This window comes from Amphibalanus amphitrite, unplaced genomic scaffold (assembly GCF_019059575.1).
Source record: "Amphibalanus amphitrite isolate SeventyFive unplaced genomic scaffold, NRLGWU_Aamphi_draft 000249F_arrow, whole genome shotgun sequence".
NCBI classification, from domain to species: domain Eukaryota; kingdom Metazoa; phylum Arthropoda; class Thecostraca; order Balanomorpha; family Balanidae; genus Amphibalanus; species Amphibalanus amphitrite.
Window position 1 is genome coordinate 340,975 of NW_024881744.1, and position 288,358 is coordinate 629,332.

Consider the following 288,358-nt stretch of genomic DNA (forward strand, 5'->3'; position numbering starts at 1 on the left):
AACAAACCTATTGAGTATTAACCCGCGCACCGACGGGGGTCTGCGCCACCTTAGTACCGACGGGGGGGGGGGCGGATGACCGCCCCCCCCCCCTGAGATCTCGAGAACGAAGCAAGATAGCGACAAGCGGTAAACGGCATCGGATACGCACGGACAAGGTCTACAATTTTTACAAAGGTCATTTTCAGGTCAGGTCAAAGATGACGTCACAGGGGTCGAAAAAGTCAAAATGGCGGCGCTAGATATGGAGAGGGTTTTTCTCGAATAACTTTCGAAGTATTCAAGATAGGAACAAACTAAGGGCATCATCGTGATCCTCTCGTCAATCCGCATCGAATGATATATATGTTGACCTCGAAAGGTCAAGGTCAAAGGTTGACCTCAGGTCACGTGACCTCGAGGTCATCATGTATATCATTCGATGCGTCTTGACGAGCTGAACACAATGAGACCATCCGCGCGGCTGTATCTTGTTCCTGTAAGGAGTTATTGGCAAAAAACCTTTGGTGACCTTTGATGACGTCACATGACCTTACAGCTGCCCAACAGCAAAACAGACCTCAAGGTAGTGAAGGTTGATCGTATGTGAGGTCATGTATGGTATATGGGGCCATTCCGACCCGTTTTAGTGGTAAAAACAGGGAGTTGATTTTTCCCCCATTGACTTATAATGGGGAGGTCGCGAAATTGACCTGACCTTAGGTCACCGACATCAAAATTCCGAGATATACAAATTGTAGCTACTAATGACCTTATAACATCCTGCGACTTTCAAAGGCCTCCGACATCTACTGTAGCTCTGGCACGGTGACAAAGTTGCAAAAAAGTGACTTGAGGTTGGGTCATTCAAAGTGACCTGGTGACCTGACCTTAAAAGTTAGGAGGTTCAAACTTGCACACCCTGTGTAAAATTGATGAGAAAATAGTCATACCAAATTTCGCGGCGCTACGCGCCGCGGTTTTCCCGCTATCCGCGAAAAACCTCAGGGGGGGCGGATATCCGCCCCCCCCGTCGGTGCGCGGGTTAATCGACGACTGACACTGACTGACTACAGAGAGAGCTCGCTGAAGACGAGTCTGAGCAGACTGACGGGACTGACTGGCCGCGGCCCTGGCGCGGCGGTTATACAGAGTATATAGGTGGCGCCACGATCGAAGGCGGCCAGCACGGGAATGCAGGCATTGTTACAATTAGTGAGCAGTTGTTCCAATGAGGAATGATTATAGACATAGTGCAACCAATAAGAGTAGCATAAGTAGTTTCACTAGTTTCATAGACTACTGTATTACGCGCCATATACTTATCGCATCTACCTATTATGTTCATATTCACAGTAGCGGATCCAGGGGGGGTGGGCAAAATGGGCATTTGCCCCCCCCCCAAACGGCATAATTTTAACATACGCCTATGGACGATGCATGGAAAGAATCGATAAATTGTTATGCTTTGCCCCCCCCCCCCCAAACTCTGAGCTGGATCCGCCTCTGGATGCATAGCCAATGTGATTTGTGAAATAATGAAGCTAATTGAGCTCCAACATGGTTCATAGCTGTTTCGTTTTTTCCGTATATTTACATATATTCCTGCCGACTGATCCTGTCTGTATGTGTGTCTGTGTGTTTTCCAGACTGTCCTGATCTCACGGCAGGCAGCCTGGAGCCCCTCACCAGGTGCCCTGAGCTGCGGGGTCTCACCCTGTCCGGCGGCGTCCCTGACACCGTGAGCCTGGAGCCCCTCACCAGGTGCCCTGAGCTGCGGCGTCTCACCCTGTCCGGCGGCGTCCCTGACGCCGTGCTGGACAGTCTCAGCGGCTGCCCCGGGCTGGAGTACCTTACACTGGGGGACTGCCAGCGGCCGGCAGAGACGGCCTTCACAGCAGCAGCGGTCACCAGGTCAGTCAGCAGACACTGGCGAGGGGTGTCCTGTCAGACACCGACACTGTGACACTGCACTGACACTGACACACTGACACTGACACACTGACACTGACACACTGACACTGACACACTGACACTGACACTGGCACTGACACACTGACACTGACACACTGACACTGACACTGACACACTGACACTGACACACTGACACTGACACACTGACACTGACACACTGACACTGACACACTGACACTGACACACTGACACCGACGCACTGACACTGACGCTGACACACTGACACTGACGCATTGCCACTGACACCAACACACTGACACTGACACACTGACACTAGCACATTGACACTGACGCATTGTCACTGACACCAACACACAGACACTGAAATACTGACACTGACACTGACACACTGACACTGACACACTGACACATTGTCACCGACACATTGTCACTGACACATTGTCACTGACACCAACACACCGACACAGAAATACTGACACTGACACTGACTCGTACGTCCGGCCGGCTGGTGCCGCTGTGTTTGTGTGTGACGGCTCTGCTGCTCTGCTCTGTTACAGACTGGTCAAGTCGTGTCGGGAGCTGCAGCTTCTGTTCCTTCACTGCACGGCAGACACCGGCCGGGCCGTGCTGACCGCCCTGAAGGAGGCGGACCTGCGCCGGGGCCCATCCGGTACCATCTGGCTCATTGTCCCCGGTAGGTGAGAGGGCGCCGCGCGCCGCGTCTCTGATCAGTCAGTCCCTCACAACAGACGCTGCACGGCGCCACCGGCCTCTCAGACACACACACACACTCGACCACCGCCGCAGGCCACGTCACGGACGGTGACGTGACGCGTCACGGCCACCACGGCCGACGGTGACGTCACGTCAGCCGTCTGTCCTGTGTGTGTGTGTGACGTCACTGGCCGGCGGTGTGTGGACATGGCTGTACCGCTGTCTGTGTGTCTGTCTGTGTGTGACGTGTCCACCTCAGACGTGTCTCTGCTCTGTCCACAGAGGAGCTGTACCGTCAGCTGGAGAGACAGGAAGGCGGTGGGGTCAGAGTGTGTCCGTGGGAGGATTGATGCGCTGCACTACCGACCGTGCAGTGATGAGCTGACTGCAGAGAGTCCGAGCCAGTCGGCCGGGGCCGCCAGCTGACTGCTGCCGTGTGTGCTGCACCAGCCGGCACTGAGAGCGGCGCCGGTCAGCCGGCACACGGCCCCGGTGTCCGCTCTAGTGTAGTCATGTAGTTGTAGTAGTAGTAGTGTAGATGTAGTAGTAGCACACGGATGTGATGTAGTAGGTAATTACCGGCCGGGTATTGTGGGTAATTGGACGGAAGATGTGATGCAGTGGGTGATTACCGGGCGGGTATTGTGGGTAATTGGACAAGAGATGTGATGTAGTGGGTAATTACCGGTTGGATATTGTGGGTAATTGGACAGTGACAAGTGATGTGCTGGAGAGACTACCGATCGTGGCATTGCGTTATTCTGTATGTGGAACACACGTCTCTGACCGTCCGACTCGGTTCACCGCGCCTGGTCCCGGCGGCACGGCCGGCCTCGGTCACGTGACCGTCCCCCGGTGGAGTCGGACGGCTCGGTCACGTGACCGCTCCCCCGGGTCTGGCTGCACCTCGGCTCGGCGGTGCTGAGCGCCGTGCTGAGCGTGTTGTGACACGTCCCACACGGACAGCTCTACTCTACTACTGGCTAGCTGCCGTCCGAGCTGGCAGTATACACGCGGTGCCAGTTCAGACGGCGGCCGGCCGCGCCGCGCCCGCCCGCTCCGGTCCCGGCCGGCGGCCGTCACCCGGCCCGGGGCGGGGACCGGTCCGTCAGCTGACCATTGGTCCGTCAGCTGACCATTGGTCCGTCAGCTGACCATTGGTCCGTCAGCTGATTGGTCCGTCAGCTGATTGGTCCGTCAGCCGCCCCGCTCTCCACCGGCGGAGCGCGGCGCACGCCGAGACTCGAGACGTCAAACACGATGTATATAGGTTTAGGCTGGGTTTAGGGGTTTAATCGGATGGTCTGGTGTAGACCATATGTCTATTCTACTCTATATGTAATATACTAACAAGAGGAGTTGCTTGAGCTTGACCATCTGTAGCCTTCAATAAACCAATGAGCCGTGTGCCGAGTGTTTGTCCGGCTGCACCGTCCGCCCCGCTCCGCTGTGAACCGTCATTTTCCGCCCCGCTCCGCTGTGAACCGTCATTTTCCGCCCCGCCCCGCGCGGTCACAGACGGTCCGCCCCGGCGGAGCGGAGCGGCAGTCTCCGTACACCGTCCCCGTACCCGTCATATACGGACCGTACAGCGGCCGTACACACTGCAGACACTGTAGTGACACACACACGGAGACACACGGAGACACCTCGACACGGAGACACGGAGACACCTCGACACGAACACACACGGAGACACCTCGACACGGACACACACGGTGCCCGGCTTCTGCCCGGCCATATCCACTCGAGCTACAGCGAAACAGGTGATGAGTGAAGGTCAGAACTACTGGACTGATGTGGTATTTTAATCAGCACCAAGTCCCCCCGTCCCGGCCATACAGCGGTGCGGCGCGGCTGCAGAGCTGTCTGCGGACTGGTGCGGTGCCGCCGGCCGTGGCCACTCGTCTGTGGGCGGGCCGGACTGCAGCCGGTGGCCGCTGCCGGTCCCGGCGACTCGCTGCCGGCTGGGCTGACCGCCGTCAGTCACCAGCGGTGCTGGCCGGCCGGAGCCGGGGCTGCGGCGCGCCGCGGCACCTCAGCGACGCACCCTCTGGGACACTGAGAGGCGCGCACCGGTGCACACTGGTCGGAAACGCTCCAGCGAGAGGCCAGCGGCCTTTCCGCAAACGTTTTTTGCTTCTTATTTCGCAACCGGTGAAGCAAACTTCATGAAACTTTGCATACCTTTTCTGTTATATGTAAGCTATCATTTGGATGTCAAGCACTAAATATATGACGTGAAGCTGTTCAGTTATGACATCATAATTGAGTAAAATACAGGATCTAGCACCACTATAAGTCAACAAGGGAAATTGGAAGCCGCTATTCGGGTGCCGGGAATGGTTTCATGCAGTCCTTGCAAGGTCCGGTGCTTCACTTTAGCATTGTTGACTTTGCCTGACGTCATTTATGACGTCACTAAGGCCATATAAGTTTTTCGTCAATAGCTCATAATCAGCCTTCACCCGAACACCAAGTATAGCATTCGACGCGCCTGAGCTAGACAAACACGATGATGCAAAAATCGTCGCAGTGCTACCATTTTTGGTTAAGTAACTGACCAAAAACCGAGCCCGTGCCTTGTGGCACTTACCTGAACATAAGAGGTCACTGGTTGGCGGAAGACCTTAAAATTGGTTAGTAATCGTTGCGTCTTATAGCGGCACACACGCTCGTTTTTTCCCTGAGGCTCTAGCTCAATTAGAGGCGAAACGGGGAGGGAGTTGTACCAACTAGAGATGTCAATCGGATACCAACTTTTTGGTATACCGATACCAAACCGATACCAACTTGGTATTTGGTATTTCAATCGTAATGTGTTTGGTATTTTGTTGGTATCATCAACCCTCACTAATGTTTAAGAGGCTAAGAAATCGGTAAAAAGTTGGTATTTCCCTCATTTTCCCAAGTTGGTTTGGTTTCGGTATTTCCCCACGGTTTTGGTTGGTATTTGGTTTGGTATCGGTATTCCGATTTTCCGTAATTGACACCACTAGTACCAACCCTCCCCGGCCAATATTGAAAACCAATCGGTCCAGCCAGGGATGAATACCGGAATTGTGATCTAATGAAGACAGCCCAAGGTCACCTGGCGCCAGTGACAGAGGTGTCCTATATTTGCAGCGTCTTATATTCACTTTCTTCAGCCGAGTGATGGCTGTCAATAGCAAGGCTCTCTAAATGCAAGCCGTAATCGCCTCGCAATATGTGGAAGGCTTTTGATGTCAATGCATGCACACGTACATACATACATAAAACCATATTTTCTGCGCCCTTCACAAAATTCATAAACTCAAGCGCATCTGTTTATCAATTACCACTCAATTACACATGGATGCGTGCAGGTCACACAAGACGGGTGCGTATTATTTAGGCCAGGGTTCATAATGTCCAGGGCACAATGTGTCCAGTGCTCGAATTGGCCAGTGCCTTGAATTGGCCAGTGTTCACATTGTCCAGGGATTACATGGTCCAAAAGTGGCCAACTGGCTGCAGATAGGGTAAATTCAAAGAGGCCAGGGTTCATTATGTCCAGGGCACGATGTGTCCAGTGTTCAAAATGGCCAGGGTTCATAATGTCCAGGGCACGATGTGTCCAGTGTTCGAAATGGCCAGGGTTCATAATGTCCAGGGCACGATGCGTCCAGTGTTCTAAATGGCCAGTGCCTTGAATGGGCCAGAGTTCATAGTGTCCAGGGATTACATAGTCAACCCAACCCAACCAAACCTAACCTAACCTAACCTAACCTTACCTAACCTAACCTAACCTAACCTAACCTAACCTAACCTAACCTAACCTAACCTAACCTAACCTAACCTAACCTAACCTAACCTGAGGTAATGATGTTTGCCTACCAGGGATAAGGAAATAGTTTCTCGCATGAATAGATTGCAAGCAATAGTAAATCAAATATTTTTAGGTTAAGTGGTTATGCATCAGGCTTCAGGCCGAAGGCCTGAAGCCAGATACATAACCACTTAACCTAAAAATATTTGATTTACTATTGCCTGTAATCTCTCCTAAGGCATTGCCTTCGGCACTGCACTGCTTTGCATTGAGCTGATTCCGTGTTTTTTACATAATGACGTCACTTTCAGTGACTATGTAATCCCTGGACATTATGAACTCTGGCCCATTCAAGGCACTGGCCATTTTGAACACTGGACACATCGTGCCCTGGACATTATTAACCCTGGCCATTTCGAATACTGGACACATCGTGCCCTGGACATTATGAACCCTGGCCATTTTGAGCACTGGACACATCGTGCCCTGGACATTATGAACCCTGGCCTCTTTGAATATACCCTATCTGCAGCCAGTTGGCCACATTTGAACCATGCAATCCCTGGACATTATGAACTCTGGCCCATTCAAGGCACTGGCCATTTTGACACTGGGCATAGCGTACCCTGGACATTATGAACCCTGGCCAGAATGAATGCTCCCCCACAAGACAGCGTAAGCCGGGCGCGGCGGCCGAGCCGCCGATACTGGGGCCGGTGCGGGCGGTAGTTGGGTAGGCATATCGGCTCCTGCAAATTTTGCGCAAATATGCGCAGTTAGCTTTTATGTTGCCCTGGTGTAACTTTGAATCCTGCTTCATCTGACAAAAAATCAGAATGGAACTAGACGGAACTACCTGTTGTTTCCTTACCTAAACTTTGCAGTTACATTCCAGATTCACTGTAGGAGAGCCTTCATGAAAAAGCTACAGCAAATCTTAGTTGGGGAAAATTATACAAACAAGGTTTGCACTGACCAGTCGGCAACTTCATAACGAACATTTTGATGCATAATATGTGGGATTTCAATTTGGTGTCTATCAGCAATAAGACTCTGAATATCCGGCTCAAGAAACCTCTTGCTCCGCGTCAGTTTCCGAGTTCTGGGATACTCCATCTTCGGGGGCTGATTACAGTTATTTTTGGTCACCTGGAGTACTTCTTTTGGCCTAATTATAATAATTTGATCAATGTCAAATCGATCTATATAAAAAATAATCCGAAACTCTGGAATAGCCCGTGGCCTCTCGTGAGGGCGTTTCCGACCAGTGTGCGGTGGGACTGTCTCTGCCGACTGTCCCTACCCCATGAGTGGGACCGGTGGGACTGTCTCTGCCGACTGTCCCTACCCCATCATAAGTGGGACCGGTGGGACTGTCTGCCGACTGTCCCTATACCATGAGTGGGACCGGTGGGACTGCCTTTGCCGACTGTCCCTACCCTATATGTAAGTGTCTGTTTCTGCGGCGGCCGCTGAGCCCCCAACCCTGTCCTTCTCCTCTCCCCAGTCCGCTGTGCAGGGTCGCTCCAGGTCACTTGGTCAACTGGACTGTCTTCTCCAATGCACCTTGTATTCGTCGATCGACCTTACACACCACCGTGCAGTCACATGGCTACGACCCGACTCCCCTCCGTGCCGTCCGACGCGCCGGCATGGCCCCACAACTGGGACAAACGGCCGCCGGGGACGCTCCTGTGTCAGATGTTCGTCTCCGTCCACACCGGAGAGGACAGGGCAGGCGGCGGCCGGCCGACGCTGCCCGCGGGAACACGATTACTCTCAAATCCGACATTTTTGCGCCCCCATGCAACACGATGCGCTCAAATCCGACAGCGCTATGAATCGACTGTCGGGGCAAAATTGCACATGGAGATTGCGCTGTTTCTGGACATTTGATTAAAACGTGATTTTATCGGAAACCAATGCCAAAGTATACGTGAAAATGGCATAAAACGGGTAAGTGAGGTAGGCCGATTCATTATGTATGACTTTGATTCAACAATTAAGTAAGCTTTCTGCAAAATGCGCTGTTTTGTAAATGACTGCTGAATTGCTCCACAACTCGACTTTTGGATGTAATTTTGCGCCAAGATCCGACCCTTTCGAATCAGTGCTTAGTGGTCGTGAAAAATTTCATTTGACTTGTATTTCTTTAAAAATGAACGGATAAAGGAATGTTAAAAACAGAAATGTACAGTTTTTTGCGCTCTTTAATGTGATGTGCGTTTATAACCAATTGGTATTATGTAAAGCCCATTATTTGCAAGAATAAATTCCGAGGAACGACTTGGCCTTCACGGTCAAGTGAGATCTATAGTAAGTACCTAGGCATTCATCACGAAATCATGACTTTTCGATTTCTTAAAAACTGATCCTAACAAAAATCGAAGTGTTGGAACTTGTTAATTGCAGTGCAAGGATCACGATAATGGTATTTTTATCTTTGGCCGTTCGATATTTTCGCCAATATCTTTGATTTTAAATATTTCACAAGTCAACGACGAGCGCCATATTCAATCTTTGCGCCAAGGCAGAACACCAGCATGTCAATTGCAGGCGCATTGCGCTATTTTTTGACGACTGGCTGGCGGATTTGGGCGCACTGGACATAATGCGCTTCAAATCAACTCCCGATGAAGGGAAAACTTCAATTTTGGCAACACCAGCATGTCAATTGCAGGCGCATTGCGCTATTTTTTGACGACTGGCTGGCGGATTTGGCCGCACTGCACATAATGCCAGGGGCGGTCGCAGACTTGGCGTTTGGGGGGGCCAGCTTGGCAAAGGGGTCCCTGCACTGACCTGGGGGGCCCGGTGCTAGCTTAAAGGGGCCAACGGGCGTAGTGCATGGGTGCATAAATCCAGCCATGGACGGTGAAGCGGGGGGGGGGGGATAAGGAGTAGTCCTCTGTATTGACTCGTATGCCAAAAGACCACTTAACCCTATTCGTTAGGCGGCGCGGGCGGACATCGATAGCAGCGCCTCTATCGGTCACTAGGGAAAGCTGGGCTGTAGGCGACGAAATACCGGCTGAGTTGTCACAAGTTAAATAGGTTTATAGACATCCGTCTTGTGAAAAAGTTGAACTTTTGCCTTCAATATTTCTACAGGCAATTTTAGAAGTGCCTTCACATAGATTACAAAACCGTTTAAATTATTTTATTCACTTCAAGCCTTCCCTATTGTTCTTGATGATGCGGGAACTATTTCTAATTAGTGTTTCTAGCTTAGTAAAAGAAGATAATGTGCAAACGATGAAAAAAGCATAAATGGAAGATTTTAAATGCAATTTTCTGTAACAAATAATGGTAAATTTTCTACACATCAAGGAAAAGGTGCACGCTAACTGATAATTTAAAGTTCTTGGGGCCAGTTGGTTTCTTCTTTTCTTACGTCGCCCCAATGGCCGCGAATACACTTGTGATAACGCCTATCGTCCTGGCGGGCTCCGCCGGGACAAGAAACTGGCGGGGGGGGGGCCGATTCGACCCCCCTTCAGATCTAAAAAACTACACATCGCAGCGACAAACGGCGAACGGCGTTTAATAGGTCGTTTAAAGATCTTCAACTTTTACATAAATATTTTCAGGTCAGGTCAATATTGAGGTCACCAGAGGTCATCAACGATAAAATGTTTTGGAATTAGTTACCTATATAACTTTTAAACTAAGAAACATAGAGACATAAAACCAATACATTTTTTGTTGCTCTCGCCGAGGCGATGCGAAATAAGTATGAGATGACCTTCACAGGTCAATTTGAAATTTGACCTGAGGTCAAGGTCAGGTCATTCATCAATGAGGTTGTGGGGTATGGTCATGCTGCATACCAAACGACGCGCCTTGACCAGGCAAGCAGTTTGGTACCACTTACAAGTCTTTAGCACCATCATGTCGTGATTTATTGACAGAAAAACGATTTATGACGTCACATGACCTCAGATGACCTTTGCCGGTGCCCCTGTCAATTAGCGGCACCAAGATCATCACCGATGAGATAATCTTCCATAATACTGAAAGAATTGGGTGGTTTTGACTCGTTTACACGAAGCAGGAGGCGTTTCAATATTTTCCCGTAGGCTTGCAATGTAAAGGTCACGAGTCTGGCCTGACCTCAGGTCACAGATATGAAAATTCTGAGATATACAAATTGCACATACTGGTACCCTAACTAAAGCCTGAAGAGAAGAAATTGATCGGTCAAAAACTCTAGCTCTGGCGTGATTGCAAACTTTTCTGAGGTAGGGTCACCAAACCGCCTCTGGTGACCTGACCTGAGGTCAGATCAACTCAAAATTTTCAGAAATGTTGCGTAAAAGCATTTTAGGAAAAGTCAGAAAATTTGAGCTTCCTAGCTCAAAGCGTTTGGGAGAAATAATCAAAAAACCTCAGGGGGCTCCTGAGGCCCCCCCCCCCGCCAGGAATAGGGTTTTAAGGGGTGTATAGCCAAACATTGGTCTCTTTGGAAGCTTCTAGACTCAAAACGGCTGGACCGATCTTCAAATTTCTGGTGTCAGTCGATGCAGAATTGATGTGGCTACAACATATCGGAACAGCATTTTGGTCGAGTTTTGCAAACTGCCCACCAGGTGGCGCTAATATATAGCAACTTTGAGCAACTTTAGCGCCATCTAGCGGCAAGACCAAGAAAGGCAGGGGTCTTCATTTTCAGATATGTTGTAGATACAATCAAGGGCTATCAAACGGCGGTAACCTGGTTTCTGTACCTCTCTTAGTTTAGGCAGGAGAGGCCGTTGAGTGGTCCTCTGTATTGACTCGTATGCCAAAAGACCACTTAAGGGGTATATAGCCAAACTTTGGTCTCTTTGGAAGCTTCTAGACTCAAAACGGCTGAACCGATCTTCAAATTTCTGGTGTCAGTCGATGCAGAATTGATGTAGCTATAACATATCTGAACCGCATTTTGGTCGAGCTTTTCTAACTGCCCACCAGGTGGCGCTAACATATAGCAACTTTAAGCAACTTTGGTGCCACCTAGCGGCAAGACCAAGAAAGGCAGGGTCTTCATTTTCAGATATGTTGTAGATACATTCAAGGGCTATCAAACGGCGGTAACCTAATTTATGTGCCTCTCTTAGTTTAGGCAGGAGAGGCCGTTGAGTAGTCCTCTGTATTGACTCGTATGCCAAAAGACCACTTAAGGGGTGTATAGCCAAACTTCGGTCTCTTTGGAAGCTTCTAGACTCAAAACAGCTGAACTGATCTTCAAATTTCTGGTGTCAGTCGATGCAGAATTGATGTAGCTACAACATATCTGAACCGCATTTTGGTCGAGCTTTTCCAACTGCCCAGCAGGTGGCGCTAACATAAAGCAACTTTAAGCAACTTTGGTGCCATCTAGCGGCAAGACCAAGAAAGGCAGGGTCTTCATTTTCAGATATGTTGTAGATACATTCAAGGGCTATGAAACGGCGGTAACTTGGTTTCTGTACCTCTCTTAGTTTAGGCAGGAGAGGCCGTTTAGTAGTCCTCTGTATTGACTCGTATGCCAAAAGACCACTTAAGGGGTGTATAGCCAAACTTTGGTCTCTTTGGAAGCTTCTAGACTCAAAACGGCTGAACCGATCTTCAAATTTCTGGTGTCAGTCGATGCAGAATTGATGTAACTACAACATATCTGAACCGCATTTTGGTCGAGCTTTTCCAACTACCCACCAGGTGGCGCTAATATATAGCAACTTTAAGCAACTTTGGTGCCATCTAGCGGCAAGATCAAGAAAGGCAGGGTCTTCATTTTCAGGTATGTTGTAGATACATTCAAGGGCTATCAAACGGCGGTAACCTGGTTTCTGTACCTCTCTTAGTTTAGGCAGGAGAGGCCGTTGAGTAGTCCTCTGTATTGACTCGAATGTCAAAAGACCACTTGAGGGGTGTATAGCCAAACCTGGTGGAAATGAGGCCACCAGAGCCTGTGTGAGGCCCTCAGCCGTCGGATTGGCCCCTGAGACCGGTTTAGGGGCCCTCAAAGGCCAGTGGAGGGCCCTCCCTCAGAGGTCAACGTGGGTCCTCAGCGGTCAACGTGGGCACTTGACCGCCACTGAAGGGCCCTCAGAGGTCAGTGTAGGACCCTCAAAGACCGGTATGAGAGAGCTGTTAATTGCTGGCGTGGGTTTCTCGAGCCTCGTGACAATTGAATACGGGCCAGGGCCCCATACGCTCATGGGGGCCCATCGGTTGTTTGGGGGGGGCAAATGATATGATGGCCCCCCCTGATTTGCCTTTGGGGGGCCATGGCCCTGATGCCTCCCCCCCCCCCCTGCGACCGCCACTGCACCAATCTGAGGCTGTTGACAAAGCTGACATCTGGCGAGCAGGCTGAAAACTAAAACTTTAGTCCAGACAGGGCGCGTCCTTGAAGAAGTGCGCCTAGAGCGGTCAAAAGGTGTCGTCTGCCGGCGCAATCGTTGAATTTAGAGTGCGCTCACGTCACGTATAATGGCTGAATGCCAAATCGTTTCCAGACAAAAATATTCGATCTTTTGAGTTGTTTCTTGTTGGACATGAAATTTAGAATATTTATAGAGGTTGTGTCAAAGCGGTGAATGACAAAAACGGTTCTAAGCACCTTTAAATCCTTTGTAGATTCAGTAATTTTTAAGCGCACCATGTTGTGTATCGGCGCAGTGAAAAGTCACGTGACCCGACCTGGTCACGTGACTGCGCCTAAAACCGAAATCGTGATCAGGGGAGGCGCCGAGGTGACAGCCTCAGACCTCGCTGCTCCCAGTACGCTACACTGGTCAGGCCGGGCCGGCGGCGGCGTGCCATCGACCGCCGGCCAGCCGGCCTACCCGTACTGACCACTCACTCACATACAACACACCTGCCCCTGTTTATCGAGAAACATACAGAACATACGCTCTGAACTATGTAATCAGCAGTCACTAACGAATAACGATGGTCTTCCATAACTCAACTGTCTCAAATGTCCCGCCCTCCCCCTGATCATCCACCGGTGCCGCCCCAGTTGTCGGTCGGGGCTCGACCGGTGGTCGGTCGGCAGACAGACCGACCGGTCACCGCCAGGTCACGGCCGGCCGACTGACAAGCACGCCGTGCCGCCGCCGGGGCCGTGGCCGTGCTCCGGCCGTGCCCTGACCGGGCTCACCGGCTCCGACACACCGGCCTCAGAGATCTGACACCAACTACCGGCTGGACGAGCCGCCGAGCGGCCTGCCGACCGACCGCTCCCGTATGGCAGCGGGGCGCCGCCAGCTGCACCACCCGACACCGACAACAAGCACCGACACACTGTCACAGGACATCCAGCAGCGGGCTTGTCTCGCTGTCAACCACGTGCCCTCTTCTGTCCATCAACACACTCACAAAATCAACTAATCACACTCGCCTGTCCATCAACGCACTCGCAAAATCAACTAATCACCCTCGCCTGTCCATTAAAACGCACTTACAAAATCAACCGGTCACCTCTCGTCAAATATACACAAAATAATACCGAGCTCACAACCATTCCCGTGTTTACCGGAAAATCCCACCACAGCAGTCACCCCGTTGCCGTCGTGTGGGCTTTCCGTTGCAGTGCGGGACGATTGTCAGCACCCGTCCCTGCTGTGGCCAGCGGGCGGCTCCAGCACAGCGGCGAGCGTTACTGGCTGCAGCCGGTGTGTCCGTCCCCACAGCCGGGTGCAGCTGTTGGAGGCCGTGTTGGACTCCCAGTGTGACGTCACACCGTCGTGCCGTCCCAGTCCGTGTCAGTGTCGGAGTGACAGTGGTCTATATATATACAGTGTCAGCTGTGTCCAGCTGCTGGTGCTCCGACTGTTAGCTGAACTGACACACTGACACTGCAGCCCCTGACAGTGTCAGACCGGCCCCCGGTCAGTGTCAGCTGCCGGCACGGAGAGCGGTCCGGTGACACTCCCAGCTGCAGCCCCCTCCCCGTGGCTGGTGCCGCTGCAGTCTTATTGTGCCGGTGGTCAGCTCCGTCAGAATCCACCACAAACAGCTGCCGTCACTCCTCTGCAGAGGCGGATCCAGCTCAGAGTTTTTTTTTGGGGGGTGGGCAAACCATAACAATTTATCGATTCTTTCCATGCCTCGTCCATAGGCGTAATGTTAAAATTATGCCGTTTGGGGGGGGGGGCAAATGCCCATTTTGCCCCCCCCCCCCCTTGGATCCGCCACTGCTCCTCTGCCGCCTTACCGACATTCTATTCCGGCAGCCGGGCACCAAATAGCCGCAGTAGTTAGCAGTGCATTTACTCCACATGGACACACCGCTCCGAACGTCTCGCCAGACGGACCCGTCTCGGCCGGAGGGGGCGGTGAGGGGGGGGCGCGGCGAAGGCGGCCAGAAAACGGCGCAGCCGAAGCCAACCAGCAGACGCCTCTGCGGCACGCGCGCCACGCACAGACCAATCAGCAGACGTCTCTGCGGCTCGCGCGTTACGCACAGACCAATCAGCAGACGTCACTGCGGCTCGCGCGTTACGCACGGACCAATCAGCAGACGCTTCTGCGGCTCGCGCGCCACGCACAGACCAATCAGCAGACGCCTCTGCGGCACGCGCGCAACGCACAGACCAATCAGCAGACGCCTCTGCGGCTCTCGCGTTACGCACAAACCAATCAGCAGCGCCTCCCGCGACTGGCTCCGGCCGGCCGCTGGAAAATGGCCGTAGAAAAGAGGCACACCCGCCGACACCTTAGGGCTGGTCAGTGGCGTTCAGTGGTGTGGTGGCCGCACGGTACGGGGTGGGGCCGTGATGACATGTCGTGGACGAGATGGTCTCCGAGACACCCGGGAAATCTGACGACCCAGCCGTCCCCAGCCGGTACGTCCCCAGCCGGTACGTCCCCAGTCGTCCCCAGCCGTCCCCAGCCGGTACGTCCCCGGCCGGTACGTTTCCCATTGATACAAAGGTACTTTGAACAGCTACTTCTTTGTTCGTTTGGAAATACATTGTTTTGATATGCAAGGCCAAGGTGACATGATTCGGTGTAAAATGTCACGGTCCCTGAAATACACAGCAGTGTTCGCCACGGGCCCCAAAATCCCCAGCCCAGCCCGGCCCGGGCCCATGGGTTCAGAGCCCGGCCCAGCCTGTAGCCCGCTCTGGCAAATATGTCCAAGCCCAGCCCGGCCCGGCCCGTCAAAAATAGCAATCTAGTTGTCTTAGTCTATTGCTATAATAAGCATGATTGATTACACTATTTTGAGAACAATTCTAATTGCATGAATATTAACATGGCAATCATGACTCCCTTCTTTTCAATGAATATAATCATTTCAAGTACCTATGGCACAAATTTTAACAGTAACAGCAAGCACCTCAGTCAATTAGGTCATGATTACACACATATAAAAAGTTTACATGATTATATTAACTACATTCTATGAGTAAAGTTATCTTGCAAGCTGATGTGTGTGAATATTATCATGCATAATTGGTGACTCTAATGCATACTTGAAGGAAGTATTTGCAACTTACTCTATACTTCCCAGCACTTACCAGCAGAAAAAAGCTTGACTTATGGGAATTGATGAATCTGTCTGGGATTGACCTTGCTGTTAAATTCACTCCATTGATGCTGCAATATCAAAAGCCTGAGAAAGCATACAAAATAGGTGACACTAGCTTTAGCACTGTCTTCCAAAAAAGAGAAAATCCATCCATTTATCAACAAAACTGATTTAATCTATTTTCAATTCATGCCCACGTGTCAACCGAATCTCTGTGGACAACTATCTGCTGCTTTCCTTGCTATTTTATGTTAGGCTCTTTTCAAGATATAGATATCGCTAGCAGCGTAAGCAGAAAACATGGTAAGCTTAAAATGTCATTGGGTGTTTTTGCGACTTTTACGCATCATTATCATCAATTGAAAATGAGCGAACACTTCTTGATTGTCGCAGCTGCGGCAGGTAGCGATTCTGACCAATTGTATAATAAAACATATATGATCAAGTTTTTCTTCTGTTTTTCGTTCGAGTTTTCAGACTTCGTGATTTAGGTTTTATTTCTTATTTATTTCATTTTGTTTTTTACCTTGATACTTACTTAAAAAACGTATTTATTTGATATACTGTTGTGTATACTACCTAGATGCCGCCACATAAACATAGCGCCATGATCGCAAATTTTGTTGAGAGGGGGCTGGTTTGTTGTGATTTATTTTGACAAATTAATGGACATTTAAAGAAGCTTTCATCGCGAAATACTCTGTAGAATTCCTCATTACTTACAGTGTGTTTCGTGAGTATCCTTTTAAGGTTCTGTTCGTTAAAAAGCCGTCGGTGAAGGAACAAAGACTGTGTTGGAATTGTCTCACTATCGCCATATGTAAGTGTTTAACTTAATGTAGCCCTGTAGCCCATCATTGTTGAGTGGCTTCTTAGTTTTTGGAGTTGTAGTGCTAAGTAAGTTATTCTGATAACTACATTTTAACTTTTATTAACAAACTAATGATGCTAGAGATTCTCTGATCTTTTTGGTTGCGGATTTTTTATGAAAACCCTCCTATGTGTGACATGATGTGATATTGGAAAATTCTCAAGATTCCCAAAATTCAATATCAAGTAGGTTTTCTTTCACATTGCTTAAATTTGGTTTAGTTTTAGAATTTTCCCAGTGGGTTTTGTTTGCATCAGTTTCCAAATTTTCTTAAATTGACATTAGTCGCAAAACCCATGGTAGTCCACAAAGCTCTTGGCCCGGCCCGTCCATAGCCCGTTAACTAATTATATTTGGGAGCCCGGCCCAGCCCGTAGCCCAGCCCGGCCCATGGCCCGTTGGGCTGGCCCGGCCCGTGGCGAACACTGATACACAGTATCACTTCGCTGTAAGTCTGACATAACGCTGTAGGTGTGTCAGATTGCGTTTTTCCTAATGCGAGCGGCCAGGAGGCGGGTGTATGACCCCCTGGCGATTGACTTATATGGCATCTAGAAACACATTATTTAACCCTCGCCCGCACATGCCATTTTCCCATCCTAGAACGCACATGGGGGGGGGGGGGTGGTTGCCACCCCCCGCGCCATTTCGTTCCTGTTGGAGATAGAGCTTAGCAGTAAAGACCAAAAAGATTCTTTGGGAAGAGACGAATCCAATGATACCCAGTTTCACCTTCTCAGGTCAGTCATTGACCTTCCAGGTCAGGTCAAACTAAAAATGTTGCTGTTTTGGGTCACCGTTGAATATCAAGTGTGCTGCTTATCAAATACCGATGACGATGCTGTTTTCTGGTGCCAAGCCAGCTAGAACCTCTTTGTCACACTACCCGACCAGAATTTTGCTGCTGAGGTCATTTCAGGTCAAGTTAGTTCAAGGTCAATTATATGTGTTTGTATGTCTGTGTGTGTCTGTGTGTACACTGATGTGTGCACCGATTGTTTTTGGGTCCATATTACATGAAATCATGATCTGAGAAGCTTTTACCAAAAATGCAGTCAAAAAACTTCAAAAAAGTAGATTCAGCTTGCCTAAAACGCAATTATCTTAGATGACCTAGGTTGACCTTGACCCTGACCTTGACCCCTGTACATCGTCGAACAACATGTTCCATGATAGGTGGGAGGTAAGACTGGCAAAAAAAGGCCGAAATCAGGGTGTCAAAAGCTCACAAGGCCCATGGCAAACGCAAGATGTTGAGAATTGGCCATTTGGGCCATGACATGACCTGAAAAACAAGGTCATATCTCCGAAACCAAAAATCACAGAAACTTGAAATTTTCAGTGGACATCAAGAAAGGATAGAGAAGCAGCTATACTAAAAATCAGCCTTCTAGCTCTAAAAATGTTGAGTGCAGAGCAGAAAGACTACCTGGGGGGGGGGGGTGGCAACCACCCCCCCCCCCATGTGCGGGCGAGGGTTAAAGGGTAGGTACTAGGTGGACCAATAAAAATGTCCCTCCTGTACAACATTGGTAAACCTAGGTGTTAGCGAGCAAATACGTTGGTATTTTTAGGTATTTTCGCAAAGACGGCCGGCGCTCGGAGCGCGGCGGTCGGTCCGCCGCGCCGCGCCGGGCACATACACATGTGTCATCTGGCCCCTGTCCTGGTTCTCAGGCCCACGTGTTGTGCTACCACGAGGGCTGAGACGGGACGGGGGCCCGACAGTCTTCGACGGGACTCCACCGGTGCGCGACGGCCCGGTGCACGACGTGGCCGACGTGGCCTTACGTACGACGCGGCCGACGTGGCCCTACGAAAACGATTCAGTGAAACGCATTTGTGACCGCCGTATTTTGTGCATTTTAACCGTTTTCATTTCATTCAAGAACAGACTTTTTCTGATTTATGTATAAAAGCTTTTCATTCCCCCCTCCCGCTTAACAACTTTAACAACTTAGCCCTGGCCCTGCTGCCGGATTTTTTTCACCCCCCCCCCGGTCAACAACTTTTTTATCTGGGTCAATTTTGAGTCAACTCACTTGACTTAACAAAAAATTTGAGTCAAGTTTGAGTCGACTCATATTTTCATTGAGCCGCTTGAGTCATGAGTCTAGTCAAGGGAAAAATCAGCTCCTTGTTTGAGTCAGAGTTGAGTCAGGGCTTTCTAAAGTTGAATGATAAGTCGAGTCAGCAATTTTTTTTTTGTCGAGCACAACCCTGTTCCGCTGTAACAAAAGTAGTATAATTTTATTCAGGGATTGTTCCAGGTGTTTACCTTTTGACCTGACCTAAAGTGATAGGACGCGAAATGTTCTGAGAATATGTCAAAAGGATGCACCAGACGGTATGTAGAATTTTGCGGCGCACTCTATCTGCGAAAACAGATCGGGGGCTTAACCCTCGCCCGCACATGCCATTTTCCCATCCTAGAACGCGCATGGGGGGGGGGGCTGCCACCCCCCGCGCCATTTCGTTCCTGTTGGAGATAGAGCTTCGCGGTAAGCACCAAAAAGATTCTTTGGAAAGAGACGAATCCAATGACACCCAGTTTTACCTTCTCTGGTCAGCCATTGACAATCCAGGTCAGGTCACACAAAAAATGTTGCTGTTTTGGGTCACCGTTGGACATCAAGTGCGGTGCTTATCATATACCGATGATGATGCCGTTTTCTGGTGCCAAGCCAGCTAGAACCTCTTTGTCACACTACCCGACCAGATTTTTGCTGCTGAGGTCGTTTCAGGTCAAGTTTGGTCAAGGTCAATGATATGTGTTTGTATGTCTGTGTGTGTCTGTGTGTATACTGATGTGTGCAACGAGTGTTTATGTGTCCATATTACATAAAATCATGATCTGAGAAGCTGTTACCAAAATGCAGTAAAAAACTTCACGAAAAGTAAATTCAACTTGCCTAAAACGCAATTATTTTAGATGACCTAGGTTGACCTTGATCCTGACCTTGACATATGTACATCGTCGAACAACATGTTCCATGATAGGTGGGAGGTAAGACTGGCAAAAAAGGCCGAAAGCAAGGTGTCAAATGCTCACAAGGCCCATAGCCAACGCAAGATGTTGAGAATTGGTCATTTGGGTCATGACGATTGACGAGGCCTGAAAAAAACAAGTTCATATCTCCGAAACCAAAAACCACAGAAACTTTAAATTTATAGTGGATATCAAGAAAGTATAGAGGAGCAACTATACGAAAAATCAGCCTTCTAGCTCTAACAATGTTGAGTGCAGAGCAGAAGGAATACCTGGGAGGGCGGGGGTGGCAACCACCCCCCCCCCCCCATGTGCGGGCGAGAGTTTGATCAATCTCCCCCTCCCCAACCCCTGGCCGGGCGAGGGCTGAGATGTAGGTCCGAACTCTCCATTTTGTCGAGATATCCACTAAATAGATTCGCCTCTTCCATCCCTGCACATGTCTGCTGCTCACTTTGGTTTACATTACCGAGCTGCACGCGGTGTCCGGAGGGATGGGGGTGTTCCAGACGGCCGGGGAGGGGGGAGGGGGGGGGGGCTGCTGCACCGCCATCCGGCCCGTGTTATCACGAATCCATGGTGGCCTTCCGCTGACGTCATCAGTCTGGAACGCCCCGCCGCCGCGCCGGCTCACTGGACACGCTAGAGTCTCCTCGCTACGGGACAAGGCCCATTGGAACCCGGACATCCAAGTACTTGACGAATGTAGAGAGTTCCCATTTTATTTTGTTGTTGTTGCTGACTAGCCTTTACGAGGCAACAGTCCACTTACATCAACAGTGTTCCACGAACGCCCCGGCTCCCCATTAGTTACAGTACGACGCCGGTGACCGGTAGGGGCGCTGCAGTCGCCCAGCGGCCCGAGGTCGGCCGTAACCGGTACCATGACTCAGCGGCGCCCCGCCCCGGGGTAATTACATACTGCGCAGTTGCAGCGGTCCAGACCGGGACAAAGGCCGACGGAGGAGCACGAGCTGCACTGCGTCCACCAGGAGGGTCAGTCGACAGAGCGGGTGGTCCAACAGTGTGTGGACGGTACTGAGCTCTGTCCACCGGAGCCGACCACGGCGGAGGCGGCGAATATCAGGTGAGAAGGGCCGACCTGTATGTGAGGGGGGGGGGTCTGTGTGTCCCTGTGTCTGTTGTTGAGTGTGTTTTGTGCGTCTGTGTCTATAGTCAGACAATATGTGTTTATGTAACGGTGTGTATGTGATTCTGTGATTCTTTGTGTGTCTTCTCTGTGTGCTAGATACCCGTCTGAGTGTTTGGATGCCTGTGGGCTGTGCTTACATCAACATGCACCCTCGCCCGCACATGCCATTTTCCCATCCTAGAACGCACATGGGGGGGGGGGGGGGTTGCCACCCCCCGCGCCATTTCGTTCCTGTTGGAGATAGAGCTTAGCGGTAAAGACCAAAAAGATTCTTTGGGAAGAGACAAATCCAATGATACCCAGTTTTACCTTCTCAGGTCAGTCATTGACCTTCCTGGTCAGGTCAAACTAAAAAATGTTGCTGTTTTGGGTCACCCTTGGATATCAAGTGCGCTGCTTATCATATACCGATGACGATGCCGTTTTCTGGTGCCAAGCCAGCTAGAACCTCTTTATCACACTACCCGACCATATTTTTGCTGCTGAGGTCATTTCAGGTCAAGCTAGGTCAAGGTCAATTATATGTGTTTGTATGTCTGTGTGTGTCTGTGTGTATACTGATGTGTGGAACGATTGTTTATGTGTCCATATTACATGAAATCATGATCTGAGAAGCTTTTACCAAAAATGTAGTAAAAAAAACTACACAAAAAGTAAATTCAGCTTGCCTTAAACGCAATTACCTTAGATGACCTAGGTTGACCTTGACCCTGACCTTGACACCTGTACATCGTCGAACAACATGTTCCATGATAGGTGGGAGGTAAGACTGGCAAAAAAGACCGAAATCAAGGTGTCAAAAGCTCACAAGGCCCATAGCAAACGCAAGATGTTGAGAATTGGCCATTTGGGTCATGACATGACCTGAAAACAAGGTCATATCTCCGAAACCGAAAATCACAGAAACCTGAAATTTTTAGTTGACATCAAGAAAGGATAGAGGAGCAGCTAGCTATGCGAAAAATCAGCCTTCTAGCTCTAAAAGTGTCGAGTGCAGATCAGAAAGACTACCTGGGGGGGGGGTGGCAACCCCCCCCCCATGTGCGGGCGAGGGTTAAAGGGACCCTCCCGGCTCCCACCTTCAAAAAAAGTTTATGAATTGCCTTGAAAGTGATGTCGCTCGGTTCAGTAAGAGCGAAAACGAATATCTACCAAATTTCACCGAAAAATATTCACCGGTTTTCAAGATATTAGACTTTTACTTTTGTTTACTTTTTGGGATCTCCGCTGTTCCTAGCGACTTTATTTGGAAGCAATAGTTTGGCAGCTGAAAGGGCGGCACTTGTTGCGCGCCAAGCAGCATATACCACCGCGTGCTACAAAACGTTTTAGTCAAACATTTAAATTCGTTAGATATCTGCGCTGACGTCACACATTCAGAGGGGTATTCCTATGCATTAGCCCCTCTGAGTCAAAATGCTGCAATTTTGACATTCAATATTTCCGATTTAACCCTCGCCGGACCTATTGGTTTTCTACATACGCGCCGGCCGAGGGGGGGGGCGGGTACGACCCCCCCCTCGCCGTTTCGCCCCTGGTGGAGCTAGCGCGTCGCGGAAAAAACGAGCGTGTGCGCCGTTACGAGACGCAGAGATTGGTACCCGATTTTAAGGTCCTAGGTCAACCGGTGACCTCTGAGGTCAGGTCAAGTGCCCCAAGGTACGGTTCAGTTTTTGGTGAATAACTTCGCAAAAAACGGTCGCAGAGCGCCGATTTTGGCAGCATCGTGTTTGTCTCGCTCAGGCGCGTCGAATGATATACTTTTTGTCCGGGTCAGGTCAACTTGGGGTGTTGACCTCAGGTCAAGGTCAGGTCAGCACCCCCAGGTCACGAAGTTGGTCGAAAGAGGTCATGTCGCATATCATTCGATTCGGCAGGTCTTCCTGAGTCCATTGGTGACTTTCCCGACTCGCTAGCTCAATTTGATCAAGAGTTATTGACGAAAAACTAATATGACCTTGATGACGTCATAAATGACGTCACGCAAGGTCAACATTGCAAAAGTGACGCATCTAACCTTGCAAGGAGTGCATAAAATCACGATTCTGTGCGCTTGAGATAGTTGGAGATCGTTCCCGGCGCCAGAATAGCAGTTTTCATTTTTCCCCATTGACTTATAATGGTGAGGTCACGAAAATGACCTGACCTCATATGACCTTTAGGAAAAATCCGAGATATACAAGTTGTGGGACTCATAATGGATACTAGATCCTGCAAGTTTCATTTCCCTGTGACATCTCCTCTGGCAGTGAGAGCGTTGCGAAGTTGCGACATCTGAAGACCGTGCAGAGGTTCACTTATGACGTCATAGGTCAGTGACCTGACCTGACCCAAAAATGCGGTTGGTGTCAAAAGATGCGGCTTAGATCAAAGGTCAGGTATGCCAAGTTTCAGCTCTCTATCGCCAGCGTGTTCGGAGCTATCGCGAAAAAGCCCTATGGGGGGGGGGCGGCACCCGCCCCCCCTCGGCCGGCGAGGGTTAAGGCATTTCTCGATGTTGTGAGTGCCGAAACCGGTAATTGTGAGCCAGGGACCCCATTTTGGCTGTCTCAGCTCAAATCTAATGTTAACCCGCGCACCGACGCGCAACTTCGCACCGACGGGGGGGGCGGATGACCGCCCCCCTCCCTGATATCTCGAGAACGAAGCAAGATAGCGACAAGCGGTAAACGGCATCGGATACGCACGGTCAAGATCTACAATTTTTACAAAAGTCATTTTCAGGTCAGGTCAAAGATGACGTCACAGGGGTCGAAAAAGTCCAAATGGCGGCGCTAGATATGGATAGAGTTTTTCTCGAATAACTTTCGAATTAGTCAAGATAGGAACAAACTAAGGGCATCATCGTGATCCTCCCGTCAATCCGCATCGAATGATATATGTTGACCTCGAAAGGTCAAGGTCAAAGGTTGACCTCAGGTCACGTGACCTCGAGGTCATCATGTACATAATTCGATGCGTCTTGACGAGCTGAACACAATGAGACCATCTGCGCGGCTGTATCTTGTTCCTGTACGGAGTTATTGGCCAAAAACCTTTGGTTAACTTTGATGACGTCACATGACCTCGCAGCTGCCCGACAGCAAAACAAACCTCAAGGTAGTGAAGGTTGATCGTATATGAAGTCATGTATGGTATATGGGGCCATTCCGACCCGTTTTAGTGGTAAAAATAGGGAGTTGATTTTTCCGCCATTGGCTTATCATGGGGATGTCGCGAAATTGACCTGACCTTAGGTCACCGATATCAAAATTCCGAGATAAACAAATTGTAGCTACTAATGACCTAATCACATCCTGCGACTTTCAAAGGCCTCCGACATTTACTGTAGCTCTGGCACGGTGACAAAGTTGCAAAAAAGTGACTTGAGGTTGGGTCATTCAAAGTGACCTGGTGACCTGACGTTAAAAGGTAGGAGGTTCAATCTTGCACACCATGTGTAAAATTGATGAGGGAATAGTCTTACTAAATTTCGCGGCGCTACGCGCCGCGGTTTTCCCGGTATTCGCGAAAAACCTCAGGGGGAGGTGGCGGATATCCGCCCCCCGTCGGTGCGCGGGATAAGGTGGGAGGGTCCCTTTAACGGGGGAGAGGGCATGGGTGGCGGAACGGGGAGGGGAGGGGGCACCGGGGAACCGTGCACCCTTGATTTCGGCATTAGCCCTACGGGCGTTGCATGGAAAGAATGGGACCAAAAGTCGGCAATACCCCTCCCCCCGCCCCCCACCTTAATTAAAGGTGTTCCGCGCTACTGCAAGGGGGCAAATGTCCCGCAGTGGCTGCCAGTTGCCCCTGCAGTGACGAGATTTTGCCCATCCTGTTGGAGTGAATACCTAACACGCGCCCCAGTGGCAGACTCAGCCAACTTTGCCCTAGTGGGGGGGGGGGGGGTGGGGGGGCATATGTTACCACCCACCTCTAACTCAAAACCTAAGAGGGCTAGAAAGACGCGGTAAAAAGCAGTCGATTGCTCTCAATGCGTACGTTTGAAAGTAATTCGGTTATTTTTCACCTTAGAGCAGTATTGGGGTCACCAGAGGTCATCAAAGGTCAAAATTTGTCAATTGTCATTATATTTTTCAGAAAACATGCCGCTATCTCAGGAACTATGGTAGCTACATAAACGCATGGAAAAGCAATCGATAGCTTTTGAACTCTTCTTTTGATAACGTTATTATCAAAATTGACCTCAGGTCAACGGTTTAGCCTCCAGAGGGCAAATCTCCAAAAATAGCTGTTTTTACGAAAAGTGTTTTTCGACAATAGCTTTCGACTACCAAAGTCACGACATTTCGATTGCCAGAATCGTGTTCCCCTCGCCGAGACGCGTCGAATGAACTATTTTTTGACCTAGAAAGGTCAACTTGACCTCAGGTCAAGGTCATGACCTGACCGGAAAAGGTCATGTTGCATATCAGTCGATGCGTCTCAACAAGACGAACACAATGAGACCATCCCCAGCGTACTATCTCGTTCCAATCGCGAGTTATTGGCAAAAAACTGTTTGTGGCCTCAAATGACCTCGGATGACCTTTCTAGAGGCTATCAGCAAAAATGACACCTTGGTCATCACGAGTGTACTAAATCATTGTGATTCTGAAATATTTGGACTGTTCCTATACGTACACACGGATTAGCTCGGCATTTTCATTTTTTTCCATTGACTTGTAATGGAAAGGTCACGCCACTGACCTGACCTTAGGTCACGGATATAAAAAATCCGAGATATGCAAATTATAGGCGCCCATAACAGCATGCAATCCACCAAGTTTAACCCTCGCATGTGTGCGGCGTTTGCCAGCTTCTAATGTGTAGGGGCCGGGGGGGGGGGGGTCGGTTGGACCCCCCCTTGCCGTTTGGCCCCTGATCGAGCTAGAGCTTCGCGGAAAAAAACGAGCGTGTTGCCCGTGACGAGAGGAAGCCGATGATACCCAATTTTAAGGTCCTAGGTCATTGGTTGACCTTCCAGGTCAGGTCAATGACCCAAAGTCGGGAACATCGGGACCTATTAGAAAGTTGTAAAGTGTGGCTGCTAAGGGGGTTTTCGGGGTGCTGATCACGAATATCGTGTTAGTTTTGATAACAGATGATGTCTTTAAGCATTTAGACCAGGTCGGGTCAGGTCAGGTCAGGTCAACCAGCAGGGGTTGTGACGGGTATTCGTAGTACGTGTCAACCGCCTCTGCCAGCTTCGTCACATGTTACGAAGGCACCAAAACTACTTCGTAAATGTTCAAATGGTTGCTAAATTCGAATTCAGCTCCAAAAACTAGCCTAGAAACATGTAAAACTCGAAAAAGTGAACCGAGGTCACCCGGGGTCACCAAAGGTCAATGACCTGACCTGACCTTCAGGTGACCTTGACACCCACCCTATTGCATGGGAGCAGCATCAAATCACATGTTTGAACGTTTGAAACCACGAAAAGCTTGTAAACGCGCGGCTAATGCGAGCCGACATACGCGGAATCGCGATTTCGGCCAAACATGATCTCGAAAAAGAGGTCACAGGTCAAAGGTCATTTGGGTCAGGGTCATGAAATTTTCAGGGTAGGTGTAAAATTGATCAATGCGAAGGTACTGTAAGTTTCGTTGCGATCGGCCTTTTTTTACGCGAGTTATTCGCGAAAAACCATGGGGGGGTCCATCCGACCCCCCCTACACATGCTAGGGTTAACCCTATTCCTGGCGGGCTCCGCCGGGACAAGAAACTGGCGGGGTGGGCCGATTCGGCCCCCCTTCAGATCTCAAAAACTACACATCGCAGCGACAAACGGCGAACGGCGTTTGATAGGTCGTTTAAAGATCTACAACTTTTACATAAAATATTTTCAGGTCAGGTCAATATTGAGGTCACCAGAGGTCATCAACGATAAAATGTTTTGGAATTAGTTACCTATATAACTTTTAAACTAAGAAACATAGAGACATAAGACCAATACATTTTTTGTTGCTCTCGCCGAGGGGATGCGAAATAAGTATGTGATGACCTTCACAGGTCAATTTGAAATTTGACCTGAGGTCAAGGTCAGGTCATTCATCAATCAGGTTGTGGGGTATGGTCATGCTGCATACCAAACGACGCGCCTTGACCAGGCGAGCAGTTTGGTACCACTTACAACTTACAAGTCTTTTGCACCATCATGTCGTGATTTATTGACAGAAAAACTATTTATGACGTCACATGACCTCAGATGACCTTTGCCGGTGCCCATGTCAATTAGCGGCACCAGGATCATCACCGATGAGATAATCTTCCATAATACTGAAAGAATTGGGTGGTTTTGACTCGTTTACACGAAGCAGGAGGCGTTTCAATATCAATCATCGTCTGACTCCATCTCGATCAAACGCAGCATCCGGTTTCTACAGGGGCGTTTGACTGACCGGCCACACAATAACCAAAAACAAAATCAAAGCTTCATGCACACATAAGTAAGAAACGGATGAAAAAGGCACAACCACGGCACAACTCTGCGCGGCGAACAACGGACAATGTCCCACGCAAGATCCCGCGTTTCTTCAGCGGCCTTGAACGGAATGAAAACATTACATTTCTTTTTTGGAGCTATTTGATGACGTCAAAAAATACAATACCCGTTTTAATGGTCAAAATCGAGACAATTACTCACAAAAATGTTTCCCTTTAAGCATTACAAATAAATACTTTTAAATATTTAAATGACATTGTTTTTTCAAACAAACCAATATTATTTGCTTACTTAACCCTCGCCGGCCGAGGGGGGGGGCGGGTGCCGCCCCCCCCATAGGGTTTTTTCGCGATAGCTCCGAACACGCTGGCGATAGAGAGCTGAAACTTGGCATACCTGACCTTTGATCCAAGCCGGATCTTATGACACCAACCGCATTTTTGGGTCAGGTCAGGTCACTGACCTATGACGTCATAAGTGAACCTCTGCACGGTCTTCAGATGTCGCAACTTTGCAACGCCCTCACTGCCAGAGGAGATGTCACAGGAAAATGAAACTTGCAGGATCTAGTATCCATTATGAGTTTCACAACTTGTATATCTCGGATTTTTCCTAAAGGTCATATGAGGTCAGGTCATTTTCGTGACCTCACCATTATAAGTCAATGGGGAAAAATGAAAACTGCTATTCTGGCGCCGGGAACGATCTCCAACGATCTCAAGCGCACAGAATCGTGATTTGATGCACTCCTTGCAAGGTTAGATGCGTCACTTTTGCAATGTTGACCTTGCGTGACGTCATTTATGACGTCATCAAGGTCATATTAGTTTTTCGTCAATAACTCTTGATCAAATTGAGCTAGCGAGTCGGGAAAGCCACCAATGGACTCAGGAAGACCTGCCGAATCGAATGATATGCGACATGACCTCTTTCGAACAACTTCGAGACCTTGGGGTGCTGACCTGACCTTGACCTGAGGTCAACACCCCAAGTTGACCTGACCCGAACAAAAAGTATATCATTCGACGCGCCTGAGCGAGGCAAACACGATGCTGCCAAAATCGCGGCTCTGCGACCGTTTTTTGCGAAGTTATTCACCAAAAACTGAACCGTACCTTGGGGCACTTGACCTGACCTCAGAGGTCACCGGTTGACCTAGGACCTTAAAATCGGGTACCAATCTCTGCGTCTCGTAACGGCGCACACGCTCGTTTTTTCCGCGACGCGCTAGCTCCACCAGGGGCGAAACGGCGAGGGGGGGGTCGTACCCGCCCCCCCCCTCGGCCGGCGCGTATGTAGAAAACCAATAGGTCCGGCGAGGGTACTGTAAAAACACTTCTCATTGATCCGTATAAAATGTTCATTTGATTTTAAATGCGGACAGAGAATGAGAGTGCTCGGTGATAAGTAGACAAATATTTGTGTTTTGTATTTCATTTTCCTGGGTCAGAAGTGCTGGTATTTCACAAAGATATAAAGGCACGGAATGCAGCTTTTCTGAGCGAGGGTATAAGTCGTTAGGCTGAACAGTTATTCAGCTTCATGTTTGATGGCGTCAAACTCAGTCAAAATCGTGACGTTTACATACGATCAAGCGCACCATTCAATACACTTACCTACCGTAAAACTCCATGCCAGTCCACTTGATAAGAGCAGTGAGCACTATCCCTTCTTCGCGCTGTCACACGCGCCCAAACATCAACCACCAAATACCCCAACACCGGTGTGTCGTTTCGTCGCACAGCGCACAGACTGTCACAAATGCTGCACATGATTGGCGCAGAACTGCGCATGCGCGAACAGCCGAACAAGTATGGCTAAGCTCCGGCTTTACTCCAGTTAGCCGAAGGACACAGCCAGCTTGATCAGCCCGCGCTCCGCCCAAGTTAAGCCTGTTTTGGATGCGCGGGCAGATGTCGGGCTGAGCTACTGCTATCCGCACGTGGGCATAGCTGCGGCATGCCCCAGCTCAGCCCTAGTAAAAAATACATTGGTTTTGATCAAAGTGGGCAAACCCAAGCTAAGCCTAAGCTGCCCGACGCTTGCCACAGTTCAGCCCAAGCGAATTGCTGGCTGGGAGACTACAAATTTTAAATTTCAATAAACATAATTTTCTTAACTTTTTTTTAGATTTTGAAAATCCGAGATAGCAGTTTGATAGCGCTGTCCATTCTGAGTCCTCTCATGCAAAGAAATTGGACCTAGCTCACAAACTGAGCTCTTGGGAGCGATTCCCGTGGTTCAATGTTTTGCATCGAAATCGGCCGAACATGACGTCACTCTGACGTCATTTCCGGCCGACCTATGATAGATACGAAGTTGAAATTAAAAAAAGTGTCAAATTGATGCAGCCGAAGGTACTGAAAGTTTGGCGGCGATACGTCAAGCGGTTTAAAAGTGATTGCAGAAAAACGGGAGGGGGCTATGAATAGCCCCCCAGTGGGTCGCGGATTGAAGGTGTTGACCTCGGGTCGAGGTCAGGACAGTGGTCTAATCGTGCGCAGGGAGAAGAGACCTGGGATGGAACTTTCACATTAGAGAAATAAATTAGGGTTTTTTGACTACCATGAAACGTCACGGATGTATGTATGTGTTTATGATTGTTGTGCCCTATCCAAGGAATGACACTTTCTGGCGGACCTGAGGGTGTGGCTGACCCGAGACCTGTACCTTCCGCTCAGGAGGTGCGTCCCCTCATGGACCGCCTGTACGACGAGCTGCAGGGTCTGAAGGAAGCCGTCATAACTCTGATTGGACAGCAGTCGCCGCCGGCGGCCGGCCCGCACACCCGGCCGCAGAGTTCCGCAGAGCTGCGGGACGCGGTGCTGGCCGACGCTCGCGGCATGCTGGGCGAGGAGCTGCGGCAGCTGCGCCGAGAGCTGCAGGAGCTGAGCGTGAGTCAGGGGGACGGCGATTCAGGCCCACTGGGACGGAGCGCTGCTGGCCCGTCAAACCCGGTAGTGGGTGGCCTGTGCAGTCACAACAATGTCCGACCGCATCATCAATGGCAGAGACCTTCACTGTGCTGACGACCATGTTTATCTCACATCCTTGTTGATTTAACCATCGCCGGTATGTTGTGTTGGATCTCATCGCATTGCGAGGATCGATAAGTTTTGTGCATTTTCTGGCGTATCGTGCCCCTAAATAGTGTCCCGTTGTCACTGATGTCTCCAGCTCTGACACTCCTTTTGCCCATTCGGCAGCTGGAGGTGGCCCAGATGAGGAACCCAAAGCAGCTGGAGGCGCAGGCGGCACCACAGCTGCAGCAGCTCCCCATACCGCAGCTGTTTTCCTGCGGTGGCAAGGCCCCCTCCACGGCGGCTCCCACCATCTTCGGGTTGGGGTTCAGTAAGAAGACGCCCGCTACCCGGACGGTCTCCGGCACGGACGGCGGTCTCAGGTTCGGCAAGGCACCGTCGGCCTGGACTGGCTGTACCACGACTGGCGCCTCTGCTGCCGCCTCCACTGGCTTCAGCTTTGGACCGACCACAGCGCCACCTGCTCAGCCGAGCACGCCGAGCTTCTCGTTCCGTCCGCCGACCGCCGAGGGCGCCACCAGCACACCGGCAAAGGTCAGTCAGTCAGAACACAAACCGTCCGCCAGCTACGAACGATGCTCCCAGGGCTCACTACCTTTCCCGAGGCACGTGGATAATAGTTTCTCGCCCCACTCTGTCCATCACTATTGTCTGCCCATAGAATAGTACCACACTCTCCATTTCGTCGCCAGTTCGCCTGCTAACCTTGCTCATGGAATGTTCAGCTTATAGTGACTATATCTGCCTCTATCGATATCCGCACCGTTCCATCGTTTCCATCCTCAGGATAGTCAAATCCTTCTCCTCCACGCCGCAACCGCCTGATCCGGGCTGGACGGGCAACTTTATCCCATGCGGGATTGCCCGTAAGCCGAGCACCGCCCGTAGCCGGGTGCGTTGAGTGCTTGGGGGAGCCCCTGATGGGGTAACTTTCAGTCTACCCCGGCGCTGCCGGGGTAACCTTTTCCACTCGAGTGGAAAAGGATTTACCTTTTTAGGATTTACCAGAGTGCACTCTGGTAAATCCTAAAAGCAGTCTCCGTACTAAATAAACTGTCACCTATAAAAGTGTCTCTCATTTTTCTTATCTTCCATAAAAGTTTTTGAAAATTTACTTTATTTTGATTTTGGAGCTTCCATGTACTGAAATCTGTTCATCGCTTAGTCCGACAAGTTTCATCAAACAGAATTAAATCATATTTAACCCTCGCCCGTATTGGTGTTCTTTCCAGCCGCGAACGTATAAGGGGGGGGGGTCCGTTGGACCCCCCTTGCCGTTTCGCCCCTTATCGAGCTAGAGCTTCGCGGAAAAAAACGAGCGTGTTGCCCGTGACGAGAGGAAGCCGATGATACCAAATTTTACGGTGCTAGGTCATCGGTTGATCTTCCAGGTCAGGTCAATGGCCCAAAAGTCGGGAAAATCGGGACCTGTTAGAAAATGGTCATGTCTCCACTTTGATAGCAGCCGACACATCTCGTGCCTTTGATAGCATAGAACATGTAAGACTGTTAGATAAATTAGGTTGGTACGGTGTAGACAAACATTGGTTCGAGGACTGGCTGAGGAACAGGACTCAGAGCATTCAGGGTAGCCGCGCCGGGACACTGCCAGTGACGCACGGTGCAATACAGGGCTCACTAATCGGCCCAAAGCTGTATTTACTATTTACTAACGATCTGACGGCTCATTTACCTTTTGGCAAGCAGGTGACATACGCAGATGACGTACAGTTTTTAGATTGCGACTCAGTTGAAAATTTAGCATGTCTTAAAGAGCGCGTTGAAGGCACACTTGATGTGGCACTTCTTTGGTTTACGCAAAACCGGCTTAAAGTGAATCCAAGCAAAACTGAACTTTTGATAGTCAAACCAAAGAAGAAGAAGAAGTGTACTTCCTTTAGCATAAGATTTGGCGATGCAGATCTAAGTCCTTCACCATTTGCAAAAATCCTCGGTTTATTTGTTGACTCTGAATTATCATGGGAAAAACAAGTATCTCAGGTTGTTCGCCGCTGTTTCTTCGTTCTCGTTGGTCTCTCTAAGATAAGACACAGGTTGCCCTTTGAAACAAAAAAGTTACTGATTGAGGCGCTCGTGTTTCCCCATTTGCATTACTGCTTAACGGTATGGGGCAGCTGTTCTGTTACTCTCCGCCAGCGAGTGCAAAAGGCTATAGATTTTGGAGCCCGTATAGTTACTGGCTTGTCCCGGCGTGAGCACGTCACTCCCGCCCTGGAGTCGTTGGGGTGGCAGCGTCTTGACGGTATGTTAGAGGAGAGGGACGCGGCCATGCTGCGCAGGCTGATGTCGTCCGGGGCGCCTCCGGCGTTGGCCGATCTAGTGCGCAGTCGCTCTGAGGTGTCAGTCAGGGCCACTCGCGGTGTGTGCGCTGGTCAATTGGAGCTCCCTAGAGTAAGGACCGAGCGTGGAAAACGTACTTTTCCGTACAGAGCCGTGTCTGTTTGGAATGCTGGGTGCATGAATCGTCTGTGACTCGTGTACCTACACGTTTGATGAGTGCTATTTTAGGACATATTTTTAGATAGTTATGTGTTCATCTTTTTTACAACTTGTATTGACGAGAGGGCAGAAAAGCCATGTTTTATGGAGCTCTTAACCCGCGCCGGGCCGGGGGGGGTGTTTGAACACCCCCCCCCCCCTGCGGTTTTTCGCAGATATCTCAAAAACGGCGGCGCGGAGCGCCGCCGTTTTTGGCACACCTGTTTGTGCATCTTTTCCGCACATGTTGTGAAAATTTCAGACCCAGGTCACCTTAGGTCAGGTCACCAGGTCACGCTAAGTGACCTCACCTCAGAAAAAATAAGAATGCTCGTCATAGCTACACCGATTGATTGATTGCCTTGAAACTTTCAGCGATTGATTAGAGCAACAATATCTATAAATGTATATCTCGGAATTTTGATATCGGTGACCTAAGGTCAGGTCAATTTTGCGACCTCTCCATTATAAGTCAATGGGAGAAAATTGAAAAGCGTCTGTTTTGCACGAACGTTATTCTAGACACTCTCAAACATCGAGATGTAGGTAAAATGGACACACTGAACCGGAAAATGGCAACTGTGACCCCTCGTTATGTCCCCGAGGTCATCTCAGGTCACGAACAGAATCTAACAGTTTTTCGCTAATAACTTCTGATAGAGACGTGCTAGAGCGCTGAAAACGCCTTAGATGTGTTCGGCCCGACGTTGCGGATCGACTGATATGCAACATGACCTTTTCCGGTCAGGTCATGACCTTGACCTGAGGTCAAATTTTCAAGTTGACCTTTCAAGGTCAAATTATAGTTCATTCGACGCGTCTCGACGAGAGGAACACGATGGTGGCAAAAGTAATGTCATGACTCTTTTGAGTCAAAAGTTATTACCGAAAAAACGTTTTTCGTAAAAACGGCTATTTTTGAAGTTTTTGCCCCCTGGAGGCTAAACCGTTGACCTGAGGTCAAATCTGAGAACATTACTCAGAAAGGTCTGTAAAAGGGCTATCGAATGCGCTTTTCCGCGGCGCTGTAGCTCTATCGGTTCCCGAGATAGCCGTTGGCAGTTTCCAAAATGTTGAAATAGTGGACATTTGACCTTTGGTGACCTCTGGTGACCTGACCTTTGACCTGACCCAAAAAATGACCGAAGTGTTTTCGTCCTTATTTTGGACGTTCTTTCGATTGCCGCTTACCGCGTGTCGCTACGTGGCCCAGGAGCCGAGTTAGAAGGGGGGGTGTTCAGACACCCCCCCCCCCCGGCCCGGCGCGGAATCTCAGAGCACCGGCCCGGCGCGGGTTAATAAACCTGACTATGACTATGACTTTGACTATGAAAGTCGTAAAGCGTGGCTGCTATGGGGTTTTTCGGGGTGCTGATCACGAATATCATGTTAGTTTTGATCACAGATGATGTCTTCATGCATTTAGGCCAGGTCGGTCGGGTCAGGTCAGGTCATGCCAACCAGTAAGGGTATTCGTAGTAGGTGGCAACCGCCTCTGACAGCTTCGTAACATGTTACGAAGGTGCCAAAACTACTTCGTAAATGTTCATATGGTTGCTAAATTCGAATTCAGCTCCAAAAACTGGCCTAGAAACATGTAAAACTCGGAAAAGTGAACCGAGGTCATCGAAGGTCAATGACCTTCGTCAATGACCGAAGGTCAATGACAATGACGTCTCAAAGCTCTCATCAAGCTCCGCAACAGGGCTCACAGCCGACGCCAATTCAGCAGGCTCAAACAGCTACGAGACAAGGTCCGAGCAGAAATTTCATTCGCAAAAACTCGATGGTATAAAAACCAGATGGACAAGATTACGTCAGACAAAGGAGTATCCTGGTATAAACATGTATCCAGATTAACAAATCGTCAACCCAAGCCATGGCATTTCAAGTCGCCTGAAAACTTGGACAGTGGGGGCTGTGCTGAGCTCATAAACAACCATTTTACTCAAATATGCACAACCTATGATAGTCTACAAACAGACCAGCTACCCTGCTATCTACCTGCGCAAGAAATAACTTTCAGGTTGCAACCCTGGCAAGTATCAGGCAGCTTGTGTAGACTGAGACAGCAAATGGCGGTGCCGGTAGGCCAGCTCCCAATACGGCTACTGAAGGAGTTCTCAGTTGAACTGGCTATTCCCTTGACTCATATATTCAACAGGTCATTACAACAGGGAGAAGTGCCATTGGTTTGGAAGAGAGCAACGATCACACCAGTGCCCAAGAAACCCATCCCTACTTCACCTGGGGATCTGCGACCGCTGAGTCTCACACCGACGTTTAGTAAAGTACTGGAACAGTTTATAGTACCGCTCATTCTGGATGACATTAAAGCAAGCATTGACGTCCGACAGTATGGGAACATGAAGGGGTCATCTACCTGTCACTACTTGATCCGATTGATCCATGAGCTCCTCACCCAGCTAGACCATCATGACAAGCTGTTCTCCATTATCATGTACGATTTTAAGAAGGGATTTGATCTTATAGATCACACAACAGTTATTCAGAAATTTCTGGAGATGGGACTACGGCCTGCATATGTCAAGTGGCTCTCGTCGTTCCTCCAAGATCGGCAGCAGCGGGTTAAGATGACAGATGGAAGCCTCAGTTCCTGGACACAGATTACGTGCGGTACCCCCCAAGGCACATTGGTTGGGCCGGTAGCCTTCCTAGCTATGGTGAATGGCGCTGCTTCACAGACAAATAACAGACTCAAGTATGTGGACGATTTAACCATATATCAAGCGTGCTCAGTAGATGACGTACAAAGAGAAAATGAGCTTCAGGAGATAACGGATGAACTATGTGAATGGGCAAATCGAAGCAAGATGGTACTTAACACTGATAAGTGCCAGATAATGCATTTTTGCACGGCCAAGAAGCCGTTAGTATTGCCCGACATTTCGATAAACGGCTCGAGCGTTTGCATGGTGGACCAAGTAAAGCTACTTGGCGTCACCATATCTAATGAACTGTCATGGAACCCACACGTTGCGGGCATGGTATCGAAGGGGTCAAAGGCGCTTTACATGTTGTATATTTTAAAACGATTTCGACCGCCAGAAGAACAGATGGTGAAAGTTTATACAACGTACATCCGACCGCTGCTTGAATACTGTGCCCCAGTCTTCCATGCAGGTCTCACTGCCCAACAAGCGAAAGAGCTAGAAAAAGGTCCAAAAAAGAGCGCTGAAAATAATTGCCGGCTACGATCAGAACTATCAGCAAACTCTACGCCGGTTTAACCCTATTCCTGGCGGGCTCCGCCGGGACAAGAAACTGGCGGGGGGGGGGGGGCCGATTCGGCCCCCCCCTGAGATCTCGAGAACGAAGCAAGATAGCGACAAGCGGTAAACGGCATCGGATACGCACGGTCAAGATCTACAATTTTTACAAAGGTCATTTTCAGGTCAGGTCAAAGATGACGTCACAGGGGTCGAAAAAGTCAAAATGGCGGCGCTAGATATGGAGAGAGTTTTTCTCGAATAACTTTCGAATTAGTCAAGATAGGAACAAACTAAGGGCATCATCGTGATCCTCTCGTCAATCCGCATCGAATGATATATATGTTGACCTCGAAAGGTCAAGGTCAAAGGTTGACCTCAGGTCACGTGACCTCGAGGTCATCATGTATATCATTCGATGCGTCTTGACGAGCTGAACACAATGAGACCATCCACGCGTCTGTATCTTGTTTCTGTACGGAGTTATTGGCCTAAAACCTTTGGTGACCTTTGATGACGTCACATGACCTCACAGCTGCCCAACAGCAAAACAGACCTCAAGGTAGTGAAGGTTGATCGTATATGAAGTCATGTATGGTATATGGGGCCATTCCGACCCGTTTTAGTGGTAAAAACAGGGAGTTGATTTTTTCCCCATTGACTTATAATGGGGAGGTCGCGAAACTGACCTGACCTTAGGTCACCGATATCAAAATTCCGAGATATACAAATTGCACATACTGGTACCCTAACTAAAGCCTGAAGAGAAGAAATTGATCGGTCAAAAACTCTAGCTCTGGCGTGATTGCAAACTTTTCTGAGGTAGGGTCACCAAACCGCCTCTGGTGACCTGACCTGAGGTCAGATCAACTCAAAATTTTCAGACATGCTGCGTAGAAGCCTTTTAGGAAAAGTCAGAAAATTTGAGCTTCCTAGCTCAACGCGTTTGGGAGAAAGAACCAAAAAACCTCAGGGGGGGGCTCCTGAGGCCCCCCCCCCCCCGCCAGGAATAGGGTTAACCTGGACACACTCGCTGACAGAAGGCAGATGCTTTGCCTCCGCCTTGGAAAACAAATGCTGAATTCCCATACACACCGAGATTTACTTCCCGAGTTCAGAGGCACCATATCCGGCAGAACAACACGAAGACATAACACGCTAGAAACCTTTCGTTGCGGTGCACGACTAAGGAAGTCTAGCATACCACTCATCACAACTCTCATCAACTCGGACATACTGTCAACTATGTAGGCTTCTCTCATCTCAGTCAATGTAATGTTTACAGGCAAATGTACCTATGTATTGGCATCATTTGCAGCTGTCTCATGTCACGACTCACGACCTTGCTAGTGCTGTTTGGTGAAAAATGATTGTATGTGGATCATGTGCTATATGAGTGGATACTCGAAGCCATGTGACTTAATAAACCGTCTCTCTCTCTCTCTCTCTCTCTCTCTCTCTCTCTCTCTCTCTCTCTCCCTCTCTCTCTCTCTCTCTCTCTCTCTCTCTCTCTCTCTCTCTCTCTCTCTCTCTCTCTCTCTCTCTCTCTCTCTCTCTCTCTCTCTCTCTCTCTCTCTCTCTCTCTCTCTCTCTCTCTCTCTCTCTCTCTCTCTCTCTCTCTCTCTCTCTCTCTCTCTCTCTCTCTCTCTCTCTCTCTCTCTCTCTCTCTCTCTCTCTCTCTCTCTCTCTCTCTCTCTCTCTCTCTCTCTCTCTCTCTCTCTCTCTCTCTCTCTCTCTCTCTCTCTCTCTCTCTCTCTCTCTCTCTCTCTCTCTCTCGTCTCTCTCTCTCTGTCTCTCTCTCTCTCTCTCTCTCTCTCTCTCTCTCTCTCTCTCTCTCTCTCTCTCTCTCTCTCTCACCCACCCTAATGCATGGGAGCAACATCATATCCCATTTTTGAACGCTTAAAACCACGAAAATACTGCAAACGCGCGGCTAATGCGAGCCGACATACGCCGAATCGCGATTCCGGCCAAACGTACCCATTAATGCCGCTTGGGTCATATATGACCCAAAAGCAAAATCTTAATGTCTCTTCTCAATGGAGGCAAGTGGCACTTTGAGGAACTTGTGCGTGTGTCTTGTTGGATTTGTGGGTTTAGTGACGAGCGTCGAAGCCGCATAAAACTGGTGTGCGCTCGTCCACTGAAGTTTCTGGAGCCAAAGACGACGGGACTGTACAGCCGCCAGTCGTCACTGGCAATGGCGTGCCGTCCCAAAAAGTAATATTATCCCTCGCCCGTAAACGGTGTTTTGCCACCTTCGCCCATGCAGGGGCGGGGTTGGTGTGACCCCCCCCCCTGGCGTTTGAAAACGGAGCGTCGTAGAGCTTAGCGGAAAAGACCAACGGATTGCTCTCAACGAGATCTCGAGATTGGTGGTATATTTTTTGGTCCTAGGTCAACATTTGACCTACTTATGACCGGTCAAAGGTCAAATTTTCGGAAAAATCTAACTTTGTCAGATTTCCGCGCCGATTGCGGCAAAACGGTAAGAGATATCGACTTGAAACCTTCACTATCGTGATCCTTGATCAATTCTCTATCGTTTGTTGTATATTTCGATGTCATAACTCTAAAAATGATGCGTTGGGAGCATCGGAAGTCTGCAAGGTCATTTGTGCATTGGGTCACGTCAGGCGTGTGACGTCACTGACCTGACCCTGACCCAAAATGAACTACAAGAAACAACCGACGATGCCTGAAATGGATAGCAAATTCGAATTCAGGGCATCAAAATACCCCGAAAAGGCATACAAGTGCAAGAAGTCATTACAGGTCAACCGAGGTCACTGACCTGACCTTGACCTTTAGTAACCTTCAAAATGTCAACGGACATTGTGCCAATGTCAAATCAGCCAGTTGTGATTCTAAAACAATCCATCAGTGTGTCAGGTCAGTCGGCATTTATACCAATGTGAAGCAATCTCCAATTTAGCGTAAATCTGGCCGGAGGTTGTTCCCTTTATGACGTCATAACTCCGTGACCTGACATGACCTTGACAAAATTTTTTATCAAAAGTTGCGCAAAGGATGCCCCAAAGAGTACTGTTAAATTTGAGCAGGCTATCTGAAACGGTTCGGCGTGTAGCTAAGAAAAACCTCAGGGGGGTGCACCAACCCCCCCCCCCCCTACATGGGCGAGGGTTATATTATGTTTGCAATTTACTATCTGTTGAATGATCGTCTATCTACATTTAAATTTGTCTGAAAAAGGCATGATGTGTATTTTTGCCCTTCTTCTCGACATCGGATAACTAATGTTCCTCGATAAATATCCTTGGGTCATAAATGGCCCAGCCGGCAATAGTGTTATCAATTTACTCGTATGTTGAATACAATGGAAGCAACTGATGATTATACGATTATTTGTTTCTGGGGGTTGTGATCAGATCACAGTGGCGGATCCAAAGGAGGGGGCCGGGGGTCACATGGGTCACTCATGACCCCCCTTGGGGCCCAGGGGCACCACCGACCTATCAGGGGCACCACAGGCCTGACAGGGGCACCACAGGCCTAGCAGGGGCACCACGGGCCTGTCAGGGGTACCACAGGCTTGTTAGTGGCACCACAGGCCTGCAGGAGCATCATCGGCCTAGCAAGAGCACCACAGACCTGCCAGGGGCACCACCGGCCTCGCAGAGGCACTGACGGCCTCGCAGGGGCACCTTGGGCCTGTAAAGGGCTCCATGAGCCTGTCGGGAGCACTTCAGGCTTGTCAGGGCCCAGGGGCACCACAGTCCTTCCAGGGACACCATAGGCCTGTCAGGCCTATGGTGCCCCTGACAGTGTCAGGGGCACCACAGGCCTGCTACCGGCACCACAGGCCTCGCCAATGAGACGTTGCAAAGCATTGCAATGCAGTGCCTATATTGATAAGCTGAGACCGCTATACAGTATACACAATAAGGTATCTAGATAAATCGATTTTCGTGATAACTCCTTATTTGTGACTATACTAATGCCGGTTGGGTCATTTATGACCCATGCCTATAACTTGAGAACCGATGGAACAATTTTTAAAGCTTGCACAGTTTTCTTACTGGGACCCATGTGGCTAACATTTGTTAACCCTCGCCGGACCTATTGGTTTTCTACATACGCGCCGGCCGAGGGGGGGGGGGGGCGGGTACGACCCCCCCCTCGCCGTTTCGCCCCTGGTGGAGCTAGCGCGTCGCGGAAAAAAACGAGCGTGTGCGCCGTTACGAGACGCAGAGATTGGTGCCCGATTTTAAGGTCCTAGGTCAACCGGTGACCTCTGAGGTCAGGTCAAGTGCCCCAGGGTACGGTTCAGTTTTTGGTGAATAACTTCGCAAAACACGGCCGCAGAGCCGCGATTTTGGCAGCATCGTGTTCGCCTCGCTCAGGCGCGTCGAATGATGTACTTTTTGTTCGGGTCAGGTCAACTTAGGGTGTTGACCTCAGGTCAAGGTCAGGTCAGCACCCCCAGGTCACGAAGTTGGTCGAAAGAGGTCATGTCGCATATCATTCGATTCGGCAGGTCTTCCTGAGTCCATTGGTGGCTTTCTCTACTCGCTAGCTCAATTTGATCGGGAGTTATTGACGAAAAACTAATATGACCTTGATGACGTCATAAATGACGTCACGGAAGGTCAACATTGCAAAAGTGGCGCATCTAACCTTGCAAGGAGTGCATCAAATCACGATTCTGTGTGCTTGAGATAGTTGGAGATCGTTCCCGGCGCCAGAATAGCAGTTTTCATTTTTCCCCATTGACTTATAATGGTGAGGTCACGAAAATGACCTGACCTCATATGACCTTTAGGAAAAATCCGAGATATACAAGTTGTGAGACTCGTAATGGATACTAGATCCTGCAAGTTTCATTTCCCTGTGACATCTCCTCTGGCAGTGAGGGCGTTGCGAAGTTGCGACATCTGAAGACCGTGCAGAGGTTCACTTATGACGTCATAGGTCAGTGACCTGACCTGACCCAAAAATGCGGTTGGTGTCAAAAGATGCGGCTTGGATCAAAGGTCAGGTATGCCAAGTTTCAGCTCTCCATCGCCAGCGTGTTCGAAGCTATCGCGAAAAAAACCCTATGGGGGGGCGGCACCCGCCCCCCCCCCCCTCGGCCGGCGAGGGTTAACCCGCGACCGCCTGGGGGGGGGGTCGGATCCAACCCCCCCCCCTCCGTTTTTCTTGAATAACTCATGAACCGCTTACGCTATCTACTTGAAACTTGGCATACCTTCTTCCCCATCAATTTGACGTCTCCTGTGCAATTTTTAAGAAACAATTTCCAAAACGTTAGGCGGCACGGGCGGACATCGATAGCAGCGCCTCTATCGGTCACTAGGGAAAGCTTGGCTGTAGGCGACGAAATACCGGCTGAGTTGTCACACGTTGAATAGGTTTATAGACATCCGTCTTGTAAAAAAGTTGAACTTTTGCCTTCAATATTTCTACAGGCAATTTTAGAAGTGTCTTCACATAGATTACAAAACCATTTAGATTATTCTATTCACTTCAAGCCTTTCCTATTGTTCTTGACGAGATGCGGGAACTATTTCTAATTAGTGTTTCTAGCTTAGTAAAAGAACATATTATGCAAACGATGAAAAAAGCATAAATGGAAGATTTTATATGCAATTTTCTCTAACAATTAATGGTAAATTATCTACATATCAAGGAAAAGATGCATGCTAACTGATAATTTAACCCTATTCCTGGCGGGGGGGGGGGGCCTCAGGAGCCCCCCCCCCCCTGAGGTTTTTTGGTTCTTTCTCCCAAACGCGTTGAGCTAGGAAGCTCAAATTTTCTGACTTTTCCTAAAAGGCTTCTACGCAACATGTCTGAAAATTTTGAGTTGATCTGACCTCAGGTCAGGTCACCAGAGGCGGTTTGGTGACCCTACCTCAGAAAAGTTTGCAATCACGCCAGAGCTAGAGTTTTTGACCGATCAATTTCTTCTCTTCAGGCTTTAGTTAGGGTACCAGTATGTGCAATTTGTATATCTCGGAATTTTGATATCGGTGACCTAAGGTCAGGTCAGTTTCGCGACCTCCCCATTATAAGTCAATGGGGGAAAAATCAACTCCCTGTTTTTACCACTAAAACGGGTCGGAATGGCCCCATATACCATACATGACTTCATATACGATCAACCTTCACTACCTTGAGGTCTGTTTTGCTGTTGGGCAGCTGTGAGGTCATGTGACGTCATCAAAGGTCACCAAAGGTTTTTGGCCAATAACTCCGTACAGGAACAAGATACAGACGTGTGGATGGTCTCATTGTGTTCAGCTCGTCAAGACGCTTCGAATGATTTACATGATGACCTCGAGGTCACGTGACCTGAGGTCAACCTTTGACCTTGACCTTTCGAGGTCAACATATATATCATTCGATGCGGATTGACGAGAGGATCACGATGATGCCCTTAGTTTGTTCCTATCTTGACTAATTCGAAAGTTATTCGAGAAAAACTCTCTCCATATCTAGCGCCGCCATTTTGACTTTTTCGACCCCTGTGACGTCATCTTTGACCTGACCCGAAAATGACCTTTGTAAAAATTGTAGATCTTGACCGTGCGTATCCGATGCCGTTTACCGCTTGTCGCTATCTTGCTTCGTTCTTGAGATCTCAGGGGGGGGGCCGAATCGGCCCCCCCGCCAGTTTCTTGTCCCGGCGGAGCCCGCCAGGAATAGGGTTAAAGTTCTTGGGGCCAGTTGTTTTCCTCTTTTCTTACGTCGCCCCAATGGCCGCGAATACACTAGTGATAACGCCTATCGAAATGTTGAGATATATCGATTTTAGTGATGTAACTACATGGCGTTTTCAGTAAAAAAATGGTAAATGTTTAAAAAATCGCCAAAAATCGAGGTTTTAAGCAAATTGCAAATTAAGGACATGAATAGACGCAGCTCAACGAGTTCTTTAAAATGGCTATCTCGGATTTTCCATAAAATGCGTTTTTTACCCCTAAAAATTCAAAAAACTATATTTTTGGAAAACAGCTAATAAAATCCAAAATTTTGGGAATTTCCAAAAAATCGGAAAATATGTTATAGAGCTCTAATAGAACATTAGATGTGCCAAATTTCAACTTTTTATCTTGATTTTTGACCCCCAAATTGTAAAAAATAGCTCCAACATGCATAGGGCATGGTGACGTCATAAGCATTTTCGTGAATTAGAGGCACTTTTGAACATTGCATGTGAAAACAAATGGCACCACTAGATTCCTGGGACAAAGCTCGTCTAGAAAAGTGCATTTTTATGTCAAAAATAAAAAGTTGAAAAATTGACCTTTTTTCTAGGCCCTCGTTTAGTTATGTATGGTATAAACGATTTTTTATGCTTTTAATGCACACTTATCACCAGCACAGTGACTTGGGGTCACATATAACCATTACCATCGGATTCGGCGCGAAAAATAAGCCATAAAACATGTGTCGCACGCCCATGTAGCAGAAAGTGAAAACCGTGACCTTTCGTGACCTGACCTGACCTTGACCCGTACTTAGTATGACCCCTATACGCACATGGTACCTTAACTAGGCCGTTGAGGTCATTTTTGGTGAGTTTCGAGCAGCAGCTATCGATTCCGCTGTCCGTAAGCCTAATCATGCAAAACCCCTGAATTTGACCTTTGACCTGACCTTGACCCGAAAGTTGACCTCAATCTTAAAATCTTAAGAGTGCTTTGGGAAGGTCTCGTAGAGACCTTTCGAACGCCGCCTCGCGGGGCTCGATACGACCATTGGTTCTCGAGATAACGGGGGGGGGGGGTCGGATCCGAACCCCCCCCCCAGGCTGTCGTGGGTACGGAAATAGCCCAGGCGGTGCCGGGTTAAGGACAGCTTAAGAATCAAAGAATACAGATTCCGGCATTAATGGGATTTATGGTCAGGGTCATAAAAATGTTAGGGTAGGTGTAAAATTGATTAACGCGAGGGTTGAGGGTACTTTAAGTTTCGTCGCGATCGGCCGCTTTTTACTCGAGTTATTCGCGAAAAACCGAGGGAGGGGGGGTCCGTTCGACCCCCCACCTATACGGGCGAGGGTTAACCCGCGCGGGGCTGGGTTCTCCAGCCGAACGCGCGGGGCTGGGGGGGGGGGGTAAATTTTACCCCCCCCCTGTTATCTCCCGAACTAATGGTCAGATTTGGAAAATTCAAACGCCAATCGAAAGATCTCATCACGAACAACTAAAAACATGTACTTAATTTAACGTTTGAGGTCAAGTTCAAGGTCAGGTCAAGGGTACAAATTGCAAGTCTCTACAGTATCGGCCTTGCACCGTAGTTGCCGAAGAATGGAGTCATGGACTGAGACTGATTGCCCAAAACGTGTTCTTAGGCTACCAAGACAATATTCGTTGCATACAATATCATTCAGAGGTCAAGGTCAAGGTCAGGTCAGGTCAGGTCAGGTCACCAAAAACAAAATATAAAAAAGGGCATGTGCGACACATGTTTTATGGGTCATTTTACTCATATAATTCAAAAGGCACACTCAATAAGTGATAGGGACCACCTCTGGATGAATTTCAGGTCGAGGTCAGGTCAAGGTCAGGTCAAGTGAGGTCAAATTTTGAAGTTGGCTGTTAACCCGCGCCCTGGTGTTGGTCTGAGCCACCTTCGCCCTGGTGGGGGGGGGGCCAAAATGACCCCCCCGTCTAACTCGAAAACGAAGAGGGCTAGGAAGACGCGGAAAAAAGCAAACGAAAGCCCATAACAAGTACGTTCGAAAGTATTTCGGTCATTTTTTCGCTAAGGTCAATATTGAGGTCGCTAGAGGTCATCATAGGTCAAATTTCAGTGTTTTCGGTGTTGCCGGACATATTCCGCTGTAGCTCGGAAACTAGAAGAGCTAGAGAGCCGCGGAAAAAAGCAATCGATAGCTCTTTTCAAGCTCTTTCGCCAAGGTTCGTCAGATTTGACCTCAGCTCAACGGTTTGGCCTACAGAGGTCATGCAAGGTCAACTTGGCAAATTTCGTTGAAAATGTTTTTAACTATAGCATGCATTCACGAGAAAATAGAGAAACGATTCATGCACCATCGTGCTTGGCTCGTCGAGACGCGTCGAATGATATATAGTTTGACCTCGAAAGGTCATTTTGAAAATTTGACCTCAGGTCAAGGTCATGACCTTACCGAAATAGGTCATGCTGCATATCATTCGATCCGCATTGACGAGACAAACACGATAAACGTCGAACGGAGTCTCTATCTCTATTCAATAACAAGTAAGTGCAGAAAAACCGCTGGTGACCTCTGGTGACCAGGGAGATGACCTAGCGTGACCTCAGCGAGGTCACAAGCAAATGGTTTCACATGGGCTGTGATTTGCTGACCCAAGACACTTCAATAACGAAATATAGGAACAATCACGCCCGATTTTGCTGAAAAACAACTACTTTTCGATTCTCCCATTGACTTTTAATGGGGAGCAGCGATGACCTGACCTGACCTTAGGTCACATTTATAAAAAATCCGAGATAGCCATTTTGTAGAGCTGGGTGACATGCTCAAGTACTGTAAATTTTACATCGATCGGATAAAAGCTGTGCTTTTGAGAGAGCTTTGAACTTTTTTAGAGGTGGTGTCAGTTTTGGTGACCTTGTGACCTGACCTGACCTGACCCGAACCCCCCAAAAAAGGACATGATGTAAAAATGTTGAATAAACAGCTATACAAAGTTTCAGGGCGCTAACTCAAGTGGTTTCTGAGTTATCGCTGAAAAACCACAGGGGGGGCCAAAATGGCCCCCCCCCCCACCAGGGCGAAGGTTAAGGCCTAAAAAGGTGTCTATCTGATGCATTTTTTCACGGCAAATCGAATGGTGCGATTTTGGTTTCCGTACAAGGTCTAGAACTTCCAAAAAAATCATTTTTTAATTTTTTTTGTGTGTCGTTACGTCATAGAATTTTGAATAACTCCCACATTTTTGAACCGATTCTTTTAAAAATTGGTATGTAGGTGCACATATACCACTTCTCTGAAATATATTCCGGTTTTTTCGATACACTCAAAATGTTGGATTTTATAATTATTTTCCAAAAAAAAGTCAGTTTAAAAAAAAAATTGGGCCAAAATCAAAATTTGTCAAAAAACCGAGATAGCCATTTGATAGACAATGTAGAATTACGTATAACCTTTTTTGTTACGTCTTGATTCCTTTAAAAATGAAGATGTTAGCGGCGTTTGAAAATTTGCCGTTTTTGAGTTGAAAATGGTGAACATGACGTCACTAAAACGTCAATTTCTCAAATATTTTCCGACGGATTTTGCTCAAATTTTCAGGGAACGTGTCAAATTGATGTAAAAAAGGTACTGAAAGGCGCCGCCGTTTTTAACATATTGCAAAAATTCGCGAGGGGGGTAAAATTTACCCCCCCCCCCAGCCCCGCGCGGGTTAAGGGCCGTTATCGTTTAAGATGACACTGCAATAACATCACAAGACAGGACGAGGGTAACATCAGTGAGATAGAAGGACGAGTTGTTGGGGCTCAAGGCTCCCCCAACTTAACCCGCGCCAGGGTGATGTGGCCCTATCGTAACACGTTAAAGGGCCCTCCCACCTTAACATTAGATTTGAGTTGAGATAGCCAAAATGGGGTCCCTGGTTCACAATTACCGGTTTCGGCACTCACAACATCGATATATGCCTTAAATCGGAAATATTGAATTTCAAAATTGCAGCGTTTTGATTCAGAGGGGCTAATGCATAGGAATACCTCTCTGAATGTGTGACGTCAGCGCAGATATCTAACGATTTTTAAATGTTTGACTAAAACGTTTTGTAGCACGCGGTGGTATATGCTGCTTTGCGCGCAACAAGTGCCGCACTTTCAGCTGCCAAACTATTGCTTCCAAATAAAGTCGCTAGGAACAGCGGAGATTCCAAAAAGTAAACAAAAGTAAAAGTCTAATATCTTGAAAACCGGTGAATATTTTTCGGTGAAATTTGGTAGATATTCGTTTTCGCTCTTTCTGAACCGAGCGACATCACTTTCATGCCAATTCATAAACTTTTTTGAAGGTGGGAGGGTCCCTTTAAGTCGAGAGGTGGGCGTTTCACGCTCCTTCTAACTTGGCTACTGGGCTACGAGAGAAGTGGAACGACGTTTGAAAGAGCAACAAACGTGATCAGAGAGATCTGACCAGGTTTTAGGCAAGCTCAAAAATAAATTCACCATGATCATCAAAAGCCAAATTTCTCTGATTTTAGCGTTCTCCGACAACCTTTCTGCTCCGTTCATGAGCATAAAGTAGCTAAAACACTGCAAACAAAACATTCGATAAATCTCGTTTAACCCGCGCCCCGTAGGGCTACCGGCTGACCCTACCACCCGTAGGGGGGGGCCGTTTCGGCCCCCCCCTAAGATCTCGGAAAGTTACCGGCCGATTTTCAAAATTCAAACGGCGTTCGATAGCCCCACCTGGGAACTACCTTGTGACCAAATTTCATTGACCTAGGTCAAACCGATGACGTCACAGGTCAGGTCAAAGGTCAGATTTTCACCGTTCACAGGCAATTCAAGAAATGTGCTGTGAAAGCGAGTAAATTGGTAATTTATTGAAAACCATCGATGGTACATTGTTCGTCAAACACATACTTTGCTATCTGAGGTCACTGATACCAGGTCAGGTCACAGCGAGGTCAGGTCACCGGGGGTCACAATATGAATGTGTCGTGTGATACATGTTTTATGGTCCATTTTACATGACAAATGCGATTATGTGGGTTAGGCAGCCTTTGGGGCCAGCCTAGGTCACGTTTTGGTGAAGGTCAGGTCAAGGTCAGGTCAAATTAGGTCAAATTTCAAAGTTGATATTTTTGCATAAAATGGGTATCGATTCGATGCAGCTCGTCACGGGGAGTCTAATGGTGGTCTTTGTTTTGCTCTACGAGTTCTAGAATTGCCAAAAATTGAGTTTGAAAATTTGACGTCATCATTTTTGAACAGTTTTTTTCGCTATAACTTGGCCAAAAAACGAGGTATCGATCTGAAATTTGGTATGTAGATAGAAGACGGTAGGCACTATCACATATATTCCGGTTTTTTCGAAACTCAAAAAACTTTTTGGATTTTTTGGCGAATATATTCAAAAAAATGCTTTTTTGATTTTTGGGGGTCAAAACTCAAAAATTTCAAAAATTCGAGATAGCAGTTTTGTAGCCCTGTCAATTCTACACCTTTTATGTCTTGATCATTTTTCTGTATCTTCAAAGCTGTAGTCCTGACAGGTCTACTCGCGAAGGTCTTTTTTCGGTCGAAAATGACAGAACATGACGTCACTCTGACGTCATTTGCGGCCAACCTATCATAGCCTCTGGAAAAATTTTTGGTCACAATGTGTAAAATTGATGCCCGGAGGGGTCCTGAAAGTTTGGTGGCGATATCTCCAGCCGTTTAGGAGATATCGACCGAAAAGGACAGGGGGGGGCCGTTTCGGCCCCCCCCCTACGGGGCGCGGGTTAACCCTCGACCCGTTGTGGGGGGGGGGCAAAGGGCCCCTCTGTGGTTTTCGCAAATAAATAAAAAAACGGCTGCGAATTTCGACTTGAAACTTACAGTACCTTTCCGGACATTAATTTTACACAAATCCTGAAAAAAAAAATTAGTTCCTAGGTCATCTTAGGTCACGAGCTATAGAGGTCAAACTGAGGTCATGTTCGACGATTTTTCGTCGAAAAAGTTTTTCACGGAGAAAAATCGCAGAAAATCAGAGTTTCAACTTAGCAGCTCAAAAATTGGACCGTAGCTATAAAAAAGCATAGCAAACAAAATGGCTATCTCGAAATTTCCAAAATGTAACAATCCCTAGATCTAGGGATTTTCTAACTCAAAATTTAGATTTCTTAGGTAATTTTTGAAATTTAGGGAAATTAAAAAAAAACGGAATTCATGTCAGAGAAGTCCTTACGGGCCTTACACATGCCAAAAGTTAACCCGCGCCCCACTGCACCGTGTTTTAACTCTGGCCAAAAACTGGCTAGGACGCGAAATATCGACTATTTTTAAACGTTTTCATTTGGCCACTATCGTGTTCAAAAATGATCAGAGCATCTTTAACGACGGAAACTTGTATTCTCTTTATTTTTGAAAACGTTGAAAATGTACAACAAAGTCAGACAATTCTCGAAAGCTAGACTTCGGCGAACAAACGCAGAAACAGTCGCCTTGCTTGCTTCACGTCAACATCTTCGAGCTTTGGATTGACAAAACTATATAATTTGGGTACCAAACGACAGCGCGAGCTTTTGGCTTTGTAATGAGTCAAAATTTATATAATTATGATGCATATAAGTGTTACATTTATTGATTTCCGTCAGCCCTTACATTGGCACACTTTTTTGAAATATGTCAACGTTCTAACCCGCGCAACGACGGGGGGGGGGGCGGATATCCGCCCCCCCTGAGGTTTTTCGCAAATAGCGGAAAAACCACGGCGCGTAGCGCCGCGAAATTTGGGTCGACTATTCTCTCATCAATTTTACACATGGTGTGCAAGATTGAACCTCCTAACTTTTAAGGTCAGGTCACCAGGTCACTTTGAATGACCCAACCTCAAGTCACTTTTTTGCAAATTTGTCACCGTGCCAGAGCTACAGTAGATGTCGGAGGCCTTTGAAAGTGGCAGGATGTTATTAGGTCATTAGTAGCTACAATTTGTATATCTCGGAATTTAATTATAATGATACGTAATAATAATAATAATAATTAATTAATATTATAATTAACCCGCGCACCGACGGGGGGGCGGATATCCGCCCCCCCCCTGATGTTTTTCGTGAATAGCGGGAAAACCACGGCGCGTAGCGCCGCGAAATTTATTATGACTATAACCTCATCAATTTTACACATGGTGTGCAAGTTTGAACCTCCTACCTTTTAACCCTATTCCTGGCGGGGGGGCCTCAGGAGCCCCCCCCTGAGGTTTTTTGGTTCTTTCTCCCAAACGCGTTGAGCTAGGAAGCTCAAATTTTCTGACTTTTCCTAAAAGGCTTCTACGCAACATGTCTGAAAATTTTTAGTTGATCTGACCTCAGGTCAGGTCACCAGAGGCGGTTTGGTGACCCTACCTCAGAAAAGTTTGCAATCACGCCAGAGCTAGAGTTTTTGACCGATCAATTTCTTCTCTTCAGGCTTTAGTTAGGGTACCAGTATGTGCAATTTGTATATCTCGGAATTTTGATATCGGTGACCTAAGGTCAGGTCAGTTTCGCGACCTCCCCATTATAATTCAATGGGGGAAAAATCAACTCCCTGTTTTTACCAGTAAAACGGGTCGGAATGGCCCCATATACCATACATGACTTCATATACGATCAACCTTAACTACCTTGAGGTCTGTTTTGCTGTTGGGCAGCTGTGAGGTCATGTGACGTCATCAAAGGTCACCAAAGGTTTTTGGCCAATAACTCCGTACAGGAACAAGATACAGACGCGTGGATGGTCTCATTGTGTTCAGCTCGTCAAGACGCATCGAATGATATACATGATGACCTCGAGGTCACGTGACCTGAGGTCAACCTTTGACCTTGACCTTTCGAGGTCAACATATATATCATACGATGCGGATTGACGAGAGGATCACGATGATGCCCTTAGTTTGTTCCTATCTTGACTAATTCGAAAGTTATTCGAGAAAAACTCTCTCCATATCTAGCGCCGCCATTTTGACTTTTTCGACCCCTGTGACGTCATCTTTGACCTGACCTGAAAATGACCTTTGTAAAAATTGTAGATCTTGACCGTGCGTATCCGATGCCGTTTACCGCTTGTCGCTATCTTGCTTCGTTCTCGAGATCTCAGGGGGGGGGGGGCCGAATCGGCCCCCCCCCGCCAGTTTCTTGTCCCGGCGGAGCCCGCCAGGAATAGGGTTAACCCGCGCACCGACGGGGGTCTGCGCCACCTTAGTACCGACGGGGGGGGGCGGATGACCGCCCCCCCTGAGATCTCGAGAACGAAGCAAGATAGCGACAAGCGGTAAACAACATCGGATACGCACGGACAAGGTCTACAATTTTTACACAGGTCATTTTCAGGTCAGGTCAAAGATGACGTCACAGGGGTCGAAAAAGTCAAAATGGCGGCGCTAGATATGGAGAGGGTTTTTCTCTAATAACTTTCAAGTAGTCAAGATAGGAACAAACTAAGGGCATCATAGTGATCCTCTCGTCAATCCGCATCGAATGATATATATGTTGACCTCGTAAGGTCAAGGTCAAAGGTTGACCTCAGGTCACGTGACCTCGAGGTCATCATGTATATCATTCGATGCGTCTTGACGAGCTGAAAACAATGAGACCATCCGCGCGGCTGTATCTTGTTCCTGTAAGGAGTTATTGGCAAAAAAACCTTTGGTGACCTTTGATGACGTCACATGACCTTACAGCTGCCCAACAGCAAAACAGACCTCAAGGTAGTGAAGGTTGATCGTATGTGAAGTCATGTATGGTATATGGGGCCATTCCGACCCGTTTTAGTGGTAAAAACAGGGAGTTGATTTTTCCCCCATTGACTTATAATGGGGAGGTCGCGAAATTGACCTGACCTTAGGTCACCGACATCAAAATTCCGAGATATACAAATTGTAGTTACTAATGACCTAATAACATCCTGCGACTTTCAAAAGCCTCCGACATCTACTGTAGCTCTGGCACGGTGACAAAGTTGCAAAAAAGTGACTTGAGGTTGGGTCATTCAAAGTGACCTGGTGACCTGACCTTGAAAGTTAGGAGGTTCAAACTTGCACACCCTGTGTAAAATTGATGAGAGAATAGTCATACTAAATTTCGCGGCGCTACGCCCCGCGGTTTTCCCGCTATCCGCGAAAAACCTCAGGGGGGGGCGGATATCCGCCCCCCCCGTCGGTGCGCGGGTTAAGGTCAGGTCACCAGGTCACTTTGAATGACCCAACCTCAAGTCACTTTTTTGCAACTTTGTCACCGTGCCAGAGCTACAGTAGATGTCGGAGGCCTTTGAAAGTCGCAGGATATTATTAGGTCATTAGTAGCTACAATTTGTATATCTCAGAATTTTGATATCGGTGACCTAAGGTCAGGTTAACCCGCGCGGGGCTGGGGTCTCCAGCCGAACGCGCGGGGCTGGGGGGGGGTAAATTTTACCCCCCCCCTGTTATCTCCCGAACTAATGGTCCGATTTGGAAAATTCAAACGCCAATCGAAAGCTCTCATCACGAACTACTAAAAACATGTACTTAATTTAAAGTTTGAGGTCAAAGTCAAGGTCAGGTCAAGGGTACAAAATGCAAGTTTCTACAGTATCGGCCTTGCACCGTAGTTGCCGAAGAATGGAGTCATGGACTGAGACTGATCGCCCAAAACGTGTTCTTAGGCTACCAAGACAATATTTGTTGCATACAATATCATTCAGAGGTCAAGGTCAAGGTCAGGTCAGGTCAGGTCAGGTCACCAAAAAACAAAATATAGAAAAGGGCATGTGCGACACATGTTTTATGGGTCATTTTACTCATAGAATTCAATAGGCACACTCAATAAGTGATATGGATCACCTCTGGATGAATTTCAGGTCGAGGTCAGGTCAAGGTCAGGTCAAGTGAGGTCAAATTTTGAAGTTGGTTGTTAAGGCCTAAAAAGGTGTCTATCTGATGCAGTTTTTCACGGCGAATCGAATGGTGCTATTTTGGTTTCCGTACGAGGTCTAGAACTTCCAAAAAAGTCATTTTTCAAAAAATTTGTGTGTCGTGACGTCATAAAATTTTGAATAACTCCCACATTTTTAAACCGATTCTTCTAAAATTTGGTATGTAGGTGCACATAGACCACTTCTCTGACATATATTCCGGTTTTTTCGATAGACTCAAAGTTTTGGATTTTATAATGATTTTCCCAAAAAAGTCAGTTTTTTGAAAAAATTTAGGCCAAAATCCAAAATTTTCAAAAAACCGAGATAGCCATTTGATAGACAAAGTAAAATTACGTATAACCTTTTTTGTTACGTCTTGATTCCTTTAAAAATGAAGATGTTAGCGGCGTTTGAAGTTTTGCCGTTTTTGAGGCGAAAATGACGAACATGACGTCACTAAAACGTCAATTTCTCAAAAATTTTCCGACGGATTTCGCTCAAATTTTCAGGGAACGTGTCAAATTGATGTAAGAAAAGGTACTGAAAGTTTGGCGGCGCTGCGCGCCGCCGTTTTTGAGATATCGCAAAAATTCGCGAGGGGGGGTAAAATTTACCCCCCCCAGCCCCGCGCGGGTTAATTTCGCGACCTCCCCATTATAAGTCAATGGGGGAAAAATCAACTCCCTGTTTTTACCACTAAAACGGGTCGGAATGGCCCCATATACCATACATGACTTCATATACGATCAACCTTCACTACCTTGAGGTCTGTTTTGCTGTTGGGCAGCTGTGAGGTCATGTGACGTCATCAAAGGTCACCAAAGGTTTTTTGCCAATAACTCCGTACAGGAACAAGATACAGACGCGTGGATGGTCTCATTGTGTTCAGCTCGTCAAGACACATCGAATAATATACATGATGACCTCGAGGTCACGTGACCTGAGGTCAACCTTTGACCTTGACCTTTCGAGGTCAACATATATATCATTCGATGTGGATTGACGAGAGGATCACGATGATGCCCTTAGTTTGTTCCTATCTTGACTAATTCGAAAGTTATCCGAGAAAAACTCTCTCCATATCTAGCGCCGCCATTTTGATTTTTTCGACCCCTGTGACGTCATCTTTGACCTGACCTGAAAATGACCTTAGTAAAAATTGTAGATCTTGGCCGTGCGTATCCGATGCCGTTTACCGCTTGTCGCTATCTTGCTTCGTTCTCGAGATCTCAGGGGGGGCGGTCATCCGACCCCCCCCCCGTCGGTGCGAAGTTGGCGCAGACCCCCGACGGTGCGCGGGTTAATATTAATCAATAATATAATAATAATAATAATAATAATATAATTTAACATTATAAGTCAATGGGGGAAAACCAACTCCCTGTTTTTACCACTAAAACGGGTCGGAATGGCCCCATAAACCATACATGACCTCATATACGATCTACCTTCACTACCTTGAGGTCTGTTTTGCTGTTGGGCAGCTGTAAGGTCATGTGACGTCATCAAAGGTCACCAGCGGTTTTTTTTTTGACAATAACTCCGTACAGGAACAAGATACAGCCGCGCGGATGGTCTCATTGTGTTCAGCTCGTCAAGGCGCATCGAATGATATACATGATGACCTCGAGGTCACGTGACTTGAGGTCAACCTTTGACCTTGACCTTTCAAGGTCAACAACCCGCGCCCCGTAGGGCAATCGGCGGACCCTACCACCAGTAGGGTGGGTTGGTGGGCGTTTAGGCCCCCCTAAGTTCTCGGAAATTTACCGGCCGATTTTCAAAATTAAAACAACGTTCGATAGCCCCACCGGGAAACTATCTTGTGACCTAATTCCATCGACCTAGGTCGAACCGATGACGTCACAGGTCAGGTCAAAGGTCGGATTTTCACCGTTCACAGGCATTTCAAGAAATGTGTTGTAAATTCGACTAAATTGGTAAGTTTGATTAACGATTAATGACCTTACCCTCGTAGTTTGAAAAAGTTAGATCAAAACACTTGTTTATTAACCCTCGCCCGCACATGGGGGGGGGGGGTGGTTGCCACCCCCCCCCAGGTAGTCTTTCTGCTCTTCACTCAACATTTTTAGAGCTAGAAGGCTGATTTTTCGTATAGCTGCTCCTCTATCCTTTCTTGATGTCCACTGAAAATTTCAAGTTTCTGTGATTTTTGGTTTCGGAGATATGACCTTGTTTTTCAGGTCATGTCATGACCCAAATGGCCAATTCTCAACATCTTGCGTTTGCCATGGGCCTTGTGAGCTTTTGACACCCTGATTTCGGCCTTTTTTGCCAGTCTTACCTCCCACCTATCATGGAACATGTTGTTCGACGATGTACAGGGGTCAAGGTCAGGGTCAAGGTCACGATAGGCGTTATCACAAGTGTATTCGCGGCCATTGGGGCGACGTAAGAAAAGAAGAAAACAACTTGCCCCAAGAACTTTAAATTATCAGTTAGCATGCACCTTTTCCTTGATATGTAGAGAATTTACCATTAATTGTTAGAGAAAATTGCATTTAAAATCTTCCATTTATGCTTTTTTCATCGTTTGCACAGTATGTTCTTTTACTAAGCTAGAAACACTAATTAGAAATAGTTCCCGCATCATCAAGAACAATAGGGAAGGCTTGAAGTGAATACAATAATCTAAACGGTTTTGTAATCCATGTGAAGACACTTCTAAAATTGCCTGTAGAAATATGAAAGGCAAAAGTTCAAATTTTTCACAAGACGGATGGCTATAAACCTATTCAACGTGTGACAACTCAGCCGGTATATCGTCGCCTACGGCCCAGCTTTCCCTAGTGACCGATAGAGGCGCTGCTATCGATGTGCGCCCGTGCCGCCTAACGAACCTAGGTCATCTAAGATAATTGCGTTTTAGGCAAGCTGAATTTACTTTTTGTGAAGTTTTTTTACTGCATTTTTGGTAAAAGCTTCTCAGATCATAATTTCATGTAATATGGACCCAAAAACAATCGGTGCACACATCAGTATACACACAGACACACACACACATACAAACACATATAATTGACCTTGACCTAACTTGACCTGAAATGACCTCAGCAGCAAAATTCTGGTCGGGTAGTGTGACAAAGAAGTTCTAGCTGGCTTGGCACCAGAAAACAGCATCGTCATCGGTATTTGATAAGCAGCGCACTTGATATCCAACGGTGACCCAAAACAACATTTTTTAGTTTGACCTGACCTGGAAGGTCAATGACTGACCTGAGAAGGTAAAACTGGGTATCATTGGATTCGTCTCTTCCCAAAGAATCTTTTTGGTCTTTACCGCTAAGCTCTATCTCCAACAGGAACGAAATGGCGCGGGGGGGGGGTGGCAACCACCCCCCCCCCCCATGTGCGTTCTAGGATGGGAAAATGGCATGTGCGGGCGAGGATTAATAATTTCGAGCACAGCTCTTCATCAGAATACAACTAGCTAAAAATGTCACGATAAAAATCCAATCTTTGACTGCATAACTCATTGCAAAATATTTCCAGCCAAACATTTTTTTGCGCGCAAATTCTCAAGAAAATAGTACAATCAGGTTCAACCGTTTTCAAGATCTAACAGCATGTTTGACCTAGAAATTAAATAAAGTGTTACACATCTACCCAACAAAAATATATCACTTTATAATACCTCGACCAATAATTTGAGGCTATTGCTTACATGCATTGTTAAAAGCTTATTAAAAAAAAAAACATTCGCAATCAACCTGCCTATCTCTACTGATATTAATATCACGATAGCCTAAGGTCAAATAGCCAACGCTAATATTCTTTTAACATTCATGCCACACCCCATGGTAAAACATCACAAAATCACAATGCGAAAAAAAACACACACACAAACACCTATCAGCTCATCAGTACGCGCATACATATTCATTATATATATCTTCATGAGTGTCACAAATGTGGCTCATCACATGATCGGTCATGAGGTCACGTTCGAATTGAGGACAGGCTTTCGATTCCTGATAAAGATCGACTCCGCAATCTTTCGATCTGGGTGATCTTTGGCCCTATACAGAATTCTAGCCTCGATGGGGGATGGAGTGAGGCCAATGCCAGGATGGCACTCTGTAAAGTGATCACCCATAGGCGTGTCCTCCTTTCTGTTGGCGATATCCCGGTAATGCTCATTGAACCTCAACCGTATGGGTCTCTTGGTTTCCCCCACATACTCCGTCATGTCACCATTTTCCATACATGCCTTGCATTGTAGCGAGTACACAACATTTTTTACAGTACACTGTCCTCCGAAACCACTCTTACAGATGTTGCAGCGGTTTCTGCCTGGACAGAGCGGCTGTGTAAAAGCTGAGCGAACTAAACTTTTTCTGAGTTTGTTTTCATTCTTCCACACAAGCCTGACGTTAAGTCCCGATCTCTTCACCACATACTTTACTTTGTGTAGCAAGTTCTCATCAATGTACGGCAAAGTCAAAAATCCATCAGATCCCACTTTACTTTTGTTAACGTTCTTGTTTTTCTTAGCTCTGCTCAACCTCACCTCCAGGATCAGCCTTTTTAACAATTTGGGCGAGTACCCGTTCCCCAACAATAAAGAACGAATCTTTTCCACGCTGGCATCTTCCTTACTCTGGTTTGACAAATTGTTCAAGGCCCTGTGAAACATATTTCTGATCATGTTGTGCTTTGTGGCTTTGGGGTGTGCTGAATCTGCATGAAGAACAATCCCCGAGTTAGTCGGTTTCAGATACAATTCTGTCTCTAGTGTCGCCTCCCCTGTGCTGGTAGTAGCTAAGGAGACCAAGGTGTTCAAGAAGGGGACCCCTCTTTCCTTGTCAGAATGATCCAAGGTAAACTGTATCCAAGGTAAAAAGTTTAGAGGAGGCGACTCTAGAGACAGAATTGTATCTGAAACCGACTAACTCGGGGATTGTTCTTCATGCAGATTCAGCACACCCCAAAGCCACAAAGCACAACATGATCAGAAATATGTTTCACAGGGCCTTGAACAATTCGTCAAACCAGAGTAAGGAAGATGCCAGCGTGGAAAAGATTCGTTCTTTATTGTTGGGGAACGGGTACTCGCCCAAATTGTTAAAAAGGCTGATCCGGGAGGTGAGGTTGAGCAGAGCTAAGAAAAACAAGAACGTTAACAAAAGTAAAGTGGGATCTGATGGATTTTTGACTTTGCCGTACATTGATGAGAACTTGCTACACAAAGTAAAGTATGTGGTGAAGAGATCGGGACTTAACGTCAGGCTTGTGTGGAAGAATGAAAACAAACTCAGAAAAAGTTTAGTTCGCTCAGCTTTTACACAGCCGCTCTGTCCAGGCAGAAACCGCTGCAACATCTGTAAGAGTGGTTTCGGAGGACAGTGTACTGTAAAAAATGTTGTGTACTCGCTACAATGCAAGGCATGTATGGAAAATGGTGACATGACGGAGTATGTGGGGGAAACCAAGAGACCCATACGGTTGAGGTTCAATGAGCATTACCGGGATATCGCCAACAGAAAGGAGGACACGCCTATGGGTGATCACTTTACAGAGTGCCATCCTGGCATTGGCCTCACTCCATCCCCCATCGAGGCTAGAATTCTGTATAGGGCCAAAGATCACCCAGATCGAAAGATTGCGGAGTCGATCTTTATCAGGAATCGAAAGCCTGTCCTCAATTCGAACGTGACCTCATGGCCGATCATGTGATGAGCCACATTTGTGACACTCATGAAGATATATATAATGAATATGTATGCGCGTACTGATGAGCTAATAGGTGTTTGTGTGTGTTTTTTTTCGCATTGTGATTTTGTGATGTTTTACCATGGGGTGTGACATGAATGTTAAAAGAATATTAGCGTTGGCTATTTGACCTTAGGCTATCGTGATATTAATATCAGTAGAGATAGGCAGGTTAATTGCGAATGTTTTTTTTTTAACCCTCGCACGACCAGGCCATTTCTCATAACACGAACGACCAGGGGGGGGGGGGGTTGTTACGACCCCCCCCCCTGGCGTTTCGAAACGGAAGGTCGTAGAGCTTAGCGGAAAAAGACAACGGATTGCTCTCAACGAGATCTCGCGATTGGTGGTATATTTTTTGGTCCTAGCTCAACATTTGACCTACTTATGACCGGTCAAAGGTCAAATTTTCCGAAAAAATCAAACTTTTTCAAACTTCCGCGGCGATTGCAGCAAAACGGTGGGAGATATCGACTTGAAACCTTCACTATCGTGTTCCTTGATCAATTCTCTATCGTTTGGTATGTATTTCGTTTCCCTAGCTCTAAAAATGGCGCGTTGGGAGCGCCGGAAGTCGGCAAGGTCACAGTCGGCGGCAGAAATTCGAAAAATCAAAATTTAAATTTTTGAAATCTGATTGTATTTTTGGATTTGGGAGGTCCATTTGCTCCCTATAGAAGCTAATATTGCTGCATATTCCCATTGAGGTGACAAGAATTAGCAAAATAGTGGTTCGGGCGCTTTTCAAAAATAGTACCGGACGCTGTTCCTCTTGTGACGTCATAGCTCCGTGACCTGACCTGACCCGGTCATTTTTCTTGCACCACACGATAGCCAATGCTTGCCCCAACATGCATGGGAAGTTTCATCATGATCCATCAAACAATGTGGGTATCACCGGCAGAAAACCTAGGGATTCGGCGCACACGTTTGGTAACTGTCGGCCGGAGGCTGTACCTCTTATGACGTCATAACTCCGTGACCTGACATGACCCGATCAATTTTTTTTTCGGCAAAAGATGCGCAAAGGTTGCCCCAGAGGGTATTGAAAATGTCAGCCCGCTACGACAAGCCGTTTAGCGTGCACTTCGAGAAAACCTCAGGGGGGGGGGGTTGATACACCCCCCCCCCCCTAGGCGTTCTAGGGTTAAATAAACTTTTAACAATGCATGTAAGCAATAGCCTCAAATTATTGGTCGAGGTATTATAAAGTGATATATTTTTGTTGGGTAGATGTGTAACACTTTATTTAATTTTTAGGTCAAACATGCTGTTAGATCTTGAAAACGGTTGAACCTGATTGTACTATTTTCTCGAGAATTTGCGCGCAAAAAATGTTTGGCTGGAAATATTTTGCAATGAGTTATGCAGTCAAAGATTGGATTTTTTATCGTGACATTTTTAGCTAGTTGTATTCTGATGAAGAGCTGTGCTCGAAATTATTAATAAACAAGTGTTTTGATCTAACTTTTTCAAACTACGAGGGTAAGGTCATTAATCGTTAATCAAAATGCTTTAATATGATCCTCGCACAAGCACTGAGAAACTTAAATTGGTAAGTTATTGAAAACCATCGATGGTATCTTGTTCTTCAAACACATACTTTGCCATCCGAGGTCACCAATTCCAGGTCAGGTCACAGAGGTCAGGTCACTGGGGGTCACAATATGAAAGTGTCGTGTGGTGCATGTTTTATGGTTCATTTTACATGACAAATGCGATTATGTGGGTCAGGCAGCCTTTGGGGCCAGCTTAGGTCACGTTTTGGGGAAGGTCAGGTCAAGGTCAGGTCAAACTAGGTCAAATTTTAAAGTTGATATGTTGGCATAAAATGGGTATCGATACGATGCAGTTCGTCTAATGGAGTCTAATGGTGGTCTTTTTTTGCCCTACTTGGTCTATAATTGCAAAAAATGCAGTTTGAAAATTTGACGTCATCATTTTTTAACAGTTTTTCGCTATAAATTGGCCAAAAAACGAGATATCGATCTGAAATTTGTTATGTAGATAGTAGACGGTAGGTACTCTGACATATTTTTTTTGAAACTCAGAAAACTTTTTGGATGTTTTGGCTAATTTATAAAAAAAGTTTTTTTATTTTTTGCGGTCAAAACTCAGAAAATTAAAAAATCCGAGATAGCAGTTTTGCAGCCCTGTCACTTCTAGACCTTTTATGTCGCGATCATTTTTCTGTATCTTCAAAGCTGTAGGCGACAGCTCCTCTCGCGAAGGTCTTTTTTCGGTCGAAAATGGCAGAACATGACGTCATTCTGACGTCATTTGTGGACAGCCTATCATAGCTTCTGGAAAATTTTTTGGTCACAATGTGTAAAATTGATGCCAAGAAGGGTCCTAAAAGTTTGGTGGCGATATCTCTAGCCCTTTAGGAGATATCGACGGAAAAGGACAGGGGGGCCGTTTCACCCCCCCCCCCCCCAACGGGGCGCGGGTTAACCCGCGCCCTGCTGGGGGGAGGGGGGTGTTTGAACACCCCCCCCCCCTTGTGGTTTTTCGCGAATATCTCAAAAACGGTGGCGCGGAGCGCCGCCGTTTTTGGTACACCTTATCATACATCAATTCTACACATGTTGTGAAAATTTCAGATCAAGGTCATTCAAGGTCAGGTCACCAGGTCACTTGAAGTGACATCACCTCATAAAAAGTTTCAATGTCTGTCATAGCTACACCGAGTGACCGATCGCTTTGAAACTTTCAGCGATTGCTAAGAGCAATAGCATGTACAAAATGTTTATCTCAGAATCTTGATATCGATGACCTAAGGTCAGGTCAATTTTGCGACCTCCCCATTATAAGTCAATGGGAGAAAATTGAAATGCGCCTCTTTTGGATGAAAGACATTATAAACACTCCCAAACACTGAATAACAAGTGGTTTAGACACACTGAACATGAAAATGGTGTCCGTGACCCCTGTTTATGCCCTGAGGTCATCTTAGGTCACGAATGGTATATAACAGTTTTTCGCAAACAACTTTTGATAGAGGCATGCTAGAGCGATGAAAACGCCTTCGATGTGTTCAGCTCGACGATACGAATCGACCGATATGCAACATGAACCTTTCCGGTCAGGTCATGACCTTGACCTGAGGTCAAATTTTCAAGTTGACCTTTCAAGGTCAAGTTATAGTTCATTCGATGCGTCTTGACGAGAGGAACACGATGCCGGTAAAAGTAAGCTCGTACAAGGCCTGGGTCAAAAGTTATTGCAGAAAAACTGTTTCCAAAAAAATCGGCTATTTTTGCAGTTTTTGCCCCCTGCAGGCAAAACCTTTGACGTTAGGTCAAATCTGAGATGATTACTCAGAAAGGGCGTTAATAGGGCTATCGAATGCGCTTTTCCGCGGCGCTGTAGCTCTATTGGTTCCCGAGTTATGCGTTGGCTTCTTGGAATTTGTCGACATTCGACCTGGAAATCGGCTAAATTTTGCCTTCAATGACCTCTGGTGGCCTGACCTTTAACCTGACCAAAAAAATGACCGAAGTGATTTCGTCATTATTTTTGACGCTCTTTCGAACGCCGCCTTCCGCGTATCGCTACGTGACCCAGGAGCCGAGTTAGAAGGGGGGGGTGTTCAAACCCCCCCCCCAGCAGGGCGTGGAAATCCAGGACCCCCAGCCGGGCGCGGGTTAACCCGCGCCCCACTGGGGTCTGCGTATAACACGCCCTACTGGGGGGGGGGCTCTCCATAGCCCCCCCCTCCTAACTCCGAAACTACTGGGCCGATCGTCAAAATTCAAACGGCGTCTGATAGCCCCGGAAAAATTGTCGAGCGAAACCTAATTTTATTGACCTCGAGGTCACCGATGACGTCACAGGTGTCAGGTCAAAGTAAAAATTATTAGCATTTTGGCTTGTTCACGTTTGGCCGCCGTCCTACAAGTCAGATCAGGCTCATTTTTGGTTCACACACTCGTGAACAGATGCTCTAGATACCCTGAGGGTACCAAACTTGTACTTTGATTTTCAGGTCAAGGTCAGGTCATCACAGGTCACGAAAATATCATATCATGCGTTGGTCACGTGACACATGCTTTATGGTCCGTTTAGGCCAAAGATTTCGAATTTGATGTCGTCTGTGTCATTCGAGGTCATTTTGAGTCGAATTTAGCTTAGGTCAGGTCACTTTCAGGTCAAAAAAGGTCAAATATTGAAGTTATAATTTTTCAACAATAAAGGTGTCTATTGGATGCAGTTTGAGCTCAGGAACACGATGGTGCTATTTATATTGGCGTACGATGATACGTGCTGAAAAATTGATTTAAAAAATTAATAATTGTGATTTTTTGCAATAATGCGTATAACTTGGCCATTGCTGAAGATATTAAGCTAAAACTTGCTAGAGTTAGTCATGATAATGCGTTCTATCGCATTTATTTCGTTTTTTTCGAAAAGTCAAAAGCTTTATGAAAAAAAATGTAAAAATATAAATTTTGAATTTTATTATATAACATTTTCGAAATTTTCAAAATTTCGAAAATCCGAGATGGCAGTTTGATAGCGCAGTCTATTTTGAGTCCTCTCATGCAAAGAAATTGGATCTAGCTTAAAAACTGAGCTCTTCGGAGCGATTGCCGTTGTTCAATGTTTTGCGTCGAAATCGGCCGAACATGTCGTCACTCTGACGTCATTTTCGGCCGACCTATGGTAGCTACGAAGTTCAAATTTTGACGCAATGTGTCAAATTGATGCAACCGAAGGTACTGAAAGTTTGGCGTCGATATGTCAAGCGGTTTGGAAGTTATTGCAGAAAAACGGGAGGGGGCAAACGGCATCCATCATTCCATGCCTCAGAATAAGGGTTTGTTGAAAACCGTTGACAAATATTTGAGCATATCGTCTTTCTGACTTTCGGTCGCCGGCAGGGCCGCCGGGGTAACTTTTTCAAATCTCCACCCATGCCCTTGTCATTGCTCCTTTATTTTATGTTGTATTTTCATGTGTTCAACTACTGATGTGTTCAACTGGATATCTGAACTAAAGCCGCCCCTGCTCCGTTTTCCATCGCAGGCAAGGGGCGAGAACACCACGGAGGAGGGGCCTGTCAGCTCGACCTCTGGCTCTGGCGCCGCGGTCTCCAATACCACCACCTCCAGCGCCGCGACCTCCGCCCCCGCCGCTGCACCGGCCGCCGCCACTGAATCGACTGGTGCCGGCGCTGCGGCCACCCCGGCCCCGGCCAATGGGTGAGGCTCCGAACGGAGCGGGATCGTGGCTCCGAACGGAGCGGGATCGTGGCTCGGAACAGAGCGGGATCGTAACAGTCTGATGGCCGGGATTTGTAGTGCACTTTGTCTCATAAATCTTAGTAGGAGTATAGTGGCGAAAACCACCGTCGGGTAATAAATGTAATGTGCTGGGCGTTTTCAGCGCTAGCATTAGTCAGTAACTGCCAATTACGAGCGAGCGCGAAGTGCGAAGCGAGTCTTTTCTATATAACGCGGAAAAATCTCAGTATGAGCGGCCTGGCCCGGCCCGTCCTGTGACGCTTTTGAGAGGCTTATAACTCAGCAACCGCTGGGCCGATTGGCCTGCGGTCTTTTTTGTTGGGTAGCCCCATCCCTTCTACCTGGCAATTGACTATTGTGGATGCATCTAGGTGACCGTCGTGGCACGTGCCACGTGAAAAGCAAAGGGTGCTCAAGCTATTATGCTGAAGTGACGATTTTAAGAGGCCCATATCTCAGCAACCGCTGAGGCGATTGAGTTGTGGTAGTTTCTGTAGGGTAGCTGCATTCCTTCTACCTAACATCGGTTATTCTCGATGCACGTGGGTCACCCCCACTGCACGTGCCAAATGCAACAAGGAGAGGTGTCACATTTGTTCCCATTACAATAACTCGGCAATCACTACTGTTGGGGAGCGGCGGCCGTTCGTATCGGCCGCCGGCAGCGTGCGCCGGCGCTGCAGCCTGCAGTCCCGGCCGGCAGGTGACGTAGGTGACGTGGCGGCCGCTGATTGGTCGGGGGGCGCCCAGCCCCCTATATAAGGCGGTGCACCGCCGGCGCGCCAGACCCCTTGAGACCCTAATTTTTCGTGATTATTTTTAAATGCATGGAATAATTTCAACCATATTTAGGAAATAGCCGTTTCAAGACCTGCCGAAACTTTTCCTTCAAATACATTTTGTTGTTTTGTTTGTTTTGTTTTTTGTTTTGTTGGGTTAGGCCCTTTCGGTCTGGCAAGACCATTTCAGAGCCGGGAGGATGATAGGATAAAGGGGGAGACATTGGTCTGGGCAGGCACCCTAGTGAGTCGCCGGGGCTGAGCCCGTCCAGAGGACAGGCCACCCAGCCCCAAGGCACTCACTGCACCCGGCTAAGGGGTGCGCTCCCTCGGGAGCAGCGGTGCCGCTCCAAGGAAGCAGCCCGCATGAGATAAAGTTGCCTGTCCAGCCCGGAGGGGGGTTGCGGCGTGGAGGAGAAGGATTTCTGTATCCTGAGGATAGAAGCACGGAACGGTGACACATTTTGTTGTCACTAAACCCGCGCCCCGTAGGGCTATCGGCGGACCCTACCACCCGTAGGGGAGGGGCCGTTTCGCCCCCCCCCCCCCCCCCCCCCCTAAGATCTCGGAAATTTACCGGCCGATTTTCAAAATTCAAACGGTGTTCGATAGTCCCACCCGGGAACTACCTTGTGACCAAATTTCCTTGACCTAGGTCAAACTGATGACGTCACAGGTCAGGTCAAATGTCGGATTTTCACCGTTCACAGGTATTTCAAGAAATGTGTTGTGAAATCGAGTAAATTGGTAATTTTGTTGGCTGTCAGACCTAGGCCTCCGATCGGTGCTGACAACTGGCGACGGATTTGCGAATCTAGATGTACCGCAGCTGAGACAGATGGCGCTGTGTGTTCGTCGAGGCGAGTCTATGCGGCCCTGTGGCCTGTGATTGGTCGCCGGTTAGGAGTGGGAGAATCGGAAACAGCTGTGACGGAATGGTGGATGGCAATATGGCGACGATCGGAACGGCCATGCTTATATCTGTATGTTCGGATACAATAAACAAGTTTTGAGTGAGAATCACGTCTTGAGTGAACCCACGAGAACGGGCAACAGTGGTGGCAGCGGTGCTCAAGATGGGAGAGTGATTCTCGTGGTACGGACGGACTTTTACTGGAAACCGTGATTGCCGCAAGTCAACACGTGGCACAGATTGATATACGCAAGATGGCAGAGAAGGACATTTCACTCGATAAGTTTACTGGCGTGACAGCCAAGGATTGGATAGAGTGGCTCGAGGATTACGTATGTTACGCGGAAGGGAGAAAATGGAACCGGGAGAAGCAGGCGTCAAATCTCCGATTTTTTGTGACAGGCGACGTACGGGACTGCGTAAGAGACACTGGAGCCACAGACCTTAATGAGGTCGACACAGCAGTCCAGGCCCTGTTGGGTGGAAAACCGACCTCTCTAACGGCCAGTCAAGAAATCGATGCAATTACCTATAAGGGTAGCGTACTCGTCATGGTCCAACAGATGCGGAGATGGGCGAAATATATTACCAAACAGGAAGAAGTAGATCAGATGGTAATGCTACATCTTCAAAGGCAACTACCTGTGGCGTTCGCAGAAGAAGTGATCAAGCGTGACTGTCAAAACCTGAAAGAGGCAGTCAAGGTCGTACAAGGACTCGAGCGGGCACATCAAATCCGAGTGATGCGTCCTCAACAGCCTGAGCAGGTTGTGAGTCGTGTGGTGGAAGGTCAGCGAGCAGATGGGCATCCTGAGAGATCAGCGGGCCATCAGCAGCAGCATGGCTCTCGTGGCGGCTTTGGTCGCCCACCACCGCATGGTCAGCGAGGAGGACAGCGAGGACAGTTCGCAGGGAGGTGGCAGCAGCGTCAACCCCCACGGGTGACATCTGCTGGTCAGTTCCAGAGGCAGCCACGAGGTAGGAGAGGGGCCCAGTGTTTCACATGCGGAGGTGAGGGACACTTTCGAAGATCCTGTGTGTTTAAGAATGACAGGTGTGGAACGTGTGGCAGAGTGGGTCACCTGAGTCCCATGTGCAATGAAAAAAACGAGACACGACCCGCTACACAGAGCCTCTAGTAGTGGGTCATGGGTGTGAAGAGGACTCTAAGAAGCCTGAACCAGGGGGGAGGTACCTGAAAGTAAAAGTAGGTGATAAGGTAGTCGGTGCTCTTATCGATACAGGGGCTGATGAAACATTAGTTAAGTTGGATTGCCTGCCCCAGGGTACACCTACGTATCCCTTGGACAGTAAAGTTAAGTTAGCGGATGGAAGTGATGCAGATATTGTAGGTTGTGCTGTGCTAGATATAGAGATTGCCAAGTGTGTCCAAAAAGTAACTGTACTTGTGTCACGTAAGTTGTATGAAGATTGTTTGATTGGAGCTAGGCTTCTCACTCAGCTGGGGGCAAAGATCGACATGAGCACAGGTTTGCTTCATGTCAGAACGGTGACTGTCCCACTGCGGTGTTCACCCATGAGAGATCAGTACCATGTGTCTCGTGTGGTGGTGACTGACACAGTTGTGGTGAAGGCTCGGACTGAGATGTTGTTTAGTGGTGAGGTACGTGAGCGACGTTTGCAGGGTCAGACGTGTTTGTTGGAGCCAGAGCGTCCTGCTGAAGACAAGTTAGGCGTTTGTGTGGCTCGGTTAGCTGTTAAGGTTGATGATTATTGTGTTCCCATTCGTGTGTCTAATGTGTCAGCTGATGATGTGAAAGTGTATAAGGGGACACATATTGCCAATGTTCAGGTAGTAGGAGATGAGGCTGTGCAAGGGGTGGGTCATCCAAACCCCTCAGACCTGTCTGACTTTGACAAGGACCTGGACAGGGTGACTGAACATCTGACCACGCAGGACAGGAGTGACTTCAAACAGATCCTGACTGAGTACAAGGAGGTGTTTACAGGATTGGGTAGGACGAGCATTGCTGAGCATTGCATACCGACTGGTGACCACAGACCTATTTTTCAGAACTACAGACCTGTGCCGGGTCACATGAAGGGGAAGGTGGCTGAGCAGCTGAGTCGGTTGGTTGACAGTGGAGTTGTTCGGCCTGTACCTGAGTCGGAGTGGGCGAGTCCTCTCGTCGTCGTCTCCAAGCCGCACAGTAAGGACGTTCGTATCTGTGGTGATTACAGGCGTCTGAATCGCATCACTACTCCTTGTGTGCAAGTCATTCCACATATTGAGTCGTGTTTGCGGAAACTTTCGGGAGCTAAACTGTTCACATCGCTTGATTTGGCGCAGGCCTATCATCAGATGCCGCTTCATGTAGCTGATCGTGCTAAAACAACAGTCACAACAGAGTTCGGTTTATTTGAATATCAGTCTTGCCCTTATGGACTTCAGGGATTGCCTCACAGTTTCAATCGTGCTGTGGCACTGGCATTATCTGGTGTTAGTGTGGATGTTTATGTTCAGTATTTCGATGATATCCTCGTTTTGGCCGAGGACATGAGTGAGATGAAATCGAACCTTCGTGCTATATTCCAGTGTTTACAGGACGCTGGCTTTACTCTTTCGCTCCGGAAGATTCGTCTGTGTCAGAGGGAGGTGAAGTTCCTTGGATTTCTGGTCAGTTCTGAGGGAGTCGCGTGTGATCCCGAGAAGACGCGTCTCATCCGAGATTGGCCACAACCAACTACAGTAAAGCAGGTCAGATCATTTCTGGGGCTAGCTTCATATGTTCGAAAGTTTATTCCCAGATTTGCTGAGTTGGCTAAGCCGCTGACCAGATTGACCGAGAAGGGTGTGCCGTTTGTATGGACGTCACAGACAGCTGAAGCCTTTCAGGCTTTGAAAGCTGCTTTAGCGTCGCCACCTGTGCTGGCGCATCCGTCGTTTGAGAAGGGCGCTCCGTCGTTTATACTAGACACAGATGCCAGTGGTGTAGCGATCGGGGCTTGTCTAACGCAGAACGATCGGGTGATCGCGTATGCTAGTCGTCCGCTGACGAAGGCAGAGCGGCAGTATGCAGTCACAAAGCGTGAATTGCTAGCTGTAGTTTGGGCAGTGCAGCATTTCCACCAGTTCTTGGTGGGAGCTAGGTTCGTTTTGAGGACAGATCACGCAGCACTTCAGTGGTTGTTTAATTTCAAAAACCCAGAGGGCCAGATCGCCAGATGGCTGCTGATACTTTCAGAGCTGGATTTTGTGACGAGACATAGGAAGGGAGTTTTGCACAAAAATGGGGACGCTTTGTCTAGATATCCGCATCCAGAGGAGTCGGATTGTTCAGATGGTGTGACGTATCGATGGATTCGGGTCCCAGTGACGTCACAGGATGCAGACGTGGGAGGATCTGGACCAGTGACTGATGAGTTCCATGGGACACCGGTGTTGCGTGCTGTGACATCGGAGACCGAGCAGAATGTGAATGAAAGTAGCATTCAGGGCATGACCATTCAGCAGCTTTCACAGGAGCAGGACAGAGATGCTGGAATTCTGGAGCTCAAGGCGTGGAAACGCAAACGCGTTCGTCCGCGCGAGAAGCACCTGAGATCAGAGGGCGCCATACGGTTACTGAGAGAGTGGCGGCGGCTCGTGGTGCGTGGTGAGGAACATCCTGTTTTGTACAGACGGACGCAGACAGTAAGGGGAGCACCTACTTGTTTGCAGATGGTTGTTCCACAACACCTTCGTCGTGAGATCCTGGAGGCACTTCACTGTGGCTATGGTGGAGGACACCAAGGTGCAGACCGGTTAGAGAAGCTGGTTCGACAGCGATTCTTCTGGCCGGGCATTCAGTCCGAGGTGAGGGGGTTTTGTCAACAGTGTGAGGTGTGTGAGAAAAGGAGAGACGCACCCAGAGGGTCAGAGGCTCCCATGGGGTCATTGCAGTCCGAAGGATTCATGGATCGGTTGGACATTGATTTGGTTGGACCTCTGCCAGCGAGTGAACCGGACGGATATAAGTACGTACTGACGTGCATTGATTCCTTTACCAGGTTCTCATGGGCATTTCCGTTGCCAAATCAGGAGGCACGTACCATTGCTCAGGCACTGATGGAAAACGTGATTTCTGTTTTCGGTATTCCTCGTGCTATTCACAGCGACCAAGGTCGTAACCTGACGGGTAAAGTGATGACCGAGCTGTACAGTCTGCTGGGTATTCACAGCAGTACGACCAGTGGGTATCATCCCGAGGGCAACAGCTATTCGGAACGCAGTCATCGTGTTCTGATGGCAGCTGTCGCCAAGATGTGTGCTGACCATCCAAAGGCGTGGCCTACTTGTTTGGGCCCTGCTGTGTTGTCAATGAACGCCAATGTACATGACTCCATAGGGATGTCGCCCTATGAAGCTGTGTTCGGACGCCAGGTAAAGCTGCCTGTGGACCGGATGTTTGGAGAGGGAGCCCAGGTCGCGCCGGATCAGTCAAGTGAACCGGACATTCTGGCATACGTGAAAAGGCTCCAGGAGACTATTGACAGTACTGATCAGTTGATTCGTGATGCTAGCGTTTCAGCTCATGAGAAGAGTAAGGTTCTTCATGATTCTCGTTTAGTTGAATCGGTATTCGAGGTTGATGACAGAGTATGGCTTCGTAAACAGGTCTTCAAGAGAGGAGAGACGCCGAAACTTTCTTGGAGGTGGGAAGGTCCGTACAGAGTTCTCGAGAAAAGGAGGGGCTGGACGTATAGGATTGGCAAGGAAGGAGCGGGTGGTGCTTCGAAAGTTGTCCACCACAATCGTTTGAAGTTGTGTGTGTCTACCCCGACCGTCCCACAGAGGCACTCGGCGAGAGGTGATGAGTCTCGGCACGCGGCGCGAGATGATAAGTCTGTGAGACCAGTGGAGACTCGCCGACGTGACAGGGCGCGCCCAGATCCGATACCAGCAGATGCAGGCCGCGAGTATCAACGTAACCGTGTTTTGAACCGTCCTCGGGAAACCGACCTGACCCTTCCTGTGACACGGCACGCTGATGTTCGGGTAACTGACAGACAGACTGATGAATTCACAGGAGACGGGACATCAGATGTGCAGACAGACGGTGACACGGCGTCGACAGACCATGTTGTTGTTGACCCGACTGACGCCCTCCCCGTGCAAAATGACAGTGCTGACACGAGTGGGGTGACGGATGCTAACCCACCCTTACGGCGCTCAGGCAGAGATAGACGTATGCCTCGTCATCTGGCTGATTACGTGCTGGATTAGATTTAAGATTTCAGTGTGTGCTACATGCATAAGATTTGTTTTCGTTTCATAATAGATGTAGGAGAATGATGTCAGAGCTGACAGCAGAGCTTATCTGGATCACAGTATCTCAGTCGATCTCCAGGAATGGTTAAGGCAGTGGTATTTACTGGCTGTGATATGTGCTAATTCATAAGTGCACATGTGAGTGAGCCCATATTAGATCCGAGTAGCAGAGCGGTGCATTGAAAACAGCAGTCTATGACTCACTGTTTCCCTCAGGTTAATTGTTGAGTCGGTCAGATACGGGTGTAAAGTAATAACATGCAGGGACATCGTGTGATTTTTTTTTTCTACGCTACGTTATGTTGTCTGACAGTTTTGTTGACGGGTCGTCAACTTATGTGGCCGGGGGTATTGTTGGCTGTCAGACCTAGGCCTCCGATCGGTGCTGACAACTGGCGACGGATTTGCGAATCTAGATGTACCGCAGCTGAGACAGATGGCGCTGTGTGTTCGTCGAGGCGAGTCTATGCGGCCCTGTGGCCTGTGATTGGTCGCCGGTTAGGAGTGGGAGAATCGGAAACAGCTGTGACGGAATGGTGGATGGCAATATGGCGACGATCGGAACGGCCATGCTTATATCTGTATGTTCGGATACAATAAACAAGTTTTGAGTGAGAATCACGTCTTGAGTGAACCCACGAGAACGGGCAACAATTTATTGAAAACCATCGATGGTACATTGTTCGTCAAACACATACTTTGCTATCTGAGGTCACTGATACCAGGTCAGGTCACAGCGAGGTCAGGTCACCGGGGGTCACAATATGAAAGTGTGGTGTGATACATGTCTTATGGTCCATTTTACATGACAAATGCGATTATGTGGGTTAGGCAGCCTTTGAGGCCAGCTTAGGTCACGTTTTGGTGAAGGTCAGGTCAAGGTCAGGTCAAATTAGGTCAAATTTCAAAGTTGAAATTTTTGCATAAAATGGGTATCGATTCGATGCAGCTCGTCACGGGGAGTGTCATGGTGGTCTTTGTTCTGCTCTAAAAGGTCTAGAATTGCCAAAAATTGAGTTTGACAATTTGACGTCATCATTTCTTAACAGTTTTTTTTCGCTATAACTTGGCCAAAAAACGAGGTATCGATATGTATATAGAAGACGATAGGTATTATCACATATATTCCGGTCAAAAAACTTTTTTTGATTTTTCGGCTAATATATAAAAAAATGCTTTTTTGGTTTTTGGGGGTCAAAAATCAAAAATCTCAAATATCCGAGATAACAGTTTTGTAGCCCTGTCAATTTTACACCTTTTATGTCTTGATCATTTTTCTGTATCTTCAAAGCTGTAGGCCTGACAGGTCTTCTCGCGAAGGTCTTTTTACGGTCGAAAATGACAGAACATGACGTCATTCTGACGTCATTTGTGGCCGACCTGTCATAGCATCTGGATTTTTTTGGTCACAATGTGTAAAATTGATGCCCGGAGGGGTTCTGAAAGTTTAGTGGCGATATCTCCAGCCGTTTAGGAGATATCGACGGAAAAGGACAGGGAGGGGCCGTTTCGGCCCCCCCCCCCTACGGGGCGCGGGTTAAATATTTGTGGCACTTGTCATTGACTCGTAATGTTAACTGTTTTTTCCATCCTGCATAGAGGCTTTCATACGTCATATGACATTAGGCTCCGCCCACGACTGCGGTACTGACCCGTGCCCATCAGCGACCTCTGTACAAACGACACCCCTGCCATCTGGGGCATTCCACGATAGATCGTACCAGGCCCGTCACCCTCATCTCTCAGATTTTAATGAAAATCGGTCCTAGGGGTAATCATAGGCCCCAAAGACGCCTGGCAAAATATCAGACTTCTCAGATCAAAACTTTTTGAGTTATATTGCATTACATTTTTTTAACTTCGGTTTGTAACGGTGAGTTTGATGGCCTATAAGTCAAGAACGGGTTATGCAACCAACAAACGGGAAACAACACTAAGCTTGCGATGAACCAAAAATTGATATTACTTTTTAAAAATTCTAAAGAAAAATTTTGATTGTTGAACAAAAACCTTAATCTTTTTCATTTGCCTCTAATGACTTTTGGGACCAAAATTTTTTCACATTTTTATTTCTTCAAAATAAACTTCATGTCATTGCAAATCGACATGCAAAAAATTGGAAAGGTGTTCTTTCTATAAGTTCCTCATTTTCCCGCAAACAAAATGGGTTTCGGAGGGGTTGATACGACCCCAGCACGCCGTTTTGCTTCTAATAGAGGTAGAGCCTCGCGGAAAAAAACGAACGTAAGTGCCGTTACAAGTCGCAGCGATTGGTACCCAATTTTAAGGTCTCAGGTTAACCGGTAGCGTCTGAGGTCAGGTCAAGTGACTGAAGTTACGGGTTCGGTTTTTAGTAAATAACTTCGCAAAAAATGGCCGCAGAGCCGCGATTTTAGCATCATTGTGTTCGCCTAGCTCAGGTGCGTCGAATGGTATACTTTTTGTTAGGGTGAGGTCAACTTAACCCTCGCCCGCACATGCCATTTTCCCATCCTAGAACGCACATGGGGGGGGGGTTGCCACCCCCCCCCTCGCCATTTCGTTCCTGTTGGAGATAGAGCTTAGCGGTAAAGACCAAAAAGATTCTTTGGGAAGAGACGAATCCAATGATACCCAGTTTTACCTTCTCAGGTCAGTCATTGACCTTCCAGGTCAGGTCAAACTAAAAAATGTTGCTGTTTTGGGTCACCGTTTGATATCAAGTGCGCTGCTTATCATATACCGATGACGATGCCGTTTTCTGGTGCCAAGCCAGCTAGAACCTCTTTCTCACACTACCCGACCAGGTTTTTGCTGCTGAGGTCATTTCAGGTCAAGTTAGGTCAAGGTCAATTATATGTGTTTGTATGTCTGTGTGTGTCTGTGTGTATACTGATGTGTGCACCGATTGTTTACGTGTCCATATTACATGAAATCATGATCTGAGAAGCTTTTACCAAAAAATGCAGTCAAAAAACTTCACAAAAAGTAAATTCCGCTTGCCTAAAACGCAATTATCTTAGATGACCTAGGTTGACCTTGACCTTGACCTTGACATCTGTACATCGTCGAACAACATGTTCCATGATAGGTGGGAGGTAAGACTGGTAAAAAAGGCCGAAATCAAGGTGTCAAAAGCTCACAAGGCCCATAGCCAACGCAAGATGTCGAGAATTGGCCATTTGGGTCATGACATGACCTGAAAAACAAGGTCATATCTCCGAAACCAAAAATCACAGAAACTTGAAATTTTCAGTGGACATCAAGAAAGGATAGAGAAGCAGCTATACGAAAAATCAGCCTTCTAGCTCTAAAAATGTTGAGTGCAGAGCAGAAAGACTACCTGGGGGGGGGTGGCAACCACCCCCCCATGTGCGGGCGAGGGTTAAGTAGTTGACCTCGGGTCAAGGTCAGGTCAGAGCCCCTCAGGTCACGAAGCTGGGCAAAGGGTATCATATGGCATATCATTCGATTCGGAAAGGTCTTCCCGAGTCCAATGGTGGCTTTCCCGACTCTCTAGCACAATTTGATCGGGAGTTATTGACGAAAAACTCGTACGACCCTAGTGACGTCATAAATGACGTCACGTAAGGTTAACAATGCAAAAGTGAAGCATTGGACTTTGCAAGGAGTGCATGAAATCACGATACCATGTACGTGAGATAGTTTTAGATCATTATCGGCGCCAAAATAACATATTTTATATTTCCCCATTGACTTATAACAGTGATGTCACGTGACTCATGTGACCTTCAAAAATTCCCAGATATATAAGTTGTGAGACCTCTGGAGGACACCATGTATGCGTCCTGTAACTTTTATCTCGGACAGCTATGGTCATTGGCGTCCAAAACAATGTCAGAACCAAACCAGGGCTGGTAAAAATGGTTTTGGTGGCTCTGACCAAATTTTTGGCCATGAAAAGTGGCTCCTAACACTCGTAACAGAAAAGGCTTGAAAGTGCGGTGAACAACGTCCTTTTTCAGGAACACCTTAAAATCCATCAGTAACTATTTTAGTTTTACTTATAGCTCACTGATGTATCCTGATTTTGGGACATCAGCTGGTGTCAAACACAGCAAAAGAATGTAGGTATATAATTTCTTCTACTTTTGTTTAAGCTGGTTGGTGACAGAAATGTAAGGCACAAATGCATGTAAGGCAATGAATGTTGTTGACAAAAAAATATAATACTGACTCACCAACAGAGGAAATTTCATCATCTCGCCCACTAGCATAGATCTTCCGCAGGCTGGTCATTGTCTGCTTCATCTGAGATACACATGCTTGAATTGATGATGTCCTAAGCTGAGAACTGAAACACAAAGGCATTATAAGTGAAAGTCTAATATTAATTTTAGTTACAAAATGCCTGAAATACAAATCAGGATTGCTTATATAGGCATATTTTGAGTATGACGTACCAAAAAGAAAAACATGCAGAAGAGGAACATATCTTGATATACAAAATTTAATTTAATTTAGTAACAAATATGCTAACCTTGGTTGGTTGGCAAATAAATGAGTATCGTTAGCCACTTGAGTTAGGTATCCGTATGCATCTTCAAAATAAAAACAAGCGCCATATTTATGTCTAGCTCCACAGCTTGATCAGCTTAAAATATTGAGATAGGTGGTCTATGATATTGCTATGAGATTGAGATGTACTATACAGAAGAGGAGCAACTTCAAATCCAACCGAAAAACAACCAACATTGAAATACCATGAAATGTACAGTTTGCCCGTGCCGCAATCCTGCACGAGACTTCTTGAAAAGGCCACTTGAATATCATTATTTGTGTTCTAAACTAGTCGGTAATACAGTGAACCGCCAATGGTAGAAGGCTCTGTGGCTCCCCGTTCGCTCAACACTAGGTCCTCATCAACTGATAAAAGTTACGGAGCCCTATTCTCCGTAGTGTTAAAGCTGGAAATCGACTGATGGCTCTTCGGTGATGGATGCTGACGCTGTTCGCGGTAAGCATTTACAGCTATTCTGAATAGGCTACCAGCTTTGTACTTTGTAGACAAACATTGCGCATAAGACCTCATTGGGAAATTGAATGCTGTTACTAATTAAATATTCGTGCTCAGGCATCTTGTATTTTGAGGTTTGTCGTAGAAATAAAATGAACATATGATACAAAACTTAGCAGTTATCCTGCACATGCATACTTGCGTTGAAACGCTTATTTCTGGCTCCCTAAGTCGCTTGTACAGCTATTGTTCTGGCTCCGATATTATCAGCGAATCGGCGCTTTTTACCAGCCCTGAACCAAACAGCCTTTTTCACTCTCGCGCTTATAGGAAAGAGGGTTGGATGAACCCTCTTTTCATTTTTTCAGATGACTAAGACTTCAATTGAAATTTCAGTAACCCGTGATGTCACTAGGCAGCTTTACCACGCGATAGGCGTTATCAAAAGTGTATTTGCGGCCATTGGGGCGACGTAAGAAAAGAAGAAAACAACTGGCCCCAAGAACTTTAAATTATCAAATAGCATGCACCTTTTACTTGATATGTAGAGAATTTACCATTAATTGTTAGAGAAAATTGCATTTAAAATCTTCCATTTATGTTTTTTTCATCGTTTGTAAAGTATGTTCTTTTACTAAGCTAGAAACACTAATTAGAAATAGTTCCCGCATTATCAAGAACAATAGGGAAGGCTTGAAGTGAATACAATATTCTAAACGGTTTTGTAATCCATGTGAAGACACTTCTAAAATTGCCTGTAGAAATATTAAAGGCAAAAGTTCAACTTTTTCACAAGACGGATGGCTATAAACCTATTCAACGTGTGACAACTCAGCCGGTATATCGGCGCCTACAGCCCAGCTTTCCCTAGTGACCGATAGAGGCGCTGCTCTCGATGTCCGCCCGTGCCGCCTAACGGCCATTTGTAAGCTCCCCTCCCAAAATCACTATTCGAAACCGTTATCGTGACGTGAAATAAATACATTTATAGAAAGAACACCTTCCTATTTTTTGCACACTCCTTAACAATGAGCTAAATATTTTTTTTAAAGAAATAAAAATTCAAAAAAATTTGGTCCCAAAGTCCAAAAAATACAAATGAAAGAAAACTCGATATGTCATATATCAAAAATAGCGTATTTTTCGAAATTTCAAAAATACATATTAATCACTGTTTCATTGCAAGTTCAATGTTATCTAACATTTGGCATTAGAATAATCCGTCTTAGAGTTACAGCCCGCCAAACTTAGCGCTGCAAAGCAAGATCCAAAAAAATGTTATACGCCATAACTCAAAAAATACTTATCTGATAAGCCTGAAATTGTTACAGGTAGATGCAGAGCCCCTGATTACCCCTGAGACCAATTTTCGTCAAATTCCGAGAGATGAGGGTGTCAAACTGGAAAAAAGTGGTACGATCTATCGTGGAATGCCCCATCTGTAAAGGACTGTGAATTTCGCTGACGCTTCAAGTGCTATGAATCAATTGCAGCAGACGGTCAAGTAAATGTTAGGCTCTTGTCTTGTTGACTCTTATATATAGGACCAAGAGGACCATCACTCCTCAACCTACTACTCAGTCGTGCTTCGAACAAACGTTAACGATTCCTAACAAATACGATTTTCGATGGAGGATATCTGTTTGGTGAAATACGAGCGAGCCCTATGATGTGAAGCGAAGGCAATTAACTTATTATTGCGTTGGTCAATGGGTGCATAGCGATGTACAAATCAGCAGCTAATTACTTGATGACATCCAACATCCCATTATCGCATTATCTGCAACGTTATAGGCTTTAAATACAGGTGAATATTTCCTAACCTTGTGTCAGGTATATGCCATCTGCCCGTCATTTGCAGCTTATAAAAATAAAACAAATATGCGAGAACATAATATCAGCCTTGTACAAGCAATGCGCATTGACCCTCGCATGTGTGCGGCGTTGGCCAGCTTCTAATGTGTAGGGGGGGGGGTCGGTTGGACCCCCCCTTGCCGTTTGGCCCCTGATCGAGCTAGAGCTTTGCGGAAAAAACGAGCGTGTTGCCCGTGGCGAGAGGAAGCCGATGATACCCAAATTTAAGGTCCTAGGTCATTGGTTGACCTTCCAGGTCAGGTCAATGATCCAAAGTCGGGAAAATCGGGACCTATTAGAAAGTCGTAAAGTGTGGCTGCTAAGGGGTTTTTCGGGGTGCTGATCACGAATATCGTGTTAGTTTTGATCACAGATAATGTCTTTAAGCATTTAGACCAGGTCGGGTCAGGTCAGGTCAGGTCAACCAGTAGGCGTCGTGACGGGTATTCGTAGTACGTGTCAACCGCATCTGAAAGCTTCGTAACATGTTACGAAGGCACCAAAACTACTTCGTAAATGTTCAAATGGTTGCTAAATTCGAATTCAGCTCCAAAAACTAGCCTAGAAACATGTAAAACTCGAAAAAAGTGAACCGAGGTCATCAAAGGTTAATGACCTGACCTAAAATTCAAGTGACCTTGACACCCACCCTAATGCATGGGAGCAACATCATATCCCATGTTTAAACGTTTGAAACCACGAAAAGACTGCATACGCGCGGCTAATGCGAGCCGACCTACGCCGAATCGCGATTCCGGCCAAACATGGTCTCGGAAAAGAGGTCACAGGTCAAAGGTCATTTGGGTCAGGAACATGAAATTTTCGGTTTAGGTGTAAAATTGATCAATGCGAAGGTACTTAAAGTTTCGTCGCGATCGTCCGCTTTTTACGCGAGTTATTCGCGAAAAACCATGGGGGGGGGGGTCCATCCGATCCCCCCCCCTACACATGCGAGGGTTGAGCATTTATGGCTCCTCAGTCATCATGTCGCTCTTTGGGCACTGTCAGAAAAGACGTTACGCACAACTCCGCCGGCTTTCCGCGCCGCTCGACCGTCCCCGCTCCCCGCCACAGCGCGAGTGACCGCGCGACGGCCCGAAACCGCCGCAGGCCAAGACCACAGAGGCGGGGCTTAGCTGTGACGTCATAACGTATCACAGACTGACTGGTGATAGCCTCTACACACCGGGTGAAAATCTTGCTCGAAATTTAACCCGCGACCTGGTGGGGGGGGGGGCTATTTTTTGCCCCCCCTCCAGACTTTTCGATATATCTCCAGAACCGCTGCGCCAATCGTCACCAAACTTTCAGTACCCTCCCGGACATCAATTTTACACATTGTAACCAAAATTTTTTTCAAAGGCTATGACAGGTTGGCCGGAAATGACGCCAGAGTGACGTCATGTTCTGCCGTTTTCGACCCAAAAAAGGGTTTCGCGGGAAGAGCTGCCAGGCCTATAGCTTTGCATATACAGAAAAATGATAAGAACAGAAAAGCTGTAGAATCAACAGGGCTACAAAACTGCTATCTCGGATTTTTGAAATTTTTGGATTTGGACCCCCAAAATCAATTTTTTTTTTAAATAATAATAGAAAAATCCAAAAAGTTTTTTGAATTTCGCAAAACCCGAATATATGTGATAGTCCTTACCACCTTCTATCCACATACCAAATTCGAGATTGATACCTCTTTTTTTTGGCGAAGTTATAGCGAAAAAACTGTTCAAAATTGATGACGTCAAATTTTCAAACTCAATATTTAGCAATTCTAGACCCCGTAGCGCAAAACAAAGACCACCATTAGACTCCCCGTGACGAGCTGCATCGAATCAATATCCATTTTATGCAAAACTATCAACTTTAAAATTTGACCTTTTTTGGCCTGACCTTGACCTGACCTTGACCTGAACTTCATCAGAAAGTGACTTAAGCCGTACCTGATAGTCTTTTAACCAACACCATTGAGTTGGAAATGAAAAATTGGCCATAAAACATGCATCACACAACCTTAGTAAAGTTGGGCTCATGTGACCTGACCTGTGACCCTTGGTGACCTGACCTGTGATCTGACCTGGTATTGTCAGTGACCTCTAATAGCAACATATCTACTAGGCAACTGACGCCCTATCGCTGATTATCGACAAAATGCGTTTTCCTCGGTGTTATAGCGCATTCCCTAGCAGACCCGTGAACGGTGAAACATTTCATCTTTGACCTGACCTGCGACGTCATCGGTGACCCCGAGGTCAATGAAATTTGGTTTCCTTCGACAAATTTGACAGGCCTTTCGAACGCCGTTTGAATTTTGCAGATCCGTCCAGTAGTTTCGGAGATACGAGGGGGGGCAAAAAATACCCCCCCCCCCCACCAGGTCGCGTTAGAAACAGACCCCACCAGGGCGCGGGTTAAAGGTAGTGTGCCAGCTTTTGACCCGGATAAGGAGAACCGGATTTTTAGAACTCATCCATACCTTCAAAACTCATGGAAACGTCTTAACCCGCGCACCGACGGGGGTCTGCGCCACCTTAGTACCGACGGGGGGGGGGGCGGATGACCGCCCCCCCCCCTGAGATCTCGAGAACGAAGCAAGATAGCGACAAGCGGTAAACGGCATCGGATACGCACGGACAAGGTCTACAATTTTTACTAAGGTCATTTTCAGGTCAGGTCAAAGATGACGTCACAGGGGTCGAAAAAGTCAAAATGGCGGCGCTAGATATGGAGAGGGTTTTTCTCGAATAACTTTCGAAGTAGTCAAGATAGGAACAAACTAAGGGCATCATCGTGATCCTCTCGTCAATCCGCATCGAATGATATATATGTTGACCTCGAAAGGTCAAGGTCAAAGGTTGACCTCAGGTCACGTGACCTCGAGGTCATCATGTATATCATTCGATGCGTCTTGACGAGCTGAACACAATGAGACCATCCGCGCGGCTGTATCTTGTTCCTGTAAGGAGTTATTGGCAAAAAAACCTTTGGTGACCTTTGATGACGTCACATGACCTTACAGCTGCCCAACAGCAAAACAGACCTCAAGGTAGTGAAGGTTGATCGTATGTGAAGTCATGTATGGTATATGGGGCCATTCCGACCCGTTTTAGTGGTAAAAACAGGGAGTTGATTTTCCCCCATTGACTTATAATGGGGAGGTCGCGAAATTGACCTGACCTTAGGTCACCGACATCAAAATTCCGAGATATACAAATTGTAGCTACTAATGACCTAATAACATCCTGCGATTTTCAAAGGCCTCCGACATCTACTGTAGCTCTGGCACGGTGACAAAGTTGCAAAAAAGTGACTTGAGGTTGGGTCATTCAAAGTAACCTGGTGACCTGACCTTAAAAGTTAGGAGGTTCAAACTTGCACACCCTGTGTAAAATTGATGAGAGAATAGTCATACCAAATTTCGCGGCGCTACGCGCCGCGGTTTTCCCGCTATCCGCGAAAAACCTCAGGGGGGCGGATATCCGCCCCCCCCCCGTCGGTGCGCGGGTTAAATTCTTCAAATTTTGAGTACCCCAGTGCGAAATTCGCCCCGACGGGTTGTCGGTCGTACCCCAACCACATTTCACACCACTATGAACAATAAATGCACACACCAAAATCGCTATTACCGATAGGCTCATACAATCAAGTTTCGATAAACCCGTTCATCATCATCTCCTGCGGTTTCGAACACGCCTGTTAGGTGGTGCGGTAGACCGCACCCAAAGCCAGGGCCCCGGTAATGTGAGGTAGCCGAGTCGGGGTAGCGTGCGCTGACCCAAGCCGGGGCCGCGCGTCCTCCCGGTGTCATGTGATAGCCCGGGGCTGCCCGCGGGGATGCGGTAGACCGCGCCCAAAGCCGCGGCCCCGGCTTGGGTCAGCGCACGCTGCCCCGACTCGGCTACCTCACGTTACCGGGGCCCTGGCTTTGGGCGCGGCTTCTGCTCATACTTTGTGGTGCGGTGGTGGTGCGTCGGGCCGCGCGCTGTGACTTCGGCCAAGAAAAATGCGTCAGCTGATCATTGTCATTTCTGCCACTTTCGTGTGGTGAAATGGGGTCATAATTTAAGAAACGGCTGCTTTATATCAATTATTTTACATAAAATCATATTTCAAACTATAAATTAATGTACGACAGCCAAATTAAAGAAACAATAGCAATACAGGCTTACAGTTTAGTCAGACATTGTGATGTCTACAATTAGACAGCTGATAACTCATTCCCGTACGTCGTAACTCTATGATGACCTTTGCTTATTGTCACATGTGCGCCGCATTCGCGTTTGTTGCCGACGCCTGTTTGCAGTTCAGCCCACTACAGTTGTTATACATATCGAAAAACCGATAAACTTTTAGGCAAAAAAAAACACTATTCCGGGCCCATTTTTGGTTTTTTTTGCGATATTAGGTAAAAACAGAAGCTTCTTATCCTAGGAAAAATAGAATGGGAAATCTTTCAAAGGTGGCACACTACCTTTAACATTACGAGTCAATGAGAAGTGCCTGAAATATTGAAATGGCGACAAAATATCTAAATTGTAAAAGTTTTGGCAGGTCTTGAAACGGCCATGTCCTGAACTTGGTTGAAATTCTTCCACGCGTTCAAAAATGATCGCGAAAAATTAGGGTCTCAAGGGGTCTGGCCGTGGCGTTAAAGGTAGTGTGCCACCTTCCAATGATTTCCCATGAGTTATCAGCTGTCTAATCGTAGACAACACAATGTCGAATTTAAACTGTAAGCCTGTATTGGAATTGTTTCTTTAACCCGGCAGTTGCTGGGGTATTCCGCCACCCACCGTTTGCTGGGGGGAGGGCGTTAAACGCCCCTAGCGCCCCCAGCCGATAACTCGAGAACCAATAGGCGCAGCGAAACGCACGAGGCGGCAAACGAAAGAACGCGACGAGACGCTTCAGATGAGTACTTTAAAGTTAAATTTTGAGGTCACAGGTCAGGTCAAGGTCAGGTCAAACACCTGAAATCGGGCTTTCAGTAGCATGGACTTCAGGACTTCGCAATGGGCTCCTCTCGTCATAAACTCTGTCAAAACGGTGCACAATCCATCATATAAGGCCTACAAGAATGTCAGCTCCATGTCGGGGTCAGTCAAGCATAGGTCAGGGTCAAGGTCAGGTCAACCGGGTAGGCACATATCCCCGAAAATCAAAACTGATATTCGCAGCCTCTGACACATGTTTTATGGGTAATTTGGGGCGTAGAACACGATGGTGACATTCATTTTATCATATATGTACGTGTTTGGGTCAAAAAGTTCAATTCAAGAAATGCATGTATCATGGTCGTGAAGTAGTCACGAGAAATTGCCAAGATTCAGTTCAAGATTTTGGAAAATGCGGAACAATAATCAATAATCGAAGATTACCATTTGATTGTTCATGGTATCAACAGTCTAATGGCCTTTACGGCACGTCTGTATGTCTATTCTGTGATTTTATATGATTTTTTGAACATACGAGTATGCCGTTTTTGGTCGAAAACTCAGAAATCATGACGTCACTAAAACCTCGATATCTCAAAAATTTTCTGATCGATTTTTTTTAAACTTTGTCACAATAAACTTCAATCAATTCTCTACAGGTAGCCAAAATTTGGCGCGCCTGCGGCGCGCCGTTTTTATGCTATGGCCCGGCAAAAAAAGTGGGGCGTTTAACGCCCCCCCCCCCCAGCAACTCGCGGGTTAATTTGGCTGTCGAACATTAATTTATGGTTTGAAATATTATTTTATGTGAAATAATTTATATGAAACAGCCGTCTCTAAAGTTATGTCCCCATCTCACCACATGAAAGTGGCAGAAATGACAATGATCAGCTGACGCATTTTTCTTGGCCGAAGTCAGAGCGCGCGGCCCGACGCACCACCACCGTACCACAAAGTATGAGCAGAAGCCACCTGCGGTAGACCGCGCTCAAAGCCAGGGCCCCGGTAACGTGAGGTAGCCGAGTCGGGGCAGCGTGCGCTGACCCAAGCCGGGGCCGCGGCTTTGGGCGCGGTCTACCGCATCCCCGGGCAGCCCCGGGCTATCACATGACACCGGGAGGACGCGCGGCCCCGGCTTGGGTCAGCGCACGCTGCCCCGACTCGGCTACCTCACGTTACCGGGGCCCTGGCTTTGGGCGCGGTCTACCGCACCACCTAACAGGCGTGTTCGAAACCGCAGGAGATGATGATGAACGGGTTTATCGAAACTTGATTGGATGAGCCTATCGGTAATAGCGATTTCAGTGTGTGCATTTATTATTCATAGTGGTGTGAAATGTGGTTGGGGTACGACCGACAACCCGTCGGGGCGAATTTCGCACTGGGGTACTTAAAATTTGAAGAATTTAAGACGTTTCCATGAGTTTTGAACGTAGAGCTAAGTTCTAAAAATCCGGTTCTCCTTATCTGGGTCATTAACTCCATACGGTCCAGGAAAGCTGGCACAATACCTTTAACCCGCGCACCGACGGGGGGGGGGGGCGGATATCCGCCCCCCCTGAGGTTTTTCGCGGATAGCGGGAAAACCGCGGCGCGTAGCGCCGCGAAATTTGGTATGACTATTCTCTCATCAATTTTACACAGGGTGTGCAAGTTTGAACCTCCTAACTTTTAAGGTCAGGTCACCAGGTCACTTTGAATGACCCAACCTCAAGTCACTTTTTTGCAACTTTGTCACCGTGCCAGAGCTACAGTAGATGTCAAAGGCCTTTGAAAGTCGCAGGATGTTATTAGGTCATTAGTAGCTACAATTTGTATATCTCGGAATTTTGATGTCGGTGACCTAAGGTCAGGTCAATTTCGCGACCTCCCCATTATAAGTCAATGGGGGAAAAATCAACTCCCTGTTTTTACCACTAAAACGGGTCGGAATGGCCCAATATACCATACATGACTTCACATACGATCAACCTTCACTACCTTGAGGTCTGTTTTGCTGTTGGGCAGCTGTAAGGTCATGTGACGTCATCAAAGGTCACCAAAGGTTTTTTGCCAATAACTCCTTACAGGAACAAGATACAGCCGCGCGGATGGTCTCATTGTGTTCAGCTCGTCAAGACGCATCGAATGATATACATGATGACCTCGAGGTCACGTGACCTGAGGTCAACCTTTGACCTTGACCTTTCGAGGTCAACATATATATCATTCGATGCGGATTGACGAGAGGATCACGATGATGCCCTTAGTTTGTTCCTATCTTGACTACTCCGAAGTTATTCGAGAAAAACCCTCTCCATATCTAGCGCCGCCATTTTGACTTTTTCGACCCCTGTGACGTCATCTTTGACCTGACCTGAAAATGACCTTAGTAAAAATTGTAGACCTTGTCCGTGCGTATCCGATGCCGTTTACCGCTTGTCGCTATCTTGCTTCGTTCTCGAGATCTCAGGGGGGGCGGTCATCCGCCCCCCCCCCGTCGGTACTAAGGTGGCGCAGACCCCCGTCGGTGCGCGGGTTAACAGTAGGGCGATTTTGCTGAAACTTGGCAAGTAGGTAGGCACCCTCCAGGCAATGCATTATCATGTGTTACGTTTAGGGTGCTACTACGTGCGCACGTGCAGGGGCGCTTCCAGATCTCGAGAACAGCTGGGCCGATTGCGCTCAAATTTGGTACGCGGTTAGGCACCGGTTGGTAGAGTGCCGTGCAAAAGTCACTTTGGAGTGGACCCAGATTGCACGTGCGCACGTGCAGGGTGCCGCTTCCAGATGTCAGGAACGGCTGGGCCAATTGCCTCCAAATTTGGCACACCGTTAGTGACCGGTTAGCCCGCGACCGCCTGGGGTGGGGGGGGGGGGGTCGGATCCGACCCCCCTCCGTTTTTTATGAATAACCCACGAGCCACTTACGCTATCAACTTGAAACTTCGTATACCTTCTCCCTCATCAATTTGACGTCTGACAAATTTATGCGAATTTTTCAAAACTTTTTTAGATATATTGATTATATTGATGTGACTACATGGCTTTTTTCGTCCAAAAAGGGTAAATGTTAAAAAAATCGCCAACAATCAAGGGTTTAACCCTCGCCGGCACAGGCCATTTTGCGTCCTTCGACGGCACATCCTTCGTTGGTAAGACCCCCCCCCCCCCCCCTCGCGTTTGGCCCCTGATCGAGCTAGAGCTTCGCGGAAAAAACGAGCGTGTTGCCCGTCACGAGAGGAAGCCGATGATACCCAATTTTAAGGTCCTAGGTCATCGGGTGACCTTCCAGGTCAGGTCAATGACCCGAAAACCGGGAAAATGGGGACCTGTTAGAAAGTCGTAAAGTGTGGCTGCTATGTGATTTTCCGGGGTGCTGATCACGAAGGCAATTGGCCCAGCCGTTCCTGACATCTGGAAGCGGCACCCTGCACGTGCGCACGTGCAATCTGGGTCCACTCCAAAGTGACTTTTGCACGGCACTCTATCACGAATATCGTGTTAGTTTTGATCAGAGATGATGTCTTTAAGCATTTAGACCAGGTCGGGGCAGGTCAGGTCAGGTCAACCGGTAGGGGTTGTGACGGGTATTCGTAATACGTGTCAACCGCCTCTGACAGCTTTGTATCATGTTACGAAGGCACCAAAACTACTTCGTAAATGTTCAAATGGTTGCTCAATTCGACTTCAGCTCCAAAAACTAGCTTAGAAACGTGTAAAACTCGAAAAAGTGAACCGAGGTCACCCGAGGTCACCAAAGGTCAATGACCTGACCTGACCTTCAGGTTACCTTGACACCCACCCTAATGTATGGAAGCAACATCGAATCACATGTTTGAGTGTTTTAAACCACGAAAAGCTTGCAAACGCGCGGCTAATGCGAGCCGACATACGCGGAATCGCGATTCCGGCCAAACATGGTCTCGGAAAAGAGGTCACAGGTCAAAGGTCATTTGGATCAGGGTCATGAAATTTTCAGGGTAGGTGTAAAATTGATCAATGCGAGGGTATTGAAAGTATTGTCGCGATCGGCCACTTTTTACGCGAGTTATTCGCGAAAAACCTTAGGGGGATGCATCAACTTTGCATCTTCTTTTACCCGGCAGTTGCTGGGGTATTTCGCCACCCACCGTTTGCTGGGGGGGGGGGGCGTTAATCGCCCCCAGCCCATAACTCGAGAACCAATAGGCGCAGCGAAACGCACGAGGCGGCAAACGAAAGAACGCGACGAGACGCTTCAGATGAGTACTTAAAAGTTGAATTTTGAGGTCACAGGTCGGGTCAAGGTCAGGTCAAACACTTGAAATCGGGCTTTCAGTAGCATGAATTTCAAGACTTCGCAATGGGCGCCCCTCGTCATAAACTCTGTCAAAACGGTGCACAATCCATCATATAAGGCCTACAAGAGTGTCAGCTCCATGTAGGGGTTAGTCAAGCATAGGTCAGGGTCAAGGTCAGGTCAACCGGGTAGGCACATGTCCCCGAAAATCAAAACTGATATTCCCAGCCTGTGACACATGTTTTATGGGCAATTTGGGGCGTAGAACACGATGGTGACATTCATTTTATCATATGTGTACGTGTTTGGCTCAAAAAGCTCAATTTAAGAAATGCATGTATCATGGTCGTGAAGTAGTCACGAGAAATTACCAAGATTCAGTTCAACATTTTGGAAAATGAGAAACGATAATCAATAATACTATGCAACAAAAAATGAAACATTTTCTGTTCCTGGAAAGCGACCGAATTTTTCTTATTCATTGGGTCCTATTATAACCGAAATGGGCATTAGTTTTGATCTGAAAATGCTTTTCCGGTTTTCAGAGACGATTTTCGATTTTTGGCCCCGAAATTCGGTTTTTGGCTCACCGTGTCCGATGTAATTGAGTAATCGGCTCGAGGTAACTTTCATCGCCTTTCCTATGCCACAAGCTTTCGAATGATATCCAGTTTTGCATATTTGCGTGTAAAAATAACGTCATAAATCTATGTTAAAGTAAGAAAATGTTGAAATTTTGTAAAAATTTGACATTTTTTCGATTTCATTTCAAAATAGAGGAAAAACTAAACGACCTATCCAAATTCTGAGCCCAGTTCCTTAAAGAGCACTCAATTTTTGTTCGGAAGGTATCTTTTTAGTGCATTTTATCGGATTCCTGTGGCGTCCAGATTGAGTTAACCTAAACACATATCCTAGGTCATATCACATAGCATTAACCTGATAACGTATGTTAACGCCATAGGGTCAACGAGGGGTCAACTGAGGTCATGTTGTTGACCCCTTGTGACCTCGGGTCACACACAGGAACTTACTTTTGAGCAGTCCTGTCGCTCAGAATCTTGATCTGTACCTCCATTTGTTAGAATGATTCTTTATGCACTGAACACATATTGTCATGGAAATGGCTGGGGGCCCGTTTTTCAAGTGAGTCAATCTGGACGCCACAGTAAACCTATAAAATGCACTAAAATAGTACCTTCTGAGCGGAAATTGAATGCTCTTCAAGGAACTGGGCTCATAATTTGGATAGGGCCTTTATTTTTTCCGCTATTTTGAAATGAAATCGAAAAAATGTCAAATTTTTACAAAATTTCAACATTTTCTTACTTTAACATAGATTTATGACGTTATTTTTACCCGCAAATATGCAAAACCGGATATCATTCGAAAGCTTGTGGCATAGGAAAGGCGATGAAAGTTGACGCGAGTCGATTACTCAATTACACCGGACACGGTGGGCCAAAAACCGAATTTCGGGGCCAAAAATAGAAAATCGTCTCTGGAAACCGGAAAAACATTTTCAGATCAAAACAAATGCCCATTTCGGTTATAATGGGACCCAATGAGTCCAAAACAATCGGTCGTTACTCAGGAACAAAATGACTGTTGCATAGTGAATCGAAGATAGCCATTTGATTGTTCATGGTATTGGCAGTCTAATGGCGTTTACGACATGTCTGTATGTCTATTCTGTGATTTATATGATTTTTTGAACATATGCCGTTTTTGGTCGAAAACTCAGAAATCATGACGTCACTAAAACCTCGATATCTCAAAAATTTTCCGACCGATTTTTTTGAAACTTTGTCACAATAAACTTCAGTCAATGTCCTACAGATATCCAAAATTTGGCGCGCCTGCGGCGCACCGTTTTTATACTATGGCCCGGCGAAAAAAGTGGGGGCGTTAAACGCCCCCCCCGCAACTCGCGGGTTAACCCTCGCCGGACCTATTGGTTTTCTACATACGCGCCGGCCGAGGGGGGGGGGCGGGTACGACCCCCCTCGCCGTTTCGCCCCTGGTGGAGCTAGCGCGTTGCGGAAAAAACGAGCGTGTGCGCCGTTACGAAACGCAGAGATTGGTACCCGATTTTAAGGTCCTAGGTCAACCGGTGACCTCTGAGGTCAGGTCAAGTGCCCCAGAGTACGGTTCAGTTTTTGGTGAATAACTTCGCAAAAAATGGCCGCAGAGCCGCGATTTTGGCAGCATCGTGTTCGCCTCGCTCAGGCGCGTCGAATGATATACTTTTTGTCCGGGTCAGGTCAACTTGGGGTGTTGACCTCAGGTCAAGGTCAGGTCAGCACCCCCAGGTCACGAAGTTGGTCGAAAGAGGTCATGTCGCATATCATTCGATTCGGCAGGTCTTCCTGAGTCCATTGGTGGCTTTCTCGACTCGCTAGCTCAATTTGATCAAGAGTTATTGACGAAAAACTAATATGACCTTGATGACGTCATAAATGACGTCACGCAAGGTCAACATTGCAAAAGTGACGCATCTAACCTTGCAAGGAGTGCATCAAATCACGTTTATGTGTGCTTGAGATAGTTGGAGATCGTTCCCGGCGCCAGAATAGCAGTTTGAATTTTTCCCCATTGACTTATAATGGTGAGGTCACGAAAATGACCTGACCTCATATGACCTTTAGGAAAAATCCGAGATATACAAGTTGTGAGACTCATAATGGATACTAGATCCTGCAAGTTTCATTTCCCTGTGACATCTCCTCTGGCAGTGAGGGCGTTGCGAAGTTGCGACATCTGAAGACCGTGCAGAGGTTCACTTATGACGTCATAGGTCAGTGACCTGACCTGACCCAAAAATGCGGTTGGTGTCAAAAGATGCGGCTTGGATCAAAGGTCAGGTATGCCAAGTTTTAGCTCTCTCTCGCCAGCGTGTTCGGAGCTATCGCGAAAAAACCCTATGGGGGGGGGGCGGCACCCGCCCGCCCCCCCTCGGCCGGCGAGGGTTAAATGGCTATCTCGCTTTTCTCATAAATCTAATATTTTTTTATTTAAAAAAAAAACGGAATATATAATATAGAGCTCTGTTAGAACATTAGATGTCCCAAATTTCAACTTTCTATCTTGATTTTCGACCCCCAAATTGTAAAAAATAGCTCCAACATGTATAGCAGTGTTCGCCATGGGCCGGGCCAGCCCAATGGGCTATGGGCTGAGCTGGGCTACGGGCTGGGCTGGGCCCTCAAATATGAAGGATTGATGGGCTGTGAACGGGCTGGGCCATGAAAACTTGAAAATGAACTGAAGTGGAGGAGTTCACGAATCACGACTGAGGCAAAAACCATAACTATCTTATTATTGTGCAGTGTGCAAGACTGAAGAACAAGTTAATAAAGCATGCACGTTTAGTATGCATTTGTGCATGCTGCTCTCAAGAGATTGTTTCGTTCATTCCATAATGTTTAATTCATTCATTTTTGACGGGCTGGGCCAGGCTGGGCTTTGACGCCTTTACCGTAAACGGGCTCGGGCTGGGCCGGGCTGTGAACCCATGGGCCTGGGCTGGGCTGGGCTAGAATTTGTCAGCCCGTGGCGAACACTGATGTATAGGGCATGAGTGACGTCATAAGCATTTTCGTGAGTTTTAGGCACTTCTGAACATCGCATGTGAAAACAAATGGCAGCATTAGATTTCTGGGACAAAGCTCGCCTAGAAAAGTGCATTTTTATATCAAAAATATAAAGTTGAAAAAAAAAAAGATTTTGTTCTAAGTTCTCACTTGGTAATGTATAGTATAAATATTTTTTTCTGCTTGCTGATGACAAGGACAGTGACTTTGGGTCACATATAACCATGACCATCTGTTTTGGCGTGAAAAAATAAGCCATAAAACATGTGTCGCATGCCCATGTGTCAAAAAGTGAAAACCGTGACCTTTCGTGACCTGACCTGACCTTGACCCGTGCTTAGTATGACCCGTATACCGGCACATGGTACCTTCATTAGGCCTTTGAGGTCATTTTTGGTGAGTTTCAAGCAGGAGCTATCGATTCCGCTGTCCGTAAGCCTCATCATGCAAAACCCCAGAATTTGATCTTTGACCTGGCCTTGACCCGAAAGTTGACCTTAATCTTAACCCGGCAGACGGTGGGCCTCCCGGCCACCTTCCGAGCGTTTGGGGAGGGGGCATTTTTTTGCCCCCCCCCCTCGTATCCGAAACTACTGGACGGATCCGTAAAGTTCAAACGGCTTTCGAGAGCCCTGTCAAATTTGTCCAGGGAAAGCAAATTTCATTGACCTCGGGGTCACCGATGACGTCACAGGTCAGGTCTTAGATAAAATGTTTGACCGTTCACGGGTCTTCTAGGGAAAGCGCAATAGCACCGAGTAAAACGCATTTTGTCGAAAATCAGCGATAGGGCGTCAGTTGTCTAGCACATATGCTGCTATTAGAGGTCACTGGTCATACCAGGTCAGGTCACACGTCAGGTCACCAAGGGTCAGCACATGAACCCAAGTTTACTAGCCCTCGCCCTGGCAGGGGGGTTCGTTGCAACCCCCCCTAAGGTTTTTCGAAGATAGCGTAAAAACGGCGGCACGCAGCGCCGCCAAATTTTGCACAGCCTATAAGGCAACCTTTTTAAATATGACCTGACAATTTGAGGTCCGGGTGACCTTGGGTCAGGTCACCAGGTCAGAAAAACCGGTACAAGGTCATGGTCAAATTTCAATTTTCTTTTTGCACCTGTCCCACTCACAGTTTTGGACTGATTTCCTTCAAACCTTCAAGATGTGCTAAGTTCACCGAGTTGTATAACATATAGTTCGGGTTTTTTGAGGTCACTGACCTGAGGTCAGTAAGAGGTCATTTCGTCGTAATGTTAAGCCTATGGGAAAATACTAAATTCGGAAAATACTAGAGATATCAGCTTCGTTCTATCACTTTTGTGCTTTGAAACCACAGTACTTAACCCTATTCCTGGCGGGGGGGGCCTCAGGAGCCCCCCCCTGAGGTTTTTTGGTTATTTCTCCCAAACGCGTTGAGCTAGGAAGCTCAAATTTTCTGACCTTTCCTAAAAGGCTTCTACGCAACATGTCTGAAAATTTTGAGTTGATCTGACCTCAGGTCAGGTCACCAGAGGCGGTTTGGTGACCCTACCTCAGAAAAGTTTGCAATCACGCCAGAGCTAGAGTTTTTGACCGATCAATTTCTTCTCTTCAGGCTTTAGTTAGGGTACCAGTATGTGCAATTTGTATATCTCGGAATTTTGATATCGGTGACCTAAGGTCAGGTCAGTTTCGCGACCTCCCCATTATAAGTCAATGGGGGAAAAATCAACTCCCTGTTTTTACCACTAAAACGGGTCGGAATGGCCCCATATACCATACATGACTTCATATACGATCAACCTTCACTACCTTGAGGTCTGTTTTGCTGTTGGGCAGCTGTGAGGTCAGCTGTGGGACCATCAAAGGTATCGGTGTGGGTTCCCCAGAGGCAGTGGTGTGGGGCCCTCAGAGGCACTGGTGCAGGAACCACAAAGGAGCCGGTGTGGGCCCTCTAAGGTGCTGGTGTGAGGCCCTCACATGGACGCCGTTGTGGTGCCTCAGACACTGGTGTGGCGCTAAGCCCACACCATTCACAGATGGCTGTGTGTGGGGCCCTTGGAGTGGTTGGTGCGAAATGCGAATGCTTAATAACCCAGTAGGACCTCTCAGAGACCGACAAAGGGCCCTCAGAGGCCGGTAACGGGCCGTATGATGCCAACAATGGGCCTTCACAGGCCGGCAAGTGAGGGCCAGCAGTATCTTCAGGAGCCCTGTGGAGTCCTTAGAGATCGGCATGGTACTCTCAGACGCCGGTGGGGCCCTCAGAGTCACCGGTGTAGGACATACAGAGTTACCGGTGGCTGACTGCCAGAGGCATTGGTGTGGGGCCCCAGAGGCGCCAGTGTGGGACCCTCAGAGTCGCCTATGTGTTAGGGCCAAGTAAAGCTGCATATACCACGACACTGTGTATTGTGCTTCCAGCGACCGAGGACCAAGCACGGACACGGTGACCCGCCGACTGACCCAGTCCGGTCACGGTCGCGCCCTTATATAACCACGGCACAGAGCGCATGCGCGGTGACCGCGCGGCGGTCAGGCGGCTCGCCGGCCGGACGGCCGGGCCGCCGACCCATCCTGTTCCACGGCCCCACACGGCCGGTCCGCGGTCACAATATCCCAACACTCCTCCCCCCATAAAAGAAACGTTTCCACTTGGTCAAGTAACAAAGAAACGCGACACACTACGCGACCGGAACGCGACCGGAAATACAAACTACACTGGTGATGCACATCGAGAGCATCCGAGGCCTAGGATTGAAAGCGATCTGGGGGGAGCGACACTCTGCCAGACCTGGTCACATACGCGCCCCGCACAGATGCATCCCCATTCCCCACCTGATCTTGGGCCCGCCGGCAGAGGTAGTACCACGCCAGTGGATCCGGTCCAGTCTCCTCGGGCCCCGTCTGCTTCCTGGGACGCGTTTCTGTGGCTGTGTCCAATGCGTCGTCCCTCCGGGTGCTTCCGGGCGTTTCCTGTTTGTGGGACTCCCGTTACACAGCTGGCTTTAGCTGGTTGAAGTGCAGAGCCTTTTCCTTGCCCTTGTCGTCACGGACGAGGTACGTTACTCCTCTCTCTCCTCCGAGGCGGCCGATGATGGTGCCCGGGCCTTTGCAGTACAATCCCAGTTTCGGCTTCCCGCCGACCGAGACCCTATTATCCCGAATCCATACCCGGTCACCAGCCTCGAACCCTTTTCCGCTCGCGCGCTGGTTGAATCGGGTCGCAGCCTCCGTAGCACTGGCCCGGGTTTTCCTGATAGTCGTCTGATAAGCCTCTGAAATGGCCTTTAGACGCTCTTCAAGGTAGCACCGGATATTTACCGCCCGATCCGGAGGGTTGATGACCGCATCGAGTGGCGTTTTCGGGTGGAATCCGTGCAGCAGAAAGAACGGGGAATATCCGGTGACGCTGTGCGCAGAGGTGTTGTAGGCCATGCAGTACGCCTTGATGTCAGCGTCCCAGTTCGCTCCTTGAGGGTCAACGTATTTGGCGACCATGTCCTTGAGTGTTCTCATAAAACGCTCTACCATACCATCACTCTCAGGGTGATAGGGCGTTGTACGCGTTTTCTGGATGCCTAGTCGCTTGCACATGCACTGGAACAATGCAGACTCAAATTGGCCTCCTTGGTCCGAGTGAATCCTGTCTGGCACCCCCATGTCGTAAACCCAATCCAACAGCACCGTGGTTACGGTTTCGGCATCCTGCCGTCTGACTGGGTACACTCGGACGTATTTAGAAAAATAGTCCATGATGACTACTGCATATCGGTTGCCATTCTTCGACACCGGCATCTCAGTGATGTCAATCGCGATTCTGCGGAATGGTTGACTCGTGACCTCCGTCACCAGAGGAGCCCGTTTCTTCGGTGCATGGCGATGGCGCCGTTGGCAAAGGTCACACGTGCTGCAGTACCGACGGATGTCCGCGAACATGCCGGGCCAGAGGAAGCGCTGTCGCACTCTTTCCGTTGTTCGACTCCGTCCCAAGTGTGCGGACGTCGGATGGTCATGGGCGAGCGTCATGATTCTTGATCGCATCGAATCGGGGACCAGGGCCCGGAAGCCCCACTTCGTCCTCATGCCGAGAACGCCCTCCCGCACTTCGAGCTGCGTCCAGCTCCCACGCAGTAGCTCCCACTCGGCGAGAGGGTGATCGGGCGGTGGTTCCCGACTGCCCAGACAGGCGTTCCGCATGACACTGAGGACCTCGTCCTCTTGTTGCGCCGTCTGCAACTCCGATTGTCCTGGTGCTTCAGTGATAAGGCGTCCCGCCTGGTCACCCTTCGCACTAGGTGGCGCAGTAGGCAGTGCGCAGACTTGGTCAAGTTCTGCTGCGCCTCGAGTCTTCCCCACACATTCCTCCTCTCCACCAGAAGCAGGTTCTTGGGCTCTTGTAGCTGCGGTATGCACGGGTGCTTGACCGGCTTCGGCGGGACAAGACTTGCTGCGCTTGCCCGTCCAGATATTGCCGTTGACTGGTCGCTGCCGGGACATCGCATCGGCATTGCCGTGATCACGGCCCGGCCGGACAACCACCCGGAACTGGTAAGAGCTCAGCTCGATGGCCCACCGGCCACGTCTTCCCGTCCCGTCACGTTCCACATTGATGGACTCCGGTACACCTGTGAGTGGTTTGTGATCGGTCACGACTTCGAATTCTGCTCCAACTGTGTACTGGTTGAATCGCCGGATGGCGTGAACGATGGCCCAGAGTTCTTTATCATATGTTGGCCATCTGCGCTGTTGCTTTGTCAGCACCTTACTGTCGTAGGCGATGACTCTCTCTGTGTCACCCACCCGCTCCGCGAGCACTGAACCGACTGCAGAGTCGGATGCATCCGTGTACAAGACGAATGTACCACGGAACGTAGGGAGGGCTAACACTGGAGGTGCAGTCAGCGCCCGCTTCAGACTCTCAAAAGCTGCTTCAGCTTCCGGCGTCCACGTCAGGTGGTCACCCACCACCTTGGCTTCCCTCAGCGGCTTCGTGAGATCCATGTATTGTGGGACAAAACGGCTGTAATATCCGCACAATCCGAGGAAGCTCTTCATGCCATCTTCCGTCTTCGGTGGAGCCCAGTCGAGTATCTTCTGGATGTTATGTGGGTCCGGTAGGAGTCCCTCCTTTGCGACCCGGTGACCGAGGAACGTAACTTCGCGCTTTGCGAGGCGGCACTTTTCTGGTTTGAGCTTCAGCTTCGCCGACCTCACTCGCTTGAAGACATCACGGAGCGTTGCGATGTGCTCGTCCTCGGATCTGCTTGATATGATGATGTCATCAAGGTAGACTAAACAGCGTTTCGAGTCCAGACCTGCAAGCACCAGTTCCATGAGTCGCTGGAATGTGGCTCCAGCATTTTTGAGACCCATGGCCATTACCCTGAACTGATGGAGTCCTTTGCCCATGGAGAACGCCGTCTTTTCTCGGTCCTCTGTGGCCAGCGGGACCTGCCAGTAACCGGTCGCCATGTCGAGCGTCGTGTACCACGTTGCCCCCGCTAGGGTATCCAACGCCTCGTCGACCCTCGGCAGAGGATGCGCACATCCGCGAGTTCGGCTCTTGATCGCGCGGAGATCGACGCAGAAGCGGAAAATTCCATCTTTCTTTCTGGCCAGGACGACTGGGGAGCACCACGGACTTGTACTCTCTTCAATTATTCCATCTTTCATCATCTGCGTCTTCTGCATCTCGACTTGCTCGCGGAGTTTAACTGGTACCCGCCGTGGTCTCTGCTTCACGGGAGCCTCCTCCCCTGTGTCGATGTGGTGTTCGAGCAAATCTGTCTTGCCGATATTACCCACATACTGACTGAAGATGTCTGCATATTCGCTGAGAATGGTTCTGAGCTTTTCCTTTCCTTCCGCTGAGAATTCAGATCCGTCCACATCAAGTACTTCTGTCACCGTCGTATTCTGACGCCTTTCTGTTCTGCAGCTCACATCATCAACGTCGTCATCATCACTGTCCCCAACGCCTCCGTCTGCAGCCAGGCACAACTTGTACTCGCAGTCCTTTTCGTTTGTGGCATCATAAAATGTCCCTAGGTCGCTGCCTCTGAGAACACGGACTTCTTCAGACCCAACATTTGTCAAAATGATCGAGACGCACCCGTCGTCGTCTGCAACGACCAGAGCCCTTGGAGTCAGGAGTCCCTCCCGCTCCGCTACGGTTGATGGCTCGAATATCCCGGCTGCACCCATTTCATCACTCTGCACGCCGTCCACTCTCTCCAGCTTACCAGCTACCACGCACTCTGACCGTGCTGGAATTACGACGTTCGACAGTAATCGCACTCGCGCACGTCTTGGTCGAACCTGCTCGCGGCTTGGCAGGGGAACGCTCATGGTTCCAATCTTGAATGAGCCAGCGTCGTCGTCAATGACCGTGCGATGCATGCACGTGAAGTCGCGACCTAGTATCACGTCGTACACGAGGTCGTCTGCCACGGTCACTACCGGGCATCGGAAGCTGACTCCATCAATGCATAATGAGAGGTTTTCCAACTCACCAACTATCTGGAGGGAGGTACCTCCCGCTCCGATAGCATTGCGCGCGCTCGGGCTGAGCCGGATTGTTCTTAGTGCTGGGTTCCCCTCATAAAATCCTTTTCGCATCATGGTGAAGTCGGCACCAGTGTCCACCAGCGCCCATGTCGGAGCGCCGTGAATGACGACCCGAACGGCCGACGCCGTGAGTGGGGACGCTTTAGAGAGGACTGGGACCTGTCCCACGGCTCCAGTCCGGTTCAGTTTTCCTGATGCGCACCGGCGCCCCGCCGGGGATCAGCAGCTCTTGTCTCGGAGTGGCCTCCGCCAGTGCTGCCACCCTGGAAGTATTGGCACCCCGCCATCCAGTGGCCCTGCTGCCCACAACATAAGCAGAGCGGCAGCGCGCGCCCGTCCCTTGTCGACGGCAATGAAATGGGGCAGTGTCGCTTGAGGTGACCCAATTCTCCACAGCCGAAGCATCTGACGCTAGGTGAACCACGGCTACGCTCGGGGCAGTCTCGCTGAAAATGACCCGGCTGCTCGCAGCGGTAGCACCGGGGAAGTCGGCGAGACTTACTCGCATCAGTTGTCGTCTTCGGCGCCATTGTGATGGGCGATATCGACTCGTGTAGCCCGCGAATGTGATCTTCGATGGCTGTGAGCCGGTTGTTGTCCGTCACAGTCTTTTCTGCTTGACCCACGGTTGCTTCACCCCCGACCGGGCGGACCGCCCCGATGACGTCGATCTCATGATTTCGCACTGCCTTGATCGTCTTCCTCGTCTCCTCGAGTTCTTTACTAACGCGTACCGCGTCAGTCAGTGTGGATACGTTTTGGCTGATTAACCTCTCTTGCAATTGCGTGTCACGGAGGCCACAGATGAATCGGCCGCACTGGAATCCCTCCATAGCGCTGTGATCGCTGGGCAGAGCCGGCTGGGCTAGCCCACTCAGCTCTCTGATCCTGGCTGAGAAGTCTTCAACAGACTCCGAAGGTGACTGGCAAACTCGGTTGAGTTCGGCATGAGCCTGCAACGTGCTTATTTGCCGACCGAACCGACTTTTCAGCGCTTCAACCACCCTGCCGTAGTCCTTCCGTGACTCTTCGGTGAGTGACGCGAATGTGTCCAGTGCGACTCCGTCCAAAAGACCCACCATAGCCGCCAGCCGGTCCCCGGCTTTCATGCTCGCCGTCTGAGCTTCGAATCGGCGGAACCATTTCTGCCACACTTCCCCCGACTCTCCACTAAATTTCGAGGCTCTTGAAAGGAAAATGGTAGATAAATCCATAGTTTGTTATACTGAACTCTACTGGAGAGAACCTCTCATCACCCAAAGTCTCTACTCACCGGCTCCGTCCACTTTTTCCACCGTGAGCTTGCGCAGGCCGTCACAGAACTCTCACAGCAATCTTCTTTCTTAAAAACTCATATGCAGCCCATTTACGTTATTGGTCCTACCGACCGCGCCAAAATATGTTAGGGCCAAGTAAAGCTGCATATACCACGACACCAGTGTTCGCCACGGGCCGGGCCAGCCCAACGGGCCATGGGCCGGGCTGGGCTACGGGCTGGGCCGGGCCCCCAAATATCATTAGTTAACGGGCTATGGACGGGCCGGGCCAAGAGCTTTGTGGACTATGGGTTTTGCGACTAATGTCAATTTAAGAAAATCTGGAAACTGATGCAAACAAAACCCACAGGGAAAATACAAAAACTAAACCAAATTTAAGCAATGTGAAAGAAAACCTACTTGATATTGAATTTTGGGAATCCTGAGAATTATCCAATATCACATCATGTCACACATAGGAGGGTTTTAACAAAAATTCCGCAACCAAAAAGATCAGAGAATCTCTAGCCTAGCATCATTAGTTTGTTAATAAAAGTTAAAATGTAGTTATCAGAATAACTTACTTAGCACTACAACTCCAAAAACTAAGAAGCCACTCAACAATGATGGGCTACAGGGCTACATTAAGTTTAACACTTATATATGGCGATAGTGAGACAATTCCAACACAGTCTTTTTTCCTTCACCGACGGCTTTTTAACGAACAGAACCTTAAAAAGATACTCACAAAACACACTGTAAGTAACGAGGAATTCTACAGAGTATTTCGCGATGAAAGCTTCTTTAAATGTCCATAAATTTGTCAAAATAAATCACAACAAACCAGCCCCTTCTCAACAAAATTTGCGATCATGGCGGCGGCGCTATGATTATGTGGCGGCATCTAGGTAGTATACAAAACAGTATATCAAATAAATACGTTTTTTAAATAAGTATCTAGGTGAAAAACAAAGTAAAACAAATAAAAAATTAAACTTTAATCACGAAGTCTTAAAACTCGAATGAAAACAAAATAAAAACTTGATCATATATGTTTTATTATACAATTGGTCAGAATCGCTATTTGCCGCAGCTGCGACAATCAAGAAGTGTTCGCTCATTTTCGATTGATGATGATGATGCGTAAAAGTCGCAAAAGTACCCAATGACATTTCAAGCTTACCATGTTTTCTGTTTACCCTGCTAGCGATATCCATATCTTGAAAAGAGCCTAACATAAAATAGCAAGGAAAGCAGCAGATAGTTGTCCACAGAGATTCGGTTGACACGTGGGCATGAATTGAAAATAGATTAAATCAGTTTTGCTGATAAATGGATGGATTTTCTCTTTTTTGGAAGACAGTGCTAAAGCTAGTGTCACCTATTTTGTATGCTTTCTCAGGCTTGTGATATTGCAGCATCAATGGAGTGAATTTAACAGCAAGGTCAATCCCAGACCAAGACAGATTCATCAATTCCCATAAGTCAAGCTTTTTTCTGCTGGTAAGTGCTGGGAAGTATAGAGTAAGTTGGAAATACTTCCTTCAAGTATGCATTAGAGTCACCAATTATGAATGATAATGTTCACACACATCAGCTTGCAAGATAACTTTACTCATAGAATGTAGTTAATATAATCATGTAAACTTTTTATAGGTGTGTAATCATGACCTAATTGACTGAGGTGCTTGCTGTTACTGTTAAAATTTGTGCCATAGGTACTTGAAATGATTATATTCATTGAAAAGAAGGGAGTCATGAATATGATTGCCATGTTAATATTCATGCAATTTGAATTGTTCTCAAAATAGTGTAATCAATCATGCTTATTTTAGCAATAGACTAAGACAATAACTAGATTGCTATTTTTGACGGGCCGGGCCGGGCTGGGCTTGGACATATTTGCCAAGAGTGGGCTACGGGCTGGGCCGGGCTCTGAACTCATGGGCCCGGGCCGGGCTGGGCTGGGGATTTTGGGGCCCGTGGCGAACACTGCACGACACTGTGTATTGTGCTTCCAGCGACCGAGGACCAAGCACGGACACGGCGACCCGCCGACTGACCCAGTCCGGTCACGGTCGCGCCCTTATATAACCACGGCACAGAGCGCATGCGCGGTGACTCTCGGCGGTCAGGCGGCTCGCCGGCCGGACGGCCGGGCCGCCGACCCATCCTGTTCCACGGCCCCACGCGGCCGGTCCGCGGTCACAATATCCCAACATATGTGGGACCTCAGGGGACACTGGTGTGTCAGAGGTGGCGGTGTAGGGCCCTCAGACGTGTCTGTGTGGTGCCCTCTCAGTCGCCGGTGAAGACTTTCAAAGGCATCGTTGTGGGAGTCCTCACTCCTCAGAGACACATGCATGGGGGCAAGGGGTCTTCAAGAGACCAGCAAGGGCCAGCAGAGGCCTTCAGGAGCCCTGTGGGATCCAGGAGACCGGCGTGGTACTCTCAGGCGTCACTGGGAGCCCTCAGAGTCACCAGTGTGGGGCCCACAGAGTTGCAGGTAGGTAGCCGTCAGATGCGCCTGTGTAAGACCTTCAGAGGCGCCAGTGTGGGGCCCTCAGAGCGGCCGCCGATGTAGGGCCTCAAGAAATATTGGTGTTAGTCCCTCAGATTGGCGGTGTTGGGCCCTCAAAGGCGCCAGTGTGAGACCCTCACAGGCGCCGTTATGGGCCCTCAGAGGCACTGGTGTGGAGCCGTTCCATGCGGGTATGGGTCAGGACCCTAATTAAAGCTGAGCTGACGCTTAATGGGTCAGCAAGGTCACTCAGAGGTCAGCACAGGGCCCTCAGAAGCCGGAGTGGGGCCCTTATGGAGATGTGTGGCGACTCAGGAGGCCGTGACTCCGTGAGGTGCTCTCACGAGTCCTGCGGGTCTTATCTCAGTCGAAATAAGGCATGCTTGGACCCTGAGCGGCCAATTGGCACTGCAGGGCCTCTCGGGCCCTTAGGGCACCATGCATCTAATGAGGCGGCACGCGCCCCTTGTGCCCCCCTCCCCCCGGTTACGCTGCACTGGCTGCGGCCATACTGATAAAGGTAAATCATATTCTAACCGTCCCTATTCTCAAGAATAGGCGGCGGCCGATACCTGGTTTGCGCAATATGAGTGCCATCGTTAGACAATACGGTCAAAAGTGTTGAAGCGGCATGACTCCCCTGTGGTAAGAACTAAGAAGCAACATACTTACAAAATAAAGCAATGACAACTAAATTGAGGCTACTAAAACGACTCTGATCACAAAAGTAGTTACTAGGAAGGATTACTAATCCATTTTTATTTAGTTCCTCGTTATAGGCGTAAGAAGTGTAAGTCTGAACGGGGGGGGCATACTTGTACTGAATGCCCTCCCCAGGCTCCTGTCCGGGGGGGGGGGCATATGCCCCTAATGCCCCCCCCCCTGGATCCGCCAGTGGGTGACCCAAATGGCGATTGACCTAGAGGAAGTTGGGGGCGAGCAACACGCACGTGCCATCCGTTTTTTACTCGGGCACTTTCATCTAGGAGATTTTTGCAGATATCTTTTTGATTTACGAAAATGACCAACCTAACGGTATGCCAGTCGTTGATAAATTATTATCTTGCTGCGGCCGGGCGCTTATTTGCGGTGTTTGCGTTTGGCGGCTGGCGGGCGACTTTTAGTCGTTTTCGGTTAGCAGTTAGCGTCGGTGCGGTGCGGGCGGTTTTATTTTTTCGGCGTTTCGGCGTTTTTTTTTTTGTGTGGGTTGCGGCGGTCGGACGATTTTTTTCGCTGTTTGCGTTGGCGTTTCGGGCGTGCGTTTTGCACGTTTTGCGGTGTTTACGTTTTGCGGCGGGCGGGCGTTTTGTGTTTTTTTTTTGCGGTGTTTGTCTTTGGCGGCGGGCGGTTGATGCGGGCGGTTTTCTTTTTTTTTGCGTCGTTTGCGGTGTTAAATTTGTTTGCGGTTGGCGGCCGCTTTTTCGTTTTTTTTTTGCGGTGTTTGCTTTTGGCGGCGGGCGGGCGATTTTAGGCGTTTTCGGTTGGCGGTCAGCGGGCGTGCGATGCGGGCTGTTTTGATGTTTTGCGGCGTTTTTGCGTTTCTTTTGCGGTTTGCGGCGGGCGGGCGTTTGTTTATTTTTGCGACATTTGCGTTGCCGTTTCGGGCGTGCGTTTTGCGCGTTTTGCGGTGTTTGCGTTTTGCGGCGGACGGGCGTTTTTCACAATTCAAAGTCCAAACCTTCGGGCCACAGCGCTCCTCGAAAAGCGCTGCCCTCGAGTATGTTAAGATGGCATTTCACTCATAATGCTATTGACTGGGCCGATGACGTATTGTGCTATATGCGCAACACACTAGCATGCATAATATCTGTCATTTCCCACACCATTCACCTACCATGTCTGTATGTGCCTGTGTTTCCCAGACTGCCTGCGTGTCACTGCCGGGGCCCTACAGAGGCTGCTGTCCGCCCTCACCGGCCTGGAAGACGTCACACTTGACGGCTCTTTGTCCGGCGCAATCACTGACGCCTCACTGGCCGCCCTCCACGGCTGCTCCCAGCTGCGTACAATGCAGCTGGGAACGACCAGGGAACTCTGTACGGATGTACCGGTCACAGCGGTCAGCAGGTCAGTCGGCTGTACACTCAGACCAGACCCAGACACAGACCAGACACAGAGCAGACCCAGACCAGACCAGACCAGACCAGACCAGACTAAACCACATGCCCAGACCAGACCTGCAGACCAGACCCAGACCCAGACCCAGACCCAGACCAGACCCAGACCCAGACCAGACCCAGACCCAGACCAGACCCAGACCCAGACCAGACCTAGACCAGACCAAGACCAGTACAAACAAGCATGCATGGTCTGTATGTATGTTAGGGCTATGTATTGTGGCTATAACAAAAGCAGTTATTGTATAAATGTACATAGCGCAACCAATGTTGTATCATAAAAATCGGTATACATATTACATAGGTCTAATGGGTGTATGGATTACGTGCACAATGCATATGGCTATAGCCATACCCTTCCAGGCGGTGGGGGGGGGGCATTTTTTTTGCCCCCCCTTTAGTTTTTTCGATATATCTCGAGAACCGCTGCGCCGATCGTCACCAAACTTTCAGCACCCTCCCGGGAGCAGCTAGCGCACATGGTGACCAAATTTTTTTTTCAAAGGCTATGATAGGTTGGCCGCTAATGACGTCAGAGTGACGTCATTTTTGCCATTTCCGACTCAAAAAAAGGTTTCGCGGGAAGAGCTGTCAGGCCTACAGCTTTAGAGATACAGAAAAATAAGTCGGACATAAAAGGTGTGAAATTAAAAGGGCTACAAAACTGCTATTTCGGTTTTCGAATTCTTTGGATTTTGACCCCTAAAAATCAAAAAATAGATTTTTTGAATATAATAGCCTAAAAAATCCAAAAAGTTTTTTGAATTTCGAAAAAAAACGGAATATATGTGATAGCCCCTACCGCCTTCTATCTACATACCAAATTTGAGATCGATACCTCTTTTTTTGGCCAAGTTATAGTGAAAAAACTGTTCAAAATTGATGACGTCAAATTTTCAAACTCAATTTTTAGCAATTTTAGACCTCGTAGCGCAAAACAAAGACCACCATTAGACTCCCCGTGACGAGTTGCATCGAATCGATACCCATTTTATGCAAAAATATCAACTTTAAAATTTGACCTTTTTTGACCTGACCTTGACCTGACCTCCACCAGAAAGTGACCTAAACCGTACCTGATGGTCTTATAACCAACACCATTGAGTTGGAAATGAAAAACTGGCCATAAAACATGCATCGCATAACCTTAGTAAAGTTGGGCTCATGTGGTGACCCTTGGTGACCTTCGGTGACCTGACCTGTGACCTGACCTGGTATGACCAGTGACCTCTAATAGCAACATATGTACTAGACAACTGACGCCTTATCGCTGATTTTTGACAAAATGCGTTTTACTCGGTGTTATAGCGCTTTCCCTAGAAGCCCCGTGAACGGTGAAACATTTTATCTTTGACCTGACCTGTGACGTCATTGGTGACCCTGAGGTCAATGAAATTTGGTTTCTCTCGACAAATTTGACAGGGCTATCGAACGCCGTTTGAATTTTCCGGATCCGTCCAGTAGTTTCGGAGATACGGGGGGGGGGCAAAAAAGTGCCCCCCCCCCCCCGCGCGGAAGGTGGCTGGTAGGCCCACCGCCTGCCGGGATACATAGGTATATGCACGTAATCCAATAACAGCTAGCACGCTACCTACCGCATCTACCCCAGTCTCAGACCGGACCCGAACGCCGAACCTTATCCGGACCGGACCGGACTTGAACTGGCCCTGTGGAGACCGGACCCGTCCCTTCCAGACGGCCGGTCGGGCGACTGGTGTCGCTGACTGGCCTGTGTCCTGTGCTGTCGCAGACTGGTGGTTACCTGTCGGAGGCTGGAGTGGCTGATTTTTCACGCAACGAAGGAGCTCAGTCAGTCGGTCCTGGACGCCCTGGTCCGGGCAGACCTGGGGAAAAGAGATGACGGCACGCCGAGAGCACTGAGGTTTGGGGTCCCAGGTGAGTGACGGCGCCGTCCAGCGCCTCTGATCAGTTCCACAACAGACGGCTCGGCGCCACCGGCCTCTAGGAGCCGCTGTCGTACACCCTCTCAACGGGTCGAGATGAGCACATGACGCTGATGTGACGTCACAACTTATATGATCAGCATAGTGGCATCATTTTTTAAGCATCAATCTGACTTAACCCTCGCCGGACCTATTGGTTTTCTACATACGCGCCGGCCGAGGGGGGGGGGGGCGGGTACGACCCCCCCTCGCCGTTTCGCCCCTGGTGGAGCTAGCGCGTCGCGGAAAAAACGAGCGTGTGCGCCGTTACGAGACGCAGAGATTGGTACCCGATTTTAAGTTCCTAGGTCAACCGGTGACCTCTGAGGTCAGGTCAAGTGCCCCAAGGTACGGTTCAGTTTTTGGCGAATAACTTCGCAAAAAACGGCCGCAGAGCGCCGATTTTGGCAGCATCGTGTTCGCCTTGCCCAGGCGCGTCGAATGATATACTTTTTGTCCGGATCAGGTCAACTTGGGGTGTTGACCTCAGGTCAAGGTCAGGTCAGCACCCCCAGGTCACGAAGTTGGTCGAAAGAGGTCAAGTCGCATATCATTCGATTCGGCAGGCCTTCCTGAGTCCATTGGTGGCTTTCCCGACTCGCTAGCTCAATTTGATCAAGAGTTATTCACGAAAAACTAATATCCTTGATGACGTCATAAATGACGTCACGCAAGGTCAACATTGCAAAGGTGACGCATCTAACCTTGCAAGGAGTGCATCAAATCACGATTCTGTGTGCTTGAGATAATTGGAGATCGTTCCCGGCGCCAGAATAGCAGTTTTCATTTTTCCCCATTGACTTATAATGGTGAGGTCACGAAAATGACCTTACCTCATATGACCTTTAAGAAAAATCCGAGATATACAAGTTGTGGGACTCATAATGGATACTAGATCCTGCAAGTTTCATTTCCCTGTGACATCTCCTCTGGCAGTGAGGGCGTTGCGAAGTTGCGACATCTGAAGACCGTGCAGAGGTTCACTTATGGCGTCATAGGTCAGTGACCTGACCTGACTCAAAAATGCGGTTGGTGTCAAAAGATCCGGCTTGGATCAAAGGTCAGGTATGCCAAGTTTCAGCTTTCTATCGCCAGCGTGTTCGGAGCTATCGCGAAAAAACCCTATGGGGGGGGGGCGGCACCCGCCCCCCCCCCCTCGGCCGGCGAGGGTTAACTATGTGACACCACTGGCTGTAGGCGATTTGCATTGTGCAATATGCATGTCGGATATATCGTTGTCTTGTGTTATTAGAGCTCCATTGTGTGCATTTTGTTTACAATGACACACACAATGTGAAAGTGACTCTTAGTGTAATTAGTGTAGGTAGTGCAATTGAAAACAACTGGAGGTTATTGGCTATGTTGCTAATTTTTGTATAACCTTTGATTGAGCAAAAATGTAGACAAGAAATCAGTATAGTGTACTGTTCTCGTTGTAATAAATGGACAGCAAACATAACCACTGGTGCCTGGCTGTAGGTGGTAATGCTGTGCTCACTGCATGTGACATCATAACCCGCGTATGTGCTGTTTGTGTCCCGGTGAGACGTCGTCACATCACACATTTACGTTAGAGTCATGTGTGACGTTGGATCATACTTGCGCATTGTGACACATCACATGTTTGAATTTATGTTGTGAGAAATCGTGTTCCAAATATAATATGTATTTGAAAAGTCTAGCTATCTTCGACCATCTTGTCTGCTTATATAGGTAACTTCTTTCACTCCAAACCTCGCCCTATTTCTTCTTCTGATCCACAGCATCTGTCTATGAGAAGCTAAAAAAGCCACCGTTCACCAGCAGCATCAAAGTCTGTCAGCTTGCCTAGGGGTATCATTCGAAAATACCACGCCGACTCAGAATGCGCCTACAGCAGTTATCCTCAGTAAGTTATGTTCCATGGGATTTTAGGACTAAAGTACGTATCGCTAAAGTACGTAGGACAAAAGTACGTATGCAAATGTTCGTACGCAAATATACGTAGGCGATAAAGTTCGTATGCCAAAAGTACGAACGCAAATGTTCGTACGCAAAAGTACGTATGCAAAAGTACGTAGTGCATAAAGTACGTATGTCAAAAATACGTACGGAAATGTTCGTACGCAAAAGTACGTGTGAAAAAGTACGTAGTGCATAAAGTACGTATGCCAAAAGTACGTAAGCGAAAGTTCGTACGCAAAAGTACGTACTCTAAAGTACGTAGTGTAAAATGTACGCATGCCAAAAGTACGTACGCAAATGTTCGTACGCAAAAGTTCGTATGCAAAAGTACGTAGTGTATAAAGTACGTATGCCAAAAGTACGTACGCAAATGTTCGTACGCAAAAGTACATATGCAAAAGTACGTATGCAAAAGTACGTAGTGTATAACGTACGTATGCCAAAAGTACGTACGCAAATGTTCGTATGCAAAAATACGTAGTGTAAAAAGTACGTATGCCAAAAGTGCGTACGGTTCGTATGCCAAAGAAGGTAGTGTATAAAGTACGTATGCTAGAAGTAGGGTATAGTAGTGTAAGTTGAGCCACTTTTTCTTTATTGCTGCTCTGTTGGCATACTAACATGGAACTTATGATAAATTCATATACCAAATAATATAGCTTTGTCCATTTCGCCCATTTACTCATCGATAAATTTTGCTATGCCTTGTAACAAATGCTCATTAAATAAAGAATGAGAAAGGTATTACACATTGATCAACTTAACCCAAGGGTGGGGTACGTACTTAATACCCTACGTGCATTTGCTATACGTACTTTTGTCCGTGACGTACTTTTGTCCACACGTAGGGTAGACCGGGGCAAGTCGCCCCGCCGAGGTAAAACGCCTCACTGATGTTTCTCGGAACTGGCAGGGTTCTGGGGAAAGATCCTCTCTTCTGTTAAATATGATCATTATATGGGCAGACTGGAAAGAAATTGTGATAATTCTCTAAGGAGATATAGCCCCTAAATGTGTTTGTTGAGTGATTTTAATGTTTGGTTGTCTGATTATACATCATCGCGTTCTTTTGTGGTCCACATCAGGTTAACAACTTTTATGTATTTTGAACAACTGTTGTCTAACGCTTATGATGCCGGGTTGGTTCGTGTTAAATTATATGTCTTGCTGGAGCGCAAGGCGTTGTTCGCTGACCCAACTACGTAATGGGGTAAAACGCCCCAGTAGGTCGCGGGGCAAAAAGCCCCATGGGGCGTTTTACCTCATGTGTTGTTCGGACTACCCACTTCCTAATGTTCGGTAGCTGGCGAACAACAAGTTTCTATGCATTTATATGTATTTTTCTCAGCAACTGTATGGCAAAGGAAGTATATTGTTATCTGATTTGCATTGCAATAATTTATTATTCGGCCTTATGAGGCAGGTGAAAAACCTGGTCATACAATGGTGTCATAGCTGAACACTTGATAGGATGGAAGGTGTTACCTTCAGTGCCGTGCCTCCAGCGGTCTAACGGACCTCTCATATAAGATTTAGCCAACTACCATGTTCAATCTTTAATCTAGTGTATGGGGCTTCTTGCCTCAGGCCGTGGGGCGTTTTGCCCTGGGGTTGGGGCAAAATGCCCCATTTGCAGTTGCTTCACAAATCACTTCCTAGCTGGGAGTCCGATCATAAGTGAATGAATTTGAGGGATGGAATTTAAAATAAAATGTCCAAAGAACACATTGAGCACAAATTTGGCCTTCCAGGTGATGTGAGACAAAAGAAGGTACCTATTCTTAGGTGCTGTTTTTTATCCGCTGGGACTGAGAGCGTGAGATGTTTTTCGTACTCCAGCGTAGATGGGTAGCCATACGGCTGGAGTACGAAAAACATCATATTTCATGTCATGTCATATTTTGTCCCCGTATGACGTCATACTCCACCCGGTACCGGCAGACTTGTTTACCCTTGGATTGGAAGGATCCGAGAATATGACGGACTAATGGGACGACAGTCGGCCGGGCTTTATCCCCAACTGGGAGCGGGTGAAGCTGCGCTCCTTCAGCACCAGCGTGCACCGGGTGAACACGGTGGGGTCGAACACAATTATTCCGATCAAAACTACGCTGATTTATAACATTATACTTGTTTGAAAAAGTCCATGGACATCTCGTGTATGCTTTATATACAGGTAGAAGGACAAGATGTGAATGTAATGGCGTGATACATTACATTACAAGTGAGGCGTGAAATATGGACCAGGAATTTGTGTGTGTGGTTCCACAGTGCGCCATACCACTGAACCCAACACATTGGTTTATCTGTGGACTCTATCGAGAGCGGATGACGCACTGTGCGGTGTTTACTTTCTTTCGAATGAATTGTGTGAAATATCATTGCTGGAGATTGCACATTGCATGTATCGTAAGGTCCTACGTGCGAGCTGCTTTGTAGAAGTTCGTCAGCGAACTGATGCACTGCGTTTGGAACAAATTTTATGTAGGTTTAGATGTTCATCTATGTACATATTGAACGATAAACACAGCTATGCAGCTTTTATAGGTAATATTTTGTACACGTGCGGAGATCAAGACGTTTGTGCATCGGATTGTGTCTGAATTATCGGTGACGAATGGTATTGATGAACTTTGCTTGTGCCGCGCGGCTGCGCTGATTTGGATACCTACATTCTTTCTCTTGACTCTGTTTGCCTAATGCAACTCCAGATATCGATGTTATTGGTAGCTTAGTAGCCAGTTACAACTAGCTAATGTCCTTGGAGTATTTGTTTACGTGTTTATATGCCATGTTCGTGTGTATGATCACCAAAAGTGCCTGCTTTATATCTGTAATACAGTAACGGCAGTGACATAACACCGGGAGTATAATGATCCCCTTTGTACATGTGGGAGTATAATAATCCCCTTTGTATATGTAGGGTCGGGTGGGTTATTGTCCCGTGTATCAGCTGATTACGAGAGACCAGGAGGATAAACACACGCGGTAACTGTCGGTACTTACATTTACACCCGGCTACATATTATAAGCGGAGCTGTGGCGGCGGTTACGTAGGGGTGGTTACGTAGGAGCGGCTATACCGGTACGATAGAGGTTACGGAGGGATTGTTACGTGGCGGTGATCACCACATAGGGTCACGTGACACTGGCACTACACTTGCTAGTGCGGTCTCTGATGTCACATTGTTCTAGCTTAGCTGAACTTAGGAGACGTTGAATTTGACAAATTCGTCACAGATTTATGTAGCACCAAATTTTGAACAGGGCTGGCACACACAGAACGGAGCAAGTGCTGACATCACAAAACTCGCAGGTGGTTAAGTACATTTTCTCAAACATTTTCGCATATATTCTGCAGACATCTCGAATACCAGAACACCTTATATTTGTCGTGCTTGTGTCCTGATTCCGGCCCTCTATCAGCTGGTTTTGTTTTTGAGTCACGTGACGAACCGGTGCCTCACTAAACCCGATCTGGATATACAATAGTGTGATTGGCTACGTTTCCATGGCACAAGTTAAGCCGATTTTGAAAAATGGATTTGCTTCATCATAGCATTTAGGCATAATGTAAACATGTAAATATAGGATAAGGTGCTAGCTAAAACCATAAATACGCTCATTTTTGGCATAAGGTAAATAGTTTCCGCGAAAAATGCACGTGAAATTTCGCTAATTCGATTTAGACGTGTCATGGAAACGTAGTGATCAAGGTAGAGATTATCAACATCGGCAAGAAGAAAAACAGCACCGAAGATGCTTCAAACACGTGAGGAAACACCTCACGCACCACCGTGCAGCGGCCTTGACTGGGGATGATCCTTCCATCTTCATCTCGTTGAAACATGATTTCGAACTGAAGAGCCGGGAATAGGGCATATAGAAGCGACACCGCCCACACGAGCGGTGTCGCTTCAGTTCGGAATCCCCAGAGATTCGAACTCAAGACCTATGGAACATGATGCGGGGACCCTAACCAGTGACCAGTACACTACGCTACCACCCTAGTCCTGAGAAGGTATGTTGAAGAAGGGGATGACAGATGGCGAGGTATCTCTCCACGGTGAAGGAGACGATGGTCAGAAATAGAAGGAGGCGTTGGTGGAGGTCTCAGCACACAGACGCAGAAGGCCTCTCCGAAGACATGTTGACCGTGAGGCCTCCAGAAGGAGTACAGCTCGAACGGCAGTCCCGTGACGAGCAGCAGGAGGTCGGAGATGGCCAGGTTGAAGAGGTAGTAGTTGGTGGTCGTCTGTATGGACCCGTTGTGTAAGATCGTGATCCAGGTGATGGTGTTGCCCAAGACGCTGACGAAGAAGATGACGCCGTGGAGCACCGTCATGCAGATGACGGTGTGAAGAGCGGCACGTTCAGGAGCGAGTAGTGTGATGTTGGAGGGGGTGAGGTTGGGAAAGGTGGAGAAGGTGGCGATGTCGTAGTCGTCGTACGCGGGGAGGGAGGTGGCGTCTGGGGACCGGAGGACATTGGTGGTTCGTGAGGTCGGATGGCCGGCTGTTGGTGCGTTTGTCTAGTGGATTTGGGTTTAGTCACTCCGGTCACAAAGAGGTCGTAATCCGTCTGGGTGATTCGTTGTTCAGCAGCCAGCGTCTTTAGGCCAACATCTTCAGCAAATCACTCCCACCATCGCATGACAACGTCAGGTGGTAAACTTCTCCAAACACCACCTCTGAGAATATTCCTAAAACTGTCACACGTTGTTCAGTCACTAGGATCATTGATCACACTCCGTCCTAATGGAGAATCTTCAGCACAGCAAAAGAGCAGCCACGCCACTTTTAATCAGCTGGGCGCTGCACTTTCAAAATTGTCGATCCAGCAAAACTCCGGCACGAGACTGACTTGGTTTGAGCTTGGTTTCAGCGAGTTTCAATGCCAAGCGCGTGATAAGATCTGTTCCCGTCATTTGGATGCATGAGCGCGGGAGCCGGGGGGGGGGGGGCAGTGGGGGCAGCTTGCCCCCCCCCCAACTCTGGGGCCGTGGGGGCGGTTCCCCCACAACTTCGAGACGGAATACCGCACTTTTTTGCAAATGAATTCTTTTTTTTTTTGAAAAAGCAAAGGGATCAGAAATAAGTGGCCTGGAACCGGTGAGAAAACCAGATTTGGGGGTACCCTAGGTTGATCTCTATTATGGTGTGCCCTCCTAGTCTGAAAATAGTTCCCGCGCCCCTGTTTGGATGCAGTAGGAGCAAGATGAGATGGTTTCTGAGTAACTATATTGATAGTTCGATGGTGAAAGTGCGTTGTTGAGATTGATTCTAGTCTGATTTGTGTCTTGATGTACAACCTTGAATGCTTTGGATACAATCTCGTTCGATGAAAGACTGAGAGGTATACTTTGAAGGCTCTGTTGTGGCACGCTGTTTATCTGTAACAGGACAAGGACAGTAATTAACCCGCGCCGGGCGGGGGGGGGTGTTTGAGCAACCCCCTGCGGTTTTTCGCAGATATCTAAAAAAAAAACGTCGGCGCGGAGCGCCGCCGTTTTCGTCGCACCTGTTTGTGCATTTTTTTTCCACACATTTTGTAAAAATTTCAGACCCAGGTCGCCTTAGGTCAGGTCACGAGGTCACGCCAAGTGACCTCACCTCAGAAAAATAAGAATGCTCGTCATAGCTACACCGATTGATCGATTATCTTGAAACTTTCAGCGATTGATAAGAGCAACATCATCTATGAAATGTTTATCTCGGAATTTTGATATCGCTGACCTAACGTCAGGTCAATTTTGCGGCCTCTCCATTTTAGGTAGGTAGGGGAGAGCGGGGCCAGTTGAACCACTTTTTATATATTGACATGCACAGCGAGATCTAGTTGTCGTGAGTTGTCATATCGAAAAATGCACAATGCCATGAAAAAATATGCTCTTTTGGCTTTATTTTTAGATATGTAAAATTATCCCTCGCCCCGTTGGGGGGGGGGCCATTTTGGCCCCCCCCCCCTGTGGTTTTTCTTGAATAGCAAGAAAACGGCGGCGCACAGCGCCACCAAATTTTCAGTACCTTCCCGGGTATCAATTTGACACCTTCACACCAAATTTCAAGTCTTAGGTCACCTTAGGTCAGGAGTTATTGAGGTCAAACTGAGGTCATGTTCGAGCAAAAATGAGCAAAAAACATGCAATCTTGAAACGCTCACCAAATCTACAGTTATCAAGCAATTTCAAAGTTCATTATATGGTCTAGTAGACAAAAAGCGGCGCTACATAACTGCTATCTGGGATTTTCAAAATTTTGGGTTTTTGACCCAAAGAATTTCAAAATAATGATTTTTTTAGAAAAAACTAAAAAAAACCAAAATTTTTCCGAATTTCGAAAAAACGGAATATATGTGATAGTCCCTGCGCTCTTCTATATACATACCAAATTTCAGATCGATATCTCGATTTTTGGCCAAGTTATAGCGAAAAAACTGTTCAAAAACGATGACGTCAAATTTTTGAACTCAATTTTTAGCGATTTTAGACCTCGTACGGCAAAACAAAGACCACCATTGAACTCCCCGTGACGAGCTGCATCGATTCAATACCCATTTTATGCAAAATATCAATTTTGAAATTTGACCTAATTTGACCTGACCTTGACCTGACCTTGACCTGACCTTGACCAAAACGTGACCTAAGCTGGCCCCAAAGACTGCCTGACCCACATAATCGCATTTGTCATGTAAAATGGGCCATAAAACATGTATCACACGACACTTTCATATTGTGACCCCCCAGTGACCTGACCTCTGTGACCTGACCTGGTATCAGTGACCTCAAATAGCAAAATATGTGTTTGAAGAACATTTCCCCATCGATAGTTTTCAATGAAATGCATTTTACTCGATTTTACAACGCATTTCTTGAAATGCCTGTAAACGGTGAAAATTGGACCTTTGACCTGACCTGTGACGTCATCGGTTTGACCTAGGTCAATAAAATTGGGTCACAAGGTAGTTCCCTGATAGGGCTATCCAACACCGTTTGCCGCTTGTCGCTAGGTTGCGTGGTTCTCGAGATCTTAGGGGGGGAGGGGCCAAAATGCCCCCCCCCCCCAACGGGGCGTGTTGCTCGGCAGAGCCCAACGGGGCGCGGGTTATGTTTCAAACATATTTTGCTGCCAAACGCATGCTTATAAAACAGCTCTACGCCCGTTTCAAATGACCCCGATGCGAGGGACAATTGAACCAGCCCATGGGGTCTGCACCTATCCTTAACAATGGGATGTTTTCCTCTTTAAGGCCACTTTCTTAAGGATATATTTTGTCCGGTTTACTTTTCCAAATGCTACATTCAATAGGTCGTTGGAAAGCTAAAAGTGCAAAGTTCCTCATAATAGGTGAGATAAAGTACATAGACTATGGTAAAATGGGCGGATGAGAAAAATGAGAAATATCTCAGGCTATAGTGTGCTTTCAAGCAAAAGGCTGGAGAAAAAAGGGGTCAAAAATTGAGCTCTATTAAACTACTATTTCAGTTTAAAAGCTCATTTCAAAGGTGGACTATTCCCTTTAATGTTTACAGCCCCTGAACAATAACCATTGCAAAGGTCGCCGGGGTCCATTGAAACGGCCTGTGGCCCTGTTTCAACTGACCCTCAGAGAAGCGTTTCAATTGACCCCATCCGCTCCCGCCATCTCGCACGCGCCGTAAAGCACATGTCAAACGAGCTGGAGGGACGGCATCATGCTGAATGAAGGGCCAAATAAGGTGTTATTCCGGAGCCAGGAGTTCTTCTTTCAGCAAACAAAGGTATATGATATATCACAAAATATTCATAAGAACGATTTCTCCCAAACGCCCCTCAAAAACACAAAAACAAGTGTCAAATCAAAATTAGCGTCCGTTTGCCGCCCAAACGCCGTTGACAAAGGAAGTGGTCGAGCGCGGATGCGCAGTGGTGTCGGCAACGCCATATGTTGCATACTGTTGAAAATAAAGCCATGTTTCATCTGACCCCGTGTTTCAACTGGCCCCGCTCTCCCCTACTACGTATGTCAATGGGAGAAAATTGAAAAGCGTCTGTTTTGCACGAACGCTATTCTAGACACTCTCAAACATCGAGATGTAGGTAAAATTGACACACTGAACCGGAAAATGGCAACTGAGATCCCTCGTTATGTCCCCGAGGTCATCTCAGGTCACGAACAGAATCTAACAGTTTTTCGCTAATAACTTCTGGTAGAGGCGTGCTAGAGCGCTGAAAACGCCTTAGATGTGTTTGGCTCGACGTTGCGGATCGACTGATATGCAACATGACCTTTTCCGGTCAGGTCATGACCTTGACCTGAGGTCAAATTTTCAAGTTGACCTTTCAAGGTCAAAGTATAACCCTCGCCGGACCTATTGGTTTTCTACATACGCGCCGGCCGAGGGGGGGGGGGGGGGCGGGTACGACCCCCCCCTCGCCGTTTCGCCCCTGGTGGAGCTAGCGCGTCGCGGAAAAAACGAGCGTGTGCGCCGTTACGAGACGCAGAGATTGGTACCCGATTTTAAGGTCTTAGGTCAACCGGTGACCTCTGAGGTCAGGTCAAGTGCCCCAATGTACGGTTTAGTTTTTGGTGAATAACTTCGCAAAAAATGGCCGCAGAGCCGCGATTTTGGCAGCATCGTGTTCGCCTCGCTCAGGCGCGTCGAATGATATACTTTTTGTTCGGGTCAGGTCAACTTGGGGTGTTGACCTCAGGTCAAGGTCAGGTCAGCACCCTAAGGTCACGAAATTGGTCGAAAGGGGTCATGTCGCATATCATTCGATTCGGCAGGTCTTCCTGAGTCCATTGGTGGCTTTCCCGACTCGCTAGCTCAATTTGATCAAGAGTTATTGACGAAAAACTAATATGACCTTGATGACGTCATAAATGACGTCACGCAAGGTCAACATTGCAAAAGTGACACATCTAACCTTGCAAGGAGTGCATCAAATCATGATTCTGTGTGCTTGAGATAGTTGGAGATCGTTCCCGGCGCCAGAATAGCAGTTTGAATTTTTCCCCATTGACTTATAATGGTGAGGTCACGAAAATGACCTGACCTCATATGACCTTTAGGAAAAATCCGAGATATACAAGTTGTGAGATTCATAATGGATACTAGATCCTGCAAGTTTCATTTCCCTGTGACATCTCCTCTGGCAGTGAGGGCGTTGCGAAGTTGCGACATCTGAAGACCGTGCAGAGGTTCACTTATGACGTCATAGGTCAGTGACCTGACCTGACCCAAAAATGCGGTTGGTGTCAAAAGATGCGGCTTGGATCAAAGGTCAGGTATGCCAAGTTTCAGCTCTCTATCGCCAGCGTGTTCGGAGCTATCGCGAAAAAACCCTATGGGGGGGGGCGGCACCCGCCCCCCCCCCCCTCGGCCGGCGAGGGATAATTCATTTGACGCGTCTCGACGAGAGGAACACGATTCTGGCAAGAGTAATGTCATGGCTCCTTTGAGTCAAAAGTTATTGCCGAAAAAAACGCTTTTCGTAAAAACGGCTATTTTTGGAGTTTTTGCCCTCTGGATTTTAAACCGTTGACCTGAGGTCAAATCTGAGAGCAATATTCAGAAAGGTCTGTAAAAGGCCTATCAAATGCGTTTTTCCGCGGCGCTGTAGCTCTATCGGTTCCCGAGATAGCCGTCGGCAGTCGCTAAAATGTTGAAATAGTCAACATTTTACCTTTGGTGACCTCTGGTGACCTAACCTCTGACCTGACCCCAAAAAATGACCGAAGTGTTTTCGTCCTTACTTTGGACGTTCTTTCAATTGCCGCTTACCGCGTGTCGCTATGTGGCCCAGGAGCCGAGTTAGAAGGGGGGTGTTCAGACACCCCCCCGGCCCGGCGCGGAATCTGAGAGCACCGGCCCGGCGCGGGTTAAAACAAAAAAAAAAAAAATGCCGTTTTTGACGATGGCGAAACGCTATAAGAACCTTATATGCTAGAAACGATCTTTTGTTTACAGTTGTTTTTAGACTTAGTGCCGGCATGTAGGAGATCGTTAGTAAAAAGTACCAGAGCTGGTCGTTTTATTTTACTTGGAAATGAATTATGTGTGTTCAACTAACGACTTGGAATCCAGAAGGGGACGTTAGCTCAATGAAGGGAACAGTACATCAATGTTGTACTGTACTGTTGTACTGTAGATCAATGTTCGCTGTACCAGTTCTCGTTACAAAATCGTCAAACGGCTGAAATCGCTGAAACAAAATGCCTGATGTTCCAACTTGCAAGAACACTAAACCATATGCAAAGTTGCGTCATATAATCCGTGCATAGCCCGTACTAAATGAAGCCAAGAACGTTCCTTTAGGTGTAGGAACGTTTTCGAAAGTGTGGGGGGGGGGCAGGTTCCCAGAGGCACAAAACCTCACTTACCCCCAAAATCCATTTTCTCCTCGGATTTCGGCCACTTTATTCTCGCAAGCATGCTCAAATTTGTTAAAAAAACGTGACAAAAAAAAAATCGACCAAAATCTCGGGGAGACTCCCGTCCAGAAATTAAATCTCATGGACGCGTCCCCCTGGCCTCCGCAGCCGCGTTGGCACCAGGAGCGGATCCAGGAAAACTCCAAGGGGAGGGTCATGAATCGAAGTACATAGTGCCCCTAACTAAAACCAAAATTAAAACCTCAACTGATTTCGGCCACTTAACTTTGGTGGTGCCCTATTTTCATTTTTTTACTTTTTTTTTTGCCCTGGCAGGCCTGTTGTGCCCCTGGCGAGCCTGTGGTGCCCCTGTTAGGCCGCAGGTGCCCCTGGCAGGTTTGTGGTGCCCCTGGAAGGACTGTGGTGCTCCTTACGAGCCTGAAGTGCCAGCGACAGGCCCATGGTGCCTCTGCGAGGCCGGTGGTACCCCTGCGAGGCCGGTGGTGCCCCTGCGAGGCCGTGGTGCCCCTGCTAGGCCGCTGGTGCCCCTGGGCCCTGACAGGACTGTGGTGCTCCTGACAAGCCTGAAGTGTCCCCGACAGGCACGTGATGCCCCTGACAGTCCCAAGGTGCCCCTGCGAGGTCAGTGGGTGCCCCTGGCAAGCCTGTGGTGCCCCTGGCAGGTCTGTGGCGTCCCTGACAGACCTGTGGTGCCCCTGACAGGCCTGTGGTGCTCCTGAAAGGACTAAGGTGCCCCTGGGCCCTGACAGGCCTGAGGTGCCCCTGACAGGTCCGTGGTGCCCTTGACAGGCCAAATTGCCCCTGCGAGGCCGATGGTGCGCCTGCGAGGCCGGTGGTGCCCCTGGAAGGGCCTTTGGTGCCCCTGGAAGACCTGTGGTGCCCCTGACAGGTCTGTGGTGCCCCTGGCAGACCAGTGGTGCTCTTGCTAGGCCAATGGTGCTCCTGACAGGCCGATGGTGCCCCTGTCAGGTCTGTGGTGCCGTGCCCCTGATAGGTCGGTGGTGCCCCTGGTAGGTCTGTGGTGCCCCCGGGCCCCAAGGGGGCATGACCCATGTGACCCCACCTTGGATCCGCCACTGGTTGGCACCCATGCGAATTCCAGAAGTCTGAAGCATCCAAAAACATTTTTTATTACGAGCGAGCGTGAAACGTGAGAAGTGAAAAGCCAGCAAAAGGTGTGTGGGGTGGGGGGCAGTTAACATTGCTGACTCCCTTTCGAAAGTGGGGGACCATTGCCCCCTGCCCCTGTTCCTACGCCTATGCCAGTAACCGATCAACTAAACTAATGCAAGGCCGCCTAACATAAATTGTTAGTTTACGCCGTTTACGCATTCTGCTGCGCCAGTATTGTCTCTCTTTGCAGCGCGCGCTGCCCCTAAGCTGCCACTTATTGCTTCTGACAAAGTTACCTTTCATTGGGTGGAGGAAAATTGCACTTAATAACGATGAAGCACAAATGGAAATCTTCATGGAAGGGCGGGCCAGAGAACCGTCAAGTTTGTTCTTCGGGGTGATGCCTACAAATACATTAAAAAGTTCGGCAAAAAGTGTGGGGGGGGGGGGCAGTTAACATTACTGCCCCCCCCCCCACTATGAAAAGTTGGGGGCCACCAGTCTACCCCCCCCTGTTCCTACACCTATGGGAATGAAACACCACACCTGCGGCCTGCTTCTGGTTTTGCTAGAAATACTTCCGGTTTAGTGCAGCATGCTTCCAGATTTGAAGAATGTTTCCGGCTTTGTGCGTTCAAGTTCCCAGTTTGAGTCTAGTAGTTTTAACCCGCGCGGGGCTGGGGGGGTAAATTTTACCCCCCCTCGCAAATTTTTGCAATATCTCAAAAACAGCGGCGCGCAGCGCCGCCAAACTTTCAGTACCTTTTCTTACATCAATTTGCCACGTTCCCTGAAAATTTGAGCGAAATCCGTCAAAACTTTTTTTGAGAAATTGTCGTTTTAGTGACGTCATGTTCGCCATTTTCGCCTCAAAAACAGCAAAATTTCAAACGCCACTAACATCTTCATTTTTAAAGGAATCAAGACGTAACAAAAAAGGTTATACGTAATTCTAGTTTGTCTATCAAATGAGTATCTCGGTTTTTTGAACTTTTTGGATTTTGGCCCAAATTTTTTCAAAAAACTGACTTTTTTGGGAAAACGATTATAAAATCCAAAATTTTGAGTCTTTCGAAAAAAAAACGGAATATATGTCAGAGAAGTGGTCTATGTGCACCTACATACCAATTTTTAGAAGAATCGGTTAAAAAATGTGGGAGCTATTCAAAATTTTATGACGTCACGACACACAAAAATTTTGAAAAATGATTTTTTGGAAGTTCTAGACCTCGTACGGAAACAAAAATAGCACCATTCGATTCGCCGTGAAAAAACTGCATCAGATAGACACCTTTTTAGGCCTTAACCCTCGCCGGACCTATTGGTTTTCTACATACGCGCCGGCCGAGGGGGGGCGGGTACGACCCCCCCCCCCTCGCCGTTTCGCCCCTGGTGGAGCTAGCGCGTCGCGGAAAAAACGAGCGTGTGCGCCGTTACAAGACGCAGAGATTGGTAACCGATTTTAAGGTCCTAGGTCAACCGGTGACCTCTGAGGTCAGGTCAAGTGCCCCAGGGTACGGTTCAGTTTTTGGTGAATAACTTCGCAAAAAACGGCCGCAGAGCCGCGATTTTGGCAGCATCGTGTTCGCCTCGCTCAGGCGCGTCGAATGATGTACTTTTTGTTCGGGTCAGGTCAACTTGGGGTGTTGACCTCAGGTCAAGGTCAGGTCAGCACCCCCAGGTCACGAAGTTGGTCGAAAGAGGTCATGTCGCATATCATTCGATTCGGCAGGTCTTCCTGAGTCGATTGGTGGCTTTCTCGACTCGCTAGCTCAATTTGATCGGGAGTTATTGACGAAAAACTAATATGACCTTGATGACGTCATAAATGACGTCACGCAAGGTCAACATTGCAAAAGTGACGCATCTAACCTTGCAAGGAGTGCATCAAATCACGATTCTGTGTGCTTGAGATAGTTGGAGATCGTTCCCGGCGCCAGAATAGCAGTTTTCATTTTTCCCATTGACTTATAATGGTGAGGTCACGAAAATGACCTGACCTCATATGACCTTTAGGAAAAATCCGAGATATACAAGTTGTGAGACTCATAATGGATACTAGATCCTGCAAGTTTCATTTCCCTGTGACATCTCCTCTGGCAGTGAGGGCGTTGCGAAGTTGCGACATCTGAAGACCGTGCAGAGGTTCACTTATGACGTCATAGGTCAGTGACCTGACCTGACCCAAAAATGCGGTTGGTGTCAAAAGATGCGGCTTGGATCAAAGGTCAGGTATGCCAAGTTTCAGCTTTCTATCGCCAGCGTGTTCGGAGCTATCGCGAAAAAACCCTATGGGGGGGCGGCACCCGCCCCCCCCCCCCCCTCGGCCGGCGAGGGTTAACAACCAACTTCAAAATTTGACCTCACTTGACCTGACCTTGACCTGACCTCGACCTGAAATTCATCGAGAGTGGTCTATATCACTTATTGAGTGTGTCTATTGAATTCTATGAGTAAAATGACCCATAAAACATGTGTCACACATGCCCTTTTCTATATTTTGTTTTTTGGTGACCTGACCTGAACTGACCTGACCTTGACCTTGACCTCTGAATGATATTGTATGCAACGAATATTGTCTTGGTAGCCTAAGAACACGTTTTGGGCGATCAGTCTCAGTCCATGACTCCATTCTTCGGCAACTACGGTGCAAGGCCGATACTGTAGAAACTTGCAATTTGTACCCTTGACCTGACCTTGACCTTGACCTCAAACTTTAAATTAACCCGCGCCCCGTTGGGCTCTGCCGAGCAACGCGCCCGGTTGGGGGGGCATTTTGCCCCCCCCCCCTAAGATCTCGAGAACCACGCAACATAGCGACAAGCGGTAAACGGCGTTGGATAGCCCCAACGGGGAACTACCTTGTGACCCAATTTTATTGACCTAGGTCAAACCGATGACGTCACAGGTCAGGTCAAAGGTCCAATTTTCACCGTTTACAGGCACTTCAAGAAATGCGTTGTAAAATCGAGTAAAATGCATTTCATTGAAAATCATCGATGGGGAAATGTTCTTCAAACACATATTTTGCTATTTGAGGTCACTGATACCAGGTCAGGTCACAGAGGTCAGGTCACGGGGGGGTCACAATATGAAAGTGTCGTGTGATACATGTTTTATGGTCCATTTTACATGACAAATGCGATTATATGGGTCAGGCAGCCTTTGGGGCCAGCTTAGATCACGTTTTGGTCAAGGTCAGGTCAAGGTCAGGTCAAGGTCAGGTCAAGGTCAGGTCAAATTAGGTCAAATTTCAAAGTTGATATTTTTGCATAAAATGGGTATCGAATCGATGCAACTCGTCACGGGGAGTTAAATGGTGGTCTTTGTTTTGCCGTACGTGGTCTAGAATTGCTAAAAATTGAGTTCAAATATTTGACGTCATCATTTTTGAACAGTTTTTTCGCTATAACTTGGCCAAAAAACGAGATATCGATCTGAAATTTGGTATGTATATAGAAGAGCGCTGGGACCATCACATATGTTCCGGTTGTTTCGAAATTCGGAAAAATTTTTGATTTTTTTAAAGTTTTTCTAAAAAAAAATCAATTTTTTGATTTTTTTTTGGTCAAAAACCAAACATTTTGAAAATCCGAGACAGCAGTTTTGTAGCGCCGCTTTTTGTCTACTAGACCATATAAAGAACTTTGAAATTACTTGATAATTGTAGATTTGGTGAGCGTTTCAAGATTGCATGTTTTTTGCTCATTTTTGCTCGAACATGACCTCAGTTTGACCTCAATAACTCCTGACCTAAGGTGACCTAAGACGAAATTTGGTGTGAAGGTGTCAAATTGATGCTTGGGAAGGTACTGAAAATTTGGCGGCGCTGCGCGCCGCCGTTTTCTTGCTATTCAGGAAAAACCACAGGGGGGCCAAGTGGGCCAAAATGCCCCCTCCAACGGGGCGAGGGTTAAGTACATGTTTTTAGTTGTTCGTGATGAGAGCTTTCGATTGGCGTTTGAATTTTCCAAATCGGACCATTAGTTCGGGAGATAACAGGGGGGGGGGTTAAATTTACCCCCCCCCCCCCCAGCCCCGCCCGTTCGGCTGGAGACCCCAGCCCCGCGCGGGTTAATGTTAAGTGAACACCATCCGCTGTTATCAGTCTTAGTGGATGGTATTAGAAAAGCTGAGGAATCGATGGAATTTTGCTTACTCGGACTCCGACTCCTACTCCGTCTTAAAAAATTCAACTCCATGTAGAACCCAGACCGGCCTAGCACTAACCCATACTGACCTAACCCATGCTGGTCCCAATGGTCGCCTAACCTACACCATTGAATTCAAGATGTAAAATTAATCATAAAACATACATCACGGGTACCCTAGAATAGTTAGATTCTTATTGTGAACCTTAGTGACCTGACCTCCGTGACCTGATCTGGTATCAGTGATCTAATTCAGCAACATACGCATTAGGCAGCCAACGCCCTATTGATGATTTTCGATGAAATGTCTTTTACTTGATGTAATAACTCATTCGGTAGAAGGCCTGTAAACGGTGAAGAATGAGAAATCTGACCTGACCCGTGATGTCATCAGTTGCACCTAATTGAAGCTCAATGAAATTGAGTCAAATAATAGATTTTGGTGTCGGCACAGTACTTTGCCCGTAAGGCTTTTCCCTTTAACTTAAAACCACAGTAACCAACCTTTACCCTCGCCGGCATAGGGGGGGGGGTTGATGCAACACCCCCCCCCTAAGGTTTTTCGCGAATAACTCGCGTAAAAAGCGGCCGATCGCAACGAAACTTTCAGTACCCTCGCATTGATCAATTTTACACCTACCCTGAAAATTTCATGACCCTGACCCCAATGACCTTTGACCTGTGACCTCTTTTCTGTGACCATGTTTGGCCGAAATCGCGGTTCGGCGCATGTCGGATCGCATTAGCCGCGCGTTTGCAAGCTTTTCGTGGTTTCAAACGTTCAAACATGTGATTTGATGTTACTCCCATGCATGAGGGTGGGTGTCAAGGTCACCTGAAGGTCAGGTCAGGTCATTGACCTTTGGTGACCTCGGGTGACCTCGGTTCACTTTTTCGAGTTTTACATGTTTCTAGGCTAGTTTTTGGAGCTGAATTCGAATTTAGCAACCATTTGAACATTTACGAAGTAGTTTTTGTGCCTTCGTAACATGTTACGAAGCTGTCCGAGGCGGTTGACACGTATTACGAATACCCGTCACAACCCCTTCCGGTTGACCTGACCTGACCTGACCTGACCTGACCTGACCTGACCCGACCTGGTCTAAATGCTTAAAGACATCATCTCTGATCAAAACTAACACGATATTCGTGATCAGCACCCCGGAAAACCACATATCAGCCACACTTTACGACTTTCTAACAGGTCCCGATTTTCCCGGTTTTCGGGTCATTGACCTGGCCTGGAAGGTCACCCGATGACCTAGGACCTTAAAATTGGGTATCATCGGCTTCGTCTCGTGACGGGCAACACGCTCATTTTTTCCGCGAAGCTCTAGCTCGATCAGGGGCCAAACGCGAGGGGGGTCGTACCAACCCCCCCCCCCCCCCTTGTGCCGTCGAAGGACTCAAAATGGCCTGTGCCGGCGAGGGTTTATGTTCATCGACTCGGCTGTCATACAGTCAGTTGCACTTTACTTCTAGCACATTACTGTTCGATCTTTCTCATAAAAAGAATAAAGTACACTAATCCAAAGGACACAATTGTAATATTACCAACTCTAAAAAGGTGTCATTACTTCAGCTGTAAATCATACCTACTCACTGTGGATCGGTCCGGCTCTGTTCTAACCACACCGCAATTGTTCCAAAGCCGACACCGTCCCGTTCTGACTCTGACTCTACATAAACTGTCGGTGGGAGAACGTGCCCGAGGCTATCCCCCTCTCCCCCACTCATCCACTCCCTGCGCATGCGCGTTGGTGAGTTGACGCCCAGCGATGGAAGGATGGGGGCGCATGAGCGGAGTGAATACACATTCCTAGAACATAGCGGGTCGGGATCCAGTGTTGTCAGGACATCAAAGTACTTCACGCTTGTCAATACTTTCAAAAACTAAGTATATATTTATTGGTTGTTTATCGGTAATAGCTATTTTGTTATTAACCCTCGCATGTGTAGGGGGGGGTTGGATGGACCCCCCCATGGTTTTTCGCGAATAACTCGCGTAAAAAGCGGCCGATCGCGACGAAACTTTCAGTACCCTCACATTGATCAATTTTACACCTACCCTGACAATTTTATGACCCTGACCCAAATGACCTTTGACCTGTGACCTCTTTTCCGAGACCATGTTTGGCCGGAATCGCGATTTTGCGTATGTCGGCTCGCATTAGCCGCGCGTTTGCAAGCTTTTCGTGGTTTCAAACGTTCAAACATGTGATTTGATGTTGCTTCCATGCATTAGGGTGGGTGTCAAGGTCACCTGAAGGTCAGGTCAGGTCATTGACCTTTGGTGACCTCGGGTGACCTCGGATCACTTTTTTGAGCTGTACATGTTTCTAGGCTAGTTTTTGGAGCTGAATTCGAATTTAGCAACCATTTGAACATTTACGAAGTAGTTTTGGTGCCTTCGTAACATGTTACGAAGCTGTCAGAGGCGGTTGACACGTACTACGAATACCCGTCACGACGCCTACTGGTTGACCTGACCTGACCTGACCCGACCTGGTCTAAATGCTTAAAGACATCATCTGTGATCAAAACTAACACGATATTCGTGATCAGCACCCCGAAAAACCCCTTAGCAGCCACACTTTCTAACTTTCTTTCTTTCTAACTTTCTAACTTTCTTCTAACGACTTTCTAACAGGTCCCGATTTTCCCGACTTTGGGTCATTGACCTGACCTGGAAGGTCAACCAATGACCTAGGACCTTAAAATTGGGTATCATCGGCTTCCTCTCGTCACGGGCAACACGCTCGTTTTTTCCGCGAAGCTCTAGCTCGATCAGGGGCCAAACGGCAAGGGGGGGGGTCCAACCGACCCCCCTACACATTAGAAGCTGGCAAACGCCGCACACATGCGAGGGTTAAACTAACACCAGTAATGCTTAACCAACCAGCTACTGGGAGGGGGTACATAAAGTTGACCCCCTTTACGTTTGATGTTATATCTCCGAAACCGAATTACGAAGCTGAAACTTGGCATAGCTTCAAATAAATACCTAGACATATTTGAGGAAAGCTCGGTGGTTGTAACACCTATGATGACATCACAGTGACGTCATAAACTTTTGTTCTTTTCCGATATGGAGCGTTTCTGATGTCGCTGGGCATGAAACGCAACGGTAAACACTGAGAAAAATCCTGACTCCGCATGACACCCCCAGGGGGAGCTCACCAAAACAACACCCCAAAACTCCCAGGTGGTACTCCTCATTACATATTGGGTGCCGTTGCGTGAGCATTGATAAGAGGTGAAAGTGCACTGCGATTTGACGATGAGAGGTTGTGTTGTTGTGTTACTATCACATTGTGTGTTATGCAAAAAAAAAAAACTACGTGTTATGTATGCAGGTCTTTGTCTATGATTCCGGGATAACCCGTCGACCGGCCCTTGCACTGTTGCAGGGCCGGTTGGCGGGCCAGGCCTGCGGCGCGCCGCTCAAGCGAGCCGGCGCGTCGCAGGCCTGGCCGGTGACAGGGGCGCCGCCCCGTGGCAGGTGTATCACGGGGCGGCGCGGGCGGGGGTGCGGCCCGTGCGGACCTCAGCTCTGGAGAGGTAATCTATAGCACTCCCTAGACGGGGAGGTAGCCTACAGATCTCCCCGGGGCCGGGACGGTTCGAGCCGATGTTACCGGCGCCGTCCTCCGCCCGGCCGGATGGGCCACAGTCACACACACCAGCCGATGAAGGCCAGGACAAGTAATGTGTCGAATGATAAATGTATGTTCGTATGTGGAATAAATGTTCCTCAATCTGAAACAAACTTCATCGGAATATTGCACCCGTCACCCCTCTGTATGACCCTGAGGTCATCTCTGGTCATGAAAGGTCACCATCCGTTTTTTGACGAATTTTTGGGAGACGTGCTAGAGCGGTGAAAACACGTCAGATGTGTTAGGCTCGACGATACGGATCGAATGATATGAAGCAAGGCCCTTTCCGGTCAGCTCATGACATTGACCTGAGGTCAAATTTTCAAAATGACCTTTTAAGGTCAACTTATGGTTCATTCGACGCGTCTCGACGAGAGGAACACGATACTGGTAAGATAAATGACGGATATGTTTTGTACGCGCCAAACTCCCCCCCCCCCTGGGGACGCATTTCAAAACTGGGGGGCATGAATAGCCTCCCCTCAGTAGGGGGCGCGGATTAATATCGCAATCAGCATGTGCCGTAAAACGCAAGTGGTCGAAAACGAGCTTAGCATATTTTGAGTAACACACAATACTATTACTTTATGCTTAGCAGCCTCGAGTCGACTCCTACTCCGCCTTGGGCCGGAAACGTCGTTCGATCCGACTCTGACTCCGACTGTGACTCGGAATCACTGACCCGTAGTCTACAGTATGTTCTTTACCAAGATATTCGACTTGCCACCGGTTCTCGAGACCACGACACAGGCTCTTATCATCTTCATGCCACCGGCGTCGGGACCATTGCACGGAGCTGATAGATTGACCATGGTACGATAGTGCTATCAAAGGTGACTGTGATAACAGAGCATCGGCGAACGGGAAGGGTCTCCCGGGTGGGGCACTTTTCATCAGACGCCGTGACTGTATCCATCGATGGAATTTCTACTTAAAAACAAAGACTAAAGTAAATATAACTTTTCACTTTGTATTTACTTATTCGAAGACAATGTCAATGATTCTGTACGCATTTATGCTCGGAATTTTTCTCCTGGTGTGCTGGAGTCTGGCTCAACTTTCTTCTGCATCGTACCGGAGGCTCGGTAAGTAATTCATTAAATAATTTTTTAGAAGGTAATGACTAGCAATTGAGTTACCATCAGCAATAAATATCATTGTGAATCCGTACCCTCGCATGTGTAGGGGGGGGTCGGATGGACCCCCCATGGTTTTTCACGAATAACTCGCGTAAAAAGGAGCCGATCGCGACGAAACTTTCAGTACCTTCGCATTGATCAATTTTACACCTACCCTGAACATTTCATGACCCTGACCTAAATGACCTTTGACCTGTCACCTCTTTTCCGAGACCATGTTTGGCCGGAATCGCGATTCCGTGTATGTCGCCTCGCATTAGCCGCGCGTTTGCAAGCTTTTCGTGGTTTCAAACGTTCAAACATGTGATTTGATGTTGCTCCCATGCATTAGGGTGGGTGTCAAGGTCACTTGAGGGTCAGGTCAGGTCACTGACCTTTGGTGACCTCGGTTCACTTTTTCGAGTTTTACATGTTTCTTGGCTAGTTTTTGGAGCTGAATTCGAATTTAGCAACAATTTGAACATTTACGAAGTAGTTTTGGTAGCTTCGTAACATGTTACGAAGCTGTCAGAGGCGGTTGACACGTACTACGAATACCCGTCACGACGCATACTGGTTGACCTGACCTGACCTGACCTGACCTGGTCTAAATGCTTAACCCTAGAACGCCTAGGGGGGGGGGTTGTATCAACCCCCCCCCCTGAGGTTTTTTCGAAGTGCACGCTAAACGGCTTGTCGTAGCGGGCTGAAATTTTCAATACCCTCTGGGGCAACCTTTGCGCATCTTTTGCCGAAAAAAAATTGATCGGGTCATGTCAGGTCACGGAGTTATGACGTCATAAGAGGTACAGCCTCCGGCCGACAGTTACCAAACGTGTGCGCCGAATCCCTAGGTTTTCTGCCGGTGATACCCACATTGTTTGATGGATCATGATGAAACTTCCCATGCATGTTGGGGCAAGCATTGGCTATCGTGTGGTGCAAGAAAATTGACCGGGTCAGGTCAGGTCACGGAGCTATGACGTCACAAGAGGAACAGCGTCCGGTACTATTTTTGAAAAGCGCCCGAACCACTATTTTGCTAATTCTTGTCACCTCAATGGGAATATGCAGCAATATTAGCTTCTATAGGGAGCAAATGGACCTCCCAAATCCAAAAATACAATCAGATTTCAAAAATTTAAATTTTGATTTTTCGAATTTCTGCCGCCGACTGTGACCTTGCCGACTTCCGGCGCTCCCAACGCGCCATTTTTAGAGCTAGGGAAACGAAATACATACCAAACGATAGAGAATTGATCAAGGAACACGATAGTGAAGGTTTCAAGTCGATATCTCCCACCGTTTTGCCGCAATCGCCGCGGAAAGGTGAAAAAGTTTGATTTTTCATAAAATTTGACCTTTGACCGGTCATAAGTAGGTCAAATGTTGACCTAGGACCAAAAAATATACCACCAATCGCGAGATCTCGTTGAGAGCAATCCGTTGGTTTTTTCCGCTAAGCTCTACGACCTTCCGTTTCGAAACGCCAGGGGGGGGGGGTCGTAACAAACCCCCCCTGGTCGTTCGTGTTATGAGAAATGGCCTGGTCGTGCGAGGGTTAAAGACATCATCTGTGATCAAAACTAACACGGTATTCGTGATCAGCACCCCGAAAAACCATTTAGCAGCCACACTTTACGACTTACTAACAGGTCCCGATTTTCCCGACTTTGGGTCATTGACCTGACCTGGAAGGTCAACCAATGACCTAGGACCTTAAAATTGGATATCATCGGCTTCCTCTCGTTACGGGCAACACGCTCGTTTTTTTCCGAAAAGCTCTAGCTCGATCAGGGGCAAAACGGCAAAGGGGGTGGGTCCAACCGACCCCCCCCCCTCTCCACCTACACATTAGAAGCTGGCAAACGCCGCACACATGCGAGGGTTAACTCAGTTAACCCGCGCCCGGCTGGGGGTCCTGGATTTCCACGCCCTGCTGGGGGGGTGTTTGAACACCCCCCTTCTAACTCGGCTCCTGGGCCACGTAGCGATACGCGGAAGGCGGCGTTCGAAAGAGCGCCAGAAATAATGACGAAATCACTTCGGTCACTTTTTTGGTCAGGTCAAAGGTCAGGTCACCAGAGGTCATTGAAGGCAAAACTTCGCCGATTTTCATGTCGAATGTCGACAATTTCCAGGAAGCCACCGCATAACTCGGGAACCAATAAAGCTACAGCGCCGCGGAAAAGCGCATTCGATAGCCCTATTAACGCCCTTTCTGAGTAATTCTCTCAGATTTGACCTAACGTCAACGGTTTTGCCTGCGGGGGGCAAAAACTGTAAAAATAGTTCATTTTTTTCGGAAACAGTTTTTATGCAGGTACTTTTGAACCAAGCCTTGTACGAGCTTACTTTTACCGGCATCGTGTTTCTCTTGTCAAGACGCATCGAATGAACTATAACTTGACCTTGAAAGGTCAGCTTGAAAATTTGACCTCAGGTCAAGGTCATGACCTGACCGGAAAGGGACATGTTGCATATCATTCGATCCGTATCGTCGAGCTGAGCATATCTAAGGCGTTTTCACCGCTCTAGCATGCCTGTATCAAAAGTTATTTGCGAAAAACTGTTAGACACCATTCGTGACCTGAGATGACCTTAGGGGCATAAATGGGGGGTCACGGACACCATTTTCATGTTCAGTGTGTCTAAACCACTTGTAATTCAGTGTTTGGGAGTATTTATAATGTCTTTCGTCCAAAAGAGGCGTAGGTATTTCAATTTTCTCCCATTGTCTTATTATGGAGAGGTCGCAAAATTGACCTGACCTTAGGTCACCGATATCAAATTTCCGAGATATACATTTTATAGATACTGTTACCTTTATCAATCGCTGAAAGTTTCAAAGCGATCGGTCACTCGGTGTAGCTATGGCAGACATTGAAACTTTTTATGAGGTGAGGTCACTTCAAGTGACCTTGTGACCTGACCTTGAATGACCTTGGTCTGAACTTTTTACAACATGTGTAGAATTGATGTATGATAAGGTGCACCAAAAACGGCGGCGCTCCGCGCCGCCGTTTTTGAGATATTCGCGAAAAACCACAATGGGGGTGTTCAAACACCCCCCCCCCAGCAGGGCGCGGGTTTAATATGTGAATTTAGTTATCATTGTATAAAACTAAGTAGATCTCGAGGCAGTTCTACACATTTAGATCAGGATTATTTCTTTTTAACCCGCGCCCTGCTGGGGGGGGGGTGTTTGAACACCCCCCTTGTGGTTTTTCGCGAATATCTCAAAAACGGCGGCGCTCCGCGCCGCCGTTTTTGGTACACCTTATCATACATCAATTTTACACATGTTGTAAAAATTTCAGACCAAGGTCATTCAAGGTCAGGTCACCAGGTCACTTGAAGTGACCTCACCTCATAAAAAGTTTCAATGTCTGTCATAGCTACACCGAGTGACCGATCGCTTTGAAACTTTCAGAGATTGCTAAGAGCAATAGCATGTACAAAATGTATATCTCAGAATTTTGATATCGATGACCTAAGGGCAGGTCAATTTTGCGACCTCCCCATTATAAGTCAATGGGAGAAAATTGAAATGCGCCTCTTTTGGACGAAAGACATTATAAACACTCCCAAACACTGAATTACAAGTGGTTTAGACACACTGAACCTGATAATGGTGAGGTCATCTTAGGTCATCTTAGGTCACGAATGGTATCTAACAGTTTTTCGCAAATAACTTTTGATAGAGGCATGCTAGAGCGATAAAAATGCCTTAGATGTGTTCAGCTCGACGATACGGATCGACTGATATGCAACATGACCCTTTCCGGTCAGGTCATGACCTTGACCTGAGGTCAAATTTTCAAGTTGACCTTTCAAGGTCAAGTAATAGTTCATTTGATGCGTCTTGACGAGAGGAACACGATGCCGATAAAAGTAAGCTCGTACAAGGCTTGGGTTAAAAGATATCGCAGAAAAACTGTTTCCGAAAAAATCGGCTATTTTTGCAGTTTTTGCCCCCTGCAGGCAAAACCGTTGACGTTAGGTCAAATCTGAGAATATTACTCAGAAAGAGCGTTAATAGGGCTATCGAATACGCTTTTCCGCGGCGCTGTAGCTCTATTGGTTCCCGAGTTATGCGTTGGCTTCTTGGAAATTGTCGACATTCGACCTGGAAATCGGCGAAATTTTGCCTTCAATGACCTCTGGTGACCTGACCTTTGACCTGACCAAAAAATTGACTGAAGTGATTTCCTCATTATTTTTGACGCTCTTTCGAACGCCGCCTTCCGCGTATCGCTACGTGGCCCAGGAGCCGAGTTAGAAGGGGGGGTGTTCAAACCCCCCCCCCCCCCCCAGCAGGGCGTGGAAATCCAGGACCCCCAGCCGGGCGCGGGTTAATTATCTACTTAGCTTTCCTCTACATTTGCAGTAACTTTTTTGCGGAAAACCTCCAACTAAAATAGTCCCAGTAATTTTCACCAACACACACGGAATAAGATCTCAGCCTTGACCGGGAGCAAGTGTAGTTTACAGGGTGTCCCAAAATTGATGGCGGTCTAAATCATCGCCCCTGTGGCAAAAACCAGTCGGCATGATAACACGGTTTATTTACCAATGTATCCGCCCCTCTCCTTCACACACGCCTGCATGCGCTCTGGCATGCCACTGATCAGGTTGTCCAGCGTCTCGCGCGGGATCTTCCTCCAGGCGAGCTTGAGGCTGTCTACCAGGCCGTCCCTGGAGGTCGCAGCTGGTATCTCGTCCATCTTGTTCTGGACGATGGCCCAGAGGTTTTCGATAGGAGACAGGTCCGGGCTGTTGGGTGGCCACACCTCCTTCCGCCAGAAGTCCGGGAGAAGCTCCTCGCACCACTGCTGGCTCGTGCCGGCGGTGTGAGCCGGGGCGCCGTCTTGCTGGAAGATGACCTTGGACATGTCAGGGTGGCGTTTGACCTTTGTCGGAGGGCCGTTCTCACGGGTTCTGCTCAACGCCGACTTCAGGGCCCTCTCGAGGATGTTGTCCTGGTAGTAGCTGGCGGCGACAGTCTGGCCGCGGGAGTTGTATGCTCGGGCCGTTCACCGGCCCGCGGTGCCGTTCACCGAGTTGTATAACATATATTCCGTTTTTTTATGAGGTCACTGACCTGAGGTCAGTTAGAGGTCATTACGTCGTAATGTTAAGCCTATGGGAAAATACTAAATTCGGAAAATACTGGAGATATCCGCTTCGTTTTATCACTTTTGTGCTTTGAAACCACGGTACTTAACAGCAGGACACTTGGTGCTTCTTTGTTTGGTGTACTTATCCATGGGTCAGGTCAAATGAGGTCAACTGAGGTCAAATGACGTTTTTGCCAATAACTTGGCACATAATGAAGCTAGAGCTTAAAAAATGGCATCATTGTGTTCCTGGTGATCAGCCGAATCAAATGTTATGCGATATGATGCAATTTGGTTAATTTGAACTTAATTTATAAATTTAAGTTTACGTAAAATTTAAGAAAAACTTTAAGTACACTTAAGCAAGCTAAAAAGTATATCATTCGACGCGCCTTGACGTGCTGAGTTCACTGGTGCTTTTCTTTTTGCTCTATCTTAATTAGATCAAAAGTTATAGGCGACAAACTTTTGACCTGTTTTTAGCGAAATTTTTACATTTATACCCCCCAAAAAAACCCTAAATATTGACCTAGAGCATCCAAATTTGCACAGGGGCGAGAACTCCGGGGGGCCCACCTACCTACCAAATTTGGTGTTTCTAGGTGCCATAGGAGCCAATCGCGAGGGGGGGTCGCATCGACCCCCCCCCCCCTCACATTGCCCCAACAGACGGTAAATAACTTTTGAAAATACCAATTTCCAATTTTAGTGTTTTCTGGACCAAAATTTTGCGAGGAATCCGATGGTGTGGTCATCGAAATCTGAAAAATTTCCATTTTGGAGATAGCACCTATTTTTTGAAAAATAAATATTCGTCAGGCTTAATAGTCAAATAAATTGGAAATATAATGAGTTAATTTTTGTAACAACACTAGAATGTGTCGAACATGAATTAGAGATATATTTTAGCTGAGATGATACTATATCTGCGCATACATGTATGTGAACTAGTACATTAACCCTCGCCGGCCGAGAAGGGGTGGGGCGGGTGCCGCCTAATAGGGCTTTTCGCGATAGCTTAAAACTCGCTTAGGGTAGACAGCTGAAACTTGGCATACCTAATCTTTTATTCAAGCTGGATCTTTTGACCTCAACTGCGTTTTCAGGTCAGGTCAGGTCACTGACCTATGACGTCATAAATGAGCCTCTGCGAGGTCCTCAGATGTTGCAACTTTGCAACGCCCTCAGTGCCAGAGGAACTTTCACAGGAAGATGAAACTTACAGGACTTAGTATCCTTCAGAGGTCTCACAACTTGTATATCTCGGATTTAACCTAAATGTCACATGAGGTCAGGTCGGTCACGTGACCTCACCATTATAAGTCAATGGGGGAAATATGAAAACTGTTATTTTGGCGCCGGAAATGATCTAAAACTGTCCCAAGCACATGAAATCGTGGTTTCATGTACTCTTTGTAAGGTCCGATCATGAAACCACGATTTCATGTGCTTGGGATAGTTTTAGATCATTACGGCGCCAAAATAACAGTTTTCGTATTTCCCCCATTGACTTATAATGGTGAGGTCACGTGACCGACCTGACCTCATGTGACATTTAGGTTAAATCCGAGATATACAAGTTGTGAGACCTCTGAAGGATACTACGTCCTGTAAGTTTTATCTTCCTGTGAAAGTTCCTCTGGCACTGAGGGCGTTGCAAAGTTGCAACATCTGAGGACCTCGCAGAGGCTCATTTATGACGTCATAGGTCAGTGACCTGACCTGACCTGAAAACGCAGTTGAGGTCAAAAGATCCAGCTTGAATAAAAGATTAGGTATGCCAAGTTTCAGCTGTCTACCCTAAGCGAGTTTTAAGCTATCGCGAAAAGCCCTCTTAGGCGGCACCCGCCCCACCCCTTCTGGGCCGACGAGGGTTAATGTACTAGTTCATGTACATGCATGCACAGATATAGTATCATCTCAGCTAAAATATATCTCTGATTCATGTTCGACACATTCTAGTGTTGTTACAAAAATTAACTCATTATATTTCCAATTTATTTGACTATTAAGCCTGACGAATATTTATTTTTCAAAAAATAGGTGCTATCTCCAAAATGGAAATTTTTCAGATTTCGGGGACCACACCATCGGATTCCTCGCAAAATTTTGGTCCAGAAAACACTAAAATTGGAAATTGGTATTTTCAAAAGTTATTTACCGTCTGTTGGGGCAATGTGCCCTGCCAGGCCGTGTTATGAAAAATGCCCTGCCAGGGCGAGGGTTAAAAAAGTTATTGATCAAAAACCGAACCCGTGTCTTGGGTCACATGACCCGACCTCAGAGGTCACCAGTTGACCTGAGACCTTAAAATCGGGTACTAGCTGTTGTGTCTCCTAACGGCACACACGCTCGTTTTTTTTTCCGCGACGCTCTAAATCCAACGGGGGCGAAAAACGACGAGGGGGTCGTACCAGCCCTCCCCCCGGCCGGCGCGTATGTAGAAAACCAACAGGTCCTGCGGGGTTAACTCTCGCCCTTATTGGTGTTTTGCTAGCTGCAAACGCAAAAGGCGGGGCTAGGTTATTGGTTGACCTTCCAGGTCAGGCCAGTGACTCAAAAGTCGGGAAAATCGGGACCTATGACCTTTAACAGGTCATACTTTGGAGAGTTAGTTGATACGAGATTTTTCGGGGCGCTGATCACGAATTTCATGTTAGCTTTGATCACCGATGATGTCTTGATGCTTTTAGGCCAGGTCGGGTCAGGTCAGGTCAGGTCAACCAGTAGGCGTCTTGCTAGCTGTCCATAATAGGTGTCAACCAACACTGACAGCTTCGTGACATTGTAGGAAGGCGCCAAAATTACTTCGTAAATGTTCGAATGGGTGCTAAATTCGAAATCAGCTCGAAAACTAGCCTAAAAATATATGAGCCCAGAAGAAGTGAACTAAGGTCATCAAAGGTCAATGACCTTGACCTGACATTTACGTGACCTTGACACCCACCATAATGCATGGGACCACCATCATTTCACATGTTTGAACGTTTACGATCACAAAAAGACTGGAAACGAGCGGATAATAGCCGTTTTTACGAAGGGCTTCCTGGCGAATGTCCATCTAATTTGAACAAATCTGCACCAAATGTGCACCTTATCTGCACAAAATGTGTACTATAGAAGGCCGTCGTGAAATATTCCTGAGCTGAATGTTCAAATTTTGTTCCCATTTTCTTTTTAAATGAGCTAAATTGAACAAGATTTTCATTGGACAAGATTGTTGACGGCCCTCCTGTGAAACGAGACTCGATAAATTCTTAACCCGCGCACCGACGGGGGTCTGCGCCAACTTCGCACCGACGGGGGGGGGGGGCGGATGACCGCCCCCCCTGAGATCTCGAGAACGAAGCAAGATAGCGACAAGCGGTAAACGGCAACGGATACGCACGGCCAAGATCTACAATTTTTACAAAGGTCATTTTCAGGTCAGGTCAAAGATGACGTCACAGGGGTCGAAAAAGTCAAAATGGCGGCGCTAGATATGGAGAGAGTTTTTCTCGAATAACTTTCGAATTAGTCAAGATAGGAACAAACTAAGGGCATCATCGTGATCCTCTCGTCAATCCGCATCGAATGATATATATGTTGACCTCGAAAGGTCAAGGTCAAAGGTTGACCTCAGGTCACGTGACCTCGAGGTCATCATGTATATCATTCGATGCGTCTTGACGAGCTGAACACAATGAGACCATCCACGCGTCTGTATCTTGTTCCTGTACGGAGTTATTGGCCAAAACCCTTTGGTGACCTTTGATGACGTCACATGACCTCACAGCTGCCCAACAGCAAAACAGACCTCAAGGTAGTGAAGGTTGATCGTATATGAAGTCATGTATGGTATATGGGGCCATTTCGACCCGTTTTAGTGGTGAAAACAGGGAGTTGATTTTTCCCCCATTGACTTATAATGGGGAGGTCGCGAAATTGACCTGACCTTAGGTCACCGATATCAAAATTCCGAGATATACAAATTGTAGCTACTAATGACCTAATAATATCCTGCGACTTTCAAAGGCCTCCGACATCTACTGTAGCTCTGGCACGGTGACAAAGTTGCAAAAAAGTGACTTGAGGTTGGGTCATTCAAAGTGACCTGGTGACCTGACCTTAAAAGGTAGGAGGTTCAAACTTGCATACCATGTGTAAAATTGATGAGGTTATAGTCATACCAAATTTCGCGGCGCTACGCGCCGCGGTTTTCCCGCTATTCGCGAAAAACCTCAGGGGGGGCGGATATCCGCCCCCCCCCGTCGGTGCGCGGGTTAAACTCCCTAGTTATTTTGTAACAACCCTAAGTTCGTTGCATACTAACTAGGGAGGTTGCAACGACCCTAGTTTCGTTACAACGTCCCGGAATGAGCAGTTATTTTGTAACGTCCCTAGGGTCGTTGCAAACAAACTGATCGTTCAGGGAGGTTACAACCACCCTAGGGTCGTTGCAAACTAACTGAAATCGCATACTCCCTGTAACATATATTCACTTGGTTTATGTAAAAGAATCCTGCATTATAACAGCAAATGTGTATGTGGGGCATTCCACGATAGATCGTACCAGGCCCGTCACCCTCATCCCTCAGATTTGAATGAAAATTGGTTCTGGGGGTAATCATAGGCTCCAAAAACACCTGCCAAAATATCAGACTTCTCAGATGAAAACTTTTTGAGTTATATTGTATAATATTTTCTAAACATCAGACTGTAAGGGTGAGTTTGATGAGCTATAACTCAAAAACGAGCTAAGCAAGCAACAAACAGTAAACAGCTTTGAACTGACGATGAAGCAAAGATTGATACAGCTTTTTTAAAATTGGAAAGAAAAGCTTTACTTATTGAAAAAAGTCGTAATATTTTTTGAAATTGTCTATAATGGCCCTTGGGACCAAAACTTTTGCCATTTTTATTTCTTCAAAATAAACTTCAGGTCATTTAAAATCGACATGCAAAAAATTAGCAAGGTGTTCTTTCCATAAGTTCCTCATTTTAATGCATACAAAATGGGTTTCCGGGGGTTCGGTACGACCCCAGCTCGCCGTTTCGCCTCTAATGGAGCTAGAACCTTGCGGAAAAAACGAGCATGTGCGCCGTTACAAGATGCATCGAATGATACCACATTTTAACCCTCGCCGGCACAGGCCATTTTGAGTCCTTCGACGGCACAAGGGGGGGGGGTTGGTACGACCCCCCCCCCTCGCGTTTGGCCCCTGATCGAGCTAGAGCTTCGCGGAAAAAAACGAGCGTGTTGCCCGTCACGAGAGGAAGCCGATGATACCCAATTTTAAGGTCCTAGGTCATCGGGTGACCTTCCAGGTCAGGTCAATGACCCGAAAACCGGGAAAATCGGGACCTGTTAGAAAGTCGTAAATTGTGGCTGCTATGTGGTTTTCCGGGGTGCTGATCACGAATATCGTGTTAGTTTTGATCATAGATGATGTCTTTAAGCATTTAGACCAGGTCGGGTCAGGTCAGGTCAGGTCAACCGGTAGGGGTTGTGACGGGTATTCGTAATGCGTGTCAACCGCCTCGGACAGCCTCGTAACATGTTACGAAGGCACAAAAACTACTTCGTAAATGTTCAAATGGTTGCTAAATTCGAATTCAGCTCCAAAAACTAGCCTAGAAACATGTAAAACTCGAAAAAGTGAACCGAGGTCACCCGAGGTCACCAAAGGTCAATGACCTGACCTGACCTTCAGGTGACCTTGACACCCACCCTAATGCATGGGAGCAACATCAAATCACATGTTTGAACGTTTGAAAACACGAAAAGCTTGCAAACGCGCGGCTAATGCGAGCCGACATGCGCCGAACCGCGATTTCGGCCAAACATGGTCACCGAAAAGAGGTCACAGGTCAAAGGTCATTGGGGTCAGGGTCATGAAATTTTCAGGGTAGGTGTAAAATTGATCAATGCGAGGGTACTGAAAGGTTCGTCGCGATCGGCCGCTTTTTACGCGAGTTATTGGCGAAAAACCTTGGGAGGGGGTTGCATCAACCCCCACCCCCCTGTGCCGGCGAGGGTTAAGGTCTCGGGTTCATTGGTGAACCCTGAGGTCATTTCAAGTGACCCAAAATACGGGTCCGGTTTTTGGTAGATAACTTTGCAACAAATGGTCGCAGATCCGCGATTTTAGCATCTTTGTGTTTGCCTAGCTCCGGCGCGTCGAATGGTATACTGTTTGTCATCTGGTGAGGTCAGCATAAGTCGCTGACCTCGGGTCAGCACACTGCCGTGTATTTGGCTCCGCTCCCCGACCGGGCGGCCCAGCCGGCAGCCAGCCCCCGGGCATCACGTGACCGCCCGAGTCCGCGGCAAAGCCAACCAGCGCGGCGCTGGACAAACAGCGCCGCCACAGAGATGGTTAACCCGCGCCCCGTAGGGGGGGGGGGGCCGAAACGCCCCCCCCTGTCCTTTTCGGTCGATATCTCCTAAACGGCTGGAGATATCGCCACCAAACTTTCAGGACCCCTCCGGGCATCAATTTTACACATTGTGACCAATTTTTTTTTTCCAGAGGCTATGATAGGTTGGCCACAAATGACGTCAGAATAACGTCATGTTCTGTCATTTTCGACCGAAAAAAGACCTTTGCGAGAAGACCTGTCAGCAGTGGCGTATTCAGGGGGGGGCCTTGGGGGCCATGGCCCCCCCTTTCCGCCCACCCGCCCAGATGGCGCCCCAATTAGCGCCGACTAGGCTGATGCTGTTTTACAGAGGGAACATAAATTAAAAAGTGATGTGCAGGCAGGGATCGAACTCAAGATCTCTTCGGGGGTGCCTTGACAGTGTCCAGTGTCCAGTGGACACCCCTATGTCCTCCAGGGCACCCCCCCAAATAGGACCTGAGCCCCTCATTGTTGAAGGGCGCCCCTCCGGAAACCAGAATATTCCGAACCCCCAGGGTCGATGGCGCCCCTGAAGAGTCGCTGGCACCCACCTGAACGGAACAGTCGCCCCATTAAAGGTTGATGGCGCCCCTCTGAAGTTCACAGTTACCCCATTCGGCCCCATCCAAGATCAATGGCGCCCCCTGAAACCACTGGCGCCCCTCTAAAGCACCTGCATTCTTCTCAAGATCACAGTCGCCCTATCCAAGATTAATAGCGCCCTCAAGAGAGCCACTAGCGCCCCCCCCCCCCCTTGAGACTGAAGTCGCCCCATTCAAGCACAATGACGCCCCTCTAGAGCGTCCGGTGCGCTTCTGAAGATCGCAGTCGTCCTCATCCGAGGTCGCTGGCGCCCCTCAAAAGTCACTGGCGCCCATCTAAACGGAGATCACAGCTGCCCCATCTTAACCCTATTCCTGGCGGGGGGGGGCCTCAGGAGCCCCCCCCCCTGAGGTTTTTTGGTTATATCTCCCAAACGCTTTGAGCTAGGAAGCTCTAATTTTCTGACTTTTTCTAAAAGGCTTTTACGCAACATTTCTGAAAATTTTGAGTTGATCTGACCTCAGGTCAGGTCACCAGAGGCGGTTTGGTGACCCTACCTCAGAAAAGTTTGCAATCACGCCAGAGCTAGAGTTTTTGACCGATCAATTTCTTCTCTTCAGGCTTTAGTTAGGGTACCAGTATGTGCAATTTGTATATCTAAGAATTTTCATATCTGTGACCTGAGGTCAGGCCAGACTCGTGACCTTTACATTGCAAGCCTATGGGAAAATATTGAAACGCCTCCTGCTTCGTGTAAACGAGTCAAAAACACCCAGTTCTTTCAGTATTATGGAAGATTATCTCATCGGTGATGATCCTGGTGCCGCTAATTGACAGGGGCACCGGCAAAGGTCATCTGAGGTCATGTGACGTCATAAATCGTTTTTCTGTCAATAAATCACGACATGATGATGTCAAAGACTTGTAAGTGGTACCAAACTGCTCGCCTGGTCAAGGCGCGTCGTTTGGTATGCAGCATGACCATACCCCACAACCTCATTGATGAATGACCTGACCTTGACCTCAGGTCAAATTTTAAATTGACCTGTGAAGGTCATCACATACTTATTTCGCATCGCCTCGGCGAGAGCAACAAAAAATGTATTGGTTTTATGTCTCTATGTTTCTTAGTTTAAAAGTTATATAGGTAACTAATTCCAAAACATTTATCGTTGATGACCTCTGGTGACCTCAATATTGACCTGACCTGAAAATGTTTTATGTAAAAGTTGTAGATCTTTAAACGACCTATCAAACGCCGTTCGCCGTTTGTCGCTGCGATGTGTAGTTTTTGAGATCTGAAGGGAGGGCCGAATCGCCCCCCCCCCCCCCGCCAGGTTCTTGTCCCGGCGGAGCCCGCCAGGAATAGGGTTAAGATCGATGGCAGCCCTCTGAAACCAATGGCGCCCTTCGCACCCGGCGCCCAAAAATCAAAAAAGCATTTTTTGGATATATTAGCCAAAAAATCCAAAAAGTTTTTTGAGTTTCGAAAAAAACCGGAATATATGTGATAGTACCTACCGTCTTCTATCCACATACCAAATTTCAAATCGATACCTCGTTTTTTGGCCAAGTTATAGCGAAAAAACTGTTCAGAAATGATGACGTCAACTTTTCAAACTCATTTTTTGGCAATTCTAGACCTCTCAGAGCAAAACAAAGACCACCATTAGACTCCTAGTGACGAGCTGCATCAAATCGATACCCATTTTATGCAAAAATATCAACTTTGAAATTTGACCTAATATGACCTGACCTTGACATGACCTTCACCAAAACGTGACCTAACTTGGCCCCAAAGGCTGCCTGACCCACATAATCGCATTTGTCATGTAAAATGAACCATAAAACATGTATCACACGACACTTTCATATTGTGACCCCCGGTGACCTGACCTCGCTGTGACCTGACCTGGTATCAGTGACCTCAGATAGCAAAATATGTGTTTGACGAACAATATACCATCGATGGTTTTCAATAAATTACCAATTTACTCGATTTCACAACACATTTCTTGAAATGCCTGTGAACAGTGAAAATCTGACCTTTGACCTGACCTGTGACGTCATCGGTTTGACCTAGGTCAATGAAATTTGGTCACAAGGTGTTCCCGGGTGAGGCTATCGAACGCCGTTTGAATTTTGAAAATCGGCCGGTAACTTTCCGAGATCTTAGGGGGGCCGAAACGCCCCCCCCCCCCCTACGGGTGGTAGGGTCCGCCGGTAGCCCTACGGGGCGCGGGTTAACAGTCGGGTCAGGCCACGAATCTGGGTGAATGAGATCATATTGCACATCATTCGATTCGCAAGGTCTTCCCTAGTCCATTGGTAGCTTTCCCGTCTCTCTAGTTCAATTTGATCGAGAGTTATTGACGAAAAACTCTTATGACCCTAGTGACGTACGAATGACGTCACGCAAGGTCAACAATGCAAAAATCAGGCACAAATGACTTCAATTGAACTTTCAGTAACCAGTGATGTCACTAGGCAGCTTAACCACGCCATTTGTAGGCTCTCTTCCCGAAATCACAATTTGAGACTATTACGGTAACGCAAAATAAGTACATTTAGAGAAAGAACACCTTCCCAATTTTTTGCATACTACTTAAAAATGATCCAAAAATGTTTTTAAGAAAATAAAAATTCAAAAAAATTTGGTCCCAAAGGCATGAAAATGCAAATGAAAGGAAGCTCGAGGTGTTATATATCAAAAATAGTTTATATTTCAAAATTTCAAAAATGCATATTATTCTTTGTTTCAATGCAAGTTCAATGCCGTATAGCATTTGGCATTTTGATTATCCGTCTTAGAGTTACAGCCCGCCAAACTTGGCGCTGCAACGCAAGATCCAAAACATGTTATACACTATAACTCAAAAACTACTCATCTGATAAGCCTGAAATTGTCACAGGAGGACTCAGAGCCCCTGATTGCCCCTTAGACAAATTATCGTTAAAATCCGAGAGATTAGGGTGTCAAATTGGAAAAAAGTGGTACGATCTATCGTGGAATGCCCCATGTACTAGTAATTATATGTAAGCTCACAAATAATGTTAAAAAAAAAACTCCTTTTGCAGGATCATACCCAAGTTCCCGGGAAGATTCTAGCCTGGCAACAACTGGCCAACCTTCTTCAGAAAGGAACACCCTGCCTATCACTAGCAATGTAAGTGAATGGGTGCGTTGTGCTTGCGAGCACTGTGTGTAAAAGCATAACATTCCTATTTGACGAACCTGGCATTGTTTTCATTCTTCCGTATAAAATACAAAATAATTGAAACATTAACCGAAAATGTAAATACCTTAAAAACGGTCGACGTACATATTTAAATTAAATGAAAAATAGCCTATGTAAGACATTTCACCTCAATAAACATTCCGACAGGAAAAAATTGAAGGAGACATTACCACCATTGGGAGCATCTTGTTCGCTCAAAGCGGCTTCTTGGGAATAGGTGCCTTATCTACGGTCTTTCGGTAAGCAGTAATTTCCGTCATATAGCTTCTTATGGCTTTGATGTCGACCGGCCAGGGGCATTGACGGCGCCGTTTCTTGTTCTAGGCCTACATGGTCTCGGCTCATATCAAGGCTATATAAGCCAGTTAGAGTTTTCCGGTTAAAAACTGACGATTCTAATGTCGCTTTTGGAGATCACTCGCGAGTACTCGCATGGACCAGATTTGTGTTGAATGCTACATAAATGCAATGAACGTCTACACTGGTTTCATATCTGTTGTTGCTAAGTCCGCTGCTTTTTTCCACTGTTGACCTTGCTGGCCATATATGACGCCGTCTTACAACTCTTCCCTGTACAGAGGACAATGCGACAAGCGGAAAGAAGTGGCAATAAAGCGCATCCATTACCGCACCGAAGAGGAGCGACTGCTGATAGAAAATGAAGTCGACAACCTGTTGAAAGTCGAGGACTATGACGTGAAGGTCATCAGGTAGATCTGCTGTAGCAAATACTGGGTGTTTCACAATAAATGTTACTTTTGAATACCTTATAGTAAGATCTTACTTGTTTGTTAGCGCGTTAATTTTATATTTATTTTGCTGCAAAGTTATTCAGGTTTTTAGTCTTTATATTTTTTATACAAACCGTCAACGGCTCCATCTGTATGCTGTGTGGACGTGCAATGTCAACACCGTCAAAACGGGTCAATTCGCCGTTTTCAGATGATGAGACGGTATGGGTGGCCATTGGATGGTCATGCAGTACGGCGCTTAGTTTCGTTACCCATTTTAAAAGGAGGAGGGATGTTCCATCAAAAATGGCTTTCAAACGGGTGGTAGAAAGGTTCCAGGAGACTGGAAACACGAGACCATCCCCGCCTCCAGGCCGGACGGCGATCCCAGAAAATCTGACTGAAAAAGTCAGACGGCAAAAAGGGTGGCACAGTGGAGAACCTGTGAATGATGCTGAAGTGAAAGTTATATGTTCATAAGTAGTACTGTTCTGATGTCTCATGTGGTAATACTCATGACCCCTATGTAATACATCCGTCACTGAAAAATCGTCGTTTGAAAAGCAACACACATTGTGAAAGACCCTGAAGCTTAACAGCGAATTGACCCGTGTTGATAGTGTGGACATTGCACGTATAAAAAGAATGAGCAGTTGATGATTTGTAATAGTTTTTGTAAGGATTAAAAACCGGAAAGAATTTGCAACAAAAGGAATATAGAATTTATGGGCATACGAATAGTTGAGATCTTTTTAAATGCTTATCAAAAGTACCAAAAAGTACCATTTATTGTGAAACACCCTGTACATTAAACTGAATTGACCTGCATCTAAAAGTGTGCATATTTATGCATGTACGTACATATATGTGCGCGCAACAGTCTTTTACAGTGGCTGCAAAAAAAATGTAGAAGGTCAAATAAAATGCCAACGCAATGAGCGAGCCTGCTTGTATACCTATCTTTTGTACTCGAGCTACTGACGATTATTTGGATATAATACGCATGTTCTCAGCTTGCGAACTAAACAACGAGACTGGGTCAGCGATCATTGTTAGTAGAGATTGCAATCCCGGAACGTTTTGCCAATCCCGGGATCCCGAAAGTTTTTATTTCGGGATCCCGGGATCCCGGGATCCCGGCATTGTCACTAAATGTCGTAAGAGTGATTTCCTACTGACATATTTTGCGTCTTTAAGCTTACCACAAACAAAGAGGCAACCAAAAGCCATCCTTAGACCATGTCATTTGCATTAAAAACGATTGAATTTGCGAATAAAAAGTTTCGATTTGATTAGCATTAGCATTTATTCCCAATTGGCCTTCATAAAACTGTGCGTCGACCAGATCGTTTACTAGACAGGTTCCAGCATATCCACGCCTCACTCACTCTTCGTCTACGTTACTCGTAGTTAGCGCGACAGTTTTAAGCCATTGCCATGTTGGTCTACTTAAAAACTCGCAACCAGTGTACGCCAACTTTGGCAGCTCCCTATTTCACAGTGTTTTCAAAACGTCGCTTGGTCACTTTACTTCCTTCCGGTTCCGCTTTCATCATTAATGTCTCTCAGAATTTGCTCGAAAGTCGCTTTGAGAGCAGAATCACTGACTGGGAGAGCTCCACTCTACCGTATTCCACGTCTGAATCAGTGAGCTCTGCCGTCACTTGCGTGACATCTGTGACATCTTTCTGCGACACGAGCTCAAAGACTGTCTCGATGACCTCCTTTGTTCCGGCCACGAACGGGCAAGTCAGAATCGCTGAACGATCTGTGATCCTGATAAAGATGTTGCAGCGCTGATGCTGCATTTTTTTTTTGCTTTCGGGACCTTTTTTCGTACGTATTTAAGCGACTTAACCGCTGTGGGTGATACCCGAGAGCTACCAACACGGTCGATTGTGGACGGCCAATACGGGGTGCCAGCTAAATAGTTTATCTGCTTTATGTCACGCAGCACAATAAACAGTGTAAACAAGACTCGTGCAGCGGATCCATTCTTTTTAAGGTGAAAACTGATTCTTTTCGGGATCCCGGGATTGGCGGAATTTCGGGATCGGGATCGGGATTAAAATCCCGCCGGGATCCCGGGATCCCGATCCCGGGATTGCAATCTCTAATTGTTAGGGAAGATAATATATCCTGAATTGGAGTGTCTTAGATTGATGATTGTTTATCCCTATGGGGAAAAATGAACCAATTAAAAAACACTCCAATTTAGAATGTATCTTCCCTGATAATGACACCTGACCACAGTCTTGTTTATTTCGCAAGCTGAGGCCATGCGTATTATATCCATGTCAAAAGAAGTCGCTAGTACCACCAGTACATGAGATATAAGAGCTGCTCGCTCATTGCGTTTGCATTTATTTGACTTTTGTCAAAATAAAAATGCGGCCACTGTAGGTATTGGCGGAAACCCACAAGGTGGTGTTAAAACATCCCGCCAACAGGACAAAGTTACTCTGAAAGACCTTTTTTCTCATTCTTTAGATACTTTCACACACAAAGGACTGCCAACTTCTATTATGTTGCGATGGAGTTGGCACTGGGTACAGTGGAAGACTACGCGGAAAAGAAACAGGACCCGGCCAAATCTGGTATGGACGAGCTTGGTAATCTCGATGCGATCAGCATTCTCCGAGATTCATCAAACGCACTTAAATGGCTGCACGAGAAAAACATCGGTGAGTTTTTAATCAATAAATTGCCATTCAACTCCGGCCTTCGTAAAAAGTACAATAATGCATGGCATGATGGTTGCCCAGGCCCGTTGCAAGCGACGGAGGACCGTCAAATCTGAAAACATCTGGATTGTCTGACCATTTTTAGTTAGGTACTTGTAAACAATCGATATGTAGTCAGGCTTGAGGGGTAATGATAATTACGAGCGAGCGAGCGCAGCGAGCGAAGCGAAGTCTTTTCAATGTAACGGGAAAATCTCAGTATGGCGGCCCGGCCCGGCCCGGCCTGTAACGCTTTTGAGAGGCTTATATCTCAGTTACCGCTGGACCGATTGGGCTGCGGTCTTTTTTGCTAGGTAGCTCCAGGGCCGGGCCGGGCCGGGCCGGCCTGTAACGCTTTTGATAGGCTTATATCTCAGCAACCGCTGGATCGATTGGGCTGCGGTCTTTTTTGCTAGGTAGCCCCATCCCTTCTACCCCGTAATTGACTTTTTTTGACACATCTCAGTGACCGTCGTGGCACGTGCCACGTGAAAAGTCAAGGGTGTTCAAGCTGTTTTGCAAAAGTAGCGATTTTGAGAGGCTCATATCTCAGCGGGCTCTTGGGTGATTGTCTTGCGGTAATTTTTGTAGGGTAGCTGCATCCCTTCTACCAAAGATCGGATACTCTTGATCTATGTGAGTGACCCCCACTGCACGTGCAAAATACAAAAAGAAGATATGCCAAATTTGTTCCCATTTCAATATCTCGGTAATTACTGGGGCGATCTCGCTGAAACTTGGCATACAGGTAGGCACCCACCAGGCAATGCATCCCCATGTGTCGCTGTTAGGGTGCTACTGCACGTGCGCACGTGCAGGGGGCGCTTCCAGATCTCGAGAACGGCTGGGCCGATTGCGCTCAAATTTGGTACACGGTTGGGGACCGGTTAGTAGGGTGCCATGCAAAAGTCAGTTCGGGACCCTGTTTGCACGTGCGCACGTGCAGAATGCCGTCTCCAGATCTCGAGAACGGCTGGGCCGATTGCGCTCAAATTTGCTACACGGTTGGGGACCGGTTAGAAGGGTGCCGTCATGTGCTGTGCATTGTGCAAGTCAGTTTGGAACCCGTTTGCACGTGCGCACGTGCAGAATGCCGCTTCCAGATCTCAGGAACGGCTGGGCCGATTGCGTTCACATTTGGCACACTGCTAGCGACCGGTTAGAAAGGTGCTTTGCACAAGGCCCGTTGGAAGTACCCTCTCACCCTTCCGCACGTGCAGGGCTCGCTATCTCGCTCGCTCGTACCTCCCCCAAAAGGCGTTTTACTGGTTCTAGCTATGAGCTAAAGCAGACAGTTTCAGCGGGCTCTTGAGCTCTTATTGCACATCCACTTAACCTGCGCCGTGCTGGCGGTCTGAGTTTCCCATGTCGTGCTGTGGGGGGGGGGGGGGGGAGCGTGAAAACAACGTGAAAACTTGGCTCTTTGGCCACGTAGCGACACGCGGTAAGCGGCATGCGAAAGAGCATAAAAAATACTGACGGAAGTACTTAACCCTCGCCGGCACAGGGGGTTGATGCAACCACCCCCCTAAGGTTTTTCGCGAATAACTCGGGTAAGAAGCGGCCGATCGCAACGAAACTTTTTGAGTACCCTCGCATTGATCAATTCTACACCTAACCTGAAAATTTTATGACCCTGACCCCAATGATCTTTGACCTGTGACCTCTTTTCTGTGACCATGTTTGGCCGAAATCGCGATCGGCGTATGTCGGCTCGCATTAGCCGCGCGTTTGCAAGCTTTTCGTGGTTTCAAACGTTTAAACATGTGATTTGATGTTGATTTGATGTTGCTCCCATGCATTAGGGTGGGTGTCAAGGTCACCTGAAGGTCAGGTCAGGGCATTGACCTTTGGTGACCTCGGTTCACTTTTTCAAGTTTTACATGTTTCTAGTAGAGTTCTGCACGGCTGCAATTTTCCACAGCCTAGCCGCCCTGCAGCCGTGGCTCCACAGCCACAGCCGCCCACAGCCGTGGCAAACTGTGGGCAGCCAGCCGTCAGCCGGCCGTGGATACTTTCAATGAAATGCAACCAAATAGTATATAATAAGTTGTTTTTAGTTGAAACATATAGCCAAAAGCACATTGCAATGGGCTATAGATTCTCAAGCTCATGAAGCATCATAGGTTAAGTGGTTGTGTATCTGGCTTTAGGCCGAAGGCCTGAAGCCTGATGCGCATCGCATGCCTACACAAGCCCTTGCAAGAGGTTAAGAAAGATGGGTAGGTAGGTACCTACTACCTTGACCTACATCAACAGAAAACATCAACAACGAACCAGAATAGAAGCACTAGCAGTGTAGACATATAATGCCAAATCCTGAAGCATGGTTGTGAGACAGAACAACAGACCCTGATGCTTTTCATTATCAATGCTAGGTATGGAAAATGAAACTGAAGTTGATGGACTGTCAAACAGTGATTGTCTTGTCAAAACTCTTGCTTCTTTCTTACCTTGCATATTTTCTGGGGTGTGATATGCCAGACTTGAAGCAGCCTTCTGAGCAAGTCTCAAACTAATTTGATATGCAAGGCATCATCAAAACACTAGTGAGCATCCAAGAAAGAAAAACATTCATATATTTTGATTTTTCCAAATAATGATCTTCGCTCAAATCCCCAAGGACGTGCGAGCCACAATTGCCTCTTTCAATCAAAAATTTTACTTTAGTTTTTGATGACGTCAATAGCAAAGAAGTGGCAATCAATTGTTTTGTGTCACTAAAAACAGCCATAAAATTATAATTAATAAATAATAATGCTAACCAGTTTAAAAATTGCTCTCAAACAAAGATTAATAATCAAATTTTAACATTTTCAGAAGAAGACGTCATTTTATTAGTAAAGTCAACAGCTCGCGTAAGAAATATTGTGTTCAGGGTTCTCACCGTCATGTGAATTACGTGTTCAGGGGTTTCACCATCATGTGAATTAACCGTAAGTAAGGTTCATGCTCACACATCTTATATTTTAATTCCATTGGCTTCGTTCATCAGCATTTTCTGTTTGCGGTCGCTCACACACGAGTTAGAACATAAAGCGCCAGTTTTATATTATGTAATTGGACTTGCCGAAAATCCAGAAATACATCTGAGAGTTATTTTAGATAATATTTTATGAAGCATTTACCTGCCTTTACCTAGGCGTGATTTCTTTTTCTATTACCTGAAAGAATTATTGAACGCTCGTCTTCAATAGCTGTAAGGTGCTCTCCTAATGACCAGGTGAGATTGATTTGAGAGGGATGTGACAATGCAACATGTTGCATTTTCTGAAACTGTCAAGCTCTTAATGATGAAGGAACAATTGGTACCTATAATTGGTATTCTGTACCAGAGTGCAAACTCCCCTACAGCAAATGATAAAACCAGTACAGGTTTTCAAAAATCAAAGTCTTCACCACTTTCAATGTTGCTGGGCATCCTTTGCATGATTTTTGCAGGCTAGACTGCTTATCAGAATGTAAGATTAAGGATTTAAAATTTTATATTTGAGTACTTAAGATTGAGCTTGAAATCTCACAGCCGTGGCCACAGCCGTAGCCGTGTTCTTGGAGATATTTGCAGCCGCCCCGGCCCACAGCCGTGGGGCTGCAGCCAGCCGCTGCTGCAGCCGGCCGGTGCAGACCTCTAGTTTCTAGGCTAGGTTTTGGAGCTGAATTCGAATTTATCAACAGTTTGACGAAGTAGTTTAGGCGCCTTCATAACATGTTACGGCTCTGTCAGAGGTGGATGACAGGTACCTACTACGAATACCCGTCACGACCCCTACCGGTTGACCTGTCCTGACCTGACCTGACCCGACCTGGTCTAAACTCTAAACGCTTAACGACACCATCATTGATCAAAACTAACACGATATTCATGATCAGCATTCAGCACCCCGGAAAACCCATTGGCAGCCACGCTTTACGACTTTCTAACAGGTCCCGATATTCCCTGTTTTTGGGTCATTTACCTGACATGGAAGGTCAACCGATGATCTAGGACCTTAAAATTGGGTATCATTGGCTTCCTCTCGTGACGGACAACACGCTCGTTTTTCCGCGAAGCTCTAGCTCCATCAGGGGCCAAACGCGAGGGGGGTCTTACCAACCCCCCCCCCTTGTGCCGTCGACAGGGTTGTATACCAATCAAGTCGATTTAATTGAATGATTTGTTCCAACGCGTATTTTGAGTTGATTGGATTGAGTCGATTGACTTTTCGAGATGACTGGTTGACTGACTCGTTTGACTTCAGCGACTGGTTGACTGATTGGATTCCCGAAAATTAGAGTGACTTGTATGATTTAGTCGATTGAATGGAAGGTCCAAATAAGTTTTAGTTAACGAAAAATAATGACACCAATTGATGACATCAAAGATCACAAAACTACACTGAAAAATGCTTGTCATCACAACTGCAATATGGGGTAGAGGGCCAAATAAAGAACAGGGCCTAAACATGAACAGCCAACTTTGACTTTCAACTGCAATAACTGCTCCAATCCTGGTGATAGAACCTGGCGATGCACCTACCTACCTTTCTGCACTCAGCACGAAACTTTTTTTTAATCCAGATGATAAAGTGCAAGGCCCTATATATACTAATAAAGTGTGATTAATCAATAATTCACATCTCCACATCTCCTCAGAAACAACCCACTGAACTCATAAATATCTGAAACCCCTACAAAAATAACTGAAACAAAAGCGCCGTTCTCGTCTCGCTAATTACGTTTGCGTACCTAATTAATAGCTAATTTGCTGCATTGTTTAATATGCAGCAGAACGTTTGTTGATCCTTTTCTCCTGAGAGCCTAAGCATAACATATTCAATATATTTCATTTTCCTTAAAATATTTTACCGAATATTATTAAGTGGTTTTAAATAAAATACCTAATAATTAAAACGAAATTGGTGTTGTACAACCGATTTATTTTATGATGATCTACCATACTACATGATAATCAATGACATCATCTTACCAAAAAATCAAAAGACGTAGAATAAGGATTTATAAAAGCTTAGTGTTAGGTGCAGATACAGTGTCTTCTTGTCGTATGTATTCTTGCACAATTCACACTTATCGCCTATTCGTCTTACACAGCGTGCACCTCTCGCACCGCCTGTCCCCTCACGTCTGGCCCGCCCTTGGCACGCTGACCGCCGCCCGGTCGCCGCGCATGCGCCGTCCGCCGCGCAGACCTGAGCCGAGGGGACGCCGGCGGACACGGCGGACACCGCACGCACCGCCCGCCGTGCGGACTCGAGCCGAGGGGGGGGGGGAGCGGGGTCATACCCGCCCCACACACCTCCCCCCAACAAAATAAGACACACTTCCAAAATGAAATAACACATACATGAAATAAACACTACACCGTGTGGCAGGCCGAAACCGGTCCTGTTGCCGCGATACATCACTGTGAAGGCGCCCACGTCCGTGAACGGGCGATACGTCTCCAGGTCCGGGCATTGCGTCGGCCGAAGATGCTTGTCGTTTCCCGCAATCCTCAGCCAGCGACAGCGGTTTCAGCGCTCCGTTGGCGTCTGGCTAGACGCCGCGGCTAGACGCTGTCGGCACAAAAACATTTGCGGCAGCACAGATGTCCAGAAGCGGCTAAACGACCGCTGTTTTATCCCTCGGTTTTGGTCCCCTTCAAAAGAATACATCACTCAGTTTGCCCATCATGCGATCATATCCTGTATTGCTGAGGTGAACCCCGAGGCGGTCACTGAAATAACTCTCAAGGAGCGTCCCATCGACGACGTGGCGTTTGCTTCGACCCTTACGTCGGGTGACTGTCATGGCCCTGCCGATGTATGGGAGGAACCGGACCCCGGGGTATTGTTCGGCTACCTCTCCCAGGATCCGGTCCACCTCGAACGCCGGCGTGTCTTCCCAGAACACACCGTCGTCCATCCACAACCGGATGGTTGGGCCCGCCAGGGCTACCCTCTCCTCCTTCGTCAGGTGCTGGAGCACCTTGACCACGACCCTCTTGTTGAGTCCCCTGGGTCGTGTTCCTGGTCGCCCGTATACTTCGTTCCCGCCCATCCAGATAAATGTTGTCCCAAGAGTGGCCCCTCGTTTTTCGGTTTCTACCTTCCACTCCCTTAACCCGCGCCCCACTGGGGGGGGGCTATTTATAGCCCCCCCTCCCGTTTTTCTGCAATAACTTCCAAACCGCTTGGCGGATCGACGCCAAACTTTCAGTACCTTCGGCTGCATCAATTTGACACCTTGTGTCAAAATTTGAACTTCGTAGCTACCATAGGTCGGCCGGAAATGACGTCAGAGTGACGTCATGTTCGGCCGATTTCGACGCAAAACATTGAACCACGGCAATCGCTCCCAAGAGCTCAGTTTTTAAGCTAGATCCAATTTCTTTGCATGAATGGACTCAGAATTGACAGCGCTATCAAACTGCTATCTCGGATTTTCAAAATTTTGAAAATTTCGAAAATTTTATATAATAATATTCAAAATTTATATTTTTATATTTTTTCAAAAAGTTTTTGACTTTTCGAAAAAACCGGAATATATGTGACAGAACGCATGATTATGACTAACTCTAGCAAGTTTTAGCTAAATATCTTCAAAAATGGCCAAGTTATACGCATTATTGCAAAAAATTCACAATTATCAATTTTTCAAATCAATTTTTCAGTACGTATTTGACATCGTACACCAATATAAATGGCACCATCGTGTTCCTGAGCTCAAACTGCATCCAATAGACACCTTTTTTGTTGAAAAATTTTAACTTCAAAATTTGACCTTTTTTGACCTGAAAGTGACCTGACCTAAGCTAAATTCGACTCAAACTGACCTCGAATGACACAGACGACATCAAATTCGAAATCTATGCCCTAAATGGACCATAAAACATGTGTCACGTGACCGACGCATGATATAATATTTTCGTGACCTGTGATGACCTGACCCTGACCTGAAAATCAAGGTACAAGTTTGGTACCCTCAATGTATCTAGAGCATCTGTTCACGAGTGTGGAAACCAAAAATGAGCCTGATCTGACTTGTAAGACGGCGGCCAGAGCCCAAAATGTGAACAAGCCAAAGTGCTAATAATTTTTACTTTGACCTGACCTGTGACGTCATCGGTGACCTCGAGGTCAATGAAATTAGGTTTCGCTCGACAGTTTTTCCGGGGCTATCAGACGCCGTTTGAATTTTGACGATCGGCCCAGTAGTTTCGGAGTTAGGAGGGGGGGCTATGAATAGCCCCCCCCCAGTAGGGCGTGTTATACACAGACCCCAGTGGGGCGCGGGTTAAGTGTTCCCTTAGGTTTCTGTCCTCCCTCTCCCACGTGTTACCTCCTTCCGCTAGGTTGAGGACGCTGTCCTGGGAGGCCACAGACGGGCTAAAGTACTTAGCGATGGAATCGCCTAGGATCAGGTGGCAGCGACTCACCGGTGCCCGGGCTGGTTGGTCGGCGTCTCCCATGGGCTGGTCGGCGTCTCCCGCGGGCTGGTCAGCGTCCCCCGTGGGCTGGTCAGCGTCCCCCGTGGGCTGGTCGGTGTCTCCCTCGAGCTGGTCGGCATCTCCCGTTGGTGTCGGTGTCGTAGATGATCCTGTGGTCAACGTCTCCAGCTGGAACAGATCCTCCAGATCTCCGTCGGCGGCCAGCTGCTGCGCCTCCCGCAGGAGAAGATCAACCGGATCCCGTTCGTCGAAAGTGTCACCCGCCGCTGCACCGGTCGGGTTGCCCGTGATGGTGATGCTGAGCTCCGGTCGTGCTTCTGGTTCTGGGCCCAGACGGCGCTCCAATTACTCCACTCTTAGAGTTAGTGCCATGCAGCCGCTGCATGATCGCGAGGACACCGTTGAGAGTTCCGATAATTTCTCCTCCAGGTCTCTCAGACGTTTCTCCATACCTGTAACTGGGAAAAATGTCATTCCTAATCTACTGTTCTCGCCTTGTAACTTGCCGTTCTATCACCACGTCATGATACATTGCGGTGTGAGTTAAGAGCTGCATATCCTTTCACGCATTGTTGAACTGTACAGGTTGGTTCGATCTACCTAAGGTTAAGTTAGATACTTGTTGCTATAACAAACTATCAGGGCCTGGTCTATCAGGGACCTGATTTGGCATTTCACCCGTTCTTTAGGCTTGATACGGCTGGACAGGTTTGACCTTCCTGCCGTAACGTGTGATGTAGCATGGCTCCCTTTCTTCATTCTTATCTTCCTTGGGGAAGTTGGAGTTCAGTGTCTCCGGACGGGTTGGTATCTCTCTGGGTTCTGCTTCATCTGCGACAGCGGTGTCCTTCTCCGAGTGTGACACATACGGTTGCTGTTCAAGGTGGTGTTCTCTCACTGGTTTGAGGTGGTTGTGATGCATCTTCACTCGCTTCCCTCCTGGCATCTCGATCTGGTACACTACACCATTCTCGTCTGGCCCGTCTAGTCGTATAATCGTGCCAGGACCTTTGAAGTATAGTCCTAGCTTTCGTTTGCCGCCAGCATGTGCAGTAGGGTGTGTCGATAGTCGCAGATTCGCGTTAGACAAAGATATAAAGTGGCGCGAGCATGCTAAAACACTAGCCCTGCAGTTGGTTTTGCGTACAAATACGATTTGACGAGGCTCGGGCAGGTCGAAGTTACAGCGAAAAAATCGCAGTCGACGGTGCTGCCACCTACATTGCCAATAACTGGCACTATCATATCGTGATAATTGGGGTAGTTTCAAATGAGAAATGACTTCTATTTTTGTTCAAACTGCTTAAGAAGAAAAAAAAACAATTCGGAAACATACATTTTTTCCCAAATATCCCGTTCCATTTTTTCCTGTTCAGTTGTTAGGAAAGTGGTAAATTTCAAGGTTGACGGCTAAAAAACGAAACTGGAGGAACAGAGCTGGGCCTCGTTTCATAAAAGGAATTACTTACGGCGTTCCGTCAATTATGCCAGATTTGGCGTATTTGATGCCAATTCGGTTTCATAAAGCCGGAGACCGGAGTAATTCACGCCATCGAAATAACGGAGCTTCATTTACGGCAAATGCTCGAATCCGGACCAATTGATGCCATTTGGGTTTCATAAAACGACGTAATTAACGCCAAATATTTTATCAAGTACTTGATATCAGTGGTGTAAACTACGCACAAAAATGTTGCGTGAATTTTAATTAATGTGAAGATTCGAAGCTCATTTTTAACCCGCGCACCGACGGGGGTCTGCGCCACTGCCTGGACGGGGGATTCCGGTTGAAGCGCAGTCACGTGACCTGCGATATCTCGGTGCGCTCTAAGCGGAAGGGGTGTGCCCTTATAGGTTCGTTAACTTTTGAGCCTATTTATTTGTATCGTAACGATTGCAAATAATTTCAATCGTCGATGGACAAAGAATTGAAAAAGCATTACGAATATGTATATTTTGACTGGAAAATACGTCAATGGCAGCCTGCAGCCTATTTGGCACGGGAAGCTTTTTTCCGGAATTGTCAGTACTAATTGCGCAAAACTACGCCTAAACTGGAAAAGATGGTTCAGGTAACAGCGCAGTGTGTTTATACATACGGTTTCTTTAAGCGCACTGCACCCATTTCGGACCAAGTACGCCCTGAATGGATATTTCCTTTTTTTTCCTATACCATTTTCTTTTACCTTCCAACGAAGCTGCTATATGAAGCACTTTCCTAGTATCGATGCATGCAGGCCTGTAGATCATAATGGATAGGTAGTAGGTACATTATTGTAAATTCCACATATTTTACTACGCATATAATTATAATTTCCTAGAAAAATAATCGTGATATCCCCTTCCGAAAACGAAAATACCTCGTTTTTTCCACTTTTCTGCCTCCGATTCCATTTCACTGGCCTTCTCGGGCTTGAAACGGGACCTCTTAGACTGGAACACAGTGGTGGAACACAGGGGGGGGGGGGCATCAGGGCCATGCCCCCCCAAGGCAAATCAGGGGGGCATCATATCATTTGCCCCCCCCAAACAACCGATGGGCCCCCATGGGCGTATGGGGCTCTGGCCCGTATTCGATTGTCACGAGGCTCGAGAAACCCACGCCAGCTATTATAAAACGCCATAACAGCTCCCATACCGGTCTTTGAGGGTCCTACACTTACCTCTGAGGGCCCTTCAGTGGCGGTCAAGCGCCCACATTGACCGCTGAGGACCCACGTTGACCTCTGAGGGCCCTCCACTGGCCTTTAAGGGCCCCTAAACCGGTCTCAGGGACCCCACCGGCGGCTGAGGGCCTCACACAGGCTCTGGTGGCCTCATTTCTGTCTCAAGACTAGCCTTTAATTGCCTCTGAGGGCCCCGCACTGGATTCTGAAGACCCGATATCGGCCACTAAGAGCCCGGATCGACCTCTGAGGGCCCCTCTTGGTCTTTGAGGGCCCTCCGCTGGTCTCAAGGGTCCAACGCCGGCCTATGCCGGTCTTTTAGGGCCCCACACTGACCTCTAAGGGCCCCATGCTAGCCTATAAGGACCCACATTAGCCTCTGAGGCCCCCGCACTGGATTCTGAAGACCCAATGCCAGCCTCCAAGGGCCGGCATCGGCCTCTGAGGGCCCATCTTGGCCTTTGAGGGCTCTCCGCTGGCCTCTGGGGTCCAACGCCGGCCCATGTCGGTCTTTTAGGGCCCCACACTGACCTCTGAGGGCCCCATGCTGGCCTGTAAGGACATACATTAGCCTCTATGGGCTCTGCACTGAATTCTGAAGACCTGATACCGGCCTCAAGGGCCCGCACCGGCCTCTGAGGACCCATCTTGGCCTTTGAGGGCCCTCTGCTGGCCTCTGGGGTCCAACGCCGGCCCATGCCAGTCTTTCCGGGCCCCATTCTGACCTCTGAGGGCCCCATGCTGGGCTGTAAGGGCGCACATTAGCCTCTGATGGCCCCGCACTGGATTCTGAACACCCGATGCCGGCCTCTTAGGGCCCGCATCACCTTTGAGGGCCCATCTTTGGCCTTTGAGGCTGGCCTCTGGGGTCCAACGCCGACCCATGCCGGTCTTTAAGGGCCCCACGGCGGTCACGCTAACCTCTGAGGGCCCCATGCTGGCCTGTAAGGACCCACATTAGCATCTGAGTGCCCAAGTCGGTCTCTGATGGTCTCAAACTGCCCTTTGCAGGCCATGTACTGGTCTCTGAGGGCCCTAAACTGGCCTCTATATGTCCCCAACTGGCCTATGAGGTCTCTACACCGGCCACTGATGGCCGTATTATGTTCTATGGGGGCCCAAGACTTACCTTTGGGCGTCACGCATTTGCCTCTGAGGGCCCACATCAGCCTCTGGGGTCCCATCTGGGGCCTTTGAGGCCCTTCGCTGACCATTGGGTCCAACGCCGGCCTCTGGGGGTCTGACACTGTACTCTAAGGGCCACATTGCAGCCTCTATGCGATAGGTATCGCCGAAGCGTTATCCATGGGCCTATTAGTGTAGGAGCCACGGGTGCAGTGGGTGAAGTTGCACCAACAATAATTCTCCAGTGGGTGCAGACAATGTATTCTCTACCCACAATAATCTGGAATAAAACCCATTTTCTCATCAACACTACTTTCGATGCAGCACGACAAATTCAGGATATTTTGCCCACTACTATCCATCTTTCGATGCATTTGCTACTGTGATGGTCTTCAAAACTTACATGCGTGCTCAAGTGAAAAATAAGAAACGGAACACATGTGATTGAACACATACCGATGACCCACTGTCAAAAGTTTTAGCACGATATCTTCAAAATGGCTAAGTTAGCCGGTTTTACTTTTTGCGGTAGTCAATTCACAGTTGCGTGAATTATTGACATTACCAATGCTCATGCACTACGCCCGTGGGCCCCTTTAAGCTAGCACCGGGCCCCCGGGTCAGTGCAGGGGCCCCTTTGCCAAGTTGCCCCCCCCCCCCAAACACCAAATCTGCGACCGCCCCTGCTGGAACACGGGCCCTCTCCAGCCTGAAACGGGCCGTGCTTTCCAGCTCAGGGGCGTCATCGACGTTGTGTTCGGAAGGGTCGCGACCCTGCATTTCTTATGAAACCAGAGCAGTCGGACCCCACACTTTGAGCACTGGTACTTATCTATGAAAATAAATTACCTATTTCTTATGTAAATCTAGTGCTCACCCCCAAAAATAGTGGGTAAAATCAGGAGCTTTTTGGGCTTTTGTGGGATTTACTTTGACTGACCGTCTGGCCTGGCCCCCTCACTCGAAAAATATGTGGCTCTAATTGGGCCCACCTTTTGTGACGGGCTGCGGCCGCCAGTGATGGCACCAGGCCAGGCCATCTGTGCTCATGGTCTAGCAGCACCTCTGGCAAGAGTTCCCTCCATGGCAGGAATAGGCCCGGAACAGGGGCAGGGCCGGCGCTACAGGGGGGGGGGGGGCAGCTGCCCCCCCCCAGCTGCCAGCCGGGCCCTTAAAAAAAAATGCAGGAACGTGCATTTGGAGGCAAGAGGTACCTAATGGCCAATTTATGCACCTGAATTCGATCGGAGACCACTTGTCGGTCGGAGGGCCCTGGTCAGTGCTCAGCTAGAGGGCCCGGGTCGGCTAGAGGGCCCTTTTCAGTCAGAGGGCCTTGGTCGGCCAGAGGGCCCTGGTTAGTCAGAGGGCCCTGGTTGACCAGATGACCCTGGTCAATCAGAGGGCCCTGCTATGTCAGAGGGTCCTGGTCGGCCAAAGCACAGAGGACCCTGGTCGGTCAGAGCTCAGAAGGCCTTGGTCGGCCAGAGGACCCTGGTCGGCCAGATGGCCCTGGCCCTTGTCCGTCAGAGGGCCCTGGTCGGTCAGAGGGCCCTGGTCCGTCAGAGGGCCCCGAACCCGGTCGATCAGAGGGTCCTGGTCGGTCAGAAGGCCCTGGTCGGTCAGACGGCCACAATCGGTCACGGGTCCTTGGTCGGCCAAAAGGCCTTTGTCCGTCAGAGGGTCCTGGTCAGTCAGAGGGCCCTGATCGGCCAGAAGGTCGGTCAGAGGGCCCTGGTCCGCCAGAGGGCCCCGGACCCGGTCAATTAGAGAGTCCTTGTCGGTCAGAGGGCCCTGGTCGGCCAGAGGGCCATGGTCGGTCAGAGGGCCCTGTTTGGCCACAAGGTCCTGGTCGGTCAGAGAGGGCCCTGGTATGTCAGTCGGCCTTGGTCGGTGGACGCTGTATCTGTTATCACGTCATCACTCCGCCACCTAGCATGACCCGGTTAAATTTATTTTACCAAACGATGGACAATGATGCTCCAACATGTGTGAGAAGTTTCATTATGATCCTTGGACTGTGGATCCTTTGATCCTTAAGACTGTGGGTACCAGCGTAAGAAAACCTCTAGACTTTGGCACACACCCCGGAAGAACCGGTCGGAGGCTGTACCTATTTGGCATCAATAACTCATTGACCTGACATTTAGCGTCCGTCTAGGATAAAACTTGGAAGGGTCGATACGACCCACCTGCCTGTGCGAGGGTTAATTCACCATACTTGACCCGTTTTCGAAATGTATTCCGCTAGCCGCTTGTGGTCAGTAGTGGGAAACGTCCCCCCCCCACACACACACACACACATGCAATTATAAACACCGACAGTACAGGGTGGATTAAGACTCGTAATACGTCACAAATCCATACACCCCTTAAGACCCTTAATTACACTTATGTAAATAGCTGAATAGCTGAATCAAGACCAGAGTGAAACATTAGGACATGATGTGAATATCACATTTCAGGAAGTGTTATATGTTATGTAATGCTAAAGATCAATCAAATATACAGAATAAACAACGCAACATATAAATCATTAATAAAGTTTTTTTCCTGAAATGCGCTTAAATCGTCATTTTTTCCTTCATGCGCTTAAACACGCAATTTATTTGTCATTTTTCGGCGCACTGCGCCGACAAGGGACAAATTTCTGGGACTTAAAAGCGCACATAGGCAAAAGTGCGCCAGAACTGAACTAGCCCAAAATATAAAACTTATTTTTTAGGAAAAGTATGACGAAGTTCTTATTTATTGAAGTGTTTTATGATGTTTTAAGATGAGACGAGTAATATCCAAACACTCGTTCTTCAATTTAACCGTTTTTTTGTTAAAACACTTTTCACAAATTCAGCTTAAAAATCGAGTGGGGCTGCATGAGTTTAACATTGTCCATACAGCCAGATGGGGTGCAATTTTCCTGAAGTGCGAATAGCTGCTAGCCGAGACCAAAATATTGATCCACGCATAAAACACTGGTAAATATGATGAAAAGCATCATATTATGTACAGTAACGGGTAATTTATCAGCTATATATTAAGGAAATTCATATTTTAAAAATGTCCACAAGTATTGAGGGAAATTGCTGATTTTCCACTCACGGCGCATTTTGGTCAGTATAAGCGCACTTAAAAACATGAGCGAATTTCGACGCTGTGTTTGCTCAAATTTAATGCATTTAAGTCATATTATTACTTTGCCATGTTCCTGAGCATAATACATGCATATTTCATTCGGTGGCATCGAGCGTTTGAAGATTATGCGGCATTTTACTTTCTTTCCAGTCCAGGCGCATTTTCCTGCGCAAAAACGCAGGAAAAGCGCAGTCCAATCTAAGCGCACCGTGTACATCGGCGGCGCACTCGTTTCCTTGTAAAGCGCAATCCGATTCCCCTTAGTACCGACGGGGGGGGGGGCGGATGACCGCCCCCCCCCTGAGATCTCGAGAACGAAGCAAGATAGCGACAAGCAGTAAACGGCATCGGATACGCACGGACAAGGTCTACAATTTTTACAAAGGTCATTTTCAGGTCAGGTCAAAGATGACGTCACAGGGGTCGAAAAAGTCAAAATGGCGGCGCTAGATATGGAGAGGGTTTTTCTCGAATAACTTTCGAAGTAGTCAATATAGGAACAAACTAAGGGCATCATCGTGATCCTCTCGTCAATCCGCATCGAATGATATATATTTTGACCTCGAAAGGTCAAGGTCAAAGGTTGACCTCAGGTCACGTGACCTCGAGGTCATCATGTATGTCATTCGATGCGTCTTGACGAGCTGAACACAATGAGACCATCCGCGCGGCTGTATCTTGTTCCTGTAAGGAGTTATTGGCAAAAAAACCTTTGGTGACCTTTGATGACGTCACATGACCTTACAGCTGCCCAACAGCAAAACAGACCTCAAGGTAGTGAAGGTTGATCGTATGTGAAGTCATGTATGGTATATGGGGCCATTCCGACCCGTTTTAGTGGTAAAAACAGGGAGATGATTTTTCCCCCATTGACTTATAATGGGGAGGTCGCGAAATTGACCTGACCTTAGGTCACCGACATCAAAATTCCGAGATGTACAAATTGTAGCTACTAATGACCTAATAACATCCTGCGACTTTCAAAGGCCTCCGACATCTACTGTAGCTCTGGCACGGTGACAAAGTTGCAAAAAAGTGACTTGAGGTTGGGTCATTCAAAGTGACCTGGTGACCTGACCTTAAAAGTTAGGAGGTTCAAACTTGCACACCCTGTGTAAAATTGATGAGAGAATAGTCATACAAAATTTCGCGGCGCTACGCGCCGCGGTTTTCCCGCTATCCGCGAAAAACCTCAGGGGGGGGGGCGGATATCCGCCCCCCCCCCCGTCGGTGCGCGGGTTAATATATTTTATAATGTTGAGCCCGGTAAGGAAGAAAGAATAGCCAAAATGAGAAAAAGAAACTGCAACTCTTCTGTACCAGTCGCTTTTTGTGGCAGCTATCGGAGTTTTGTTTATTCGCCGCGCCGCGCCACTTTCGTAGTAAGGCACTTCTGCTTAGCTGGCTTTCTGCTGTTTTCAATATATTGATTTAATAAAGGATGGTCATAAATATCAATTTTGTTTTTTCATAAATAATTTTTAAGATTAAAATTTAACATAATTGTTTTATAATTTCTCGTAAAAAAATAAGTGTTGACACGAAATTGTAATTTGTAGGACGCTTGATAAATTACGGCAACTAGGCAAATGTGCTTAGTTACGGAGGTGTAAACAATTCCAGTTGTGGCTTTGTGAAACCGCTTCATTTGCGCTCCGTAGTTTGAAAGGGTGTGAATTACGGAAAGGTGTAAGTTACGGCAGAGTTTTATGAAACGAGGCCCAGGAATCACCAAGACGTGTGCCGCGCCGATGCTGTAGATAAGGGGTGAGCGACAGAACCAGCATACCTAACGATTTTGATTAGTGATAGATATTTTTCTCCAAATGAAAGACTATTAGTAACTCAGGCAAGCCTTCTACATAATATAGGTATCGACAGGGTTGCGGTAAAAGGTACAATCGATGGCACATTACAATTATTCTGAGTTAGGTAACAACACTCTTCAGATACCTACCATCAACAACCTCACGATCTCCTGTATGGGAGCTATATCATCTGATTCCAGCGCCCTGAAAACAAACAGGTTATCACGAAAAATCTCTGTATTAGCGCCTACCGACATATGCTGAATGACGCTATCAATACCCGACATTTGTAAAAGGTGATTCGCCACACAGCCCGCCGGCGTCTGAGGGGCTGAATCAGTGAGCCAGATTGCCAGCGACTCACCGCTGAACTACCGGGCATAACAAAACGGACGATGCGACATGACTCAGAGATCATCACAGACGCAACGACAAATGTAACCGAAGGCCATCTGAGCTTGTGCGGAACCCTCGTTCAGATACGTAATATCGCTATCTGCCACCTCGCGGTTCCCTTGTCAAGCCGAACTCATAGGCGGCGGAACGGGGAGGGCACCGCGGCACCGTGCCCCCTTTGATTTTGGCATTTTAACATTAGCCCAATTGGCGTTGCATGGAAAGAATGGGACCAAAAGTCGGCAGTGCCCCCCTTAATTGAAGGTATTCCGCCGCTACTGGCCGAACTGATGACACGCAATGGCCAGTCAGTCACAGCTCAGCTTCCTGCGGAACAGGAAGACACATTCAGTGAGAGTCGGTGGTCATTGTAACACGGCGGTTTCTCGTGCCCAGGGCGGGGCGCGCCGGTGTTGTTGTCAGCCCTTGCCAGAAGAGATGCTCTGCCGGTCCAGGTGTATTGTTTCACGAGCACAACACAGCGAGATGGTCAGCAGAGGTGCACAAATAGCCCAGCCTGTCTCCTACAGGGTCTCCGATAGTTCTGGTTTGTCTCACCGATTATCCCTTCTCCCTAGGTAGGTACCTATATCCAAACATATCTATACTTCGAAGTAAAGCGGTTATATTACAATTACCAATATTTACAAGGCCTAGACATTACTCGTAAATTATTTTTCTTTTGAAGATACCCTCAAATATATCGTCGTTCCTTCGAGAGAAGCCGACAGATACCCGGTATACGGTGCTTTGGGCTAAGTGCACGGCAGGGCTTGGTGCACCTCCACCTCAAATGCGTACTGGACCTGGTTCACTGTTAACGACTCAAAATTGACTAGTATAAAGCAGCCTGGTTGTTGGCTGTGTCTGGAAACACTGGGAAGCACTACCCTCATAAAATCACTGGGACGCTCAATTAATTCCTCTCATCCAATGAGGGTTCAGTTTCAGATGGACCAGATGGGCGTCGATCTGCCGTCCCATAGCGCCCCTCTCCCGTTTAGTGGGGCAGTTACTACTTGACGGGCTGAAGGTGAAGTGACCCAACGCTGCTCTGTGCGGTGCACATCAGTGTTACTGTTTAGGAAATTTAAGCTTTCAGGAGCATGCAACAAGTTTTCCTGGATCAATATTACTACATTTAGGTAAGAAAATATTATTTGATGACGATTTTGTAATATTTACTAATGAGACAAAGCCTTAAAGTGGTATGGATTATTTTCTTGACTCAGGATCACAAACTCTGAAAACGTTTTGACTGATTTATTCTTAAGCTCTTAATAAACGCATATTTTTACCTTTTTTAGAATCCATTGCAAACTACGTCTACTGCAGTCATGCAGATATTTCACGTGCATCGCTAGTTCATTTGCTATTACAATGGTCGAATTGCTCTGATTTAGCAAACCTCAACTGTCGTCTACATTTTTCACAACGCATTCCAACATTATAGTTTGATGCCAGATAAATTCAATATTGATCTGTTTTCTGCGTGGCTTTGTGAAGTCAGACATTTAGAGACCTTCCATGCTGCCGATCTTCGACGCGCTAGTTTTATTGGGGGTATTTATGACCGAAGGACATCGACGGCCGGCGGGACTGCCTCGCCTGGGCGGATCACCAATATGGAACACGCTGCCGGTTTTTCCGAAGCAAAACTCCACGCTAGACAGCTAGATTCACTGGACAAAATTGGACTCGGTGAAATTTATATACTTAAGCCGGGTTCACACCGGTTTTCCGGTCCGGAAAAATTCCGTCTGCCGGGCCGGCACCAAAATGTTGAAATTGTCGCTAGATGTCAAAAAAGTCGCTAGAACCGGAAAACCGGAAAGTCGAGCCGGAAATGTCATAATCATCAACCATCAAGTACGATAAGTAGGTACCAAGCAATCTCGCGAATTATTTTGAAATCGAACATACTTGTGTGACGGCTTTACAAGTCCCTGATGCAGTTCCACCCAACCGAAAATCATCCATACTTCACTGGTAGGTATATTAGCAAGATTAATACAATTTAACATTTACAGCATGCGGGCTTGGTATCGACAAAAAGACACTAATAAATTTCAATCGCGCTGGCTGTTGTTGGTTTAAAAACACTTGCGAACAAAGAGGAATTGAGGGCTGGGCAGGGCGCATTAGAGACGGCGAGCTTGATGTTACGCTTGCTGATGTAGATGGCTGGGTCTCAAAATCGGTCATCTGACTGTCACTGAACTCTACTGCCATAACCCGCGCCCCGCTGGGGATCCTAAATTTCCACGCCTTGCTGGTGGGGGTGTTTAACACCCCCCCCCCCTTTTAACTCGGCTCCTGGGCCACGTAGCGATACGGGGAAGGCGGCGTTCGAAAGAGTGTCAAAATTAATGACGAAATTAATTCGGTCACTTTTTTTGGTCAAATCAAAGGTCAGGTCACCAGAGGTAATGGAAAGCCGAATTTCACCGATTTTCAGGTCGAATGTCGACGATTTACAACAAGCCAACGCATAACTTGGCATCAATTTTCTCCCATTGACATATAATGGGGGGGGGGGGGTCACAAAATTGACCTGACCTTAGGTCACCGATATCAAAATTCCGAGATAGTTATTTATTTAAATTGTGTACATATTGTTGCCCTTATCAATCGCTGAGAGTTTCAAAGAGGTCGGTCGCTCGATGTAGCATATGGAAGACGTTGAAACTTTGTATGAGGTGAGGTCACTTGAAGTGACCTGGTGACCTGACCTTAAGTGACCTTGCTCTACAATTTTTACATGTGCAGAAAAGATGCATGATAAGGTGTGCCAAAAACAGCCGCCGTTTTTTAGATGATCGCGAAAAACCACAGGGAGGGTTCAAACATCCCCCCCCCACCCCCACCCCCAGCAGGGCGCGGGATAATATCCTTGGCATTCAGTACCATCGTATTTCCTGAATCTTCTACTTGCGATTGAATGGCAAAACTGCCTCCACCCTCCCGAGCTGCTATGTGCTTGTGTAGGAGGGCATCGAGGGCAGAGAAGTGTTGTCAGCGCGTCTTGTAGAATGTAGATTTCAGAATCTGCTCGGCTGGCTCCACTTCGTAGACGACGGAAGTTAGCAATACGTACATTGTGCTACCTGTCCTGCGGCCGGCTCCAGCGCTTGATAATCTCTTCTGCAGATACTGGCTCCGCTCCTTCTACAACCAGCGCGTCCGCAATGTTGTTCGACAAATTCGCCCTTTTCACCGCTTCCTTATAATATTTATCTTTTTACTATAAAGTCATGGATATTTTCCAACCAATGAAATTAATTTATAATTTGAAAAGGCCATGAGTCATGTGAAATACAAAAACAGAAATGTAGCTATCACTCCGTTTGAGATGCAAATGTTTTGAAATAAAAATGAAACGCCGTCAAATTTACGCTTGAATTTTATATTCTCGTGAAAAATCGCGAGACTATTAGGGCACCGTTGGTTAAATTGGTCCTGTAGCGCTGAAACATAACATTATTTCCCTCGTGCCTTAATTTCATATCACAAACGGTGGCTATCCGGCAAGGCAAAAGTTGAGATGATTTCAACTTTTTGCCGGACCGGAAAATCTGGCTCTCCGGCCTGCCGGACCGGTCAAAAGAAGTTGCCAGATTTGCCGGTTCACACCAGTTTTCAATTTTCCGGCACGGAATTGGCCATTTTTCCGGCCCGGCAGACGGAATTTTGCCGGTCCGGAATCCGGTGTGAACCCGGCATTAGCCATATGAAAGCAAATGCCGGACAGAAAAGTAAGCGGCCATTTTGTCGCTGCTGGAGACAACTGCCGGAAAACTACCTACATTCCGCGTAGCATCCAACTACTTATCGATGCGTATCAAATGAAGCAGGGCAAGCTTCATCTTGCCACAAGATTGCCACATTCTTTTTCTTAGGATGCCGGAATATAACAAAATGTTAAAATACCTAGAAGGTGCATTGCCCTCGTTCGTAACAAAAAACTTTGTTCTGAGTTTGCGCGTTTGGATGGATTTCATGTGCTTAGCATCCTAACAAAAATGCACTAAGTATGCCTTTGAATTATCACTTATGCCAACATGAATGGTAGAATAAATGGTGAATCAAAGGTGAATTAATAGTAATTTGTTGTTAAGCCGAGATTTGTCTTCTTTACTGCCAATAACTGATTTATTCTTAGTGAGTTAGGTTTTGTAGCCTTAGGTAAATTGCTATGCCAGCGGTGCTACATATTGCTGTAATAGATTTATTTTCATATGTAATCCTATATTCTTTAATAAATTTAGGCACATTCAACTGAAATCATTATGCTAATATTTGAAATATGTAATCTGATTTGAGCTTCAGCATAACTTCAAATGACTTGGCAAGGATAATGTCAAAAATGGCAAGGCAAGAGGAAAATAGATAAAGTCAGATGGTATTGAATAGTGATGTCAGTTACGGAAAATCGGAACACCGATACCAAACCAAATACCAACCAAAACCGTGGAGAAATACCTAAACCAAACCAACTTTGGAATATGAGGGAAATACCAACTTTTTACCGATTTCTTAGCCTCTTATACATTAGTGGGGGCTCATTATACCAACAAAATACCAAACACTTTAGGATTGAAATACCAAATACCAAGTTGGTATCGGTTTGGTATCGGTATACCAAAAAGTCGGTATCCGATTGACATCTCTAGTATTGAACTCCTTTTGTCAGAAACTGAAGACAGGTTATAACTAAAAACAAAGATACTTCAATGTTTCTTATCTTGAAATCAGTGTCAAAGCCTTACTGACAACTTGCATGGTCTCTATCATTTTAAAATAATGCATTAAGTAGGTTTATTGATGCTGTGTGGAATTTGTGGAACTTCACAAATCCTATTAACATCAATAGGTAGGTATTATAAGCATATGCTTACAATGACCATGATTCCCAGGCTGTAAGTGAAAGGCTTTTTAATGCACAAGCAAACTCCAGGCCCCCATATCTTGATATTGAGTCGGTATGTTGGCTTCTTAGTTGACCATTTACTTTTTCTATAACCATATAAATGAAAATTGTACACAGACCAGACCTTATTCACCACACATTTTGCATCCCTACAAAATGAGCATAGGTATGCATAACTTAACACAATGTATATGTTGTCATTGTTCACATATATCTGTTGCATTTTTTTTTGTTGTACCTGTCTATAAATAAAATAGCTTGAATAATTTGATATTGTGAACCTTGTGCCAAGATAAATGTTGTGGCATTGGTGTTACAATAAGAAATGGAAAATTTGTCATAGCACTCAGGGAAGTTATGCCAAGGTAATGTTTAAATGAAGTGTACAATGAAGATTCATAGATTTGTTTTTGAATGAACTTCTTGCCTATTTACATTGGAGGAAAGTAGATGCTTGCATGCTAAGATCTTTAAATTTTGTGGCCTTTATCAAAAAATGGATGGGAAAAATAGCACCAAAACAAATCAATTGGCTCATCCAATACCTACAAGAATATGTCACATGATACACGATTTTAGCATGGTTACCCAGTTTTCAGTTCTCACAAAGCCAATTAGTTACTTACCAGTACCGCCGCACAACTGCGCCCCAAAATACCGCCTGCCACAAGCCTGTTTGAGGATTTTAGAAGTGCAGGCGGCAGACTCCGGCCCATGCAGTTTTCAATTCTCTCACAGCCTTTTCTTATCACACTACCACAGAATATAATTTGAAAGTCCTACACAAGACACACCTCCACAGTAGACCAACTAAAGTTAACTGTTCAGTGTTAAAATCTATATTACCAGTATAACGCCTTTTGGGGCGACTAACGGAGCGAGCGAGAGGGTGGGCCTTGCACGTGCGAAATTGCGAGGGGATACCTCCAACTAACTGCACTGCACCCTACTAACCGGTCTCTAGCGATGTGCCAAATTTGGGCACAATCGGCCCAGCCGTTCTCGAGATCTGGAAGCGGCACCCTGCACGTGCGCACGTGCAAAATGGGTCCCAACTGACTTGTGCACGGCACCGTACTAACCGGTCCCTAACTGTGTACCAAATTTGAGCGCAATCCGTCGAGCCGTTCTCGAGATCTGGAAACGACCCCTGCACGTGCGCACGTGCAGCAGCACCCCAACTCTGGCACATGTATATGCAGTGCCTAGTGGGTGCCTACCTACATGCCAACTTTCAGCGCAATCGGCCAAGTAGTTACCGAGATATTGCAACAATTACAAAACTGACACCTCTCCGTTTTGCACGTGGCACGTGCATAAGGGGTCACCCACATGCATCGGGAATAGTCCAATACTTGGTAGAAGGAATGAAGCTACCCTACAAAATTTACCGCATGTAAATCGGTCAAGTGGTTGCTGAGATATAAGCCTCGCAAAAGCGTCCGCACGGCCGGCCGGCCGGCCGGCCGGCCGGCCGGCCGGCCGCTCATACTCAGAAATTTCCGTTAATCTAAGGAAAGACTTCGCTCGCTTCGCTCGCTCCGTAATGAATTATAACATGTCCGTGCGTGTGTCATGCCTTATGTGTCTTATTGCGCCTGAAAGGCGCCGCGTATCGGCGTGAAATTTGGCATGCCGAATCTGTGGGCGTGGGCGGCCTTTGTATTAAAATTTGGGGCTGATTGGTCCAGGGGTGCGCCTTCAGCACGTGCAAAAGGGTGCTCTCATAGGCTTAACACGTGGCCGGCGAAAACCGCCAACGGGCGAAAATCGGGCCTGCAGCGCTCCTTTCCCGGGCTTATATCTCGGTAACCGTAAGTCGCAGCGACATGCGGTTTTCACTGATGGATACAGAAGAGATGGGTCTATCGTATGCAATAAGTTTTTTTCTTAGGTATGTACCACGTGCAAAGAAATAGCCTCTAATCTCGAGAAAACGGGCATTTTTTACACATTTCAGGAAAAACGTTGGCATTTGAAAACGATGCACTCGAATGACACGGGATGCATTTCACGGACTAAAAGAGGATCTGACCTTTTCAGAATACATATATTTTCTTTTCTATATTATGATTTATAACATGTCTGTACGTCCGTGTGTCATGTCTTATGTGTCTTATTGCGCCTGAAAGGCGCCGCGTAGCGACGTGAAATTTGGCATGTCGAATCTGTGGGTTGATGTGACCTCTGTATTAAAATTTGGTGGTGCTCGGGCCAGGGGTGCGCCGTCGGCACGTGCAAAAGGGCGCTCTCATAGGGATAGCATGGTGTCGGCGAGAGCGGCGGTCGGCCGAAAATCGGGCCGACACGGCTCGCTTTCCGGCTTAATATCTCGGCAACGGGTGATTGCAGCGAGAAGCGGTTGCCACCAATGGATAGAGGAGAGATGGAACTAGCGTATTGATATGGTTTCATAGTATAGCACGCGCCACGTGCAAGACAGCACCCCCGGTTGTAAAAAAATGACCGATTTCGTGCATTGTGACGGGAAAATCGATGCCGCTGGAAAACGGTTTGACGGAATGAAATCGGTATGGTGCCATTCTGCAGGCAAATGTACGTGTAATCAGAGGATAGCAGATAAAAAGTGATGATCTGTACCATTTCTTTAATAATGAAAAATTAAATTGAAAATTTGATTCCCGCCGAGCGCGATGTCCTTTACAACATCAAAACGTATTGAAAACGCTGACCAATGGCTATGAAACCTACATATTCGGAAATAGCATTCTTTTCTGACCAATATCCACCCAAAATATTATCGAAAAGTCAATAAACTTTCGTGAAAATGACTCAAGCATGTGACCGTGTTTTGTTAACGTTACCGGTATTTTTTCGACAAAATCCGATCGATGGCTTATGGCCAGCAAGTCATTCAACTTTTGACACTAGCTATCAAAGCATGGGCTGCAATACACCGCCCGCCAAGGGGAATTCCAAACACTGAAAATAAGCGCCTTCCAGTAAACAGCACATTTTTGTACTAGGAATAACTCAGCTACTACTGGGCCGATTGCGCTGAAACTTGGACTGTGGGTGGAGGGGGCACTCATCTGGCGATGCATGGTCATGTGTGACAGGTAGGGTGGATCGATTACACGTGCGCACGTGAGGGGTCCACTTATACATCTCAAGAACGGCTGTGCCGATTTCGCTCAAATTCTGTACACCGTTAGGAACAATTTAAAAGGGTGGCTGGCACAAGTCATCTAGAGTCTCAGTTGGCGCGTGCGCACGTGCAGCGGGCCGCTTTTATATCTCAAGAACGGCTGGGCCGATTGCGCTCAAATTTGGTACATTACTTTAATCGAGTATGAGAAGGGTAACTACATGTAGGTTATGAGAAAGGTAGGGTGTGAGTTGGGTAGGGTAGGGTAGGGTAGGGTAGGGTAGGGTAGGGTAGGGTAGGGTAGGGTAGGGTAGGGTAGGGTAGGGTAGGGTAGGGTAGAGTAGGGTAGAGGTAGGGTACGTATATTTGTAGGTTAGTGTAGGGTTTTTAGCGGCGTTTCCGGTGGCGTTTACGGCGTTTCCGATTGGCGGTGGTTGGGCGTGCAATGCGGGCGGTTTTTTTGAGGTTATATTTTTTCATACAAATAAAAATATAACCTCATGCATCAAACGAATGGTCCCATGAACAATAGCCATCGAAACGTACAGTTAGCGCGTGTATCCATCCATCCATCCTGGTTATGGTAGGGTATTGTAGTGTATGTTAAGTTTGAGTGCATAAGGGCCCAACATCTGAAAAACTCAAACAACCCCGGGTAATCAGCACCAGCATACCATACAGTTCAATTAAAACCAAATGTCAAACTTCACCTAGCTAATAAAAATATAACCTCATACACCCAAACTAATGCCCCCATTAACAATATCTATCGAATCTATACAGTTATCGCGCAAACATGGCCATCTAGTCTATATTATGAATTATAAGTTGTCTGTACGTGTGTCATGCCTTATGTGTCTTATTGCGCCTGCAAGGCGCCGCGTATCGGCGTGAAATTTGGCATGCCGAATCTGTGGGCGTGGGGGGCCTTTGTATTAAAATTTGGGCGTGATCGGACCAGGGGTGCGCCGTCAGCACGCGCTCGCGTGCGCCATAGGGTTAACACGGGAAACGGTCAAATCGACGACCGGGCGAAAACCGGCCTGCGGCGCCCACTTCCCGGCTGTATAAATCGGCAACGGAGGGTCGCAGCGAGAGGCGGTTTACACCACTCGATAGAGGAGAGATGGGCCTAGCGTATTGACATGGTTTCATAGTATAGCACGCGCCACGTGCAAGACAGCACCCCCGGTTGTGAAAAAATGACCGATTTCGTGCATTGTGGGAAGAAAACCGATGCCGCTGGAAAACGGCTTGACGGAATGAAATCGGTGTTTTATCATTTTGCAGGCAAATGTACGTGTAATAATAGGAAAGCAAATAAAAAGTGACGATCCGTACCATTTCTTTAATAATGAAAAATTAATTTGAAAATTTGATTTGCACGGAGCGCGATGTCCTTTACAACACCAAAACATATTGAAAACGATGATCAATCGTTATGAAACCTACATATTCGGAAAGAGCATTCTTTTTTGACCAATATCCACCCAAAATATTACCGAAAAGTCAATAAACTTTTGTGAAAATGACTCAAGCATGCGACCGTGTTTTGATAACGTTACGCGTATTTTCCGACGAAATCGGATCGGTGGCTTCGGCAGGCAGGCCCAGGCAGGCCATTGAACCTTTGACAACAAACGGTAGCGGAAGGCACCTCTCGCCAGGGGGATTCGCCAGTAAATAAAAGAAATTTATTTTTGCAATAACTCAGCCGCTATCGGGCCGATTGTGCTGAATTTTGGGACTGATAACGGGCACATATCGAACGACACATTACCATATGTAGGGTGCTAAATGCTAATGCACGTGCACACCTGGAAAGGAGCAGTTTCCTATCTCAAGAACGGCTGGACCAATTTCTCTCAAATTTGGTGCACACTACAGAACCCGTAAAATCAATTAAATACCATACAGTTATCGCGCAAACATGGCCATCTAGTTATCTTTGAAATTCAACTGACTCCGATAGCTGGTTGCCACGCAACGCGCTAGCAAATGGCGTCAGATTGTTCCACGAATGGCGGCTGCTATGGAAACCAGCCGACGAAACTTTACAGACACGCATTTTCGAACAGGAGTTTTATAGTAACTGGTAGGCGCCTAAAGAATTCGTGCGCCATTTTTTGAAACATGTCCACCACTTTCGCAGTTTTTCTTCCTACATTTTATTTTCACGGTGTCTCATAAGACACAATGTTAATCCAATGGGAACTGTCTCGTGGGTGTCTCATGAAGGAGATTTGTAGGAACGGCCTTGGTGGGAACTTTTTGAAGACATGCAAAGAAATGTAATAACCAAATGCCGTTGACAGCTGATTATACCGATCGATTGCTACTCGTTGGCTGCTATTAGGGTTATTTTTGACCAGAAAACATAAACTGAAATCTGTCTCGTGGCTATTCTCTTCGGCTCTTTCCTGTCTCCTACATTGTAGGCAAGTAGGAAGGTTTGTGCACCTCTGATGGTCAGCTACGGTGTCGGTCGAGACCGATGCAGAAACACGTCCGGCGTGGGTGACGGCCGGGGGTCTTCTGCCCTCCCTTTGCCGGGGAGCTCTCGGCTCGGCTCACCCCGACCTAGTTCCTACCACATACTAGAATATAAAACTATCCTGCGTGACGGCCCGCTATTGGATTAAAACATTTTCGCTTTAAGACTCGTCTTGTGATTGGTTATTACTATGTCACCGCCTCTCGGCCCTCTGGTAGCTCTCAGAAGACACGTGTCAGATGAGTTGCCAATCGTCACGCGCTGGCACCGTGGTTGAGGGGGCGTAGCATGATATCGTTCCAAGAAGCGCGTCAGAAGCATTGGTGGACATTAACCAGGTCACTATTCTGCGCGGGCCGGCATGAATGACGGATGGCGGGCGTCAGGCTGGCGCGACTCAGCGGCACCGTCGTGGCGGGCTGGAGACAATGAGTCACACATGGATAAACTATGACGCGCCGTTGGGCCGACCGCGGGGTCAGCTGCGGTGAGCTGAGTGCGGGCGGAGAGCGGCAAAGGTAGCGAGCGTTGAAAATGCGAAAATGAAATATAGCCACCACGCAGGTATAATTAGACTACGAACTAATGAAGCCTAAACCCATAAAATATAAGCAGCAATTAATGCAAGGCAACGGCGATAAGCAATGACACACACTTTACACACCTCCCCCACCCATAGCAAGAGCTTTGGCTAAGACAAAGCAGAGTCCGGCGCCTGAAGGGCGAAGGACGCAGCAGGGGAGACATACGACTAAACAACCGCGACGATAACGCGACGCAGCGGGTGGGAGGGCGGGGAACGCGACGGACGAACGCGGAACGCAACGGACGAACGCGACGAATAGCACTGGGGCACTCGCTGCAGTGCACTGAAGCAGTGGTTGTTGCGGTAGACCGCGCCCAAAGCCAGGGCCCCGGGTAGCCGGGTCGGGGCAGCCTGCGCTGACCCAAGCCGGGGCCGCGCGTCTTCCCGGTGTCATGGATAGCCTGGGGCTGCGGTGGCGTCAGAGCTCGGGCCGAGGACGGCCTGTGTGTCGTGAATAAACAGTCTGGAACCGACTGAGCGTCTGTGTACTTCAGTGGCGACGAGGACCGAACTCACGTGTGGTATGGCGCTGGCCCGGGCGCCCGAGTTCGACGCGGGTGTTGAGTGTTTCGGTGGTTATACTCGGAGGCTGGAACAGTATTTTTACGTGGTTGTATTTATGGTTGTAAAACTTCATCCCATTTTGTTTGATCTTCGCTAATTTGTTTCCTGATCATGTCGTTCATGCACCTATGGAATCGCTCAGTCTTTCCGTTTGACTGGGGATGATAGCTGGACGTTCTGACCCGTGCAATTCCTAATTCGCGATTGACTAGGTCCAGGAGTGCATTGCAATATTCCGTACCTTGATCACTAATGATGGTTCGCGGGCATCCATGCCTCGGGATAAATTCTTCTAAAAGTAATTTTGCAATGGTATTTGCCGACTTGTCCGGAATAGCCCATGCTTCTGGCCATCCGCTAAAGTGATCAACAATCGTGCACACATATTTGTTCCCTTTGTCTGAGACAGGAAATGGACCACACGTGTCTATACCGATGATTTCCATGGGAGCTGAAGGCATAGGCATGTCCTGCATTGGCCGTCTTTCTTTGTTGAGCCTTTTCCTGTTGCACGTGTCGCATGACGAGACATATTGCATGACGTCTTTCAGCATCGAGGGCCAATAATACGATTTGAGCACTTTGTCAGTCGTTTTCTCGATTCCCAAATGGCCTCCAAAATAACCGTCATGAGCACTCTGAAGGACTATTTTCCTTAACTCAGGTGGCAAAACAAGTTGGAGTTTAGTAAGTGGCCGGGTTTTCGTGCTTTTCTCTATGTGATGAAGGAGTCCGTCGTCTAAACAATACCTCTGGCTATTTGGGTTGCTTTCATCGTTTGACTGAAGGTCCGATATAATTTGTTTCAATTCGGGGTCGTTCCGTTGTGCTTTTCGTAATGAATCTGCGTCGATACCGTGATAGTCTAGTGGTTTTTGGTTGACGTCATTTTCGTCTGCATCAATTTGTACCCGGTTGTCAACTACATTGACATCCATCGACTCTCCTTGCCAGTCGAGGTGCTCATTGTCGTTCAGTTCACCTGCTACTGGGGTATTGTGCAATCGCGACAGCATGTCGGCTGCTACGTTCTGGGGGCCGGAAATGTACTCAATTTTGCAATCGTATTCACCGAGGATAATAGCCCATCTTTGGATACGAGGATTTTTCATTTCACTCGTGAACAAATGCTTGAGCGGCTTGTGATCTGTATAAACGGTTATATCGGTACCAATGATAATCGGTCGAAGTTTTTCCAAACTATAGACGATAGCGAACGCCTCGCGTTCGATAGTAGGCCATTTGAGTTTTTGCTCCGAAAACTGGTGTGAAATGTATTGAATGACCCGATTTTGACCGTCATGTTCTTGCATCAAAACTGCACCTAAGGCGTACTGAGAAGCATCGGTGTACAGTTTGAAAGGTTTAGTTATGTCTGGGAAAGCCAAGATCGGGGCCTGGAGAAGTGCTTGTTTGATTGACTCGAATGCGCTTTGCGCTCCGGGCGTCCAGTGGAATCTAGCATGTTTCTTTGTCAATGCATTTAAGGGTTTTGCTAATTTACTGAAATTTGGAACAAACTTTCTGTAGTATGACGCCATGCCGAGGAAACTTCTGACATCTCGCACATTCTGGGGAGGTTGCATGTTTTGCATCGCTGAGACTTTTTGGGGGTCGACCGAAATTCCATCATTTGAAATGATATGACCTAAATAGTTGAGCTTGTCCTTGATAAATTCACATTTCGAAATTTTCAATTTTAGGTTGGCTTTTCGCAGCCTGGCGAATACTTCATCTAGGTGCTTCAGATGATCCTCAAGTGTTTCACTGAATACTATGATGTCATCTACAAACGCTAGGGCAAAATGACGGATATCTCCTAAAACAGCATTCATGCAATTTTGAAAAACGGCTGGCGAGCCAGAAAGACCAAAGGCCATCCGGTTATATTCGAAAATGCCTGCATCTGTGCCAAAAGCAGTCTTTTCTTTGTCTTCTTCTCTGATAGGGATTTGCCAAAAACCTTGCTTCATATCCAGACAAGTGCGGAACTTTGATTTTCCGAGCGCAAAGAATATGTCGTCAGCCGACGGGATGCTTGCAGCTGGCCTGACCGTAATAGCATTCAATTTTCGAAAGTCTACACAAAGTCTGAGAGAGCCATCCTTTTTGGGGACCAACAGAACAGGTGACATCCACGGTGAATTGCTCCGGCGGATAACATTTGCAGCTAGCATGTCCTGAATTTGCTTTTCTAGCGCCTCTCGATAAGCGAGTGGCGGTCGCCTTGGGGCCTGGTATGTTGGCGGATGATCTTGCGTATTGATCCTCATTTCTGTCACGTTGGTCATGGTCAATTCTGTATCTTTTTCAACAAATATATCCATGTTACCAAGTAGAAGCATTTTCAATTGGTCTCTTTGATCGTCTGGGATGTGATCTAGCTTGAATGAACGAATTTTATCCTCTGAGCTTTCTTTGACGTTCTCCTCTGATTTCGATATTGATGAAATGTTTGGTTCAAGTTCTGAATCGGAAATTTTTGTAGCTACTCCAATAACTTGTCCTTTTCTAAAATGCAAATACCGGCCCGTTTCGTTCACAATTGCCCAGGGGATATGGCGGTTTTTCGAGAGCTTGACAACGGCGTTTGGTAGCAGAATACCTGGTTCGTTTTCGAAACACGGAGACGAGGGGAGCTGAGTAACGACGAAGCCTTCACCTGGTTTATTTTTCTTTGTGATCGCGCATTTCACCTGCAAGTCCGAGCGAGGGAAGACGTCTACGTCCTCCGCGAGTCTCACTAAATTTGTTTCTTTAGTACTCTTTCCTTGTTTCGTTTTGAGTGGGTACACATACCTTCCGATGATCATGGTTTGGTTCTCAAAGTCTAGCAGCGCTTTCCTAGCATTCAAGAAATCGATTCCCAAAATCATATCATGGTTGAAGCCGTCTACTACAACAAAATCATGATACATGCGCACCTTTCCAAGAGTGATTCGTATTTTGACTGATCTGGTTGGTTTCAGTTTGTGTCCAGAGGCTGACACGAGGGTGACTTTTTGTTTTTCAGCTGGTCTCACCAGCGACGGTTCCAGTAATTCCACGAATTTTTCACTAACAAGCGAGAGCTGCGAACCGGTATCCAAAAGTGTATGAAAGGGGTGCGTCCCAATAGAAATGTCAACATACGGGCAGTTCTCGTTAATTTTCAAAATTTGTGCGGTCTCTGTACCGCCTGTCGCTGAATCAGTGTGAGGCTTTACATGTTTCCCGGCTGCGGTTGACCTCTGCTTGGCCTACCTTGCTGTTGGTTTTGCGGTTGGTTTTGCGGACGCTGAGCAGAAGCGTTCGCTGCCTGTCGCTTAAAACAGATACGTTGTACATGGCCTATAAGGCCGCAGTAGTAGCAGATCGGCCGGTGATCGGACGTCCATTGATAGACCGGTTTGGGCCTAGAGTTCTGTCTAAAATTACCAGGGTTCTGACGCTGTTGGCCCGGCTGAGTGGGCTGTCGTTGGAAGAACTGGCCCGGGGGCGGTTGATTGACCGGCGGTGGGTAGCTCTGATAAGCGCTCGGTTGTTGATAGCTTTGATGGACCTGTGGTCTGACTTTGAAGGAATCATCACTGCGCCTGACTAGAACTTCTAGTAGATCTCTGACCTCAGACAGGTCGCTATTTTGCGCAAGGGGCTCGGGAGCGGGTGTCACAGCATTGCAGTCCATTGGCTCTGGTTTTCCTTTCGAGTGATCACGGTAAGTAGCTAGTTCTGTCATCAGTTTAATCTGGTCCATGGCTATGTGATATGCTTCTGTCGGGCTTTTAGGTCGGCGGGTCGCTATGCGTTCTTGTAATTTTCTGTCTGTGATTCCGTTGATGAAAGTCCTTGTAATTGCCTCTACGACACTGGATTCATCTATCTTTTCCTTGTAGGCCTGCCGGGAGAGCGCCTGAAGTCGCTCTGCATAGTGAGGTATTGATTCATTCGGCCTCTGCACGAAAGTCTGCAGTTTCTGTTTCGCTGTATCCGTGTCGTCTAGGTAGTGGTAACGTTGGGTCATGAGAGCTTTGAATCGTGCCCAAGAATCAATAGACGGAGCCACCTCGTGGAAGTAATCAAGAGCTGTGCCTTTAAGTGTTTGACTAGCAGCCCAAAGAGTTTGTTCCTCATCGCCTTTTAGCGCCATGTGCAAGTTGTCCATTTCAGCTAGCCATTTGGTAAAATGCTCACCACTTGTGCCATCAAAATGATGTTTCCCCGACACCGACTGGTTAGTCATAAGTTGGTTCTTTAGAACACCGAAACCTTGCATCATTGCATTAATCATTTGGCTTGAGGAAGCAGAAGCGGGAGCATGCGAGCGAGACGATTCGTTTTGAGCCATCATTGAAGCGACAAGGAGCCAGAAAATCAAAAGCTAAAAATGGGTATTTAGTATTTACGTTACGTTGATATTAGCAGAAAACAAAAACAAAATCAAATGCCACTCGGGAGATGTCGAGACGTACCTTTGATGGCGTCGCCGAAGATGGGTTGTTCACTCATTAACTATCACTCCACTATCACTTTCACTACGCAGCGGGGCGGATTGTTTCGATTACGCGCGAGAGTCTGTTGTAGCGCTGGGCGTTGGACGCCTTTGAAGTCACTCGATGAAGATGCCTCGCAGAAGAGCGTCAGTTGACCTCTCTGATGACGTCAGTTGACCTCGTTGGAGAGCGCTAGTTGAACTCTCTTTCCTGTTAGACTTTGTCTCGATGACGAGAGACGGTCGGTTGGAGTTATCAGCGGCTTAGATCGAGCGCTGGTTGAGATGGCTGCCGTATAACTCGGGCAGATCGGGCCTGACTGGTACAGTTCGATTTCAGAGCCCTTTATGACTGGTACTTGTACGAGTACTTGTACCTTGAGCTGGCACTGATTAAGATAAACGGTGCCGAGCTTTGGCGTACTCACTTTTGGAGCGCTATTGTTCAGCGGCTCACAGTGAAGTGTCGGCAGATGTAGTAGCCGTGAGAGCTGGCTGGTAGCCGCTGGAGCGCAGCAGCGTTGTATAGGTGCTCGTCAGCGGCAGAGTTCGGACGGAAGAGTCGGCGCACGGAGAAGCAGATGGACGTGAGAAGACGGCTTCTTCGGCAGGTTCGATCCGACGTCAGCGGCACCAATGTAACACGGCGGTTTCTCGTGCCCAGGGCGGGGCGCGCCGGTGTTGTTGTCAGCCCTTGCCAGAAGAGATGCTCTGCCGGTCCAGGTGTATTGTTTCACGAGCACAACACAGCGAGATGGTCAGCTACGGTGTCGGTCGAGACCGATGCAGAAACACGTCCGGCGTGGGTGACGGCCGGGGGTCTTCTGCCCTCCCTTTGCCGGGGAGCTCTCGGCTCGGCTCACCCCGACCTAGTTCCTACCACATACTAGAATATAAAACTATCCTGCGTGACGGCCCGCTATTGGATTAAAACATTTTCGCTTTAAGACTCGTCTTGTGATTGGTTATTACTATGTCACCGCCTCTCGGCCCTCTGGTAGCTCTCAGAAGACACGTGTCAGATGAGTTGCCAATCGTCACGCGCTGGCACCGTGGTTGAGGGGGCGTAGCATGATATCGTTCCAAGAAGCGCGTCAGAAGCATTGGTGGACATTAACCAGGTCACTATTCTGCGCGGGCCGGCATGAATGACGGATGGCGGGCGTCAGGCTGGCGCGACTCAGCGGCACCGTCGTGGCGGGCTGGAGACAATGAGTCACACATGGATAAACTATGACGCGCCGTTGGGCCGACCGCGGGGTCAGCTGCGGTGAGCTGAGTGCGGGCGGAGAGCGGCAAAGGTAGCGAGCGTTGAAAATGCGAAAATGAAATATAGCCACCACGCAGGTATAATTAGACTACGAACTAATTAAGCCTAAACCCATAAAATATAAGCAGCAATTAATGCAAGGCAACGGCGATAAGCAATGACACACACTTTACATCATTGACTGTGTCAATATTATTGACACGGAGACTAAAGAACGGTTATATTGCGCCAATAATGTTGCCAGTAGCAGCACCACCAATCTTTTGAACTAAAATCACTTGACATCATAGGTGTAGGAACAGGGGGGGACGGGGGGCCAGTGGCCCCCCACTTTTCATAGTGGGGGGCCACTAATGGTTGGTGGCCCCCCCACTTTTCAAGCAAGAAAAGTCCCAAATGGCAAATGATGAAGCCCTATTTCATTTAGATGCATATTTGAGATCGGTGCGTTTCTGGCGTCTAATGGGGGTCCATTGTCATTGTTTTAGTTCGAAACCAGTTTGAAGTCTGGAATTCGCATGAGTGCCAACGCGGCTGAGGAGAACAGGGGGACGCGTCCACCAGGTTTTTTTTTCTGGCCGAGGGTCTCCCTGAGATTCTGACCGATTTTTTTCTTCTTGAAACGCGTTTTTTAACCGATTTGAGCATGATTGCGAAAATAAAGTGGCCGAAATCCGAGGAGAAAATAGATTTTGGGGGTAGGTGAGGTTTTGGGCCTCTGGGGCCTGCCCCCCCCCCCCCACTTTCGAAAATGTTCCTACACCTATGCTTGACATCGGTGAAAAGAAACCCTCTAGCTGCAATACGCGAAACAGAGGGGATTACAAAAACCGAAAACCCAAATATTAGCACTAGATAACATCGGTCTTAAATTTTGGCCAACATTTTTATAGCATACATCAGAGGAGCTGTTGGCGGCTTACCGTCGCGTCTGTGATGATCTCTGAGTCATGTCGCATCGTCCGTTTTGTTACACCCGGTAGTTCAGCGGTGAGTCGCTGGCAATCTGGCTCACTGATTCAACCCCTCAGACGCCGGCGGGCTGTGTGGCGAATCACCTTTTACAAATGTCGGGTATTGATAGCGTCATTCAGCATATGTCGGTAGGCGCTAATACAGGGATTTTTGGCGATAACCTGTTTGTTTTCAGGGCGCTGGAATCAGATGATATAGCTCCCATATAGGAGATAGTGAGGTTGTTGATTACGGAGCGAGCGAAGCGAGCGAAGTCTTTCCTTAGATTAACGGAAATTTCTGAGTATGAGCGGCCGGCCGGCCGGCCGGCCGGCTGGCGTCTAATGGGGGTCTGGCGTGCGTGCGTGCGTGCGGCCGGTGCGTTTCTGGCGTCTAATGGGGGTCCATTGTCATTGTTTTAGTTCGAAACCAGTTTGAAGTCTGGAATTCGCATGAGTGCCAACGCGGCTGAGGAGAACAGGGGGACGCGTCCACCAGGTTTTTTTTTCTGGCCGAGGGTCTCCCTGAGATTCTGACCGATTTTTTTCTTCTTGAAACGCGTTTTTTAACCGATTTGAGCATGATTGCGAAAATAAAGTGGCCGAAATCCGAGGAGAAAATAGATTTTGGGGGTAGGTGAGGTTTTGGGCCTCTGGGGCCTGCCCCCCCCCCCCACTTTCGAAAATGTTCCTACACCTATGCTTGACATCGGTGAAAAGAAACCCTCTAGCTGCAATACGCGAAACAGAGGGGATTACAAAAACCGAAAACCCAAATATTAGCACTAGATAACATCGGTCTTAAATTTTGGCCAACATTTTTATAGCATACATCAGAGGAGCTGTTGGCGGCTTACCGTCGCGTCTGTGATGATCTCTGAGTCATGTCGCATCGTCCGTTTTGTTACACCCGGTAGTTCAGCGGTGAGTCGCTGGCAATCTGGCTCACTGATTCAACCCCTCAGACGCCGGCGGGCTGTGTGGCGAATCACCTTTTACAAATGTCGGGTATTGATAGCGTCATTCAGCATATGTCGGTAGGCGCTAATACAGGGATTTTTGGCGATAACCTGTTTGTTTTCAGGGCGCTGGAATCAGATGATATAGCTCCCATATAGGAGATAGTGAGGTTGTTGATGGTAGGTATCTGAAGAGTGTTGTTACCCAACCCAGAATAATTGTAATGTGCTATCGATTGTACCTTTTACCGCAACCCTGTCGATACCTATATTAGAAGGCTTGCCTGAGTTACTAATAGTCTTTCATTTAGAGAAAAAGTCCTTCACTTATTATAATCGTTAGGCATGCTGGTTCTGTTGCTCACCCCTTATCTACAGGCCAGGGGGGTTCGCTCCCGTGCCTTCAGCATTACAAAAAATGGAAACAACCCGTGAGCAGCATCAGCTGCTCACGTATATGTTCAAGGAAAACAACATGTAATGGACTGCTGACGACGGCCCTCTCCAGCAATCAGCGCTCGGTATCTCGAGCGCTGATTGGCTGGTAGCAAACGCGTCATATGTGGGTCTCATTTTTTTGCGATCAGTGAACGCGTTATTTAATACACAGTGGCCTATGGCGAATGGCACGCGGAACAGAAGGTCAGTGTTATATTGCTTCGTACATGTGAATGGGGGTATTTGAGGGGCATTTGACACCATTTTCGAAATCTACAGTGAATTTCTGATCGACTCATGTATATATTTTTATGAATTTGATAGTATTAGTGCTACATAGTCGGTGTTTTATGTTGGTGTTGTTTCTCTCGACCTTTGTCTTGGACTTTTATCCTATCTTTTCTCGAAAATGCTTGCCATAACCAAGTCTAAACTGTATCTGTATAAGAGATAATTTGTGTTGAATATGAGGAGAAAGTAGTTATGACCATTCTGCCCATCAAACTGCCAGAAGGTGTTCTTGTATTGTAAGGTGATTGAAACCTCAGTACGGGTTGCAAATGTGGGTTTGACATTAGCATTGTTGTTGTAACCCCACTTGCTCTAATAAAATGGAAACATGGGGTTATGTACCCACTATTGCACAGCCTGGTATCAAGCTGGTTGATATGTGGAGGATAATGAAAGCATAAAAACTTTTCTTAAGTGAATAGGAGCGTGCGTCTTGTGACTTTGTCAAGTCATTTTAAATCAAATGATTGTGATTGTAACTTTTACTTCAATTAATTATTGTTGCTACTTTTGACCTTTTTAATCATCAAGTTTTATGTGTACCAATTTCATATGCTTGTGTAATGTCTGTGCGGCTTTGTGCAGTGTGCGTGTCTTGAGACAAACCAATTTATTTTGTACCTTTTTGTACTTCAACAAATGTATGTCAAAAGACAAAAATGTCATGTCTATTATCATTGACACTACTGCAGCTAACTTTGCCTATATTCCTATCTTTCAAAGGCATTCAATTCAATCTGCTTTCTAGTGCAGTACCTTAGGAGGCTGCAACTGAAACTCGCACAAAGGCAATCAAGTGTCACTTCATCAGCCTACAGTAACAGCCCATCTGTAATCAAGATATGGATGAAGTGGCATAGAAGAACAACCAATTCAAACAAGAAAAGATTGTATTTTGTTTTGGACTATTTTTAAGCATAACAGAACACTACACTTGCTGCTTTTTATGTTTGCCCTGTGTGCAGTTTTGAATAATTTAACTATGAAATGCTTTTGCCCACTATTCTCTTTAGATAACCTTCCTTTGTAATGCATTTTGAGCTCACATGCATGATGTAGGCATATTTCCCTTGGCTTCATAAAACTACTTGCAAGCTTTTGTTATGGACATTGGTGCTAATATGATGCTTCAAATGTGTCCAGTAGTTGGTGAAGGGAGAAGAGAAGTAGGACAGCTGATAGCTATTACCAAAAATATGTGCTTGTCTGCACTTCGGGCTGTTCCATCATATGCAACCTCTTTTTACCTCCTTGAGTTAAAAACACCTCATCTTTTGTTTCTTTCCTGTGTGCCAATTGTTTCCGTGGTGCTATGAATGTCAAGTTTGAAGTTGGTATCTAAGTGAGCAGAATGTGCATTATTTCAGTCCGTCTTGAATCATTCGTCTTGAATTATATCCCTAACTGACATCCTGTTATTTGTCCTGCAATGTATGTGCCTGTGTCCGCCCTTACCTCCGGCTTTAGCCTCAAACCAGCCCTGCTGAGCTCTGTCGCCGGCGCGGTGTGTCGCAATGTGCTGTTTCTCCACTTCAGCCGACAGCTGCTAGGAATCGTCCTGTGCCATGCGCCATGCGACACAGCAATTGTAAGCTTCAGGTCACATTCGGACTGATTGGCTCCGCGTATGTGCATCCGGCCGGGTGCTAGTCGATATCAGGGACGTGGGTCGGACTGTTGTGGCGGCGTGCACTGTGGTGGTTAAAGTTGTATTTCTGTCAGTGAAAAGCATTAATACATAACCGTGGCCGCAGCCCAATGTTATTGTGAATTTCAGAGGGAGTGGCCAGTCAGGAGGGCCCCATGTGGGTATGGATCCAGTGTCCAGTGGGATTGGCTAAGATTTCCGGCGATTGATAAACGCTTCTATGAAAGTAAACCTATTGAGTTATGAGGGGAGGTCACGTGACGGACCTGACCTTACTAAACTCTTGTGAAAACACGACACATACGAACGATAAGAAACCGACAGCTCTTCTTTCTGCCAAGTGTCATCTTTGTGTGAAGGATTTCTTGGCACTGAGTGTTCAGAAATTGCATTGTTTTTGGACTGTGCAGAGGCTCACGAGCGACAACATAGGTCAACAACCTGACGTACCTTAAATATGCGACCTGTACCAGAAGATCCAGCTTGATCAAAAGATTGGACGAGTCAAATTTCAGCTCTTTAGCTTAAAAGAATTTTGAGCTATCTTAAAAACCGTCAGTGTGGCACCATATCGCCTCCCCGCGCGGTCGAAAGGTAAAAGTTCGCCGGCTCTAACTAAATAAATACGCGTCGCATCGCAAATTCATTGATGGCGTTCAAAGCGTCGTTCAATTTACTTTCGAAACATATCCTAACACATTTAACTGCCTAGCGCAATCTCCAACAAGCAAAAGTTCCGTGCACTCATCCTCATACAGTGTTAGCGGCCGCCGGCCGCCGGCCGCTGACCCACATTCGCGTCATCAGGGAATGCTGCAACTAATTTATTGTTTCCAACTTTTTTCCCGGAGCGTTCTACCTGGTTTATATAGCCTTGCTACAGGCTACAGCATCGGCGCGGCACACGTCTTGGTGATTCCTGCTCTGTTCCTCCTGTTTCGTTTTTTGGCCGTCAACCTTGAAATGTACCACTTTCCTAACAACTCAACAGGAAAAAATGGAACGCGATATTTGGGAAAATGTATGTTTCCGAATTGTTTTATTTCTTCTTAAGCAGTTTGAACAAAAATAGAAGTCATTTCTCATTTGAAACTACCCCAATTATCACGATATGATAGTGCCCGTTATTGGCAATGTAGGTGGCAGCACCGTCGACTGCGACTTTTTCGCTGTAACTTCGACCTGCCCGAGCCTCGTCAAATCGCATTTTTACGCAAAACCAACTGCAGGGCTAGTGTTTTGGCATGCTCGCGCCACTTTATATCTTTGTCTAACGCAAATCTGCGAGAAAAACCCCTCTGTCGACACACCCTAATGTGCAGTATGGTCTGTCACCCAGACCTGACCCGCGCAATACTTGGTCTCCCGACAGTCTCCTTGCTGTTGCCTGACCATTTCTTGTGCTGCTTTGTCCATGTTCTCCTTGACTTTGCCAAACGCCACTTTCAGCTTCTTCAGGATGTTCTCCACATGGCTGTTGATTTCCACGGCGTTTTGCTTTGTCTGGAAGAGTTCGTCCACTGGTAGGCGAGCCTCTCGGCCATGAACGAGGAAAAAGGGTGAATACCCTGTGACTGAATGTTTCGAGGTATTGTATGCAAATGCCAGTGAAGTGACGTGTTCATCCCAATCCGACCCACAGGGTTTGATGTACTTCGCCACCATGTCTTTTAGAGTCCTGTTAAATCGTTCCACCATGCCATCGCTCTGAGGACGGTATGGTGACGTTCGTGTTTTTTCGATGCCGAGTCGTGTGCATAGCTCCTGAAATACTGAAGATTCGAACTGGCGTCCTTGGTCGGAGTGCAGTCGTTCTGGCACTCCTTGCCGTAGTACTACATCCATCAAATGTTCTGAGACTGTTTGAGCGGTTTGGTCCTTCATGGAGTATATATGTACTATTGGTCTCAAGATAAGGGTCCAGGCGGCCTGTAGGTTTGATGCGGTGAATACCCCCACCCTCGCCACAGCTGGAGTGGGGGTAGGGGAGGGGGTGCGTTCGGCCCGAGTCTGACAGCGGGGTCGCTCCCCACTGGTGTGGTGTCCAGCGGTGCAGTCGGAATCAGGCGGAGTTATGCCGGCGGCGGTAACCGGTCGAAGGACCTGGCTCAGTCGCGTCTCGAGACGAGTTACCGAGCAGGATGTCAGCGATAGATGGGAGGGGGTGTGGTCAGGGCGCTGTTTGATCACCAAATCAGCATGCTGTCAGTTTGCTGGCGTTTCTCGTCTTCTCATCGGTCATTGCTGAACCACACGTGGTGTGTGCGATTGACCAATGAGAGACTAAGACTTGAAAGACGCCTGTAACTGGCTTCCATATATTGGAAAACCGACAGCAAGCTGAAAACACGACAGTGCATGGGGCGCACTAGCTTTGAAGGTCACTCCGCAAAAGCATAACTTTCCATGGTTGAGTGTGACGGGTGTTACCTACCCAAGACTTCTTGCGATTGCTCTCAACAAGGCAACCTGAAAGCTGAAAAATAGCACACATGACTTGATTCAAGCCGATTCTCTGGTGACACCAACGACCAATTACATTTTCAATTCTTGTAGAGTCACTGACCTATGACGTCATAAAAGTCCTCACTCGGTCCTAAAATATTGCGGCTTGGGAACCCCGCCATTGCTAGGTCAACTTCTGCAGATAAATAAAATTCACAGAACTTCATATTCTTCCGAGATCTTGCAACTTTTATGTCTCGTAATTTTTTTTATAAAGTTCACGTAAAGCTAGATCAATGACGTGACCTCACCATCGTAATTCAACAAGGGAAATATTAAAGTCTATCTTGATGACAAAAAGACTAAGACTATCGTTTGCACATGGAGTCGTGCTCGTGTCGCTTCACTTTTTGCAAGATCGGTGCTCAAATTTTGCTTTTTGAACCATTGAACGTCATAAAGGACGTAACATATGTAGATATTGGAGATTTTTTTGCCATTATCCCTCACCGTAGACGGTGTTTACAATTGCTTCACGTGCAAAGAGAGAAAATTGTCAGATGTCGTTTAACTGATTTGTTAAACGTCTAGACGTTTAACAAACTATTAAACGTCTAGTAGACATCTCGTCTCGTCTAAAATATGCCATATTTTTACATAAAATGTATTTTGAACCTTTAAGTGCCCGGAAGATGCCGGCGGACGCGGTACGGGATAAAATTATTAAACCGCTAGGTAGAATTTTTTAAACGTCTCGCCTATCGGCCAGACGTTTAAAAGATTTGTTCTACCTACTCGCGGTTTAATATAGGTTACTACCGTTCCAACTGAAGTACAGGGTGATTATAAATTAAACTGCCAGTAGGTAGAACAAATATTTCAAACGTCGAGCCGTTAGGCGAGACGTTTAAAATATTTTTTTTCAACCTACGAGCGGTATAACAATTGTATCCCGTACCGCCGATATCTTTCGGGCGCTTAATAGTAAAGAATACATTTTATATAAAACTATACGACATATTTCAGACAATACGAAATGTCTACTAGACGTTAAACAGTTTAATAATCGTCTAGACGTTTAACAAATCGGTTACACATCTGATAATTTTCTGTCTTTGCACGTGAATCAATTGCAAACACTGTCTACGGTCCGGGATAACCACATTTTAGCATCCACGCGCTATCCTCTAAATTACAGGGTGATCAATAAAAGAGGACATAAAGTCAGCCCCGCCAGAGGCGTAAGACATATTGCATAAACAGCTCAGCGTTGGAAGGATAAATCTTAGACATTTAACCCTCGCCCCGTTGGGGGGGGGCCATTTTGGCCCCCCCCTGTGGTTTTTCCTGAATAGCAAGAAAACGGCGGCGCGCAGCGCCGCCAAATTTTCAGTACCTTCCCGGGCATCAATTTGACACCTTCACACAAAATTTCAAGTCTTAGGTCACCTTAGGTCAGGAGTTATTGAGGTCAAACTGAGGTCATGTTCGAGCAAAAATGAGCAAAAAACATGCAATCTTGAAACGCTCACCAAATCTACAGTTATAAAGCAATTTTAAAGTTCTTTATATGGTCTAGTAGACAAAAAGCGGCGCTACAAAACTGCTATCTCGGATTTTCAAAATTTTGGGTTTTTGACCCTCAAAAATTCAAAAAATTGATTTTTTTAGAAAAACTAAAAAAAAATCCAAAATTTTCCCGAATTTCGAAAAAACCGGAATATATGTGATAGTCCCTGCGCTCTTCTATATACATACCAAATTTCAGATCGATATCTCGTTTTTTGGCCAAGTTATAGCAAAAAAACTGTTCAAAAATGATGACGTCAAATTTTTGAACTCAATTTTTAGCGATTCTAGACCACGTACGGCAAAACAAAGACCACCATTGAACTCCCCGTGACGAGCTGCATCGATTCGATACCCATTTTATGCAAAAATATCAACTTTGAAATTTGACCTAATTTGACCTGACCTTGACCTGACCTTGACCTAACCTTGACCAAAACGTGACCTAGGCTGGCCCCAAAGGCTGCCTGACCCACATAATCGCATTTGTCATGTGAAATGGACCATAAAACATGTATCACACGACACTTTCATATTGTGACCCCCCAGTGACCTGACCTCTGTGACCTGACCTGGTATCAGTGACCTCAAATAGCAAAATATGTGTTTGAAGAACATTTCCCCATCGATGATTTTCAATGAAATGCATTTTACTCGATTTTACAACGTATTTCTTGAAATGCCTATAAACGGTGAAAATTGGACCTTTGACCTGACCTGTGACGTCATCGGTTTGACCTAGGTCAATAAAATTGGGTCACAAGGTAGTTCCCTGATAGGGCTATCCAACACCGTTTGCCGCTTGTCGCTAGGTTGCGTGGTTCTCGAGATCTTAGGGGGGGGCCAAAATGGCCCCCCCCCAACGGGGCGCGTTGCTCGGCAGAGCCCAACGGGGCGCGGGTTAACATCGCACAAACAGAAATCAGGCGCCGTTCGTAAGGCGATTTTCTTTCGTAAGTATAATTTGGTATTCACCCGTACTCTTCGTAAGTTTTTATCGACGGAGTTCACGTGAATAAAAAAAAGTTGCTTAAGAAGTAGGTCATCCCTAAGAAAATTCTTACGAAAATGATCGACGTGAATACGGCCCCAGTTGTGTCGCTCGAAGAAAACTTGCTTCTCCGTGCGACAGACATCGGCCAAGAACTTCGCTCCATACACATCCTTGTATCAAATAAACTGTGGATTCTTCGGCGAAGGAGCCTGTATTCTTCTTGCGGGTGCTTGCTGTAGCGTGAGCCACTTTTTTTTACTCAATATCACCCTTTCGAACCATTCTTCCGCTTCACTGAGCCGTGAGCTAAAAGGTGCACGCTTCCATCCTCGACACCAAGGCCCTAAATACAAGGTTGCACGGACTTATTTCTACTAAACCTACCAGAATATAGTTTCACGGTTGATTACTTAAATAATTATTCAATCAAAATTTCTTTTTTATTATCTCGTAATCATTTATAAGCAATTTCATAAATCAACTTTCAATTTGCTTGCCTTTTACTAGTAAAATAACTTTTCTAGTATTGGGTCAACATAGTGGTGTGGCAGTAGGAACCACATCTGGCAAAACCCCAATACCTACATACAGCAGAAAAGCAGCCACCAGGTGTCGCTACAGTCGCAGCACAGATGTCGCGCGCGTCGCCAATCGCCAAACTACCGATTTCCATAAGGCTGCATATGTACAGATATGTCACGGAAAGTCGCCCTTAAGGATTACGCTTACATCCTTTGCTTATCAGGTCGATGGTTGGAAATTGGGAGGGTCTCGGCTATTTTCGACCACGGATATGCCTTTATCACATGATGAGGAACATCCTGATAAGCGTTTTATGTGTCATAACAGCACAAAAGTATTTTAATCATTTTTCAAAAATAGCCGTTCTGCCGTATCTTTCAGTGCAAGGTGCCGTCGGCCATCCCCGACGTGACGTCACGCCGGGGATTTCCAGATTTTCCTACTAGACTTCGACGCCCCCTGCTCGACACCATGCTGTCAGGGGAGATGACGGTCATTAGGATCGGACGATAATGTTTCCAGTTCAGTTTCTTCTTGTAGAGGATTGTCCACATTAGAGATGTCAATCGAATACCAACTTTTTGGCATACCGATACCAAACCGATACCAGCTTGATATTTGGCGTTTCGAGGCTAACACATTTGGTATTTTGTTGGTAAGTATTCGGTCAATCCTCGCTAATGCAAAAGAGACTGTGACTTTGGTAAAAAGTTGGCATTTCCCTGATATTCCCAAATCGGTTCGGTTTCGGTATTTTCCCACGGTTCCTGTTTGTATTTGGTTTGTTATCGGTATCACGACTTTCTGTACCTAATTGACATCACTAGTCAATATATTTAAAAATGCCTTCCCAGGTTTCTTAATCCATTGCGAACGTGAATACTGGACAGATTACTGAAGAATTGCTAGACTCTCTTCATATTCGAGCAACTGAACAAGATCCCAGCACCCCTGGTCACTCTGCAATCTGGATTTTTACTGCTTGGACTTCACCGTTTAACCTCAAGCAACTCAAATTGCGGAGCGAACTCAAGAGTCCAAGACCCTTGATGAACTGAACGCTGCCGTGAGTCGTCGAAGGCTTCGTCTGCACGATGGCCGGCGATCATTTGGGGCTCCAGCGGGGGCTTACTTTATGTCATTCGCTAATGAACACCCTGCACTTGTGCACGTGACCTGGCCTCAGAGGTCACACGTTGATCTGACACTTTTAACTTGATTGTGAATCGCTGGGTGTTGTTTATGTTTGCAAGGCTTTAAGCTTAATTATGGGCGAAACGGCGGGGGGGGGGTCCAGCCCCCTCCCCCCACTCTAGACCCCTCTCGGTATTCAGAAAGCCGATAGGTTAGACGAGGAATAACGGATACAACGACAACGAGACACGTGCACTCTTGAAATATGCTTGTTCCGTGTGGATTTGATTTTTGAGAACGTTTCCTTGTCTTGTCTATAAGCTGAAATTCGCCAATCAGCCTTATGCATAACCTAGCTGCATCGCTTCGAGTCCCATCAGTGGGAATGGTTTCTAGTCTACACTCTACACTATTAGTGCTTTCTTTGAATGATATGATATCACGTTCAACAGAAGTATACAGCGAACACATAGCGAACGGGACGAGAGTAACACTTAACATATTGTTTAATGGTTAACCCTACCGAAGGTTTAACAATGCAGTTATTGAAATGAACTGTTCAACAGTTGATCAGCGCAATAAATGAAATCATATGAAACAATGGGAAATTAAAAGTTATGAAGATTGAAATATGCAACCGTTAAGATAATGATATAAACAGTGACGTTGTCGGCGGTATGCCGATCATGACAACAATAATTGCTACGTCCTAAACAACTTGCCACGTCTTGCAGTCTAAGGTGAAACTGCAATGAATGATGCGTGAGCTACATGGTCCGGCATAAGTTTTATCCTATAAAAATGTCCTCTAAGTTGCTACCTAGGGGACAGCGATTCTCTTTAGCGTCCATTTAATTCCCCACGAAAGGGGATTTACATACAAAGGCAAATTTGCATTCTGGTAACTAGGTTGTGCAGTAAATACGGCTGGATTTTTTATCATGCCCGTTTGAGCTGTAACGACAAGGCGGCGAGGCTGGCCGCCGGCTTCTGTTTGTCCAGGTCCTGCTGGACGATATCCCGAAGTTCGTCGATCAGGATGAGGTCCGGATGGCAGCCGGCTAGCATCTCTTTCCTTCAGAAATCTGACACGTTCAATTCGCACACCACTAAACCTTGGCAGAGCGATGAACTGGCGCGCCGTCCAGATTGAAAATGCATGTCAACATGTCATTGACCATGCGTTGGCTTAGTATTAGGCCGAAGGTAGGTAATGAGCCTCGGATAGCTCTTCCAATAGCGTCTCACGGTCCTGAAGATGTGATAGCGCTTCAGCGCGAGCCGCTTAACCAATTTTATTTTGTCGCCAACTACTGGCTCCTCTTCCCGGCCGCCTTTTTCAATACGATTTCTGTAACGTAAAAATCAAGTATTTCTTTATTATCATGACCTTTCCTCCCTTTCAAAAATATGCTGAGCCAAAATTATATTGTTTTAGCGTTTTCAAATATATCGGCCACAGGCCTTCATCAGTGAAATATCCAAAAGCTTTTGGATATTTCACTGATGAAGGCCTGTGGCCGATATATTTGAAAACGCTAAAACAATATAATTTTGGCTCAGCATATTTTTGAAAAGGAGGAAAGGTCATGATAATAAAGAAATACTTGATTTTTACATTAACCCGCGCCCAGATGGGGTCTGCCGAGCAACGCGGTCTGATGGGGGGGGGGCATTTTGCCCCCCCCCCTCAGATCTCGAGAACCACGCAACATAGCGACAAGCGGTAAACGGTGTTGGATAGCCCCAACGGGGAACTACCTAGTGACCCAATTTCATTGACCTCGGTCAAACCGATGACGTCACAGGTCAGGTCAAAGGTCGAATTTTCACCGTTTACAGGCATTTCAAGAAATGCGTTGAAAAATCGTATAAAATGCATTTCATTGAAAATCATCGATGGGGAAATGTTCTTCAAACACATATTTTGCTATTTGGCGTCACTGATACCAGGTCAGGTCACAGAGGTCAGGTCACTGGGGGGTCACAATATGAAAGTGTCGTGTTATACATGTTTTATGGTCCATTTTACATGACAAATGCGATTATGTGGGTCAGACAGACTTTAGGGCCAGCTTAGGTCACGATCTGGTCAAGGTCAGGTCAAGGTCAGGTCAAGGTCAGGTCAAGGTCAGGTCAAATTAGGTCAAATTTCAAAATTGATATTTTTGCATAAAATGGGTATCGATTCGATGCAGCTTGTCACGGGGAGTTCAATGGTGGTCTCTGTTTTGCGCTACGAGGTCTAGAATTGCTAAAAATTGAGTTCAAAAATTTGACGTCATCAATTTTTAACAGTTTTTTCGCTATAACTTGGCCAAAAAAAGAGGTATCGATCTAAAATTTGGTATGTATATCGAAGAGCGCAGGGACTATCACATATATTCCGCTTTTTTCGAAATTCGAAAATTTTTTGGAAATTTTTTGAGTTTTTCTAAAAAAATCATTTTTTTTTATTTTTTGGGGGTCAAAATCCCAAAATTTCGAAAATCCGAGATCGCAGTTTTGTAGCGCCGTCTTTTGTCTACACAACCACATAAAGAACTTTAAAATTGCTTGTTAACTGTAGAATTGGTGAGCGTTTCAAGATGTCATGTTTTTTGCTCATTTTTACTCGAACATAACCTCAGTTTGACCTCAATAACTCCTGACCTGAGGTGACCTGTGACTTGAAATTTTGTGTGAAGGTGTCAAATTGATGTCCGGTAAGGTACTCAAAATTTGGCGGCGCTGCGCGCCGCCGTTTTCTCGCTATTTAAGAAAAACCACAGGGGGGGCCAAAATGCCCCCCCCCCCCCATTAGGGCGCGGGTTAATAATGATCCTCCAACAAGCACTAAAACAGATACGATTTCTGTAACGTTTGAAATGCCGGCAAACTGGAATTATCAGCAGCACTGCCAGCAGCCGTATGCTTATCTCACCAACACCAGACTGTGAAGGCAGTTCGTCTATACTTAAGACTTGCAAACAAAACAACAGGCAGATGTCCCGGCCAATCAGCAATGACGCGCTGCGTCATTTCGGCCTGGAGCATGCTGACTGTCTGGTTCAGCTCCCTTGGAAATTTCAGACCTTCATGTATCAACGCAGCCGTTCAGGTGGACAATCTCTGAAACTGGCCGTAGCTCGGTGATCCGTGGTCCGTTTGTCACCTCATATTCTGCGGTTAAGGACCGTGAAATGCAGGAGTGCAGCCTGAATCGTCATCCCTGAGGTGTAGACACGATTGAGAACCGGAAAGTTCCCCGACTAGGGCTGTAGCCCGTCGGGAGCAAAATTCAAAAAAGAAAGGAAAGTGTTGTCATAGGTAGTGGACATAACTTTTGCCGAACCGTGTAGTGTCGTCCTGTAGTGTCTTTCATTGTCAGCGAGACGCTACATGGAGTTAAAATGGCGAGCGGCCCTCCCGCCGGAATGGTGAGCGTCCTTCTCTGTCAAACGCGGCGCTAGTTTCCGCCTAGGCTCCGCTGGCCCGCTCAACTGCTATGTCATGCGGCACAGTCTACAAGTACAGGTGACCGGTCGCGAGATCGGGGCTCCGTAGCACCGAGCGAGTGTGGCGAAGGTGGGGGTATTCACCGCATCAAACCTACAGGTCACCTGGACCCTTATCTTGAGACCAATAGTACGTATTTGGAGAAGTAGTCCATCACCACGAGGGCGTATCTGTTGCCTTTGGATGATATCGGCATCTCTGTAATATCCAGAGCCATCCTTTCGAATGGTCTGGAACTTGGCTCTGTACGTAGCGCTGCCTGTCTCGCCGGGGTTGGTTGGCTTCGCCGTTGGCACTTATCGGGGTTACATGAGCACAGTAAATACGTATTTAGCCGCTAATTCGAATTAGGAACGCATTACCGACTCATGTAGCCACCTGCTAGTACGAATCGGCGATCCGATCCGCGGTTACATGAGCAAAGCAAATACGTATCACGAACGGATTCACCGCTAATGCGAATCAGGAGCGTACTACCGACTCATGTATCCACCTGCTAATACGAATCGGCGGTCCGAACAAAATCCGCAGGGAAAGAGGCTTAGAAGCGAATAGGACCAAGATACGTATTACAGGAACTATTTCTTTCCAAAAAGAATCATTAAAATGCAAAATAATAGGTATGTTTTTCATTTGCTTCTTTTGAAATAATAATTAAAAAAAAATATGTCGGTGTTTTGTCAAGTTTTCAAAAATAAATATAGTGAAAACCAAAAAGAAAATATCAAAGTACTTTCAGTTGAAACATTTTTCTGACAGCACTACAGACGAATCAAGAGAGGCAAGTGCTCAATGAGTCAAAGCAAGACAACTTTATGTTTAACTTTTTTTGTTAAGCTAATTGAGAATGTTTTGAGCAGATTAAATGCAAAAAAGACATAAGATATTGAGTTTTTAATTTAGTCACCTCTATTGCTACGGAAGTGCGCCACATTTGTATGCTATTCCGTTTGTAATGCGCATCGGGCCGAGAGCCAAACTAGATCCGTTTGACGTCACTGATACGAATTTGCTCATGTAGTCGGTGCACTGAATGCGTTCTTGGGGAGCTGATGCGAATTAGCGTAGTGCGTATTTGGAACGGATCGCTCATGTAACCGAAACGTCTGAGGCACACAATTCGGGCCGTATTTCACAAGAACTACTCTTTGCTGGATGGAAGCGTCAAAATGCAAAATACTAAGCATTTTTTTATTGGCTGCCTCGTAGAAAATAGCAAAAAAAAATGTTGGTAGTTTGGTTTAGTCTTTGCATGTGAAATAAAATGAATGAAATATTTTGATAGATAATTTTTTCTGACCACCCTGCTGTCGCTGCATGGCGAATCAGTGCCCACTGACTCAAAACAAGAAAACTTTGTTTTCATTTTTTGATTTCATGTTAATTTTAAATGTTTTTGAGCCTATCAAATGGTATAAGTATTTCAAATTTAGCTCAGTCGTCCCGGTAAATGCCGCAACTGCGCCATGACTGTACGCTAATCATATTCCGTTTGTGATGCGAATTACCGGCCGTCGAGGAGTCAGCCCGGGTGAGCCAAACAAGATCCGTTTGACGTAGATAAAACGAATTAGTCTCATGTAACCGGTGCCGTAGATCCGTTTGTGGGGAGCTGATGCGCATTAGCGTAGTGCGTATTTGGAACGGATCGCTCATGTACATAACCCCGGTAACTGTGTACACGTCTCGCAGTGTTCCCGCACGTCTTTCTCCACCGTCGGCCAAAAGAATCTCTCCAGGATTCTTTCCTTCGTCCTGACTGTCCCTAGGTGCCCCGCCGTGCGGTCGTTGTGGAGCATCTTAACCCGCGCGGGGCTGGGGTCTCCAGCCGAACGCGCGGGGCTGGGGGTGGGTAAATTTTACCCCCCCCCCCCTGTTATCTCCCGAACTAATGGTCCGATTTGGAAAATTCAGACGCCAATCGAAAGATCTCATCACGAACGACTAAAAACATGTACTTAATTCAAAGTTTGAGCCTTGAGGTCAAGGTCAAGGTCAGGTCAAGGGTACAAATTGCAAGTTTCTACAGTATCGGCCTTGCACCGTAGTTGCCGAAGAATGGACTGAGACTGATTGCCCAAAACGTGTTCTTAGGCTACCAAGACAATATTCGCTGCATACAATATCATTCAGAGATCAAGGTCAAGGTCAGGTCAGGTCAGGTCAGGTCACCAAAAACAAAATATAGAAAAGGGCATGTGCGACACATGCTTTATGGGTCATTTTATTCATAGAATTCAATGGGCACACTCAATAGGTGATATGGACCACATCTGGATGAATTTTAGGTCGAGGTTAGGTCAAGGTCAGGTCGAGTAAGGTCAAATTTTGAAGTTGGTTGTTAAGGCCTAAAAAGGTGTCTATCTGATGCAGTTTTTACGGCAAATCGAATGGTGCTATTTTTTGTTTCCGTACGAGGTCTAGAACTTCCAAAAAATTCATTTTTCAAAATTTTTGTGCGTCGTGACGTCATGTAATTTCTAATGACTCCCACATTTTTGAACCGATTCTTCTAAAAATTGGTATGTAGGTGCACATAGACCACGTCTCTGACATAAATTTTGTTTTTTTCGATACACTCAAAATTTTTGATTTTATAATTACTTTTCCAAAAAAGTCAGTTTTTTGAAAAAAGTTTGGCCAAAATCAAAAAATTCAAAAAACCGAGATAGCCATTTGATAGACAAAGTAGAATTACGTATAACGTTTTTTTTTTTTTGTTACGTCTTGATTCCTTTAAAAATGAAGATGTTAGCGGCGTTTGAAATTTTGCCGTTTTTGAGGCGAAAATGGCGAACATGACGTCACTAAAACGTCAATTTCTAAAAAAAAAGTCCGACGGATTTCGCTCAAATTTTCAGGGAACGTGTCAAATTGATGTAAAAAAAGGTACTGAAAGTTTGGCGGCGCTGCGCGCCGCCGTTTTTGAGTTATTGCAAAAATTCGCGAGGGTGGGTAAAATTTACCCCCCCAGCCCCGCGCGTACCGTAGAGCGATACACTCGCGGTAACAGGATGACGAGGTTGTTACCCTGCTCTCGTTCCCGTCGGATCTTCAAAATACCTTCTTCGATCTCAACCTGGTCGAAAAACCGAGCCAGCTGGCGAAGATCGCGATGACACTTCTTCAGCTTCTTCATCTGGGGGAGCTTACCCTTGATGCCCACTCCTTCAATGTGCCCAGGATGGGGTCGAGGTCCTGTTCCATCTTCAGGTTGCTGAGCCCAGGGTCTCTGATAGCTGTTTCGCTGTCATTTCTCATCACGTGGATCTCTGCTGTCTCCTGCGTCTCCTCCTTGGTGCGTCGTGACATAGCGTCCGCATTGCTGTTGTCTGAACCGTTTCGGTATGTCACCGAAAAATCGTACGTACTCAGCTCCACAGCCCATCTGCCTCTCCTACCTATTGCGTCTTTGTCTACTGCGATCGACTGTGGTACGTTCAGCAGGGGTTTGTGATCGCTGAACACTTCGAACGGGGCCCCTGCGAGATATTGACGGAAATGACGCACAGCCCAAACAATGGCCCACAGCTCCTTGTCGTAGGTCGGCCAGCGCCGCTCGGTCTTGCTGAGGACCTTGCTGGCGTAGGCAACGACCTTTTCATCGCCGTCGACTGTCTCGGTAAGGACTGCTCCAATTGCAGAGTTGGATGCGTCTGTGGCTAATTTAAAAATACCCTTGAATGTAGGCAGCGTCAGAATAGGTGGTGATACGAGTTTTTCTTTGAGGTTCTCAAAACTCTCGATCAGTTCGTCGGACCAGTCGATCTTGCCCTTCTTCTCGGCCTCTTCCCTGACTGGTCTCGCCAGGTCTGAGTAGCCTGGTACAAACCTCGAGTAGTACCCCGTGAGACCCAGAAAGCTCTTCAGGTCCTCCGCCTTCTCTGGTCTCGGCCAGTCCCTCACTTTTGCGATATTCGCAGGGTCCGGCTGCACACCTGCTTTGCTGACTCTGTGGCCAAGGAAGACCACCTCATCTCTCGCCAAACAGCATTTCCTGGGTTTCAGCTTCATGCCGGCGTCTCTGATTCGCTGAAACACTTCCTCCAGGTTCTTCAGGTGTGCTTGCTCGGTCTCGCCGAAGACGATGACGTCGTCTATGTAAACCAGACAGTTCCTTGAGTCCATCCCTGCCAGAACAAGTTCCATGAGTCGCTGAAAGGTCGCTCCAGCGTTTTTCAGCCCGAACGGCATCGCCCGGAACTGATGAAGTCCTTTTCCAGTCGTGAAGGCCGTCTTCTCCTTGTCTTCATCGGCCAAGTCTACTTGCCAGTATCCAGAGGCCATATCTAAGGTGGAGAATAGTTTGGCACCTGCTAGACTATCCAGTGCATCATCTACTCGTGGAAGAGGATGTGGAAGGCTTTGTGTCACGTTATTCACAGACCTCAGGTCAACACAGAACCTGAAGCTGCCGTCTTTCTTCTTCGCAAGGACTATGGGGGAGCACCATGGACTGGAGCTCTCCTCAATTATCCCATCTCTCAACATCTTGTTCTTTTGCTCTTCAACTTCATCCCTCATCCTCAGCGGAATCCTTCGGGGTCGCTGTCTCACTGGCGCTGCGTCTCCTGTGTTGATGTGATGTTTCAGTATCTTCGTCTTCCCAATGTCTTCATCATTCTTGCTGAATATGTCGCTGTATTCAGTCACGAGTCTTTTCAAGATCCGCTTGCCGGTTTCTGACACAGCGGCCTCGTCGATGTGAAGTTCATGGATCACTTTTTCCACGTCCTTGCTGGGTGAGTGATCTTTGGTGTCGTTTTTGTCGAACAACTCGTACATGCCGCTCCCGTCCTCTTGAATGGTATGGAACGTTCCCACTTCTGTGTTAGGTGGGATAGTAACCGCAGCACCATGGATGTTTGTTATTTGTATGGGAATAGTGGTGTCGTCTCCAACTGTGGCCACCGTCCTTGGGACGCACCAATCCTGGCTCCCTTCAGTCAGGCGGGGCTCAAGAATCCCCTGCCACGGGTTCTTCTCTTCTCTCCCGGTGACCCCTTCCGTTCTCCGTATGCTGACGTTCACTGTAGTTCTTGACCTGGGTGGTATGGTCACGGCTGCACACGTCATGGCCTTAGCTCGTCTTGGCCTGAGTTCTTCATAGGTTGGTAACGGTATTTCGTGACACCCGATCCTGAATACGCCGGCCTCGTCATCGATCGTAGTTCTGTGACGACAACAGAAATATCTGCCCAGAATTAACTGGTAAACGAGCCCGGGGATGACGGCCATCGTCTGAATGAATTGGGAATTCCGTATTTGGAAGGACACCTCAGCTCTTCCCGTGACTTCAATTGTACCTCCTCCCGTTTCAGTGACGCGCCCAAATGACCCAAACTGCATAGTTTCCTTCGGGATGGCTTTTCGTGCAAACACTTGATTGATCATTGACACATCTGCTCCGGAGTCTATCAGCGCCCACGTGCTGAGGTTCTCGACCTCAACTCTTACGACAGCCGCTCGTTTCAGGGGCTCCTCTTTTCTGTCCTTCGCCTTGTCGACTGGCTCCTGCCCCACGGCGCCAGCCGTCACTCGTTTCCCGCGTTCTGGGATCCCCTTCGCGCTGCTCCCGTTCGATTCTGATCTGCGTCATTAAATGTCCATTGGTTCTGCTCGAGGTCTCTCGCGCTAGCTGAAATGCGCCAGCACTCAGCCATCCAATGACCAGGCCTCCCACAGCCGAGGCATTTAGCGTTCGGCTCATTTCGAACCGCGCGCTGACGACCAGCGCCGCCGGCTGAAGAAGGCGTCCTCCAGCAGTCCGCCAGCCCTTCTTCCACACCCGATACATTGTGACTGGTTGCCGCCGCGACCGACCGGCACCGTCTTTGGCGTATTTTGTTGCTGCTGCGGTGGTTTTAGTTGTGGACAGTCGCGTTTGAAATGGGATACTTCACCGCATTGAAAGCACCCTCGGTTCTGACTGCTTTGATGTGCTCCAGTCGCCGTCTCCTGGAGCTGCTTTTTCAGTCCGATTACCTCCCGCTTGAGTTCGTCGATGATACTGAGTATGTCCGTACCGCTGCCCCTCGGGGGTTCCGTCTCTGCCCTCACCGGAGCAGCAGTCGAATTGGTGGCTTCCGCTGCCACATGCCCCTGTGTCGCCCGCATGGAAGCTAGGACAGCCTCCTTTTCCTGGTAGATGTTTGCCGCCATGACAGCCACATCCAGCGACACTATGTCATTTCTAGCGTTCAGCCTTTCCTGCAGGGTTAAATCTGACAGACCGCACATGAAATGTTCAAGGGCGGCAGCTTGGAGCTGTTTTTCTGTTGCCTCCGGGTTAGCGCAGCGTGTCAGTTTTAAGATTCTTTCCCCGAAGTGTTCGGCACTCTCTCCCGGCCCCTGTTGCACACGTCGCAGTTCTGCGTGAGCATGACGTGGGCCTGTAGTTTTGCGAATTTTTCTTGTAGTGCTGTCTTGACCTTCGTATAATCCTTGCAGACTTTTGCTCCAAATTTAGTGCAAACATCTAACGCAGCTCCATCTAGAACGTCTCGTAAAATACCAGCTAGGTTGTCTTTCTCTTCATCGCTGAACCTTGTCTCGAAACGAGTGACCCAGCTCTCCCAGTCCTCTCCCTCACGACCCGTGAATTTGGGTGTTCCTGCTATCCTCATGGACAGCCGTGATTCAGACATGCTGCTATCCAATGTACCTTAACGAAGAGAAAAAAAAATATACCAGGTCTCTTATAATTATGACGCCGGTATCGAACGTCGTAATTATTCAAGTTTCCTCGCGAGCCTAGCGAAAAATTTATTCTAAATTAACCCTCGCCCTGGCAGGGGGGGGGGGGTCGATGCGACCCTCCCTAAGGTTTTTCGAAGATAGCCTAAAAACGGCGGCGCGCAGCACCGCCAAATTTTGCACAGCCTCTGGGGCGACCTTTTTAAATATGACCTGAAAATTTCAGGTCCGGGTGACCTTGGGTTAGGTCACCAGGTCAGAAAAACCGGTACAAGGTCATGGTCAAATTTCAATTTTCTTTTTCCACCTGTCCAACTCACATTTTTTGACTGATTTCCTTCAAACTTTCAGGATGTGCTAAGTTCACCGAGTTGTATAACATATAGTCCGGCTTTTTTGAGGTCACTGACCTGAGGTCAGTTAGAGGTCATTACGTCGTAATGTTAAGCCTATGGGAAAATACTAAATTCGGAAAATACTGGAGATATCCGCTTCGTTCTATCACTTTTGTGCTTTGAAACCACGGTACTTAACAGCAGGTCACTTGGTGCTTCTTTGTTTGGTGTACTTATCCATGGGTCAGGTCAAATGAGGTCAACTGAGGTCAAATGACGTTTTTGCCAATAACTTGGCACATAATGACGCTAGAGCTTAAAAAATGGTATCATTGTGTTCCTGGTGATCAGCCGAATCGAATGATATGCGATATGATGCAATTTGGTTAACTTGAACTTAATTTATTAATTTAAGTTTACTTAAAATTTAAGAAAAACTTTAAGTACACTTAAGCAAGCTAAAAAGTATATCATTCGACGCGCCTTGACGTGCTGAGTTCACTGGTGCTTTTCTTTTTGCTCTATCTTAATTAGATCAAAAGTTATAAGCGAAAAACTTTTGACCTGTTTTTAGCGAAATTTTTACATTTATACCCCCCAAAACCCCCCTAAATATTGACCTAGAGCAACCAAATTCGCACAGGGGAGAGAACTCCAGGGGGCCCACCTACCTACCAAATTTGGTGTTTCTAGGTGCCATAGGAGCCAATCGCGAGGGGGGGGGGTCGCATCGACCCCCCCCCTGCCAGGCCGTGTTATGAAAAATGCCCTGCCAGGGCGAGGGTTAAATATGTATCAGGGGACGGTATCGTTCTCCCTTTCGCTCAGAATGTCGAATATTATCGAGCGCCTAATGGTGCCGAAATCGGTCACTATTACTCGCTCTCAATTATAATCATACCTAACCATCGATACCCATTCAATCCAATGTCTGGACAGACATTATTCCAACCAAACGGTAAGCACAATAATATCAAGAGTTAAGACACTGTCTCACCTGTTGTAGAAGTTTTCTCACTTGTATTTCACAACTCAGGCCGACTGAGAGGCAAAAACTGACAAATGGCGCACTCGAGCACCTTTCGCTTACGCAAAAACGACAACAATGGCGTCCCCAGTAAAACAACGACGTGGCACACCGATCAGCTGACACAGCAGCTGTCCGCTGCAGCTGGCCGACGGCGACTGCTGCGACATCTATGAGCGTCGAGCGGCGGCATCCGCAGTCAATCCGCTGCCCGGCGGCGAATGCTGCGACATCTATACGTGCGGCGAGCGGCGACACCTGCACTTAATCCGCAACACCTGTTGTAGATGTGGTCCTACCGACTGCGCCAAATGTTAGGTGCAGATACAGTGTCTTCTTGTCGTATGTATTCTTGCACAATGCACACTTATCGCCTATTCGTCTTACACAGCGTGCGCCTCTCGCACCGCCTGTCACCTCACGTCTGGCCCGCCCTCGGCACGCTGACCGCCGCCCGGTCGCCGCGCATGCGCCGTCCGCCGCGCAGACCTGAGCCGAGAGGACGCCGGCGGACACGGCGGACACCGCACGCATCGCCCGCCGTGCGGACTCGAGCCGAGGGGGGGGGGAGCGGGGTCATACCCGCCCCACATTAGCATACTTATTGGCAAAACGTTTTCTTTGATTCGCAGTCGCACTGTGCCGTTTTCGCGTTTTAATTTTCCTTGTTCCTACTTCCTTTGTCCTTAACTTATCCTGTGGTTCCAGAGTCCCTGTCCTCTCCATTTCCTTTTAAATATATTTTTAATCCTCATCCCTATCCCCCAGTCCTAACAGTTTCAAATTGTATTGCAATAAAATGTTTTGAATTCTTCACATAGGTACCTAACATTGACATGCCACGTCCAGAGTCGTGGACCGCTAAATACTTCAAATCTCTTCCTTCCCAATCTGACAACATCCCACGTCTCGAATGCACATTGTGTGGAAAGATTTTTTCAGGCTGCCAGTGCCCGTCAGTCTCTGTCTAACCGAAACCGTCACATGCAGGTAAGATATTTATATCTATTTCCCTATGGTTAATATGTTATTGATGCATATTATCCATTAAAATAGACATGGTGTAGGGTAAATGGCCAAATCACGAACACTGCCAAAATCCGAGCAGCCAACTTTCAACTGCAATATCTGATATTTAGTGTAAATTGAGTTGGAATATGGCCAAAATTAAATTGACAACTTTTAGGTGAAAGGTGGTGATTTGGGTTAAGGGGCGAGTCAACTACTGGGTTATTTTGCACCCATTAAATGAATCTTCTGCTACAATTCTACCCATTGAACCTCAATATCATGATCCACCTGTCCATCACTATGTATCCTTCCTTATTACATAGAAACTTTGAATGGCATGGCAATTTATAATTTTAAATGACAATATTTTTATGTTTCTTCTGTAGGTAGGTAGGTAGGTAGGTACACCAGACTGCTATGGACACTTTTCCAAGTTGGTGGGGCAAAAAACCTAATGTTTATCTTGGTTTGAGTCGTTTGATTGAGTTGATTGATTCCTTTCATTGTCGCGTTTGAGTCGATTGAATCAATTCCCGAAAACTGCTCTGACTTGATTGATTTGATTGGTTTCCCAAATTTGTCGTGATTGAATTGATTGGTATTGATTGACTTCTTGGAGTCGTATATTGATTGGTATTGATTGGTATTGGTTTGGAGTCGTATTGATTGGTATTGATTGAGTCGTATACAACCCTGGCCGTCGAAGGACTCAAAATGGCCTGTGCCGGCGAGGGTTAAGTCATTTTTTAGGTCAGGTCTCAAGAGGTCATCAAAGGTCAAATTTAGTATATTTCAACAGTTATCGAAATACCCGACGCATACAGGGTGTCCCAATTTTTTTAACACTTTTTAACATCCAGTAAAATATATATATATATATATATATATATATATATATATATATATATATATATAAGTGTACTGAGGCCGTCTATTTACACCCCACAAGAATTGCCGTTCAATTTAGCATACAATCAAACACAAAAGGATTTGTTTTCCTAAAAACACTGGAGCCAATTAACGAAAATGTGCGAAGATGTTACTTTTAGCCACACCGAAAGCTCAGTCAGGCTAAGCGCCGGGTCTCAGATAATTCGGGCCGTATTCCAATCTAAATCGGAAATTTGAATGGGTTTTTAATTGTGTTAGTCCTTAACCTTTGCCCCAGTGGGGGGGGGGCATATGTTACCACCCTGTCGCGTTTTTTCGCATAAATAAAAATCCGCGGCGCGTAGCGCCGCGCCGCTTGGGGTACCTTTTGGTACATCAATTTTGGACAATGTGTGAAATTTTTGACCCCAGGTCATGTCAGGTCAGGTCACCAGGTCAAGTTAACTGACCAAGCCAAAAAAAAAAGTTTGCAATCTTGTCCAGCCTGCAGTGTTTGTCAAAAAGGGTTTAAACTTGGTGGATTACATGATGTTTTGGGTGCCTACAATTTGTATATCTCGGATTTTTTATATGCGTGACCTAAGGTCAGGTCAGTGGCGCGACCTTTCCATTATAAGTCAATGGAGAAAAACGAAAATGCCTCTAGATCCGTGTGTATGCATAGGAACAGTCCAAATATTTCAGGATAACAATGATTTGGACCAACCGTGACGACCAAGGTGTCTTTTTTGCTGATAGTCTCTTGAAAGGTCATCCGAGGTCATTTGAGGCTACAAACAGTTTTTTGCCAATAACTCTCGATTGGAAAGAGATAGAACGCTGGGGCTGGCCTCATTGTGTTCGTCTTGCTGAGACGCATCGACTGATATGCAACATGACCTTTTCCGGTCAGGTCATGACCTTGACCTGAGGTCAAATTTTGAAGTTGACCTTTCAAGGTCAAATCATAGTTCATTCGATGCGTCTCGGCGAGAGGAACACGATTCTGGCATTAGAAAGGACCTAGTTTTTTTTTGTCAAAAGTTATTGTCGAAAAACACTTTTCTAAAAAACAGCTATTTTTGGAGTTTTTGCTCTCTGGAGGCTAAACCGTTGACCTGAGGTCATTTTTGATGATAACCTTATCAAAAGAAGAGTTCAAAAGCTATCGATTGCTTTTCCCAGCGTTTTTCTAGCTATCATAGTTCCTGAGATAATGGCATGTTTTCTGAAAAATATAATGACAATTCGCAAATTTTGACCTTTGATGACCTCCTGTGACCCCATTATTGCTCTAAGATGAATAATGACTGAAATACTTTCAAACGTACGCATCAAGAGCTATCGACTGCTTTTTACCGCGTCTTTCTAGCCCTCTTGGTTTTTGTGCTAGAGGTGGGTGGTAACATATACCCCCCCCCCCCCACTAGGGCGAAGTTGGCGGAGACCGCCACTGGGGCGCGGGTTAAACCATCTATGTATTCGTCCTAGTAACCAGGAAAGTGGCATTTGTGCCAGTTTCGGATACATTTTAAAGAGTGCCTGATGACGTCCAGTGCTGCGAAACAGGGCCTCTGACCTGCGCTCGAGCATTTTCTTCTCGGTAATACGCATGTTTTCTGGGAAGCGGTTAACCGCTGCAATTAGTGACCTTCACAGTATTTGAGAGGCGCTCTTTTGGGCCTTCTCAACCTGTTTTATTGACATTCTATGAAGTTCTGTCAACGTATCGGCGTATATTGCTCACAAGACCATCCCCATTGCTCAGTTCGTTCCTCACTGCATGGACGGAAGACATGTAATAGCATTATTTGGTCTAAATACCACTGGATTAACCAGTGTGGTTAATGCTGGTCTTTGAATACGGATTCATCATTCCAAACACCTTATTTTCATTCATAAAAAGTCTACGTTTACCTATATTGCAAAGCCTGCAATCTGCAAATACTGCTGATTTTCTGATATTTTTGGTTGATGGAACCATATGTGCAGTTCCAAAATCAATAAATATCATAAAAACCTGTATGTGTACAGCTTTAACCCGCGCACCGACGGGGGTCTGCGCCACCTTAGTACCGACGGGGGGGGGGCGGATGACCGCCCCCCCCTGAGATCTCGAGAACGAAGCAAGATAGCGACAAGCGGTAAACGGCATCGGATACGCACGGACAAGGTCTACAATTTTTACAAAGGTCATTTTCAGGTCAGGTCAAAGATGACGTCACAGGGGTCGAAAAAGTCAAAATGGCGGCGCTAGATTTGGAGAGGGTTTTTCTCGAATAACTTTCGAAGTAGTCAAGATAGGAACAAACTAAGGGCATCATCGTGATCCTCTCGTCAATCCGCATCGAATGATATATATGTTGACCTCGAAAGGTCAAGGTCAAAGGTTAACCTCAGTTCACGTGACCTCGAGGCAGGGCTGGGAAATCTCTCATACTTTCATACCCCAGTAGGTAGCAGATATCGCTTTATTGGTCCATCAATTGTAGCAAAATCAACATTTCTCTCTTCCGTACATCATAAAGAAAAATACAATAAAAACATCAAAATTCGCACATTTTTTTAAAATAGAGGTACCACCAGCCAGTGATCTCGTCGGCGAATAAGAACAAAACATCTGTAAGACTAACACAAGTTCAAAACGTCAGCTTTGTGCTCCATTTTATGACTAATCTGGCGGCTCTTTGTAGCAGTTTCCATTGTAGCATTACTAATTCTTCATACTCTGAGTCGTGTAACAAAAGGTATCTGCTACGCCTTTTTATGCGCTATCTTTCTTATGAATATTGCTAAAAGGAGTTTCATTATTTGTGAAATATTCAAATGACATATTTACGAAACAAAAGAAATTGTTTTCAAAAGGGCATTGTTCAATGATCAATAAAAATACGAAAAGAATCAACTCATTCTGCCCATGACATCTCTAAAAAGCCATCTTTTATGATACAGTGTCCTGCAACGTCTTTAATCCTTTTTGAAGACGTCATACACAATTTTATTCAGTTTTTAATGTATTTTATTGTTAAAATCATACTAATTTGAACTAAATTAGAGTTTAAAAGGATAAATGAACATTTTCTGTAAGTTTCATTAAGAAATCTTGTCAAAAATATGGAAACTACGTCATTACTGTTGTGTATTTTGTTGATGCATTGTTTCTGGCGCATTAGAGACAATTCTAGTTGTCGTTTCGCGTGGATAGTTCAGTTGAGTTTGATGAGTGTTTATGGGTGTTTTTGAATTATTTTAGCTATTTTAGCTTTAATTTTGCAGCTATTTTAGGAAAGTGGGATATTCCAGGCCTAATTTCAAGTGTTGCAATGACAACTGTCCCTAAAGCGGCGTGCAGTACACAGTTAAAGAGCAAGGTAGCCGCCCAGCACGCAAAGCAAGATGTGTGAAGATATAGGGAGATACCTATGATCGAATTTGCGCAGAAGGTGAGATCTGATTGAAATATTGATCAAGTAACGCCCAGAAAAGAATTTTTTATTTACTTCCTTACATGTTCAATTATTGTATTAACTCTAAACCTTGTTTGGTGGCAACTGGCAACTTTTGTACAGCGGGTTCGGCATGCACAATGATTGTAAATTGTTGACCAGACTGAGCAGCCAAATCAACCTCATTTCTTTCAAATACTTTCTGCCTGAGTAGGCTGATACCATCTGAATCCTGAAGTTGCTGAAATGCTGATAGGAAAATTCTAGGGCTCACTGGAGCTCTCTGGTGCTCTCAGGTGGTGCTGGAACTTGCCCTGAGAAAGCCCTACAGCACGTTATTTTGATATTTGTATGCTTTTTCTAAACCTGAGTAGTGAGTACCTACAAAGAGTAAAAAATAAGAAAAAGAACATTCACAGGGGCATATGTAGCAGGCTACATCTTTTTAGATCCCAACTTTACGTTTTACGCTTCAGGCTGGTCCGTCACGAGCCGGCTCAGCCGGGCTGTATCCACGACCGTTCACACGTCTCGCCCTCCCCATTCCCCATCCCCTCCCTCCTTTCCCCCCCTCACCCATCACTGTCCGCACAGAATGGGCCGCCGTTAAACTCCAATTAAGACAAGCACCTCTGAAGACAGTCACATCATGATGAGTCATTGGCAGACATTACAAAGCAGCTGAAGCTACAAGCAAACGTCGGCACACTGTGAGACCACGCGCAGGCTTAAGGCACGTAGCACATTGGGTCTCACGTAGCCATGGTAGCACAACAAGTGCGTCACACTGCAACGGAATCTGATGATCTTAGCATATAGCCCCCGAAATTCGTAGTTCAGGACGTCTCCACCGCGGACAGAAAGCGCTGTTGTTCGAAGCAGACGTAGTTCAGGACGTCTCCACCGCAGACAGAAGGCGCTGTTCTACAGACCCCCCCAACCAAGATGACGTCAGTGGGCGGAGCAAGAGTGACGTCACAAGGGGCGTTGCCGGCAGACGAAACGGAAGGAAACAAAAGTTTGAATAAAATGAGATTGAAGAATCAAAATTAAAACTCGAAAATCACCAACCTTTCGGGGATTGGTTTATGCCAGCGACTACTAAGATGATAAAGCACTCAACACGAAGACGATTCGACGGCCAAAAATTGCAGACACAGAGGAGCAAGGCGACTAAACAGGACAGAGGGCGCCATCTTACGGGCCCACCCACAAGAGGAAGGCAGAGGAAGATGACGGCGCAAGGGCGTGGCAGTCACCCCCTCCCCCCAAGCTATAAAAGGGTGCACCACCCAACCAGAAGAGACACAGTCGAGCAGCCGAGAGTCACAGTCTGCAGCCGGAGCCGGAGCCGCCATCTGGGAGCCGCCGTCAGTCCGGGGTCACCCGCGAGAAGTCTCTTCAGTTCGAGCGCAGAGGAACTCCAGAATGTGAGTGCTGCTGAAAAGTCTGCTCAATCCCAATCCTTGCCCCCCCCCCTCTGCCCAGCCTGCCGTGCCGTGACGACTGCCAAACATTTTCGGTTGCCATAAAATGCACTCTCAATTGGAATTGGAAAACTTAAATTACTTTGAACTTATTGGTCCAGACACCCTAGTTGCATATTAGGATCTGAATTGTGAGGTCATGTCAGAGCCGCCAGTAAATAGGTACGTTATTGTCAGTTGGAGTTCACGATTAGGCCGGGAGCGAGATGCTAAAATTTGAATAAGCAGCTCATTGTCACGAACGTTGAGATTGATGACATGATGCATGTCAGCATTGGATAATGAATATGTCTTTGTGTTTGGCCAAGCTGGTTCGTTGATTTATTATCGGCGGTAGTCAGGTGCGATTAAGATTTAAGATTGGGAAGTTTGTGAAATTAAGGGTGTAGATTCATGCTGTACTCACTAAAAGTTGCATTGCGAAATCATTGGTAATATTGCTATAGGAATTAATTGCGAAGTCGAAGTCAGTTATAGAACAGGTAAATACGTTTGGAAAGGGATGAAATGTTTTAAGGTGGCGACTGATTCATGCAATCGATTTATGAATATGGCTATGAGTTATGATTTTCGACAGATGCGAATGCTTGAGCTTACGGCGGAATTTCTTCTGTTGCTTAGGTGCAGAGTTGAGAGTAGTGGTTTGAGGTCGACGGTCTGACGCTTTGCGACTTTAGATGGTGCTTGTACTTTGCGTCATTGTAGTTGCGAAATGTCGAGTAATAGGTAGATGTAGAATTGTTTGTGATTAGAACTAATATGCGACTAATATAGGTACCGATCGTTGTGCTTTTGTAGAATAAATAATAGAAAGACCATCTTTGTTGGGAAACGATTAAATGGAACAGGAATTTACTTTTAACCACTTACGTTGAACGGAGCTGATGAAATGTCGAACAGGAAAATATTGCAGCGATATTTTACCAGATTCACACTCACTGACACATTCGTTGAATCTACCCAGCCCGAAGAGACCGCATACCCCAGTACTGCACCGCGAGTGTTGACGCGCCGCACCGCCCAGCCGCGCGACCTTGGCTGTCGGGGGGGCCGGCGACGACGATCCACTGCCCGGCCAGTCAGACACGCGTCGGTCGCGACGCGGAACCGTGCGCCGCTAGATGGCATGAGAGCAGCGTCGGGAGTGGAGCAGCAGTCACAGTAGGGGCAGTGGGTTAGCCGTAATTGGGGCGCGGGCAATAGATGAAGGTCAGCGTATAGGAACATGGTTAGTTGTGGAAAGTTGCCACGGGATGCGAACGTAAACAGTTAATGCATAATTGTAAATATGACATGCTATTTGATATTTAGGACTGCACTTCGTTTGATGTGCATTGTTTACTGCTAATAGGATGATTTAAATTATATTTTCTATGAAAGCTAGGGACCCCTATGACAATATTCTGGCACTCTATAAAGATAATTTGTATAGGTAACTAGTAGCCCATCAGAAGTTATCGAACGAGTTTCAAGGAGTCATTTCCGTTGAGCATTCAGTAATTCACTATGATACGGTGGATCACAACCAGACGACAGATCGGTGCGTACTAATTGGTTCTAGATCATCTGATTAAATCAAGAGCGGTTCAAGGTCTGCTAGGAGTGTATACGAGAACTAGTGATTAGGTTCATGCGTGCAGCAGCAATTAGGACTTGAGATTACGATTAGGTTGGATAAATAATGCGTTTCTGTTATTCGCGTTCTTGCGAGTTAGCGCCAATAATTACTCCACCAATATTGGCACAGGGCATTGTGAGGCACAGACGGCTTGTTTGCCCGTCTCCTATGGCGTAACGTTTACCAGCATGACCGTATGAGACACAGATGCACTTCTCTAAACACACGTCCAGACCGGAATAATAAGAGGGACACACCGTCACGTACGCAGGGCATATGAACGTTTTCCGCCAGTGGTACCGGCTACTGTTAGATTTCCCGCTTAGGTAATACTGGGTAACGAGGCAGTGAGAGGTTTCTATGGCAGAGGAAAGGAGAAGACTGGTACAGTGCAGTCGGAGAGTAAGTTGGAGCTATGCCAAAGGTAAGAAGCCGAAGGTCAGGGGTGAGTCACCCAAAGGGCGGATAAGGCAAGCTGTAGTGTCCCGAATAAGTCCTCATACTTATTTTGTAAGGGTACCTTAATCGGTACTGGACAGCCTCAGGGGAGGTAACGATGTACTCCAGGACACGTAAGGCCTTGAATGTAAATCCCAGGGTTAAGGAGAGTTCCTGAGGAGAGTTCCAGGATATGAACGGTGGTCCCTGGGTCGTGAACGGAGGCGTTACACGCGGACCGGAAGAGGGCATAGGTAATCTCTCCCGGATAGAGAGATAAGTCGGATGTAAATCGCGTATATGTGTACCATAAGTCTATCGGACGTGTAGTGAATCCCATAAATTAGCAGGGTGGATATTTGTGCAATTATTCTGGACGGCCCTGCGATAAGTATCTTAGTCGCCGGTTAGCGGAGCATGCATATGGATTTCGGAAGGAGACATTTATCTCGCCGGAAAGACCCTGGTTTGTAAGACGCCTAACACTATCGGAGGGAATTTCGGGGGCTATCAATTAAATTTGGGTGAATACATGAAATGCAAACGTAATGCGAGCAAGGGTGTGAGAATGACGACGCATGAATCTTAAAATAAGGCCGATGGGAGTTTAGCGAAACTCAGTTAGGACAGTCAAACTAATGACCCTCGAGGGCAACTAAACTATAGCAACGCTAATACGAATTAAGTGGGCAATTTTCTTAATGGGGAGGCCAGTGATATAGGAATGGGTGACTGGACGAATGATCACATTCAATTTATCAATGTAATTACCACCCATATGTTTGGCAGTGGTCATCGGGACTTCGAATGCCCTGTCCTTCACCTGCCCAACTGTGCCGCAAACCCAGCTGATCGGATCCCTCTATCCCTAATCCGAGCAGTGAAGAAGCATCTCGTGCATCATGGTCTATACAATGAACAGAATCATCAAGCCTCTAAATTAAAAAGCATCTTCCATCAGATGTATTTGTACGCAAGGTGGATCTGTATCTACATCTCTCCCATGTGGACGTCATCTCAAGATCTCTATCTGGATATCTCATCTATCTCAGGATCCCATCACTACTTGGATCTCTATCTAGATCTTTCTCGGGATCTTTTCCAAGACTCTCAAGTTCCCGTGTATCACCAGCTCTACTATCGAGTCATTACAGCAGCACGTAGTTCTCTCTTCTTGTACAACCAGTTGAGCGACAGAGGACCGCGGTGCTGGATCAACCGCGAAGATACAGCTTTGTATTTTTATTCCTTCTTTCTTCTTTTCTCTAAATCCCCTCGCTACAAATGGCGCCCAACGTGGGGCTTTGATAATTCTCAAATTGTGAAGCTGGTAGACTAGCACAAGCCGCCGAACCCGAAGTTGATGAATTGAAAGTCAACCGTATGGAGAAGAGGAAGAAGTTGAAGAAAAGAGCAGGTGTTCGAAATACTGGCAGCAGTGGAAATGAGCGTGCTGCAGGGGTCGACGTGAAGAAAGAGGATGAGCTAAAGAAAGCTGTGTGAAGATGATGAAGCTTATGATGGTGGCTGATGACAGGAAAGTTGAAGAATTGGGCAGGTGTTCGAAATACTGACAGCAGTGGAAATGAACGTGCTGCAGGGGTTGACGTGAAGGAACTAATGAGAGGAAGCGGTCCTACGAATACTGAAAAGGATATAGAAGAAGTTGTTGAAGATAAGATAAGGAAATGAAGCTGTCTCATGAACGAAGGATCAGACTAATACAAAAGTCAGGCCGAAATGAAACTTGACAATTGCCCGCATCAGCATATCAATTCTTCTACGTTCTGCTGTACAACAAGTCCAAGTCAAGGTCAGCTGCTGTAGTGCAAAGGAGAGCTCGAACTTTCTAGAGTATTGATGATAAGAGGACAGCAATATCAAAAGCAGAAGAGGAAGAAGAACAGGCGGAATGCTCGTGTTGTACTGAATCAAAAACAAACACGGTCGTCTTCACAACACAGCCGAAGCGATTATCATGTTGGTGAACGAGGAGAGGGTGCCAGGATGCTGCGAGACCAACTGCCAAACGATCCATTGAGATGGGCTGCTGCAGAGATCACCCACCTGAGCTGCTGCAACGGCTGTCACCTGGTCCGCCGAAAGGTCGCTACCTGGGCTGCCCCGGAGGTCACCTGTGCTGCCACGGAGGATGCATTGCTTCGCGGGCTGCCTCGGAGGTCACTCACCTGAGCGGCCGCGGAAGTCGCCTACCTGAGCTGCCACGGAGGAAGCATTGGTCCCGCGTGCTGCCTCGGGGGGCCACTCACCTGATCGGCCGTGGAAGTCGCCTACCTGAGCTGCCACGGAGGAAGCATTGGTCTCGCGTGCCGCCTCGGGGGGTCACTCACCTGATCTGCCGCGGAAGTCACTCACCTGATCTACCACGGAGTGGTCACCGGGTCTGCCACGAAGGTCATCTACCCGGGCTGCCATGGAGGCCACCCACTTGAGCTGCCGCGGAAGTCGCATACCTGAGCTGCCACGGAGGTCACCTGTGCTGCCACGGGGGATGCATTGCCATCGCGTGCTGCCTCGGGGGTCACTCACCTGAGCTGCCGCGGAAGTCGCCTACCTGAGCTACCACGGAGGCTGTCATCGGGTCTGCCACGAAGGTCACCTACCTGGGCTGCCATGGAGGTCGCCCAGCTGAGCTGCCGCGGAGCCTGCCACCCGGGCGGCCACGGAGGTCGCGGCAGGGCCTGCCATGGAGGTCGCCTACCCGGACTGCCACGGAGGTCATCAACCTGGGCTGCCACGTAGGCTGCCCACACGGGCCGCCGTGCAAGCTGCCCACCCGGGCTGCCATGGAGCCCGCCGTCCGGGCTGCTGTGGAATCTTCCCACCCTGGATGCCGTGGAGGCAGCCCCACCCAGGCTGCCATGGCAGGCTGCCACCCGGGCTGCCGTGAAGGCTGCCACCCGAACTGCTGTGGAGGCCGCCCACCTGGGCTGCTATAGAGGTCTTCACCCTCCTGAGAAGCCGCTTACCGGACGGCGACCGACGACATCGGGCTAACCAAAGTGGTTGGTGCCCGTGACCTGGATCTGGTGAACGACAAACTGAGGTGGGGACGAGGAACAACAGGTGCGTGTATGTACTGTACTAGGTATACGATGTCATTTTGTAGGTGTTGCGGAACTTAACATGATTGTGTAGAGTTAGATGAGTAAGGGAGGTGACTTTTTGTAGGAGTTGCGAGGACGCAACTAGGGTTGTTTGGACTGAAGATGTAGCAGGCTACATCTTTTTAGATCCCAACTTTACGTTTTACGCTTCAGGCTGGTCCGTCACGAGCCGGCTCAGCCGGGCTGTATCCACGACCGTTCACACGTCTCGCCCTCCCCATTCCCCATCCCCTCCCTCCTTTCCCCCCCCCCTCACCCATCACTGTCCGCACAGAATGGGCCGCCGTTAAACTCCAATTAAGACAAGCACCTCTGAAGACAGTCACATCATGATGAGTCATTGGCAGACATTACAAAGCAGCTGAAGCTACAAGCAAACGTCGGCACACTGTGAGACCACGCGCAGGCTTAAGGCACGTAGCACATTGGGTCTCACGTAGCCATGGTAGCACAACAAGTGCGTCACACTGCAACGGAATCTGATGATCTTAGCATATAGCCCCCGAAATTCGTAGTTCAGGACGTCTCCACCGCGGACAGAAAGCGCTGTTGTTCGAAGCAGACGTAGTTCAGGACGTCTCCACCGCAGACAGAAGGCGCTGTTCTACAGACCCCCCCAACCAAGATGACGTCAGTGGGCGGAGCAAGAGTGACGTCACAAGGGGCGTTGCCGGCAGACGAAACGGAAGGAAACAAAAGTTTGAATAAAATGAGATTGAAGAATCAAAATTAAAACTCGAAAATCACCAACCTTTCGGGGATTGGTTTATGCCAGCGACTACTAAGATGATAAAGCACTCAACACGAAGACGATTCGACGGCCAAAAATTGCAGACACAGAGGAGCAAGGCGACTAAACAGGACAGAGGGCGCCATCTTACGGGCCCACCCACAAGAGGAAGGCAGAGGAAGATGACGGCGCAAGGGCGTGGCAGTCACCCCCTCCCCCCAAGCTATAAAAGGGTGCACCACCCAACCAGAAGAGACACAGTCGAGCAGCCGAGAGTCACAGTCTGCAGCCGGAGCCGGAGCCGCCATCTGGGAGCCGCCGTCAGTCCGGGGTCACCCGCGAGAAGTCTCTTCAGTTCGAGCGCAGAGGAACTCCAGAATGTGAGTGCTGCTGAAAAGTCTGCTCAATCCCAATCCTTGCCCCCCCCCCCTCTGCCCAGCCTGCCGTGCCGTGACGACTGCCAAACATTTTCGGTTGCCATAAAATGCACTCTCAATTGGAATTGGAAAACTTAAATTACTTTGAACTTATTGGTCCAGACACCCTAGTTGCATATTAGGATCTGAATTGTGAGGTCATGTCAGAGCCGCCAGTAAATAGGTACGTTATTGTCAGTTGGAGTTCACGATTAGGCCGGGAGCGAGATGCTAAAATTTGAATAAGCAGCTCATTGTCACGAACGTTGAGATTGATGACATGATGCATGTCAGCATTGGATAATGAATATGTCTTTGTGTTTGGCCAAGCTGGTTCGTTGATTTATTATCGGCGGTAGTCAGGTGCGATTAAGATTTAAGATTGGGAAGTTTGTGAAATTAAGGGTGTAGATTCATGCTGTACTCACTAAAAGTTGCATTGCGAAATCATTGGTAATATTGCTATAGGAATTAATTGCGAAGTCGAAGTCAGTTATAGAACAGGTAAATACGTTTGGAAAGGGATGAAATGTTTTAAGGTGGCGACTGATTCATGCAATCGATTTATGAATATGGCTATGAGTTATGATTTTCGACAGATGCGAATGCTTGAGCTTACGGCGGAATTTCTTCTGTTGCTTAGGTGCAGAGTTGAGAGTAGTGGTTTGAGGTCGACGGTCTGACGCTTTGCGACTTTAGATGGTGCTTGTACTTTGCGTCATTGTAGTTGCGAAATGTCGAGTAATAGGTAGATGTAGAATTGTTTGTGATTAGAACTAATATGCGACTAATATAGGTACCGATCGTTGTGCTTTTGTAGAATAAATAATAGAAAGACCATCTTTGTTGGGAAACGATTAAATGGAACAGGAATTTACTTTTAACCACTTACGTTGAACGGAGCTGATGAAATGTCGAACAGGAAAATATTGCAGCGATATTTTACCAGATTCACACTCACTGACACATTCGTTGAATCTACCCAGCCCGAAGAGACCGCATACCCCAGTACTGCACCGCGAGTGTTGACGCGCCGCACCGCCCAGCCGCGCGACCTTGGCTGTCGGGGGGGCCGGCGACGACGATCCACTGCCCGGCCAGTCAGACACGCGTCGGTCGCGACGCGGAACCGTGCGCCGCTAGATGGCATGAGAGCAGCGTCGGGAGTGGAGCAGCAGTCACAGTAGGGGCAGTGGGTTAGCCGTAATTGGGGCGCGGGCAATAGATGAAGGTCAGCGTATAGGAACATGGTTAGTTGTGGAAAGTTGCCACGGGATGCGAACGTAAACAGTTAATGCATAATTGTAAATATGACATGCTATTTGATATTTAGGACTGCACTTCGTTTGATGTGCATTGTTTACTGCTAATAGGATGATTTAAATTATATTTTCTATGAAAGCTAGGGACCCCTATGACAATATTCTGGCACTCTATAAAGATAATTTGTATAGGTAACTAGTAGCCCATCAGAAGTTATCGAACGAGTTTCAAGGAGTCATTTCCGTTGAGCATTCAGTAATTCACTATGATACGGTGGATCACAACCAGACGACAGATCGGTGCGTACTAATTGGTTCTAGATCATCTGATTAAATCAAGAGCGGTTCAAGGTCTGCTAGGAGTGTATACGAGAACTAGTGATTAGGTTCATGCGTGCAGCAGCAATTAGGACTTGAGATTACGATTAGGTTGGATAAATAATGCGTTTCTGTTATTCGCGTTCTTGCGAGTTAGCGCCAATAATTACTCCACCAATATTGGCACAGGGCATTGTGAGGCACAGACGGCTTGTTTGCCCGTCTCCTATGGCGTAACGTTTACCAGCATGACCGTATGAGACACAGATGCACTTCTCTAAACACACGTCCAGACCGGAATAATAAGAGGGACACACCGTCACGTACGCAGGGCATATGAACGTTTTCCGCCAGTGGTACCGGCTACTGTTAGATTTCCCGCTTAGGTAATACTGGGTAACGAGGCAGTGAGAGGTTTCTATGGCAGAGGAAAGGAGAAGACTGGTACAGTGCAGTCGGAGAGTAAGTTGGAGCTATGCCAAAGGTAAGAAGCCGAAGGTCAGGGGTGAGTCACCCAAAGGGCGGATAAGGCAAGCTGTAGTGTCCCGAATAAGTCCTCATACTTATTTTGTAAGGGTACCTTAATCGGTACTGGACAGCCTCAGGGGAGGTAACGATGTACTCCAGTATACGTAAGGCCTTGAATGTAAATCCCAGGGTTAAGGAGAGTTCCTGAGGAGAGTTCCAGGATATGAACGGTGGTCCCTGGGTCGTGAACGGAGGCGTTACACGCGGACCGGAAGAGGGCATAGGTAATCTCTCCCGGATAGAGAGATAAGTCGGATGTAAATCGCGTATATGTGTACCATAAGTCTATCGGACGTGTAGTGAATCCCATAAATTAGCAGGGTGGATATTTGTGCAATTATTCTGGACGGCCCTGCGATAAGTATCTTAGTCGCCGGTTAGCGGAGCATGCATATGGATTTCGGAAGGAGACATTTATCTCGCCGGAAAGACCCTGGTTTGTAAGACGCCTAACACTATCGGAGGGAATTTCGGGGGCTATCAATTAAATTTGGGTGAATACATGAAATGCAAACGTAATGCGAGCAAGGGTGTGAGAATGACGACGCATGAATCTTAAAATAAGGCCGATGGGAGTTTAGCGAAACTCAGTTAGGACAGTCAAACTAATGACCCTCGAGGGCAACTAAACTATAGCAACGCTAATACGAATTAAGTGGGCAATTTTCTTAATGGGGAGGCCAGTGATATAGGAATGGGTGACTGGACGAATGATCACATTCAATTTATCAATGTAATTACCACCCATATGTTTGGCAGTGGTCATCGGGACTTCGAATGCCCTGTCCTTCACCTGCCCAACTGTGCCGCAAACCCAGCTGATCGGATCCCTCTATCCCTAATCCGAGCAGTGAAGAAGCATCTCGTGCATCATGGTCTATACAATGAACAGAATCATCAAGCCTCTAAATTAAAAAGCATCTTCCATCAGATGTATTTGTACGCAAGGTGGATCTGTATCTACATCTCTCCCATGTGGACGTCATCTCAAGATCTCTATCTGGATATCTCATCTATCTCAGGATCCCATCACTACTTGGATCTCTATCTAGATCTTTCTCGGGATCTTTTCCAAGACTCTCAAGTTCCCGTGTATCACCAGCTCTACTATCGAGTCATTACAGCAGCACGTAGTTCTCTCTTCTTGTACAACCAGTTGAGCGACAGAGGACCGCGGTGCTGGATCAACCGCGAAGATACAGCTTTGTATTTTTATTCCTTCTTTCTTCTTTTCTCTAAATCCCCTCGCTACACATACGCAAGACACTGTATCTGTTTTTGTGTGTACAGCCAACTAAATAAAAACATTCAAAGCTCAATTTGAGAATAGATAGAAAATGAAAGTGGAAAGCTCTCTCCAGAATTTTGATTACTTGTAAAATCATTTTCTCTAGCAGAAATGATGTGAGGAACATTTGTGGCAATGTAGCTAATAAAGAGTTTCTCGTAATATCTGGTATGTAGCAGATTCAGCATTTTTACCAGCCCTGCCTCGAGGTCATCATGTATATCATTCGATGCGTCTTGACGAGCTGAACACAATGAGACCATCCGCGCGGCTGTATCTTGTTCCTGTAAGGAGTTATTGGCAAAAAACCTTTGGTGACCTTTGATGACGTCACATGACCTTACAGCTGCCCAACAGCAAAACAGACCTCAAGGTAGTGTAGGTTGATCGTATGTGAAGTCATGTATGGTATATGGGGCCATTCCGACCCGTTTAAGTGGTAAAAACAGGGAGTTGATTTTTCCCCCATTGACTTATAATGGGGAGGTCGCGAAATTGACCTGACCTTAGGTCACCGACATCAAAATTCCGAGATATACAAATTGTAGCTACTAATGACCTAATAACATCCTGCGACTTTCAAAGGCCTCCGACATCTACTGTAGCTCTGGCACGGTGACAAAGTTGCAAAAAAGTGACTTGAGGTTGGGTCATTCAAAGTGACCTGGTGACCTGACCTTAAAAGTTAGGAGGTTCAAACTTGCACACCCTGTGTAAAATTGATAAGAGAATAATCATACCAAATTTCGCGGCGCTACGCGCCGCGGTTTTCCCGCTATCCACGAAAAACCTCAGGGGGGGGGGGGGCGGATATCCGCCCCCCCCCCGTCGGTGCGCGGGTTAATGCTTGTGATCCCTTTCCTGATAATCGCGTTGTAAATTTTTGCACACTGTGTCCCCGCTTGCCCTTGGCCTCTGAACAAACGTTCTTCACGATATTCACCACTACAGATGGCCGGCCGGACCACCATTTTCTTTTCAAGTTTAACCCTCGCCGGCCGAGGGGGGGGGGCGGGTGCCGCCCCCCCATAGGGTTTTTTTCGCGATAGCTCCGAACACGCTGGCGATAGAGAGCTGAAACTTGGCATACCTGACCTTTGATCCAAGCCGCATCTTTTGACACCAACCGCATTTTTGGGTCAGGTCAGGTCACTGACCTATGACGTCATAAGTGAACCTCTGCACGGTCTTCAGATGTCGCAACTTCGCAACGCCCTCACTGCCAGAGGAGATGTCACAGGGAAATGAAACTTGCAGGATCTAGTATCCATTATGAGTCCCACAACTTGAATATCTCGGATTTTTCCTAAAGGTCATATGAGGTCAGGTCATTTTCGTGACCTCACCATTATAAGTCAATGGGGAAAAATGAAAACTGCTATTCTGGGGCCGGGAACGATCTCCAACTATGTCAAGCACACAGAATCGTGATTTGATGCACTCCTTGCAAGGTTAGATGCATCACTTTTGCAATGTTGACCTTGCGTGACGTCATTTATGACGTCATCAAGGTCATATTAGTTTTTCGTCAATAACTCTTGATCAAATTGAGCTAGCGAGTCGGGAAAGCCACCAATGGACTCAGGAAGGCCTGCCGAATCGAATGATATGCGACATGACCTCTTTCGACCAACTTCGTGACCTGTGGGTGCTGACCTGACCTTGACCTGAGGTCAACACCCCAAGTTGACCTGACCCGGACAAATAGTATACCATTCGACGCGCCTGAGCGAGGCGAACACGATGCTGCCAAAATCGGCGCTCTACGGCCGTTTTTTGCGAAGTTATTCACCAAAAATGAACCGTAACTTGGGGCACTTGACCTGACCTCAGAGGTCACCGGTTGACCTAGGACCTTAAAATCGGGTACCAATCTCTGCGTCTCGTAACGGCGCACACGCTCGTTTTTTCCGCGACGCGCTAGCTCCACCAGGGGCGAAACGGCGAGGGGGGGGGTCGTACCCGCCCCCCCCCCTCGACCGGCGCGTATGTAGAAAACCAATAGGTCCGGCGAGGGTTAATTGTGCAGAAATATAGTTTCCACCAATAATAACCGTCGTTCGGGTACATCACACATCTTTGCAACTACCCTCTGTCTTTTACCACCCTCAATTGACCCATTTCCACGTAGTTGGCATACTTCTCCTGATGTGACCTCGGCACCTTCATGTTTACGATTAAAAATGGGTGTGGGATCGACCACCCTGGACCGCCTCTTAACCCGGCACCGCCTGGGCTATTTCCGTACCCACGACAGCCTGGGGGGGGGGGGTCGGATCCGATCCCCCCCTGTTATCTCGAGAACCAATGGTCGTATCGAGCCCCGCGAGGCGGCGTTCGAAAGGTCTCTACGAGACCTTCCGAAAGCACTCTTAAGATTTTAAGATTGAGGTCAACTTTCGGGTCAAGGTCAGGTCAAAGGTCAAATTCAGGGGTTTTGCATGATTAGGCTTACGGACAGCGGAATCGATAGCTGCTGCTCGAAACTCACCAAAAATGACCTCAAAGGCCTAGTGAAGGTACCATGTGCGTATAGGGGTCATACTAAGTACGAGTCAAGGTCAGGTCAGGTCACGAAAGGTCACGGTTTTCACTTTCTGCTACATGGGCGTGCGACACATGTTTTATGGCTTATTTTTCACGCCGAATCCGATTTTAATGGTTATATGTGACCCCAAGTCACTGTGCTGGTGATAAGTGTGCATTGAAAGCATAAAAAATCGTTTATACCATACATAATTAACCCATTTACGCCCTTCGTTGCGTTTTCGCAACGCAAGCAAGCGTCGACGTGATCGAAGCTTGAGAAGTGTGTAAAAGAGACTCACCGATGAGAGAAGTTTCAGCGTGTGTAGCATGGTTGTGCGCATGATGCTACGCAGTTACAAGTCTGTGCGGCCGGTAAGTTACTGCCTAGAGCTCCCAGAGTGAAGTCGAAGGTTTTTTGAGTGATGACGTCACGAAAAACAAGATAAGTAGGCTAAGTGCTTAATAATATCGTAATGAAAATTGTGCAAACATATTCTGCAGAGTTCCTACAATAGCGTAGATATGCATTTGGTTAAGAAATAATGCTACAAAAAGGGTTTGTGACTATCAAATATGACTACGGTCGCGTTGCGGGAACGCAACGAAGGGCACATGGGAAAGACAGCGGTGTTGCGAAAACGCAACGATGGGCACATTGGCAGGGTAGCGGAAGTATGAATATCAACAATTGACTTCACTCGTGATACGCTATGGGTTCTCTCTTTCTCTCCCCCATCTTCCTCCCTCTCCTCCTCGTTCCCCAACTCTCTCCCTCCCTCCCTCCCTCCCTCTCTCTCTCTCTCTCTCTCTCTCTCTCTCTCTCTCTCTCTTTCTTTCTCTCATTTTGTAGCCATGAGGCTGTAGCCGTGGAACATCTTCAATTAAGGGGGGGAGCACTGCCGACTTTTGGTCCCATTCTTTCCATTTCCATTTCCATGCAACGTCTATAGGGATAATGTTAAAATGGCAAAATCAAGGGACACGGTGCCCCGGTGACCCCTCCCCCCCCCCGCTCCGCCGCCTATGCCATGAGGGACGTGTATAGGTATGTTAAGTGCAAGGTGCGTTCGCACGTAAAATGTTGCGACACATTTCATATTTGCTGGCTCAAACAGGCACAAACACTCCTTTCTTTTTCTCTCGCAGATTATCGGCCTCGGGCTGTTCGTTCACTAAGCAATGTGTTCCCATGCATCTGAAAATCGCATGGTAGGAAAAGGACCCATGCATCAAACAATCGGCGATGCTAACGGAGCTGAGAGATAATTAGGTCCTTTGGAAATTGGATCTACTATGTACATTGTGCATATATAATGAATAACGGGGATGTATTCTGGTATCAGGCGACAGATAGGCATCGCCATTCTCTGGATAGAATCTGCTGACTACCAACATTTACAAAGATAACTGTACGTAACTGTACGTTAGAAAAGATAACTGAGGGTCGGAAAATAGTGGGCCCCCTCTGGGGGTAGCTGAGCCCTTCGGCAGGGGTAATGAGGGCGTCTGGGAAAAAATTATTTTTAGGATTCATAACTCGCATAGATTCATAAGCTGCTTGATGTGGAGTATACGCTTGTTTTCTTACTTTGATAGGCTTTTATCTAATCAGACCATTTTTAGAGCTAGCTGGATTATTGGAATTAGGGGAGACATTTGTCCGAGCGGACACGGTTAATCGTAGACTGGAGACTGAGCCCAGCCAGTGGGCAGGCCACCCATGACCCACCCCCTTCCCCCCTCCCAAGCACTCACTGTACCCGGCTACAGGCGCGCTCCTATGTGAGCTGCCCGATTGCGATATACGTTGCCGGTCCAGCCCGGAACAGGGGGTTGAGGCGTGGAGGAGGATTCAACTATCCGGAAGATGGGAAGGACGGATTGACATCGAATCACCATTCTGTCCTGGCATTGTCTCGAGAAAGAGGTTACACGTGAAGGTCGCTGAGAGTGGGGCCATGACAATTTTGGATTAGGTGTAAACATGATAAGCTGGGAGTCGATTTGTTGTGATGCGCTACGCCTTACGCGGGCAATTTGTTAGAGCCGGATCGGTCCTTTTTTTCTTTTTGCTGAGAGTGGGTACGACTAACCTGCAATGGAATTGAACTTTACTCCTAGGAAGGTGGTTAAGAATGATTGCGGATATACGCGCATACGTGAGGCACTGGTTTACTCCCAATCCTCCGTTTAATTGTATTCAGTGTGGGGTCTGATAGGTGGGGGTAATGGCTCTGTCTAGCTTCCAAAAAGAAAGCACCACCCTGGATAAGTGTCGACCACAACTTTAAATGAACAGCAAGGACAAAGTAAATGGTTGATAATGACCGTGTTGCCATCTCCCCGTTCGCGAATCATGAAGTTATGCTTCATCACTGAGGCTCTTAGGCGGGTTATAGAGCATGACGGGATGTGGGTTCCGCATTTTCAAGCAATAGTTGTCGACGGTTGATTGATGCTTTGTCAAAACATATTAGCATATACGGCCATTCAGTGTACTTTATGTCCGTCTGATGTGCCCGTCGTTGCGTTTTCGCAACGCTGATGGCGCCCGGTGTGCCCTTCGTTGCGATTTCGCAACGCATGCTTTTTACGTTTCTCTCGAAAAACTTTTGCTGCAGGTAAAAATTATTTTCGATTCCATGCAAGGCCCTGGTAGGAGCATAACATATTTTGATTTCGTCGATTTTCATGATGGTCAATATTCCTGGGCATAAATGGGTAATTAAACGAGGGCTAAGAAAGAAGGCAATTTTTCAACTTTTTATTTTTTGACATAAAAATGCACTTTTCTAGACGAGCTTTGTCCCAGGAATCTAGTGGTGTCATTTGTTTTCACATGCGATGTTCAGAAGTGCCTCTAATTCACGAAAATGTTAATGACGTCACCATGCCCTATGTATGTTGGAGCTATTTTTTTACAATTTGAGGGTCAAAAATCAAGATAGAAAGTTGAAATTTGGGGCATCTAATTTTCTAATAGAGCTCTACAACATATATTCCGGTTTTCTGGAAATTCCCAAAATTTTGGATTTTATTAGCTGTTTTCCAAAAAATATAGTTATTAGAAGGATGAAGAATAACCTGTTGCTCATTTCTATCAGAAATAGAAAAAAATAAACCAATATATATTCGGGCGTGGCCCTTCTTCAGTGGTACAAGATCTTTGATGGAAAATCCGAGATAGCCATTTTAAAGAACTCGTTGAGCTGCGTCTTTTCATGTACTTAATTTGCAATTTGCTTTTAACCTGATTTTTGGCGATTTTTCAAACATTTACCACTTTTTGACTAAAAATGCCATGTAGTAACATCACTAAAATCGATATATCTAAAAAAAATTGGAAATTTTTTCTTAAAAATTGCACAGGAGACGTCAAATTGATGGGGGAGAAGGTATGCCAAGTTTCAAGTAGATAGCGAAAGTGGTTTATGAGTTATTCAATAAAAACGGAGGGGGGGGGGTCGGATCCGACCCCCTCAGGCGGTCGCGGGTTAACCCTCGCCGGACCTATTGGTTTTCTACATACGCGCCGGCCGAGGGGGGGGGGGGGCGGGTACGACCCCCCTCGCCGTTTCGCCCCTGAAGGAGTTAGCGCGTCGCGGAAAAAACGAGCGTGTGCGCCGTTACGAGACGCAGATATTGGTACCCGATTTTAAGGTCCTAGGTCAACCGGTGACCTCTGAGGTCAGGTCAAGTGCCCCAAGGTACGGTTCAGTTTTTGGTGAATAACTTCGCAAAAAACGGCCGCAGAGCGCCGATTTTGGCAGCATCGTGTTCGTCTCGCTCAGGCGCGTCGAATGATATACTTTTTGTCCGGGTCAGGTCAACTTGGGGTGTTGACCTCAGGTCAAGGTCAGGTCAGCACCCCCAGGTCACGAAGTTGGTCGAAAGGGGTCATGTCGCATATCATTCGATTCGGCAGGTCTTCTTGAGTCCATTGGTGGCTTTCCCGACTCGCTAGCTCAATTTGATTAAGAGTTATTGACGAAAAACTAATATGACCTTGATGACGTCATAAATGACGTCACGCAAGGTCAACATTGCAAAAGTGACGCATCTAACCTTGCAAGGAGTGCATAAAATCACGATTCTGTGTGCTTGAGATAGTTGGAGATCGTTCCCGGCGCCAGAATAGCAGTTTTCATTTTTCCCCATTGACTTATAATGGTGAGGTCACGAAAATGACCTGACCTTATATGACCTTTAGGAAAAATCCGAGATATACAAGTTGTGGGACTCATAATGGATACTAGATCCTGCAAGTTTCATTTCCCTGTGACATCTCCTCTGGCAGTGAGGGCGTTGCGAAGTTGCGACATCTGAAGACCGTGCAGAGGTTCACTTATGACGTCATAGGTCAGTGACCTGACCTGACCCAAAAATGCAGTTGGTGTCAAAAGATGCGGCTTGGATCAAAGGTTAGGTATACCAAGTTTCAGCTCTCTATCGCCAGCGTGTTCGGAGCTATCGCGAAAAAACCCTATGGGGGGGGGGCGGCACCCGCCCCCCCTCGGCCGGCGAGGGTTAAATAGCCTAGGGCGTTGAAAAGGGTTGCCTCTGATACGAGACATATTAACCTTCGCCCTGGTGGGGGGGGGGGCATTTTGGCCCCCCCCCCTGTGGTTTTTCAGCGATAACTCAGAAACCACTTGAGTTAGCGCCCTGAAACTTTGTATAGCTGTTTATTCAACATTTTTACATCATGTCCTTTTTTGGGGGGTTCAGGTCAGGTCAGGTCAGGTCACAAGGTCACCAAAACTGACACCACCTCTAAAAAAGTTCAAAGCTCTCTCAAAGGCACAGCTTTTATCCGATCGATGTAAAATTTACAGTACTTGAAGATGTCACCCAGCTCTACAAAATGGCTATCTCGGATTTTTTATAAATGTGACCTAAGGTCAGGTCAGGTCATCGCTGCTCCCCATTATAAGTCAATGGGAGAATCGAAAAGTAGTTGTTTTTCAGCTAAATCGGGCGTGATTGTTCCTATATTTCGTTATTGAAGTGTCTTGGGTCAGCAAATCACAGCCCATGTGAAACCATTTGCTTGTGACCTCGCTGAGGTCACGCTAGGTCATCTCCCTGGTCACCAGAGGTCACCAGCGGTTTTTCTGCACTTACTTGTTATTGAATAGAGATAGAGACTCCGTTCGACGTTTATCGTGTTTGTCTCGTCAATGCGGATCGAATGATATGCAGCATGACCTATTTCGGTAAGGTCATGACCTTGACCTGAGGTCAAATTTTCAAAATGACCTTTCGAGGTCAAACTATATATCATTCGACGCGTCTCGACGAGCCAAGCACGATGGTGCATGAATCGTTTCTCTATTTTCTCGTGAATGCATGCTATAGTTAAAAACATTTTCAACGAAATTTGCCAAGTTGACCTTGCATGACCTCTGTAGGCCAAACCGTTGAGCTTAGGTCAAATCTGACGAACCTTGGCAAAAGAGCTTGAAAAGAGCTATCGATTGCTTTTTTCCGAGGCTCTCTAGCTCTTCTAGTTTCCGAGCTACAGCGGAATATGTCCGGCAACACCGAAAACACTGAAATTTGACCTATGATGACCTCTAGCGACCTCAATATTGACCTTAGCGAAAAAATGACCGAAATACTTTCGAATGTACTTGTTATGGGCTTTCGTTTGCTTTTTTCCGCGTCTTCCTAGCCCTCTTCGTTTTCGAGTTAGACGGGGGGGTCATTTTGGCCCCCCCCCCCCCCACCAGGGCGAAGGTGGCTCAGACCCACACCAGGGCGCGGGCTAAGCGTCATGGGCAATAGCAACATCATGTTTCTCGACGTTCTCAAAGTGGCAGTAATGACCATTAATGTGAAAACAATAGGTGTTAAGAAACTTTTTGGACACCCTGTAAGTCGGGAGCCAATAGATTTACAGCGCCAAGAAAAAGCGCATTCGACAGCTGTTTCACGGGCCTTTCTGATAATTTTATCATATTTGACTTCCGGTGAACGGTTTAACCTTCAGAGGGAAAAAACTCAACAATAGTCGTTTTTACGAAGCAGTTTTTTTTTCGGTAATAACTGTTAATGAAAAAAAAACGACATTTATTTTGCCAGCAACGTGTTCGTCTTGTCAAAATGCGTCGACTGAATTATAAGTTGATCTTGAAACGTCTTTTTAAAAATTTGACGTCAGGTTAACCCTCGCTGGCACAGGGGGGGGGGGGGGGGTTTGTTGCAACCCCCCAACCTTAGGGGGGGTTGATGCAACCCCCCTAAGGTTTTTCGCAAATAACTCGCGTAAAAAGAGGCCGATCGCGACGAAACTTTCAGTACCCTCGTATTGATCAATTTTACACGTTTCCTGAAAAATTCATGACCCTGACCCCAATGACCTTTGACCTGTGACCTCTTTTCTGTGACCATGTTTGGCCGAAATCGCGATTCGGCGTATGTCGGCTCGCATTAGCCGCGCGTTTGCAGTCTTTTCGTGGTTTCAAACGTTCGAACATGTGATTTGATGTTGCTCCCATACATTAGGGTGGGTGTCAAGGTCACCTGAAGGTCAGGTCAGGTCATTGACCTTTGGTGACCTCGGGTGACCTCGGTTCACTTTTTCGAGTTTTACATGTTTCTAGGCTAGTTTTTGGAGCTGAATTCCAATTTAGCAACCATTTAAACATTTATGAAGTAGTTTTGGTGCCTTCGTAACATGTTACGAAGCTGCCAGAGACGGTTGCCACGTATTACGAATACCCGTCACAACCCCCTACCGGTTGACCTGACCTGACCCGACCCGACCTGATCTAAATGCTTAAAAACATCATTTCTGATCAAAACTAACACGATATTCGTGATCAGCACCCCGGAAAACCACATAGCAGCCACACTTTACGACTTTCTAACAGGTCCCGATTTTCCCGGTTTTCGGGTCATTGACCTGACCTGGAAGGTCAGCCGATGACCTAGGACCTTAAAATTGGGTATCATCGGCTTCCTCTCGTGACGGGCAACACGCTCGTTTTTTCCGCGAAGCTCTAGCTTGATCAGGGGCCAAACGCGAGGGGGGGGGGTCGTACCAACCCCCCCCCCCTTGTGCCGTCGAAGGACGCAAAATGGCCTGTGCTGGCGAGGGTTAAGGTAATTGACCTAAACGAGAAGGGTCATGCTGCATATCAGTCAATCTGTATCGTCGAGCATAATCTAACTGACGTGTTTTCACCGCTCTAGCACGTCTCTATTAACCCACGCCGGGCCGGGGGGTGTTTGAACCCCCCCCCTGCGGTTTTTCGCAGATATCTCAAAAACGGCGGCGAGGAGCGCCGCGGTTTTTGGCACAACTGTTTGTGCATCTTTTCCGCACATGTTGTAAAAATTTCAGATTCAGGTCACCTTAGGTCAGTTCACCAGGTCACGCCAAGTGACCTCACCTCAGAAAAATAAGAATGCTCGTCATAGCTACACCGATTAATCGATTGCCTTGAAACTTTCAGCGATTGATAAGAACAACATTATCTATAAAATGTTTATCTCGGAATTTTGATATCGGTGACCTAAGGTCAGGTCACTTTTGCGACCTCTACATTATAAGTCAATGGGAGAAAATTGAAAAGCGTCTGTTTTGCACGAACTTTATTCTAGACACTCTCAAACATCGAGATGTAGGTAAAATGGACGCACTGAACCGGAAAATGGCAACTGTGACCCCTCGTTATGTCCCCGAGGTCATTTCAGGTCACGAACAGAATCTAACAGTTTTTCGCTAATAACTTCTTATAGAGACGTGCTAGAGCGCTGAAAACGCCTTAGATGTGTTCGGATCGACGTTGCGGATCGACTGATATGCAACATGACCTTTTCCGGTCAGGTCATGACCTTGACCTGAGGTAAAATTTTCAAGTTGACCTTTCAAGGTCAAATTGTAGTTCATTCGACGCGTCTTGACGAGAGGAACACGATGGTGGCAAAAGTAATGTCATGACTCTTTTGAGTCAAAAGTTATCGCCAAAAAAACGTTTTTCGTAAAAACGGCTGTTTTTGGAGTTTTTGCCCCCTGGAGGCTAAACCGTTGACCTGAGGTCAAATCTGAGTACATTACTCAGAAAGGTCTGTAAAAGGGCTATCGAATGCGCTTTTCTGCGGCGCTGTAGCTCTATCGGTTCCCGAGATAGCCGTTGGCAGTTTCCAAAATGTTGAAATAGTTGACATTTGACCTTTGGTGACCCCTGGTGACCTGACCTTTGACCTGACCCATAAAATGACCGAAATGTTTTCATCCATATTTTGGACGTTCTTTAGATTGCCGCTTACCGCGTGTCGCTACGTGGCCCAGGAGCCGAGTTAGAAGGGGGAGGGGTGGTCAGACACCCCCCCCCCGGCCCGGCGCGGAATCTCAGAGCACCGGCCCGGCGCGGGTTAACCCGCGCGAGGCTTCGGTCTCCAGCCGAACGCGCGGTGCTGAGATGATGTTTTTTTTTGTATTCAACACCTAAGAATAAAAACAACACCTAAGCGCGGTGCTGGGGGGGTAAATTTTACCCCCCCCCCCCCTGTTATCTCCCAAACTAATGGCCCGATTTGGAAAATTCAAACGCCAATCGAAAGATCTCATCAAAAACAAAACCATGTACTTAATTTAAAGTTTGAGGTCAAGGTCAAGGTCAGGTCAAGGGTACAAATTGAAAGTTTCTACAGTATCGGCCTTGCACCGTAGTTGCCGAAGAATGGAGTCATGGACTGAGACTGGTTGCCTAAAACGTGTTCTTAGGCTACCAAAACAATATTCCTTGCATACAACATCATTCAGAGGTCAAGGTCAAGGTCAGGTCAGGTCAGGTCACCAAAAACAAAATATACAAAAGGGCATGTGCTATACATTACACAATACACATGTTTTATGGGTCATTTTATTCATTTAATTCAATAGGCACACTCAATAGGTGATATGGACCACATCTGGATGAATTTCAGGTCGAGGTCAGGGCAAGGTCAGGTCAAGTGAGGTCAAATTTTGAAGTTGGTTGTTAACCCGCGCACCGACGGGGGTCTGCGCCACCTTAGTACCGACGGGGGGGGGGGCGGATGACCGCCCCCCCCCCCTGAGATCTCGAGAACGAAGCAAGATAGCGACAAGCGGTAAACGGCATCGGATACGCACGGACAAGATCTACAATTTTTACTAAGGTCATTTTCAGGTCAGGTCAAAGATGACGTCACAGGGGTCGAAAAAGTCAAAATGGCGGCGCTAGATATGGAGAGGGTTTTTCTCGAATAACTTTCGAAGTAGTCAAGATAGGAACAAACTAAGGGCATCATCGTGATCCTCTCGTCAATCCGCATCGAATGATATATATGTTGACCTCGAAAGGTCAAGGTCAAAGGTTGACCTCAGGTCACGTGACCTCGAGGTCATCATGTATATCATTCGATGCGTCTTGACGAGCTGAACACAATGAGACCATCCGCGCGGCTGTATCTTGTTCCTGTAAGGAGTTATTGGCAAAAAACCTTTGGTGACCTTTGATGACGTCACATGACCTTACAGCTGCCCAACAGCAAAACAGACCCCAAGGTAGTGAAGGTTGATCGTATGTGAAGTCATGTATAGTATATGGGGCCATTCCGACCCGTTTTAGTGGTAAAAACAGGGAGTTGATTTTTCCCCTATTGACTTATAATGGGGAGGTCGCGAAATTGACCTGACCTTAGGTCACCGACATCAAAATTCCGAGATATACAAATTGTAGCTACTAATGACCTTATAACATCCTGCGACTTTCAAAGGCCTCCGACATCTACTGTAGCTCTGGCACGGTGACAAAGTTGCAAAAAAGTGACTTGAGGTTGGGTCATTCAAAGTGACCTGGTGACCTGACCTTAAAAGTTAGGAGGTTCAAACTTGCACACCCTGTGTAAAATTGATGAGAGAATAGTCATACCAAATTTCGCGGCGCTACGCGCCGCGGTTTTCCCGCTATCCGCGAAAAACCTCAGGGGGGGGGCGGATATCCGCCCCCCCCCGTCGGTGCGCGGGTTAAGGCCTCAAAAGGTGTTTATCTGATGTAGTTTTTCACGGCGAATCGAATGGTGCTATTTTTGTTTCCGTGCGAGATCTAGAACTTCCCCAAAAAATCACTTTTTCAAAAAAATTGATATGACGTCATAAAATTTTGAATAACTTCCACATTTTTGAACCAATTCTTCTAAAAATTGGTATGTAGGTGCACATATACCACTTCTCTGACATATATTCCGTTTTTTTCGATACACGCAAAATTTTGGATTTTTTAAATTATTTTCCCCCCAAAAAGTCAGTTTTTTAAATTGGGCCAAAATCAAAAATTTCCCAAAAGCCGAGATAGCTATTTGATAGAAAAAGTAGGATCACGTATACCTAACCTTTTTTGTTATGTCTTGATTCCCTTAAAAATGAAAATGTTAGCGGCGTTTGAAATTTTGCCGTTTTTGAGGCGAAAATGGCGAACATGACGTCTTTATAACGTCATTTTCTCAAAAACAATCCGAGGGATTTCGCTCAAATTTTCAGGGAACGTGTCAAATTGATGTAAGAAAAGGTACTAAAAGTTTGGCGGCGCTGCGTGCCGCCGTTTTCGAGATATTGCAAAAATTCGCGAGGGGGGGGGGAATTTACCCCCCAGCCCCCGCGGGTTAACAAAAAGAAAAAATAGAGTTAACTACTGCTGGCGACCTTTTATGACCTGAGATGACCTCATGAACACACAGATGGGCCACGGGTGCAATTTTCCAATTCCGTGTGTCATTTTTACCTACAAACCGATGTTTGAAGTTTTTTTTAGAGCGACATTCGTCCAAGAGGCGCAAACGCAAACGACCTGTGGTTTGAAGTCTTAACATTACGTGTGGAAATTATGTATGAACAGTTGTTTTTCTAGATACTCGCAAAAAACAACAACTGAGGATGGGGGCGTTAACCCTCGCACGACCAGGCCATTTCTCATTACACGAACGACCAGGGGGGGGGGGGTTGTTACGACCCCCCCCCCCCTGGCGTTTCGAAACGGAAGGTCGTAGAGCTTAGCGGAAAAAACCAACGGATTGCTCTCAACGAGATCTCGCGATTGGTGGTATATTTTTTGGTCCTAGGTCAACATTTGACCTACTTATGACCGGTCAAAGGTCAAATTTTCCGAAAAATCAAACTTTTTCAACTTTCCGCGGCGATTGCGGCAAAACGGTGGGAGATATCGACTTGAAACCTTCACTATCGTGTTCCTTGATCAATTCTCTATCGTTTGGTATGTATTTCGTTTTCCTAGCTCTAAAAATGGCGCGTTGGGAGCGCCGGAAGTCGGCAAGGTCACAGTCGGCGAAGAAATTCGAAAAATCAAAATTTAAATTTTTGAAATCTGATTGTATTTTTTGATTTGGGAGGTCCATTTGCTCCCTATAGAAGCTAATATTGCTGCATATTCCCATTGAGGTGACAAGAATTAGCAAAATAGTGGTTCGGGCGCTTTTCAAAAATAGTACCGGACGCTGTTCCTCTTGTGACGTCATAGCTCCGTGGCCTGACCTGACCCGGTCAATTTTCTTGCACCACACGATAGCCAATGCTTGCCCCAACATGCATGGGAAGTTTCATCATGATCCATCAAACAATGTGGGTATCACCGGCAGAAAACCTAGGGATTCGGCGCACACGTTTGGTAACTGTCGGCCGGAGGCTGTACCTCTTATGACGTCATAACTCCGTGACCTGACATGACCCGATCAATTTTTTTCGGCAAAAGATGCGCAAAGGTTGCCCCAGAGGGTATTGAAAATTTCAGCCCGCTACGACAAGCCGTTTAGCGTGCACTTCGAAAAAACCTCAGGGGGGGGGGTTGATACAACCCCCCCCCCCTAGGCGTTCTAGGGTTAAAACATCCCCCAAGCACAGCTCGGGTAAAGGTTTGGCGATTCTACATCGATGATAGGGGAGAGTGGGGTAATTTGGCCGCTTTTTTTAGAAAACGATGTAACTTAAAATTGACGACACATTTCTGCATTTTCTCAACGCTGGCAGGTGTTGCATTCATTTTACTTTACTGGACAGTGAACTTGAAATGATAGAGTAATTACTTGTATTGAAATTGTGACGTATTACAAAGGTCTGCAAGGCGGCCAAATTGCCCCACTAGCAGGGTTATTTGGCCGGGGGTGTGGGGCAATTTGGCCGGTGTTAGTTTGCGGTCGGGCTTTTCTGTTATATTGCGAGTCAGCTTCAGATTCAGCAATGACGTGTGTCCTATGACGCATTTACCACATTTTGGAGGTTGACTCGTGGGGTCACAGGGGTCAAAATAGCCAAATTAGCGGCTCTAGATGCGAAGACAGTTTTTTACGAATAACTTTTGAAGTAATCAAGCTAGGCCAAAACTTCGAGTACCATCGTAATTCTCTCGTCATTCCGCATCGAAACATATATGTGTTGACCTCGAGAAGTCAAGGTCGAAGGTTGACCTCAGGTCAAGTTACCTCAGGTCGCTTGACCTCAAGGTCACGTGATATCAAGGTCATCATGCATATCATTCGATGCGCCTTGGCGAGCTGAACAGAATGAGACCATTTGTGTGGCTGAACCATTTGTATGTAAGGATTTATTAGCAAAAAAACGTTTGGTAACCTTTGACGACGTCACATATGCTCTTACAGTTGACCAATCGGAAGTAAGGCATCAAAGTAGTCAAAGTTGGTCATGAATCATGTCATTTATGGTACAATCGACCATGAAAACTCGGCCGTCCCAGCACAGTGACCATGAGCGCACCGGCCAAGTTGCCCCGCTAGTCCCGGCCAAATTACCCCATATTGCCATTCTGAAAATTTTTGTGTATAAAGTCATCACGGCTATACGGAATTCGATGAAATAGCTCTTGGAACCGCTGAACACCCCCAAGAATGGCGCTATAATGTCTGAAGTCGTTTTTAGCCCAAATTCTACATGTTATACAACTTTGTAAACAGAAGTAAAAGTTACCATTTTCTAATGAAATTAACGTTATATTAATTTTGAATGAAACTACGAGGGGCAAAGTTTTGACATTTGTCCTCCAGTTATTTCTACCCATGACAAATGAATATAGACTAGAGTTATTTCACTCACTTTTATTAGATACCGTACAGGTGGGGGCGGCCAATTTACACCACCGGCCAAATTACCCCACTCTCCCCTACTTGTGTGTTGACGCTTGAACAGTCAGGCAGCACGGGTCGCTTTCATATTAGAGAGGAGGAAAATGATGTTTTGCCATTCATAGATGTAAAAGCGGGGAGAAGGGAAGACGAAACCGATGACAACAGCGGTATAAAATGAAGCGCCACAAGAACACTTATCTAAACTTGAACTCTTACCATAGCAAACACCAGCACAAAGACTCTCTGATTCGGTCGTTGGATATATTGCAGGTAACGTTAACGTTATTTTTTAGTGTGAGCGTTGTGTATTGGGAGTCGAATCTGTGTACACCTACATATATGTGCATGTCAAAAATAAAACAAATCATATATGCGCCTTCGCAGTTCATCGTGACATCAAGCCGTCCAACCTGATGCTGGTGAAAAGCAAAAAAGGCGAGATCGTGACAAAGCTGGCCGATTTTGGCATATCCAAGGAGATGACAGCCAGCAAGCTGAAAATGACAGCTGGTGTCGGTACACTGGATTGGATGGCTCCGGAATCCCATGCGGGTGGATATCAACAGGGAACCGTAAGTACATACATTCTAATCCTCCATGAGAATTGAGAACAAATAGAAAAATACCGGCTTACAACTTCCCAACGGATGCCATTTTCCGTTGGCGGAAATGGTAAATAATATTTTGAAATTAACCCGCGCCCCAGTGGCGGTCTCAGCCAACTTCGCCCTAGTGGGGGGGGGGGGGTGGGGGGGCATATTACATAGATTAAATGTAAATAAATCAACCGGTTCCGATGAGGTACCAGTAAGAATAATAAAGTTAGCGGCAGTTATTCTCGCTGAACCACTTTCAAAACTGTTCAATAAGTCTATCGACACAAGCCAGTACCCAAAGTGCTGGAAAATTGCGAACGTGAAACCAATTTTTAAAAACAAAGGTAGTCCAGCAGATGTAGAAGGGTACATGCCCATCAGTTTAATAAGCTGCATCTCGAAAATATTTGAAAAAATAGTATTCAAACGTATTTACAACCACATAACTGAACACAACCTACTAACGGAGCGGCAAAGCGGCTACCGGCCCGGACATGGAACTCAGTTGCAGCTTTTCTACTTAACCCATTCGTTATATGAAAACCTCGACGACGGGAAGGACCATAACATAATCTATCTGGACATCAGCCGCTATTTCGAGAAAATTTGGCACAAGGGCCTTCTCCACAAATGTGAACATGAATTCGGTCTGGCAAACCTTATACCATGGCTAACTTCATACTTAACAAATCGATATCAACGCGTAGTAATAAACAATTCCACATCTTCGCTCCGACCACTTCAAGCGGGATGCCCTCAGGGCTCAGTTTTGGGCCCCCTTTTAGCCTTAATGTACTTAAATAACCTTTCAACAAAAACCGAAAATGAAATGCTATTCTTCGCCGACGATGCTTGTCTGATAGCCCCACACGCTCCAAATAATAGAGAAACAGTTGAAAGCTCACTTCAAAGAGACCTAAATGAAATCCACAAGTACGGTGACAACTGGATGATACAATTTAACCCAAGGAAAACTCTCCAACAGCATTTCACAAAACGCAAACAGAAAATCCCACCAAAACTAACATTTGCAGCCAGTTGTCGCTAATCATAAACACCTGGGATTGACAATATCGAACGACCTTAGGTTTCACGAGCACATCAACGACATCATCAGAAAAGTTAGCATTGCCCTTAGCCCACTCTATCGTATCGCTTCCTACTTGCCCAGGACCTTATTGCAACAAATATATACGACGCATGTGTTGCCATATTTTGACTACGCGGACATCATTTACGACGGACTGCTAACAGTACACGATACTTTACGACTTGAAACACTCCAGAACAGAGGGGCCCGACTTGTGACTGCGACATTATTTAGAACTCCGACAGACAATCTTAGACGAGAACTAGGATGGACTTCATTAAAGAAAAGACGTGAAATGCATAAGATAGTATTTTTCCAACGACTGACGCTCGACGATACTCCAACATATATCAAACAACTATTGCCCCCTGATCAAAGAAATAACAACCGACTTCTTCGCAACTTTAATAACAGAAGGGAAATATATCCCAAAACCTGTCTACTGAAAAACTCGTTTCTTCCTAGTACAATTAAACTAATGAATGAACTGCCACAGAACTTGAGAGAGACTAAAACTTTATTCTCATTTAAAAAACAGCTTAAGTCTCACTTACATATAGAAAAACCACCAAAGTATTATATTTATGGTTCGAAAATGGAAAATACACTTCTAACACGTCTAAGGGTTGGGATGTCAGAGTTAAAATCCCATCTATTTCAAATACAAAAAAACTGAATCTCCATATTGCAACCACTGTGAAGGCAGAACTAACGAGAACACAGGACATTACTTACTAAAATGTCCAAAGTACACACAAGAAAGAGAGAGAATGACAAACATAATAAATGGTATAACAGGCATTGACATACACAATTTATCACAAAAGGAACAACTAGACTTCATACTACACGGTAATATGGTACGACCCAGAGACGAATTCGAGGTAGCACGAGCGGTGTACCAATTCATCCATGCAACCAAACGTTTTGCCTCTCCTTCCCATCCTGCCACCTATCCCTGACGCCCAGTCCTTTGACACCGGTCGCCACAGAGCGCTGCCCTCGGCGCCGGCCCCTTTACATCTATTGAGAGCGGTCTGCGCGGTGGCGGGCAGCGGCTGCGAGGCTGTGGGCGGCACCCAGTGTGATTTTGCGGACTCGAGAGGCGCCCCGATTTAAGTGCTCCGGCACTTTTGCGCCAATCGAGGTGACACTGATTGTTTATTTCGAATGAATGTGTTAAAAAAATATATGAGATGAGATGAGATGAGATATGTTACCACCCACCTCTAACTCAAAAACTAAGAGGGCTAGAAAGACGCAGTAAAAAGCAGTCGATAGCTTTCAATGCGTATCTTTGAAAGTATTTCGGTCATTTTTCATCTTAGAGCAATATTGGGGTCACCAGGGGTCATCAGAGATCAAAATTTACCAATGGTAATTATATTTTTCAGAAAACATGCCGTTATCTCAGGAACTATGGTAGCTAGAAAAAACGCATGGAAAAGCAATCGATAGCTTTTGATTTGAACTGTTCTTTTGATAAGGTCATTATCAAAATTGACATCAGGTCAACGTTTAGCATCCAGACAAAAACTCCAAAAATAGCTGTTTTTACGAAAAGTGTTTTTCAACCATTAGTTTCGACTACAAAAAGCCACGGCATTTCTAATGCCAGAATCGTGTTCTTTTCGCCGAGACGCGTCGAATGAACTATAATTTGACCTTGAAAGGTCAACTTGAAAATTTGACCTCAGGTCAAGGTCATGACCTGACCGGAAAAGGTCATGTTGCATATCAATCGATGCGTCTCAACAAGACAAACAAAATGAGAACATCCCCAGCGTCCTATCTCTTTCCAATCGCGAGTAATTGACAAAAATCTGTGTGTAGCCTCAGATGACCTCGGACGACCTTTCTAGAGGCTATCAGCAAAAATGACACCTTGGTAATCACGGGTGGTCCAAATACTTGTGGTTCTGAAATATTTGGACTGTTCCTATGCGTACACACGGATCTAGAGGCATTTTCATTTTTCTCCATTGACTTGTAATGGAAAGGTCACGCCACTGACCAGACCTTAGGTCACGGATATAAAAAAATCCGAGATATACAAATTGTAGGCGCCCATAACATCATGCAATCCACCAAGTTAACCCTCGCCCGCACATGGGGGGGGGGTTGCCACCCCCCCCCCCCAGGCAGTCTTTCTGCTCTGCACTCAACATTTTTAGAGCTAGAAGGCTGATTTTTCGTATAGCTGCTCGTCTATCCTTTCTTGATGTCCACTCAAAATTTCAAGTTTCTGTGATTTCTGGTTTCGGAGATATGACCTTGTTTTTCAGGTCATGTCATGACCCAAATGGCCAATTCTCAACATCTTGCGTTTGCCATGGGCCTTGTGAGCTTTTGACACCCTGATTTCGGCCTTTTTTGCCAGTCTTACCTCCCACCTATCATGGAACATGTTGTTCGACGATGTACAGGGGTCAAGGTCAGGGTCAAGGTCAACCTAGGTCATCTAAGATAATTGCGTTTTAGGCAAGCTGAATTTACTTTTTGTGAAGTTTTTTGACTGCATTTTTGGTAAAAGCTTCTCAGATCATGATTTCATGTAATATGGACACAAAAACAATCGGTGCACACATCAGTATACACACAGACACACACAGACATACAAACACATATAATTGACCTTGACCTAACTTGACCTGAAATGACCTCAGCAGCAAAAATCTGGTCGGGTAGTGTGACAAAGAGGTTCTAGCTGGCTTGGCACCAGAAAACAGCATCGTCATCGGTATTTGATAAGCAGCGCACTTGATATCCAACGGTGACCCAAAACAGCAACATTTTTTAGTTTGACCTGACCTGGAAGGTCAATGACTGACCTGAGAAGGTAAAACTGGGTATCATTGGATTCGTCTCTTCCCAAAGAATCTTTTTGGTCTTTACTGCTAAGCTCTATCTCCAACAGGAACGAAATGGCGCGGGGGGGGGGGGTGGCAACCACCCCCCATGTGCGTTCTAGGATGGGAAAATGGCATGTGCGGGCGGGGGTTAACCCGCGCCCCGTAGGGGGGGGGGGCCGAAACGCCCCCCCCCCCCCTGTCCTTTTCGGTCGATATCTCCTAAACGGCTGGAGATATCGCCACCAAACTTTCAGGACCCCTCCAGGCATCAATTTTACACATTGTGACCAAAATTTTTCCAGAGGCTATGATAGGTTGGCCACAAATGACGTCAGAGTGACGTCATGTTCTGTCATTTTCGACCGAAAAAAGACCTTGGCGAGAAGACCTGTCAGGGCTACAGCTTTGAAGATACAGAAAAATGATCAAGACATAAAAGGTGTAGAATTGACAGGGCTACAAAACTGCTATCTCGAATTTGTGAAATTTTTGAGTTTTGACCCCCAAAAATCAAAAAAGCATTTTTTTGGATATATTCGCCAAAAAATCCAAAAATTTTTGAGTTTCGAAAAAACCGGAATATATGTGATAGTGCCTACCGTCTTCTATCTACATACCAAATTTCAGATCGATACCTCGTTTTTTGGCCAAGTTATAGCGAAAAAAAAATGTTCAAAAATGATGACGTCAAATTTTCAAACTCAATTTTTGGCAATTCTAGAATTCGTAGAGCAAAACAAAGACCACCATTAGACTCCCCGTGACGAGCTGCATCGAATCGATACCCATTTTATGCAAAAATATCAACCTTTGAAATTTGACCTAATTTGAACTGACCTTGACCTGACCTTCACAAAAACGTGACCTAGGCTGGCCCCAAAGGCTGCCTAACCCACATAATCGCATTTGTTATGTAAAATGGACCATAAAACATGTATCACACGACACATTCATATTGTGACCCCCGGTGACCTGACCTCGCTGTGACCTGACCTGGTATCAGTGACCTCAGATAGCAAAGTATGTGTTTGACGAACAATGCACCATCGATGGTTTTCAATAAATTACCAATTTACTCGCTTTCACAGCACATTTCTTGAATTGCCTGTGAACGGTGAAAATCTGACCTTTGACCTGACCTGTGACGTCATCGGTTTGACCTAGGTCAATGAAATTTGGTCACAAGGTAGTTCCCGGGTGGGGCTATCGAACGCCGTTTGAATTTTGAAAATCGGCCGGTAACTTTCCGAGATCTTAGGGGGGGGGGCGAAACGCCCCCCCCCCTACGGGTGGTAGGGTCCGCCGGTAGCCCTACGGGGCGCGGGTTAAAACGTTTCTTACAAACACTGCAGGCTGGACATGATTGCAAACTTTTTTAGGCTTGGTCAGTTACCTTGACCTGGTGACCTGACCTGACATGTCCTGTGTAGCAAGGGAATTTAAAGAAAAGAAGAAAGAAGGAATAAAAAAAAGCTGCATCTTCATTGCGGTTAATCAAATGCTGCGGTCCACTGTTGTTCGGCTGTTGTAGCAGAGAGAATAATTCGCTGCTGTAATGCTGTCGGTAGTAGAGCTGGTGATACAGGGGAACTTGAGAGTCGTTGAAGAGATCCTGAGATAGCTATAGGGAGGGATCCAGATAGTGATGAGATCCTGATCTAGATGAGTGAGATCCACCTGATAGAGATGTAGATCTCCACCTGAGAAGAGATGTGGGCATCCAGATAGAGATCTAGATTTCCAGATAGAGATCTTAGATCCTGATAGAGATCTTGAGATGGGGATGTAGATCCACCTTAGGGAGATGTCTAGAGATGACGTCCACCTGGGAGAGATGTAGATATCCAGCTGAAGAAGATGTAAGTCTAGATCCACCTTGCATACAAATACATCTGATGGAAGATGCTTTTTAATTTAGAGGCTTGATGATTCTGTTCATTGTATAGACCATGATGCACGAGATGCTTCTTCACTGCTCGGATTAGGGATAGAGGGATCCGATCAGCTGGGTTTGCGGCACAGTTGGGCAGGTGAAGGACAGGGCATTCGAAGTCCCGATGACCACTGCCAAACATATGGGTGGTAATTACATTGATAAATTGAATGTGATCATTCGTCCAGTCACCCATTCCTATATCACTGGCCTCCCCATTAAGAAAATTGCCCACTTAATTCGTATTAGCGTTGCTAGTTTTAACTGCCCTCGAGAATCATTTGTTCGACTGCCGTAACCGAATTCTATCAAATTCCTATCGGCGTTATTCTAAGATTCATGCGTCGTCATTCTCACACCCTTGCTCGCATTACGTTTACATTTCATGTATTCACCCAAATTTAATTGATAGCCCCCGAAATTCCCTCCGATAGTGTTAGGCGTCTTACAAACCAGGGTCTCCCCGGCGAGATAAATGTCTCTTTCCGAAATCCATATGCATGCTCCGCTAACCGGCGACTAAGATACTTATCGCAGGGCCGTCCAGAATAATTGCACAAATATCCACCCTGCTAATTTATGGGATTCACTACACGTCCGATAGACTTAAGGTACACATATACGCGATTTACATCCGACTTATCTCTCTATCCGGGAGAGATTACCTATGCCCTCTTCCGGTCCGCGTGTAACACCTCCGTTCACGACCCAGGGACCACCGTTCATATCCTGGAACTCTCCTCAGGAACTCTCCTTAAACCATGGGATTTACTCTTCAAGGCCTTACGTGTCCTGGAGTACATTCTTCCCTCCCCTGAGGCTGTCCAGTACCGATTAAGGTACCTTTACAAAATAAGTATGAGGACTTATTCGGGACACTACGGCTCGCCTTATCCGCACTTTTGGGTGACTCACCCCTGACCCTCGGCTTCTTGCCTAATTGGCATAACTTACTCTCCACTGCACACTGTGCCAATCTTCCCCTTCCCCCTGCCGTAGAAACCTCTCACTGCCTTCTCACCCAGTGTTACCTAAGCGGGAAAATTAACAGTGGCCGGTACCACTGGCGGAAAACGTGCATATGCCCTGCGTACGTGACGGTGTGTCCCTCTTATTATTCCGGTGTGGACGTGGGTTTAGAGAAGTGCATCTGTGTCTCATACAGTCATGCTGGTAAACATTACGCCATAGGAGACGGGCAAACAAGCCGTCTGCGCCTCACAATGCCCTGTGCCAATATTGGTGGAGTAATTATTGGCGCTAACTCGTAAGAACGCGAATAAAAGAAACGCATTATTTATCCAACCTAATCGTAATCTCAAGTCCTAATTGCTGCTGCACGCATGAACCTAATTACTAGTTCTCGTATACACTCCTAGCAGACCTTGAACCGCTCTTGATTTAATCAGATGATCTAGAACCAATTAGTACGCACCGATCTGTCGTCTGGTTGTGATCCACCGTATCATAGTGAATTACTGAATGCTCAACGGAAATGACTCCTTGAAACTCGTTCGATAGCTTCTGATGGGCTACTAGTTACCTATACAAATTATCTTTATAGAGTGCCAGAATATTGTCATAGGGGTCCCTAGCCTTTCATAGAAAATATAATTTAAATCATCCTATTAGCAGTAAACAATGCACATCAAACGAAGTGCAGTCCTAAATATCAAATAGCATGTCATATTTAAAATTATGCATTAACCCTAGAACGCCTAGGGGGGGTTGTATCAACCCCCCCCCTGAGGTTTTTTCGAAGTGCACGCTAAACGGCTTGTCGTAGCGGGCTGAAATTTTCAATACCCTCTGGGGCAACCTTTGCGCATCTTTTGCCGAAAAAAAAATTGATCGGGTCATGTCAGGTCACGGAGTTATGACGTCATAAGAGGTACAGCCTCCGGCCGACAGTTACCAAACGTGTGCGCCGAATCCCTAGGTTTTCTGCCGGTGATACCCACATTGTTTGATGGATCATGATGAAACTTCCCATGCATGTTGGGGCAAGCATTGGCTATCGTGTGGTGCAAGAAAATTGACCGGGTCAGGTCAGGTCACGGAGCTATGACGTCACAAGAGGAACAGCGTCCGGTACTATTTTTGAAAAGCGCCCAAACCACTATTTTGCTAATTCTTGTCACCTCAATGGGAATATGCAGCAATATTAGCTTCTATAGGGAGCAAATGGACCTCCCAAATCCAAGAATACAATCAGATTTCAAAAATTTAAATTTTGATTTTTCGAATTTCTGCCGCCGACTGTGACCTTGCCGACTTCCGGCGCTCCCAACGCGCCATTTTTAGAGCTAGGGAAACGAAATACATACCAAACGATAGAGAATTGATCAAGGAATACGATAGTGAAGGTTTCAAGTCGATATCTCCCACCGTTTTGCCGCAATCGCCGCGGAAAGTTGAAAAAGTTTGATTTTTCGGAAAATTTGACCTTTGACCGGTCATAAGTAGGTCAAATGTCGACCTAGGACCAAAAAAATATACCACCAATCGCGAGATCTCGTTGAGAGCAATCCGTTGGTTTTTTCCGCTAAGCTCTACGACCTTCCGTTTCGAAACGCCAGGGGGGGGGGTCGTAACAACCCCCCCCCCTGGTCGTTCGTGTTATGAGAAATGGCCTGGTCGTGCGAGGGTTAACTGTTTACGTTCTTATCCCGTTGCAACTTTCCGCAACTAACCAGGCTCCTATACGGGACCTTCACCTACCGCCCGCGCCCCAATTACGGCTAACCCACTGCCCCTGTTGTGGCTGGTTCTCGCGCCCTCTGGCGGCTCAACGCCCGCGTCGGGAACGACGATTACCACGGCCGCCGGCCGGCGCCGCGTCGACAGTCGACAGTTGTCAAGGCCGCGCCGCGATGGGCGCGTCATCACTCGCGGTGCAGTACTGGTGTGTGCGGTCTCTTCGGGCCGGGTAGATTCAACGAATGTGTCAGTGAGTGTGAATCTGGTAAAATATCGCTGCAATATCTCCCTGTTCGACATCTCATCAGCTTCATTCCACGTAAGTTTTTTTTCTAGCTCCATAGTCCGTATCCCCTTCGATCTTTCCCAAAAGATATGATTTTTCTAGTATTTATTCTACAAAAGCACAACGATCGGTACCTATATTAGTCGCATATTAGTTCTAACCACAAACAATTCTACATCTACCTATTACTCGACATTTCGCAACTACAATGACGCAAAGTACAAGGACCATCTAAAGTCGCAAAGTGTCAGACCGTCGACCTCAAACCACTACTCTCAACTCTGCACCTAAGTAACAGAAGAAATTCCGCCGTAAGCTCAAGCATTCATATCTGTTGAAAATCATAACTCAGCCATATTCATAGATCGATTGCATGAATCAGTCGCCACCTTAAAACATTACATTCCCTGTCAACCGTATTTACCTGTTCACTAATTGATTTCGACTTCGCAATTAATTCCTACAGCAATATTACCAATGATTTCGCAAAGCAACTTTTAGTGAGTACAGCACGAATCTACACCCTTAATTTCACAAACGAATTCCAACCTCAAATCTTAATCGCACCTGACTACCGCCGATAATAAATCGAACGAACTAGCTTGGCCAAACACAAAGACATATTCGTTATTCAATGCTGACACGCATCATGTCATCAATCTCAACGTTCGTGACAATGAGCTGCTTATTCAAATTTTAGCATCTCGCTCCCGGCCTAATCGTGAATTCCAACTGACAATAACGTACCTACCTATTTACTGGCGGCTCTGACATGACCTCACAATTCAGATCCTAATATGCAACTAGGGTGTCTGGACCAATAAGTTCAAAGTAATTTAAGTTTTCCAATTCCAATTGAGAGTGCATTTTATCGCAACCGAAAATGTTTGGCAGCCGTCACGGCACGGCAGGCTGGGCAAGGGGGGGGGGACAAGGATTGGGATTGAGCAGACTTTTCCGCAACACTCACATTCTGGAGTTCCTTTACGCTTCCGCTTCTCAGTGTGGTCACAAGCGTCGGCTGCTGTCCTCGGTTCTGGCCACTCGAACTGAAGAGGCTTCTCGCGGGTGACCCCGGACTGACGGCGGCTCCCAGATGGCGTCTCCGGCTCCAGCTGTGGACTGTGAGTCTCGGCTGCTCGACTGTGATTCTCCCTCTGCTTGGGTGGCGCACCCTTTTATAGTTGGGGGGGGGAGGGGTGACTGCCACGCCCTTGCGACGTCATCTTCCTCTGCCTTCTTCTGGTGGGTGGGGCCGTAAGATGGCGCCCTCTGTCCTGTTTAGTCACCTTGCTCCTCTGTGCCTGCAATTTTTTGGCCGTCGAATCGTCTTCGTGTTGAGTGCTTTAGCATTTTAGTAATCGCTGGCATAAAACAATCCCCGAAAGGTTTGTGACTTTCGAGTTTTAATTTTGATTCTTCAATTTCATTTTATTCAAACTTTTGTTTCCTTCCGTTTCGTCTGCCGCCAACGTCACTCTGTGACGTCACTCTTGCTCCGCCCACCGTACCGGGGCGTGGCCGTAAGTCAGCGCCTTCTTCCTCTGCGGAGATCTCTGGAACTACCTCATGAGGCCATTGTGAGGTCGGTCACCCGGTTGTTTTGCCAGGGTCACTCACCCTGGGTTGCTGTGCCCGACAAAGGAGGCTCTGTGCTCCAGCCGGCATCCATCCTTGACACTGCTCCATGATCTGTTGACATATCTTACTGATCCAGCGCTATTTAAGGAGGCTCGGATCGCTCATCCTGCGGTAGCTGTCTCCATAGGCGAGCGTTGTAATGAGAGTTTAACGGCTGCCCATTGCGAAGACCTCTGGAACTACAGCGTTTTTGCTTGCCGTAGGATCTTCCTGGTTTTGCCATTCCCACCGTGGGACTCAGCGCGGCGCAGCTGTTGTGGTACCTGACAGAGTACGTGACAAGTGACAGAGTAGGGTAGTGTGGGGTAATTTGAACATATTTTTACGTCTTCTCCGTTGTACCAAATTCCAGCTCAACCCTGGATGAAGAAAAACTGTTTCAGTAGCGCATGTGTCACTTGCTTTCACAATGCAGGCCTCATTTTTGGACGAGCCGAGCATACCTTGAATAGCATAGCATCACTTCTCCACCAAGTCACGGTGTGTTCAAATTGCCCCACCGTGGGGTAATTTGAACATACTGCCTTTACCTGCCATAAAAACGATAGTCTCGCCAGCACCGATGTTGTTTGACCCATAAACGAATAGGCAGAGCAATTCTAAACATACCTTCATTTGAAAAATCAACACAACAACAAAAATAAGAGTTGCAGAGTATCAATATCTGCACGCTGCACACCGGTCAGTTGCCAGAATTCGCCTCTCTTCATTTAACAGAACGTCTATCATCTCCGTTCGATAAAAACTCTACCAAACCTTACTTCATCTGTTATAGTGGTGCCAATCGGAACCTGGACATTCGGTGTTCCGATTCTTTATAATGTCAAATTTGGAATTGATTGCACAAAGGTATAGTAATCTAGACAACATTGGACGATGGCCTGCCACAGTTAAGCATTTTTATCAAGTAATCGTGCGTAGCATTGATTGGCGAATGGAAAGCTTGTTAAGCTCTCAATATAATGGACACTTTTCGGCTGGTAAAATTACATGATAAGCAATATAAATGACGGTTTCGAGTGTTGATAGCTGCATAATTTTCGGACATATTTGGACAAATAGTTGACTTTAACATTTTTGGACGGAAAATCAACGAAAATGCCGGACATTAGACGGATATTAGACGTAAATTTTCTAAAACTGGCATCACTTATCTGCTACTGCTTTCGGTCGAAAACATTGGCAAAAAAACTGGGAGCGTTGTTTTTTCGGAGCTATCCCTGTCTTCATTGAAATTCTCACACTATGTTCAAATTACCCCACGCTAAAAGTTATTTTGCCATTTTAAAAAACAGGGTTCAAAAGCAAATTTCTTGGATTGAAGGCACTGATTAGGTCATTGCACAACAAAAGCCGTTGCGTATTAGGCGCTAGCAATGCAAGATTTTGCGGTGCAATGAAGTTGCAATGACGTGTTGTTAGGCGTTTATCCTTGCGAAATTGATTTTTTACACTGTGCATCAACACCTTCATTCCCTGAAACTTTAAACCCCGTTCATATGATAGCCCTTTTAGTTACGACAATTTCTCTCATTGGTCTTATTGTCATGCCACTTATGGATTTTCCGTCATTTTGTGTTATTCACACTATGTTCAAATTGTCCCACATGTTCAAATTACCCCACCCTACCCTACCTTAACGTGCTCGCTCGCCGCCGCCGCCGGCCGCAGTCCTGACGTAGCTTGTTGACTCAGCTGTGCCTCGGCGGTTCGTACTGATGTGACCGGCATCGTCTTCTCGCAGATGTGTCTACTGCGGGCTATTCTCACGGACAGTGCTCGTTGAGGGGGTTGAGGAAAAGTGCTGAATGGGGATGGCGGGCCTGATGACGGGGGGGGGTAGTGAATAATGAGAGGGGAGGAGAGCGCAGCAGCAGCGCTCCGCTCAGCTGTGCGTCACCCGGTATGCAGCGATGGGTGTGTGAATGGAGGGCTAGGCCTGTGACCGGACTGCGAGGGGGGGGGGGACTGCCGGACCGAGCCGTGCCGAAAAGATATTACGTTAAGTGTTTAAGATGTAGCGTGCTACACCTGGGGTAAAAAAATGTCACACATTGTCCGAAATTGATGTACCAAAAGCTACCCAGCGGCGCGGTGCGTAGCGCCGCGGTTTTACGTGCCACGATTTTTTATTCACACGCAAAAACAGCGACAGGGTGGCAACATATGCCCCCCCCCACTGGGGCGAAGGTTAACCAAGTAGGTACCATTATTCGTACTATTATCCTTTGCGCAAATCATACATCTCAATATACCTTAGTCCTTTGCCAAAATCCTCTATTTTTACAAATCCGGATTTTCTGATCAAATTGCAAAGTACCACGGTTCGGCTATTTATCATTCCTATTCAGCATTCGGTCCTGTGGAGACAGGTCATGTTTTTTTTTTTAGTTTTTTTTTGCCAGTCAGAAACAAGCCTTGACACGACTGGTCACTCAGCCTCGGAGCTTCTATCCCGAGAAATTAACCTGTGTTTGACTTGCACTACAGCTTCTTCCGGGAGGCGCATTTCTTTCAAACTGTGCAACATAGCTGTTTTCAGAGCCCAGAGGTTTGCTCTCGATGGTCTTGGCTACTTTCGGTAACGTTTGAAAAGCTAATCCTAATCGTTTCCACCAAACATCATTGACTACCGTTTTTTGTTCGTTTGTTTGTTTGCTTGTTTGTTTGTTTGTTTGTTTGTTTGTTTGTTTTAGATTATGGCCCTTTCATTTATTCCAGCACCACTGCAATTGAACTTTTGTAAACAAAGTTGTAAAACAGAGCGAACCGAAGACAACGTATTTATCTTGATTGGCTTTATGCTGATGCTGATGATCATGATGCGGTTTCTTGATGGTGAAATAATATGCTGTGTTTCTTCAGTGTCATCAGCATGCTTCTTTTAGACAATCCACTAATCTATTCCCTGTGCATGTATATTTCTTGTTCTCAATGAATGTTCTAAATTACCTCATTCATAGTCGGTCATCGTGATCTTTACCGTTTTGCATTCATATCTGGCAAAAACATTTTTTTAGGAGAAGACAGCTGACGTCTTTTCGCTCGGATGTGTCTTCCACTTCATCATCTTCCCCGGACAGCATCCTTTTGGCGATATGTCCCACAGGATGGCAAACATCCAACAGGGAAAACCGTGGTGAGTATACGTCTTCCTCCTAAGAGGGGTTTTGTTTATACATCTCCGAATGGCTTTGGTGATTTACCACTTACCAGGCTAGAAAATGAAAACAAACTAAATTATGCGATAAGCTATTATGCATTTAGCTATGAAACATGAAATATTAAATAGCAAACTAAACCTATATCATGAAAAATAAGCAATGCAGTTTTATTTTTGGCAGAAATTGGACGCTGTGCACGGGCTAGTTAAAATTTTAGCAGCATACCGCGTCCTTCAACAGGGGCATCAATACAAAAGTTGTTTGAACATTTCCTCTGGTGCTCATTTCTGCCGGACTTGGGGCTTATTATCCATTTTTAGGAGGAAAATCCACGGCACGTCATGCCCCAAACCTTGAAGTAAGCGAGACTGTGCTGGAGTGGATATCGCTGGCGCTTTTCTCGAGGCAGCGCTTCATTTTTGAACTTGGTGAAATCCTTTCTATATCAATGTGATCATCATATTGACATAGAAATAATTCCCCAATTTGATATGTCATGAAACGCTTTCCTCCTCACAATAATAACCACCCGACTGGGTAAAGCGTGACACTACGTCTCCCGCAACGGTCGGCGACCGTCGTTCCAATGCAGTGGTCGCTGAAAGTGATTGCGGCGACGCACACTCTAGGAGTTCGTCTGACGCATCCACTTCATCACTCGAATCAAAATCAGTCCCGTAGTGATGTCGACGGCACTTGACGGTGGACTTCACGATCCATCAGACACGGCGTCTCATTGTCACCGTTGATCACGCGAGGCGCACCGCCCGCCTCCGCCCACGACGGCTCCTTTATTTGACGGTGTCTACTTGGGGAGCCACTCGGCGTTAACCCGCGCCCCGCTGGGGGGGGGGGGGGCAGAATCTGCCCCCTCCCGTTTTTCGCCAATAACTTCTAAACGCGTTACGCCAGCGACGTCACTCTTTCAGCACCTTATCATACATCAATTTGACACGTTCCCTGAAAATTTTAGCGAAATCCGTCGGAAACAAAAGTTTGAAAAATTGACGTTTTAGTGACGTCATGTTCGCCATTTTCGCCTCAAAAACGGCAAAATTTCCAACGCCGCTAACATCTTCATTTTTGTAGGAATCAAGACGTAACAAAAAAGGTTATACGTGATTCTACTTTGTCTATCAAATGGCTATCTCGTTTTTTGAAAATTTTGGATTTTGGCCCAAAATAAAAGAATACTTTTTTGGGAAAATATTAATAATTGTAAAATCCAAAATTTTGAGTGTATCGAAAAACCGGAATATATGTCAGAGAAGTGGTCTATGTGCACCTACATTATACATACTAATTTCTAAAAGAATCGGTTCAAAAATGTGGGAGTGATTCAAAATTTTATGACGTCACGACACAAACATTTTGAAAAAAAAAAAATGTTTTTTTTTGGGAAGTTCTAGACCTTGTACGAAAACTAAAATAGCACCATTCGTTTGGCCGTGAAAAACTGCACCAGATAGACACCTTTTTAGGCCTTTAACCCGCGCACCGACGGGGGGCGGATATCCGCCCCCCCCTTGAGGTTTTTCGCGGATAGCGGGAAAACCGCGGCGCTACACGCCGCGAAATTTAGTACGACTATTCTCTCATCCTCGGTTTTTCGCGAATAACTCGCGTAAAAAGCGGCCGATCGCGATGACACTTTCAGTGCCCTCGAGTTAACCCGGCAGTTGCTGGGGTATTTCGCCACTTACCGTTTGCTGGGGGGGGGGGGGCGTTAAACGCCCCCAGCCGATAACTCGAGAACCAATGGGCGCAGCGAAACGCATGCAAGGCGGCAAACGAAAGAACGCGACGAGACGCTTCAGATGAGTACTTTAAATTTGAATTTTGAGGTCACAGGTCGGGTCAAGGTCAGGTCAAACACCTGAAATCGGGCTTTTAAGTAGCATGGACTTCAGGACTTCGCAATGGGCGCCTCTCGTCATAAACTCTGTCAAAACGGTGCACAATGCATCATATAAGGCCTACAAGGTGTCAGCTCCATGTAGGGGTCAGTCAAGCATAGGTCAGGGTCAAGGTCAGGTCAACCGGGTAGGCACATATCCCCGAAAATCAAAACTGATATTCGCAGCCTGTGACACATGTTTTATGTGTAATTTGGGGCGTAGAACACGATGGTGACATTCATTTTATCATATGTGTACGTGTTTGGCTCAAAAAGTTCAATTTAAGAAATGCATGTATCATGGTCGTAGAGTAGTCACGAGAAATTGCCAAAGTTCAGTTCAATATTTTGGAAAATGCGGAACGATAATCAATAATCGAAGATAGCCATTTGATTGTTCATGGTATTGGCAATCTAATGGCGTTTACAGCATGTCTGTATGTTTATTCTGTGATTTTATATGATTTTTTGAACATATGCCGTTTTTGGTCGAAAACTCAGAAATCATGACTCGATATCTCAAAAGTTTTCCGACCGATTTTTTGAAACTTTGGCACAACAAACTTCAATCTATTCCCTACAGGTACCCAAAATTTGGCGCGCCTGAGGCGCGCCGTTTTTATGCTATGGCCCGGCGAAAAAGGTGGGGGCGTTTAACGCCCCCCCCCCCAGCAACTCGCGGGTTAACCCGCGCGGGGCTGGGGTCTCCAGCCGAGCGCGCGGGGCTGGGGGGGAGGGGTAAATATTACCCCCCCCCCTGTTATCTCCCGAACTAATAGTCTGATTTGGAAAATTCAAACGCCAATCGAAAAATCTCATCACGAACAACTAAAAACATGTACTTAATTTAAAGTTTGAGGTCAAGGTCAAGGTCAGGTCAAGGGTACAAATTGCAAGTTTCTACAGTATCAGTATCGGCCTTGCACCGTAGTTGCCGAAGAATGGACTGAGACTGATTGCCCAAAACGTGTTCTTAGGCTACCAAGACAATATTCGTTGCATACAATCTCATTTAGAGGTCAAGGTCAAGGTCAGGTCAGGTCAGGTCAGGTCACCAAAAACAAAACATATAAATGGGCATGTGCAACACATGTTTTATGGGTCAATTTATTCATAGAATTCAATAGGCACACTCAATAGGTAATATGGACCACAGCTGGATGAATTTCAGGTCGAGGTCAGGTCAAGGTCAGGTCAAGGAAGGTCAAATTTTGAAGTTGGTTGTTAAGGCTTGACCCTCGCCCGTAAACGGTGTTTTGCCACCTTCGCCCATGCAGGGGGGAGGGGGTGCGACCCCCTCCCCTGGCGTTTGAAAATGGAGCGTCGTAGAGCTTAGCGGAAAAGACCAACGGATTGCTCTCAACGAGATCTCGCGATTGGTGGTATATTGTTTGGTCCTAGGTCAACATTTGACCTACTTGTCACCGGTCAAAGGTAAAATTTTCGGAAAAAAAATCTAACTTTTTCAGATTTCCGCGCCGATTGCGGCAAAACGGTAAGAGATATCGACTTGAAACTTTCACTATCGTGATCCGTGATCAATTCTCTATCGTTTGGTGTATATTTCGATGTCATAACTCTAAAGATGATGCGTTGGGAGCATCGGAAGTCTGCAAAGTCATTTGTGCATTGGGCCACGTCAGGCGTGTGACGTCACTGACAATCCATCAGTGTGTCAGGTCAGTCGGCATTTATACCAATGTGAAGCAATCTCCAATTTAGCGTAAATCTGGCCGGAGGTTTTGTATTTGTATTTTGTATTTGTACATACGGTCTCCATTGTACGGCTTTTACCACATGCCGAGATATCCCTTTAACATTAGCACGTGCATTTGGGAAATGGCTTCGGCCCGCCTCGGTTAACCCATTAACGCCCAGCGGTACCAAAAGGTACCAACGCACATTTTGGCTTGCTGCGTTGAGACCATACGTTTTCTCGCCACATAGATTCTGTCATTGGATAATCGTCTCCATTCCGGATATGCTGTTGGGTAAAAATAACGTGCTGCTAAGAAGAACTTCGTGTGAGGTGCAGAAAAGCGAGGAGTGTTTCGAGGCGCCACAGTCACTGGCTGACGTCGGGAGAAGGAAACGTTTGTATTTGCTTGTCTGTGAATATTTTCCTAGCCAAAGTGTGTTTACATTAAAGATTAAGAACTTGTAGCTGCAGTTAAGCAGAAAACCCGATGATTTGTCATGAATCCTGGCGTCCCTAGGGACAGAATTATTGTTGGCACCTTTTGGTACCACTGGGCGTTAAGCTAAGCGTTTTTTCGCAATTTCATGCGTGTGCGGTCTGTGCAGACGCGTAACAATGCTCAACGGAGTGATGCGGACAAATTGCCATTTGGGGCGCCATCCCTCAAGGGGACGCTATCGCCTAAAGAAATTGGGTGCGTAAGAGGAGCGCCTGTGAGGCCATAGGGGCCCCTATATGCAAAAGAGAGGCGCATATAAAGTTCATAGGGGCGATTCAATGCAAATGAGGATGTCCATAGGAGCGACTTTGATGCCCATAGGAGCACGTGCATGCGAAAGAGGGGCACCCGTGAAGCCTATAGGAGTGCCTCTGAGGTCCATGAGGCCCATAGTATATGTAGGGGCACCAACATGCAAAAGGGGCGCCGCCATGCAAAAGGGGCGCCCATATAAAGGTCAAAGTCGAACTTCTATACGAAAGCTTGGCCACTGCATCCCAAAGATGAACGCCTCTGAGGCATACAGAGAGAGGTGCGCCTATGAAGCCCATATGCCTCAGTGGGAACGAGGGGCGCCTGCTAGGTTTAAAGAGGCGCCCCTCTTTCGCCCACATGCGAAAGAGGGGGGCACCTAGGAAACCCATGGGGGCGTCTCTATGCGAAAAGGGGCGCCTGTGTAGGCTGAGAGTCTTTCGCGTAACGTTTCTCAGAGACGGTGTGCAGTTTACGGCAAACAGAATCTAAAAAGAGTTCGGAGGGGAGTGCCTTCGTCGCCCTCGCCGCTGAAACTGATGCATTCATTGCTGCTTGGTCATTCACGGCTGACGTGACGCATTGATGTTGGATAGGATATTTGCCCTATAATCGCTGGTATTATTGCGGGTACCCCTGCGGAGCAGACATGTGGTCAAGGCCCCAAATGAATACCTATTGCTTGGGGGGAGGGGAAGGGGCACGGTTTTGAGATTGTCGTGTTGTTTAGGAAGGCTGTTGCTGTTGTTCAGGAAGATGTGGGCAACGACGGCACATCCCAGTGCAGTTTGTGTGGTAGCATACGGAGGAAATATTGATGCGGATCGTATGTGACAGATGAGTTCCTGCAGACCTGCTGCTTGGTACGTGCACCTGATAATGCTGCATACGCCGCGACTGAAGCAGACACTGGATTAGAGTAGGCTCCGCCATGAAGGCGTATGCATTGTACTGACGTGGCTGTCACTAGAGTCATCTGTGGCAAGTGGCGCGTGGCGCTCTGCCCGGAGACGTACATGGAGAAGTATAACGGCTAGAGCCTAGAAACATGACGTGTTGACTGCTGCAACGTGTGCCTCTGCGCAAGCAGCACTGTACTATCCGGCTGAAGTCCATTTTGGAGATCTGTCTCGCTGGTTGCTGGATTAGATTTGGTAGGTATAGCGCGTGTCTTGCGCGCTATACCTACCAAATCTGTAACTAACTGTAACTACGAACTGTGCTGGATCTTGAACAATGGGCTTTGTTTATTTTCATAATTTTGAAAGAAAATTAAACACAAAATGTAGGGTGGTTGCTGGTAATGGCTCTAAGAAAACCGTTAGTTTTGTCATTTGTATAAAAATATTTGTGCATCTTAGGAAAATAAACAACCGTACAAGCCTTGAAACCTGGGCTGCAGAATCTGAGTCGGGAGTCGGTCGGAGTCGATATCTCTAAATGAAGTCGGAGTCAGAGTCGGAGTCGATTGTGGAAGCCGGAGCTGGAGTTCGAGTCGCCGAAAATCCCGCGACTCCGCAGACATGCCAGGACTGCGGAGATGGAGTAGGAGTTAGAGTCGGTCGCAGTCGACAATCATGCCTGGAGTCTGAGTCTGAGTCGGACTTGAAAAGTAAAAGTCTGAATTGGAGTCAGAGTCAGTCACTGAAAATCCATCGACTCCGCAGCCTTGCTTGAAACAGTACAGTTCTTCACTAGACCGACCCACCACCAGGTAAATAATAGCATTGACGTTTATGGCAATTAGGCAAAACATGCAGTAATGAAGTCATAACCAGACAACTTGAAAAACATAAGCGGCGAGCGTTTGCCATAATATTGCCGATCAGTATGTCGTCTTATATTCTGATTTTCACGAATGAGCTGCAAAGTCTTCTTGGCAAACATATCTTGTATGCTGCTAAAATGCATGTTTTTGCGAAAAAATGATGTCATTAACGCCCAGTGGTACCAAAAGGTACCACTTCAAAAAAGGATATTTCTAGATTTCGCACATTTACCAAACTCACATGGTACCCTTAGGGGACCATTACCTCTAAATCGGCAAATGGGCATTCGTGTGCGCTCGCTGGGGAATTACGGGCGTTAATGGGTTAATGTTGAAGGTATTTGGGAAACGATTCGGCCCTAGGGCTTTTTGATTTTCCCAGACAAAGTTTTACTGAATATTCTGAGCGGAAGAACCAAATCCAAAGAAGCTATTTTCGTATTGTGTGTTCACTAACAGCAACAGCAGAAGTGAACAAATTAAGTGACGGTGTTTCACTTACTTTTGCTGTCAACGTAATTCAACTAAACAAGGGTAGGTATCGTTCCAATGCCAATGTATTTATTGCTGCAGAACATGGTCAGGGTACCTACTCATTATTACAACATAATGCACGCAAAAAAACGAACACTTTAAATGCGCGAAACATCTTAACGAGCCACAATGAAACATTTGGATATTGTTCCAGCTGGGATCTAGGACGCGTTTGATTCAGCGTTTCACCCCATTTTCAGTTTTCCTCGCGGTTTCCTCACTCCTGCTGGGTTCCATATCTTTATAGTTTATTCTAACTTCTGGCGCTTCACCATCTTCAACGCCCCCACTTTTTTCGCCGGGCCATAGCATAAAAACGGCGCGCCGCAGGCGCGCCAAATTTTGGGTACCTGTAGGGAATTGATTGAAGTTTATTGTGACAAAGTTTCAAAAAAATCGGTCGGAAAATTTTTTGAGATATCGAGGTTTTAATGACGTCATGATTTCTGAGTTTACGACCGAAAACGGCATATGTTCAAAAAATCATATAAAATCACAGAATAGACATACAGACATGCCGTAAACGCCATTAGACTGCCAATACCATGAACAATCAAATGGCTATCTTTGATTATTGATTATCGTTCCGCATTTTCCAAAATCTCGAGCAGAATCTCGGCAATTTCTCGTGACTACTTCACGACCATGATACATGCATTTCTTAAATTCAACCTTTTGAGCCAAACACGTACACATATGATAAAATGAGTGTCACCATCGTGTTCTACGCCCCAAATTACCCATAAAACATGTGTCACAGGCTGCGAATATCAGTTTTGATTTTCGGGGATATGTGCCTACCCCGTTGACCTGACCTTGACCCTGACCTATGCTTGACTGACCCATACATGGAGCTGACACTCTTGTAGACCTTATATGATGGATTGTGCACCGTTTTGACGGAGTTTATGACGAGAGGCGCCCATTGCGAAGTCCTGAAGTCCATGCTATTGAAAGCCCGATTTCAGGTCTTTGACCTGACCTTGACCCGACCTGTGACCTCAAAATTCAACTTTAAAGTACTCATCTGAAGCGTCTCGTCGCGTTCTTTCGTTTGCCGCCTCGTGCGTTTCGCTGCGCCTATTGGTTCTCGAGTTATCGGCTGGGGGCGTTTAACGCCCCCCCCCCCCCAGCAAACGGTGGGTGGCGAAATACCCCAGCAACTGCCGGGTTAAAAATGAAGATGTTAGCGGCGTTTGAAATTTTGCCGTTTTTAGGCGAAAATGGCGAACATGACGTCACTAAAACGTCATTTTCTAAAAAAAAATCCAAAGCATTTCGCTCAAATTTTCAGGGAGCGTGTCAAATTGATGTAAGAAAAGTTACTTAACCTTCGCCCTGGTGGGGGGGGGCCATTTTGGCCCCCCCCCCTGTGGTTTTTCAGCGATAACTCAGAAACCACTTGAGTTAGCGCCCTGAAACTTTGCATAGCTGTTTATTCAACATTTTTACATCATGTCCTTTTTTGGGGGGTTCGGGTCAGGTCAGGTCAGGTCACAAGGTCACCAAAACTGACACCACCTCTAAAAAAGTTCAAAAATCTCTCAAAGGCTCAGCTTTTATCCGATCGATGTAAAATTTACAGTACTTTAAGATGTCACCCAGCTCTACAAAATGGCTATCTCGGATTTTTTATAAATGTGACCTAAGGTCAGGTCAGGTCATCGCTGCTCCCCATTATAAGTCAATGGGAGAATCGAAAAGTAGTTGTTTTTCAGCTAAATCGGGCGTGATTGTTCCTATATTTCGTTATTGAAGTGTCTTGGGTCAGCAAATCACAGCCCATGTGAAACCATTTGCTTGTGACCTCGCTGAGGTCACGCTAGGTCATCTCCCTGGTCACCAGAGGTCACCAGCGGTTTTTCTGCACTTACTTGTTATTGAATAGAGATAGAGACTCCGTTCGACGTTTATCGTGTTTGTCTCGTCAATGCGGATCGAATGATATGCAGCATGACCTATTTCGGTAAGGTCATGACCTTGACCTGAGGTCAAATTTTCAAAATGACCTTTCGAGGTCAAACTATATATCATTCGACGCGTCTCGACGAGCCAAGCACGATGGTGCATGAATCGTTTCTCTATTTTCTCGTGAATGCATGCTATAGTTAAAAACATTTTCAACGAAATTTGCCAAGTTGACCTTGCATGACCTCTGTAGGCCAAACCGTTGAGCTGAGGTCAAATCTGACGAACCTTGGCGAAAGAGCTTGAAAAGAGCTATCGATTGCTTTTTTCCGCGGCTCTCTAGCTCTTCTAGTTTCCGAGCTACAGCGGAATATGTCCGGCAACACCGAAAACACTGAAATTTGACCTATGATGACCTCTAGTGACCTCAATATTGACCTTAGCGAAAAAATGACCGAAATACTTTCGAAAGTACTTGTTATGGGCTTTCGTTTGCTTTTTTCCGCGTCTTCCTAGCCCTCTTCGTTTTCGAGTTAGACGAGGGGGTCATTTTGGCCCCCCCCCACCAGGGCGAAGGTGGCTCAGACCCACACCAGGGCGCGGGTTAAAGTTTGGCGGCGCTGCGCGCCGCCGTTTTTGAGATATTGCAAAAATTAGCGAGGGGGTAAAATTTACCCCCCAGCCCCGCGCGGGTTAATCAATTGTACACCTACCCTAAGAATTTCATGACCCTGACCCCAATGACCTTTGACCTGTGACCTACTTTTCGAGACCATATTTGGCCTGAATCGCGATTCGGCGTATGTCGGCTCGCATTAGCCGCGCATTTGCAGTCATTTCGTGGTTTCAAGCGCTCAAACACGGGATATGATGTTGCCATGGTGTGTCAAAAGTGGAAATAGCCGCCCGGCTTTAGTTCGCCAGCCTTGTCAATAGATGGCAGTACCACAATATGGGCAGCGGATCGTGCAATTGACATCAAATTTTCGTTATCTGCTAAGAATTGAATTGCGAATCTTTTCATGCAAGAATCAAGTAAATCGGTCCACAACTTTTCTAGCAACAGAGATATGAAGTCAAACACCCTGCCAGAGCGGCGGCGCGGCGGCCGGCGGCAGCCGTTACGCGCCGCCTGGGAGACTGGCGGCGCTGAACGGTTCCGAATTGGCACTGCACTAAAACCTATTAACTGCTTGGAATAGTTATTATAGCAAAATTTTCATTCAAGTGAGGAATAACCAAGGGCAGGAAGTATGGATGCTTGTGTGCGTACTATGTAAGCCAAGAAACTGCATTAGCAGATACTCGCTAATATTAGATCCAGCCAAGTCCAAACCCATTCCAGGTGATGTGTTTCTGATGGGTCAACAATATTTATCGTTCGAGGGCGGATACAGTTTTAACCCTCGCATGTGTGCGGCGTTTGCCAGCTTCTAATGTGTAGGGGGGGGGGGTCGGTTGGACCCCCCCCTTGCCGTTTGGCCCCTGATCGAGCTAGAGCTTCTCGGAAAAAACGAGCGTGTTGCCCGTGACGAGAGGAAGCCAATGATACCCAATTTTAAGGTCCTAGGTCATTGGTTGACCTTCCAGGTCAGGTCAATGACCCAAAGTCGGGAAAATCAGGACCTGTTAGAAAGTCGTAAAGGGTGGCTGCTAAGGGGTTTTTCGGGGTGCTGATCACGAATATCGTGTTAGTTTTGATCACAGATGATGTCTTGAAGCATTTAGACCAGGTCGGGTCAGGTCAGGTCAGGTCAACCAGTAGGCGTCGTGACGGGTATTCGTAGTACGTGTCAACCGCCTCTGACAGCTTCGTAACATGTTACGAAGTCACCAAAACTACTTCGTAAATGTTCAAATGGTTGCTAAATTCGAATTCAGCTCCAAAAACTAGCCTAGAAACATGTAAAACTCGAAAAAGTGAACCGAGGTCACCCGAGGTCACCAAAGGTCAATGACCTGACCTGACCTTCAGGTGACCTTGACACACACGGGAGTAACATCAAATCACATGTTTGAACGTTTGAAACCACGAAAAGCTTGCAAACACGCGGCTAGTGCGAGCCGACATACGCGAAATCGCGATTCCGGCCAAACATGGTCTCGGAAAAGAGGTCACAGGTCAAAGGTCATTTGGGTTAGGGTCATGAAATTTTCAGGGTAGGTGTAAAATTGATCAATGCGAGGGTACTGAAAGTTTCGTCGCGATCGGCCGCTTTTTACGCGAGTTATTCGCGAAAAACCATGGGGGGGGGTCCATCCGACCCCCCCCCCCCCTACACATGCGAGGGTTAACAATACAAAAAATATTTTTGCACAGCTCTTTTCCTTGAATAATTCTCTTCAACGCCTCATTCCTAGTTAAGCGAATTAGCCCACCCTGGTTGAATAAATAAGGCGATTTCGCCACAAGGTCGGGGAAAACCGACCGAAAACGGCCGCGCTCAACGTTAATTTGGGCATGCAGACTCTTAAAAACTCGCATTGGGCGGGTAGGGTTTCCCAGGTATTGGCTCCAAAACACCGTATTCGGCTCCCGAATACGTCCAAGTGACCCGCCTCGTTCCTATAGTTCGTTTTTCTCAGGGGGCGTCGAAGTCTAGTAGGAAAATCTGGCAATCCCCGGCGTGACGTAACGTCGGGGATGACCGACGGCACCTTGCACTGAAAGATACGGCAGAACGGCTATTTTTGAAAAATGATTAAAATACTTTTGTGCTGTTATGACACATAAAACACTTATCAGCATGTTCCTCATCATGTGATAAAGCCATATCCGTGGTCGAAAATAGCTGAGCCCCTCCCAATTTCCAACCACCGACCTCATAAGCAAAGGATGTAAGCGTAATCCTTAAGGGCGACTTTCCTATACATATCCGTACATATGCGTCCTTATGGAAATCGGTAGTGTGGCGATTGGCGACGCGCGCGACATCTGTGTGGCGACCAAGTGGCGACTGTGGCGACACCTGGTGGCTCCTTTTCTGCTGTATGTAGGTATTGGGGTTTTGCCAGATATGGTTCCTACTGCTACACAACAATGTTGACCCAATACTAGAAAGTTATTTTGCCAGTAAAAGGCAAGCAAATTGAAAGTCAATTGATAAAATTGCTTATAAATGATAACGAGAAAATAATAAAGAAGTTTTGATTGAATAGTTATTAAAATATCCTACCGTGAAACTATATTCTGGTAGGTTTAGTAGAAATTAGTCCGTGCAACCTTGTATTTAGGGCCTTGGTTTTTCTTAAGTTCGGCCCTCACTGTAATCGTCTCTTTGAACACAGCACGAGAATTGCTAGCTGAATTCTTAGAAAACTGGCTGGCTCACATTGATTTCACAGGCGATTAATTTTGCTCAAAATTATTTCTTCCTGGCTCTTATTTCCCAGACTCCTAGCCCGTAGTTACCTTTCTATACAACCCCATTGGGATAGACATCTTGTCAGAAATTATAACTGAACTTATCAATAGATCGTACGGCGTTTAACAGAACGGTTTATCATCGGTGTTTAAAACTTATTTGGAAAATATTATTCATGTCTGCAGTACAATGTGCGCTAACCAGTCTTCTTAGTAATTCTGCTAGCAATTCTCGTGCTATGTTCAAAAAGATGTTTACAGTGAGGGTCGAACTTAGAAAAAACTAACTATAGTTAAGCTCTAATTAGATCAAGTGACTCATAGGGAGCGAAAAAGCGACAAAAAGCATGAATTTCCCTATGGCGGCGGGCTGCCGGGTTGCCAGACGGCGCACCGGCTATTTCCACTTTTGACACACCATGCTCTCATGCATAAGGGTGGGTGTCAAGGGCACCGGAAGGTCAGGTCAGTTCATTGACCTTTGATGACCTCGGTCCGCTTTTTCGAGATTTACATGTTTCTAGGCTAGTTTTTGGAGCTGAATTCGAATTTAGCAATCATTTGACAATTTACGAAGTAGTTTTGGTGTCTTCGTAACATGTTACGAAGCTGTCAGAGGCGGTTGCCACCTACTACGAATACCCGGCAAAATCCTTTCTGGTTGACCTGACCTGACCTGACCCGACCTGGCCTAAATGCATGCAGACATCATGTATGATCATAACTGACATGACATTCGTAATCAGCACCCCGAAAAACCCCATAGCAGCAACGTTTTACGACGTTCTAACAGGTCCCGATTTTCCTGACTTTTGGGTCATTGACCTGACCTGGAAGGTCAACCGATGACCTAGGACCTTTATATTGGGTATCATCGGCTTCCTCTCGTCACGGACAACACGCTCGTTCTTTCTGCGAAGCTCTAGCTGGGGCGAAACGGCAAGGGGGGTCCAATGGACCCCCCCCCCCTTATACGTTCGTGGCTGGAAAACACCAATACGGGCGAGGGCTAAGATTCCAATGTCAGAAGGAATCGCACTACCGTTTAGTAACATGTAACATGTAACAAGGTATTATAATTTCAGCGTTTAGTCATATGTATTGATTGTATAAAGATACCTATCAGTGTTGGCAAATGAATTTTTGAGAAAATTTACCAGCTGCTGGTTTCGTCAATGCATACTATATGTAGGTATAAGGTGGAATCAAATGCGAAAAATGGTTTTCGGTTTAAGAAGTGTTCTCTTTAGCTTAACTTAATCCAGTGCTGCTAATCTTTTCATAACATTTCTAACATTTGTGTTCTAATCCTTGCATTTTCAGCCTCGCGAACATCGAAGATCCCAAATCAGTGAGCGTAGCGACAAGGCATCTGATAGAAGAAATGATACAGTTAGATCCAACAGAAAGACCATCGAGTACCTACGTGATCAACCATCCGGCTTTGTGGACATCAGAGCGAACGGAAAAGTTTTTCCAGGTAAGAATAACTTTACCTTATTCAGTATTCACCTAATAGTTAAAATTGATGTGAAAATGATCAATAACATGCCAACATTGTATTAGTTATTTTAGTTTACTAAATAGCAATATAACAACAATCTTTCGACAACATTGCCATTATCATCGAATGCTTGTCTGTTTTATTGCTATTTGATAAATTAAAAGAGCCTGTACAATTTTTGGCATGTTATTGATCATTTTCAAATCCGACTGTCATTTCTTCACTCATGCCTACCATCCAAACGATTAAAAAAAAAACAACAACAACAAAAAATCACCTATTTCAAGGAACACGCCTTTTGGGGCAAACAAGGGTCATAATTAGTGATGTCAATTACGGAAAATCGGAATACCGATACCAAACCAAATACCAACCAAAACCACGGGAAATACCGACACCGAAGCAACTTGAGAAAATGAGGGAAATACCAACTATTTACCGATTTCTTAGCCTCTTATACATTAGTGAGGGTTTATGATACCAACAAAATACCAAACACATTACGATTGAAATACCAAATACCAAGTTGGTCATCATCATCATCATTTATTTCGTTTGGAAGCTCCATGCACTCACGGCTTTTCAGTCCAAGTGTCATACAGTAAATAGGTAGGCACATATATAAAGCTAAAATAAACACTAGAGCTAAAAGTAAAAACCATGAAAAGCATGGGACTTAAAAAGTAAAATGCATATCGGTACAAATGACCGAAAGCTACGCGCACAGTGACTAGTCACCATTGAGTAATCGTCGACAACGCCTGCGACAAGTGGCCGACGTGCGTGACGACCGAATGTCTTCTGGCAGCGAGTTCCAAACGTCACAGGCGCGGTAATAAAAGAACTTGCGAGCATGTTCGGTGCGGACCCTCGGCAGTTCGAGCTGCATATTCTCAGTGGCTCGAGTCTGTCTGCTCGACACGTCGCTGCGTTGTACAAACCGCTCAGAGAGGCAATTCGGTGCATGAACATTATTCAACAAGTAATGCACAGTAGTGCAGTCATTCTCCGCCACCAGCCTGTCTATATGGGGCCAGCATAGCTCTGCCAACAGAGGCGTCACATGAGCCGAGCGTCGGACCCCCATGACGACCTGTGCACAGTGGTTTATCACCTTCTGTATACGGTGTCGCTGCACGACGCCACATCCCGACCACACAGACATACAGTATCGGATGTGGGGGAAAATTAGCATCTCCACGATCATCTGCTTCACGTTTCGCGGCAGGCTGCGAGCGGATCTGGACAGTCCCCTAGTGTGGCATAGCATCGGCGAATAACCGCGGTCACATACGATTCAAAAGTCAGTCCGGAGTCGACTACCACACCGAGAATCTTGGTCGCTACAGATGGACGAATCGTCGCACTACCAAATTTAACAGTAAATTCTGTGTCGAGTCGGCGCCTTTGTGACTTTACAACAACAAGATCTGTTTTGGTGGGATTGATTTTCAAACAGTTTTGAACAAACCAGTGACTCGCGATCTCTTAAGTGCTCTCTACATCTGATTTGAGTTTTGGCATGTGCTTTGGTGATGCTCTATGCAAAAACTGAACGTCATCGGCGTACATAACAGTTTTTGTGCCCAGGTACGATGCTAGATCATTCGTGAAAATCAAAAACAGGATCGGCCCGAGCAGCGACCCCTGAATCACGCCGTGAGTGATCGGTCTCACTTCCTCACCACCCCGAACCACCTGACATCTGTCGGACAACCAGTCACGGAACCTGTGCGCGTCGATTCCATACCAGCCCAGCTGGTATCGGTTTGGTATCGGTATTCCAAAAAGTTGGTATCCAATTGACATCTCTAGTCATAATACATCCTTGGTAGGGTAGTAAGTACACAAGTACATGATTAAAGTGTTTCTTATTGTAAATTACGCACAAAATCTCCTGTACAATACAATCTTGATCACATGAAATTAATGGTGTGAAGTGCTTTAGCGAGGAACATAGCGAGAATAGATACGTGAAGAATTATTGACCTTTTCCTCGAAAATGTAAATACAATGCCAAAAATCATATTGAATGCGGTGAGCTTTCGGCTACAGGCCTTCGTCTAACCAACAAAATGACAATACTATTTTGTTGGTTTGCTTATTTTGTATTACCATTTTGTTGGTTTGACGAAGGCTTGTAGCCGAAAACTCGCCGCATTCAATATAACTTTTGGCATTGTTTTTACATTTTCGAGGAAAAGGTCAATGATTCTTCACGTATCCAATCTTGATCACTGAGTTTTCAGAAAAAGTAGCAAATTATAACCAACAATTTGCTCACTAATTTCAAAAACTGCTCGAAAACAAAATATAAAACACATGATTCATTATCGGAATTCTGCGATTAAATTCCCAGCGTATGTGATAAAGGTTAAAATTAAAAAAAAACTATTATTCTTGTTGACACGTGCTAATGTATAAGCCGGTACGAACATTCTCGTGTTGTTGTTTACTTTTTTCAACGATCTGAAACACTCCAATCAGGTAAATGTTGATTACTTTTGCTCTTCAAGGAAAGTTTGTGACACCCCGTAGAGGCCATCCTTTGAAGAAATCCTCTTCACCTGTACATGTGTATATAAAGGACCAAATGAAGTATTTATGCCAGCAAACCTAGACAGTCCTCGTCAGTGATTGTAATTGTCGTTTTGTACTGTCCTAAGGCTGTCAGCGACTGCATCAAAGAAGACAAAGAACATGGCCCTGTGCTGAAGGAGGCTGTCAATGAAGAACTCGATCTTGCGTTCGTCACAGAACTGGTCAAACTGAAAGAATGGAAGAAAGTCGTCGACGCCACTCTGGATAAAGGGGCTTTCAAGAGCTACCAGGGGACCACTGCAGAACTACTTAGGTTGATAAGAAACAAGGTGATGTAAAATATTATTATCTTTGCTTGTTTTTCGTTTACATTAGCGACGCACCACCAACGAAGGTCGATTAGCAAACACCTCATTTCGTAGAGTAAAATTTTCACGATGCAAAATGCACATTGCACAATTCACATCCAAGATGGTATCTCGAAGAAGCGCTACACAGATCAGCACCAGTACACATTGCACTACTCCCACTTTTAAGGATCTGCTCCCTCTGCATAAAGCTCGGATTACCAATGTAAAATACCTTAAATTCCTCCACATGCCGGTGGACTAAATTTTCCTTAGACTGCTATAGGAGGGATGTTTTATGCCCCTTCTAACTCCCATCTTCGGAAAGGTAGCGACACGCAGTAGTACGAACGCATCAAATTTCACCATACAGTTATTGTTATATCAGGCAAAGGGGGGTTCCGGACAAAATATCGAAAAGCAAAATATCGAATAGCAAAATATCGAAGACAAATTATCGAAGTGGCAGAATATCGAAAGCAAAATATCGAATGCGCAAAATATCGAAATCGCAAAATATCGAACCGCAAAATATCGACATCGCAAAATATCGAATTGCATAATATCGAATTGCAAAATATCGAACTCGCAAAATATGGAATAGAATAATATCGAAAGCAAAATATCGAAACGCAAAATATCGAAAGACAAAATATTGAAAGACAAAATATCGAAAGACAAAACATCGAAAGACAAAATATCGGAAGACAAAATATCGAAAACGCAAAATATCGAACGCAGAATATCGAAAAGACAAAATATCGAACGCAAGATATCGAACAGACAAAATATCGAAAAGGCAAAATATGGGACGCAGAATATCGAAAAGACAAAATATCGAACGCAGAATATCGAAAAGACAAAATATCGAACGCAAAATATCGAACAGACAAAATATCAAACGCAAAATATCGAAAAGGCAGAATATCGAACGCAGAATATCGAAAAGGCAAAATATCGAACGCAAAATATCGAAATGACAAAATAACGAACGCAAAGCGTCGAAAAGGTAAAATATCGACTTGAAATGGCCCTCTGCGGACTCCTTAGAGCTCTGTCGAACTCTGTCGAAATTAGGTTTCGCTCGACAGATCTTCCGGGGCTATCAAACATAGGCGGATCCAACCCAGAGTTTTCGGAGGGTCTCGGATGGTCTCAAATCAACGCAGGCAGGTGCCAGGGGACATGCTGGCCTCTAAGGGCTCCGCAGAGTTCAGATTCAGAGGGCACTCGGAACGACCTTTGTGGGCCCTACGAAGGTCTCCGAGAGCTCACGCAGACTCCTAGAATTCCACACTGATTCTCAGGCCAAATGTCGGCTTGTTGAATCACTTTATCCGCTCTTGGTTCCCCTTCCGCCGGCCTCTGAGAGTCCCAACGCCGGAACTTATGGGGCCATGGGCCCTACACCGGCTTTTAGGGCCCCTACATCGACTCTTGGGACTCATGACTCATTATATATGGGTCTAAGCGGCTTCTAAGAATCCCCATGCAGGTTCTAGTAGCCGCCAGTCGAATATTTGGGCTCACACGCTAGCTCCCACCTCGCTAGCGCACGGGGTCCCATCCCGTGCACGCTCTAGGGGCCTACCTGCCTCTAAGACCCCACACATACTTTTGGGGCCCAAACGCTTGCTCCTGAAGGCCCCACTGAGACTCCTAGTCCTTTCCTCTATTCAGTCCTCCATACTGGCTCTTTAGGCTAAACATCGGCTCCTGGTGGCCATCCAGGCTTTGGAGGGTCTCCATACAGGCTTTTTTGGGTCCGATGCCAGTCTCTGAGAGCCATCAAAAGCCTTTCGAGCCTACGAGTATACTGCTTTCTGAAACTCTTCAGCAACTTCTGAGGGACCGACCCTGGTCGGAGGGCTCATTCGGTCTGGGGAGTCATGTAGGTCTCTGGAGGAGCCTCTAAGGGGTCGGTTTCCAAGGGGCTTTTAAACACGGTCTTCTAAGAACGGTCTCGTAGGGCCCTTAATGGTCCACTGCGGATCCAGAAAAGTGGGTTGAGATGCTGAGGGTGGTGGCTAGACTAAAACAAGATTAGATGATAAAAACTATCTGCATCTGCTTCGTTATGCTTTATTTGAGTTAGGTACACTGTAATTTCAAATATTTTGCAGAACTTGTGTGTTTGGGGATAGTTTTCCAAAATCTTCGTTTTTCATAAAGCAATGATAATCACTCTAAAACATCGGGGGGGGGGGGGGGGCGAAACTTTCAGAGGGGCCTTTTGAGAAAACTTTGCACCCCCATCCGAAATTACCTTCCGCCGCCACTGCTGAGATCTACAAAACAATATCAGAGTTTTCCAAGTCTGTCATGGACCCGCTGATTGCTCTTTGAGGCCTACATATAACAGAGGGCCCGATGAGTTCGACAGAGATCTAAGGAATCCGCAGAGGGCCATTTCAAGTCGATATTTTACCTTTTCGACACTTTGCGTTCGTTATTTTGTCTTGTCGATATTTTGCGTTCAATATTTTGCCTTTTCGATATTTTGCGTTCGATATTTTGCCTTTTCGATATTTTGCGCTCGATATTTTGTCTTTTCGATATTCTGCGTTCGATATTTTGCCTTTCGATATTTTGTCTTTCGATATTTTGTCTTTCAATATTTTGTCTTTCGATATTTTGTCTTTCGATATTTTGTCTTTCAATATTTTGTCTTTCGATATTTTGTCTTTCGATGTTTTGCGTTTCGATATTTTGCGTTTCGATAGTTTGCGTTTCGATATTTTGCTTTCGATATTATGCTATTCGATATTTTGCGATTTCGATATTTTGCAAATCAATATTTTGCGATTCGATATTTTGCGAAATCGATATTTTGCGATTTCGATATTTTGCAATTCGATATTTTGCGATTTCGATATTTGGCAATTTCGATAATTTGCGACTTCGATATTTTGCTTTCGATAATTTGCGTTCGATATTTTGCGCTTCGATATTTTGCGTTTCGATATTTTGTCATGGAAGCGGCAAAGGGTCATGCCACTAGAGGTCATGAAGCTCAAATAACGCCTACAATACCAATTTTCGACAAATTTGCGCGTAACACTGGGAAAAAATATGACCAAAGAGCCCAGTAAAAGCGAATAGGTATAATAGCTATTTTAGCCCGCACCCTGCTGGGGGGGCTAACCCCCCCCCCCTGAGTGGTGTTTGACCACTTAACCCGCGCGGGGCTGGGGGGTAAATTTTACCCCCCCCCCCCCTCGCGAATTTTTGCAATATCTCAACAACGGCGGCGCGCAGCGCCGCCAAACTTTCAGTACCTTTTCTTACATCAATTTTACACGTTCCCTGAAAATTTGAGCGAAATCCCTCGGACATTTATGAGAAAATGACGTTTTAGTGACGTCATGTTCGCCATTTTCGCCTCAAAAAAGGCAAAATTTCAAACGCCGCTAACATCTTCATTTTTAAGGAAATCAAGACGTAACAAAAAACGTTACACGTGATTCTACCAGTGGTCGATAAAACTTCCAACGTGCCAACGCTCGTTGGAGCAAGATATTAGCAATACTTGGAAGAGCTGGAGACAGTCCGCCCGTCTACATGGATGCTTCCTTACGCCTAAAATACAGCATTGACTTATGACTTTCTAATCGTCCGGTGCTGTTATCGGCTGCTCGGTACCGCGTGTATGTTCCCTCATTCACTCCTGGTCACCCTTCGCTCACCCCTCGCTGGGTCGGGCCAGTCGGCTATTTTTATCCTCTTTCCGGCTAGGCCACCCGCTAAGCTTTCGCCGTGCCGCGCCGTCTGCGAGGGACCTGACCCTTCTGCCGGCAGAGGTTTCTCCAGGTGTCTCCAAGGAGCCATCGTAGCGCTAAGGGTGTGCTCCGCATACACATGCATTGATTTTCGCCCTTACTAGCAGGGCCGCTGGCACGCGTTGGCAGCGCCCCGCGGGCATTTTTTCGCTTAGGGTCATTTTGTGGTAAAGAGGATCAGAAAATCACCCAACTTTCTCCAGGCCTGGGTGTTTTATCGAGCGCGCCTGAAAACGCACAGTGGACCGGAATCACACTTCGATTGCGTTACTTCGTATATGGTAATACGATCAAAAGTGCGCTCTTTTCTCAATCAATAAGGACAAGTGCGTTAAAACACACTTATAAAGTTTTAAGTTAAAAGCTTTAAAATGCTAAATTTCAACATTTCTACGCTGATGATAATCGTTAGTTGTTTCAGACTTTGGCATGAAAACGTAGGCATTCAGATCCACCGTGTGACCGGTCACCGTATGCAGTAGTGTGATGGTGTGAGTTGGGGAGTCAAGGCCGTGTGGGGAGAAGGTGAGGAGATGCCGGTGTGCCGACGCGGCAATTGGCAGTGATTAGACATTTGTGCATGCATTGTTCATCTAGCATATCATTTGCTTGGGCAAATTTATAGGCATGGCGCCTGTTTATCCGTCTAATTCAAAGGAAAGGTGTGAGTACCAATACTGGTCGTACTTTTCATAGTCATAGTCCAGGTCCTGAAATGACTGGCACCTGAAATTTTCAGGATATGTCGCAAGAGGCTCATTCCCAGACGTTGTGCCAAATTTTGCGGCGCTACGCGACACCACCTTTTACGCTATTCGCGAAAAAAAAACTTATGGAGGCTGCATCCCCCCTCCCGCCAGGTGAGGGCTAAGTTGGAGACAGTGATGGGACTAAGATGTTCGTTGGAGCAACTCCAAGCATTTTATCGACCTCTGGATTCTACTTTGTCTATCAAATGGCTATCTCGGTTTTTTGAAAATGTTTGATTTTGACCCATTTTTTTCAAAAAAAAAAACTGACTTTTTTGGAAAATAATTATAAAATCCAATATTTTGCGTGTATCGAAAAAACCGGAATATATGTCAGAGAAGTGGTCCATGTGTACCTACATACTAATTTTTAGAAGAATCGGTTCAAAAATGTGGGAGTTATTAAAAATTTTATGACGTCACGACAAACATTTTTTTTTGAAAAAAAATGATTTTTTTTGGAAGTTCTAGACCTCGTACGGAAACAAAAATAGCACCATTCGATTTGCCGTGAAAAACTGCATCAGATAGACACCTTTTTAGGCCTTAACAACCAACTTCAACATTTGACCTCACCTGACCTGACCTTGACCTTGACCTCTGAATAATATTGTATGCAAGGAATATTGTCTTGGTAGCCTAAGAACACGTTTTGGGCAATCAGTCTCTGTCCATGACTCCATTCTTCGGCAACTACGGTGCAAGGCCGATACTGTAGAAACTTTCAATTTGTACCCTTGACCTGACCTTGACCTTGACCTCAAACTTTGAATTAAGTACATGTTTTTAGTTGTTCGTGATGAGACCTTTCGATTGGCGTTTGAATTTTCCAAATCGGACCATTAGTTCGGGAGATAACAGGGGGGGGGGTAAAATTTACACCCCCAGCCCCGCGCGTTCGGCTGAAGACCCCAGCCCCGCGCGGGTTAACCCTCGCCCGTATTGGTGTTTTTCCAGCCGCGAACGTACCGGGTGATTCAAAAAAGTGTCCCACATTTCATTTTCAAATTCAAAGCGCATGGTACGACAAAAACACGTTTTGTTTGCTGTGAAAGTAAGCACGTGCAATGTAAATTTATTTGAAGTAGGTGAGAACACTGTTAATCATGTCGCCTTTGAGTAAGGAACAAAAAGCAAAGGTCGTGCAGTTTTACTGGAAGACCAAATCAATCGTCTTAACGCAACGGAAATTTCAGGCCCATTTTCAAACAAGGAAAACTCCAGATAGAAAGACAATACTTCGACTCTGTGAACAGCTCCTGAGAGAGGGATCCGTCGGAAACCTAAACAAGGGTCGGAGTGGAAGAAAGTCTTCTGCTAGAACTTCAGAATTCATCGCAAAAGTCAAGGCGGCTATCAACGACGACCCCTCAAAATCACTGCGAAAGCTCGCACAAGAGGTCAACGGTAGCTACAGCTCTGTGTGGCGAATCGCTAGAAAGGACGTTGGACTTACGCCCTATAAAGTTACTATTCATCACAAGTTGACATCAAGCGATCAAGAGCAGCGGTCTAGCTTTGCCAGATGGTTTTCTGAAAAGTGCACATCCGATCCAGCCTTTCTGGAGAACATTTGGTTCAGTGATGAAGCGCACTTTCACCTTGATGGCTACGTGAACACCCAGAACTGCAGGATTTGGGCCGCTGAGCGACCTGATATCGTGATGGAAAAGCCACTCCACAGCCAAAAGGTCACGGCGTGGTGCGCTTTCAGCGCCAAAGGCATCATCGGACCCATTTGGTTCCAGAACCAAGACAGATCGACAGCCACCATCACCAAAGAGCGGTACACAACAACGCTCAATCGCTTCTGGAACCGCTTACAAGCTCAACACCAGACACAGCTAAACTTCTTCTGGTTCCAGCAGGACGGTGCGACGCCTCACACCTCCAACATCGCCCTCGAGTGGCTGGAGACGCACTTCTGTGCCCGCGTGATCAGCCGGAAAACGGCGCACCCCTGGCCGGCGCACTCCCCGGATCTAACGCCGCTCGACTTCTACCTCTGGGGGTATCTGAAGAGCCGCGTTTACCAAGGCAGCCCCCAAAACCTCTCAGATCTAAAGGCTGCCATCGGGCGTGAAGTCCGCAGGATTCCTCTTGCCACCTGCGCCCGAGTGGTAGCAGAAGTCAAGCACAGGGCTGATCTGTGCCTGTCGCGAAATGGACGCCATCTGGAGCACGTGCTCCACTGACTGCACCTGTCACGTTATGCCATGCTGGCTGCTTCCAAACAAATCTCCATGAAATACTGCTTCTTTTGATGCAATAAATATGTGTCTGCGTTACCAAGTTTTTAAATAATTCAGAAAACAAATGTGGGACACTTTTCTGAATCACCCTGTATAAGGAGGGGGGTCCGTTGGACCCCCCCCCCTTGCCGTTTTGCCCCTGATCGAGCTAGAGCTTCGCGGAAAAAACGAGCGTGTTGCCCGTGACGAGAGGAAGCCGATGATACCTAACTTTAAGGTCCTAGGTCATTGGTTGACCTTGCAGGTCAGGTCAATGACCCAAAAGTCGGGAAAATCGGGACCTGTTAGAACGTCGTAAAGTGTGGCTGCTATGAGTTTTTTCGGGGCGCTGATCACGAACAGGGGGCGTCGAAGTCTAGTAGGAACGTCTGGAAATCCCCGGCGTGACGTCACGTCGGGGATGACCGACGGCACCTTGCACTGAAAGATACGGCAGAACGGCTATTTTTGAAAAATGATTAAAAATACTTTTATGCTGTTATGACACATAAAACACTGATCAGCATGTTCCTCATCATGTGATAAAGGCAAATCCGTGGTCGAAAATAGCCGAGACCCTCCCAATTTCCAACCATCGACCTGATAAGCAAAAGATGTAAGCGTAACCCTTAAGGGCGACTTTCCGTTACATATCTGTACATATGCAGCCTTATGGAAATCGGTAGTTTGGCGATTGGCGACGCGCGCGACATCTGTGCTGCGACTGTAGCGACGCCTGGTGGCTGCTTTTCTGCTGTATGTAGGTATTGGGGTTTTGCCAGATGTGGTTCCTACTGCTACACCACTATGTTGACCCATAGACCACTATATACCTGGACTGTGCACTGATTTTGCCGACTGCCATTAGGGCCCTGCTGGGAAATTCGACGTAGCACGCGGAATTGTGTGTTGATGCTCTAGTAAGCCCATTTAAATTAAAGTAACTACTTAAATGTGATGTATATTTTAATAAATGCTGAATTTATAGCATGATTTTCGACATGATAAATAGATAAAAGCACTTAGAGGCAGGTATAACACTGTATTCAGTGCAAAACATCGATAAACAGGAACCATCCGTGATCGGTCAATTTGACAAGGAACAGTCTGATCGCATATTGGACGCACTGCATATTTATTTGCTAGTCTAAATCAGACACGCACCTTGGCACAATGCTTTGGCACTTGGGCCTGGCGCAGCAGCCCACACGATCTACACCACGGAATTGCAAAGATCCCTTTAGATAATTACAAAGCTGTCGGGGCTGCGTGTCTAGCGAGATCGTCCGAGGTGACCTGCTTCCACTGAGGCCGATTTCATGTTCAGCTTAGCGACAGATGGGTTCTATCCTCTGTCCTTCTCGAGAGAAGGGGAGTTGAACCCCGTTGTCAGGTGGCCGCATTTTGGCGGGTGATGGCGATCGAGATTGGAGATTTAGACGGAGTCACGAGATATCGGTTCACTGGACACTGCAGCAGAGCTTCGCACTCGGGAATATACTTCCTTATAGTTATTACTTATTGTGCTACATTTGCCTTTAGTTACTGTACAAGTTGTATATCCACATGTGAAATTCTCAGCCATGTAGGCATCTTACACATCGACGAATATGACTTCAGGTTATTGACTGCATAAACGAAATGATCCGAGAAATGTTACATTGCGTTTACTTCCTGCGGCTCAATCTTTCTCATTTTCATGAATCTTTCCCATTTTGATGAAGCTCTGCTCGCGCATCGCTGTCGTTGAGTGACGGTATTGCCCATGAATTGCAATGTTTGTTTTTCGCTCAACTATAGGTACACACCAATGTGTTGAAGGAAGGCGGGTCGTAGCGTTGTAACTTGAGGTGTTTCTCGACAGTGTGATTTCCGCCCTCGGCGAACAATATGTGAAGAAACCTATCGTTTTCCTTTACAATGGTAGTCAAGATGTCTTGAAACACACGTTAGGGGCTACGTGTGCCGAAGAGAGAGTGACTCGGTAGCTGTGACCAGAGCAGGACTCATGGCTTTCATGCACGAACAGAACACAGATTGCTTATGTGGGCACGCCAGCTCTCTGCAAGCAATACGATCTGGAGTTCTGGACCATCACTCGACGAAATTGCGAGACTTTATAACTCCTTTGGCTTCATTGTGTGACTGATTATAGGAGCCGCCAGTATCTGGAAACATGTGCAATGTGCAGCATGTTTACATGCATACATCCCCTTAATCGAATTGTGGAAATGACCGCCGATGTCGACCAGAGGAAAACTGGCACTTCTTACAGCTCTCTTCGGCTCGATTTTTCGGTCTCGGCGAGCGTCACAACATGAAATAAAGCTCACAGGGAGCCCATGATTGGTCAGGATTTCAAGACGTTTAAAGTTTCAGAGCAGACAGTAATTAACTTCTTATTGATGCCTCAGCCAGGAATCGGAACATTGACATTGTCGCACGCACTGTCTTTGAATATCTCTTGCTCACGCCCTATTCTGTTCAGAGGATATTCTGAAGTTATTATCATTAGCCGCACATTTTACTGTACTTATGTGGCATATATGCATTCAAAAGTAACACAAACTATTAATTTCATTTAAGACAAAAGAGAACTATCCCGCATGTCAATGATGAACAACAATAATCTGGCAAAAATCTTCGCCACATTTCTGTGAAAATTTGCTAATTCTCGTGAAAATGAGCTGGGAACCATCATCCACACCATGTTAAATCATCAAAGAAATAGGCAAAACATGTCCTTCATTTTTCAATGTTTGCGCTACTATTACTCAGTTTTTGCCCAAAGTAAGATATAGGAAAAACTACAAATTGACTAGAGGTGTTGGTTCCCAAAGCACATTATCATATGGCGAGTGATTTAGCTGTGATAACGTTTGAAAGTTAGGGCCCTAATGGCAGGTCCCTAATTTCTGTGCACAGTCCAGGTATATAGTGGTCTATGGTTGACCCAATACTAGAAAAGTTATTTTGCTAGTAAAAGGCAAGCAAATTGAAAGTTGATTTATAAAATTGCTTATAAATGATAAGGAGATAATAATAAAGAAATTTTGATTGAACAATTATTTAAATAACCAACCGTGAAACTATATTCTGGTAGGTTTAGTAGAAATAAGTCCGTGCAACCTTGTATTTATGGCCTTGATCACGAATATCATGTTAGTTTTGATCACAGATCATGTCTTTATGCATTTGGTCCAGGTCGGGTCAGGTCAGGTCAGGTCAACCAGTAGGGATCCTGCCGGGTATTCCTAGTAGGTGTCAACCGCCTCTGACAGCTTCGTAACATGTTTCGAAGGCACCAAAACTACTTCGTAAATGTTCATATGGTTGCTAAATTCGAATTCAGCTCCAAAAACTGACCTAGAAACATGTAAAACTCGAAAAAAGTGAACCGAGGTCACCAAAGGTCAATGACCTGACATGACCTTCAGGTGACCTTGACACCAACCCTAATGCATGGGGGCAACATCATATCACATGTTTGAACGCTTGAAACCACGAAAAGACTGCAAACGCGCGGCCAATGCGAGCCGACATACGCCGAATCGCGATTCCGGGCAAACATGGTCTCGAAAACTAGGTCACGGGTCAAAGGTCATTAGGGTCAGGGTCACGAAAATTTCAGGGTAGGTGTAAAATTGATTAACGCGAGGGTACTGAAAGTTTCGTCGCAATCGGCCGCTTTTTACGCGAGTTATTCGCGAAAAACCATGGGGGGGTCCGTTCGACCCCCCCCCCATACGGGCGAGGGTTAAACCACCGGTGTTCCACCCCGGTGACCACCTGTGTTCAAACACCTCTTGGGTGGTGTTTGAACACCACCACCCTGTGGTTTTTCGCGAATATCCGTTTTTGGCACACCTTATTATACATCAATTCTACACATGTTGTTAAAATTTTAGACCAATGTCATTCAAGGTCAGGCTACCAGGTCACTTGAAGTGACCTCACCTCATAAAAAGTTTCAATGTCTGCCATAGCCACACCTAGTGACCAATCGCTTTGAAACTTTCAGCGATCGCTAAGAGCAATAGCATGTACAAAATGTATATATATCAGAATTTTGATATCGATGACCTAAGATCAGGTCAATTTTGCGACCTTTCCATTATAAGTCAATGGGAGAAAATTGAAATGCACCTCTTTTGGACGAAAGACATGATAAACACTCCCGAACACTGAATTACAAGTGGTTTTGACACACTGAACATGAAAATGGTGTCCGTGACCCATTTTTATGCCCTGAGTTCATCTCAGGTCACGAATGGTATCTAACAGTTTTCGCAAATAACTTTTGATAGAGGCATGCTAGAGCGATGAAAACGCCTTAGATGTGTTCGGCTCGACGATACGGATCGACTGGTATGCAACATGACCCTTTCCGGTCAGGTCATGACCTTGACCTAAGGTCAAAGTTTCAAGTTGACCTTTCAAGGTCAGGTTATAGTTCATTCGATGCATCTTGACGAGAGGAACACGATGCCGGTAAAAGTAAGCTCGTACAAGGCATAGGTCAAACGTTATTGCAGAAAAACTGTTTCCGAAAAAAAATCGTTTTTTTTTTTGCAGTTTTTGCATCCTGAAGGCAAAACTGTTGACGTTAGGCCAAATCTGAGAGAATTAATCAGAAAGGGCGTTAATAGGGCTATCGAATGCGCTTTTCTGCGGCGCTGTAGCTCTATTGGTTCCCAAGTTATGCGTTGGCTTCTTGGAAATTGTCGACATTCGAACTGGAAATCGGCGAAATTTTGCCTTCAATGACCTCTGGTGACCTGACCTTTGACCTGACCAAAAATTGACCGAGTGATTTCGTCATTGTTTTTAACGCTCTTTTTTAACAGGAAAGGTCCTCAACAGTTTTTTGAAAATAACTTTTGATAGATACACATGCTAGAACGATAAAAACACCTCAGTTGTGTTCAGCTCGACGATACAGATCGATTGATATGCACTATTACATTTCCGGTGAGGTCATGACCTTGACCTGAGGTCAAATTCTCAAAATAACCTTTCAAGGTCATCCTATAGTCCATTCGACGCGTCTCGACGACAGAAACGCGATGCTGGCAAACGTAATGTCGAGACTCTCTTGAGTCAAAAGCTATTGCAGGAGAATATTGTTCGTCAAACTCCTATTTTTATAGTTTTTGCCCTCTGGAGGCTAAACCGTTGACCAGAGGTCAATTCTGAAGGCAGTTTACGAAACATATTTGAAAGAACTATTGAATGCGCTTTACCGCGGCACTATAGCTCTATTGGTTTCCGAGCTATGTGCCGGTGTTTCGAAAAAATGTTGAAATAGGCAACCTTTGAAGACCTTTGGTGACCTGACCTCATTTGATCTAACCTAGAAAACCGCTTACCGCGTGCTGCTACGCCACCTAGGAGCCGAGTTAGACGAGGGGGCGTGACCTCCCCTCCCCCCAGCATGACACGGAAAACTCAGACCACCAGCATGGCGCGGGTTAAAAGTCGTAGATGGGCGCCGCTACGTTAGCAAAAAATATTAGCAAAAAGGTGGCCTCCATTTGCTGGTGCATCCTTCTTCTCTTTTTTTTCTGGAAGCGTCTCACTTATGCTGATTTGCCTCACTTCTCCTGGGGGCGCCCAGCCTCTGCTTGGATCCCCCAATCCCTCATGGAGAGGCCCACTTTGCTTGAGTCGCCTCATTTCTTCTAAGAACGACCAATTTGCTGTAGGCAACCCACTTATCTGGGACGCTCATTTTCTGTAGAAGCGCCCCTTTTCTTCCTGATGCGTCACACTTCTACTTGGAGTGCACCTGTTCTGTTAGGGCGCCCCTTTGCTGCTGGGGAGTCCCTTTTTCTTGTATTGTGAATGGGGCGACCCTCTCCTGTTGGCCGACCCCAAATTCTGCTGGCCGGCGCCCCATTTCTGTCCAACTTTTGCTGGGGTGCCCCTGTCCCGCAGGGGGCACTTCTCTTTTGCTGGAGACGCCTCTTCTGGGGGCGCCCTTCCAATGCCGGGGACGTCTCTCTTCTGCCAGCGGCACCCATTTTCTTTTTATGAGGCTCCTCTTTTTTTCCTGGGGCGCCCCTCTTTTGTTCGGAGTGGGGCACCCCTCTCCTTTTTCTTGGGCACCGCCCCTCTGCTGGGGCTCTCCTTCCGCTGCCAGGGGCGCCCCTCTTGTGCAGAATATGCTCCTTTTCTTCTTGTAATGAGACACCCCTCTTCTACTGGGGCGCCCAACGACTGATGCCTGTTGGGGCGCCCATCTGCTGCCGGGGCAACTCTCTTCTGCCGGATATTGTCAATGGGGCGAGCCAAACCTCTCCTGCTTGGCGAGCCAAACCTCTGCCGGAGACTCCCTATTTCTGATCAACTTTTGCTGTGGCGCCTCTCTTCTGTTGGGCGCCCCTCTTCTGCTGGGGGCGCCCCAGGCCCCTCTACTGCTGGGGGCGCCCCTCTCCTGCTGGAGACCCTTGTCTTCTGCTGGGTCCCTTCCGCTGCCAGGGCGCCCCTCTTCTGCCAGTGGCACCCATTTTCTTCTTATGGGGCTCCTTTTTTTGCTGGGGCGCCCATCTGCTGTCAGGGCGCCCCTCTTCTTCTCGGAATGGGGCGCCTCTCTCCGTTTGCTGTGGCGTCACTCCTCTTCGGGGGTGCTTTCTCCTGCTAGGGTGCCCTTCCGCTGCCAGAGGCGCCCCTGTTGAACACAAGGTATCTCCTTATTCTTGTAATAAGACGCCCCTCTTCTGCTGGGGGCGCCCATCTGCTGCTGGGGCGACTCTCAGCTTCTGGTAATGGGCAACTGGGCGTCGCTCTCCCGCTTGGTGAGCCCAACTTCTGCTGGAGGCGCCCTATTTCTCCTCAACCTTTGCTGTGTCGCCGCTCTTCTGCTCGGGGCGCCCTCTCTGCCGCGGGCTATGGGCGCCTTTTCGGATGGAGGGGGGGGGGGGGCGGCCGCCCCCGCCGCCCCCGCCGCCCCCGCTGGATCCGCGCCTGATATTTCAGGCACGAAAGTGTGTTATTTTTTTGGAGAAAAATGATATCGGCTTCCGTTGAAACTCCAAGTTTTTGCTTTCCGATCGTCATTTTCGAATTAAAGGGACAGTATCACCATTTTGATGAAATTTGACATTGCATAGGCCCCACCTTTCTGGTCCGGAAACTGAAGACCGGTCCTCGAAGCTCCACACCGTTATCCCGCTATCGCCGCTCAAAGTACGAAAGGTGTACTACACTTTGAATCGTGCTTCACTATCTTCACTGTTTAAATGTTTGCGCCGTTTTGAATTGACCGCCAGTAATAAAACTTTTACCCTGGTCATTTCATCAAATTTTATAAAGCCAAAACGTTTTTCGCACTTATTCATCACCGTTAAATTCATTAAATAGTCGTAGGCAATTTCCGCTGTTTCCTTCGGATTCTAGCGGCTCAACAAAGGAATTCCTCCAGCTTGAATCACAATCTCCCTCCAATGTATGACGTATATGTATGACCTCATCTGATCTGCTAAAAGTACTTCACATTTGGAGAGAGAAAATATATGAAAAATTGACCTCTCCTCGACATTTAAAATTATTTGAATAGCCAAATATTACTGTACGTATTGATATTTCGACCAACAGGTCTTCTTCAGAATAAGACAGTGTACACAAGTGTACGAGAATACAATAATCTATTCAAATAGTTTTAAATGTCGAGGAGAGGTCAATTTTTCATATATTTTCTCTCTCTAATATTCATAATGTTCCTCGCAAGAGCGCTCCAAAGAATAAGTACTTCACATTTGCTTCAAGTACGAGAATATTGTCACATGATATCTTCTGGGCAATACCATTGACCTATAATAAGTATAGACGAACTACTCGCGTCTTTGCGGCGTTCCTCGTCGACCAAAGAAGCAAATTGTTTTCTGAAATTACAGCGCCGGATAAGGGCAATCCTAACCTTTAAGCACGGACGTAGAAATAAAAGTTTGTTAAATATTTAACGTTAATTTATTTTAAAATGTATATCAGAACGCTAACATTTACTACAAAACATTTATTTAAACGTTTAAGGTTTGAAGTCAAGCCTCACGAAATCGTCTCCATGGTAGCGGAATAAACAAAGTCCTCGGCATCATTTATTGTTGCCGCATTGCAAATTGCGTAAGGTGTGTTGACAGTCCTGTGCATATTAACCCGCGCCCTGCTGGGGGGGGGGGGGGGTGTGTTTGAACACCCCCCTTGTGGTTTTTCGCGAATATCTCAAAAACGGCGGCACGGAGCGCCGCCGTTTTTGGTACACCCTATCATACATCAATTCTACACATGTTGTGAAAATTTCAGACCAAGGTCATTCAAGGTCAGCTCACCAGGTCACTTGAAGTGACCTCACCTCATAAAAACTTTCAATGTCTGTCATAGCTACACCGAGTGACCGATCGCTTTGAAACTTTCAGCGATTGCTAAGAGCAATAGCATGTACAAAATGTATATCTCAGAATTTTTATATCGATGACCTAAGGTCAGGTCAATTTTGCGACCTCGCCATTATAAGTCAATGGGAGAAAATTGAAATGCGCCTCTTTTAGATGCAAAACATTATAAACACTCCCAAACACCGAATTACAAGTGGTTTAGACACACTGAACATGAAAATGGTGTCCGTGACCCTTGTTTATGCCCTGAGATCATCTTAGGTCACGAATGGGAGAAAATTGAAATGCGCCTCTTTTAGATGCAAAACATTATAAACACTCCCAAACACCGAATTACAAGTGGTTTAGTCCTCTGGTGATAAAAGGCCTTTATTAAGACTGAATTCACACAGTCAGAAGGTTCAAGTTATACCAGTCTCTTATATGCGTAGTTCTGACTTGGGAGCCCGAAAAGTAAGCCAAGAATCTTAAAGAATTACGAATAACCTCAAGATGTGTGTTGGTAGACATACATGAAGAGCTGAGACGAGGTTTGGCGCAAGTTTTTGGCCACGAAGTGTGACTTATCTGGAGGTTAAAGAAGAGTGTAATGGCCAACAGTATGCTCTTTAAAACTCTTTTTCCTATGGGCCGCACGGACATGCACAGTAAGTAACTGGATGATTATTAATCAATGGTCAAAGTTTGTTAGTTTTTCTGAAAATTAGGCCAGATTCGACAAACAGGCTTTATTGCAAACGACAAAATCGGCGTAGCACGTGACATTATCTGGGCGGATGCTACATCTACAGACGGCACTTTAATGGCATCAGGCGACACTACCGCCATCTATTGACAACTTTTTCGTTAGCAAGTAGACGAAATGTTTGGAAACGTATTCAAGCTCTATCTTCTTGCCCTGGTCGTCTTGGCTGCTCTGCTGCGCTGTGATGAGGCAGAAGAATACTCGCCTTGGTGCAGTTATCGAGTGCCAATGAGACTCTTGATATTACGTCCTCGACTAACGCCATGCCAACACCACCAACGGTTTAATGACAGCAGGACGTACCTGTGTCTCCTGCTTCTTTTGATGGCTGGAGACATCGAACTCAACCCTGGCCCAGCTCAAGCCGAAGCTTATGAAAGTAACGGGATTCCCCAACGGACTGATGACTCTGAAATCCTCTGCATTTCTTGCGGTATGCATTCAGATCGTTTTACACTCAGATCACGGCCAATTAAGGGCACCGTCATCAGATGCTCCGAAGATACTTGCACTAAATTCATTCACGATCAATGCTGGAGCGAGTCTACAACCAGCCAGCACATCCACTGGACCTGTGAAACTCATGCAAATAAGACGAAAGACCTATCTCGAACATCCGCAGCTCCAGTCGTCACAGAAAAGTACCAACCCGACATCCTTTCCGGCCAACAGCCTGCCGAAAAGGATACAAGCGCGTCATCTGAGTGCCAGCTGACAACCCATCGCCATCCACCACCAGAACAATCGGGTGACCTGTTAAACCTCCCAGGGAGCGTGTTTGAGGAAAGGACTGTTGGAAGAAACCCACCACCCGATCCATCCGGTTGTAACCGATCCAACAGCCACTTGTCAGCGGAGCCGGAGTCACTACCGGGACCATCCTTTATCTCGGTGAGTCTCATGGACGTGATGGAAGCTGTGAGACTGACCCAGCTGAAAATGGACAAGCTAACCGAGGATGTAAGCCAACTGAAGCGGCTTCTGTCAACTGCTCAACGGATCCAGGGAGGCCAAACGCTTGGATCCCCTCCGATGGATGGACTGCCGAGTACGTCACCTAGAGAGACGTCGTCAAATCAAGAAGCCCGACTTCCGGCATCAAAACCACCGTCAAGCGGACAACAGAGTCCTGGCAGACCATCTCTGCTGATCATCGGCGACTCCAATGTCCGTCATCTGAGGAACTGCCACGGCTGTTCAGCGGACAGGTCAACATTCCATTCCATCTCGGGTGCTACAGCTTATCGCGCACGACGTGACCTCGCACAGGTAGTTACTGGAGCTAGCCCAAGCCAGGTTGTTCTTCATGTTGGGACCAATGATATTACGAGGAATGGATCTGAGGAGGTTGTTAAGAACATTTTGAACCTAGTGCAGCAAGCGAAGGGTTGCAGTGGGGTGGAAAAAGTTTACGTATGTAGTATAATTCCCAGAAAAGATCGCGGGTCCTATATATTCAGCCGTTCAGAAAGCGTAAACAATAGGCTTCGGACGCTCTGTTCGAAACTTCACGGTGTGGGCTTCATAGACCTCCGCCAACGACTAGAATCGTGTCCATTTGGCGGCTTGCAACGTGACGCCGTTCACTACAACAGAATGGGATCTGTACAAGCTTATAGGACGATCATTGAGTTGACAGGCGGTTTTTTAGCTTGAAAAACGATCGAGATCAACGTCGCAACGATGTAACTAGCACTCTTTGCGAAACATATGTATACGAACTAAGCGATAGGGCAATTGCCACTTCTGATAGGCGCCAGTTACCGTTACTGTTAAGCAGCCCAGTCAAACCAGACTTACCACAAATCGATGTGCATGATACGCTTCAACGTCGCGTTGAAGGTGCTTCAAGCCTATCTTCCTTTTCTGTCAAGTGCGGTCTAAATGTCTCTCATGTTAATATTAACAGCATCACCGCCCCCAACAAGCTAGATGAATTGGAACAATTTGTAAACATCAATTCTATTCACGTCTTATGTGTAACCGAAACAAAGTTAGACTCAACGGTATGCTCGTCATTATATACCATGAAAGCATTTAGCCCACCATTTACCAGGCACAGGACTCACCGAGGAGGAGGCGTGGCGATTTTTGCTAGAACTAACATATCGTGCACTAGGCTACCGGAACTAGAGTGGGATGATCTTGAGAGCGTGTGGGTGAAAATTAGAACTAAAAAAGAAACAGTGATTATATGCTGTGTATATTTTCCCCCAAATCAAGCAAGCACTGATTTCAGATTATTTCTAGATAAACTTTCAGATAGTGCTCTCGAAGCTCAAAAACACCATCCTTCGATTATTTTGATCATGGGAGATTTCAATTTGGGAAATATATATCTAAGGCCAGAGTATAAAAACCACAGCGGCGTAACACATTTTGACTTGATCTTCCAAGAGACTATACACAGTCTCGACTTCAAACAAATCGTGACCGAGCCAACAAGGGTTACTGACAAAATAGCAAATCTTAGAGATTTAATAATAGTTTCAGATGAACATCGTGTAGCCGACTACGGACTTTTATCCCCTTTCGCAAATATTGATCATATCCCAATTTACGTACGCTTAAAGTTTGAAACTCCGGATAAAGGCCGGTGGGTAAAAAGTATATATGACTACAGGCGCTTAGACATTGACAAGTTAATACAAATCTTTGAAAACAAGAATTGGGATGAAACGTTGAACATGGATTTAGACGCAGCGGTAGGCTCACTAACACAATTCATCCTAGATGCTGCGTCACAGTCCATACCTAAGATAAACATTAGCTCAAAGAGCAATGATAAGCCTTGGGTTGGTAAAAAGCTACTTCAAGAATTGATTAAGAGAAACAATCTCTTTAGAGCTGCAAAAATAACAAATAACGTAACAGACTGGAATATATGGAAGACCCAAAGAAACTTGGTATCTGCTTTGAATCGCAGGTTTAAAAATAAATACATGGCGCGTCAGGTGAAGAAACTGATGGACAGCAAACAAAGTCCTCAACAATACCACCAGATACTTAAGCAAATGATTGGACGTGAGCGTACTCTAACTTTACCACCCTTGCTTAACGATAGGAACGAAATTTGTGAGAATAGTTTAGACAAAGCAAACCTATTGAACGACTTCTTCGCAAACCAATCGAAAACCATAGTATCCGAACATCAAGCTCCGCAGTGTCTCGTCAACAGAGAAGTACCGTCACTAAGCGATATAACAGTTAGCGAAGATGAAGTTTTTGGTGTTTTAAAGACACTTAAGGTAAACAAGGCATGTGGGCCTGACGGTATTTCTAACAAGCTTTTAAAAATGGCTGCCATTTTCTTGAAAGAGCCGCTGGCAAAAATTTTCAATAAATCACTCAGGGAAGGCAGATACCCAACCGCATGGAAACATGCTAATATAATACCTGTATTTAAAAACAAAGGGTCTACTTCAGATGTTAAATGTTACAGGCCAATAAGTCTTTTAGCAGGCATGTCAAAAATATTCGAGAAACTTGTATATAATAGACTATATGAACATCTTGTAAGCAACAGTCTCTTAACAGAAAGGCAAAGTGGTTACCGACATTATCACGGGACATACACTCAGCTTGTTTACTTGATTCACAAGCTGTACTCTTCTCTAGACAACGAACGTGATTTTACAATCATTTACCTAGATATATCCCGATATTTTGATACCATTTGGCATGAAGGGTTATTAGCAAAATGTAAGGTCCATTGTGGAATGAACGGAAAGCTATTAAGCTGGTTAAGATCATACCTGCACAACAGGACGCATAGTGTGCGTGTGGATAATTGCATGTCGAGAACGCAAACAATTAACGCAGGATGCCCTCAAGGATCGGTTTTAGGACCACTTCTGGCATTAGTGTATCTTAATGACCTAGATGGTGTAACCGAAAATGAGCTACTCTTCTTTGCTGATGACACCATTTTGTTGAAGTCTCATTTACACGGCTCGTCAGAAGCAGAACGATCAATTCAACAAGACATTGCAAAAATAGAACACTTTGGAGAGAAATGGGCAATCACATTTAACTCGTCAAAAACTACACAGCAAACATTCACTAATAAACGCACACTTAGCCCACCCTCCCTTACCTTTGGACGTAGTCCGATCCCCACAGTAGCTAATCACAAACACCTTGGCTTAAATATAACCACTGACCTCAAATTTCATCTGCATACAAAAGAGATAGTAAGAAGAGCAAATGCTGCACTAGCTCCATTGTACCCCGTGGCGAAATTTATTCCTCGACGCGTTCTAAAACAAATCTACTTAACATATGTACGACCCCTACTTGATTATGGAGATGCAGTCTTTCATGACTCCCTTACCTTTAGAGACTCTTTAAACTTAGAAAGGGTTCAAAACAGAGCAGCAAGGCTCATAACCGGAGCTTTTCGAAGGACACCAACAAAATCACTGCTAGTAGAATTAGGACTTACAACATTGCATACAAGAAGAGAAATAAGCACGCTTAAACTATTTCACAAAATCAAGCACCATGCGCCCCGCTATCTATTAGACGTTATCCCCGGCACAAGATACGAACAAACTCAGCGTGACCTCAGGAACTCTCGAAGCATAAGTGTACCATTCAATCGCTTATCTTCCTTCAAAAACTCATTTTTTCCTTCGACCATTAAAAGATGGAATCGACTATCAGAACAAACCAAATCAATCAGAAATGCTATTGAATTTAAACAAACCTTAGAGAAGATGTATGGGGTAGCGAAACCTTTGTTTTATTATAGTTTGGGAACCAAGGGAGACAACATTTTGCACACTCGCCTCAGGCTTGGTATGTCCAGCTTAAACTCTCATTTGTTTCAAATAAATTCATCTTTGGTAGATTCACCATATTGTAAATGCAATTCCCTCACAGAATCAGTACACCATTATTTCTTGTCTTGTCCGCAGTACGCACAAAAAAGGGAAGAGCTTGAAGCATCGTTAAGACATTTAATAAATAATTACCATACGCTTAACTCAAAAGATAAATTAACTATTATACTTCATGGTCCTGGAAAAAACAGTAGCCTGTGTGTGGCTGTGGCTGCTTCGGTACAAAAGTATATCAGGGAAACCAAGCGCTTTGAGTCTTAAATATGAGATACTGTAAAGAAATATGATTTGTTAAAGGTAGGAAAGCCACGGAAAAGTGATGTGTGATGTGGGGTGTTTGTTGTCAATTATCATGGACCAGTGTGAATGATGTACCTCGACTTAAGCACGTAAGTGCTTTTGTACTAATTCATACATGCGTCTGGATGCTCAAATACATGTGATTATGGGATTATGGGAATGGTATCTAACAGTTTTTCGCAAATAACTTTTGATAGAGGCATGCTAGAGCGATGAAAACGCCTTAGATGTGTTCAGCTCGACGATACGTACGGATCGACTGATATGCAACATGACCCTTTCCGGTCAGGTCATGACCTTGACCTGAGGTCAAAGTTTCAAGTTGACCTTTCAAGGTCAAGTTATAGTACATTTGATGCGTCTTGACGAGAGGAACACGATACCGGTAAAAGTAAGCTCGTACAAGGCTTGGGTCAAAAGTTATTGCAGAAAAACTGTTTTCGAAAAAAATCGGCTATTTTTGCAGTTTTTGCCCCCTGCAGGCAAAACTGTTGACGTTAGGTCAAATCTGAGAGAATTACTCAGAAAGGGCGTTAATAGGGCTATCGAATGCGCTTTTCCGCGCCGCTGTAGCTCTATTGGTTCCCGAGTTATGCGTTGGCTTCTTGGAAATTTTCGACATTCGACCTGGAAATCGGCGAAATTTTGCCTTCAATGACCTCTGGTGACCTGACCTTTGACCTGACCAAAAAATTGACTGAAGTGATTTCGTCATTATTTTTGACGCTCTTTTGAACGCCGCCTTCTGCGTATCGCTACGTGGCCCAGGAGCCGAGTTACAAGGGGGGGGGGTGTTCAAACACCCACCCCCCCCCCCCAGCAGGGCGTGGAAATCCAGGACCCCCAGCCGGGCGCGGGTTAAACAAGAAAAGGTAGTTTGTCACCAATAAAGAGCACAAAACAAATATCAAGCACATATTGCACGTGATAAGTGAATCATTTCAAGGCGATACAATTGACTTATGTTATTACAGCAAGCATTTCAAGCAGTGTGATCTGAGATTTTTGGTATTTATGTAATTAAAGCATTTTATTTCATTTTCTTTAAATTTGTCTTTTTATCTGCTAGATCAGTCAGACACTGATATTTTTATCCTAATGGCTAGAGTCAAGAGAAGAAAAAACTGAAAGACACTTGCAATCTTAACAAATGTCATAAGAAACGGTTTGGAAGAGGTCTACCCAAGGTCTACCTAAGAAGGCACAGACCTATGTTCTTGTTGTTGGAAGGCTTCTGATGTGTGCTGAAATTCATCTGCCAACTGAACCAGACATAGCCCGACTTATGGCCAACATATAAAGTAAAAAAGATTGAAGAATTTAAGTTGTAAGTTGCTACTGCAATTAACCCGCGCACCGACGGGGGTCTGCGCCAACTTCGTACCGACGGGGGGGGGGGGGGGGCGGATGACCGCCCCCCCCCTGAGATCTCGAGAACGAAGCAAGATAGCGACAAGCGGTAAACGGCATCGGATACGCACGGCCAAGATCTACAATTTTTACTAAGGTCATTTTCAGGTCAGGTCAAAGATGACGTCACAGGGGTCGAAAAAGTCAAAATGGCGGCGCTAGATATGGAGAGAGTTTTTCTCGAATAACTTTCGATTTAGTCAAGATAGGAACAAACTAAGGGCATCATCGTGATCCTCTCGTCAATCCGCATCGAATGATATATATGTTGACCTCGAAAGGTCAAGGTCAAAGGTTGACCTCAGGTCACGTGACCTCGAGGTCATCATGTATATCATTCGATGCGTCTTGACGAGCTGAACACAATGAGACCATCCACGCGTCTGTATCTTGTTCCTGTACGGAGTTATTGGCCAAAAACCTTTGGTGACCTTTGATGACGTCACATGACCTCACAGCTGCCCAACAGCAAAACAGACCTCAAGGTAGTGAAGGTTGATCGTATATGAAGTCATGTATGGTATATGGGGCCATTCCGACCCGTTTTAGTGGTAAAAACAGGGAGTTGATTTTTCCCCCATTGACTTATAATGGGGAGGTCGCGAAATTGACCTGACCTTAGGTCACAGATATCAAAATTCCGAGATATACAAATTGTAGCTACTAATGACCTCATAATATCCTGCGAGTTTCAAAGGCCTCCGACATCTACTGTAGCTCTGGCACGGTGACAAAGTTGCAAAAAAGTGACTTGAGGTTGGGTCATTCAAAGTGACCTGGTGACCTGACCTTAAAAGGTAGGAGGTTCAAACTGCACACCATGTGTAAAATTGATGAGGTTATAGTCATACCAAATTTCGCGGCGCTACGCGCCGCGGTTTTCCCGCTATTCGCGAAAAACCTCAGGGG

The 288,358-nt window shown here is 46.8% G+C and overlaps 1 protein-coding gene and 1 long non-coding RNA gene across 4 annotated transcripts; both read left to right on the plus strand.

The window, feature by feature from the left end:
- The first annotated feature begins 20,611 nt into the window (after window positions 1-20,611).
- On the plus strand, window positions 20,612-145,675 carry LOC122386395 (early nodulin-like protein 2). Of its 3 annotated transcripts, XM_043375565.1 has the most exons (9): window positions 20,612-20,870; window positions 30,048-30,260; window positions 30,573-30,941; window positions 63,485-63,660; window positions 102,447-102,651; window positions 104,452-104,597; window positions 142,132-142,220; window positions 142,440-142,531; window positions 142,871-143,285. In XM_043375565.1, exons 2-5 carry the CDS (start codon window positions 30,063-30,065, stop codon window positions 102,520-102,522), a joined length of 819 nt encoding a protein of 272 aa, XP_043231500.1. In that variant the 5' UTR covers window positions 20,612-20,870; window positions 30,048-30,062; the 3' UTR covers window positions 102,523-102,651; window positions 104,452-104,597; window positions 142,132-142,220; window positions 142,440-142,531; window positions 142,871-143,285. The 3 variants fall into 3 exon arrangements, with proteins under 3 accessions (XP_043231500.1, XP_043231501.1, XP_043231499.1); XM_043375566.1 differs by lacking the exons at window positions 142,132-142,220; window positions 142,440-142,531; window positions 142,871-143,285 and adding exons at window positions 106,408-106,532; window positions 145,514-145,675; XM_043375564.1 differs by lacking the exons at window positions 142,132-142,220; window positions 142,440-142,531; window positions 142,871-143,285 and adding exons at window positions 106,408-106,532; window positions 108,530-109,447.
- Window positions 145,676-248,541: 102,866 nt separating this feature from the next.
- Window positions 248,542-265,696, plus strand: LOC122386396. The gene is made up of 3 exons (XR_006257371.1): window positions 248,542-248,660; window positions 261,930-262,086; window positions 264,777-265,696. It is a non-coding gene; the product is annotated as an uncharacterized LOC122386396 (long non-coding RNA).
- The last annotated feature ends 22,662 nt before the right edge of the window (window positions 265,697-288,358 follow it).

What these genes read in the sequence shown, in the direction of transcription:
- LOC122386395 (XM_043375566.1), top strand. Translation starts at nt 30,063, where the DNA reads ATGGACCGCCTGTACGACGAGCTGCAGGGTCTGAAGGAAGCCGTCATA. An exon ending in GAGAGCTGCAGGAGCTGAGC is followed by an intron (nt 30,261 to 30,572) that starts GTGAGTCAGGGG and finishes CCCATTCGGCAG; the next exon opens with CTGGAGGTGGCCCAGATGAG. An exon ending in ACCCCGGCCCCGGCCAATGG is followed by an intron (nt 63,661 to 102,446) that starts GTGAGGCTCCGA and finishes TGTGTTTCCCAG; the next exon opens with ACTGCCTGCGTGTCACTGCC.